The sequence below is a fragment of the Apium graveolens genome, chromosome 7 (assembly GCF_009905375.1).
Source record: "Apium graveolens cultivar Ventura chromosome 7, ASM990537v1, whole genome shotgun sequence".
NCBI classification, from domain to species: Eukaryota; Viridiplantae; Streptophyta; class Magnoliopsida; order Apiales; family Apiaceae; genus Apium; species Apium graveolens.
Window position 1 is genome coordinate 3,571,673 of NC_133653.1, and position 281,979 is coordinate 3,853,651.

The 281,979-nt window shown below is 35.2% G+C and overlaps 24 protein-coding genes, 2 long non-coding RNA genes and 1 pseudogene across 39 annotated transcripts; 11 read left to right on the forward strand and 16 right to left on the reverse strand.

The window, feature by feature from the left end:
• Window positions 1–51,860: 51,860 nt before the first annotated feature.
• On the reverse strand, window positions 51,861–52,592 carry LOC141673116 (secreted RxLR effector protein 161-like). The gene is made up of 2 exons (XM_074479850.1): window positions 52,147–52,592; window positions 51,861–52,083 (listed from the first exon to the last, which is right to left on the reverse strand). Exons 1-2 carry the CDS (start codon window positions 52,590–52,592, stop codon window positions 51,861–51,863), a joined length of 669 nt encoding a protein of 222 aa, XP_074335951.1.
• An 11,435-nt stretch (window positions 52,593–64,027) lies between these two features.
• LOC141672833 (ras-related protein RABA5b) lies at window positions 64,028–66,223 on the reverse strand. Its single transcript, XM_074479515.1, has 2 exons — window positions 65,720–66,223; window positions 64,028–64,651 (listed from the first exon to the last, which is right to left on the reverse strand). Exons 1-2 carry the CDS (start codon window positions 66,048–66,050, stop codon window positions 64,338–64,340), a joined length of 645 nt encoding a protein of 214 aa, XP_074335616.1. The 5' UTR covers window positions 66,051–66,223; the 3' UTR covers window positions 64,028–64,337.
• A 2,208-nt stretch (window positions 66,224–68,431) lies between these two features.
• LOC141673117 (cysteine-rich repeat secretory protein 55) lies at window positions 68,432–69,267 on the forward strand. Its single transcript, XM_074479851.1, has 2 exons — window positions 68,432–68,827; window positions 68,923–69,267. Exons 1-2 carry the CDS (start codon window positions 68,432–68,434, stop codon window positions 69,265–69,267), a joined length of 741 nt encoding a protein of 246 aa, XP_074335952.1.
• Window positions 69,268–69,385: 118 nt separating this feature from the next.
• LOC141670424 (asparagine--tRNA ligase, cytoplasmic 2-like) lies at window positions 69,386–72,453 on the reverse strand (annotated as a pseudogene).
• An 831-nt stretch (window positions 72,454–73,284) lies between these two features.
• On the forward strand, window positions 73,285–76,508 carry LOC141670527 (sm-like protein LSM8). Of its 2 annotated transcripts, XM_074476423.1 has the most exons (7): window positions 73,296–73,439; window positions 74,422–74,519; window positions 74,886–74,968; window positions 75,260–75,300; window positions 75,377–75,451; window positions 76,097–76,149; window positions 76,271–76,508. In XM_074476423.1, the coding sequence occupies exons 3-7, from the start codon at window positions 74,932–74,934 to the stop codon at window positions 76,359–76,361; spliced, it is 297 nt and encodes a 98-aa protein (XP_074332524.1). In that variant the 5' UTR covers window positions 73,296–73,439; window positions 74,422–74,519; window positions 74,886–74,931; the 3' UTR covers window positions 76,362–76,508. The 2 variants fall into 2 exon arrangements, with proteins under 2 accessions (XP_074332523.1, XP_074332524.1); XM_074476422.1 differs by lacking the exon at window positions 74,422–74,519 and having other exon boundaries at window positions 73,285–73,439.
• Window positions 76,509–77,210: 702 nt separating this feature from the next.
• Window positions 77,211–80,671, reverse strand: LOC141670781 (uncharacterized). The gene is made up of 8 exons (XM_074476779.1): window positions 80,410–80,671; window positions 79,507–79,663; window positions 79,153–79,238; window positions 78,811–78,938; window positions 78,495–78,560; window positions 77,844–77,953; window positions 77,650–77,715; window positions 77,211–77,573 (listed from the first exon to the last, which is right to left on the reverse strand). The coding sequence occupies exons 1-8, from the start codon at window positions 80,505–80,507 to the stop codon at window positions 77,271–77,273; spliced, it is 1,014 nt and encodes a 337-aa protein (XP_074332880.1). The 5' UTR covers window positions 80,508–80,671; the 3' UTR covers window positions 77,211–77,270.
• Window positions 80,672–83,196: 2,525 nt separating this feature from the next.
• Window positions 83,197–84,618, reverse strand: LOC141672210 (uncharacterized). Of its 2 annotated transcripts, none has more exons than XM_074478750.1 (4): window positions 84,520–84,618; window positions 84,171–84,390; window positions 83,741–83,951; window positions 83,197–83,453 (listed from the first exon to the last, which is right to left on the reverse strand). In XM_074478750.1, the coding sequence occupies exons 2-4, from the start codon at window positions 84,336–84,338 to the stop codon at window positions 83,407–83,409; spliced, it is 426 nt and encodes a 141-aa protein (XP_074334851.1). In that variant the 5' UTR covers window positions 84,339–84,390; window positions 84,520–84,618; the 3' UTR covers window positions 83,197–83,406. The 2 variants fall into 2 exon arrangements, with proteins under 2 accessions (XP_074334851.1, XP_074334850.1); XM_074478749.1 differs by having other exon boundaries at window positions 84,171–84,399; window positions 84,520–84,606.
• A 4,392-nt stretch (window positions 84,619–89,010) lies between these two features.
• Window positions 89,011–91,066, reverse strand: LOC141672898 (uncharacterized protein At5g48480). Its single transcript, XM_074479592.1, has 2 exons — window positions 90,741–91,066; window positions 89,011–89,496 (listed from the first exon to the last, which is right to left on the reverse strand). The coding sequence occupies exons 1-2, from the start codon at window positions 91,010–91,012 to the stop codon at window positions 89,262–89,264; spliced, it is 507 nt and encodes a 168-aa protein (XP_074335693.1). The 5' UTR covers window positions 91,013–91,066; the 3' UTR covers window positions 89,011–89,261.
• Window positions 91,067–97,377: 6,311 nt separating this feature from the next.
• LOC141671936 (protein PEP-RELATED DEVELOPMENT ARRESTED 1, chloroplastic) lies at window positions 97,378–103,773 on the forward strand. Its single transcript, XM_074478385.1, has 9 exons — window positions 97,378–98,118; window positions 99,029–99,184; window positions 99,305–99,373; window positions 99,476–99,646; window positions 102,050–102,193; window positions 102,380–102,538; window positions 102,627–102,692; window positions 102,950–103,009; window positions 103,368–103,773. The coding sequence occupies exons 1-9, from the start codon at window positions 97,780–97,782 to the stop codon at window positions 103,410–103,412; spliced, it is 1,209 nt and encodes a 402-aa protein (XP_074334486.1). The 5' UTR covers window positions 97,378–97,779; the 3' UTR covers window positions 103,413–103,773.
• A 7,231-nt stretch (window positions 103,774–111,004) lies between these two features.
• On the forward strand, window positions 111,005–111,460 carry LOC141673118 (transcription factor IBH1-like). The gene has a single exon (XM_074479852.1). It carries the CDS (start codon window positions 111,005–111,007, stop codon window positions 111,458–111,460), a length of 456 nt encoding a protein of 151 aa, XP_074335953.1.
• LOC141672969 (uncharacterized) lies at window positions 111,460–112,007 on the forward strand. Its single transcript, XR_012555752.1, has 2 exons — window positions 111,460–111,670; window positions 111,781–112,007. It is a non-coding gene; the product is annotated as an uncharacterized LOC141672969 (long non-coding RNA).
• Window positions 112,008–115,929: 3,922 nt separating this feature from the next.
• Window positions 115,930–118,136, reverse strand: LOC141672816 (uncharacterized). Its single transcript, XR_012555714.1, has 2 exons — window positions 117,494–118,136; window positions 115,930–116,456 (listed from the first exon to the last, which is right to left on the reverse strand). It is a non-coding gene; the product is annotated as an uncharacterized LOC141672816 (long non-coding RNA).
• A 5,810-nt stretch (window positions 118,137–123,946) lies between these two features.
• Window positions 123,947–129,313, forward strand: LOC141672144 (serine carboxypeptidase-like 20). The gene is made up of 14 exons (XM_074478645.1): window positions 123,947–124,295; window positions 124,419–124,564; window positions 125,327–125,403; window positions 125,489–125,611; window positions 125,889–125,991; window positions 126,067–126,104; window positions 126,181–126,282; window positions 126,590–126,670; window positions 126,749–126,988; window positions 127,478–127,543; window positions 127,617–127,738; window positions 128,568–128,681; window positions 128,823–128,868; window positions 128,975–129,313. Exons 1-14 carry the CDS (start codon window positions 124,141–124,143, stop codon window positions 129,056–129,058), a joined length of 1,497 nt encoding a protein of 498 aa, XP_074334746.1. The 5' UTR covers window positions 123,947–124,140; the 3' UTR covers window positions 129,059–129,313.
• A 5,534-nt stretch (window positions 129,314–134,847) lies between these two features.
• On the forward strand, window positions 134,848–138,019 carry LOC141675162 (putative CRM domain-containing protein At3g25440, chloroplastic). Of its 2 annotated transcripts, none has more exons than XM_074481877.1 (4): window positions 134,848–135,006; window positions 135,348–135,666; window positions 136,437–136,844; window positions 137,188–138,019. In XM_074481877.1, exons 1-4 carry the CDS (start codon window positions 134,894–134,896, stop codon window positions 137,767–137,769), a joined length of 1,422 nt encoding a protein of 473 aa, XP_074337978.1. In that variant the 5' UTR covers window positions 134,848–134,893; the 3' UTR covers window positions 137,770–138,019. The 2 variants fall into 2 exon arrangements, with proteins under 2 accessions (XP_074337978.1, XP_074337979.1); XM_074481878.1 differs by having other exon boundaries at window positions 134,888–135,006; window positions 135,370–135,666.
• A 610-nt stretch (window positions 138,020–138,629) lies between these two features.
• On the reverse strand, window positions 138,630–141,022 carry LOC141671216 (uncharacterized). The gene is given in 3 exon segments (XM_074477372.1): window positions 138,630–138,970; window positions 139,832–139,906; window positions 139,908–141,022. Coding segments are annotated over 3 exon segments (1,080 nt in total). The 5' UTR covers window positions 140,754–141,022; the 3' UTR covers window positions 138,630–138,811.
• A 19-nt stretch (window positions 141,023–141,041) lies between these two features.
• LOC141671217 (uncharacterized) lies at window positions 141,042–145,412 on the forward strand. Its single transcript, XM_074477373.1, has 9 exons — window positions 141,042–141,257; window positions 141,722–141,803; window positions 141,952–142,031; window positions 142,636–142,738; window positions 142,850–143,006; window positions 143,617–143,745; window positions 143,990–144,076; window positions 144,281–144,325; window positions 145,082–145,412. Exons 1-9 carry the CDS (start codon window positions 141,179–141,181, stop codon window positions 145,268–145,270), a joined length of 951 nt encoding a protein of 316 aa, XP_074333474.1. The 5' UTR covers window positions 141,042–141,178; the 3' UTR covers window positions 145,271–145,412.
• A 172-nt stretch (window positions 145,413–145,584) lies between these two features.
• Window positions 145,585–148,668, reverse strand: LOC141671738 (rhodanese-like domain-containing protein 4A, chloroplastic). Of its 2 annotated transcripts, none has more exons than XM_074478066.1 (4): window positions 147,862–148,663; window positions 147,633–147,735; window positions 146,782–147,009; window positions 145,585–145,968 (listed from the first exon to the last, which is right to left on the reverse strand). In XM_074478066.1, the coding sequence occupies exons 1-4, from the start codon at window positions 148,578–148,580 to the stop codon at window positions 145,915–145,917; spliced, it is 1,104 nt and encodes a 367-aa protein (XP_074334167.1). In that variant the 5' UTR covers window positions 148,581–148,663; the 3' UTR covers window positions 145,585–145,914. The 2 variants fall into 2 exon arrangements, with proteins under 2 accessions (XP_074334167.1, XP_074334168.1); XM_074478067.1 differs by lacking the exon at window positions 145,585–145,968 and adding an exon at window positions 145,975–146,563 and having other exon boundaries at window positions 147,862–148,668.
• A 92-nt stretch (window positions 148,669–148,760) lies between these two features.
• Window positions 148,761–153,027, reverse strand: LOC141671736 (TPR repeat-containing protein ZIP4). Its single transcript, XM_074478063.1, has 5 exons — window positions 151,577–153,027; window positions 150,675–150,864; window positions 150,544–150,576; window positions 149,785–150,405; window positions 148,761–149,626 (listed from the first exon to the last, which is right to left on the reverse strand). The coding sequence occupies exons 1-5, from the start codon at window positions 152,866–152,868 to the stop codon at window positions 148,982–148,984; spliced, it is 2,781 nt and encodes a 926-aa protein (XP_074334164.1). The 5' UTR covers window positions 152,869–153,027; the 3' UTR covers window positions 148,761–148,981.
• Window positions 153,028–153,696: 669 nt separating this feature from the next.
• Window positions 153,697–158,926, reverse strand: LOC141671737 (FRIGIDA-like protein 3). Its single transcript, XM_074478065.1, has 4 exons — window positions 158,751–158,926; window positions 155,810–156,875; window positions 155,080–155,252; window positions 153,697–154,313 (listed from the first exon to the last, which is right to left on the reverse strand). The coding sequence occupies exons 2-4, from the start codon at window positions 156,855–156,857 to the stop codon at window positions 153,897–153,899; spliced, it is 1,638 nt and encodes a 545-aa protein (XP_074334166.1). The 5' UTR covers window positions 156,858–156,875; window positions 158,751–158,926; the 3' UTR covers window positions 153,697–153,896.
• A 568-nt stretch (window positions 158,927–159,494) lies between these two features.
• Window positions 159,495–164,862, forward strand: LOC141670900 (uncharacterized). The gene is made up of 6 exons (XM_074476955.1): window positions 159,495–159,745; window positions 160,032–163,839; window positions 163,925–164,051; window positions 164,145–164,246; window positions 164,344–164,383; window positions 164,491–164,862. The coding sequence occupies exons 2-6, from the start codon at window positions 161,525–161,527 to the stop codon at window positions 164,502–164,504; spliced, it is 2,598 nt and encodes an 865-aa protein (XP_074333056.1). The 5' UTR covers window positions 159,495–159,745; window positions 160,032–161,524; the 3' UTR covers window positions 164,505–164,862.
• Window positions 164,863–165,204: 342 nt separating this feature from the next.
• LOC141671789 (peroxisomal membrane protein 13-like) lies at window positions 165,205–169,249 on the reverse strand. 2 transcript variants are annotated; one of them, XM_074478142.1, is made up of 5 exons: window positions 169,092–169,249; window positions 168,275–168,517; window positions 167,125–167,417; window positions 165,909–166,001; window positions 165,205–165,762 (listed from the first exon to the last, which is right to left on the reverse strand). In XM_074478142.1, the coding sequence occupies exons 1-5, from the start codon at window positions 169,120–169,122 to the stop codon at window positions 165,550–165,552; spliced, it is 873 nt and encodes a 290-aa protein (XP_074334243.1). In that variant the 5' UTR covers window positions 169,123–169,249; the 3' UTR covers window positions 165,205–165,549. The 2 variants fall into 2 exon arrangements, with proteins under 2 accessions (XP_074334243.1, XP_074334242.1); XM_074478141.1 differs by having other exon boundaries at window positions 167,125–167,465.
• An 837-nt stretch (window positions 169,250–170,086) lies between these two features.
• On the reverse strand, window positions 170,087–175,989 carry LOC141672064 (zinc finger CCCH domain-containing protein 1). Of its 2 annotated transcripts, none has more exons than XM_074478560.1 (4): window positions 175,946–175,989; window positions 175,242–175,351; window positions 174,322–175,154; window positions 170,087–170,492 (listed from the first exon to the last, which is right to left on the reverse strand). In XM_074478560.1, exons 2-4 carry the CDS (start codon window positions 175,279–175,281, stop codon window positions 170,382–170,384), a joined length of 984 nt encoding a protein of 327 aa, XP_074334661.1. In that variant the 5' UTR covers window positions 175,282–175,351; window positions 175,946–175,989; the 3' UTR covers window positions 170,087–170,381. The 2 variants fall into 2 exon arrangements, with proteins under 2 accessions (XP_074334661.1, XP_074334662.1); XM_074478561.1 differs by having other exon boundaries at window positions 175,242–175,345; window positions 175,946–175,970.
• Window positions 175,990–186,713: 10,724 nt separating this feature from the next.
• On the forward strand, window positions 186,714–201,315 carry LOC141671550 (nardilysin-like). Of its 2 annotated transcripts, XM_074477822.1 has the most exons (19): window positions 186,714–187,144; window positions 187,227–187,302; window positions 187,407–187,453; window positions 187,547–187,659; window positions 189,689–189,762; window positions 189,881–189,976; window positions 190,069–190,188; window positions 191,810–192,043; window positions 193,406–193,554; window positions 194,205–194,361; window positions 195,819–195,971; window positions 196,347–196,726; window positions 197,616–197,765; window positions 198,204–198,386; window positions 199,530–199,733; window positions 199,825–199,931; window positions 200,046–200,199; window positions 200,366–200,487; window positions 200,749–201,315. In XM_074477822.1, exons 1-19 carry the CDS (start codon window positions 186,854–186,856, stop codon window positions 200,990–200,992), a joined length of 3,054 nt encoding a protein of 1,017 aa, XP_074333923.1. In that variant the 5' UTR covers window positions 186,714–186,853; the 3' UTR covers window positions 200,993–201,315. The 2 variants fall into 2 exon arrangements, with proteins under 2 accessions (XP_074333923.1, XP_074333924.1); XM_074477823.1 differs by lacking the exon at window positions 186,714–187,144 and having other exon boundaries at window positions 187,555–187,659.
• An 868-nt stretch (window positions 201,316–202,183) lies between these two features.
• On the forward strand, window positions 202,184–207,484 carry LOC141671551 (UDP-xylose transporter 3-like). 4 transcript variants are annotated; one of them, XM_074477825.1, is made up of 8 exons: window positions 202,184–202,307; window positions 202,679–202,833; window positions 203,234–203,418; window positions 203,774–203,841; window positions 206,085–206,217; window positions 206,393–206,554; window positions 206,681–206,956; window positions 207,090–207,484. In XM_074477825.1, exons 2-8 carry the CDS (start codon window positions 202,698–202,700, stop codon window positions 207,186–207,188), a joined length of 1,059 nt encoding a protein of 352 aa, XP_074333926.1. In that variant the 5' UTR covers window positions 202,184–202,307; window positions 202,679–202,697; the 3' UTR covers window positions 207,189–207,484. The 4 variants fall into 4 exon arrangements, with proteins under 4 accessions (XP_074333926.1, XP_074333927.1, XP_074333925.1 ...); XM_074477826.1 differs by having other exon boundaries at window positions 202,186–202,303; XM_074477824.1 differs by having other exon boundaries at window positions 202,200–202,405.
• A 1,075-nt stretch (window positions 207,485–208,559) lies between these two features.
• On the reverse strand, window positions 208,560–213,022 carry LOC141672225 (uncharacterized). Of its 2 annotated transcripts, XM_074478773.1 has the most exons (5): window positions 212,724–213,022; window positions 212,242–212,413; window positions 211,711–211,854; window positions 209,532–209,917; window positions 209,246–209,385 (listed from the first exon to the last, which is right to left on the reverse strand). In XM_074478773.1, the coding sequence occupies exons 1-5, from the start codon at window positions 212,857–212,859 to the stop codon at window positions 209,378–209,380; spliced, it is 846 nt and encodes a 281-aa protein (XP_074334874.1). In that variant the 5' UTR covers window positions 212,860–213,022; the 3' UTR covers window positions 209,246–209,377. The 2 variants fall into 2 exon arrangements, with proteins under 2 accessions (XP_074334873.1, XP_074334874.1); XM_074478772.1 differs by having other exon boundaries at window positions 208,560–209,917; window positions 212,724–213,020.
• An 18,844-nt stretch (window positions 213,023–231,866) lies between these two features.
• Window positions 231,867–236,098, reverse strand: LOC141675123 (uncharacterized). The gene is made up of 4 exons (XM_074481840.1): window positions 235,867–236,098; window positions 235,403–235,541; window positions 232,961–233,094; window positions 231,867–232,611 (listed from the first exon to the last, which is right to left on the reverse strand). The coding sequence occupies exons 1-4, from the start codon at window positions 236,043–236,045 to the stop codon at window positions 231,918–231,920; spliced, it is 1,146 nt and encodes a 381-aa protein (XP_074337941.1). The 5' UTR covers window positions 236,046–236,098; the 3' UTR covers window positions 231,867–231,917.
• A 3,985-nt stretch (window positions 236,099–240,083) lies between these two features.
• On the reverse strand, window positions 240,084–250,613 carry LOC141671045 (B3 domain-containing transcription repressor VAL1-like). Of its 3 annotated transcripts, none has more exons than XM_074477127.1 (14): window positions 250,488–250,613; window positions 249,983–250,142; window positions 249,072–249,153; window positions 248,867–248,983; window positions 246,359–247,026; window positions 246,145–246,241; window positions 245,900–246,074; window positions 244,872–244,948; window positions 244,690–244,776; window positions 244,345–244,599; window positions 243,525–243,574; window positions 243,050–243,163; window positions 242,600–242,658; window positions 240,084–241,039 (listed from the first exon to the last, which is right to left on the reverse strand). In XM_074477127.1, exons 2-14 carry the CDS (start codon window positions 250,108–250,110, stop codon window positions 240,327–240,329), a joined length of 2,622 nt encoding a protein of 873 aa, XP_074333228.1. In that variant the 5' UTR covers window positions 250,111–250,142; window positions 250,488–250,613; the 3' UTR covers window positions 240,084–240,326. The 3 variants fall into 3 exon arrangements, with proteins under 3 accessions (XP_074333228.1, XP_074333225.1, XP_074333227.1); XM_074477124.1 differs by having other exon boundaries at window positions 250,281–250,567; XM_074477126.1 differs by having other exon boundaries at window positions 249,983–250,155; window positions 250,281–250,567.
• Window positions 250,614–281,979: the final 31,366 nt, after the last annotated feature.

A 281,979-nucleotide genomic window follows, 5' to 3' on the forward strand; every position in this document is an offset into this window, starting at 1 on the left:
TCTCATGCTCATAGCAGAACATCTTCCCTCACCTGAGCATAAAACTCTTTTTGCTAACTCTTCAGTAACTGAACCCCCCTCCAGTGAGCAAAAAGATTTACACTCGCCAAGACACAACCTTCAAATTCATGCAAGTTCCAGTACTTGTATCTGCTTTCATGGCCACTTACATTCCTTTACCTATCTTCAATCTTCCCGGTCATGAACAGCAAGCTCAACATCCAGTGGTTCAAACCACCCAGGTTCAAACATCAGATGCTCTTCCTCTGCAGGTAATAATTCCTCAAACTCAAACTATTCATACTTCAGTTGAAAGACCCCCAGTGGTTGATAGGACTGACCATGAAGTTGTAGAACCACAACTTCAATCCTAGGATCATAGAGCCAAACACAGAGTCACAACCTATCTCAACCTCTCCCCCACTGCCTAAAATGTTGCCTAGAAGGTTAGTAGGAAGTAGTATGTTAGTGGAAGTTAATGAACCCTCAGCTCTGCCTCCTCCGAAGAAAAGAAGAACATTTACTGAGGCATCTGAAAGCCCATCCTTGTCCTCCCAACAGGACATGCACTGTGAAATGGCCACTGAACAGTTTCTAGAAACATTCTCTCAACAGGATGAATCTATTGAAATTCGCCATAGGGCCATGGCATCCTGTACTGAGTCAAGCATAATTCCATTACTCACAATGGAAGCATACAGACCAGTAGATGATACTCAGGACACGGAGCGAGGAGTGCACATTGAGTCGGTTACAGTGCCTACCATAGTTACGGCAGAAGAGCAGTCACATGCTTCTAAGGGAAAATCTGACTCTCAGCCACCTTTAATAGAGTCATTTTCTCCCCTACGAGATCCAACACCTCTGGCTCCCTCACGGGATTCTCCACTCGCAGATTTATCTGGAGAAAGTGGAGGGCAACTCGGTCAATCTATCCCTGAAGCAATTCAAACATCTATTTCACATGAAAAGATAGGTTTGACTGAGGATCGGGACTCGTGAATTCCCATTGCACCACCACTGACCTCTCTTGAAGAGGCTAGGGTGATTTTAAATGCATGTACAGAAGATCAGCATCAGGAAGACTCCTCACGAGCAATTATATTGAGAGATACACAAGCACGTGAGTTGAGTGAATTAAACAGGAGAGATATTCAGGTGAGCACACATACAGACACAAACACTGAAAATCTGTTAGCTCAAATTGCTGATCTCAAGGAACAACTTGCAAAAAGTCAGGCTGAAGCTAAATCATTCAAAGCACAAGTGGTTGAACGGTCTTCTTCTTCCACCTCTGTCAATAATCAGTTGGCTCTCATCAGGACTGAAATATCAGATTTGAAGACATCTAGTTGTACCAAAGCTTAACTCAATCCAGACATCTCCAACGTTATCAGCTGAAGACATTTCAAACTTCTGCTCTCTCCATACAAGAATGACTTCTCTTGATGACTTGGTTGAAATGAATCATTCACTAGATTCTTCCAGATTTCTGAAGATAGAGACTGGCATGGAACATCTCAATGAAGGGATGAAGTACTTGTACTTCATGATCAAAAATTCTCACTGCCCTAATGAAGAACAAAGGACTTTCTTTGAAGGGCCGTCTGGTGGAGGCTCAGGCTCTGGAGGTGGTGGAGGTCATGGAGGATCTAAAGGAAAGTCTGTAGAGGATTCCTCAACTAAGGGGGAGAAGAAAGGGAGAAGTGAAAAGGAAAAAGAAAAAGATTCGTCTGCTGGAGGCACAGGGAAGCCTGATGATATCTACTATAGTGGAAAACATGATGACTTTGATATTTGTGACGTTCCTACTTGGAATATAAAGATGGTTTCTTTGAAGCTGAGGAGGAAAGTGATTTTGGAGAATGGGAAGAGGAAGCTCCAGTGGATCCTCTGTTTGAGAAAGAGTTTCAGCAGCAGCAGTCAGAGTTGAAAAGAAAAGAAGCTGAACTCAAAAAGGTATCCCAGATCATTGACATGAGGAAAGACATCCAAAGAACAGAAACTCTTCAAAAGCAACGTCTTCATGACATTAAAGCTCAAGAAAGGAGAAGAGATGTCAGACTGAAGATTGGTGTAAAATGGGATGAAGCTAAGAGAGTACTTGATATGCCTCAGCTAAGCACAAACAATGATAGACAGTTTCTACATCTTCTGGACAAGCTGGAGATCTCTAATCCAAACAATGACGTGTACATGAATGCTATAAAGACTGAATTCTCAAGGATCACAGCTGCCTTTGACAGATCTCTAAATGAAATGAGCATATTTGTATATTGTCAGAGCGAAGGATCTTTCAAAGTATCACTTCATCTGTTTGAGAATCGTTCTTTATCAGAGATTTGGGTTCTTCTCAACAAAGTCAAGAGAAGCTCAAAATTGAATGAAGTTCTTCGAGAAAGGCTCAAAGAGTTTGCCAGCGGAGCTAGTCCTCAAGTGGTCAACAATCCTCATCAGGTAAGATTCTTTAAGTCTAACTGTCTTCAAATCTTCCAGCTCAATTCACAATCTCTTAAAGACTACTCAGCTAAGCATCTTGTCTGGATGGAACATCACTTAAGAACTGCTGGATATTCATCCATGTTGAAAACTCAAGCAGCTGATCTGATTCAAGCTTATTATGAAAAGAATATTAAAAGGTACGACCAGTTCAAGAATAAGCTAAAGTCAGTTGGAGTTCAACCAGTCAGACCGAACAGCTTCACTTCTGAAAAGGATCGTGTCTTTGACAAGGAGTTGCTTGAAGATTTGGAAGAAGGTGAATTCAAAAGAGAAGACAACTGAATTCAATAAGCTCAAAACTTAATGTAATATGATTAGGGCTTTATGAATCAAGATAGACTAATGTAGTTATATGTTCAGTCTAGAGGAACATCTATCTTGTATTCACTTGTAAATTTCTTTTGGAATCTGGAAAGTGTTAAATATAATTCAGAACTTTTCTGCTATTTACTTTGCATTACTGTTTATATCTTTTTCTTATTTGTTAGTTGAGTTATCCTCTAGGTATTTGTTGTTATTGTCTAACAAACAAATAGGGGGAGATTGAAAGGCATATATCATAGCCTATTTGTTTATTCGAGGATTAAACTCAACTCAAATAAGGATGTAACAAGTAAATAGTGGTCCTATCGTCAGAGAGATCTCTCATAGTAACATATGTCAAAGGATTAAGTAACATTGTTCTTCTACAGACTTGATGACTTAATTCACTGTAAGAAGCTCAAGAAATTGATCAAGCCTCAGTGATATAAATCAAGATTGTGGATTTAATCAAGTGACAGAGATCTCGTCAGGGTATCAATTAATTACAAGGATTTAGTCTGAAGAAAATCAAGAGTATCAAGGTCAAGGCATGAAGAAACGTCACGGAAGTTAGTCACTCATGAACCAGACAGTACATCGAGTGTCAGCATTGAAGTGGTGGAATTGATTCATAATTGACAGTGACTTTCAGAAGATTTTCAGAAAAAGGGTTGCTGTTCAAGAGTAGTATTAATCCTCTATTAATTAATTAAGTCGTATAATTTAATTAAGAAAATAAATTAAATCTGCAAAGATTAATTTATTGATTAATTGAATTAATTGATTAATTAATTCTGAATTAATATTATGTATTTTGAGAATTGATTTTGAATTAATATTCTATATTAATTCAACAAGACTATCTTTTGTATTAGCAAGACAATCGGTATGACAATCAATAGTCATACCGAAAGTCATGCTAGTTCATTTGATTGTCTTGCCAGTTCAAATGGATTGTCTTGCCGAAAGTCTTTCTGGATCAAGTGGATTGTTTTGTTTACTTAACAACATCGGCTGATTTTTCAACAGAGTGTGCATTGAATATCAAATTCAGAAGAACACAGAACAAAAGAAAACCTGCAGAGAACTTATTGCAAATTCACAGATCATTTATTTCTAGTATTTATTGTTAAATCTAATCCACTAGAAATCCTTTTCTTGTTCTTGTGTAACTATCTAGCGGATCAAAATCCCTAGAACTTAATCTCAAATTGCAGTTAGTATTTGATCCTTTTATTACAAAAATAGAAAAAGTTCATGTCGAATTTATTCTAGATTTGGAATAATTTATTTGAGATTAATCCCTTGTAAACGATACCGTTGTTGTAACACCTTTCAAGTTTAATAATAGTTTTATTTAACTTGAATTTTGTTTCACTTTTTTATTCCGCATTTTATTCGATTAAACGGTATTGTTTGTATTCAACCCCCCTTCTACAAACATATTGAGACCTAACAATTCTGTTAGTTATGCAATGCACACAGAGGCTGGGAGGGGTGAATGTGTGACTCTTGATTTTTCTTACTTAAAATTAAGTTATGCATTTTCTTACTGTTGAACTTAGCAGTTAAGATAAATTGCAATTATAAACAATTTACTGTAAAAGACACAGAAAACAATTATCAAAACTTACTTGGTCTTTATATTTAAAACCAAATATGTTGTGCTACAAATCTGTGATTTTAAATGTTTAAGAACTCAGATACTTCTTGAGAGAATACAAGAAATCCTAGATCTGTTTTGTTACATCTAAACTAAGGACTCATGACATGTTTTATACACCAACATGCACAGTTTACAGAGATTGCACATATTTTCTAAAGTCCTTTTGTTTATTTTTATTTGAAGTGCTACAAACCTGCATACAATTTTCTAGGTCAGTGACCCTCTTTTTATCCAGTTCATCTTGGCCTTTGATCTTGCATTTTTGAAACCGCATTTCTACACTCGTCACCACTACAATGCCATCTTCATCACTTTCACACACCACAATCAGAATCACTAATATTTAAAACATCACCAATATAGAATCATTAAGTAGTACCCATACCGTATAACATCATCAAAAATGGAATAGAAATTTGAGAAAAATCAAATAAAAGTATTAATTTAAATTTGAATTCGGTTGATCGGAGTTTATTGGATAAAAATCAAACCGGAGTTGTAGATCTGAAAGCGGGGCATGGGAAATTATGGGAGTAAGGTATAATATCCAAGCCCACAACCGAATGCATACCGGGCCCAACAACCCACCACATGTCAGTCCAAAAAATCTAGCGATTTTGGTACACATTAGTTGTTGACTTGTATCTATAAAGGCCTCAAATACTCATATTCTTATCGATGTGGGATGTTACAAACAACCCCTCCTATAAGATCGACGCCCTCGTCGATATCACAAACATACATACGGAACCCGGGATGTGCCTCTGCACTTCCGACATGGCAGAGCTCTGATACCATTTATAATATCCAAGCCCAAGACAAATGCATAATGAATCCAACAACCCACCACATGTCAGTCTAAAAAAGCTAGCGATTTTGGTACACATTAGTTGTTGACTTGTATCTATAAATGCCTCAAATACTCATATTCTTATCGATATGGGATATTATAAAGGCGGTTGCGAGAGAGATGAAAACGTAGAAGTGTGGATCAGGGAAAAGAGGAGAGGCTTGTCGGCATCAATTAAATCGGGATAAAAAGGTGGAGAGAGAGAGCAGATCTGGGGGGTAGAGGTCGATGACAACCAGAGTAGTGACGGACGGAGGAGCGACGTGCGTGGTGGCGATGGGTGGTGGTGGTGGGTGTTGACGATGGGTAGTGGTGGTGGGTGTGTGTGGTGGGTAGAGATGAGATGTAGGCGGATGAAAGAGATGAATCATAAAATAAAAATTAAAAATGTATGGTTATGGTTTAATTTATGGTTAAAATTGTGCGGCTGAGATTAGATCTCAGTTCTCACAATAAAGAGGGTTCTCATTTGAGCAATTTCCCACACGATTCTTGCTCTAATGAGAACCTCTACTATAGTGAGATATGAGATCTAATCTCCATCACCCAAATTTACTCTCCTTTTAATCTATACCTCTCATTTTAAATCTCATTATCATATATAACCATCACCTCTATCATCTGCTTTCTACCCCAACCACCCACCACAACCTACAACCACCGACGATCATAATTTCCGGCGACCACCACCACCACCTCCGACGACCACCAGAAAATTACCACCGTCTAATATAAAATCACCACCATTTAAATAAGAAACCACCACAAAAAAACTCAAAGATTATCATATTTGACCACTTGAAAACAGAAAATCACCACCGGAAACAACAAATCACCATAACCATCACGTGACCATCATTACCATATCCCAGTAATATAATTATTATCACGAAAATCGGAGAAAAAATCATCAATAATCACCGGAATTGTAAAAAATAAAATCAAAATCATTAAGAACTACAATTCAACTCATTAATTCCAGGCAACTAAGGATCACCACTGTCTTTTAAAAAAATCAGAAAATCTAAAGACAAGTCATTATCAAAAGAACTATAGTGTTCCATTTGAAATTACAATATAAAATATTAAAATCGAATCCACGAGCGCAAAATATAAATTTAGATGACAAAAAATGCGAGATACACGATTAAATACCAAATCCAATCAACATAAACTCTTTCGAGTTAACTCAGTTACAACTCGGGCTACTAAAATTCGTGAGTTGACTCGGCAAAAAATACCCGAGTCGGGTTCAATTTGATAGTATTTTTCATTGGGTTATATAACATAGTTGGTGACGATGGTAGCGGTGGTTAGATGGATTTGGGTTGTGGTTTTGACGGCAACGAAGGTGAAGGGATAATGGGTTTGGTATGATGGAAAAAAGGAGCGAGAGGATGAATGAGAGAGAAATGAGTAGGTGAGGTAAAAGAATTGTGTGAACAGATTAAAAAATATTTTATGAAATGAAGGCCCGAGATTAGATCTCAGTTTAACAATAATATAGGGTTTTCGTTTGATCAACTCCATATACATATCTATACTACTATATTAAAGATGAAACAATGATGTTATGGATAAAAAAAACTAGGGTATATTAATTGTTGTATTTATTACTATGGTTCGTGAGCTTCGAGGCTCGATTTGACTGCTCTTTTATCTCGTGACTCGTGACTCGATCTGCCTTAACACGTACCTTAGTGATTGCCAATGATCAAGTCAAAAACATAATTCTATTTGGTGGGTGTGAGACCCTTTATATATGTGTGAAATACCTTGAATTAGATTAGGTTTAGGAGACTTAGTGGGCAAGTCTCAGAATTATATTTAACTTTGAAGTCTTAGGAAGTAGGAACTTGATTCCTATCCTACGAGACCTCTTGGAGGCTAATACACAAGGTTTTATACCTTTATTAGGACTTTCCTCAATAACTGATTTTTCCCATATTTATTAATTACGAAAATAATAAATATTCAGGGTTATCGGGCCTTCTTTGTTCCATCGGGCCTAATTAATGTTTTAACCTTCTTGGGCCTGATCAATGATGATAGGGATAAATAAATCCTGATTGTGTAATTAAATATTACATTGGTTATACAAGGTGTGGGCTGCTAGGCCCAATAAGAAGATGTATGATATTCAGACCAGAAAGGTTAACATGTTGATTAGGCCTGATGGACCAGATCAGGCCTGATGGAACAAGGAAGGCCCAAAACCCTGATTATTTATTAATTTCATAATTAATAAATAAGGGAGAAAAACAACTATTAAGATAAGTCCTAGTGGGGATATAAATCCTTGTAGATTGGCCTCCAAGGAACCTCATAGGTTAAGGAATCAGCTTCCTACTTCCTAGGACTCCTAAGTCCATCCTAATTCAGAGACTTGACCACCAAGTCTCCTATACCAAGTCCAATTCAAGGACTCCCACATCTATATAAGGGGCCTCACCCCACTGATCAGAACTACATTTTTTGACTTGATCCTTGGCAATCAGCAAGGTACGTAGGCATCTTGTTAAGGCAGATTGAGTCACGAAACACAAGAGCAGTCAAATCGAGTCTCGAAGCTCACGTTCCTTTGTAATAAGTACAATAATTATATATATTAGTTTTTTATCCATAACATTTGGCGCCGTCTGTGGGAAAGCACAACAACAACCATGGCGAGAATACGGAGAACAATTAGAGCTCTGGAGGAAGGGACACCATCAGGGACAACCCAGGTGATTTCGTCAACTGGGGAGATACCCCCTCACTCAACTTATGCACCTACCCAAGGGGAAGCCCAGATAGGGGAAACTCAACCTCATCCACAAGGGACGATTCCCCCGGCTATTCAAGGTACGAATCCCCAAGTTCAATAACTACATACACCTGTGAACTCTCGACCCATTGGGTACGAGTATTCAACTAGTTGTGACCACTAACCCCCCTTATGGGATGCCCCTTCACCCTGAGGTTGGAGGAAGTGGACATGCTTGACGGAGTGAAGCATGAGGGCGATCGCCCCCTTACATACGAGGTTTGGCTCCTATCCCTGAGGATCAGGAATTTTCTGGTCCTTACACTGAGAGGGACTCCGAATCTTCGGATGATGAAGTAGCCCCAAGAAGGAGGCGTGCTGGCAAAGAGCCAATGGCTGATGGAAGCCAACGTCCTCAAAGCACCCAAGGGACGAATCCCCAAGAAGTGCAGGAAAGGATCAGGGCTCATGAGGCTGAGATTCAAAGGCTGAGGCGCGACTTGGAGGCGCACCAGACCACCAAACCCCAAGCACCTCCTAGGGGGAGAAATCCTCCTCCTGTCATAGACCTGGATGGTTCGGTGTAGAGAAGGGCTGTTGTCCCAAGGGCTGATCCAAGCAATCTTCTTCCCCTTGGAGATCCTGATGATCCTACTCCACCCTTCACTGAAGGAATAATGAATACCCATATGTCAAGGAAGTTCAAGATGCCAACTATCAAAGCATATGATGGCACGAGAGATCCCGTTAATCATGTTAGAACATTCTCTAATGCACTGCTGTTGCAGCCCGTGAATGATGCTATTAAGTGTCAGACCTTTCCTCAAATCCTGTCGGGAATGGCTCAAAGGTGGTATAGTCGCTTGACCCCCAAATTCTATTGGGTCATTCAGAGAATTAAGTCAGGCTTTTATTAAGCAATTCATTAGCGGGAGAGTTCATGAGAAAAGTTCAGCATCTTTTATGAGCATTATGCAGGGAATAAAGGAATCCTTGAGAGACTATCTGAATCATTTCACAAAGGAAGCTTTAAAAGTCCCAGACCTTGATGATAAGGTAGCCATGATAGCACTGCAACAAGGAACTAGGGATGAGTTTTTTAAGATGTCCTTGGCCAAACGCCCCCCCTGAAAGCATGTTGCAGCTCCATGATAGGGCAGGGAAGTATATCAAAGTCGAAGAAAGCATGAGGAAGACCGTAGTGAGTAATGAGCCCGCTGTAAGCAAGAAGCGGAAAACTGATCTGGAGTATATCGCTAAGGACAAGTATCCTAGAACCGAGCAAAACCCTGATTCAACCCCCAAGAAGGGAGGACCTGGGCAAAATTTCCCGAATACGCTAAGATGAATGCTCCTAGAAGCCAGATCTTGATGGAAATCGAGAAAGATTGAGATATTCGTTGGCCTAAGCCCCTGAAGGCTGATCCTGCCAAGCTAGACAAGAGCAAGTATTGCAGATTTCACAAAGATGTTGGTCATGACACCGATGAGTGTAGGTTGCTGAAGATGAAATTGAGTTCCTCATTCGAAAAGGAAGATTAAACAAATACACTAGAGAATGAGGGGATATGAATAACAATGGAAGGAAGAACTTTGAAGATCGTAGGAGGGACCAAGACGATCAGGGGCGGAATCCCTAGCCTAGAGGACCGGTTATAAACACAATTTATGGAGGGCCACGACCTCGTGGGCCTGTGATAAACACAATCTTTGGAGGACCAACTGCTGCTGGATTGTCCCGAAACTCCAGAAAAGTATATACTAGAGAGGTTATGCATATTAGTTGGAGAAGCCCCGAAGAGGGCCAGGACAGAAGTAACATTGGCTTTTGATGATTCTGACCTAGAGGGTGTGAAATTTCCTCATGACGACCCGTTGGTCATAACGCCGATAATAGGAAATAGCCCGGTCAAGAGGGTCCTTGTGGATAAGAGTGCTTCAGTGGATATCTTACTCCATGACACCTTTCTAATGATGGGGTATAACGACTCCCAATTGACCCCAACCGACATGCCAATATATAGATTTTCAGGAGTGGAATGTCCTGTGGAAGGGATAATCAAGTTGCCAACCACCATAGGTCAGGAACCAAGGCAAGCAACGCAGATATTGGACTTTGTGGTGGTAAAGGCTAGTTCAACTTATAATGCTATCATGGAAAGAACAGGGATACATGCCTTCAAGGTAGTCCCTTCTTCCTACCATTCAGTTATGAAGTTTCCCACCCGGAACGGGATTAGAGAAGAGAGAGGAGATCAAAAAATGGCTAGAAGTTGTTATGTAGCCTCTTTGAGGGCAGATGGAGTTGGGGGGCAGGTTCTTCCTATTGAAGATATGGATGTCCGAGAAAATGATGAGAAGAGAGGAAAGCTAGCAGAAGACTTGGTTTCGATTCCTGTAGACCCCGAGAATCCTGAGAGGATGACTTTCATTGGAGCCATATTAGAGGAGCCCCTTAGAGGAAAGTTGGTGAGATTTTTGCAAGAAAATAGTGATGTGTTTGCGTGGTCAGCAGCTGATATGCCAGGCATAGACCCGGAGCTGATTACTCACAAGTTAAACGTGGACCCAAGCCGGAAGACAGTGAAACAAAATAAAAGAAACTTTGCCCCGGAAAGACAAGAGGCTATAAAACAGGAAGTAGAGAAGCTCTTAGAGGCTGGTTTCATTGAGGAGATTCAATTTCCGGAATGGTTAGCAAACCCTGTAATGGTGAAGAAGGCTAATGGAAAGTGGAGGATGTGTATAGACTTCACTGATCTGAATGATGCATGCCCTAAAGACTGTTTTCCGTTGCCAATGATTGATACTTTGATTGATGCCACTGCTGGGCATGAGATGCTGAGTTTCATGGATGGATTTAGTGGATACAGTCAGATTAAGATGCACAAGGATGACATTCCAAAGGTATCATTCATCACTGACTTTGGTGTTTATTATTATCTTGTTATGGCATTTGGTCTTAAGAATGCAGGAGCCACCTATCAAAGGTTGGTATATACAATTTTTAAGAATCTTATTGGTAAGACTATGGAAGTCTATGTTGATGACATGTTAGTCAAGAGTCTAGTAAACACTGATCATATAACCCATTTGAGGGAAGCTTTTGAGGTCCTGAGGTACCACAAGTTGATGTTGAATCCTACAAAGTGTGCTTTCGGAGTAGGATCTGGAAAATTTTTGGGATTGATGGTCTCCAAGAGAGGGATAGAGGCTAACCCCGATAAAATAAAGGTAATCCTGGACATGGAACCACCAAAAACTGTCAAGGATGTTCAGAAACTCATAGGAAGGGTTGTTGCGCTGAGACGATTCATCTCCAAGTCAGGAGATAAGTGCTTATCATTCTTCAAGTCACTAAAGAATATTAAGGACTTTGTATGGAATGAGGAAAACCAGAAGGCATTCGAAGAGTTAAAGAAGTATATGGCCCAGGCACCATTGTTGGCTAAGCCAGCTTTGAATGAAGTTTTATTCTTGTACTTGGTCATTTCAGAAAGTGCTTTGAGCGCTGTGTTGGTTAAGGAGGAATTGAAAATCCAGAAACCCGTATACTATGTCAGCAAAATTCTGCATGGTGCTGAGTTGAATTATTCAACTATTGAGAAATTTGCTCTAGCCTTGGTGATGGCTTCAAGAAAGTTACGTCCCTACTTTCAGGCTCATCAAATTGAGGTGCTAACAAATCAGCCCCTGAGAAATATCATTCACAGTCCCAAGGCTAGTGGGAGGTTGATCAAGTGGGCAATAGAGCTGGGAGAATTCGACATTAAGTATAAGCCATGGACAGCGATAAAAGCCCAGGCATTAGATGACTTCATGGTGGAATGTACCATAGCCAACCAAGAAGTCGGGGGGCAGGAAGATACCATACCTCAAGACAAGGAAGTCGATAATAGGGACAAAGAGAAGGATGATAAGGAGAAAGAATAATGGGTTCTCTATTTTGATGGAGCATCAAAAACAAACTCCAGTGGAGCAGGATTGGTTTTACAAAGCCCTGATGGGTTCTTGATTGAGTATGCCATGAAATTAGACTTCCCAACCACAAACAACGAGGTAGAATATGAAGCCCTGATAGCTGGCCTTGGCCTAGCTGGGACACTTAGAGTCAAAAACTTAAAGGTCCGTGGAGACTCGAAGCTGATCATATCCCAGGTAAAGGGGGAATTTGAGTCAAGGGATGATACGATGGCTAAGTATGTCCGCCTAGTAAGGGCTGTGATGACCCAATTCAATGAATGCCATGTTGAGCATATTTCAAGGGAGGAAAATGCTAAGGCAGATGCATTATCCAAAGTTTGCTTCATCCGAGATAGAAGAAAGTTCAGGAAGTGTGTACTTCCGTGTTTTGAAGACACGAGCTCCTATAGGCCTGAGGATGTCATGGATAGATCCCATTAAGGCCCACATTCAAACCGGTTGGTTGCCAAATGATGCAACTGAAGCACGGAAGTTAGCTGTTCAGGCACTAAGGTACTCTTTGATAGATGGGATTCTGTACAAAAGATCTTTCGTGGTTCCTTACTTAAGGTATCTCAGGCCTGATGAGGCACGCTTGGCTCTTGAAGAAGTGCATGAAGGTATTTGTGGGCAACACTTGGGGGGCAGGGCCTTGGCTCATAAGATAACCCGTTTAGGCTTCTATTGGCCAGAAATGATGGCTGATGCCAAAGAATATGTGAAGAAGTGTGACCGCTGTCAGAAGCATGTACCTGTTGTTAGACAACCCCCCGAGATGCTGACCTCTATCAACTCGCCCATTCCCTTTGCTATGTGGGGAATGGATATTCTGGGGCCTTTCCCCATGGCCACGACACAAAGGAAGTTTCTGATTGTAGCCATTGATTATTTCACTAAGTGGATTAAGCCAAACCCTTGGCCAAGATCACAACTAAGCAGGTTGCACAATTCCTGTGGGAAAATATTATGTGCCGGTAAGGAATTCCCCGTATCCTAGTCACCGACAACGGAACACAATTCAACAACGAGGAATTCAAGAAGTACTGTGAAGAAAATGAAATTGAGTTACAGTTCACCTCTGTGGCTCACCCGCAATCCAATGGGCAAACGGAGGTAGCAAATCGAATAATCCTGGATGGACTAAAGAAGAGGATCGAGAAATCAAGAAATAATTGGGTGGATGAGATACTTCCAATATTATGGGACTATAGGACTACCTGTAGAGTCACGAATGGAGCAACTCCCTTCATGTTGGCATATAGGGCGGAAGCAGTTGTTCCCGTGGAGATATCACATTCCTCTCCCAGGATTCAAGCTTTCAATGCTGAGGAAAATGAGGAAGGACAAAGGTTGGCTCTGGACTTAATTGATGAAGTGCGAGATGAGGCACATGCAAAGATAGTAGAATATCAGAAAAAGGCTTCATTCTACTACAACCTAAGGGTTAAAGAAAGGTTTTTCAAACAAGGTGACCTAGTCTTAAGGAAGATAGAAGCTTCTGGTGTAGGACAGAAAGGGAAGCTTGCCCCGAATTGGGAAGGGCCATACAAAGTCAAGAGTGTTCAAGGTAGAGGAACCTACAAGCTGGAGACAATGGATGGTTTTGAAGTCCCAAAAACTTGGCATGCACAAAACCTGAAGGTTTACTATGTGTAGGGCAAGTGAATATGATTCTCACTTATCAAGATGACGAGTAGGTTGAAAAGCACCTTGAAGCTTTGCTTGCTTAGGATTTATATGTTCTAGTTTTATTTTGAAGTTTATTAAGACTTGTGTAAGGGACGAATCCCAAATAATTTATGAAAATTCATAAAGTTTTCAAAATATGTTTAAATGTCTATGGCCAGGCAAGTAAAACGAAATGCATGAAATGCAAGCATAAATAAAGTAGATCAAATAAATATTACAAGAGTTTGATAAATAAAGTCTCGAAAATAAGATGAAGAAAACAAGCCACGCAGGGCTGGAAAAGCTCTAAGGAGCTGAGGTGCCCTCGGCATCCATATCATCATCCCCTCCACTCTCGCTAGATGTCTCTGTCGTCTCGGAGGAGGAGGAAGAACTGTCGTCCTCAGCAGGCCTGGAAGAAGACTCGGGAGGAGGAAGGAGCGGGTCCTGAGGAACGTGATCTGAGACAACTACTCGGGTACGAAACCTCTGTAGCAAAGCCTCGTCATCAGGGCAGACATAGTCCGCCGGGTTAATATCAGGACAAGCCTCGTTCACGGTCCCAAGGGCCGTGTCCCAACCAGTCCTAAAAAACCCGGGGAAGACTGAGTCATCCCTAATCCTCATGGACTGAGCAAACTCCTCTGAGTCCAGATAGTTGTCTATAGCTTTATCCTTCTCAGCCCGAAGTACCACCAGCTCGGCGTTAGATTCTCCGAGTTCTTCCTCCTTGCGCTTGAACTTCTTCTCTAGAGCAGCATACTTCTTCTGGTGCTTCCTGAGGGCATTGTCAGCCTTGTCAGAAGCCCGCTTCCATGACTCGGCTTGCCTCACAGCGCCTTGAAAATAGGCATTGGACTGAAAAGAAACAATAAATAAAATATAAGGCAAGTGAATGCTAAAAGTAAAAAAGATAAGTCCAAAAAAAAGGGAGAGGGAGGCATACCGAAGCCAGAGATTGAGCTTCCATGAGCTTTATCCTCTATAGGTCAGGGGTGGAAACCATGTCAGTGAAATCTTTGGGAGTCACGCCATGATAGGACCAATCCCAGGCATGTTTGGTGGATCCCACCACGGAGTCCCCTCGACGGAATCCCCAGAGAGGTTGGAAGGCGCCGGTAGCAGCAGCAGCAGGAGCAACAGTAGTAATAGGAGCACTGTGGCCCTCAGTTCCCTCAGTTGAAGCCTCCCTCATGGGCTCCTTGTACTTTCTCAAGAAGATAGGCTCTGTCGCCTTTCCTCGAGTGTCTAGGCCTGCGAGCTGAGCTTTCTTCATCCTAGCAATCTCTTCAACAGGAGGTACATTGTCCTCATTGATCTCCTTAGCAGCTGCAAAACAAGAAAAAAAACAAAATAAGTGGTGTTAATAATGCATGAAATGAAATAAAGTTGAGAAGGGAAGAAAAATACCCTGTTGAAAAACAGAGGATAGTCCCACATGAATGAGGGAGAACTCCTCTAAGAGAGTCCAGCTAGTAGTAGTGCCTGTCATCCCGAGTAAGCTCATTATAAATAATAGTTTTCTCGGGAGTTAAGTGAATGGATTTGAGGCTACCATCACTAACCTTCCCGAAGGAAGATCTGAAGAGTGTGCCCCAGTCACCATTCTCCCAACGTAGCCCGACAAAACTATTCCTCCAATTTTGGTTGTTATTTGGAATGGAGGCATTGTTAAAAATATGCTTACATTTGGGCCTTTACTTAACATAGACCCAACCACAAATACTAGAAGAGCTTGTTATAACACTGAAAGACCTTCCTAAAAATAGCTACAAAGAGGGGAAAACCTTCCCTAAGGCAGTAGACCATAAAACATAAAATGTTCCTCCAAGCATTTGGAGGAAGCTGACATGGATTGATTTGTAAATCAGCTAGAAGATGAGGAATGAAGGGATGGAAAGGAAACCTTAGCCCAATATTAAGGGCATCTGTATAGATAAAGAGAGTGTCGGGTTTCCAGTGGCAAGTACGGTCACCACCATAAAATGGAACTAATCTAAAAGGAGGAAGAACGTTATAACATGCATTTAATTTATCGAAATCAATGTTGTGCTAAGTGTTACAATGATTAAAAGAATCGAGATGTGCAGTAGAGGGATATTCACCCCCCCTAGTGTTAATCATATCGATTAAAGACATGTACGAAGAACGGATCTCGATATCCTTACCTCGTTTTGAAGCCGAGGCTATCTTGGCCGCCCTCTCGGAATTCTTGTCAGCCATTAGTAAAGCTGGAAAAAGCCTGAAACCTGTAAGGAGGGAAGCTGGAAAAATAAGGGAGGAAAGTTGAGAAAGGAGGAGGTTAGAGTGTTTTAGAAATGGATGTGTAAAATGAAGAGTGGAGAGTGTGAATGAAAGCACACTCCTCCCACCTTTATATAGGAGAAAAAGGGGAAATTGGGCCTAGAAAAGCCCATTTAGGCCCAAAAATAAGAAGGTTATGGAATTATCCAGGAAATTCCTGGAAAAATCAAGAGAAAAAACTTCAGTTTTTTGAAGATTCTGGAAGAATCCAGAAAAACCTTAGAAGAATTTGGAATTTGGGCTTAGAAAATAAAAGCCCAAGCTCAGAAAAAGCCCTGTTTGAGGCCCACGTGATTTTAAAAAAAAGGGTGGAAAAGAAGCCCAGCTAAAAACAATGAGCATGAGTTTGAACCCAAAAAGTTAGCCCAAATTAAATTGGAAGCCCAGAACTAGGGGCCCAATTGAAGGGCCTGAAAGAAAATAGGCCCAATAAAACAAACCCAATTGAAATGGGCCCAAGTTTTAACCCATTAAAAAGTTGGCCCAAAAGAATCCAATTCATGGGACCAAATTCAGGATGGAAGAAACCTTAGCCCAGATTTAAGGGCCCAAATCCAAGCATTTGCAAAAAGGGAAAATAAATATATATTCCTGACCCAATTCGATCAGGACTTGCAATAGAATCCTAGTCGAATAAATTGAGGTCGAATTTCCTTCGACCAGGGCTGAAAAAGGAGCTAATTCGGTCAAGAAAAGAATTCTGACCAAAATTCCTGGTCGAAACTGACTGTTTTATTCGACCAAAATGCCATGGTAGTTTCAGACCTTGTTTCTTGACCCAGTCGACCAGGAAGCAAGGTAAAATCCTGGTCGAATGGACCCTTCCCGAAATTTCGTCGACTTGGGCAACAAAAGATGGTTAATTCGGTCAAAAAACAAGAATCCTGACCGAAAGGGAAGAAAATCCTAATCGAAAAAAAAATATAGGGGGGAAATCTTGGCCAAAATTCGACCAGGATTCCTAGTCGAATGCACCCTCCTCGAATTTCCTTCGACCAAGGCACAGCAGAGGCTAATTCGACCAGGATCCTGGTCGAACAGGATTCCCGGTCGAAATCTGTATAAAAAAAAAAGAAAAAAAAAAGGAAAAAGGGGGAAGAAAAAGAAGAAAAATTACTGGAAAATTACAGAAAAATAAGGAAATTCCTTAAAAATATTTTCTGAAAAATGTTAATATTTTCAGAAATAAGGAATAAATCCAGAAAATTAAGGATAAATCCCATAAATTAAGGGAAAAATCCATAAAAATTAAGTAAAATCCCAGAATTAAGGGAAAAATTCTTGGAAATTAAGGAAAATCCCAGAATTAAGGGAACAATTCCTGGAAATTAAGGAAAAATCCCAGAATTAAGGGAAAAATTCCTGAAAATTAAGATAATTCCTGAATAAAAGAAATAAAAGTAAATCGTTGTAAATGTGTAGGTCGCTCCACACTTTACGCAAAAACGATACCCTGTAAGGGAGCAAATGAACTTAACTTCTGTGAAACCTAGTCTCTGTTTCCCAGAAGTTGGGGGGCAAATGATAGGGATAAATAAATCCTGATTGTGTAATTAAATATTACATTGGTTATACAAGGTGTGGGCTGCTAGGCCCAATAAGAAGATGTATGATATTCAGACCAGAAAGGTTAACATGTTGATCAGGCCTGATGGACCAGATCAGGCCTGATGGAAGAAGGAAAGCCCAAAACCCTGATTATTTATTAATTTCATAATTAATAAATAAGGAATAAAAACAGTTATTAAGATAAGTCCTACTGGGGATATAAATCCTTGTAGATTGGCCTCTAAGGAACCTCATAGGATAAGGAATCAGCTTCCTACTTCCTAGGACTCTTAAGTCCATCCTAATTCAGAGACTTGATCCACCAAGTCTCCTAACCAAGTCCAATTCCAGGACTCCCACATCTATATAAGGGGCCTCACCCCACAGATCAGAACTACGTTTTTTGACTTGATTCTTGGCAATCAGCAAGGTACGTAGGCATCTTGTTAAGGCAGATTGAGTCACGAAACACAAGAGCAGTCAAATCGAGCCTCGAAGCTCACAGTTCCTTAGTAATAAGTACATCAATTATATATATATTAGTTTTTTTATCCATAACAAATGTGTTAATCTTCTTGGTCTGAAAGTCATACATATAGCCATCTTTAATGGGCCTTATACATAATCCAAATCAAATATAATTAATGCAACATTTATGACATAATCAAGGTTCATTTTATCCCTATCATTTGCCCCCAACTTCTGGGAAATCATTTTAGATTTTACTGAAGTTAAGCTCATTTAATCCCTTACAGCGTATCGTTTTTAACGTATGGTGTGGAGGGACCTACACATTCACAACGATCTTTGCTCTTTCAAGGCTTCAGGATATTTATTAGGGCTTCACTATTATTTTCCTTACCTTATTCCTATTTTTAGAAATTTTCTGGCACTTTTGAGATTTTTCCCTTATTTCTAGGATTTTTCCTTAATTTTCAGGAATTTCCTTGATTTTCTAGGATTTTTTCCTAATTTCAGGAATATTCCTTAATTTTCAGAAAATAATCATAAATTTTTTGATATTTTCTTGAATTTTTCGAGAAATTATCTCAAAAATTATTATTTTTCTGAATTTCCTGAATTTTTCTCTTTTATTCTTCCCCTTTATTTTCTCTTTTTTTTTTACATATTTTCGACCAGGAATTAGAACCTTTTGCACGTAAAATTTACATTACCTGTTTTTTAAAAAGCTACATAACTTTGGATGCAGTATTGTTTTTATAACTCATATATGCTCCAATTAATTATTTTTAAGGTTATCTCTTTCATCTCATTAAACTAAGGGGTCCAGATGTCACACATTCACACACTTATGAACTGCATAGATATTCTGTGACATACTGATATAGAATTAATCTTATTGCCACTGTTACCTGGAATTGGTTTAATATCTTTGAGGGAAAAGGTTGATTTTTTTATAACTATTGAAGGAGCTTGCTAGAGATAGACTTCTGTTGGAGTCTGCACGAGAACATGTTGTTGTTGTGGATGCAATTCGGGAAGCACAGGCTAGGGCTAACTCTTTGACTACTACAGCGGTTGGTGGTTCTCTTGGTGCTGGTCTTGGCGTTGTTATGGCAATTTCCATGGGTGCTGCATCTGCCTTGAGAAAACCATGAGCTCTTAAGTTATGGAGTATTGCTCTTTAAATAGTTTGAGTAAGCTAGTCATAGGCTGAAGTTACTGCTGAAAATGTATGTGGTTATACTTGTAACCACTTATATTATAATTTATGTGTAGTGTATATATAAGTTATAAGTTATAAGTTGTGACCTTCCATTTGTTCATTTAATTCTTGTAGATTTCCAGAGGACAGAGTATTATGTGCTCCACTCCACCCCTTTGTTTTTTCTTTCTATACATATGATTTTGGAAGAAGTTTTTCATCTCTGTAGACGTGACAACACTGTACTAGTTTACTGTACTATTGTGAATATTGAAGTTCCGTGCTTTAATAGGATGGTTTGAACTACTTGGCATTGCGGGTGGGATGTTTGGTCGAGGGTTAATGAACGTGATTAATGGGAATTGGAATCCTATTCCCTAACTATAGTGTTTGAATTACATTTTATAAGGTTGGGAATATGAACCCGTATACTTTTAGCCGGGTAACCCAAACCTTATCAGTACCCCGAGATTTCTAATTCATTCCCGACTCTTTTTTTCTATCTCCTACTTCTATCTTTCCTTGTTCTCTCTATAGATTTCCCTCATCCCCACTCTCTCTCTCTCTCTCTCTCTCATCTATATATATATATATGATAGCACTCCATGCAGTACCCAGTACCCTCTTTTATAGAGAATCGTGGAGAACCATTATTTAAAAAGTATAAAATATGTAATTTATTTTATTTTTCATCATATATAGTTAAAATTTTTAATTATTAAGTTAAGAATCGAAGTTACACAATTTGTATTTAAAAAATCATTGAAAAAGTTTAAATTGGTTCTATAGCAGAATCACATTAAAATCACTCTTATTAAAAATTATTCAACTGTAGAATCAAATTTAAAATCAAGTAATTTTATTAAATTTTAATTGTTAAATTTTTTATTATATTTATATTCTAGATTAGCATCGAAGTTTATATTTTTTAAAATAAAAATTTACAATTTATGATGAGATTCTATGATAAAAATAATGGTTCTCCACGGTTCTCCACGGAGTAAAGGCCTATATATATTTATATATATTTATATATTAATCAGAGAAAAAGGCCACATATATCATTATTTGGGAGAGAATGACCCTGAATGTCACTTTAGTAAAATATGACCATAAATGTCACACCAAAATGGAGTATCGTTTGCCGTTTATAAACAAAAGTAAAAAATGAAAGTGCGTGTTAGGTTTTCAAATTTTTAACTTTTGAAAAAGTGAAAATGCAACCTCATAACATGTTTCTATCATCCTAAACTTGGTTTCAACTTCCATTTTTCTTTTTTAACATTAAGAAATGGACCTTAATTTAATAATTTTTAATATTTCAGGTTTCACCAATCCCCTTTTGGATTTTAGAAATATTAAAAAAATAAATCAATAAAATATATACTGATTTAGGGTTTAGGTCCTAAACCCTAGAGTCTAAACCCTAATTTATTCTAGGGTTTAGTGCATGTAATTATTAATTACTTTTAATATATTAGGTTTCACCAATTCTCAATTTGTGTTTTAAAAATATTAAAATATTTATATATATTAATAAAATGCGAACAAAAAAATAAAGTTTTGAACTTGAAAACATCAGGTTATCTAACATTTCGAGTAAAAAAAGGAAAAAAAAACGGAAGTTCAAAAAATGTTACCTATCAAAACACTACTTTCGATGTCGTTTTGTCTCAATTGAAAAGTAAAAACCCCCCAGAGAAAACAGAGCACGCATTTCCGTTTTACACATATTTTCTAAACGCTATCACAGATTCCGTTTTGAAATGATATTTGATGCCATTTTCCTCCAAAGTGACATTAATGGCCATTTTCAACCAAATAATGACATTTGGGTCCAACACCCTCAATTAGATTAATCATTCGTTCATGTATGTGATCATGAGTTTGGATATTTGTACTTCATATATGTAATTCCGGTTATACATGATTTGAAGTTGTTTTAAAAATATGGGTTATATGAATTTTGTGGATTAAATATCAGCTTTACAATTTATATGTATTATGGTTCGGAAAATAGTGTCACGGGGAATTTATCCTGTACCTCCTTGTGGGGGTCTAATCAAAACCTTGTGATATGCCATAAATCGAGATCACAAAGATCGAGAAATATGGAAAATTTATATGTATTATGGTTCGGAAAATAGTGTCACAGGGAATTTATCCCTTTTCATTCCCTTTTTGCATAAGAAGAACCAAAAAATGTTTATATATGTCATTTTGACATCCAAAAAACTGTTTACATAATTGGTGTGTGTAATTAATGACGACGATACACACGCGCGCGCACATACACTTACATACACCCACACAAACAAACACACACACACACACACACATATATATATATATATATATTAAAAATGACATGAAAATCTTTTTTTAAGTACATGACTGATTAGATCTCAAAGAAATCGGGCACTGAAGTTTCTCATAAAATATTGACTTATATGTAGAGTAAAGTTTTGATAGTTGAATTGAATATTTATATTAATGAAATTTTAGATAAATGATACTTACTATTTTTTATTTAATATAAATAAAAATGGGGACCTTTAAAATGAATTTAGAAATTGTGATAATATTATCAACCTAGAAATTATACATAAGTCAAATTATTTAAATAAATATTAATTGAACTTGTCTTTCTTCTTTGCATTGATCAATTATCACATGTAAATAAATACATCATATATTGGTTCAGACTTGTCTAGGATGCTAAAAGGTTAAGCAAAAACAATCAAATGATCCAGCGCGAGATCCTGAAGTAACTGTTGTACAACGTCCACGCTTATATGCAGGCGATGCGTTTACACAATACGTGTTACATCCGCAATACATGTTACCTTTGCAGAACTTTGCGTAACCAGAGCATGCTCCAAAATCCAAGTAAGGAGGTAATTGAGCGGTTACGAATCCTGTACAACATCAATATAAATTAATTTATGAATTCATCAAATACTAATTTAGATACACGAAAAATATGTGTAAATAAAATCTAAAAAAGGAGGAAACATATGTAATTTATAGTCCACTATTTTGTTGATTATGATAAAGCTAGCAATATTTTTGTTGTAATGGTTAGGCTCAATTTTTTATTTATGTAAATTCATAGTCATGTTATACAAAAATAAGGAGATTAAAAAGTGAGAATACCTTTGTCAATAGTTAGGGCAATACAAAAGAAAATTACTATTAGAGCATTTGAAAATAGAGAGATGTTCTGTCTTCCCATTGTATATTTGACTTGCTCTTGTGCAGTTATAAAGTCGGAAGATCCAGAAGAACGATATAATGTAAATTATTGCATATGAGTAACATCATATAATTTATATTTATAGTAGAAAACTAGCAAACTATTTTACTAAATGGATATTACATTAAATCTTATAGATTTCATTTCTGATTTATCTGAAATGATAAAATTTTCTCATATAGTAAAATCTTGAAGATTCGTAATCTACAAAACTTATATTAGAAAAAGCTTAATAATTTGCATTTATCATATGAATATATCATAAATTTAGATTTTATTTGATACTCAACAAAATTGTTACTTAAATGAAAATCTCTTACTTAAAATTAGATATTATATAAATCTTTGGGATTTCATTATTGAATTTTTACAATTTAATTGTTCAGATTTCATTAATCTTTAAAATGAAATCTGAAAGTTTAAATCGTAAAAATTCAATAATGAAATCCAAAATATTTATATAATATATAATCTTAAGTAAGAAATTTTCAATTTAGGGTATCAATTTTATTGAATATCTAATAAAATATAAATCAACAATATATTCATATGATAAAGGAAAATTATTAATATTTTTCTAATATAAGTTTTTTATATTATGAATTTTCAAGATTTTATTATATGCGAAAATTTATTCTTCCGGACAAATCGGAAATAAAATCTAAAATATTTAATGTAATATTCGTTAAGTAAAATATTTTACTAGTTTTCTACTGTAAATATAAATGATATGCTATTACTCATATGCAATAATTTACATTATATCATTATGTTAGTTATGCAATGCACACAGAGGCTGAGAGGGGTGAATGTGTGACTCTTGATTTTTCTTACTAAAAATTAAGTTATGCATTTTCTTACTCTTGAACTTAGCAGTTAAAATAAATTGCAATTATAATCAATTTACTGTAAAAGACACAGAAAACAATTATCAAAACTTACGTGATCTTTATATTTAAAACCAAATATGTTGTGCTACAAATTTGTGGTTTTAAATGCTTAAGAACTCAGATACTTCTTGAGAGAATACAAGAAATCCTATATCAGTTTTGTTACATCTGAACTAAGGACTCATGACATGTTTTATACACCAACATGCACAGTTTACAGAGATTGCACTAAAATAGACTAACATATTTTCTAAAGTCCTTTTGTCTATTTTTATTTTAAGTGCTACAAACCTGCATACAATTTTCTAGGTCAGTGGCCCTCTTTTATCCAGTTCATCTTGGCCCTTGATCTTGCATTTTTCAAACCGCGTTTGTACACTTGTCACCACTACAACGCCATCTTCATCACTTTCACACACCATAATCAGAATCACTAATATTTAAAACATCACCAATATAGAATCATTAAGTAGTACCCATACCGTATAACATCATCAAAAATGGAATAGAAATTTAAGAAAAATCAAATAAAAGTATGAATCTAAATTTGAATTCGGTTGATCGGAGTTTATTGGATAAAAATCAAACCGGAGTTGTAGATCTGAAAGCAGGCATGGGAAATGGTGGGAGTAAGGGTATAGTATCCAAGCCCACAACCGAATGCATACCGGGCCCAACAACCTACCACAGGTCAGTCCGAAAATCTAGCAATTTTGGTACACATTAGTTGTTGACTTGTATCTATAAAGGCCTCAAATACTCATATTCTTATTGATGTGGGATGTTACAAACAACCCCTCCTATAACATCGACGTCCTTGTCGATATCACAAACATACATACGGAACCCGGGATGTGCCTCTGCACTTCCGACATGGCAGAGCTCTGATACCATTTATAATATCCATGCCCATGACAAATGCATAACGAACCCAACAACCCACCACAAGTCAGTCCAAAAAAGCTAGCGATTTTGGTACACATTAGTTGTTGACTTGTATCTATAAATGCCTCAAATACTCATATTCTTATCGATATGGGATATTATAAAGGCGGTTGTAAGAGAGATGAAAACGTAGAAGTGTGGATCAGGGAAAAGAGGAGAGGCTTGTCGGCATCAATTAGATCGGGATAAAAAGGTGGAGAGAGAGCAGATCTGGGGGGGTAGAGGCCGATGACAACTAGAGTAGTGATGGAAGGAGGAGCGGCGTGCGTGGTGGCGATGGGTGGTGGTGGTGGGTGTGGACGATGGGTAGTGGTGGTGGGTGTGTGTGGTGGGTAGAGATGAGATTTAGGCGGATGAAAGAGATGAATCGTAAAATTAAAATTAAAAATGTGTGGTTGTGGTTTAATTTAGGGTTAAAATTGTGCGGCTGAGATTAGATCTCAGTTCTCACAATAAAGAGGGTTCTCATTTGAGCAATTTCTCACATGATTCTTGCTCTAATGAGAACCTCTACTATAGTGAGATATGAGATTTAATCCCCATCACCCAAATTTACTCTCCTTTTAATCTACACCTCTCATTTTAAATCTCATTATCATATATAACCATCACCTCCATCATCTTCTTTCTACCCCAACCACCCACCACAACCTACAACCACCAACGACCATAATTTCTGGCGACCACCACCACCTACGACGACCACCAGAAAATTACCACCATCAAATATAAAATCACCACCATTTAAATAAGAAACCACCACAAAAAAAACTCAAAGATTACCACATTTGACCACTGAAAAACAGAAAATCACCACCGGAAATAACAAATCACCATAACCATCACGTGACCATCATTACCATATGCCAGTAATATAATTATTATCATGAAAATCGGAGACAAAATCATCAATAATCACCGGAATTGTAAAAAATAAAATCAAAATCATTAAGAACTACAATTTAACTCATTAATTCCAGGCAACTAAGGATCACCACTATCTTTTAAAAAAATCAAAAATTTTAAAGACAAGTCATTATCAAAAGAACTATAGTGTTTTGTTTGAAATTACAATACAAAATATTAAAATCGAAGCCACGAGCGCAAAATATAAATTTAGATGACAAAAAACGCGAGATACACGATTAAATACCAAATCCAATCAACATAAACTCTTTCGAGTTAACTCAGTTACAACTCGGGCTACTAAAATTCGTGAGTTGACTCGGCAAAAAATATTCTAGTCGGGTTCAATTTGATAGTATTTTTCAATGGGTTATAGAACATAGTTGGTGACGATGGTAGCGGTGGTTAGATGGATTTGGGTTGTGGTTTTGACGGCAACGAAGGTGAAGGGATGATGGGTTTGGTTTGATGGAAAAAAGGAGTGAGAGGATGAATGAGAGAGAAATGAGCAGGTGAGCTAAAAGAATTGTGTGCCACAGATTAAAAAATATTTTATGAAATGAAGGCCCAAGATTATATCTCAGTTTAACAATAATATAGGGTTTTCGTTTGATCAACTCCATATACATATCTATACTATTATATTAAAGATGAAACAATGATGTTATGGATAAAAAAACTAGGGTATATTAATTGTTGTATTTATTACTAGGGTTCGTGAGCTTCGAGGCTCGATTTGACTGCTCTTGTGTCTCGTGACTCGATCTGCCTTAACACGTACCTTGTTGATTGTCCAAGGATCAAGTCAAAAACGTAATTCTATTTGGTGGGGGTGAGACCCTTTATATATGTGTGGAATACCTTGAATTAGATTAGGTTTAGGAGACTTGGTGGGCAAGTCTCAGAATTATAATGGACTTTGAAGTCTTAGGAAGTAGGAACTTGATTCTTTATCCTACGAGACCTCTTGGAAGCTGATCCACAAGGTTTTATACCTTTATTAGGACTTTCCTCAATATCTGATTTTTCCCATATTTATTAATTATGAAAATAATAAATATTCAGGGTTATCGGGCCTTCTTTGTTCCATCGGGCCTAATTAATGTGTTAACCTTCTTGGGCCTGATCAATGTGTTAATCTTCTTGGTCTGAAAGTCATACATATGGCCTTTTTTAATGGGCCTTATACATAATCCAAATCAAATATAATTAATGCAACATTTATGACATAATCAAGGTTTATATTATCCCTATCATTTTCCCCCCAACTTCTGGGAAATTATTTTAGATTTCGTTGAAATTAAGCTCATTTAATCCCTTACAGGGTATCGTTTTTAACGTAAAGTATGGAGGGACCTACACATTCACAATGATCTTTGCTTTTTCAAGGCTTCAGGATATTTATTGGGGCTTCACTATTATTTTCCTTACCTTATTCCTATTTTTAGAAATTTTCTGGCACTTTTGAGATTTTTTCCCTTATTTTCTGGGATTTTTTACCTTATTCACTATTATTTTTCCTCCCGCTATCCGGATAATAGGGGCTCTGAGAGGGCAGCTAATATCGTTTCAGCTTCCAAATGAGGTAACAACATTGAAATTCGTTCTTCTTATATGTCATTAATAGATATGATTAACAGTAGGGGGGTGAATATCCGTCTAATTCTCATTTAGATTCATTTGATTATTGTAATAAATGGTACAACATAGATGCTTTCAAAAAGCTTATTGCGGGGCTAAGATTTCCTTTTTATGAGCTCATTTACAACGTTCTCGCCCCCCCTTAGGATAGTTCCTGCTGGAGGTGGTGATCGCACATGCCACTGGAAGCCTGACACTTTATTTTTTATGCTGATGCCCTTATTGCGGGGCTAAGATTTCCTTTTCATGAGTTCATTCCTAGATTGTTAGCTAATCTACAAATTAATTCTTGCCAACTCCCCCTAATGCCTGGAGAAACATCCTTTATTTCATGGTTTTGTGTCTTAGAAGTGGTTTTCACCTCTCTGTAGTTGTGTTTAGGAAAATATTTTAGTGTTATAATAGTGCCCAAACATCTTGTGGCTGGGTTTACATTAGGCAAAGACCCAAATACCCACAAATTTTCAATAGCGCCTCTATTCCTGATAATAACCAACATTGGAGGGACAGTTTTGTCGTGCTTACATGGGAGAATGGGAAATGGGGCACACTTTTCAGATACTCCTTTGGGAAGGTCAGTGATGGTAGCCCCAAATCCATTCACTTGTCTCCCAAGGAAACTGCCATATATAACGATCTTATAAAGGATAATGGCGAAACTCTCTGATGGACTCTGTTAGAGGAGTTTTCTTTGATTCAAGTGGGACTTTCATCAGTCTCTGTGAAGGGTATTTTTCTTTCCTTCTCACTTTTTATTTTCTTTCATGCATTATTGACACCACTTATCCATGTTTTTCCTTTGTTTTTGCAGCGGTCGAGGAAATCAATAGTGAGAACTTGTCGGTTGTTGAGGAGACAACGAGAATGAAGAAAGCTCGGCTTGTGGGGTTGGATACCTGGGGCAAGTATACGGAGCCCAGCTTTAAAATATAAGGAGCCCATGGTGGAGGCTTCTCTTGGAGGAAATAAAACCCCAGCTGCTCCAGCTTCAGTTGCTTCTGGTGCTTTCCAGCCACTCTGGAGATTCCGTCGAGGGGACACCGTGGTTGGTTCCACGAAGCACTCGTGGGATTGGTCATATTACTCTGTGACCCTTAAGGAATTTACTGATATTGTGGCTGGTCCAGACCTGGAGAGGATAAAGCTCATAGGTGCCCAGTCTCTGACCTCGATAAACGTTTTCCCTTATTAAGTCTTTTCCTTTATACTTATAACCTTCTATTTGTATTGCATCTTATTTATCTTATCTTTTTATTATTTTGTTTCAGTCTAATGCTTATTTCCAAGCGGATGTTAGGTAAGCCGAATCCTGGAAGAAAGCCTCAGAAAACGCTGATAACGCCCTCAGGAGGCAGCAGAGAAAGTATGATGCGCTGGAAAAGAAGATGAAGCGTAATGAAGAGGAGATGGGGGAGGCCGATGCTGAGCTAGTCACCCTGAAGGCTAATAGGGATAGATTTATTGATTTCTACTTGGACACAGATGAGTTCGCTCAGATGATACGAGGTCGGGATGACACGGTATTTCGCGGGTTTTTCAGGACAGGTTGGGACATGGCTCTTGGAGCCGTGAACGATGCTTGCCCGGATGTTAACCCGGCGGACTACGTGTGTCCTGATGATGAGACACTTCTACAGAGGTTTCAGTACTCGTGTAGTTGTCTCTGATAATATCCCTCAGGACCAGCTTCTCCTCCTCCCGAGGCTCCTTCTCGATCTGTAGAGGATGATGTCGGCTCTTTTTCGGGTGAGACCGCTACTGCGGAGACCTCTGACGAGAGCGAGGGAGACAATGATATGGATACCGGAAACACCTCAGCTCCCTAGAGTTTTTATTGGCCCTGCGTGGCTTATTTATTTGCATTTTATTTATCTTTGAGACCATCTTATTTACAAAACTTTGTATCTTTTTATTCGTACTTAGTTTATTTATTGAGCTTCGCATGTTGCATAAACTTAATGTCTTATATCGAAATCTTTATGAACTTCATAAATTCTTGGGATTCATCCCTTACACCAGTTTTTGTAAAGCTAAAACTTAAAAGGATAGCTTTATAAAACTAAAACATGAAATCATAAGCAAGCAAAGCTCCAAGGTGCTTTTCAACCTACTTGCCCTTTTGACAGGTTAGAATCTTGTTCATCCATCTTACACATAATAGATTTTCAGGTTCTGCGCGTGCCAAGTCCTTGGTACTTCAAAACCATCCATAGTCTCCAGCTTCTAGGACCCTCTTCCTTGAACACTTTTGATCTTGTACTGGCCCTTCCCAATTTGGTGCGAGCTTTCCTTTCTGCCCTACACCGGAAGCTTCCACTTTCCTTAGAACCAAGTCACCTTGTTTGAAGAACCTTTCTTTCACCCTTAAGTTATAGTAAAAGGAGGCTTTTTTCTGATATTCCAAAATCTTGGCATGTGCCTCGTCTCGTACTTCATCAATATGATCCAGGGCTAGCCTTTGCCCTTCCTCATTTTCTTCAGCATTGAATGTTTGGATTCCGGGAGACGAGTGTGATATTTCCACAGGAACAACCGCTTCTTCTCCGTATGCCAACATAAAGGGCATTGCTCCGGTAGTGACTCTACAAGTAGTCCTGGTAAGCCCAAAGTATCGGGAGTATTTCATCCACCCAATTTTTCCTGGACTTTTCAATCCTCTTCTTCAGCCCATCTAGAATTATACGATTTGCCACTTTCGCTTGCCCGTTAGCTTGCGGATGAGCTACGGAGGTAAACCGTAACTCGATCTCATTCTCCTTGCAATACTTCTTGAACTCTTCATTGTTGAACTGTGTTCCATTATCAGTGATTAAGATACGGGGAATTTCATATCTACACATGATGTTTTCCCACAGGAATTGTGCAACTTGCTTGGTTGTGATTTTAGCTAACGGTTTAGCTTCAATCCACTTAGTAAAATAGTCTATAGCTACAATCAGAAACTTCCTTTGTGCTAGTGGCCATGGGAAAAGGTCCAAGAATATCCATTCCCCACATAGCAAACGGGATTGGGGAATTTATAGAAGTAAGCATTTCAGGAAGCTGCCTTACTACAGGGGCATGTTTCTGACAACGATCACAACTCTTCACGTATTCTTTGGCATCATTCATCATTTTTGGCCAATAGAAACCTAAGTAGTTAATTTTATGGGCTAAGGCCCTGCCCCCCAAGTGTTGGCCACAAATACCCTCGTGAACTTCTTCAAGAGCCATGTTAGGAATATATGTGCATTAGTTTGATGATATGTTTAACAAAACACTTAAGTAGAAGTTTAGTGTTTGCAGCCTCAACGGATAAGACCACTTTGGCTATCCGTTGATGGTGCAGCTTTACTTAGAAATAAGTCTAGTGTTGTAGCACATTTCAGTCTCTGTATTTAAGATATAATTCTTAGAAGTTGAGAGAAAATATAAGTCATGTTGACTACTAGAATATATACAAATAGGAAGGCCAATTGTAAATATTTCATGCCTTGTAATTTTGTATAAATGAAGTGGTATCAACGGATGTCTTAAAGACCTTCAACGGATAAGAAACAAAGCTTCAACGGATGTCTCTAAAGCTTCAACGGATAGAGCTTCAACTGCTAACACATCAACGGATAAAGCCATCAACGGATGAAGGCTTCAACGGATGTTCTGTTAAATAGCAGTTGATAAGTGGTAGTTGTAACAGCAGACAGAGGCACATGGGTTGACAGAGATAACTGAAATGTGGAAGCCTAATTTCAGGAACATCAGAAAAAGCAGTCGTTCTACTCTAGTACAAAGAGGCAATAGTCAACAAAGTACTTGAGTGATATGGAGAAGAAACAAGTAGAGAACTTATTTTATTATTGTATTTTTATCTTTGTCTTCACTTGTACACTTGGTGATATATAAACCAAGTAGCAGCTAGTAATTAGATAAGAATTTTTTCAGTGCTGTTTAGAAAAATCTTGAGAGAAAAATTATCTAGTTTGTACTAGGACGCAGCTGTGATCAACATCTTGGATCACAGATTTTCTAAAATACCATCTCTGGTGGAACAACAATCCACCAGAAAAGTTTTTAAGGTCTGTTGTGTTCTTTACATTAGTGCTTGAATATATATCTGTCTGTATTAGCTTAAAGCAAGTCACACACTTGTTTATCTTGAACACAAAGCCTTTAAAACTGCTCAAAACTTGAAAAAGTTTTGAGATTTACATTCAACCCCCCTTCTGTAAATCTCATTGTTAGTCCACTAGGAATAACAATTGGTATCAGAGCAAGCTCTTGACACACAAAAAGTTTAAAGATCTTGGAAACTAACAAAGATGAGTAAGAAGGATATTGGAGTAAAAATCCCAGTTCTTGACAAAGACAGTTATCACCATTGGAAGGTGAAAATGCACCTTCACCTACTCTCCCAAGATGAAGGTTATGTAAACTGCATTGAGAATGGTCCTCACATTCCCCACAAAGTAGCCACAGTTGCTACGGCCACAATTGTTGTTGGTCAATCCATTCCAAAACCTAGAGCAGAATGGACAATGGAAGACACAGAAGAAGTCCACAAGGATAAGAAGGCTATGAACATTTTGTTTAATGGTCTTGACAAGGATATGTTTGATAATGTGATAAATTGCACAACTGCCAAAGAGGTTTGGGACACAGTTCAGCTACTGTGTGAAGGTACAGAACAAGTAAAAGAAAACAAAATGCAGCTTCTCATTCAACAGTATGAGTATTTTCATTTTGAAGAAAATGAATCTTTAAATGACACATTCAATAGATTCCAAAAGCTGTTGAATGGACTGAAGCTGTATGGTAGAGTGTACCAGGTGAAGGATTCAAATCTTAAATTTTTAAGATCCTTGCCAAAGGAATGGAAACCCATGACTGTCTCTTTGAGAAACTCTCAAGATTATAAGGACTTCACTCTTGAAAGATTATATGGAATCTTGAAGACTTATGAACTAGAGCTGGAACAGGATGAGGTATTGGAGAAGGGAAGAAAGAAAGGAGGTTCAGTTGCCTTGGTAGCTGAAAATGAGAAAGAATGCAGACAAGAAACTGTGAGATCTACATCAAACTCCAAAGATGGCACAAGCAAATCAGAATCAAGCAAGGGTAAGGAGCAAGTTGCTGAGAATGAAGACAACTCCAGCCAAGATGACTCTGATGGTATTGATGAGCATCTTGCATTTCTGTCCAGGAGATTTGCAAAGATGAAATTTAGGAAAAACACTAGAGCCACTAAACCTCATAAGAACATGGTGGACAAATCCAAGTTCAAGTGTTTCAATTGTGGTATAAGTGGACACTTTGCAAATGAGTGCAGAAAGCCAACTTCTGAAAAGAAGAAATTTGACCAAGTAGATTACAAAAAGAAATATTTTGATCTGCTCAAGCAAAAGGAGAGGGCTTTCATTACTCAAGAAAAAGACTGGGCAGCTGATGGAGAAGAAGAGGATGAAGATGTGGAATATGTCAATTTGGCTCTCATGGCTGATTCTGAGGAAAATGAAGTTAGTTCATCAAGCAACCAGGTAATCACTACTGATTTAACACAGCTTACTAAAGAAGAGTGCAATGATGCTTTTAATGACATGTCTACTGAATTGTCTCTTAAATCTCTTGCTAAAGAAAATAGTAGGATTAAAGAGAACAATCTGTTTTTAAGTAATAGAAATGCTGTGTTAGAAGATAAGTTGATTGACCTAGAGAAAACTAAGCTACATTGTATATCTGTTGAAAATGAACTAGCTGAATCTGTTTAGAAAGTAGAAATACTTTCCAATTAATTAGAGAGAGAGCAAGAGGTGATTAAAGCCTGGAAGACATCTAGGGATGTTAGTGCTCAAATTTCCAAGGTCCAAGGAATTGAATCATTCTGTGAGACTGTCTGGGATAAAAACAAAAAGAAACTGGAATTAGTTGATGGGCTGTCAACGGATGTGGAATCAACGGATGATGAAAGTTATCCGTTGAAGGAAGAAAAGGAGCATCCGTTGAAGGTTCCTCAATTAAAACAGGCAGATGTTTCTAAAAGTGAAAATCTAAAGAAACTCAACAAAAAGTTTGGTTCAACTTCCAAGAACTTTGTCAAAGAAGAAGCAAGCACATCCAAAGATTTCAGTAAGGTGAATATAGGACACATGACCTTAGAACAGTTAAAGAATAGGCTCAAAGTGGTTGAGGATAAAAAGGAAACTAAAAGGAAATCTAATAGAAATGGGAAGGTAGGGGTTAACAAACATAACAATTACACACCTGATAAGTATGCTCCTAGAAAAAGCTGTGTGCATTGTAGTAGTGTTAATCATCTATCTGCTAATTATAAATCTATTAAAAAAACTCCCATACCTGTGCCCTCTTCCATGCCTAATATGTCTGCATCACCTCTGCATGCTATGCCTGTTATGTCTCAACAGAATCCTTATGCACATTTTGCAAACATGCCATATTTTAACAATCCTTATCTTGCTGCATTTAGTATGCCTCAAATGCCATACAATATGCCAATATGGAATAACATGCTTGCACAATCCATGCCTTATCAAATTCCAAATGTGCTAAATGATTCTGTGACTAACCCTACACCTCAACCAACTACATCTAAGATCAAGGTTGACTCAAAGTTACCTAAGTCTAAAGATGCAGGAGGAATGAAGTCTAGGAGAAAGGCTAACAGGAATGGACCCAAGGAAACTTGGGTACCAAAATCAACTTGATTGATTTTATGGTGTGCAGGGAAAAAGAAGAAATCTATGGTACTTGGACAGTGGCTGTTCAAGACACATGACAGGAGATTTCTCCCTGCTCACTGAGTTTAAGGAGAAAGCTGGCCCTAGCATAACCTTTGGAGATGACAGCAAAGGGTTTACTATGGGATATGGCTTGATTTCAACAGGGAATGTCATCATTGATGAAGTTGCATTAGTTGATGGTCTCAAGCACAACTTACTGAGCATCAGTCAACTATGTGATAGAGGGAATACAATTTCCTTCAATTCAGAAGCCTGTGTTGTCACCAGCAAGAAAGACAACAAAGTGGTTCTAACTGGAGTTAGAAAAGGGAATGTGTACTTAGCTGACTTCAACTCTACAGATGCAGAATCTATTACTTGTCTCTTCAGCAAAGCAAGTTCAGTTGAGAGTTGGCTATGGCACAAGAAGCTATCCCATTTGAATTTCAAGACAATGAATGATCTAGTCAAAAAGGACTTAGTTAGAGGAATTCCTCTAGTTGAATTCTCAAGGGATGGTTTGTGTGATGCTTGTCAGAAAGGCAAACAAAGGAAAGCATCATTCAAAAAGAAGCTTGAAACAACAATTGATGAACCATTACAGCTGCTGCATATGGATTTGGTTGGACCAGTCAATGTATTGTCAATTGCAAGAAAAAGATATTGCTTAGTGATTGTAGATGATTTCTCAAAGTTTTCATAGGTCTATTTTCTTGGATCAAAGGATGAAGCAAGTGAAATCATTATCAATCACATCAGGCAAGTCAATAATCATCCTGACTTGAAGGTTAGGAATATCAGGAGTGACAATGGAACTGAGTTCAAGAATTTGTCAATAAGGCTGTTCTGTGAAGAAAATGGAATCATGCATGAGTTCTCAGCTCCAAGAACACCTCAGCAAAATGGGGTAGTTGAAAGAAAGAACAGATCTTTGATTGAGGATGCCAGAACAATGCTTGAAGAATCAAAGTTACCAACATATTTCTGGGCTGAAGCTGTTAATTGTGCCTGCTACACTCAGAATATTTCTTTGATCAATCAAGCTAAAGGCATGACTCCTTATCAGTTGTTCAAGAGAAGAAAACCAACTCTAAACTTTCTTCATGTCTTTGGATGTAAATGCTTTATACTGAGGAATCAATCTGACCATAAAGGGAAGTTTGATGCAAAGGCTGATGAAGGGATATTTGTTGGTTACTCAGCTGGAAAATCTTATAGGGTCTACAATCTAAGAACCAACATTGTTATGGAATCTGTGCATGTTGTGTTTGATGATAAAAAGATTGATGGACTAACAGATGAGGGACACAATGAGAGACTCAAATTTGACAACATTGAGATATATTATGATGATAGTGAAGAAGAGATTGATGGAGATGACACTTCAAAAGGGATTCAAAATATGCCCTTGGATAATGCACAAAATTCTGCACCCGTTGATAGAGGCAATGCAGTATCCGTTGAAAGACATAGTACATCATCCGTTGAAGTACAAAATGAAGCATTCGTTGATCATAGTTCATCAACGGATAATCGATTTACATCATCAGTTGATAGAACTCCAAATTCCCTGCAAAGAACCAACAACTCAGGGGGAGTTTCAACTAATCAACACTCTGTCTCACATCATGACAATACTGAGGCCACCTCATCTAGAGCACATCTTCCACCTCAAAGGAAATGGACCAAGAATCATCCCTTTGAACTGATCATTGGTGATGCATCATCTAAAGTGCAAACAAGAAAAGCTACTCAAGATGAATGTCTGTATAGTAGTTTTCTATCTCAGGAGGAACCTAAGAAAGTGGAAGAAGCTTTATTGGATCTAGATTGGATATTAGCTATGCAGGAAGAGCTAAACCAATTTGAGAGAAACAAAGTTTGGAAGCTGGTACCCAAACCAAAGAACAAGAGTCCTATTGACACAAAATGGTTATTCAGAAACAAGATGGATGAAAATGGCATTGTCATAAGGAATAAAGCCAGATTGGTTGCTAAAGGCTATTCTCAACAAGAGGGAATAGATTTTGATGAAATATATGCTCCTGTTGCAAGACTTGAAGCCATCAGAATTTTTCTAGCCTATGCAGCCCATGCCAATTTCAAAGTCTATCAAATGGATGTCAAGAGTGCATTTCTAAATGGGAAATTGGAGGAAGAAGTCTATGTAAGTCAACCTCCAGGGTTTGAAGATCCAAATTTTCCAGACTATGTGTATTATCTGTTGAAAGCACTCTATGGACTGAAGCAAGCACCTAGAGCCTGGTATGAAACCCTATCAAAATTCCTTTTGGAGAATCACTTCACTAGGGTACTGTTGATAAAACTCTCTTCTTTAGGAATGTTAATGGCTCTAGTATACTTGTTCAAATTTATGTAGATGACATAATATTTGGTTCTAAAGATAATAAACTTTGCAAAAAGTTTGCTAAGCTAATGCAAAGTAATTATGAAATGAGCCTGATGGGAGAACTAACCTATTTTCTTGGTTTACAAGTTAAACAAGTTAGTGATGGAATTTTCATTAGTCAAACTAAATATATTCATGATCTTTTAAAGAAGTTTGACTTAATGGAATGTTCATCTGCAAAAACTCCCATGGCCACTGTCACCAAACTTGAATTAAATAAGACTGAAAGGTCTGTGGACATTACAAGTTATAGAGGCATGGTTGGTTCACTTTTATATTTAACTGCTAGCAGACCAGATATAATGTTTGCTACATATCTGTGTGCTAGATTTCAAGCTGATCCTAGGGAGTCTCACTTAATTGCTATCAAGAGGATTTTCAGATATCTCAAGGGTACACCAAATTTAGGTATTTAGTATCCTAGAGAATCTGGCTTTGATCTAATTGGTTATTCAGATGCAGACTATGCAGGTTGCAAAATAGACAGGAAAAGTACAACAGGCTCCTGCCAATTCCTGGGAAACAAGCTTGTATCATGGTTTAGCAAAAAGCAAAATTCAGTCTCTACTTCTACAGCTGAGGCTGAATACATTGCTGCTGGAAGTTGCTGCTCTCAAGTGTTATGGATGAGGAATCAACTCCTTGATTATGGACTTCATGTTGACAAAATTCCTATCTTTTGTGACAACACAAGTGCCATAGCCATAACAGAGAATCATGTGCAGCACTCAAGGACCAAGCACATTGATATCAAGTACCACTTCATCAGGGAGCATGTCATGAATGGTACAGTGGAACTACATTTTGTTCCAAGTGAACAACAAATTGCAGACATATTTACCAAGCCACTTGATGAATCAACATTCACAAGATTGGTAAGTGAGCTAGGTATGCTTAATTACTCATAAAATTTATGTCCTTATTGCAATTTGAGTTGAAGCCTGAAATGTATTAGTTGCTAGAACAAATTTGACTTCTTAACAAAGATTATTCCATCAACGAATATTTCCTATCCGTTGAAAGTCAAAATTGTTCTGTCAATGGATGTTCATTATCCGTTGAAAGACATATACATTTCTGGAATTTTTATCCGTCAACGGATAAAACTGAAGTACCTTTCAACGGATGACAGTTTACTTTATCCGTTGAAATGTCGCATCAGTCGATTCAGGTGTTTCACAGTCGTTGATTCTATTTTCTTAACCGTTGATACTCATACATACAGTTGTATGTATTTGTTTTGAAGGTAGTTTTTAGAATACTTACAGTTTATTCTTAAACGGCTGAAATTCACTAACATATATTTATTGTTTAATCTTTTATTTATGCTTTTTAATTTGAGAAAGTATATAAGCCCTTCTGATTTTTCATTTTTACTTTACGCTTTCTTGAAATTTCAAAGCTTTTACCATTTTCTCTCTGCAAATCCTTCAAGTTATTCTCTGCAACTTCTACTTACAACAATGGCACCAGTAGTAAAAATTATGTCTCAATCTGGGTTCATCTATGAGAAGAACAATTTCATAGCTTTGGTAGCAAAGAATGAAGCCCACTCAGATTATCACAAAATGATGGACTTCATCAAAAACTGTAAACTTAGCTATGCAATGCTGGAAGCTCCAACGATTTACTGTGAAGTAGTTGAGGAGATTTGGACAACTGCTGAGTTCAACTCCATAGATATGACCATCTCTTTCACTCTCAAAGGTAAAAATCACTGTGTTAACTGTGATGACTTACTAGCATGTTTTAAATTGCCTGAGAACAATGTCATGACACCACACACTGATAATGATGTATCCAGCATGTTAGATTCCATAGGTTATTCTCTTAACTCTGCTAGTTTAGGGAGTATTAAAAGAAAAGGCCTTAGGAAAGAATGGAGTTTTCTTGGGGATGCCTTTATCAAGGTTTTCTCTGGGAAAATTAGTAATTTTGATGCCATAACTTCATCTCTTGTTAATATGCTCTATATGCTTGTTTCTGATAGGTATTTTAACTTTAGCAATTATGTTATGCTAGAATTGGGTACTAGATTAGGTAACAAAGCTAATAGACCTAATAACATCTATTATGCTAGATTCTTTATGTTATTGGCTAACCATGTTGCTGAAGGTTTGGTCATAACCAATGAGAATAACAAACTCAAGTGCTGGGCATAAGAGAAAAGAGTTCTTGCAGATTTATTGAGAATGGATCTCAACAACAGTGTACCATTGGTATATTTACCAATCATGGATGCACCTCAGGTAAGTGAGGTAATTGTCTCTACAACTCCTACTTCTTCCAACCCCTCTATTTCTTTATCTTCTAGTGTGCCCATGGAATCTGTGACAATGCCCCAACAGATTCCTACCAAGGTCACCAAAACTAAACTTTCAAAATCAAAGACAAAGAAAACCACCTCTGTTGTTTCTCAAAAGACAATAGTTGTAACACCTACCCTTAACCCTGAGGGGAGTGAACAGGGTGTGAGTGGTGAGGGGAGGGGTGAACATCAAAGAAACCCCCAGGATAAGGAAGGAGAGTTAAGTGCTTCCCAAGCTAGCCAAGTCACAGTTTCTCAAAAAGCTATGGTGGTTGAAAAGGTCTCTAGCATATCCCTAGCTGCATCCTCCCAAAAGGATGTAACTATTAAAAATAGTTCCCAACCAGGAACACAGAACAAACGAGGGAGGGACACTGAAGCCAAACACTCGCCAATAAAAGCTTTTATTAGAAGAAAGAGGGCTAGAACCCAATCTTCTACACAGGGTGCACACACTGCACAGATACATCCATCTGTATCTATGCCTTCTCAAACTCAGTTTGATGTGGCTCCAACAAATATGGAGTCACAGCCCCATTCTCTCACAATTCACACACATCAATCACCACACACTTCATCACCATCTCTGGATGTAGATATGTTATTCCCATCAATTCCTGATTCTCCCTCTTTACAACTCAGGGAGGAGCCCCACTCAAATACAGGTGATCATCATCTTTTAGATGATTTGTTGGATCACCCGCGAATTCTTTCAGATGTAATTGAAGGATCTGTGTCACCAAAACTCAAATCAATCCACACAGATTCAACAGTTATATCACTTTCAATTTCCACTTCTTTTCCTTCTTCAACGGGTATCACTCATCCGTTGACAAGTGGTTGTTCTTCAACGGATAAGCTTAACAACAGTTATCCGTTGATACCATCAGTGTCACCTTCAACGGCTATTCCATATCCATTGATAGTCTCTACACACTCAACTGAAACAATTCCAAGTGTAGAAGACATGATTACTGTACAATCACTTTTAGGACTGAGGGAAGGGAGTGACAATTTGAGTGAGAGGCTGGGTTGCTCCCAGGCAAAAGGAGAGATTGAGATCTCAAATAAGCATGCTATTTCTTCCAGCATGGCAAAAGTAAGTGAGAGGAGTACCACCTTAGTAGGTGAAGGTGAGGGTGTGAGGAGTGTGAGCCAGGGGGAGCCCCTAATGCAAGAATATACAGAAAAAGAGAGAAAGGCAGGTACAGCAGATATAAGGGTGGATCCAGCCATTGCGAGTGAGTCAATGATTGTGGATGATGCTGAAAAGGAAAGACAATTTCAGCAACTTTACAAAGCTGTAATTGATAACATTTCCTTGGATGCTGACACTTTTACTCATCCTGTGTCAGCCTATCAGTTGTTGGCTGCTCAGGGCAATGAGGAGGCAGAAAAGACACTACATCTAGTACATACAACAGAATCTCTTCAAAGGGATAAAGCTGCTATTAACAAGATGCCTTCTACAGCTGGTGAGTCATCTGAGGAATTTGGAGTAAATTCTGATGATGATGACTCTGTTTCTTTTGATGGAAGCATGAACTTAGGGGGAGATGAAGGCCCTAGTTCTATTCCAAATTTACCTGAATGGGCCTTGACAAAGGAGTCTACATCAGGGCAATTCAATGTCTCCTTAGTCAAACAAATCAGTACTATCCAACAGGCCATTCAGAAAACTTCACATGCTGGTACCAAGGCAATCCTTACAGCTCACCTGGACTCACTGCATCTCATGAAGTTGCAGCAAGTAAGACAAAATCTGAGTGTGGATGAACTCAAGAAGGATATTGCTGACTTGAAATCCTACAATTCTGAAAAATTGGATTCAGTCATGCCCTATGGTACAATGAAGGACTTATTGTTGAGATTAAAAAAGGATTCAAATACTGAAAAGAGGTTGGCTAAGTTAGAAGACAGAGTCCAAGTTATTGAAAATTCTGTGGCCAGCATTCTTCACAACCAACAATCTCAAACAAGTCTACTTATGCAGCTGGTAAAGGCACAAGGCTTGACCCCTCTCCTTGATGATAACAAAAAGGGGGAGAGAAAAAGGGAAGGGGAAGGAGAGCCATCTACAAAAATCCAGATATCTAAAGTGCTAGTTCCTGCCATCACTACTTCTCCAATTATGCAAATCAAAGGAAAGCCTGATGGAATTGACCTAATCCAGCTAGCAGCAGCTGAAATTCAAGTGAAAGAGCAAAGGAGGAGAATTGATGAAAGGGTGCAACAAGTGTTTGGCTCAACACAAGATAAATCAATATCTGTGAAATATAGCACAAAGGTTGAACCAATCATTATGGAGCACAAGCCAGAAAGGAGGAATAAGGTTGGAGAGACTTCTTTTAAGAATCTAAAACCTATGGTTCTCAAGCCCAACACTAGATCCAGCAAGGACTCCACAAAGAACCCCCTAGACTTTACTCAGATGAAAGAAGTGGACTTTCCTCTTCCAAAGCCTGATGAAGACAAAGTTTTGGGTGCTAACATCATAAAGTACAAGGAGACCAAGGACATAGTTGAAAGAATGAAAATGGCCATTATCTTTAGAGAGGGATAGAGTATCTGTGTGATGCAAGGACATCCCAAATTTCCAAAGGCCAAGAGGGAAGAAACCAAAAGGTTGAAGAAAGAAGCTGAAAAACTCAAGGCTGACAAAAGAGCACAAGCAAAGCTTGAACAATAGCTAAAGTCAAGTCAAGTTGAAGGAGAGAAAGGAATTGAAGTCAGGGGTGAAGACAAGATTGCAAACCTAGATGAGGTTTTTGGGAGTATATTTGGTGAGAGTATGGAGGAAAGAGAGGAATGGCATAAGGGAAACAGAAGAAAGGCCAAGGCACATAGAAGGAGTGAAGATAACACTGAAGAAACTAAATCAATATCTAAACCACTACCTTCCATACCTGAACCTTGTGTTGCTGATCCCACTATAAACATCCATGGTGAACTAATCATCCCAAAAGAGGAACTCATTGATTGGGACACCATCAAATTGCCTACCTTTTTAACCACTCTTCCACTACCAAAGAAACAGAAAAGAAAATCCAAATCAACACCTTCCCTAACCTCTAAGAAATTCACTCAAAAACAAAAACCTAAGCCTAAGCCACCCATTTCTAAAGATGATTATGTTCACATCTGTGACATAATAGAAATTTCAGACATTGAACTCTATCTGGATGAGCTGGAGGATGTAAGAGGAATAGCTGCCTACAGACAGCTACCAGAGAGATTGGTGTTCAGATACAAAGGAGCTGGGGAAAGAACATGGCCTCTCTACAGGATTCTGAATGAAGGCTACTCTACCTTGATCAGAGTCTTTTCAGCCATACAAAAGGATTCTGGCTTTACCAGGACTGCCAAGACTGAAATTCTCAACAAGATTGCCAACATAAGGAAAACTTGGAGGGAGCCCAATGCTTTGCCCAGAACTTTACTTATTCAAGAAAGGGGAATTACAATCCACAAATCACCTCATTGGTTGATGGAATTTAGAGATGATAAAGGAGTCAGAAGATTTTTCAGACTTGAAGACCAACTCAAGATTGCCAGCAATGAAACTCTCAAGGAAATGCAATCTAAGTTGGATATCAGTAATGAAGATGAAGCTGAATTCTACAGACAACTCCAACTCCAAATTGAGGAAAATGACAAAGGGCTAGGAAAGAAAACAAGGGAACAAAGAAGAAAAAGATGATTTGCTCAGACTAAAGGAGCACCCTTGGAAATTCTGTAAATCTTCAATTACTTCCTAGTACATACACTTTTGCAGCACTTTTAAATTTCTACTTAGTTTCAATTCATATATTTGTTAAGTGTTTTGTTATCATCAAGTTAACCCTGAATTTATGTCTACAATTCTTATAGACATAAATAGGGGGAGATTGTTAGGAATATATGTGCATTAGTTTGATGATATGTTTAACAAAACACTTAAGTAGAAGTTTAGTGTTTGCAGCCTCAACGGATAAGACCACTTTGGCTATCCGTTGATGGTGCAGCTTTACTTAGAAATAAGTCTAGTGTTGTAGCACATTTCAGTCTCTGTATTTAAGATATAATTCTTAGAAGTTGAGAGAAAATATAAGTCATGTTGACTACTAGAAGATATACAAATAGGAAGGCCAATTGTAAATATTTCATGCCTTGTAATTTTGTATAAATGAAGTGGTATCAACGGATGTCTTAAAGACCTTCAACGGATGAGAAACAAAGCTTCAACGGATGTCTCTAAAGCTTCAACGGATAGAGCTTCAACTGCTAACACATCAACGGATAAAGCCATCACGGATGAAGGCTTCAACGGATGTTCTGTTAAATAGCAGTTGATAAGTGGTAGTTGTAACAGCAGACAGAGGCACATGGGTTGACAGAGATAACTGAAATATGGAAGCCTAATTTCAGGAACATCAGAAAAAGCAGCCGTTCTACTCTAGTACAAAGAGGCAATAGTCAACAAAGTACTTGAGTGATATGGAGAAGAAACAAGTGGAGAACTTATTTTATTATTGTATTTTTATCTTTGTCTTCACTTGTACACTTGGTGATATATAAACCAAGTAGCAGCTAGTAATTAGATAAGAATTTTTTCAGTGCTATTTAGAAAAATCTTGAGAGAAAAATTATCTAGTTTGTAATAGGACGCAGCTGTGATCAACATCTTGGATCACAGATTTTCTAAAATACCATCTCTGGTGGAACAACAATCCACCAGAAAAGTTTTTAAGGTCTGTTGTGTTCTTTACATTAGTGCTTGAATATATATATGTCTGTATTAGCTTAAAGCAATTCACACACTTGTTTATCTTGAACACAAAGCCTTTAAAACTGCTCAAAACTTGAAAAAGTTTTGAGATTTACATTCAACCCCCCTTCTGTAAATCTCATTATTAGTCCACTAGGAATAACAAGCCAGACGAGCCTCGTCAGGCCTAAGACATCTTAAGTAAGGCATCACGTAAGATATCTTATACAGAATGCCATCAATTAAGGAGTACCTAGTGCTTACATGGTGTAACACCCCCAAATATGGGGTCAGGAATCTGGGTCGTCACGTAATCCTTCAATCATGTATAACCTGTATTAACTCATTAATCAATTAATTCCGTATCATAGACCCCCAATCTCACACACTCACAAGTTATAGCCTTAGAAACGAAGTACAACAAGTATCATCTACTATTAAAACTCACATGTACTTTACAGGATCTCAAACAATTATTTGTAACCTCTACATGAAGTTACAATAATTACGACCGATATCTTATACCTATCTGATACTCTGGCCCACCTGAAACAAAGCTGCCAGGGATTCTCCCCATGAATGCAAGCGACTAAGTCCCACACCGGCATATTGGTTATCTGTTATGTTGTGACATTTAAAAGAAAGCAAGAGTTAGCAATAATGCTCAGCCATAATAATGGACATTATGAAAAGACTATTAAAGGAAATTATATTAATCCGTATAAGCATATGTACTTATTCAAGTAGTTTTCTTGGTGATACACACCTCATTTCAAAACAATATTTTTGATTGACTTATCAATCTGCAAATACCTTAATGGTAAACTCAGTGTCTATGCTTGGGTTACGGTATTGCATCTCAATTCCAATTGGAAGAATAGGACCTTCATCGGAGCCCCCGAGATATGATGATCAGTCGTATAACGGTAAACTTTTCTACATATAGATGGATGACTTCCATACGCCCGGTCGTCACCCTAGCGGCATTCGGGCTATATATGCTTCCCCATTCATCCCAGGTTTATTTTGCATACTTCGTATGTCCCTCAGTACATATGGTACCTTCTCATACGAAAAATTTATATAGCAGTCTCCCTGGTCCATGAAGTACTGGATCTCTACCCCTCCTATGTCCATTTTAAGAATCCTATCATATACATGGAATCATCGAACTATATCGAAGTTCCCCAAGCGTTTTGCTTGTTGATAGGCACAACTCGTCTCTTATGTATATATATATATATATGTACTTCCAAGAATTTTCGGAGGAAGTACTAAGGATGTGGGTTGACCATTGTCAACAGATAAGGGGGTTTCTTTTGAAACTATGTTTAAATATTTAAAATAAGTCGAGATATATTTATCGACGTTCTGAAAGTATTCAAATGATTTTCTAAAATCCAGGAGTATTTTTGAATAGATTTTATGATTTTTAAATCATATTAATTCATTAAATAAATAAATAATAATTAAATAATAATTTTTAAATAATTAGACCTCAAATGATTATGTTTTTAAAGAATATTTGAAATAATATTCCCCAACTAATTTATTTTTAAATAATTAAAGTAATCTTTAATAATATAATCAGTCGAATTTGAAATAAATAATCGTTGGAGAATACTTCTCCTATATTAAATGAATATCCGAAATAATATTCATTGTTCGAGTGATTAAATATGGTTGAGGGAATACGATTTTTGGAAATCATTTTAAATAAATTTGAGGTATTTAATACTTCGCAAATGGACATCGAGTCCCTTGGAATAAAATAAATACGGATTTTGATCGTCCAAAACATCTCCAAGATGATTCTCGGGTTTATACTTTATATAAACTGACCACTCTCGGTCTTACGACTTATACATCACGCTCTACTATAGAGTTAATATTCTTAAATAAAACACCTCCAGAATACTTTCGGGTTTTCATCAAATTATACTGACCGATCCTCGGTCTAAAATCTACTCTTCATATTTACAACGCTACTCTCTAGCGTTATCGATTGAAATTCGGTAATCTTCATATACCAAGATCATTAATATATCGTACAATATTATATATCAAAATTTGTAAAATATCAATACTACATCATGTATATATCACAATTATTTGAAAAACAAACACAACACAACAGTTTTAAAGAGGTAGGGTTTGAAAACTTGCCTGAAGTCCAAGATACGTTTCCCGACTTACTCTCGTTTCGGGTTTTCTAATAAACAAATATCATAATCTTAATCAGTATTCCTAATCCCATCACCAACTCATAATTCTAATAAGTTCAATACTTCATAATTTTCAATATCCGACCGACTCGAAATAAGCATCAATCCTTGGTCGAAACGGACGGTCAAAGTGGTCTTCTAGAGTTGACTTTAACGAATATTACTATTACACGACTCGCACTCTAACATTTTTAATAAATTGTAAAATTAATATTTTAATATGAAACCACCTCGAGGAGCTTCTTAAGTTCTTTTAATATCTATCATAAAAGTTTCATTTTGATAAAATGAATTTAATTAGGTGAAAAGCATTTCAAAAGTTCGGTCAACTACGGAGTTTTACTATTCAAACCTTTTTCACTAAAATATCGATATCTCTCAAACCGTTAACTCAATTGACCCACCGTTTTTGCGTGTGCGATCTAGACAAACTTTAGAACACATTATTTGAAAATGGTTTTCTGGTAACAGGGGTGAAAATCCCGAAGTAGCAGTTTCTAACAGGGGGTTATTTTTTATGTTTTTACTCCGCGCGACCTCGACTCCGACATTTTTATAAAATTGACATATCAATATTTTTATTTGAAATATTTATGGGATTTAATAAACTCTATTTATTACTCTATTTTAAATTTTTATGATTTTTAAATATTTTTAAGTCGATCATTTCTATTTACAAAGTTCGTAATTTATAGCAGTTTTTGTCGCGTAAATCACTTATACTAAAACGGTCATAACTTTTGATCCGTAAATTGAAATCAAGCGATTCAAGTGCCTAAAAGATCCTCATAATATTTTATATCATAATCAAGTCTCACTTTTCAATAAAATACATTTTATACATTCGGGAACTTCTGCAAAAACTTAAGTTGAGTTTTGTTCATTTTAACGAGGTTTCAAAAACTTAAATCTTTGCATGTCTTATCTAGCTTCCTAGGCTTCCAAGCTAATCTATCTAGTGTAGGTTCTAGTTTTACTATTCCTAGCTTGTAGGTCATCATGCTTATCTAGTTTAGGTTACTATTTGGTAACTTAACCATGGTTAGTTTCTTACCATAGTTAACTAGTTTAATTAGCTTAGTTCGATACGTTTATTTATTCGTTTACGCATTCGCTCGGTCGCTTATTCATTTTCGTAATAAATTCTCATGAACGATTCGCGGTATAAATCATTTCTTATACGTTCTTTATGTTTTGAAGTATCGTTCTTAGGATTTGAATTTGTAGGATTTTAAATTTGTAATTATATTGTGATTCCAGTAATCCTTGATGGTTCGTAGATATGGTCATTTTTCAAAGTTCATTTTCTTCGAAAACTAATAGCATTTACATACACTTATTTGGTATGTATAATCACAATATCAACTCAGAATCTTAAATTAAAAACTCGTATATGGTGTGGTTGTAAAAGTTTTTATTAAACCGCAATGTTACTATTCATAAAGGTCTTTTACCCAATGTCAGAAATTTGGGTTCTTACAGTATCCCCCCTTAAAAGGATTCCATCCCGGAACCAGTTTAGAAATAGGCGGGGATACGCTTCTCACATGACCACCTCGAGTTCTCACGTTGACTTCGCAGTATTGGATCTCTTCATAAAATTTCCACTCATCCGTCAAATATATTTCCAGGTACTCGTTCTTGTAGACCTATGACCTCTACACGTGACTCCACATACGCTAAGTCTGGCTGCAAGTTTATTAGCTCGTTTCCAATCATATGTTTGGCGTTGACGGTTAAATTTCCTAACCTCGATTCATGGTACTCGTTATAAAATTGGTGACCGTTTGACGATGGTGCTAATTTATAAGTCAACTTTCTTAGTCCTTTAATTCTTCAATCGGTCGAATTAACCTTGGGTTCAACATTTCTTTCCCTTTCGAATCTCATCACTCCCTCCCTAGGAGGCACTTTCAACAATACTTGGTCTGTTACTTCATACTTTTCATCTTTATAGTTCTAGTCCGCATATCTCTATTGTTCATCCTGGGCTTCCACTAGCCGGGTTCTGATAAGTTATAGGAATTCCTTTGGTTTGTTGACTCAACTATGGTCGAGTATCCTCCGCTTACCAATTTCTTCCCAGCCTAAGAGATAATGATTTTTTCTTCTGTACAAAGCTTTATAGACGTTCCAATACCCGCATGATAACTCGTTATTGTCGGTAATTCGATTAATGTCAATTGGTCACTTTATCTTCCTTAAAAATCTATAATATGGACTATTAGTGCATCTTCTAGTGTTTGAAACGGTCCTTCAACTTATTCATTTTCCCTTCCGTCACTCTTACTAGTGCTAGAGTTTCGTTCCTTAATATTTGCTCATTTCGGCGCATCATCTCTGTCAATTATTTTATGTAAGAAGTTCTCGTCGCATTTTTACACATTTAGCGTCAGATTTAACATTTCTTCTTATAGTAATGTAAGGCACATTATCGTCCTATTGCCATCTTGAAGGAAGCACCATTTCATATGCAATTGATTGACACGTTTTAGAATCATGGAACACTCAGCTTCCATCATCAATCGGACTTCTTTAATCATTCCCCGTATAATATCTATAGTACTACGATACCTTCTAGGTCATACTTGTTATTCTCGCTAGCGCCTTAGACGTATTCGCGTTTATTGGTACTTGCTACCAGTGGCCTTTATAGGGCGTGTACGATCTTCTTTCCTTCTATCAGTTCTGATAATGACATCCTTCATTCTTCCATGTTGTCCTTCGTAAGGGATGTCGGCGACTATTTTCCTCGCGTGGTAAGTACATTTACACGAATTTTCTGTCAACGATAGGCGATTCCCCTAACCGTTCCAAATAAAAGGTAAGTCGCTAAACGTATCTTCAATGGTCAGGATAGTCCTATCATTCTACTTGTCGATTTGAGAACTCTAAGGTGTGCCTCTGTTCGTCCCTTCTCGCGAAATATCTTGGGAAATAATCCAGTTGTTAAATTAATCTTGGGTCCTTGTGTGGCACGATATCACGGGGTCTCTCTATTACCAATTATCTATTCCGCGTTCATAACAATTTTATAGAGCGGAGATCTATCATTTGCATAATAAAATAAGCGATCTTATTTAACCTATTACTAAAAATCCTAAAATAGCACGACGGCTTACTTGGTTCTTGATAATCCTCCTCCAGAATTTATTATAATAAACTCTTACTCCCATTTGGGTCATCTACAAGTCGCAATCGCCAAAATTTTAATCATCGCCTTTCCGTTTTCATTTTTAACCATGTCGAATACTTACTTACCTACTCAATGACATCCCTTTTCATATTCGGTCATGACTAACATCCTTTCAAGTTTCTAAGCATCATTAAGCCTTTCAGTTACAAAATAAAGGGTTCTATTCACCTTGTCTCAACTTGAAAATTCATTCATGCGATCTTTCACATCAGTTGTTCTGTCCTCAATATATCTTTTCCTACTTAAAGTGTCGACCACCGCATTGGTCTTTCCTTGATGATAATAGATTTCTCAATTATAACTCATGATCAATTTTGACTATAGCCTCTACCTCGTGTTCAGTGTAAAAACAATCCAAATTTTCCTCATAAGTTAAACACTTTGCCCCTTTCAGTGTAAACCATATCGCGATTATTCTAGATTATTATTAGAACACCTTATGTCACGGTCCTTAATCCGCATAGACATATCATTATACTTCACACTAAATCCTGTTTTTATCGTCGAGCATTGCTAACACGGGGTTGTTACTAATCTTACCTTCACTTTTTGAAAATCCTATTCCGCGAATTCATATGTGTTTGGTCTTTCCCGAATTCATTAGTACATATCCCGATAATGGTTCATAGAAGCGTACCTTATTAATCACGTCGTTATCTCTATTATCGTTCTTCTATAAACATGTTAAATATCTGTTAGGTCACACGACACTGTAGAAGGGGGATTGAATATAGTGTTTAATACAATCAAATCAATTTAGAACACAAGTAACAGAAAATAGATGTATTCGATAAACTCTGTTACAATGGAACTGTTCCCTCTCAGTGATGAATAAATATCACGAGAGCTGCTAGGTTACAATGTATGATCTTCTCGATGATCGTAACACATATAGTGTAAACCTATGTATGTGTTTATATAGACACATAGTTACAAGATAACTTCTAATTGATATGGAATATAATTTTGTCTCCTAAAATATATCAATCAGATATCTTATATAATTCTTCTAGTCCTCCAACTCTTTCCATGCATATCTTCTTCTGTATTAGTCTCGATCTTCTACTGTTAATCAGCTTCCTTCCTTAACTGTTAGTCCTCCAGTACTTAAGTTCTGATATCCATGTTCTGATATTATCTTCTGATAATCTAAGTCCTGATATCCTTAAGTTCTGACTTCCGGTAAGTCCTAATTCCAGTAAGAACTGATATTTCCTATTTGTTAAGATCTGAGAACTAAACATGAAACATATTAGACATGACATCTCAAATATATCCAACAATCTCCCCCAACTTGTAAATTATTCAAGAATATATAAGTTAATAGATTTGATGATGTCAAAAACATTTAAGTTTAAATGCAATAAGAGTTTAATAAGACTATCAATTACAACTTACAGAGCATCCAGCTTTACCAACATCATTGGATCAATCTGAATCCATAATGATTCTTAACAAAATCTTTTACCAGATTTTTTTCAGCTTTCTTCAGAACTTCAACTAACTGTGCTTTGACCTGCATCAGTTCTTCTTTACTATCACCAATTTGATAAATGGCTATTCTGAGAGCTTGAATGGATGTTCTATCAAGTCCATCACCAAGTCTATTAACTTTAGGATGTGAAGAGTTTTCATTATAACATAAGCATCTTCCTTTCAGAATAACTTCCACCTTAGCAGAATTCTTCAGCATAGGAATTTCTCTTTCATCATCTTCAGTAATCATTGGACTGTACTGAGAAGTCTTTGTACCAGAGATTCTGAGTAGATCTCTTATATCCTTCAAAATATATTCTGACCATCTTCTTGTAACATCAGACTTTACTTCCAGAAGATAGTGAATATGTTGAAGTTCTCTGACAGACTTCTTTAGCACGTCAGTATCAACTAGTCTATAAGTCCTTCCATCTTTGAGAAATAAAATCAATTTCTCCTTTAGATTCTCTTTATCATGAGCATCTATAACAATTTGAGCAAACAACACTTTGTCAAGGTGCTTTTGTTTAATTTGTTCATATGGTTTGTCTGTCAACATGAAAGGATCTCTTAGAGTAACTTCTACTCCTGTTTGAATTTTCTCTTCATCAGAACCTAATCCAGATCTATCTCTAGGTTGTTTGGCTCTCAACCCAAATGTAGCGAGTTGATTAATCATAAGATTGGATTTTGGTTCAACTGGAGTAGCTTTCTTCCATAACAGCTTCTTCTTATCACCAATTGTCATTTTCTTCAAATCAACTTGAGCAATGTCAGTAGTTGATGTCTTGATAGCTTGATCAGAATATGCTGTTTCTTCTGTAACTTGCTGTCCTTTATTCTGAACAACTTGAGCAGTGTCAGAGGTTGTTTTAGATTCTTCATTAATCTTTCTTCTTTTCAGAATTTGAACAGTTTCATCTTCAACAAGATTATCATCATTGACTTGAACCATTTTGCACACTGGTTTCATCAGAACTTGAGGAGTTTTCATCTTCAGTGGCTTGTTTGGTTCATCAACTTTTCTTTTCCCTTTGTCTTTGGGATCACTCTCAGTCTGTGATCTAGTATTGAACTTTGAATCTTCAGGATTTGACTTTTCCTTGATCACAATGCCTTTTTCCTTGGGCCTTGGAGGTTTCTTTGCATCATAAGCTTTAGACTTAAGATTTGTCTTCTCAATTGCAAATCTAGCTTCTTCCTCCTTGAGAGCTTTTAAATCCATTCCTGGATTGTGTTTCAGAAACAATCTTCTTGCTATAGATTCCTGACAGTTTACTAAAGTAACTAGCATCTCTTATTGTACACTGTGTAAACCAGTAGTTAACTATGATATAAAGTTAACACTGGTCCTTTGTTAGATGTAATAATTTTAGATCAGAAATCTTGTATTCTCTCAAGGAAGAAGCTAAGCTCTTTATTAACAAAGAGCCTAGAAATTTTGTAGCAAAACATTCTCAATTTTAATATAAAATTAAGTGAGTTTTGAAAGATCTGTGTTCACTATTATTGCTTGCTTAAATTCAGTTGTAATACATATCACTGCAAGATTTACAATTACTTTGTTCAAACGATAAATAATTCAAGAAAAGCATAAAAACATAAAAACACATATAGGGGTGAGAACTGTGAAATAAAGAAATGCAGAGAATATAATTCATTTGTATGGAAATCTTCTTAATCGAATTTAAAATGATAGTCACTACAGAAGGAAAGTAAATAAGCTATTATCAACTAAAACGACCTAAAAACCAGGGACCGCATTCTGGTTTATCTCCAAACTATACTCCTAAACAAATACAACAACCACAAAAAAGTCTATGCTTCAACGTTCACAAAATAAGCACGTTGATTATTCTGAAATAAACAAAACAAGATAAAGAACGAAATATATTTAGATTAAAATTAATCCCAACATACTACCCTGTAATCTAAACGCCATTTAGTTTCTTAACTCCCAACAGGTCTCTCATTTTCTCGAATTTTGCAGCTGCCATTGCCTTTGTCACAATGTCAACACGCTGTTCATTTGTACTAACATGCCTTATGATGATCAAACCCTTTTCAACACAATCACGTATGAAGTGATATCTCAAGTCAATATATTTACTTCTCCCATAAAATACAGGAATCTGAGAAAGATCAACAGCTGATCTGTTATCAATATACAATATGACTGGACCAGGTATTATATCCGCAATACAACTCATAACTCACTGGAGCCAGATAGCTTGGCACGCAGCGGCGGTAGCATCCATGAACTCCGCCTCGCACGATGATAAGGCGACACAACGCTGTTTCTGAGAAACCCAAGTAACCAGGTTTTCGTCGAGATAAAATGCCATCCCTCTTGTACTCTTCCTGTCATCCAAACTTCCTGCCAAATCGTTGTCTGAGAACCCCGTTAAAATGTAGTTTCCCTTTCCTTTCGTATACATCAGGCCGTAGTGCATCGTTTCATTTACGTAGCGACAGATTCGCTTAACTGCGTTCAAGTGCAGCTCGGTTGGTCTCTCCATGTACCGACTAACTATCCCAACTGCAAATGCGATGTCTGGGCGTGTGTGCACCAGGTATCGCAACCCACCAACCATGCTTTTATATTGAGTGGAATTCACAGCTTTGCCAGTTTTATCAGCATGAATCTGTAGATTTGGATCCATGGGGAACTTAACTGTATTGCACATCGGCCAGACCTGTCTTCTCGAGCACTTTCGTAGCATAGCCTGATTGTTTTATTTCAATGAAGCCATCACTTTGAGTCACCTCCAAATCTTGATAATAAGACAATTTTACGAGGTCAGACATATCAAACTCTCTACTCATATCCCCCTTGAATTTGATAATGTCTGGCATGCTAGTACCAGTGATGATTAAATAATCGACCGTAAACTCCAACAACTAGGGAATTAGCTCCATATTTCTTTATGTTGACGGCGTGTTCGAAAGGACACTTGATAAAACCCAGCTACAAGAGGTACTGGTTAAGACGGGAGTACCATGCTCGAGGGGCCTGACAGAGTCCGTACAATGCCTTAAAAAGCCTGTATACTTTGCCTCCATGCCCTAGTTTGACAAAGCCTTTTGGTTGTCGTACGTAAGCCACTTCAAGGAAAATGCCATTTAGAAACGCAGATTTGACGTCGAGGTGATAGACCTCCCAATTTTTTTTAGCTGCTAGTGCCAGTAGCAATGGGACTGTTTCTAGCCTCGTCACAGGAGCAAAAACTTCGTCAAAGTCCACACCTTGGCGTTGTATGTGTCCCTTTTCCACAAGTCGCGCTTTGTGCTTAGTCACCTCACCATCCTGATCTCTCTTCTCATTAAAACTCCATTTGAGATTGATGGCTTTATTTCCCTTTGGCAATGTTGGGAGTATCCATATCTAGTTTTTCTCAATAGAGCTCATCTCCTTTTCTATTGCGTCTTTCCATACATCAACTGGAATAGCTTGTTCGAAACACACAGGCTCATCAATCCCCATCAGAAACAATTCCTCTTCGAGTTCTACCTCCGTTGAATCGGCATAAATATCTGCAAGAGATCGAAAATGCCTGGGCTGTTCACTGTGATCGTTGGTAGCACTAGTATCCATATTTCACCCCCAGAAGAAATAATGGTATTCACAGGGGTTGTAGAAGATGCTAAATTAGGTTCAGAGCTGTGTTCTGGAGCAACAAACAGTTCTGTCATGTTGCTTGTAGTATTTGCATCTGTCTCCCAGTCCCAACCTTTACTTTCGTCGAAAGTAACGTCCCGGCTTATTTGGACACTGCTAGAAATTGGATCGAACAGCATGTATGCTTTTGTCCCTGGTTCTCGACCAATATGAATCAACTTTTTACTTATGGCATCGAGTTTCTTTGTGTGAGCAACAGAGACTTTCATATAGGCCACACATCCAAATATTCTCAGGTAATCTACACTTGGCTTTCGCTCGAACCAGGCCTCGTACGGTGTGATGTCAGACAGGGATCGAGTTGGCAGTTTATTGAGGATGTAGACCGCATAACGGACGGCCTCCCCCCAATATTTTATTGGCATTTTCCTTTCACTCAACATGTTTCTCGTCATAGCAGCCACTGCACAATTACGGCGCTCTACTACACCATTTTTTTACGGTGTGCAGGGTGCTGTAAAATGTCTGAGAATGCCTTGTCCGTCACAGAAATATTTAAAATCCTTGGAACAAAATTCACCACCACGATCCGTGTGCAACACCTTTATACCCTATTTTCCACCATTCTCAACACATAATTTAAATTTCTTAAAGTATGTTAGAGCCTCATCTTTCATTTTGAGTATATAAACCCACATCATACTAGAATGGTCATCCACTAACAACATAAAATAATGATTTCCTGCGGGAGTGGGTGGAGACAGAGGTCCACAAAGGTCTAGATGAATCAATTCTAGTTTAGTTTTTGCAACGAAAGTTGTTTTAAATGGAAATGGCTTACGTGTTTGCTTGGACATGAGACATCCACTACAGATTTCACCAGGTTGGCTGATAGAAGGAAGGCCATGTGCCATCTGGTTCTTTGACATCAAGTGCAGTGCTTTGAAGTTCATGTGACTGAGGCATTGATGTCACAGCCATGCTTCCTCCTCGCCTTTTGCTAGTAGACATGTTCGTTGTCCTTTTTCAATATAGATTTTATACAACTGATTGCTGGACCTCCTGACCTTCATGAGCAGTTGACCACAACTTTCATAAACCCGGAGGTGCTAACCGTCTAAAACTACATGGTTTCCTTTCTCAGAATGCTGCCCCAAACTGATAATGTTTCTACGCAAGGTGGGAATAAAGTAAACATCATATAACACTCCGGTGTCTCCGTTTTTGTATACAATTCTGATAGATCATTTTCCTTCAATCTTTACCAACGAGCCATCTCCGAACTTTACCTCACCATTTATTGTCCTATCCAATTTATCAAACTTGTCTCGTCGGCCTGTCATATGGTTACTAGCACCATTGTCAAGGTACCAGGTGTGCTCCTCAACCTCTTTGGCATTACTTATTTTTCTATCCGCAGAGAAAGTAATTTTGTCATCCACACCGTTCTCACAAAAAACCATTAACGCAAGTTCAGTTTCATGTAGTTGTGCCAAATTAGCTTCACCCTTTTGGTGTTTATTGTGTCCTGGTTTGCGACACTCAGCAGCGAAATGGTCGTATCCAGCACAATTGAAGCATTTTACCTGGCTTCTATCTCGAACAATCTGATTGTCCCTAGTTTTGGATTGAGTCACCTAGGCAACAAGTTATTACAAGTATCGGTGCTATCAGTTTTGTATTAGTTTTTGGTCTTCAGGACTTAGAAGTAAAAACTTTCCATGTAACTTTCTATTTCTTAGGCAACGGCCTTCATGTTTTCCTCCCTCGGGATGTAGCCCTTATTAAATTGAGTCGTGGCTTCACAAGTTTCTCATATTTTATTGTTGTCCCATGCTTTATTTTGAATTCCCCATTTACTTTGAGAAATCATCAACATTGAGTCTCCGCAAACTTTTGAAGTTCTTGACCCTCGGGGTTTCAGCTGAGACAATTCTGGCCACCAAGGCCTTATACTTGTCTTCGTTGTTTGTCATTTGAGAAATCCAAATCATGAAAAAAATCTATCATAGATCCATCATGATCTTGCACTACTTATTTTTGTTTTTGACGATCCATCAAAATAGAGAACCGAATATCACTTGAGTATCATCTCTTTCCCTTGTTGACATATTTCCTTGCCCTGACGGGTTATCTCTTCCTGCCCTCCGACTTCTTGGTTGTTAATGGGGCATTCAACCATGAAGTCAGTCAAATCTTAAACCTTAAACACGGTTCTTGTCTATACTGAATTCGCCAGGCTTAGTTGTGGTCATGGCTAATGCGAACTTCTCAACAGGGGAGTTATTCACACAAAATTTCACTATCCTAGTAGGTGGGTTGCTGAACCTCCATGTCTTTTCTTACAGGGACAAATCTCAGTTACACAATTGAGTTTTTCCATGTATAGATTCAGTACTTCTTCAGGTGTTCTAGTCATCTTCTTCTTTAATTCCTCAAAGATTACCTTGCTTGTATCAGTTCATGAAGAATCCTTTACTTTCTTCCATGTCGTGAAAAGGGGCAAATACTTGTCACTGGATTCGGAGATGAACCTCTCCTAAATTGCAATTTTTAGTTTTTCCATGTTCTTAATGAAAGATGAAGGTTCCATAACCAGGATTCTTATCAACATTGGCCTTGATTTCCCACTCGGAGATGTGGCCCAAAAATTTCCAGATCCTAACTTGAAGGCACACCTTGTAGGATTTAACATCATCTTGGGGTGCATCAACACTTCAAATACCTCTCGGAGGTGTTTTATGTATTCTGCCTTGTCTAGACTCTTAATTTTATTTTACCATAGACTCTCATGGTCTTAGTAATTTCGACCTTATAATCAGCTTATTATTTTATGGTTTCTCGCCTGCCAAGGGTAAAAAATTCCTCTTCATTCTCCAGATCCGTTGTTGGATTTCCTCCTTGCTCGTCAACCTTTCAGAATTCCATGTCTTCTATTGGGAGGACCTGCCCTCGATTCCATCATGCCTCGTGGCAACATATCATAAAATGCAGTTTGGGAATCAACGAGTCTCATTTGACAAGAATCTTTCAGAGTTTTATATCATAGTGTGGTGATCATCGGGTCTTCATGGAGGAATTTTATCCCTTCCGATCAGAATCATCAAAGTTAGGGCCAATTTCCATAGCCGCTCCTTATGGTGTACTACCTTTCGGGCACAAGCTTTCATCGAGCTTCCTGAAGCCCCATCAGTCATTAGTCTTCTAAAGATCACTTCGATAACTGGCACTCGGGGATGCGTGATTCTCTGAGTTATCTTGTCCTCCCCTATTATTTTTTATAATTTTGCTCTCTATTGCTTCCTTCACTATCTTGGTGAACTTGTTCGGTATTCCTCTATGGACTAGGAACTTAATTTTATCCTCAGCTGATGGAAATCGTCGATGTCTTCTTCATAAAATCATGAATACAAATTCTTGTTCCTCTCTTTAGGGTTGACGCATAGTGGCTTTAGCCATCGACCATTTTATCTTTTCATGTTTATCAAGATTCGGCTTCTTGGAGCATTAAAACTTGCATAATTAGTGAACTTTGGTTCTCTGTTGTTCTTTCTCGGGGGAGAGTCTCCATCAGGGATACTTATCATTAGCATCACACTTTTGATGTTGGGGTTAAACCCAATAGGTAGTATGGTCTTGGTGATAGAAAACATAATTGAATTGGGTAATAATTGTATGGGTAGACAATTATTATCATAATTGATTTGGGTAATAATTGTATGTGTTGACAATTATTATTATAATGGGAATGGGTAATAATTGTATGGGTAGACAATTATTATTGTAATTAGATTAGGTATGTCTTGTTGGCTAAGTTTGTGATGGCTATATATACATAGTCATGTTATTGTTTTGATGTATGCTTGAGTATTGTTTGACTTAAGTATCGCTTGAGTGAATACCGTTTGGTGAGATTGATTGTATTATTGATAATTGTTTTGATTAATAATACAAGTTGGGATGTGGATTTTTCCGCGTCATATATTGAGTGTGTGTTTTGCATTGTTTGTTTGGTTCTATACTTGTGTGTGTTCCCCCTAACAATTGGTATCAGAGCCAAGGTTCATGATGGAGAAGGTTGGGGGAATTGAAATTGAATTGTTTAATGGAAGAAACAATTTTACCTTGTGGCAAAGTACGGTAAAAGATCTGTTAATTCAACGAGGGTTATGCGACTCTCGGAGGGAAGAAGCCTACTGAAGTTGATGATACAAAGTGGGGAGACATGAAGTTACGTGCGGCATCAACGATCTGGTTGGCCCTTGCACCGGAAATCAAGTATGATGTTCTTGAAGAGGACAATCCCAATAATTTGTGGGAGAAGTTAACGAAGACTTATCACTCAAAGTCTTTGGCCAACAAGCTGTTTCTCAAGAAAGATTTGTTTGGGCTCAAGATGGAAGAAGACAGATATTTAAGAGATCATCTGAATCGTTTTAATGGCTTAATCAACCAGCTAAATAATTTGGATGAAAAATTAAAGGATGAGGACAAAGTTGTTCTACTACTAGTGTCTCTACCAAAGAAGTATAATACTGTGATGACTTCTTTATTGGTTGGGAAAACGAAGTTAGATTTGGATGAGACTATTGTTGTTCTTCTGGAGGCCGAAAGATTGATGAAACAAGAATCGAGTGACACATCTGATGGAAGTGCATTTGCGGTACGTGTGCGTGACACGGAAAAGAAGTATGCTAAAAAACATAACCCTAATATCAGGTGTTTTTATTGTGAGGAATTGGGTCATATACATTTTATGTGTCCAAAGGCAAGAGAAGACTTGAGAGAGTTGAAGAAAAATCGAGGGGGTAGTGTTTCGCTTGTAGAAGCTGATGAAGATGTTCTTTTGGTTCAAGAAGAGAAGGGATCAAAAGAAGAATGGGTGCTTGACTCGGGATGTTCTCATCACATATGTGATAGGAGGGAGTGGTTCTCGTCCTATTAAAAGTGTGAGGGAAAGATTGTAACTTTACCGAACGGTAAAACGGTAAAGGTTGCTGGCATTGGTGAGGTAACAATGAAACGTCACAACGGTCGTGTTCAGAAGTTAACTCAAGTAAGATACATACCGGAGTTAAATCGAAATCTGATTTCGTTGGGTAAATTAGTTGATTTGGGATATATTGTTATGATGAAGAACAGTATGTTGAAAGTCACTAAAGGAGATTTAGAGATACTCAAAGGTCGAAAAGATAAGAGAAATCTTTTTGTACTAGAAGGAGGGGTTATTGTTCGAGGGGAGGTATTGGGCGATCGACGTTGATGGCTTGATGGTGACCGTTAATTCGGTTGTGCATGAAATCATATTGGGTTGAAGGGGAGGATTGTTGGGGTTAAACCCAATAGGTAGTATGGTCTTGGTGATAGAAAACATAATTGAATTGGGTAATAATTGTATGGGTAGACAATTATTATCATAATTGAGTTGGGTAATAATTGTATGTGTTGACAATTATTATTATAATGGGAATGGGTAATAATTGTATGGGTAGACAATTATTATTGTAATCAGATTAGGTATGTCTTGTTGGCTAAGTTTATGATGGCTATATATATATAGTCATGTTATTATTTTGATGAATGTTTGAGTATTGTTTGACTTAAGTATCGCTTGAGTGAATACCGTTTGGTGAGATTGATTGTATTATTGATAATTGTTTTGATTAATAATACAAGTTGGGACGTGGGTTTTTCCGCGTCATATATTGAGTGTGTGTTTTGTATTGTTTTTTTGGTTCTATACTTGTGTATGTTCCCCCTAACATTTGATCCTTCTTCTGCTTCTAGTTGTTATCTTCATCGCCTCCTATCAGGGGCCAACTTCTTCTTCATGTTGTTTATTTTCGCCTTCCTACTGTTGCAACTTGTGTATGCTTTTCATATTGGTTTCGGCCAATGATAAGTTAACATCTCAGGCTCCTTGTTGGACTATCATTGACATCTTATTATTCAAGTATATGGTGATCAGGGATTTTCTTTAAATCGGTCTAGGTCATACAAGGATTCTTTTTAACCTCGTTTCATGTTCATGGGGGATGCAAAATAGCTTATGCACTCTTGGACCATTGTCGAGTCATGCCCCTCGGGGTTTAAGAAAACGTCACACACTTTATAAAATCGTGCATCGACTGTTGTAATAGAGAGTTTGAAAACTTTCCTACATGGTTATCCGGATTACTGAATCCATTATATGCCCAGATTGGGGTACCTTCAGCTTCCTTCATATATAGGTATTTGCAGTTTCTTTCGTAAAGATATACGTTGGATCATTCAGTCCTTCAAGGGGCATTAAATATTTGGGATCAACCCTTAGAATCTCCGTCTTCCTTTTTCATGGAAGGTCGTTCAAACCAACTATACCGGGGAATCGACCCTCGGGGCTCCAAGCTTTCCAAATTTTGCAAGTAGTCGACTTTGTTGCTCCCTTTTCAGGTTTCTTTTCCTCCATTAAATCGCGAGTTTGATGAGACAAAAAATCTCTTATCATCATCTTAAGCTTTCGGTCCTTGAGGCCCTCGAGGCTTGGGACATCCTTCTTCGGTCAATCTCTTTACCAGATGGACGATCACTATCCTAGGTTTTGGGATAAAAGAAATCTCAGACTCTTTTATGAATGGGGCTCAACCTTTCCAAATACCGAAATTCATACTTCTAATGCGGTTGACGCTAAAGTTTAATCCAATCAGGTGTGTTAGTGTTCCTCCTAGATGAAAACATAATTGTTAACACCTGAAATACAATTGGGAATTCATCCCTTGGTTTTCCACTCCTTGAGATGGGGTATCGGTCCCTTGAATCAGCGTTCAGTTCATAAGGAATCCCATAATTATGGGACCGACTTCTTGATTTTGTGTTTGAGAGTTGTGGTACTCCAATGATGGAAGCGATAACTTGAGTTGTGGCTGGTAGATCCTGATTGCTTCATGATTCCAGATCTTTTTGGGGTTTTCGGATGTGTGCTTCATGAGCACGGATCTTTTTCTTTATGATTTGGGAATTCATCATTTCACGTCTTCGGGGCTAAAAACGCCCTTTGACAACAGGTTCCTCAATCGGATGCACTCAATCGGTTGCACCCTTCTTGGGGCGATCTCCTCTGCATATGAACGATCACTACCCTCGATATGGGGATCATAGAAATCGTAACTTCTTCCTTCAATAAGGTTTAGCTCTTGCAAATGCTAATGTTCGTACTCCTCATGTACTTGGTCTTGCGTTCCTCCTCAAAATTTTACATCCCGTAAGGTGGGTGACCATTCACCCTTAATGGAAGCACAATTATTAACATCTGAGATTCGGGTGTTCATTAGTGAGAGCACCATCTATAGTTTGAGACTCTTTATTTAATTATGAATCCCTTAAGGTTGGAGACCGTTCTTTGATTCAGCAGTCGGGTAACGGGGATCTCCATCCCTGAGAGATCAGTTTCTCGGATATTGAGGTTTGACTATGGTGAAATCTCAACAATGGATGCGACGTTGTGTATTGCAACAGGTGGTTTTTCGGTGCTTCTTCGTGCTTTCATGGTTGTCATCTTCTTCATACTTTCCTTCACTTTGATATACTTTCCGGCCCTATCTTGAAGCTATAACATGCTCTCAGGAGGACGCTTAGCTAGGACATTTTGAAGAATTCATCTCTTGTTCCCTGCTGCAGTGCTATCATAGCTACCTTGTCATCAAGGTCTAGAAACTTCAGGCCTCCTTTGTGAAACGGTTCAGATAATCTCTCAAGGACTCCTTTGTTCCTTGCACAATGCTCATGAGGGATGCCGAACTTTTTTCATGTACTCTCCCACTGATGAATTGCTTGATAAAAGCTTGACTTAGATCTCTGAAGGATCCAGTTGAATTTGGTGTCAAACGTCTGTACCATCTTTGAGCCATTCCCGGCGGGGTTTGCGGAAAGGCCCGACACTTAATAGTATCGTTCACGGGCTGCAACAACAGTGCATTAAAAAATATTCTAACATGGTTAGCGGGATCCCCAGTACCATAATAAGCTTTGATGGTAGGCATCTTAAACTTCGTTGAGATGTGGTCATTCATTATCTCTTCAATGAACGGTGGAGTTGGATCATCAGGATCTCCTAGGGGCAGAAGGTCACTTGGATCAGCCCTTGGGACAACAGCCCTTCTTTGGATTGGACCATCCAAGTCTATGATTGGAGGAGGATTTCTCTTCCTCGGAGGTAGTGGGGGTCTCGGGGTGAGGTGCGCCTCTATATCGCACTTCAGCCTTTGGATCTCAACTTTGTGAGCCCTGATCCTCTCTTGTACTTCTTGGGGATTTGCCCCTCGGGTGCTTCTGGGGCGCGGGTTAACATCAGGCATTAATTCTTTACCAGCACGCCTCCTTATCGGAGCTACATCGTCATCCGAAGATTCGGAGTCTCTTTTAGTTTAAGGTCCAGAGAACTCTTGGTCCCTTCTAGATATAGGAGTCAAACCGCGTATATAAAGGGTGTATGCCCTTGTGCTTCACTCCGATTAGCATGTCCACTTCCTCCAACCTCGGGGTATAGGGGAATCCCATAAAGGGGGTTGGTGGTAACAATTGTTGAATATTCATACCCAACGGGTCGAGGATTCACGGGTGCATGCACCGACTGAAATTGGGAATTCGTCCCTTGAGGAGCCGGGGGATTCGTCCCTGGTGGCTGAGGCTCAGCTTCCCCTATCAGGGTTCCTCCTTGGGTGGTGGCGTAGGATGAGTGTGGGGGTATCTCTACCATTGACGAAATCGTTTGGGTCGTCCCAACTGGTGTTCCTTCGGGGGCGTTGCTCACGCTCCGTGTTCTCACCATGGTTGTTGTTATGCTTTCCCACAGACGGCGCCAAATGTTATGGATAAAAAATATGTATTTATTTATTGCGTGTATTTACTGTTAGGGTTTGATAAGTTTCGAGTTTTAATGGCTGCGCTTGTGTTTCGTGGCTTGAATCTGCCCTCACAAGATGCCTACGTACCTTGGTGTATACCAAAGATCAAGCCAAAACGTAGTTCTTGGTGATGCTTGCCCTCGGGGCTACGACAGCGAGAGCTCACCAAGGACGAAGTGACTTTCATGTCCTTCAAGGACTGAGTCTAAAACGTCGTTCCATGTAATTGCCTCGTGGCTTGTAGGATACCTTCGCGGCTTTGTGACGTGTGGAGCTCTTGTCCCCAAAATGTCCTCCTGAGTTGAAGGGGTAAGACCATTTATATAGACGCCAAGAGTCTAGGAATTAGGGTAGAATTGGGTGACTTGGTGGACAGGCCTCCTTCTTTGATTGGACTTTGGAGTCCTAGAAATTAGGAATTAGTTTCCTTCTGAATTTAGGTTGCTTGGAGGCTACTTCTTATAGAAGTAGTTACTTATCTAAACACATTCATTGGGTTGTTTAATTAGCTCATTTATTACTTACGAAAATAATAAATAATTAGGATTTTGGGCCTCATTAATTGGGTTTTTCCCTTTGACCAAATCATATCTAATTAATGCGACATTAATTCTGCAATTAGGATTATTTTTATACCCTATCATGTACTTTCGTGCTAGTGTACCTAATTTTCGAATTAAAACACTAATTATTTATATTTTTTCGTTTCGTGTTCACATATAGTACAAAAATCGGCAGCCCTAGCTGCAGCCTGCCAGTAATTATGTCATCCAATCATTTAATAATATCTAACGTAGACAAGTATGTGTTAGCTGAAAAAACCGAAACCGAAAAAATAATTAAAAAACCCAATAAACCATACCGAAAAAACTAAACGGCTAAAAAATCCGAAGAAAACTGAACCGACAAAAACCGAATTAGCGGTACAGCTTCGGTTCCGGTTTTTAATCAAAAGCAAATCGAAATTAACTGCATCGCTATATTATATTTATATATCATATTATGTATATAAACATGTATGTATTATCATAAGACGGTTCTAATATTTTATTAAATAAATATTTAACTAACACTGGTATGATAAATTGTATAATAAAATATCATAAATTAATTAAGATCAATATGTAAATACTCTTGAATCATAATTTTTTTAATATGTATATAATCAATTTTATGGTATGTTTTGAAATATTTTTTTATTATTATTGTGAACATATATTTTTATCATATTTCGTATCTATTATTTAAGATAATATGAATTAAACATTCAAAAAGTAATTTTATGAAATATATCAATTTTATTTAACAAATTCTAAAATAACAAATCTCTGGTGATTAATATAATATTACTCCATCATTTAACTTGATGTTTTTTTTTTATCCAACACATTAGGAATAAAAAATCGTACAAATAAAAAATATATAAAAACCGAATAAAAATCAAAACCGGTAAATGATTATTCAAAACCAAAAAAAATATTTTTAACAGGTTTGTTGGCTGTTAATAATAAATAATCGATGAAACCGAATATGTTGTTTTATCACACTAAACTGCACCATGCACAGCCCCTAGACAAGGATCGATAACATAAGGATGTCTGGCAAGGCTTAATAATGCCTGGGCTTGTGTGTTGTAACTTGCAAGCCAACCTTATTCAGCATGGTAATAGTTATACAATTAACAAAATGCAGAGATATTAGCCTAAAAGGCTAAAACTACACTGTTGTTATCTTTATATGTCAATTAATTATCCATGTCAAACTATTCCGACAACAAATTGCAAAAAGAAAAGAAACAACATTTAATTAACTTGTAATTGTTTAAAAAGGCCTTCAACAAGCAACTTCACTATGGAAGAACGTATGAAAACAACTCAACAGCAGGTATGTATTTGCTTCATCACTCTTCATCTGGAACAGCAAGAACTCCAATTCTGCTTTGAACCTGCTCCATTGTTGACTAAAGTAACTCGATTCACAGATAATTCGGACTTGTAGGAATCTGAGTTTAGTACTTTCCTGCTAATGTTATTGTAGATGGCACGAATAACATTCTCGAAAGCAGTGTTAACATTGGTAGAGTCTAATGCAGATGTCTCAATGAAGAATAGTCCTTCCTCCTCCGCTAAGTTTTTGCCCTCCTCCACACTAACATCTCTAATATCTTCTAAATCACACTTGTTTCCCACAAGCATTCTTGCCACAGTAGTATCACAATGAGCTGTATGGTTAATACGACAAGTATACGTTAATCGGCCATAAAACAAGTTATGAACTGTTGTATTGAATAAATCTGGAAACAACAAACTTTGCACACCAAAGCTACTCATGCAAAAATAAATTTGTGATCAATGTCCAACATAACATATGCGTAAAAGGAGACGGAAAAGCAAAGATTACCCATACGCAACCAGAAAAAAGAAAAACAACTGCCACCAAAAAGGAGCAGACATTCTATGCGACTAAGTGGCCAACTCAAAGGTAAATATTCAATAATTGTGATGTCGACAGACAGTCAGACTCAGCCGCGTTCAAGAGCTTATGTCAAATAAATATTACTGCAAAAAACAGCTATAGCAATTGCTTCGCTTTGGCACCAAAGCTAGAATGGAACTTAGACTGCACTGCTCGACTCAAATTTGCCCTTGTGCTATTTCCCATTTGTATTTGGCTATGCTCACTAGATTTTACATTTCTATATCTGGTTTTTATATGATAGCTAATTAGCTATAGCACCACTTTTGCTACTGCATTGCAATTTGCTCTAAAAATCACGATACTTGGCAATTGAATGATATTTTTTTCTCATTCTATTAAGATAAACTACATATAAGAAAACTGGACTCATCAATTGACAGTTCTAGTGTTAAATATCCCATGAATGACATAATAAAGTAATAAAGATGCAAAATCCACTATAAATACATAAAACATACAAAAAGGGGCCACAAATAGACATTTTCCATCAAAATTCTAAAAGAAGCAAACAACTTTGAAATTTCCATTAACAAATTATCACAGAACCATCATAATCAGAGAATCAAATTGCAACTAAACTCAAATCAGAGAATCAAAATTGCGCAAGAAACAAATCAAATCTTTAAAACCCCAGAAAAAATAAGAATCGAAATAAGCGATTGGGTATTCCATAAAATTTATAAACTGTACAATGAGTGAGAGAGAGAGAGAGAGAGAGAGAGACAAAGAGAGAGAGGGAGAGAGAGAGAGAGAGGGAGAGAGAGAGAGAGAGAGAGAGAGAGAGAGAGAGAGAGAGAGAGAGAGAGATTACTATTAAGCTCATCAAGCCAACGTTTGATACTATCAAAAGTAGGTCTTCTAGTAATATCATAAACAAGAAGAGCACCAACAGCACCTCTATAATAAGCAGAAGTAACAGCTCTAAAACGCTCTTGACCAGCAGTATCCCAAACCTGAGCTTTCACTTCTTTACCATCAACTTGAACAACTTGGGTCTGAAACTCAACACCAATAGTAGCCTTTGAGTTGTGATCAAACTCATCTCTTGCAAATCTTGATAATAAATTAGATTTGCCCACTGCTGAGTCTCCTATTACAACTATTTTGAACAGATACTCTTCTCCTTCACCTGCTTCTTCCATTTGTTAGAGAGATTTCTTGGGATTTTAAAACTGATTGAGTGAATTTTATTGGGAAATGGAAAGATGAAGATGTATATATAGCAAGTGTGTATGTAATGATTTGGGGGTTGCAGCGCCAGAGCTAACTGCGCAATTAGCGGACTGGGTTACTCATAACATGTCTGCATGTCTTTTTGGGCCTAATTCTTTTCTCATTTTTTATTTATAAGTTTTTTTAATAAACTTTTAAATATTTTTTCTCATGACGTGCTTTTCCGTTTTCTGACAAAATTTTGTTACTCGTAAATTCAAGTGATGTTTAAAAATACCCATTTTTTAGGTGTAATGGCTGAAAATACCCATTTTTAAAACACATGATGAAAATACTGTTTTGGTTACGCATTTTGTAATTGGGTAAGTGTAATACGCATTTGAAAATTGTGTATTTAAAAAAATTACTAAAAAAAAACGCATTTGTAGTTTGGGTATTACCATTGGCATACGCATTTGCCAAATGCGTATCTTAAAAAATATAAAAAAAAATAAATTGGATACACATTTGACAAATGCGTATCTAATACAAAATAGGATACCCAAATGTCAAATGCGTATCCAAAACGGTATTTCCAGTCATCCACTTCCAGAATGGGTATTTTCAACCATTTGCACCAAAAAATTGTTATTTTTAACATTTTTTTCTAAATTCAACACCGTTTATTATTTTAAGTCAGTTCGAACTGAACACAGTTGGATTACTAAGATGATTAATAATTTATCTTCTGGTATCCCATTCAAGAATTTTGAATTCGATTTTGACTCATCCCGAAAATTTCTTAAAACATATATTTGTAAGATTATAAGTTATAATTGTAAAAAAGAAAGTCAGTTTGGAACTTGAGCCTGCAAACTTTGTTAAAAAGGCGTTATTCTATGTTAAAATCTCAAAAATGTTCCAAAATATATTTTATTGTTGGTATGTTATTGGTTATTTAGTCATTGATGATATGAATCGCTTGTTTATATATATATGAATTTCATGAATAAAATCACAACATGTATCATTTTGAAACATTTTTAAGGTATTATATGTAGTGTTAAATATCCAAAAAATTTCTACAACCAATAATCTTTTTACATGCATTTCTTTAAAGTTATATTTATTTGGAACAATATTTGAAATCCCTGTGTTGTTGTTATACTATGCTTTAATTTTGGTAGGTAAAATATTGAAAGTTTAAAAATCGCTGCTAAATTTATGGTTGCCAAAACTTTAATTATGCCGATTTAGGTACCAAAACATAAAGACTCGAGTAAAGTAAGAAAGGTGAGGAGGTCGTGACACACCTAGGCTTCGAGCCTTTATTTAAAGAGATCACGGGTTACCTCGGGAATGGGCCGATGGCTATAGACTGGCCCAAAAAATGAAAAGGCCGTGAGTCCACATAAGTTCTTTCATGTTTTTCAATAATTCTCACATTATGTGCAAGCCTGTTAGGGTTGTTTGGTTCGAGAAGTGGTATGGAGTTGAAATCAGAAATCGGGTTAAGGCTGTCGGGTCGTTTGGTTCGAGAAGTGGTATGGGGTTGAAATCAGAAATCGGGTTAAGGTGGTATGGGATTGATGTATATTTATGATATCATGTGTTTGGTTGAGTGCTGGAATGAATATTTTAGATTTAAAATATTTTTTAAGTTATTAATTTTAATTAATTTAAATATTATTTTAATTATCATTTTTATAATTTTAGTTCATTAAATTTTTTTTGTTTTAAACATTTACATTTGATTGCTTAAATAAAGTTGAAATACTATAAATAAAATTGATTCCGCATACCCCTTCTCCGTACCCACCTCTCCACTTGGTTATCAAAAACTCAGACCTTGGGGATACGAGTAATGGGTTTGGAGGAAAAAAAATTATGACTAAATATCAAGCATGGGGTTAAAATGAACGAAACTCATACCTGATATCAGAATGCTTCCAACCAAACAACCCCTAAGTGTTAAAAGAAATTCTGAGCAAAAAACTTTTACAGAGTGGCGTATGCAGCGCGGATAGATGACATGCTCCCGTATATTTATAAAATATTTTAGGAAAAAATTGTAATACAAACAGTTATAACAATCGTTTGTCGGGACCATGATCTACGTAAGTCCAGTGTCGGACGAAGAAAAACGGTAGGAATATTTTCTAGAACATAGATCATAGATGATATTCATTAGTTTAAGATTAATCATGGGCCTGGAGAAGAAAGAATATTATGCACGAGAATTTTAACTTTCACTTTTATAAACCACTCAGGTCAACATCTTTGATTGGGTCGTGTGGACCATTAAGTCCAATATATCGGCCTCCATTGTCCCATTACTAAAAAGTCCACTTTCAATTAAATAAGATCAACAATGATCTTTGTAAATATAACCAAAGTTGATGGACCAATTTGCATGAAAATTCAAAGTATGATGAACATGCTTTACTATCTTGTTTTCTTGCTTTTTCTTTGTATATGCATCAGTACCTCAGAAAATGTTGATTCTGTAGGAAATTTTTGCAATAATGATAGAAATATAAGTAGCTCGACGATATCAGAAAATGTCAATAGTGTGTCGGATGCACTAGTTCACACAGCAGCTAAAGATGGCTTTGCTTCAGCATCTTATGGTAAAGCAAAGAATGTTGTTTATGGTTTAGCACAATGCAGAGGTGATGTGAGCAGCAAAGACTGCTCGGATTGCGTGCAAGACGCAGCTAAAGAGATCCGTAAAGTTTGTCCAGGATCAAGCGGACGCAAGGATATGGTATGATTATTGCTTCCTCAGGTATGACACAAGGGATTTTCGCGGTCAGGTGGATACAGTTGGAATCTTATATGCTAATGTTGAGAATGTTAAAGATCCTGAATATTTTAAGCAGAAACTTAGCTCGATATTTAACAAGACGAATTCATGATGCAGTAGTTACTGGTAGTAAAGGGCTTGGCAAAGCATCTTCAAAAATATCAACATTTGTGACACTTTATGCCTTGTCTCAGTGCACCAGGGACTTGCCAGAGCTAAGTTGTGCACAGTGCCTGACCACTGCCCTTACTAATTTTGATGGTTTTTGCGATAACAAGAAAGGCTGTCGAGTTTTGTATAGCAGCTGTTTTGTCCGTTATGAGGAGTATCCGTTTTACTTCCCTCTTGAAACGCAGAATTCTAATGTGTCAAATTATGTATCAATGGCTTCCAAGCCTTGATAACTATTATGTAATGTTAAATATATGATCCTATTGGGGCCTTACTCTAACACCTTAAGGTTTTAGATGAGCTGGTTACTCAACATGTAAGCCATGAGCTGTAATGTAGTTGCATCTCTGGACAAACTTCTATATATTATTTTACTTCAGCAGATTATAAGAGTATTTACAAGCATTCATATGAAGCAGATAATTACAGTATGATAATCAGTTGCAGGCTTTGCCAAAGCTCCGCGGGAAGGGGACAACATCTCTAACATCATTGAGACCCGTGGCATATAAAACTAGGAGGTCAAAGACAAGACTGAAGCCGGAGTTCTTGGCAGTACCATGTCTGCGAAGATCTAAGTACCACTCATATTGATGCTTTGGCAAGTTTAACTCGTTAATCCTGAAATATAACGCTAAATCAGTAATAGCATTCAATTGCTAGCTACTTATCTTAAACATTATGTAAAATCATCAGGCTAATCAATATTCAAACATGGAATCACCATCAAAGTTACATAGAACGATGAGTTATGGAAAGGTAAATGACTAACGATACATATTGTCTTTACCTTGATTCTAGCATATCTAAACGCTCCTCATTTTGACTGCCTCTGATCAGAGTTCCAGCCTGCAAATAATTGATTTCTCAATTTTAGAACGAAGTTGTATGCACTAAATCTTGTCAGAGTACTATTTACTTGAAGCTTACTTTTGGTACAATCAAATCGAAAGCTGCAACTGTTTTCCCATCATCATTCAATCGCACATAAAATGGCTTAAGTTCTTTCGGGTAATTGTAGATGATCACTGGTCTTTTGTAGATCTCATCAGCTATATAACTGTCATTAACCAGTTGAGATTCTTAGACTCTGACCTTATTGTGTACATGTATTGCATAAATGTTTGTTTTGGGTTACCATTGAAGCTCTTCACTTAAGGGAATGCCATGATCAATGTTTACATCAAATTTCTTCTCTGTAACCTGATTGGAAACAATGCAAAAATTAGAGTTGCCAATTAGTAACTTGGTATATTCTGTTGCAATGTAGTGTACTTGAACGGCTAAATCAGTAATTTTATAATAAATATCACCTTCTTGAGATCATTAATAGCATCTGCATAGGAAAGTTTTTCAAATGAACCTGTGGCTGTAGACTGAAGGCGGTCCAGAATAGTGTTTACCAATCTTTTTGAGACGAACGTTAGATCTTCAGAACAGTGTTCCAAAGCCCATGTACAAAGAAACTTCAGAAGGTCATTTGCACAATTCAGGGCATCCTGCAAATTTCACACATCAATTGGAAACTGTCATTGACCATTTCATCATTTGAAGTTATTCTTTTGATTGAATGACACTAGATTTAAATAAATGAAGTACCTCTAATTGTGAGAATGCCATTTCAACCTCAACCATTGACATCTCTGGTAAGAACTTTTTGGACTCTGATCTTTCTGCATGGAATCTAGGCCCGAATGAGTAAACATCTCCAAGGGCACACGCATAGCTCTCCAAATGAAGACGACCAGACACAGTTAAATATGTTTCACAAGAAAAGAAATCTTCTGAAAACTTATTATCAGTCTTAACAGAGGTATGATTAGCCTTTGATTTTTCTCTGGCTTCTAGTTGCAGGGCCAGATCATCAGTTTTACGGAGATCCTCAAGTGCAGCAGCATAAGCTTCCCTGTTACCAGTCCTTAAATGTTCATCGACTTGCCTACTTTTCTCTGCAATAGAAGCCTTAACAGACTGAAGATCAACACCTTCCTTGTCATCCATACTACTAATCTCCTCCTCCTCAGTCTGATGTTCCAAAAGGGTTGTCACATGAAATTTCTCACTCGATCCTTCAGAATCTGTTGGAGTAATTATTGGCACATGAACATTGAGAAACCCTTTGTTCTGGAAGAATGTATGAGTTGCATGACTCAGTGCATTACGAATTCTCATAACGGATGCCACCTTTTGCAACAAGAATAAAGTCACAATTATTGAAGTTATAGTAAATACATTTGGAGAGTTATTGAGCAATTGCAGCATGGACACACAGTACAGAAATAAACAAGATTACTGAAAAATACCGTAGTTGTTCTAGGTCTGAAATGTGCATGATCCCTCAATGCATCCATAGGTATACGCTTCCTTGATAACGGATATTTATCATGATCAACTATTCCTACATGTAAAATTTTCTCGACTTTGATCTGAATAACATCTTTCCCCTGTATCGATGACTGCTGCAATATGCCTTCTACCAGTACACACGTCCCGGTAAACATTAAATGGCTTGAAGGGGCAAGAGAAGAGTCCATCACTATCTAGAGTGAAACATCAAATAATCAAAATCTTAACTTAGTCGAAAACTAAAAATTACCAAAATTTTACCCTATATAGACCAACATTACTGTTGAGTAACCCGCTCATCTAAAACCTTAAGGTGTTGGAGGAAGGCCCAACCGGATCTATATTCTAACAATTACTTTTCCAGAAAACTATAACAGACCAAAATTAAAAGATTGGCATCTATGATGATGGAGCATAAACTTAGAAAACATTAAGCAATGATCCATATTTCCAATTATTTTTTGGCATGTTCTCGTTGCATAACGATTGCAAAAACATCTGAATGTACCTGAAGACTTTGCACACATGAACCATCGCTAATCCGCATGTACATGATGGAAGGTTGTGGGGGTTTAGCTGATAAACGAGTCCAACTTGTCATGAACATTGTTACAATGTCCTCCAAAGACTTTGATGATCGACCGAAGAAATGGAATGCGTGAATGAATAACGTCAACACATTTAACATCTGTTGCAGTCCCAGCATTTGAAGGCAGTTCTGAAGTTTCAATTTTTCTGACTTCCTTTGATGACTTAACCCAGCCTCCAATCACAAGTCTTTGACCAACCAAGCCAAGCCCACTATCGTTACGATTGAATATGGTTTTCAAGATTATTCTCCCGGAATATGTAGTAGGAAGGGGCACTGGCATTTCCGCCACAGCCGGTTGTTGTGGCTGATCAACCAAATGCTGTTGCTGATCAGAGGCCATTTTTGTTTAGGGCAGCAAGTAGTGAACAACAGACAAATGATATGGGATTGGTAGTGGGAATGCAGGTGATTCTTTTACATATATGAGTGCATTTTATGCATGTATGTTGTAGTGTGTAATGGAAGTTTGAGGGTAAAGAAAAGGGATTGTCTGAAGCAAATGCAAAGACGAGAAAGAAGAAAGAAATCAAAGTTGTTGTCATAGGCATTGGAGATGGATTTTTGTTCTTACAAGAAATGTATATGGTGAAAAAATGTGGAAGCAGGAAAGAATAATAAACTAAGGAAATAACCTGTTAACAATATGATCACGAGCTGATACTCAGCATGGTATCACAGTTTAGGCCGGCGGAAGGACTAAGATTCGATTCACAGCCACCCCCAACGTTTATTCTCGTGTGTGGATACTATGCACCAGTGTTCCCCTTTTCGGCCTATAAATGAGTCTCGAGTGAGGGGGAGTGTTAATAATATGATTATATTGAGGTATTTCTCTTTCATCTTAAGTTTTTAGAATTTATAAATGAAGTAACTTAATATCGTCACTTCAGTGTCGTGTTTTTGTTAATTAAAGTGTTAGAATAATATAAGATCTTGTAAAGGGTCATTCTCTAACACTTCGAGATTTTAGAGTAACTGGTTCCTTGACATGGTATCATAGCTCAGACTGGCAGAAGACTCAGTTTCGATCTCTGTCACCCCCAACATTTCTCACAATTTATGAGTGACACGAAAGACAAATTTATGCCCCAAAGATGGGCGCCGTGATCCACTCTTCGACACATAAATCGGCTTTCGAGGTTTTTCGAGATTTTAGAGTAACTGGTTTCTTGAAATAAAGGGAGTTATCGTTATTGTAAATTGTCATATGCATTGTAATCAGACTCGGGTCTAAACTGCTGATTTATTAAAATTTCAGATTGGGTTCGAGCGGCGTCAATTCATGCTGGGCCTGTCAACCCGACCCGAAACCAACATAAATACCCGAAATTGGTGGCGCTATTTAGGGTAGTCGGAGTGAAAAAAATAGTAAACGTAAGTGCTCGGCAATTGGGGAATCGAGGTACTACATTGCTGCTGCTTCTCCTGCTTTCCAATACCAACTGCGGCACCTAGCAACCTTAGGTAACTAATCTCTCTCTCTCTCTGTATGTATCTCTCTCCCTCTCTCTCTCTGTGTATGTATCTCTCTCCCCCTATCTCTCCCTGCCTCTCCCTCTCTCTCCTCTCCCTCTCTCTCTCTCTCCTCTCTCTCTCTGTCTCTCTCTCCCTCTCTGATTCCCTCTCCCTGTCTCTCTCTCTCCAGTTTGTGTTATCACCTGCCTCTAAATTTACTACTAAATGTTGATAAACTGCTGCTGGTTATATGAATTTGGGTTTAGTAGCTCACCATGGTGCTCAATGTATTTATTCCATAAATACAAGTTCTCACCCGCAAAAATTATTGTCTCCTAATTCTTGCCTCTTACTCACTAGTCACTACTCGTGTATTTATTTTTTATTATTACCTCTCTTTTAGCATCATTAACTGTCTCGATTTGAATATCATGAAATAACCATCAGTGGACTTTAACTGATTGGCTACTTATAACTTAGAAGCGTAAGTGCTTGAATAGCATCGTTTCTTATTGTTTTTATGTTATACTTTGTAGTTTCCTCTCCAGGATATATTTCTAGGTAGCATTACTTGGGTAATTTATCGATCCAAGTATTATTTTATTGGGTTATTCTGTAATAATAGTAGCTTGTATGTTGTTCATTGCTATAATCTTCCGTTAAAGTGATGCATTAGTGCTAATACTACTTGCCATACCGATGAGTATAATAATTTATGCGTATACTACCTGTACCTGGGAGATGAGTATTATAACGGCAACAACATTATTTTTCTTAAAAAAACGTTGTTGCTATGTTGCATGTGCGTTGTCTTTAAGAATTTCGTAGAGCAGCACTTGTGTGAATGTTTAGAAGTATATCTATTGAGAAGATTTTTATTTACTTGGAGATTCATGTGTACGGAGTACATTTTGAGCCATTGTCTTCTGGGTTCTAGTCTATGAGCCCCTAGTCTCTGATTTTTTAAAATTTTACATGGAATATGAAGCAGTACCCTACTGGAGTACTGGATAAGGGCACTCTTACCTTCCTGGGGATAATCTTAGTCTTTAGTACCTAATGCAGCAGGGACTGCATCATAGTGAACAGGTACGGACCAAGGTTTGGTTAGGATGTAATGGGCCTATGTAGCTTTCTTAAATAAGATAGTGAGTTACAGACATTTAACATGATTATCTTTTTTGTCCCTTGGCCTTGTGAATTATTATTAAGCTTGAAAGGGTTGAATAGCATCATCCAGCTGATTTTGTATATTTCTGTTTTATTACCTTTAGAATTTATTTGTTTGTTGTCTGCCATCTAGTGGTCTTCTAGAGTAGTTCCATAATAAAGACACTGATTACAATATGTAATCTTACTTATCGACAGTCTGTCGGTGCTTTAAATTCTTGGCATGATTGACTTATCAGAAGTTATATAATTTTCTGATCTTTTTGTTTTGTTCTTTCTCTGAAGGCTAAGTAGCGGTAGGCATCTATTGAGTTGCGGTCATCTTTACCAAATGTCGGGCGGTACTGGACTTGAAAACCTTGTAGATCGTAAGTACCTTGTATTTGTTCTTAATATATAATTATGTGTATTCCTCTTAGAACTTTGTTTCAAATTTCAATATCATGCTTTGCATGAACTTGGCATGTGTTGCATTTGATGAACTATCCTATAGAATATTTCATTTTTCAGTATTTAATGATTAAATATTCTTAAAGCACTTTTTCTTGCTTAAAAGCAAAAACAAGTTTGTAACAAATACGATTCAGGGATCCTAAGTTTCTTTTGTGTAGTATTTACTAGTCTGATGTCATCAGTATTTCATTTTTCTGTTTTTTCAGAAATCATTTCCGTGGTAACAAATGATGGGCGCAATATATTGGTGAGCATCTTATTGGTGAAGCTTTGCTATATTTGGTTAAGTGTCTTTACAAGATATTATCATCGCCTCTTTTCAGGGAATTTTAAAAGGATTTGATCAGGCTACAAATATAATTCTTGATGAATCTCATGAGCGTGTTTATTCCACAAAGGTATAAATATATTGTGCGAAATATCTTGTTTCACTTTGATAGTTTTTTTACAATTGTGAGTTTTACATTGTTAATACTTTCTTATAATCCAGCATGCTTTCACTCTGTAAAATTATCGTGTGTTCAAAACATATGCAAGTTTCTTCGATAGTTGCTTACTACAAGACATCTACTTGGTGTATGGTATGGACCATATTATTAGTTAGGCATTGGGATCTGAAAGTTGATGATGCTGCTTGAAAAGAAAAATGTGGCAGAGAATGAGTTAAGATCTTCTCTAAACATTATTTCCGCATTTATATGAGGAGCTTTGCTAAGGAATGCTTCAGATGAGTTCTAATTACAAGATTAAATTATTACCGTCTCGATTGACTTTATAACACAATCTTGTTGATTTTGGAAATGGCGGTGACAAGCTAGAAGCTAGATATGTGAATAACTTATCGTAAAGAACGTATTATTTGGTCTGTATATGATAGAGAACAATTATTGAGGGTCCATATCTGCTTTATGCTTCTTCATTTCTGAATAGATCCTGCTTTGTTCTTCTTTCTCAGAATAGATCCTATAAATTACAAATATTTTGGTTTCAAATATCAGGAAACATTTTATTTTTACGCTGTAGTCTCTTTTTGTGATTTACAGGAAGGTGTTCAGCAACATGTCCTAGGTCTGTACATCATCAGGGGAGACAACATGTATGTTCACTGATGCAGTTCCTGATAATTATCGGATATCTCCATTGGCATGCATATAGTTTATTGCGAAGCATATTGTTATATTGTTGACCTTCGTCGTGACAGTCGTCTTCATTTGCAGAAGCATTGTTGGGGAGGTAGATGAAGAGCTGGATGCAAGCCTGGATCTTTCGAAATTGAGAGCTCAACCCCTGAAGCCTGTTATACACTAATTTTCTAAGTTCAGTAGGCTGCTTTCCAAGTTGAATGTTGTATCGGATTAAAAATTAGAATCTATTAATTGCTCTAATAGACATTTCGGGATTCAGATTTATATTTGTCATATTTTTTAAAAAGTAAATATCTGGATTTTAAATACAGGATCCATCACCTGCAAACATTATGAATTCAATTTTTTTTTATTTGTTGTCGATTATGTAAAATTATATGCTTCTTCCATCTGAAGGAAAGTGCAAGTGCTGCTCCTTTTTCTCAGATAGGGTGAGAATATACACACTTCATGCTATCTACCAGTGAACTGAGTATCTCTGCAGATTGGTGACGAACTTAAGATTTTTTCCAGCCATCACACACATAATAACTTCTGCTAGATACACAAAATTTACATAATAAATTTTCGAAATACGAAGAGGCATTTTTGTAATTGCGAAAATAACATACAGAGCACTGACAAATGATTTAATTTTTCTCAGTCATATTCAGCTTTAGATAGATCAGAGAATGTTATTACAAACAAGCTTAAAGTGATGCAACACTTTGATTTTAGCATTTCTAGTTTCTACACAATCTGCAAACCGCAATGTCTACACATTTCAAGGGCGGATAAGAAAGAGATTGTTTATATATTCTCACCTTGTACGGTTGGACATGCTGGAGCGATTCTTTTAAGATTTCTCCTTCCACAAGAGAACTTGCATCTTCGACCGTTTCAACTAAGCTTGGCCAAAACAAAGAGGACAAAGTATATGTACATATATTTGCATCACCAGTGCAAAGTATCAACCTTTTCGAAGTAAGAAAAAAGTGACTTCTGTCCAGAACCAGCACCTGAACCTCCAAGATTTCCTTTCTTTCTTGGTGGAGTAGAGTGAGGACGGTCAGTTTCAACCGAGGGTTTTTCTTCAGTAGGAGCACTGTTCATAGTCTCGCTTAAGCTGGAACTGATGTGCACCCTGGTTAGCAAGCTGAGCCTGAGCAACATTCAACTTTACATCTTCATTACTTCCATATACAAGAGGTTGTTGGTCGCCTTGATTGACCATGTTCCCTTCAGTATCAGGCTCCACTTTAGAGGTTAATGCAGGAGTAGCATGCATGGAGGCCCTGCAAGCATTGGTCACTACAGGTTTAGATTCATCACTGTTACATACTTTCTTTGAGAAAAAACTTGAGATTGGCTTCATCTCCTCAGTCTTCAATTGTATCTGCAAATCAAGAGTTTATTAATACGTTTCATAATACAAGGCCCATTTCTGAATAAATTAATAGATCTAAAAATACCTCTCTAATGCACTCTGGTCCATCATAAGCAGGCTTGTTCATTGCAGATGTCACCGGATACCATATCTAGAAATCCAGATATAAATTTGAATTTCACCATTTGATGCCGTATAACATATATTTATCAGCTAATGACACTGAACAGTCAAATAAACGCCTTCGGGTACCTACTACTGTTTTAAAAAAGCTCTTACCAGATCTGGTTCTTCATATGGTTTAAGGACTGTACTGAATTTGGAAGATGAAGAACCATCTAGCCACTCTTCAGTAGATCCCGTGTTACCTAAAATAACAGGCATCCTGTCTGCAATAGCATAACTAGTGAGTAATACAGGCAAGTAAAAAAGAATCCCAAAGCATCTGAATGATATCATATTACAATTTAAAAGTCATTCGATAACAGCATAAAGAAATAAACTCAGCATAAAGAAATTAACTACATTTTGTAAGGGGACTATATAACCAATTTTGTGGATGCCATTTGCACTCCAGAATTCTGTTTGCAGAATACATATATTTCCAATTTAAAATAAACTCAGAGGCCAGAGCACAACAAAAGTCAACTAAAATAATTTTATGCCCCAACACACATATTTACAGTGAATTTGGTACTGTTAGGACACCTCCCCTTTTAGCCAGTTGTTTCCTTTTGCTTTACCTTGAATACAATACAAATTAATTGATTTACATGTGTATCATCAAAGTAAAAGCTAAGAGTCTTCGACTCGATATGCTTCTACAAGTAAATTGGTAGTATCACAGCATACACTACTGCTAAACATTTCAATAGTCGCTTTACAGAACCTGTAAGCTGCAAGAAACAATTGAAACTTGAAGTGACTAACCATGCAGCCAAGCTAAAGCTGATGATGAAGAAGTTGTCAGAATTGTGAAGGTATAAATAACTTCTCCTGCGAAGTTGAGAACTTTATTTAGTATTTATGTACGTACAGCCATGCAGAAATGTAACAGAGAATTGTTGAAGAAATGTAGAGACCACTTTATAAAAATCTAACTGAAGACAAACTGCAGAAGTTAACAACTCCCCCCCCCCCTTAGGAGTCGTCAACAAGTAAAAGATAGAAAAAGATTTTGAAGTTTAAACAAGTAGCAATTAGGGAAAGGTTGAGGATATAGGCAATTTTATTCAGCTGCTTTTACCTTCAGCATTTTTCCAAGAATCATATAGTGCAGCAAACACCATAGGGCGTCCATCCTTGAAATGAATGTAATAAGGTTGCTTTTTAGCCCCGTCTTTCTTCCACTCAGTAAAATCTATAAAGCAAGTGCTTTTTATGGAATAGTTAGAAAATAGAATCCAGCCATAGATGCTTGACCAGATGATAAAGGTCTTCTCTTGTCAGTTGTAAAAGAGCAAATAAACATCAATGGCCAATTTTTATTATTTGCAATTCCTATACATGTTAACAACTCTTGTGCAAGTTACTTTAGTAATGACCCGGTGCACCCAAAATATAGAGAGATAAGACATGATGGTTTTACCCTTCAACAGCCACAAGACACCTGCTGCCAGGAACAAGACGACGAAAGGAAGCCTTTTCAGTTACAGACTCGGAGCGAGCGTTAAACTGAAATCCCAATGTTTATCAATATACTGGAAGCTTCAAGCTGATAGTTACTAGAATGTAAAAAATACTATCTACCCAAGGTACAGACTTGAACAGCCACAGTACCAGGGAAGAAACAAATAATAATATTAATTAAAAAAAAACTATATGCTGTGAGAGGAATCCTAGTAACAGAAGTCTATAATGTACGAGGTAATTGCTAAAATTGAAGGAATTAATATTAAATATGAAATTGTACGGATATAAGTTGTAAGTTAACCATATCTACCATCTTGTAATGATCAGGTTTCTCAGTTTTGTTTGTGAAACTAGGTATAAGCCCCCATTTCATGCAGTGAATAGCAACTCCTTGACTATTGGTTCCAGTGTCTCTTCTAATAACAGGTAAACTCGACCCCGGGGAGACATTATAAGCAGGTCGGTACCTGAAATTTCAGTTTTAATAGAAAATTAGTGATCAGACCCATTCGAAACTCACTCGTAAACTAATCATTGCATGCCACTAGTTACATGTGATGGACCATTGACATGCTACAAATGAGCATTAATATAGATGTGCAATGTGTTGTCTTCCCAATAAGCAATGAAAGTTATTTTGGTAATGGCGCATTTTCAGCATAAATGATGAAACATTAAAAAAGAATATCAAACATGAAGTATTCAATCATACTATAGTTCATTTTAATTAGTATTTCTTCATTTTTTTTCACTCTTACCTCCTTGAACTTTATTTGTAGGTTTTTATTCCATTTAATCGCCATTCCATTTAATTATCTCCAACCAAACATAGCACTAAATTGATGCTGGATTGCTATGAGTATTAAAAACAATTTAAAAAATCCAACAATATCCATCTTCATTTAAACTAAAGTTAATTCTATTTCTAACTGAATATTATCAGAATAGCAACAAGAGTTTAGAATTATAGTATATAAATTTATATAATCCTACTAATTGAAAATGTGCTGACTATTAAAAAATATGAAAACAGCAAATTAACCAGTACCGGGGGAAGAGAGAGAGGGAGAGAGAGAGAGAGAGAGAAAGAGAGATAGGGAGGGAGAGAGGGAGGGAGGGAGGGAGGGAGAGAGAGAGAGGGAGAGAGAGAGGGAGGGAGGGAGGGAGCGAGAGAGAGAGAGAGAGAGAGAGAGAGAGAGAGCGGAGAGATTACCGATGGGTATCAACAGAACGAAGAGGGCGGTGAGGGTTGAGATGACAAGCCCTAGGTACATCATCCACTCGCAGAGTACAACGTGCTCTCCCACACATCCCTTCTCCTCTCTAACTGCTACTACTTCTCTCTGTCTTCTTCTTCTTCCTCTCTGCAACTAGTGATAAAAAGGGCGGGAATGCAACTGATGGTTAATGTACACATTAAGCGCCATTGCTTTTTATTGGGAAACCCAATTAAACCAACCGCCTTTTTTGGATTAATTTCCCATACTCGATAGTACCATTTCTATTTTATTTTTTAGCACACTTTTTGAAAAAATAACAAAAATACCTCTTTTTTCAGAGTTTGTGACAAAAATACCTCTTTTTAAAATTTTGGCCAAAAATACCCGTCTAATACGCATTTTTCAGTTGGGTATACTAATACGTATTTTAAAAATGGGTAATTCGTATTAAAAAAAATTGAAAAAAAAAATAAAAAATAACATACGCATTCACAAAATGCGTATCACCCATTTGATTCTGGTGATACGCATTTGTGACATGCGTATCACATGTTCTTCTCTTTTTTTTATTTTTTTTTTATTTTTTTTTTAATTTTTTTATGTAATACCCATTTTTCAGATGCGTAATAGATTTACCCATTTCTAAAATGCGTATTAGAAGGGTATTTTTGGCCATAAACTCCAAAAAGTGGTATTCTTGTTACAACTTCTAAAAAAAGGTATTTTTGGCCATCACCCACACTTTTGTTTTTGGATTAATAAAACTTAACCCTTAAAAATAATTTTAAAATATGTCTCAAAAATAAAAATAAAAATTACAATATTTTAAAATAAAAAATTCCCACTTATTTTCTACCAATTTTTTTCCTTTCTCCTCGTTGTCTTCTATTTTGTTTGTTAAAAATCTGAAAATAAGCTTGTTAACGAAAACGAATCAAATAAAGATCAGATTTACTTAAATTTATATTGAAATATATTTAATTTTGACGGGTTCGGATTGAATCGAGTCACGTCTCAAATATTTTAGAGGTCGATACACATCTCTCCTATATGTATTCGGAAGATATTTAGGTTAAAAATATGACTTCAGACATTTTGGACAATAAATCCTGACAAGTGATTATCTGAGTCAAACACTTGTAACATTTGGACTAACTTGATAAGGCCTCGTTTGTTCGTCAATTACGTGGTTAGATAGGAACATTAACTTTTACGTAACTAAATTACAATTATAAGTTTTGAGATAATTAAAAAATTAGTCTTTGGTTTATTATTATGCAACTATAAGAGCATCTCCAATGTGGTTGATTATAATGGTTGACTAAATTGGACCTGTAAGATATTATGTAAAATTTGTTAAACTTGTAATATTACTTCGATGGTATTGGCTATATTGGTTGGTTATAATTTAAAAATAACATGTTATTGATATTTTAGATTATTATAAATAGAATGTATCATTTTAATATGGTAATAACTGATATATAACCTTCTTACAAATTTCTTACAGATTATTAGTGAATTGACAAATATAGTCATGCATACGAGGAGGTTGGCTATAATTATAGATAAGGGTAAGTATGGTTGGAGTGTGACTTTTTGAAGAGATTAATTATATTTTTTATTTTTAGTATGCCACCTCAGGTTTTAGCTAAGGGGTCTTCATGGTTGGAGATGCTCTAAGTTACGTAATTAAATTTGTTAAGTAATTAATATTTTTATATTAGATAACTATGTAACTTGCGGTAACCACGGTGAATCGTGATAATTAAGTTCCAACATTTAACAATGGAGGATTGTGATAACTAAGTTCCAATATTTTGTGATAACCACAAAAACCTTGGAATTTGGAGTTCTCTTACTTAATCTAAAATACAACAAACTAATCATTGTAACTATTTTTTGTTCAAAGGAATTTCAAGTTATATAGTTGTGTTATATCAAAACAAACGAGGCCAAAACTTATCAAGCATATTTTCTTATTTTAACTCGAATAGACTTGATAAATTTATTGAGCATATTATTCTGTTCAACCTTGAACTTAATTTCTTACCGAGTGGAGTCGAGTTTACCGATCAGTTGCATCGACTCGGATGACAATGAAGTTGGTGGAAGAGAAAGTTAAAAACTCAACAAGAAAGTGAATACTACTTGGTAACAAATGACAGAGGTGTGCAGAAAATGTGGCTTCAATGTGTAAGTGAGAGACCAGGAATGGTCATAAACACGAGGAAACATGCTACTATTTTCTCCAGAAGGCTTTAGTAGGAGAAGCATTTGTTCAACGGAGTGTTCTAAAAATCTCTGATTCAATCATTTAATTCCTGCAAAGTATTTATTGGTCTAATTTTTGAAATCCGATTAATTTTTACGAACTTTTTTTATTGGACTATATATAACTATTTATTAAAATTAAAATATTATATTAATTTAAATATGAATAATTATAGAAAATTATGATAATAATATATTTGTTTATAAATAACTATAATAATCTTAATAATATATTAAACATAATTTAATATTATAATATATTCGATTTTTATTCCGATTAATCCCCGATTTTAATTAATCTCAAATCGATAACTCGACCGATCTTCCCGATTCCCGATTTTTACGAACACGGGTCCCCACACATAAATACCCACCGTACAACTGTAGCTTCGAAAGTTACAAGACCTTAGAAATAACAGTACCTCTGCTCAACTAAACACGAAATGCCAGAACAAGATTTGACATCCAAAAGCTTAACAAAGTGATGAGTCAGTCCATCAACAACAAGACAACAACAAAATATACTTAATTAATAGTACTTAACTAATTATCATCCTTTACAAAATGATGACTAATCATCAACAGTCATCATTCTATAATGGCTACAAGTCCTGTTTCAAATCATCCTCCTGATTCATACTTTATTTACTATCACTAATACTACTAATATTATATGCATCTTCTGGTCTTGTTGGTTTTGTGCCCCCCATCAGAACTCACAACTTGGCTCCATGCAGCAACAAAATAGTCCAAGTCCCCTCTTCTGCAACCAATTAACAATGGAGTAGTATAGATTACTAAGTTCAATTATTAAAAAAAATGACACTAAAATCCATGGTTGGGACATAATTTAGTCATATGAAACAACACATTAGTCACCGTCTCTCTATCTCCACATTTCAAGGGCTGACATTTTTTCAGTTATGGTCTAATTACATTGATCCAAGAGCCCGTATTTTCACATTCCCCGGTATGATACGTTACAGAAATCGTTTATCATCCGCCTTATCTATTGAACACACACAATACATAAATATATACTACTAGTACCTTTTTGGTTCTGGAATAGAGGAGATTTGGAGAAATTTTGTACAAGTCCTTCATCCACAGGCTTGGGTGGTGCTCTGTTTCTCCTAGCAGCTGCATCAAGCTGTGTTCGAGATCGGCTCGGTGCTTCCTTAACATCATAACCGCCATACTCATTCACCATCTCCCTCTCCTCCTTCTTCCCTTGTTTAACATTTTTGTATCCGCCTTTTCCCTGTTAAATATCGCACATTAGAAAAAACGATATAAATAATCTTTTATACTCCCTCCGTTTCAAATTAATAGTCTCCGTCTCCTCTTTTTTCCCGTGTTTAACATTTTTGTTTCCGCCTCTTCCCTGCTATACATCGTACATTAAAAATACCGATACAGATAATTTTTTATACTCTCTCCGTTTCGAAATAATAGTTAACGTATCAAAATTGAAGCTTACTCCGTGGCGACGAGGAACAATAATCATGGCAGGGGTGACAATGTGATTCTGGTACAAGTCACCGGAGAGGTAGAGATCATGGTCACCGGAGTAAGCTATAGCGAAGAGCATTAGAACTAGGCCTGGCAGCTGTTTCGAAACACTGAGTAAAAGGCAGATCAGCTGCATCGTTACAATCCCAGCTCCCAAATGCTGGCACTTGCCTGCTCCTCTTCATTTCCTGCAACATCTTTCATTTTTCAAACCGTAAAAATTAAATAAATGACACTGATATTGCATAAACAAAACTATAAAAGTGGTTGATATGTGTACAAATGTAGGAGTAGCATTTGTGCATAAATAAACTTACAGGATCCATTTATACTGAAGTACTAGTTAGCTCTCTGATAGAATGAATATTGAAAATAGACCTTTCAAGAGGACTCTCTTGGTCACTTTGCTTGTGATTGTGTCTGTTGGTGTTTGATTGGCTTTTATAGGGGACTGCAACACACAATTGTTCTAAAAAGCGAAAATCGACATTATTCGGTAAAATAACTAAAAGAACAATTTTTTAGTGATTAATCAGATAATCGGTGATAAATTGGATTGATTAATCGGAGCATTAATCGGATGTGTTTAATAAAATACAAAAATAATTAATTTATTAAACTAAATACATTAATATAAGAAAAAAGTTAAGTAATTAATCGGATTATAAAATCGAATCGGTAAAGAAAATTGAAACGATTAATCGGGTGATTAACCATAAAAATCGGTGATTTTTAGAACGAGGGCTAAAAAGTTGGATAGTGAGAGATAAGTTTTTAGGGATAAAGTTTATTATATCTTATGTAATATAATAAAGGGACAAATTCATGTAAATCAAGAACTTTTATAGATACTATAAAGTATTTGTGTAAATATTTTTTTATTAATGAAAATTTGGTGGAAGCTAATTTAGGCTTGAAAACATAGTTATAGATAGACTACCAACTTCAAAATAATCAATAAGGATTATTATAGTTTTTTTTTTATCTATAGAGTAATAAAAATTTTGGATTTGTCAAGTGTAAGGATATAAAATATCTAACGAATTCATAAATTCGAAGATAAATTCTTATCACTTGAGCTATATGTGTAATATTAATCACAATCACAAATCTACATTTTATCTTTATAGAAATGTTAGTTAAATTTCTGTTGATTTTTTTTGTCTAATTTGTCTTATATATATTACAATTGAGTATTTATCCTAATAAATCTCGGGGTGAATGAGCTCGGAACCTGGGATAACAAGAAATAAGCCTTACCCACTTAAAATATGTACCGAGTTTTTTTAATTGTATGAAAAATATGAAAGTAAACTTTTGTTAACAAAATCATGCACGCTGGTGGCACGTGCAGTAGATAGACTGATTTGTTGTTTGAGTTATTTCAAACTTTGGTGCATCTGCATTGTCAAACAGTTGATGTCAGCTTACAATTAATGTCAATCTCATCCAGAACCAGCCACGCATTTAATAAACGTAGGACCCATTACGTTTGCTTCTTCAACTTGGACCTCCATGCTAACCAGATTGGCTCTTTCTGCATGGACAAATTGTAGACACCCCGTTACGAACCCGTGTCCGTTTGAATCACGAGATTTTAACCAAAATCAGAATGATTTTTTCATTTTCGTTATTCGGATTGGAATATTATGATTCAAATGAGTACTAATTCAGTATTATAGAATTTCAGACTCCTACACTATTCATAATTTAAATTAGAATTTCATTCCTATTTTCATTAATCGAGAGGTTGAAATTTTATTGAGGATGACGATCTTTCATTATTTGTTTCTTGAAATTGCTGCATATACTTACATACAGTTGAATCTTAAATTTGTATTTATAAAAGAAAATTTGAAAAATAATTAACGGAAATATGCGGTCAAAGAACCTTAATAATTTAAGTAGAAAAGTCAAATAGAACAACTAACATGGGATTAAGAGAGTAATATGAAATGAACTGTAAAATTGACCAATGATCTCATATGACACGTATACTCAAAGAAATGAAATGAGAAATTACTGTTAGTAGAGCAGTGAGTTTTACTTGAAATGGTTGATGACATAAATCAAGAAAACTCCACTGCATTGCCTTGTCTAACACTGTACATTCTTCTCTACTGCCCCTCTGTTTTTTTATTTGTCATACAAGTTCAAATTACCAGCCAACTGCAGCTGGCCTGGCCTGGCCTTTTGAATTTCCTTTTGTCATTTTCCATTACTCTTCTTTACCATACACCCTCTTAAACATAAAGACTTGTGGATATTGTTTTTTGATAATAATGTGAACCAGTTTTCGCGCACCTAAAGAACATGAAGAAGACCTGTTGTTTTACATTGAGGTCTTATTCCCGAGTTTTTAAAACAGAAGGTAGTAAGTGATAAGGAGGTGGGGTATTTTCATCTCATTCTTTGAAGTGAAAGTACGTCAAATTTGTATTTATCACCATTTATTTTCATTTTTTTTTAAAAAAAGGAAGCATGATTCTGAATGAAAGTGAAACTATTTTAATTTCGTTCAACTTACTTTCCATCCTGAACTTAGTGTCCGTTTGTGAAATCTTAAAATAAGTAACTTATGACTTAAACTGAATAAATGAGTGATAAGTTGAAAAATGCCTATAAGTTATACAAGTGTTTGGATAATTTAACTTATAAGTCAGAATTGTTTTTATTTAAATGAACTAAAATAAATATTTTTTATATATAATTATCTTAATTCTTATATTTTAAGTTAGATTAACATTTAAAAAAATATATATTCTGAAATTAAAATTGATAGAAATAGGAAAAATCAAAAATAAGTTGAGAAAAAGTACGTCGTTACTCACATTCAACTTATCAGCTTATAAGTTGGGCCGACAAACACTCGTCAATAAGCTGTTACGGGCTTATAAGCCAATAAGGTGGCTTATAAGATTTGCCAAACAGATCCTTAATTTCCACATTTTTTAAAACTCCAGGTATGGTGTAAAAAGGATGAAGAAGGCCTCTTTAAAACCATTATCTAAATATGCACACAAATCGGCTCCATGGACACGATCCGATCCGAATGCAATCCGAAACATACTATCACAAGAATTATTGTTATTATTATTTTTTTTCTAAATCTAATTTTGTTTCTTCCTTTAAAAGCAAAAGAAGTAAAAAGAAGCAACATCTATTTATACATACAAGATTACAAGGACAAGGGCAGTTGAATATGGAGTGGAGTAGACTTGTTTTAGGCAATACCATCTCTGCAGTTTTTGTAGTGCACTTTTTGGATTTGATTTGCATCCAAATAACTGTTCCTTCACATAAAAAAGCAAGATCTTTGTAAGTTGACTAGTAACAAGTCAGGTGTGTGTTCGAATAACAGTAGATTTTTAAGCACTTAACAGTAACAAATCTTGTACTGGTAAACAGTGATTCACTGATATAATGCTTAGGATTTTGTTGTGAACTTGTGGATAAACAGGGGGGGGGGCAAATTTAAAGTTACACACTCCCTGCTGTGAACTTGTTGAAGTTTTCAAGATTGTGTGATAGTAGTTAATGTTACAGGACAAGACCCTGGACACTGATTTTCATTCATGTTTATGCCCAAGACTTCAATAGGCAAGCCCTTGAATCATGATCTGCAAACATGCTTTTCAGAGACAGAGTAAAGTTACAACTTAAATCATGAGTAGTGTGTGTTAGGAGACTCGCGGACTTAAATTTTCAATCATCAACCTTGCACCATGGCTCATTTATCATTTTCAACTACTTTGGTTAGTATACATTTCAAAATCAATTAGTTATACATAAATCCATGGATGCAGTACACCTAAGTTACTTAGATCGGGCGGGACATGTGTTCGAGTATCGGACTGTACAACTTTTTGGAAGTTACATGTTTTTGACCTAAAATATGTGTCTAATTCCGATGTCGAATGTCCAACACGGGTAAGGTAAATTGAAGAATCCGAGTAACACGGCAGCATACACTAGCCCTTCATTCACAAAAACTCTCCAAGACCCTCCTTGTTCATTTCAAGTTTGTTCTTAAGGATTCTCTATTCATGTGAGAGAGCCTCTATGCATGCATCCTGCAGTTAATAGAAAATGGAATGTGCATGGCCTATAACTATAAGATGAGAGGATGACAACAATACCACATTTTTCTATTGATTTTTATTGATCGATCTAATGAACAATCAATAATGCCACATTTTTCAATTGATTTTTATTCATCGAACTATGAACAGTTATTGTTTTACCGAACTACGATTGTGGGATCTTGACGGAACTAAGGTGGTACTAATTTAAAATGATATTCCAACTAGTCTTTTAATATAACATGTTTGTCGGCGATGACTATCCGGTCAGAAATCAAAGTCTTTTAGGTGAACAAGACTTGCATAAGTGAGACTCGTATTAGTACTGACCACTTGTGGGGGCTGTGCGAACCGAGCCGGGTTGCATACGGATTGGACACCGACAACCTCAACACTAAACCGGCCTGTTGAGATACGAATTGTACATGTTTGAACCGGACCGGTTCGGGTCAAATAAATCCGGGTTTTCGTACGAGTCGGTCCCGAACTGTCGGTTAAGCCCGCACAAGTTACTAACTCTAGCCCCTGTCCTTTACAAAGGTGATCACACAATTCATCCATCATCAACCCTGTAAATTCTTAAATTAATCTCAACTATTCAGTAGCAGGACAAAGTTAGGCCAACTAAAACACTGAAAATAAAGTCATGATGCAACAAAAGTAAAAACAAGAGCAATCCAAAAACAGGAGAGAGGTCATACAACTCCATTGTGTCAGTCAGTCACGAAATTGAAATTACTACTTGCAAATTGATTCAAATTACTCATAAACTAGGCCAACAAACAAAATACTCCGAATTAAGTCAAAACAAAGCCAACTATTTTGAAACTAGGCCAACAAACAAAATACTCCGAAGTCAAAACAAAGCCAACTATTTTGAAACGGATGGAGTATTTATCGTCTACTCGCTACATTGTTGCCCAAACTGACATACTAGTAATGCGAAAAACAGAAAACTTCAAATCTGACCGGGGGCTTTAAGCGGCTTCCACGTTCTCCTCCTCGCCCTTCTTCATCTTCTTCACAACGGTGGGAGAGGTTATCGCCCACATCATACCATACGGGTCCTTCACTTTCCCCAAACGCAATGCATTCTCACCCTCTTCAATTTCGCCATTTGAAACAGCACCGGCCTTGACAGCATTCGCTATGGCACCTTCGATATCGTCCGTCTCTAGGAGGAATGATAATCCACTCCCTCCAGCTTTGTTCCTATCCATACATATACACTTGTTCAAACAAAGGAGAAAGGCACATACAGTTAAAACCTCGGTTAATGAATATTATTGAGGCCACATTTTTATTTTCATATACCGCGGTTGAAATTAAATTATTCTTATTATGCTGGGGTCGGAATAATTATTCATCTAACGTGAATTTTCACTTATAAATATCCAATAATCGGTTCTAACATGATCAATTACAATTTACACATAATCAATTACGACGAAAAAATACAGAGCATGTGAGCAATTATAAAAACATATTTCCCACGAATATGCGATTTACATTCTACAACTATATATAGTCTTCATTCGCGGTATCTCATTTTAATTGATATTTGACTTTGTTACTAATATACATGTTTTCGAGAAAGATTTAACAATTCTAAAATCAGGCTCTAAAATCACACAGGTAAGATTGGAAAATGAACAGTGAGCAAAATATGCATATAGTCGAATTATGGCCCTTATTCTCACAATTTGGGGAGAGAAGGCCCAAAATCTCACAAGTTGGATTATATGGCCTTTTCTATCACTAAATAACGTTAATAAATTTTGCGTTTGTATTTATTTACATATGACAGTGCTAGCGTAGTGGTTGTGTGGTACACATCAGTCCTATGTGCTCTTGGTCACCGGTGTTCAATTCCCAAGTGCACCATATTATTTTTTTGAATCAGCACAAACGCAAATAACTGATGCGTGGCCTTCAAATAAACGCATCAAAATCTTGCGTTGAACCATTAACGCAAAATTAAACAGCGTTTTCTGGATTATTTCACAAGCAAATAAAATCAATTATGACTCTTAAACGCAAGTAATAGATGCGTTTTTCGTTTAAATTGGAAACACAAAAAAACATTGGGTTTTTAAGTGATAGAAAAGGCCATATTTCAGCGCGCGTGAGATTCAGGGCCTTTTCTCCCCAAATTGTGATACAAACGGCCATTACCCCATATAGTCCGCAAACAGTTGTAAACATTCTCCTATTAAACAGATCATGTACAAGAAAAAATAAAACAGTACATAATAAAATTTAAATTGGCATGGTTCCATCTACATTTACACAGATCTTACAGTAACATAGTTCCGTGTGTGTGTGTGAGAGAGAGAGAGAGGGAGGGGGAGAGAGAGAGAGAGAGAGAGAGAGGAGGGAAGGAGGGAGAGAGAGAGAGAGAGAGAGAGAGAGAGAGAGAGAGAGGGAGAGAGAGAGAGAGAGAGAGAGAGGCTAACATGGCAGATGAGTGCTCAGAGACGATGAAAATAGTGGAACCGAGTTTGAGCTGAGCAGAGATAAGGGAAGGGAGCTCCTGATCAGGCTTCCTTTTGGTTTGAGTGAAATGAATAACCTCCTGAGCACCAAACGCGGCCTTATAAAAGTGTACGGCATCACCTACTTTACCATCCTCCACAAACAGCTGAGGCTTAAATGCAGAAAACGACACCGTCTTGGTGTTGCTGTTTCCGTTGTGAGAATCTCCGTTCTTAACCGCCTCTTCTGCCATCGCTAACTGTACGAGAGAGAGAGAGAGAGAGAGAGAGAGAGAGAGAGAGAGCAGATGATAGAATAGTGGGGGTGTGGTTTTATAACTGCGGAAAAGCGGAACCGTTTGAAGCGTGGTTAGTTGTCACGGTACATTTGGTAATTTCCGAATTACTCGGCCCTTTGTATTTACCCGATCCTCCCTTCTTTTCGATCGGCGTGCATTTTCTTTTTAAAAAACTAAATATATACAACTAAAATATTTTCATAAATCGAGCACGGTTGAATAGTTCAAGTAATTATAAAGTTATCATCTATCGTTTCAAGTTCTGAGTTCGATCATGACTCATCCCAAAGAACATCTAAGACATATTAGATGATTAAACTTAGACGGTTCAAATTATAAGTTATTTGAATGATCATAATATAAATCTATTATATATAATATTGCAACTTCAAAATTACAATTTTACCTCCATATTATCTTTTGATTACATACAAAAATTTGTTGTCAAAAAAATTAAATACATGACATCCAAACTCAAATTTACAACTTCGACCACTTGAGCGAGAGTCTCTTTCAAATAAATTGTCATTTAATATATTCATAAGTGGCTCCTACATTTAATTTCATATTTATCTTAATATTTAAATAAAAAAAGGTTTGGGATTCGGTAACTAACTTTTTTATACACATACATGTGTGCTGCAGTTCGTATTGTATATAAATTTATATTTATTTTAATATTCACATAATAAAAAATGATTCGAGACTTGGATAAGTAACCCATTTTGATATATAATAAAACAACTAAATACTAATACTCTGTATAGTACTAGAGGAAAATAGGATGTAAAATTCATAATAAAAAGTTACTCCCTCCGTCATTTTGATATATAATAAAACAACTAAATACTAATACTCTGTATAGTACTAGAGGAAAATAGGATGTAAAATTCATAATAAAAAGTTACTCCCTCCGTCATTTTGATTTGTTATCAAAAGAATTGGACACGGAGATTAAAAAATATGTATAAAGTAGAGAAAAAAAAGAAAAAAAAGTGGGTGAAGTGGTGGAACCCATTGATTTTTAATGTATAAAAAGGAGATAGTGGGGATAAAAGTAGTGTGAAAAGAGAAAAAAAGTGGGAAAGTGGAGGGACCCATTGACTATTTTTGGTAAGTTTTGAAATGTAAAGAAATTGATGGGACATCCCAAAAAGGAAAATGTAAATAAATAAAAAAGACAGAGGGAGTATTATATTAGAGCTTGTTCGATTAACATTATTTTAGCCAGGTATTTGAAATTCCCTGAAAATGTAAAAGATCGAGTTGTTTAGTTGTTAGAAGCCCAGAAAGTACAAATTACTTGCTAAGTTCTATTACCCATCAACTAAGGGAAGTGGCTAATCCACACACCCCACATGTATTCAAACTTCCCGTATAGATAAATGAAAAAAATACATTATTATTTCTAAGAAATATAAAAGGTGCGTATTTTACAGAGAAAAATAGTCATGGTTTTTAGGTTTATACGTGTATTAATATATATATATATATATATATATATATATATATATATATATATATATATATATATATATATGGATTTCATCTCTATTGTCATCAGTTCTCTGCTCTACATTCACATTTGCCCAAAAAAATTGGTAAATCATTATTTTCTTCTTCGTGTTTGATTTACAAGTAGTTTTATTAACATATAATTCACATATTTTATGTGTATTGTTGTATACAAATAGTTTGATTGAAATGGGTTTTTAGGATCTGCTACAATGAAGGAAAACAATTCATATCTTCATGGAATGGACTTTAAATGAGGTTCTATCACCATAAAACGCGTTAAACATTAATAGTTAAAGGATAGACATATAAATTTCATGAAAATCATGTCTTGGTAATGGATTAAAATAGGTTTCTAGGTGTCCAGCCACACCTGGACATTGAACCTCACTTGAAAACAGTTGGATTAACTGTGTGAACTGGTTTTGGCTTATCAAAAATGTGGATTGTTGGCCGAGGAATGGAGTCCAACCCTAAAGAAATACATCGAACTTGATCCCTATATAGAGCATTTAGGCAATTGGCAAAGGGATCCGAATATTCACTTTTTACACATATTGACACGTGTAACCATTGTGATTATTTTCCAAGTACATTTGGCTGGAATTGAGAAGGAATTTCTCAATCATTTTACTTGGATCTTTGTTGATTCAATTCATTAATCATACCCAATTCCAACTTTATTTATGCAGTTGAACATTTGTTCAAACTGTTACAACCACATAATTACCCGAAAACCAAAGGTAATTCAGTTATTCAAACACAATTATTCCGGGGTGTTATAATCAATTTTCTCTCATAACAATATATATTAAAAATTACATGAAAGTCATCTTTTTAAATTACATGTGTGATTATATATTCTCAAAGAAATCGGGCCTTGAAGTTGGTCATAAAATATTGACTTATATGTTGAGTAAAGTTTTGATAGTTCAAATGAATATTTATATTCAAGGAATTTTAAATAAATAATACTTATTAATTTTTATTAAATATAAATAAAAATGTGAACCTTCAAAATGAAAATTAAAAATTGTGATAATATCATCAAACTCGACATTATATATAATTCAAAATATTAAATAAATATTAAATAAATTTGTCTTTTTCTTTGCATTGATCAAGTATCACACGTAAACAAAATAACATATGCATCATGTGTTGGTTCGTCTAGGAGGCGATCTGGTTATGCAAAAACAATCTTCTGATCCGGTGCGAGGTCCTTCAGTAACTTGTACGCAAATTCCACCCTTATATGAATGCGTCAAGAAATACTTATTACATCCGCAATACTTATCATATACGCAAAACTTTGCGTAACCTGCACAATATTTAAAATTGGAACTTGAGGAGCCAACAAACTAACACGACAATAAATAATTAAGTTTAAAAATTTCAGATATCGTGGTTTATAGCATATTAAAATTCAGAGTTTGAAACATAATATAGCATATGATCCATAAATTATAATTTTGTTATAATATATATTATAAAACAAATCACTATATTGAAGGATTTCAAGCACATAAACGCAACGTAAACGATGTAAAATTAAATTAAAACCAGAATAAAATCGAAACCCTGCGTAGGATACATGCGAAAATAGATATTTAATTCGTAGTAAGAATCTTTACCTTAAAGAAGCTTTAAGAGTTATTTAATGGAGGATTAATGGAGTTTCAAACCTTGTTGGATCACCATGTATTCCGCTCTCACGATCTACGCTCTACGATATCCACACAAACGCTTTTCTTGAAGGATTGATGTGTACTAGCACCCGAAAACTCCATATCTACCTCTCTTCCTCTTTCTCCTTGAATGACTAGGGTTTTGTAAACCATGTATCCTTATATAATTAAATCATCCCTGAAAGAGTTTATATAAAGATAAAAATGAGCTTTCTAATTATAATCTAATTATAATTAATATTAATATGAAATCCCAATTTATTATTTAATTAAGTCACATTTATTTAATTAATAATTTAATTCGGAATTAGTTTAAGCAATTTCTCTATTTTATTTTTTTATTTAATTAAATTATACTTAATTAATATCATAAATAAAACAAGTTACTTATTTAATTTAAATTATTTCTCCTTAAAGCGTTCTTTGTGTGTGAACCTGTATGTTATTATTACGTTAGCAATAATTTTAGTATCTCATATTAAAATTATAAACAATGAGCGAAATCTAGTGATACATCATTGTTACCCAAGTAATAATAATTAAATCGATGATTCAATTAAACCTTTCGTGACAATGTACAATTTAATATAATCTCTATGACCAAATATTATAGATTAAACTAGGAGGCATGTAATATGTCATCCTCCTAAAATATGAGGGTTAAATCTCATTTAGATCATTCATATTTCTCAAACGATTCATAATATACCCAACGTCCACTTTTATCATTACCAGAACAATGATAACTTTTAATGGAACCAAATTATATTAATTATCGTATAGAAATATAATGACTTTAGGTCTAAGGACCATTACATCATTATCACTGCGAGAATAACTTATGACACCATAAACATGTAGTATCTCACAACGGGTCAACCCAACACAATATATCTAATACATGTGCCTGCATTTTGACTTTAGTATCACCATACCTATGATCAATGTGATGTGATCATCTGTCAACAAACATATGAGTCTTAATGCATTATTATTGTCCCCTATAATAATACTCGACTAGGGGGCTTTTATGAATATTGATATTATTCTCATAAATCTCATTTCTAAGTCACGTACGTAGAGATATAGAATTGTATATCATATTCAAAGGACATTTATTAATCTAACATTTATATTGCAGTAAATTAAGAGTTAATAAATTATAAAAGGAATAATCGATAGAACATAGTGTTGTCTCCTAGGGCACAAACACTAACATATATAATATATGAATGTTTAATCCTAATTTTATAATAAATTTCATATAAATTAAAATGTAACCATGATCCTGATGTTGTGCACGAACATTAAGTTAATATGCCGGTAAAGTCATATATCCATTAGAAGTTTATATGATATGAATAATTATACATACAGTATAATCCCGAAATGTCAAAATTTTATTTGTATTTCTTGATATGAAGAAAGGGCAGGCTAATGCTAAATATGTGTTGGGCAAGACATGCATGTATAATAACAAAATTAAGTCACATTGACAATCCTGAGATTTAGTTGTTTGATAATCAATTTTGTATTATGTATTGTATTTATTGAGTCTGTAAAAAAGTTAGGAGATTAGACTGAAGTATTTTTCTGTGAACAGATTCAAGCTAAGGAATAAACTCTGGAAGAAGACCAAGCTATGATCATGTCTCATAGAAAAGTGTAGAAATTTGGAGTTGAATAAAACTGTTTTATGAAAAATGTTATAAGCCAAGATATCGACAAGTCACATATCAAGTTATATCGAGAAGTCCAAAATGACTTATCGAGAAGTCCGAAATGACTTATAGAGAAGTTTCAGAGATAGCGACAAGTCAAATGAAGATGTAGAGAACTGGAGATATCGACAAGTCATTTCTACATGTAGAGAATTCAGAGATATCGACAAGTCAAATGGAAATGTGAAGAATTGGAGATATCAACAAGTCAATTTTTCATTAGAGATCTCAGAGATATCGACAAGTCAAAATATATATGTAGAGATCTCAGAGATATCGACAAATCATTTCTACATGTAGAGATCTCAGACATATCGACAAGTCATTTCACATGCAAATATCAAGAGACCTCGACAAGTCAAATATACCTATAGAGAACTCAGAGATCTCGATAAATCATTATACTTATCGAGATGTCACTTCTCTATTGAACAAACTGGAGATCTCGATATGCCTCTCAAATACAGAATGCAGACAAGTTCAAGATTCAAGATTATCAGTCAACATACTATCTATTCACTAGATTGAAAAATCTACAAAATAGCTAGAAAAATACAAGATCAAGGGCCAAGATTAACTGGATAAATGATGGTCACAGACCTACAAGATTTTGCACAGATTTGCTAAGGCTATAAATGAAAATAGAAAATGTTGTTTTAGAAAGTAGTTTAGTACATTTTAGTGCAAGTCTTGTAAATCTGTAATGCTAGTGTATAAAGCATGAACTAGTCCCTAGTTTATAAGAAACCAACAGATTCATATCTTCCTGTATTCTCTCGCGGAAGAAACTGAGTTCTTATATTATTAAGAACACAGAATTTGTAGTAAGACAAACTTAATTAATACAAATCAAGTGAGTTTTGAATACTGTGCTTATTGATTTATTTCTCTAACAAAATATCTTTGCAAATATAAACAGTTTTGTTCACACAATATCCAAACAAGTTTAAAAAGGCTAAAAATATAAAGAAACACATCCACCCCGTGTTATACTCAATATCTAACAATATGAAAATGATCATTTGAGTTTCATTATACTTATTTAGATACGCGTACAAAAAAGCGAATATGACAGGAAAAACAATAATAAGTGGGTTAATAAAATAATTTATAGTTGGTGATGGATTTACCGTTTTGGATGTCTTAAGTAGCTTATTAGACATCTTAAATAGAACATGCAAATTAATTTCGTGAAAATGATTTAGGTCTATCATCAGTTATACTTTTTTGCATTTTTTACCATCAATAATACTTTTAATATAACTATAATAAAACATGCGAGTGCCTCGTAGCCAGTAATGTGCAGCCCAATCATTTTAACTATTGGGCTTATCCAAGGCTTGTTACTTGTAGATTGGAGTGTCTAGTAGCTACTAGAGGTGGCCAGACGGTCGGTTTGACTCGGCCCGGACGTGAACCGGCTCGCCAAAAAATCGCTTAACTCAGTTCGTTGCGTGCCGGTTAATTATTCGGCACTAACCGGCTGCAGAGGCGAACCGAACACGAATCAGCTTCCTAGAAATCGCGAATGGACCGGCCCGGCACGCGAACCGGCCCGTGTAACTCGTGAACGAATCAGAAACTGGTTTATTCGTTATTCGGCCCGGCACTTGACGAATAACAGGCACATTCACCAAGGCGCCAAAAGTTAGTTCACCTTATCTCGTTCTAGCTCGGCATTTCATCAAACACCTGGTGTGCAATGGCTACTACACTCCACAATACATTCACAAATCTTAGCTACTAGCTACTACATACTTGTAGTTGTATCAGTTTTGAGCAGAGAGACACATTTGCAATGGCCTCTTTTTTACTATCTTCTTGTAAATTTCCTATATTTCCTATATGTATAATTAACAGTGCTTTAGCTACTAAACGCCGGAATTCATTATCATGGATTGAGTTTAATGAGAAGAGGCAAATTAACAAGAAGAAGAAGAAGGTGAATAAGTGTAGTGCGAGTTATGAAGTTGGAGGAGGATATTCACAAGAGGAATTGAATGATAGAGATAGCAGAAGAAAAAATCACTTCCAGGGTAAAAAAGAGGACCCTTCTATTGATTCTTCTGCTCACTATCAGGCTCTTCTCAAAGGTGGAGAACAAGTCACTTCTGTTCTTGAAGAAATTGCCAAGCTTGTAACTCTCTCTCTCTCTCTCTCTCTCTCTCTCTCTCTCTCTCGCTCTCTCTCTCTCTCTCGCTCTCTCTCGCTCGCTCTCTCTCTCTCTCTGTCTCTCTCTATCTCGCTCTCTCTCTCTCTCCCTCTCTCTTTCTCTCCCTCTCTCTCTCCCCCCCTCTCTCCCCCCCCCACAGACACACACACTTACACTTCTTTTATCTCCTTAAAGCTTGTTTCTGTATATTCTCAGTGTGCTTATGCTTGATAATTCAAGAATTCTTAGCCCTGTTTCTGAGTTAATAAGTGGAAATGTGATATTAGTTTATTAGCTTTAAATATTAATCAACTGTAAATTTCAATTTTTTTTAACACAGCTGTTTCATTTTTCAATCTACTTGCTAGTTATTCCCCCCTCCCACGAATTCGAAATTGAAAATTATTTTTCTTTTTAATGAAATTTTAAAAACTAAAGATGCTTAGTTCAGGACCTTTCACCTGATGAAAATTTGGGCCAAGATGCTTCCTTTAGGACCTTTTACACAACATGATGAGGCTGGAGACTTGTGCACGGTCTAGGACCTAGCTGTATCAGTATACATGATTTCCATTGTTAACCCCATGTTAAATTTCCAAACCACAACTACACATTTGGATTTTGTGATGCTATGCTTTATTTGCAAACAATTCAAGTCTGAAAGTTGTTAACTAAAAACCACACTCTTTGGTTCCCTTAATTAGTCAAGACGTTGTTTACTGCTTTAATCATTCTCCTTTCAACTACTTATTGCGATTCTGCAACTAACCTTGTGCATTACCCCGCTCCTTCTTTGTCACTTTTTACCATGTACTTATCTGTTATATAATCTCAAAAATCTTTATTTTTGCTCATGTATTATTGGAGTTTGTTTCATATCTGCACACTGATACAGTTGGAAGATGATAACATGGATGAAGCATCTGAGGAGATGGCAGTGCAGTTGGCTGCACAAGGAGTGATAGGGAAGAGAGTCGATGAGATGGAGTCGGGATTTATGATGGCCCTAGATTACATGATACAACTTGCTCAGAATGACCAGGATGACAAGGTGTCATGTTTTGAATTTTTAAATTTTTGCCTAACGTACTTACCAGTCTAACATTTTACATTTCTTTGACTCAACTATATAACTAAGTATGCCCTCATCATATTTAAATTATGGTTCCAGCGCAAGGCACTCTTGGAGGTGATTAAGGAGACCGTGTTGTCACATCTTACAAAGAAATGCCCTCCACATGTAGGGACTTGCCTTAACCTAATGTTCTTTATAATAGTTAATTGTTAAAGGGCATCAACTTTGTACTCATCCGGGATAGATCTCTCTTTTTACATTTTCCAGGTTCAAGTGATTGGACTTCTCTGTAGAACTCCCCAGAAAGAAAGCAGGAATGAATTGCTTAGACGAGTTGCTGCAGGTGGTGGTGCATTTAAAAGTGAGGATGGCACAAAAGTTCATCTTCCAGGAGCAAACCTAAATGAGATAGCTAACCAGGCTGATGATTTACTAGAGGTATTAAGCTAAGAATAATTGCATCATGCATGCGTTTCTTCAAAGCCTTGATCATATATTAAGCGCTTAAAAATTAACCTATGTGGAAAACATACTGGTTATTTTCAAGATGCGTCCACTTAAGTTACTTTCACGTTTTACATAAGAGAACCATCTTTTCCAAAATAGACTTTTAGAAGGGATTGAGTACCACCTTGAAAATAGACGTATCCATCCTGGACTACACAGTCTCCTAATGCAGGCCATACATTTGAGTTCTGCTCACCTCCCCTTCACCCTTGTACAGAAATCAAAAGGTCCTTGGTTCTATACATTTTAAGGTTTTTTTGTACTTCTATGTTCGATGTTTGATTTTAAGATTTGGATGAAAAGTTTGAGATAATATCATATCCTAGATTTTTGTTCCTGGGACCTGGCCTGGACGCCTCTTGCTTTATGTCAATAGGAAAATATATATCATAAACATAACAAGGGATCTGAATTGGCTCACTAATATTTATGATGAAGATGGATATATATATATATATATATATATATATTTTCACATTCCACAACATTGGATGGTATGGGCTCTAGAAGTTACAGGGAGTTCAGCAGTTGCTCTTTCCCTCATCCTGTATTGCAACTTGCAAGTAATTTGTATTGCTCGTGTTTTCCCCCCAGGATAATAGGTTATTTTTTTATCTTGAATGTAATTGTAGTACGCGACCATGCCAACACCTTTTAGAACTTAGAGAGGAGAAGTGAATTTTAGAAAAATAGGAGAAATTTGGAGGGAATTATGGAGATGGCAATGGAAGAGCATTGGAGGGAAAATTACTCAGCAATGTCCCATTCAATGATTTTTCTAGTGATATTAGATCAAAACAAAATTGACTTATGTAATAGACTAAAAGGCTCAGCACTGACCAACTTTTGAAGAAGCAGCTTCCTAAATAAGTTGCTACCAGTTCTACTACACAATCACTTGACTTGGAGTATCCCAGTGTACTAAAATGTCAATGATATAAGTTGGGAGAGTAAATTGTGATGAATGTAATAATTGCAAGTATCCAATACATAATTAGTTCTTTTGATTTATTCCCTATTTGAGGCATTATTAGACAGAGTTTCTGCTTCCAGTAACCAATGTTTTGTCTTAAGTTAGTCGAGTTCACTATGTTGAACTGTTTCTGGAAGTATAACCAGGGTACTTCTTGGCATCCTGATATTAGAAGGACTTATATTCATATATAACATGTGGTCACTAACCCTTCATAGCCGAGTTGGCCATGCGTGGTGTAGACTGTAGAGTGTGTTCAAGTGCCTCATGCAATTAAACTATCTCTATTTATTGTGCCTCCTGAAATATCAGATATATTGATACTATGCATTAAATTAACATGATGCCAAGGCTGCGAAATTGGTTAGCTAGACCTGGTAATTGTGTCATGTGCTTTGATGTCGTTTAACATATGTCAAACCCATCATGGCACTAGAAGAAGTGTCGAATTTCATGTCATATATGTTATATAATAAAAGATATTATGATAAGTGATACTAACAGATATCTCTATTTATAGCGCCTCCTGAAATATAAGATATATTACTATATGTCAAATTTACACGGTGCTGAGGCTGCCGAATTGGTTAGCTAAACCTGTTAATCGTGTCTTCTGATTTCATGTCGTTTAACAATTGTCAAACCCATACAGGCATACATGACACTAGAAGAAAAAGTCGAGTTTCGTATCAGGTATCTTATATGATAAAAGATAATATGATATTATGAAAATATCACTCTTATATGATATTATTACTTTTATAGGATTTAACACGCTTTCAATGTCATAATTTATTTTTAAATGTTATAATCTCTATCATTTGCAATATATTAAGATTGATTTTACAAAGAAATAATTTGCATTATGATATTATATATTTCGTGTATCTCCGTGTTGTATACCAGAACTGAAAATAAGACAATAAATCTGTCCACACACTATTATTTTTTCTGAAAACTGCGGGATCTAGTTAAACTGTCTGTTATATGAGGCAGGGCATGTTCTCAAATCCCTCCTGGCAAATTTTTTATGTTAAATTTTGGGGGTTTGTATATTGGAGTACCCTGGTCCTAGTTGCTGCTGTCGCCACCGATTATAACTGTAAATTTTATGCTAAAACTAGTGCGTAGAATGATGAAAACATGCGGTTATATAAGGTGCCAGTACGTTAGACCATAAATTCTTTCTACCGTATTAATTGAATCTCCCCTCATATTTACTTTATAGTTATGCATGCGGTTATATAAGGTACCAGTTGGCTATATCCCGTATTTTCTCTCCCATAAGTGAATCTCCCCTCCCTAAACTCCCGCCCGTTTATATTATGCATTATATCTGCCAGCTGATTATTTCCTTGCAGACAATGGAAACCCGTGCTGTTGTTCCTGACCGAAAATTGCTTGCCAGACTTGTTTTGATAAGAGAAGAGGCTCGTAATATGATGGGAGGTGGAATACTGGATGAGAGAAATGACCGTGGTTTAAGTACACTCCCTGAACCAGAGGTATTTATTTGTCCGCATATTAGAACAGTGAATGTGTTGTTGGTGACTTGGTGAGGTTACTAGTTAATTCATTCCTGTTGACTTACGCAAGTACCCCTGAATTATATGTACTTCAAAATTCTGTCATTTTGACAATTAGTGCCTTCTTTCCTACTTTCCAATATTTGTTCAATTTTGTAACTGCAGGTGTATTTTTTAACTAAACTTGTTGCTCTGAAACCTGGGAAAACTGTGCGTGAGATGATTAAAAATGTTATGCAAGGAAAAGATGAAGGGGCAGAGGACTCCAATGATGAAGAAGCAAGTAAAAATGAAAGAAAAGTACCAGGTGGAATTGCTGGAAGGGTGAGTTATAAGTTACGCTATTTTCATAATAAATTTCCAATAACGTTCGCTAGTTTTCTGTGTGATTGACCCTTTTGACATTATACAGACTAGTCTTACTGGAGTCAAACCGTTGCCTGTGCGTCCAGGCATGTTTCTGGAGACTGTAACAAAGGTAGCATACAACTCCTTTACTTGTTACTAACATAACTCCTGTCTTGAGATGTGTCAAAAGAGGAAATGCATAAAGAAGCAACATTGACTTTGTTAATTCAGCCATGGTCATTGTTAAAGTTCATGAGCTTGCGGTTTTTATTTTCCACCATTTATACATTGATTTCGGCTGCATATATAAGTTAAAAATGCATCTTGGACATGTAATGCAAGAGTGTATCTGATTCTCTCTTGATATTTCTCTTGCTGGATTTGTAGGTGCTAGGTGGTATATATGCAGGAAATGTCCCCGGTATCACAGCACAGCATCTTGAATGGGTAAATATCTGTCTTTATGCACACACACGTGCAGAACACAGACCACACACAAAAGTTTGTAAACACGTGTTTCCAAGAATAACACATTTTTACTGATATTATAGAAAAATGACTTGCCTCGTTTCTCAATATAATCTATTCCCATAGATTTAATTTCCAAGCAACTAGTCCCTCGAATAAGGCATTCAAGTTTTAAAGTCCTTGTTCTCAGATAATTTATGTATCTGAAGCTCGACTGCACAGAGTTCATTGTTCCAATTTCACATCTTTGTAACTATATGCCGCTCGTGTAAAATAGAATAGACTATCCTTTCGATAAGAACTTCAGCTTCTCTAAAACACGTGACCTTTCTTGCAGGTCCATCAGAATACTCTTCAAGTTCTTCAGGAAATAGCTTTTTAGCTAGTTCCATGGCAGGCACCAAATATATATACCAGTTACGTGTATATATACAATTTTGACCGCAGCTCTTCATCCTGAGATTATATGTAGGCAAGATAGGTAATTTCAAGACCGACTTATATATTGGTAATGCATATATGCTTTCACTTTTTCTCACCCCAATCCCAGAATGTAATGCTATAATTTTCTACCGAAAACAGATTAAAGAGATCTTTATAGTCTTTATTTGTTCTGGTAATTCATGTTAAGTACATTTTAAATTAATCTTGTCCCCGGTTTTGGTTGGGGAGCTGTGATTCTGCATGTATCCAGGCATGCCATCTGGGATGTCAATTCTCAAACTATAGTCAAGTTCCCAGTTCATGAACTATTAACTTAAACATTGATGTTCTTGATTCTTGTCTAAATTATCTGCTATCTGGAAGAGGAAGTTCGAAATGAGCATTCCTTATCCTAGCACTAGCATTGTAACAAGATTAACAAGTAACTAGATTCGCTAGTTGTATGGAGAACACCTTTTTGTTGGAGATTTTTGAGACCCCTTTATGTTCTATAAGTAAAATTTTGCATAAAAATATTATAATTTTTTTTTATTTTCGAATCATGTTCTGCAAAGATAATTATATTTATTCAAAATCTTGAATATTATATATGTACTGCATGTAGAATATTACAAAATATTTTATTTCACGAAACATGTTTAGTTTGCAGAATATTTGTTCAGCTTGCATAAAATATACATTCTACTTATTAAACTTAAACGATCTGCAACAATTTTATTGAATTAGTGATATTCGTAAGAATATATTTCATAAAATAATATCCCTCCGTCCCTTCCAATTGTTTACATTTCTGAGAAGGTGTCAGACACGTATTTTAAGGTGCATAAAAAGTATAGTTATGTAACTTATTTTTACAATTTTCTTTTTCTGAATAAAAGTTGAATATTTTAATTTTTAGTCAGAAAAATAAAATTGTAAAAAATGTTACAGAACTATACTTTATTTGCACCTTAAAATACGTGTCGGACACTGTCTTAAAAATATAAACAATCGAAAGGGATGAAGGGAGTATATTTTATGATAGTTTTGATTGCAGAATATAGGTGATTTCCGAAGTCTTCATATAAACTTTTCTCTCGTTTATAATTCTAGTATAGCTGTAAATAACCATAAACATAATATAAAAAGAACCTTATATGATCGTTAAAAGTCTTTGGGTAATGTTGTTGAAACTTAATTAAACATCTTGTATTCAAACGGATAGACAAATAAGGACCTACCATGTTCTATCAAAGAAGACCAATTAAGTTACGGAATAATCGCAACCCAAGCGTGCGTTTCCATGATTAATTGATTGTGCTTTTTTCTTATATCTTCTTTTTCCATTCCATTTAATATCAATTTTATTTATGCATTGTTTTCATATTCCAACATGTCTTATTCATTTATCAATATTGACTACCTTTTCTCTTGTGGAGTATTATAAAAGATAATGATAAAAAGAATAATGTGGCCCCCGTAATCTCATTTTACAAAATTTGCAGGTTATTGGCAAATTACATGTTGTCAATGTAGTAGCTAGCTAGTACCTAGTGTCATTTCTTATGACCGACCTCATATAATTTTGAAATAATATCATATTACAAAATTTGCAGGCTATTGATAAATGACGTGTTGTCAATATCGTATCTAGCTAGCTAGTACTTAATGTCATTTCTCATGTCGACTTCATATAATTTTGTAATAATATTATATTGCAAAATTTGAAGGTTATCTACCAATTGCTTACATGTTGTCAATGTAGTGTAGCCAATAATCGTAACTAGCTAGCTAGTACTTACTGTCATTTCTCATGGCCGACTTCTCAGACATGTGCATGGATACATAATGAATAATACGTATATATGTAACATTTTTATTAATAATAATGTCTTTTTATTGAAAAATAATTAGGCCATTCGAATATATGTTCCAGAAATTTCGGGAAGAGTGAAAATCAAACTCAAAATCTTGAACAATAAAAGATAAGTTATTTTCATTTCAGATATCTCTATTCTCTGAAAATGGAATGAACGAGAATCGAATTAAAAATTCTGGAATAACAAAATCAGATGAAATTGCATTGTTAAGAGATTAGTAATATGAAATTAGGTTTTGAAATTGACTGATTTTATGTCCTAGCACTTTTAGGGTACATAGCTAGAAGCCTATCAGTCTTTAGGAAAGTGCAATGTCAAATCAGTAGCCTTGGAGGTCATCACAAGACTATTGGCATTATACGTAGCACCATCACATGCATTATCTTCAAGTTTTTTTTATGCTGTTAGAGAGTCTATTTATCTATAATTTAATCTTGATTAGGTTACTTTGCCAATAATCTCCTTTCATAATTATGTTAGGTGAGGCTAGACTATAACAAGATAATGTTCTCACAAGCAATCTTATTAAGTAGCTTTAGCCCTTTATGTAGTTGTCGACTAGGATTTAATTTAAGGATTTTTCTAGTGTGTGCCTGATGATCACATGCTAAGAAAGTGTTATAGATGAGTTGTAAAAATTTGATTGGTGAAATGCTCAATAATAACTGATGGACCCCCTGTATGCACAAAAATCTCCATCAATCAAATTTTTACAACTTATCTATCACACTTTTTTAGTATCTGCCGATGGACACATCCTAGACAAACCGTTAATTATAATTACTGGCAATAATACGATACATGTCATTAACCTGCAACTTTGAGCTTGGAGTAAATTTTTAATTTCCAGAGCAAACAACATGTGAAATTAAGAGCTCTTTTATTCTTGGCCGCTCGGTAATTAACACTAAACATGAACTTCAATTCTGGTCATCAATTTCATAAATTTTGGACTTCATTTATTTTTTTCTCAAATTAACTGCAAATTTATAGACAGAAAATTTAGATTAGAGCAAGTATAATAATGGCCTACTAGATGCCTAATAAATATAATGAAATGTAATGTCCTAGTGATTTAAGACACGATTTTGCATATTAACTTCAACAATATGTCTTATAATGGTGCTCTATTATTAGTATAATATTATATTTGAATTACATTGGAGGAAAAAGAAAAAATGATAGAGAAGAGATTTGTAAAATGAGAGTGAAATAAATTTTTTATTGATATAAATTAAATAGGGCATGCCTAGTGATGCCTTAAAAATGAGGCATTTGATAAATGTCATAGTGTTTTAAGACACCACTGGAACAGGGTTGGAGCACTCATTTAAACAAAATGCCTTAATTTCTAGTTTAAGACGTGAGTTTAGGACACTCTTGGACTTGCTCTCAGACCGGCTATAGCTAGGCATCTATTGCAATTTGCAACCAATAATTAACTGTGGTCCTGAAAATTGGATTAGCTGTATTGATAAAAAATTTGAGCATGTATTATTTTATTTATTTATTGATGGAGCTCAGCAGATCATTTTTCTTTGCATATAATTTTTATATATTTTTATAAGAAAGGGGAAAACTATACAAAAGGAAGTTCATAGGACAAGCCTACAATTCATTCTCTCATTGAACTTAATACATACAAATCATTGTTAAAAATAAAAAGGAAAATGCTGGTCACCTGAACTGGTTCTCAAAATATTTTTAAAATGCTTACATGTAGTAACAGTATTTAATAATTTTCTAATAATTTCTAATAATAAAATGTGACATGCATTTGCATGTACACTTATAAATGATTACATAATGTTGTGTTACGTCATCTGAAAAAAAATCAGCAACTAAAATCAGCAACTAACTAATTGGGAGGAAGCTAACACTTCTCAAACAAATAGTATTAAAAAACAAAAAATAACCGTCCGCAAGGGTTGACTTAGTTGGTTAAAGAGTAGATAATTATAATCTTCATCACAGTTTCGAATCGCACGGAAGGAAAATTTGTGATTATATCTCCTAAGTCAGAGATTAAAGAGTAGATAATTATACTCTTCATCACAGTTTCGAATCGCACGGAAGGAAAATTTGTGATTATATCTCCTAAGTCAGAGATTAAAGAGTAGATAACTATACTCTTCATCACAACTTCGAATTGCAAGGAGGAAAAAATTGTGATTATATCTCCTAAGTCAGAGTCTGTCGTTTAAATGAGTTTTACTTGCTTAAAAAAGCAAAAAAAAAAAACAAGGAATATGACTCTTGCTTGCTAGAACATATTTGCATTTAGATGACCTTGCAATTTGCAAAATACAATATATATACATAGAGATATTAATGATATTTCACTTGATAAAAAGAGAGTTATTCCTTGCTTCTTGGTCAAGATATAGAGACGACGACTATGGCAACGCGTAGCAAAATAAATTATATACAACAATAATATAGGGACAAGAGGCAAAGTGATGAGATGCTCTTCAAATCTCGTGATTTACGCGTTAAGAAAACGCAATTAACATCTAAAGATGATATATCCGTGATCATTTCTAATTCATGCGCGGACCTGCAATCTTGCATTTTGACTAAGATTCACATCATATATATATAGACTAAAATTTTACGGAGAATACGTTTTTTTGAAACCATTGAGATCACTTATGTTCTGCAACTAAAATCTTGCATAAAAATATTGCAAAACGTATTATTTTACGAATTATGTTTTACAAATATCATTATTTTATTCAAAATCTTCAACATCATACATGTACTGCATGTAAAATATTACAAAATATGCTTAGTTTGCAGAACATTCGTTCAAATTGCAGAACGTATGTATTATACTTATTAAACTTAAATAATATTCAACAATTTTAATGAATTAGTGATATTCGTAAAATATACTACACATAATAGTATATTTGATAGTGTTTTGATTGCAGAACATAGGTGGTCTCCGAGATCTCCGATAAATATATGGTCTCCATAGAACTTTTTTCTTCCTCTATATATACATGGGTTGATAATTCGCAAAATTTTACTCTTTATATCTCTCTCATTTGTTATATGCGCCAACCTTTCTAATAATGATATGAGACCCAACGTGCATTTATATGCGCCAACGAATTAAAATCAGCCATGTGTCAACTACGCCATTTGATAAATTTTTTGGGAAGATATTTGGGGTACCTAGCACTACTCATATATGGAAAAAATGGACTACATAAAACTTTACTCTCTCTCTATATATATAAATATGGGTTGATAATTAGCAACATTTTACTCTTTATATCCCTCAAATTTGTTTCCACTTTATTTTTGAGATATTCCTTCTTCTTTTTTTTTTGACTAAATATGACTTATAACCTTAGAAATGAGTATCTATTTTCAGAGGATAAACTCTTTACCACTGAAGCTATCCAATCGTGCTCAAAGATATTCCTTGTAATTGTTTATATTTCAATATCTGAACTACACGTAATTTGAATATAAAATAAGTTATAATATTTGATTTATATTTTAAGGGCTCATACCATTTTTTTTTCTTTCACGAATATTGATTTACATTTTAAGGGCACATACTAAAACTTTTTTTCTTTTCACGATTCAGTTATAATTTTTGTGAAATTAAAATTTTCTTTTTCGCTGAAAAGAAAACTTTCTATCCATGAAAAATTATAGCAGAATCATAAAAAAAATCAATCTGAACTCTTGGAATATAAATTCGACATCTCTTAATAAGTGTGTTGTATATAATTAATCTATTATTTACAAATTTTGTAAAAGTTCAAGTTTTTTGGGAGAGTCATGAGTCTTGACCATGGTGTGTGTATCCACACATCAACACAACAGAGCAAATATAAACTTCCACAGTACTCAACAGTTGCAGGAATTTGAACTGATTCTCGAATCAATTTATTTGATCTTATTCTTGTAAATGGGGGATGATTTAAGTGATTAGATACTTGTTGTCTTCCACATGAAAGAGATGAAACACAGCATGAATCAACCACCCTCCTATCCCTGCCAAAACAACTGCTATACGTTAAATACTTACTTCGTCCCTTTCAATTATTTACATTTTTTAGAGAGTGTCCGACACGCATTTTAAGGTGCATATAAAGTATAGTTCTGTAAATTTCTTTTACAATTTTGTTTTTCTGAATAAAAGTTAAAACATTCAACTTTTATTCATTAAAAGAAAATTGTAAAAATAAGTTACAAAACTATACTTTTTATGCACTTTAAAATGCGTGCCGGACACTTCCTGAGGAATGTAAACAATTGGAAGAGACCGAGGGAGTATTAAGCAAACGCCCATGCGGGGGTCACTTTTCAATCAACCAATATTAAGACAGCAAAACAGCCCCTTAAACTAAGCTAATTAATTAAATTAGTTCTCTTAAAAAATTAAATAGAGAAATATGTGCACCACATAATCCCAAGTGGGTAATGGAACCATGTGCGATCATATGGTGGTTGCCCCTTTCAAGCCCCACTTCTAGAGCTAATCACTTTTCACCCCCTCTAAATCCACAAATCTTGAAAATGATAGATTAAATATATTCTTATTACTCTCTCTTTTTATAATCTTTTGTCATTGATTTTTTATGAAATTAATTTATTTTTGACATAATATTATATGAGATTTTCTATGGTGTGCCTAAGGCACACAATAGTTACTAACTCTCGTAAAAATGGGCTCTTGTTATTGGTCGTTGAATAATAAATGTTAATGTTGTCGTGCATTCACATCAATTCCACCAATAAAAAAAGCCCATTTTTATTGGAGTTAGTGAAGAAAGACCGATATTATATATATAAAATTTTAAATATTCTGTCATAAATTTTTTGTCAAAAATATCCTTTTTTGTTGTAGTGATATTAAAAAATACCGTCTAGTCGCGCGTTTAGCAAAAAAAAAAAAGAAAAAAAGAAAATATTGTCTAGTCTAGTTTAACATATATTTAATATTTCTTAAATTATTAAATAAATAACGTATAAATGTTAATTTCGGTCATTTTGAACACCGAACATTGATACAAACATCAAAAATAATTCAAAAATGTTCTTAAATTAAATTACACGACAGTCATATATAGGCAATAATACGATAATAACTCATCATTTAGAAACTGTTTCGAAAACTATTTAAAATATGATATATTGGTATTTCTCAAAGACGGAATATTTATTTTATTTATAAAATATACTTACTACCATAACCATTGTCTAATTTTATTTATAAATATACTTATCAACTACCACAACCATTTATATATATCTAATTATCTTATCTTCATAATTAAGAGGGGGATTGATTCTTAAGTCTCCTTCATTTTGTCACCTCCCATATCTAATCTCTCCTTCCTTTCTTCATATTAATTTCTATTCACTCGTTCATTCCTTTTATTTGACTTTTCATTCACTATACATTTCTGATTTCTCTCTCTACATACATATTTGTTTAAAACTTCTGTTTAGGTATGTTCAAAGATAATACACAAAAACTGCACATGTATATATAAACACACACGTACGTTGTGTCAGAGAATTAAGTGAATCCCTTTTGTCCTCCCTTCTCATTGCTGAGAGAGAGAGAGGCCCCTTTGTGTCAGAAGAAAATCTTATATTCTTGTGTCAGAAACCCTAAATCTTGTGTCCATTTATGTTATATACCATGAATCCAAACCCTAAAAATCAGCACTCAATCAAAACAAGGTTCACATATAGGTTTCTTCGAGCCCTAAAACAAGTCAACACCAGGTATACAACAGCTAGATCCAGCTCCAGTAGTAGTGCTAGAAGATCCCTTGAGATTAAACAAGCTGCAAACATGTGTATGGCAGCTACAGTGGGGTCTAAAAGAGCATGGAGCCGGGCCATGCTTTCGAAGATTCGCAGGCGTCGACAGATGGTGAGATCAAGAAGATTAAAAATTGGAAACCCTAGAAGAAGAATTAATAGCTACTGTGGTGAAAGTGAAACAGAAGAGCTGAGGGAAATAGTTCCTGGAGGTGAAGGACTGGATACAAAGAGCTTACTGGATGAAACAGCTCATTATATAAAGTGTCTTTCCACACAAGTTGAGGTCATGAAAGATATTCTCCATCTTTACTCTCTGCCTGTTAATTAAGTAATTATAATATACCAACATATATATATATATATGTTATCATGTTTCTCATATATACTTGTTGTGATTATAAGTGCTTACACAGTCCCAGATTGGAGAGTGACTGCAAATAAATTATTAATGAAATGTTGAAAATAGTGTGTGTGCATATTCAACATGATCAGTTTAAAGGCCAAATGGTGGAACAAGTTTCTGATACCCTAAAAAGAGGTACTTTGAGGATATGCAAAATTTGCACTGCAAATTTTATACTTTCGAGATATATATGTAGAAATATATAGATTACAGTGATTAGAATGTTATTTTTTGTTTTTCTGCAGATAGGTCATCAGAATTGATGCAAGTTGGATATGTTTTGTTTTGTATATATATTGTGATTGGATTTTCTCTGCTGGTGCTCTATATATCATACATGGTGTCTAGTGATTTTTCTTTTTACCTTAAACTTTGTATACAGGAGGTATATACTTTGTCTGCTTGGGAGGTAGAGAGTTTGAAGTTTGAATTGTAAATATTTTAAGTGTACTTCTGCATCCATCTCCCCCTATCTCTCTCTTGAACACATCAAATTACATTTTAGAATTTTCTGGCAAAAAAATGCTTAATTAAGTTGAAACAAAATTGCCAAAGACTTTGTAAATATGATCAAAACATCCCCACTAGTATTTTAGCCAATGCTGTAAAACTCGAAATCGTTTCTACTCGATTACCCCAAAATTCGAGTAATAGACCGATTTACGAGTATTTTTGCTTAAATCCGAATTGATTCAAATTCAATTTCCAAGTTCTCGGGCCGAGTACTTGTTTAAATACGAATCGGTTCACCTCTGATTTTCGAGTACTCGTCCGAGTTGGCCAATTTTCTAAAATACTGATTTTAGTTAAGAGAAATGCATCATCGGAACAAAGAAATTTTTACATGATATTTATAAATTATATTTATGATATGTTACCCACACTTATACGTATAAGGGTTTCTACCCTTTGAATATTGCTCTAATAATTATTATTTTTGGTATAAAGCGGCTAAATTGTAACTTTTTGCTTTTTATGAATAAAAAATTTAATTGGAATTAGAAGATCAATCACTTGCTTTCGAGGAAAAAAAAGAATAATAGAAGTTCTTACCTTCATCTATATTATTACACCCTAATATAGTATAAAATAATAATTATTTTGTAAAACTTAAAAAATATATATATATATATATGTTGTTTGAGGGTCACTAAAAAAAGTAATGCTAAATTCAACTATATAAATTTAATCGGCCTAAATTCGACCGAGTTATTTCATTATTTCATTGGATATCTCAAATGTGAAAGCATAGATATGGTGGTTGCAGTCTGGTGGAAATTGTTTGATTAAAATAATTTTAGGCTAATTAACTAATGCGAGCTAGGCAAAATGTCTGTGCTTTTTCAAAGACAGCCTGTAGCTAAACAAGCTGCTTCGCTTGCCTTTTGGTTGATACAAACAGAGCCATGCAGTACTTACTAATATAGCCGGCCACACGGTCGGGCCGATCGTGCCGATCCGAATTTCTAACGGTCCGGTTCATCAGTAACTTAAGTCATGAACGGCCTGTATAACTAGACGAATAATTAACCGACACGCAACGAGCCGAGTCAAATGAGTTTTTGGCGAGCTGGTTAACGTCCGGGCCGAAAACCGGCCATTTGGTCACCTCTACTTACTAATAGTACACACTAGGGGTGAGCATATCCGGTATCCGATTTAAAAAATCCGATAATTAGGATATCCGATTCGAATAATTTGGACCGGATATCCGATCCGGTTTTTTTCTATAGATTCGGATCCGGATCATATTTTTTCATAAAACCGGATATTCGGATCCGATCCGATTTTTACTTTTTTTAATAAAAATCAAATTATATATATAAATACATGATAAATTATATTTATTTTAGATTTTTTCTTAAAAATATTTAGCGACATTATGACGGTTTCCCTCTGGAACTTTCAAAATTTCAGCTTAATATCTAATTTACTCATCATTCCTTCATTAATATCATAAAAAAATTGATATAATTGTGTAATATCAATATTAACAAGTTTATATTGACCATGCTTGCAAATTTGACATAAGTGATGGTAATAAATAATAATTTATGTTTGACGAGTATTCTAAAAAATAAATATGAACAAATTTAATATAAGTGTGCAATTAGAAATATGTTTATATTGATCATGTTCGCTAATTTACAATCAATATTTATATTGAATTAATTTACGTGTCACTATTTTTCCCAACTAATAATATGATGACAAAAGTATAGTTTCATGCATCATCAGTTTCAGAACTCGAATATGTATTACTTATCACGTAAATCATAATTTTTTTTAAAAAATGGAAGTTTTAAATGAATCTGGATAATCCAATTTCCGGTCCGGTTTAATCGAATATCCGAATATCTGAATATCCGATTAAATCGGATCCAGATACGGAATGTAATTTTAGCGATCCGAAAAACCGAATATCCGGTTTTAATTTTAAATCGGACCAGATATCTGGTTTTGCTCACCCCTAGTACACACTCCATAATACATCTCAAATCATATTTATCAAAATAATAATGCATCATTACCTCTCAATCCTCAACCAAGTGCTTAGGTTTTATTATTATCAAAGACAAGACAAGACATTTCTTTAACATCTAATCTAGCTACTTTTAACAAATCTTAAATCAAATTGACTTTATGAAAAGCAAAAATGATACTCCACAAATTGATGGTAAGATTTTTGATCCAAAACCCATGTTTTGAAAATATTGTTTTTTGTATTTTTCATAAATAAGATAGAACCTTCGTGTGTACATATACCTTTCACGAATAAAAATACGTCACTTATGATTTAAAAATGTTTGACGATTCATTCTTTTATTTATATCTTGTCCTTTTTTTTGACAAAAATAACTGAGAAACGGAGAATAAATTCATAAACATTTGACTTATTCAATCGTGCTAAAGTATTCTTGCCCTAGTTGGCTGAGATGGTAGCCAAAATCATTGATGAAATGCATTCTTTCCTCAATCATCAACCAAACATGTTGTTTTTGACCAAGCATCACTTGTGTGCCTAATAAATCCCCAAATCAATATTGGTATTGCGACCCTTATTTATTGTTATTTCTATTATTATATTAATTGCTAATTGTTATTTTTATAATTTTCAACAACTCGAATTACAACACGCAAATGAACTTCGCTAATTCTTCTGTTGTTGATTTCTGTCTTCATTTAGCTTTTTTGCTAATGAAAATATTTTAATTTAACATATACGTACCAGGTTTTTCAGAATTTAATAAAACAAATTGACAATAAAATAATTTGGACCTCACCTTGAGGCTACAACTTATGGTAAGTGAAAGCCCATGGATATGTAGTCCATCAACAATCTACTGATGGCCCAACTGAGAATTAGACCTGCTTCAGCTTGGCAATCAATCTCAACAAGTTCCTTGTGAAGTTATATGAGTTCCCAGAAAACATTACCTTGAAGGCGTTATAAACTTATAATTATGCTCACTCCACTTCTTAGTCTCGTACTCTCATGTAGATCGTACAAAACAGTACCTTTAAGGCGTTAACAACCAAAGAGTAAAAACAGATATCGGAAAAACATTGAACACCACACTGGAAAAAGGATGAAGCAATGCAAGGAGGACTATCAACAAATCTCCAAAATGCGTCAAACTGAAACTTCGGCTAAAAAATTAACAAGACGCATCAGAGATTACTTCTCTGAAGTCCGACACTCTATGACTCCGACAGTCACTACAAGAGAAACAGGTTATTGCGATGCAAAGGAAAATTTCGTTGCAAAGATAGGAATGTAAACTCAAAAGGTCAAACCTCTATTCGTTTCTCTCCTGCCAAAGAAGGTATATAAATGCAGCAAAAAATGCACAGAGAAACACTCACAATATGTGTACCATGCCACCGCCTAGCTGTCTAAACCACACCCTGGCTCTGATCAGAATACGATTGACAATTTATCCTCCCTACTAGCAATCAGAACAAAATGACCACAGAGCACACAAATTGTACACGAAACATTCCTGACACCATACCACATACCAAACAAATCTTGTATCTGTGACAACCATGGCTTATCAATAGTACATAAGCGCTCCTAAATGACCAGCGAAAGTAGAAAGACGCCTAGGAACCTCTTGGCCCATGCCCAAGAGCTTTTTAAATATCGACTATTCATGTAAGCAGTTTTTGCACCCATGTATACAAACTTTATATTGCAAGAGCAAAGGGAATAATAACTTATCATTCTAATATCAAATAATTTAAGAGGATTCGATTTATTGTAAGATTGATTACACCGCAGCAGGGGTAGGCCCAGGATATTAACTAATAGTCTAATATCAAATGGAAAAAGAAAAGTACTTGAGACATGATGGTAACTCGATAAATGAACATGAAAGAGCATGCCTAAATACATCCCAACACAGATTACTTGTATTTTCCATTATTTGTTCCACTCTTACAGCAAAGAATCATGTCTGCTTCACCAAGAAACATTCACACAACAAAAAAACAGAGAAAAAGACTTGATCGCAGTAAATGGTCACAAATACTTGTAATGGATTTAACATCAAAAGAAAAACTTCTCGCCTTCTTCATTTCTATGTCCTCTAAGCCTTTAAGAGGAGAGACATTGCTATCAAAGACACTCCTCCAGAAACTTACCGCATTAACCGCTGATGCAACAGGAACTAACTTGCAGACTCCTAATTCTATATACCAAAATCCGCAAGCAAGCACACTTAAATGAAACATGAGACAGACCTGCTAAACCAGAATTCTTTTAAGACAGATGTACAAATTACAATGCAAGAAATACTCATGGATTTGATTGAACATTTTCAAAATTTGACTCATTGCCACTTTCAACATCTTATAGAATAGCCCTTGCCAAATCTTTGTGATAAAGTTGATATCTGAAATTTCCATCTGACGATCTCTGCAAACAAATAAATAGATCAGCTTAAATTTCTAAAATTGATCATTTAACTGAACATATACTACTACAACCAGTATAAGGTGCAGAAGCTAAACGTAGTGTGCACCGCTGAATATACATACTGAAAATTTTAAAAGTTATTACGGCTCATAATTTCTTAAATAGGCATGGCGATTTAGCTTTTAAATAAAAGAGGGCAGACACGATCCAAGCACGTGTCCCCATTTATTTTGGCGCGCAGCCATCCGCCAATTGCTCAGTAAAGAACAAGTTTAGCCCGTGTGCAGTAAGCTGCACATTTATTACATAATCCCGACAATTGTTCTATGCAGTAAGCTAAACATTTATTACATAATCCCGACAATTATTCTTAAACAACACATTTTCACTTTTTCCCGCAGAATCTCACTTTATCTTATGCACTGTGTGGGAACTTCACAGAACAACAAAAAGATACTCATACTATAAATTAAAATTCAAACTTGTGTCCCGAATAGCATTTTTTCTGTCTCAGGTGGGTAACGATGTAAGGGTCGAAGGTCATTACTTGAACCTCTTATTTCACATTGTCACCCAAAATAATCTACAACAAAAATTACAAGGTAGGGCAGGAAGGTTACAAACTTGCCAAATATCAACTCACATCTGATGTCTGGATATATATTTTAATCATCAACCTAGAATGTATCACATACAATGACTAACTAAATCAAAACCCTCAAGTTATTCATCATCAATAGCAAGATGACAGGCCTACAATTCAACAGAAAACGGAAACACTGAGGCCAAGACCACTACGTAAAATTTGGAACAGAAATACTACAATTTTTCTGCCACATAAAAACCAGCCTAAGTAACTAAATTCATTCAGTGCAGTATCAGTATCGCAACATTTCCAATAATCAAAGATTTCAATAATAAAACACAAACCGCAAACCAATAATTCACAAGCCAGCTCAATTACAGCTTATCAAAAACCAATGCAGCTTATAGCATTACACAATTTAGCTAATCAATGAGCATAAAGATAGAAAGACCTTAGAATCAGCATCAGCCATTTCGATAAATTCTCGAGACTCCAATAACTGAACAGCCAAACACTCTTTCGGAGTCTCGAAAGAAGACAAAGAGAATTGCTTAGAAACGACACCAACATCAAAGTAAATCAATCCAGAACTAGGAATATCCACCCGAATTTCCTTAACTTGAAACCACAAGAACAAATCTTTAGCCGAAATACCCGAAAGCTGATCAATTTTACCCACAGTTAAAACACCCGAAATGTTCCGATCATAGTGTAATTCATTCTCATACATAGAATTACAAGGCTGGTCTAAATACACTTGGAAGGTTCCAGAATCATCAAAGCTGAAGTCTTTAACACCTTTTGGGAATAAACCGCTGGGTAAATGGTAAGATTTGAGTAAATCATAAATTGTTACTGATTCAGAGGATTGTAGAGCTTGTAAATGGGTTGAAATTGAAAGAGCTGAGAGGAGTATAATGAAGAAATGAGGGTAATTCATGGTTTTCATGTTGATTGACTTTTAAAGCATAGGGGCTTTTATTTGTTTTGGGGGATTTTGGGATTAGGGTTTAAGAGTAGAGCAGGAGCAGAGAGAGAGAGATTGAGCGAGAGAGAGAGAGAGAGAGAGGTAATGAGTGAAGTGACAGAGAGAATAGAAAATAAAAAAAATATCTACTTATATTAGCAGCTCATTATTAATATAAATTGGACATTCACCAAAATTTACTAATTGTTTTATTAACTAGGATTACTATATTTGAGAATGTTTTTTTTGACGTATATGGTTTATAAAAGAGTATCTATTTTGTTAATTCTCGGGATGAGTTAACATTGAACCGAGCACCTAAAATGACAGAACATAAATTTTTAATTATTTGAGTTATCCAACTGTACTCATATTTGAAAATGTATCTTATATTTACGAGATACAGATAAAAATGTCTAAAATATAATAAAGATTTTAGTACGTAATAAGGGAGGTTTATGAGTACGTAAATGTTTTATTCATAAATATATATTTCGTGTATTTAAAATTTATTGTATCTCATGTCGAGTTAAGGTGAGTACGTGCTTATGATACTTATCTAATTTAAGATATATAAAGTAATTTTGATCCGGCTATTTAATCTAAAATGAGCACGAAGTTTGGAAAATATATGAAATATATTTTCAATATTTAGTATAATTTATTAAAAAACTAAAATTAAAAAATATATTTTGAAAGCACTTTATATTAGATACTCCTTCCGCACCATAATGTATTTCCTATATTGACTTTTTATACTGTTTATGTTAAACGATTGACTAATAATTTACGTCTGATCTATAAGATCATACATAGTCATGAGTGATTTTGTTGAATCCGTATTTATGAGTACTTTAATACAATGAAGTTTTAATATTTAAAACTAATACGAAATTAAAAATATTAACAATCAAAAGTGTGCATTGACAAACATATCCAACACAAAAAGGAAACGTTTTTAGAAAGGAAACGTTTTTAGGGACGGAAGGAGTAGTAAATATTAGTGAAATGAGTAGGATCCTTTGTTGTAGCTAGGACCTAGAGGAGGATGATACTTTACTTTCTGATAAGCATGAGAATGAAGAAGATGATAAGTAGGAGATAATAAAAATAAGAGAAGTATAATACTATGACATGAACCAAGTTACAAAGTTGTGGTTGGGATTTGAGAGGCTGGCAGATGAATCCAAAGATAGTTTTCATTTCTCACCAGTCACCACCAATCACCTTGTTCTGATCTACACAGACCCCCTCTACCATTAATGACAAAAGGGGTCTGGTCCTATACATTATTTGTATTATTTTTTATCAAAAATAATTCAAGATTTGAATGAATGTGTAGTGTGAATTATTGTGTGAAATTTTGAGGAGACCATGTGAATATGAGACAAGATTGTACTTGTTATATTGGGCCATTTATGTTTCTTAATCACTTGCTAAAACAACCATTTAAGTCTTGTATATTGTTATATATTAGGGCAAGTTTAAACATCATTCTCATTTATGTTAAACTGTATAGAATATAGGTAAATTGGTCTCTAACAAGTTATTGTTATTAACCATTTTTGCGACACTAGTTATAAAATTCCCTCGACACTTGTAATGGATTCTCATTAAGTGTGAATGGATTATATACATTCTATATACGAAAAATTTTGGTGTTAAACCTATCTGTGAAAGATTATAGCAAACAAATGGTTGCAACTGTCATTCGTTGTCATGGAAAAGGAGAGTATACATTGTACAATTAGCATGTATATATCTTGACATGCATCACTAAATCAAGATTAACAGGCACAAGCACAATATTATTGTAAAGTTTTGGTGTGAAGATGGTTCTTTGGTTGTCGTATTAGGAATACGGCTAGTGTGTATGTTTAGAGTATAGACATCGCAAGGCAATGTTTATCATGTTGGGTCAAAGTTGCCAACTTGACCATGTTCATCTTGTCTGGCAATATGTCTGCTTCTTGCAGTTGCAGGTCTCTTCTCTTATATATCTGCTGCATAATAGAACAGTTAGTAGGTTAAAAAACACCCTGAAACATTCTTACTTTGTCTGCAGTTGAATTCTTTAAACATTTATAGCAAGAATTAACATGATCTGTGAGTTAGTGTACATATTGATTTAAGGTTTCAGAATATGCTTACAGCATGGCTTAAACAAACTAATCTATGATTAGTGAGGATTCATTCTCCATAAGCATGCTTAATTGCTTATGGCATGGCAGATTAATCTCTTTGCCACCTAACTTAGCAGGCGTACAATTATGGAGCAAGCCCTCCATGTTTTCAACTTTCTACTTTCTTTATTATTGGGCCTGGCAGCATTTACTTTATCTACTTATAATATAACAAATGTTCATGTCTTTTCCTTGGGCTCTTATTCTCTGGACCAGTTCTAGATATTGGTGTAATGCAACAACTTGAGAATGGACCCAAAAGTTTAAAACAGTTTCTGTTGCTAATTTATCAGTCCACTGGAATAATTGACTAACAGAACATGTAACAAACCCCTTCCATATCAGGTTATCAGAGCATCTTAAATGTGGGTCTTCAAGAAGTTGTTAATTTTTATGTGGCATGATAATTTTAGTTACCGAACATGCTAGAGTTATGGGTTGTCAAAATATTGTTAATCGAGATTGCCAAAAACTTGACAACTTTCTCATTTAGTTAAATGTAATTTTCGTCCAAAAAAGTATATCCAACATTATTGTATTAATGTAGAGATCATATCGAGAGCTATTAGATTTGTCAACAATTGAAATGTAATTTTAAAAAATGTTGCCAAAGATGATAGAAAGGAGATATAAGATAGAAAACTAATATATATATATATATATATATATATATATATATATTGACTTGATAAAATTTGGAAATATTTTGACAAGTGCTATTGGAAATGCTCTTATATACATATACCGTGGTGGGCTTGACTAAAATATACAAGGCACCTATGAAATATTTTGTCTATAAATTTTTGTATATGTCATGATCCCGTAATTTAATTTCAACTTCAGTCACGTAATTCACGACCTGCACATCGTGAATATATGTTCTTCATGTATTAATTTGCGGGGATGGTGTTGACCATAGAATGTGCCTAGAATATATGATATTTAAGGCAACAAAATTGTAAAACACTTTAATGGTAAACTTGCGTGGATATCATGATCCCGTAATTTAATTTCGACTTAAGTCACGTAACTTACAACCTACACGTCCTGAATATATGTTCTTTATATAAAATGTATGTGTTTGCAAGGGTGGCCTTGGTTATAGAATGCATCTATAATACGTGATATTCAAGGCACCTGAAATTATGAAAACCCTTATTTATGAAGTTGCGTGTATGTCATGACCCCGTAATGTAATTTTGACTTAAGTCACGTGATACACGATCTACGCATCCAGAATATATGTTATTCATGTGAATGTATCAATTTATAACACTTGTTTAGTTGCGAAAAAATTACTTTATATGATATCGTATAATAAGCGAGATCGTTCTTACTCTTTTCTATTTTTAATATTTATTGTATGTACTTGTCTTTTCTTGGGCTCTTGTTCTCTGACCACCTCTGGATATAGGTGCAATGTGATCCATTATAAGATTGCTAAAGGGTCAAACTCTACCCAGCAACTTGAGAATGGACCCAAAAGTTTAAAACAGCTTCTGTTGCTAATTTATCAGTCCACTGGAATAAATGACTAACAGGACATGTAACAAACCCCTTCCATGTCATTACACCATTGAGGTTTTCAATTCTAATGTGCCATGACAATTTTAGCGGTCTAACCTATTAGAATTATGGGGTTATTAAGATATTATCGACAAGATTGTCAAAACTTGATAACTTTCTTATTTAGTTAAATATAATTATTGTCCAAAAAATATATCCAACTCTTTTCAAATTTCAATTTCTTTTTATTGTACTAATGTAATGATCATATTGACAATTATTAGGTTTGCCAACTATTGACACGTAAATTAAAAAAGGTTGCTAGAGATGATAGGGATAAGAGATAAGAAAAAAAAAACTAATATATATATATATTGACTTGACAAAATTTGGAAATATATTTACAACTGCTTTTGAAAATGCTCTCATATGCATGTCCTGGTGGTCTTGGCTAGAAAATACAAGGCACCTATGAAATCTTTTGTTTATAAATTTGCGTGTATGTCTTGATCCCGCAATTTAATTTTGACTTTAGTCACATAACTCATGACATGTGCGTCCTGAATATATATTATTCGTGTATTAATTTGCGGGGATGGTCTTGACCGTAGAATGTGGCCAGCATACGTGATATTTAAGGCACCAAAATTGTGAAATACTTTAATTATAAATTTGCGTGAGTATCATGATCCCGCAATTTAATCTCGACTCAAGTCACGTAACTTACGACCTATTCGTCCTGAATATATGTTCTCTATATAAAATTATATATGTTTGTTGGTTATAGAATGCGCCTATAATACGTGATATTCAAGACACCTGAAATTATGAGATCCTTTGTTTATAAAGTTGCGTGTATGTCATGTTCCGTAATTTAATTTCAACTTATGTCACGTAATACACAACATACGTATCCAATCCTTTGTTTATAAAGTTGCGTGTATGTCATGTTAAGTAATTTAATTTCAACTTATGTCACGTAATACACAACATACGCATCATGAATATGTATTATTGATGTGATTGTATCAATTTATAAGGCATGTTTACTTATGGAAAAATTACTTTATCTAAAATAGCTAGGTTGGATTGGTCACTATGATGAGATATCATAATTAAGTCAATGATGTGTACAAAAAATTATGTAGGTGAATCTGTTTAATACTCCCTCTGTTTTTTAATACATGATGTTTGACTTTCTGCCTTACATGTTTAAGAGGTTTCAACCTATAGTTAAAATAATTTTTTTCAAAAAATTATTTTTATGAATAAAAGTTTTTATCTCAGATTTTTAATCAGATTTTTTTAAAAAAATAATAATAATTCTAATTATGTGGTCAACCCTCCTAAATATATGTGTCAAAAATTAAACATGATATAATAAAAAACAGAGGGAGTAGTACAATCCAGCTAATGAGTAATGTACAAAAAATGGCACAAGAATGAAATAATTTTATTAATTCGCTTTAATATAGTCAATAAAAATATGATGCGTGATATTTTGTAATTTTTTTTAAATCAATTTAATACCCTTAACACCGTTTTTTTCACAAAAATTTAAAATCACAATCTTATAGGATAAGTAATAAGTTCTTACTAAATGAGTTATTCTCGTCATGCTAGTTGCATAAATTACTCTTTTTAAATTAAAATTTCATGGCAATTCTATTACAGATGATAAATAAAATTAGATAATCAAAATTAATTGTATAGTCAAACATTTTAATTTACGAAAAATATTTGCCGATTAATAAAAAATAAAAATCGAATGAAGAAAATAATCCGTAAAGAATAATAACGAGTCATATAAAAATTGAGAGAATTACATTCTACACCCTTATATTTGATCAAAAATCAATTTTGTATACCTATTTTCATAAATTACCGTTTGCATCCCCTATTTTGAATTGTGCTTCAAGTTGCACCATTTTTGTCAAATTTTGTCAATTTTTTTACCCAATTTATTGTCTTCAACAACATATATAATCTATTATTGAAGAAAAAGATGATATATATTGTCGGAGACAACAATTTGAACTAAAAAATTAGGCAAAAAGGGTGCATGTTGAAACGGATTTCAAAGTAAGGGGATGCAAACTGCAATTTATGAAAAAAAATATACAAAATTGAGTTTTGACCAAATATAAGAGCTGAAAAATGCAATTCTCGCAATAAAATTTTGCAGATGAAACCCAAAGAAAACAAGAATGAAAAGATTGGGGGGCTTTGGTTTAAGCCACTAAAACCGAAGCACACAAAAAAATGGAATCCACGGCATGCTTTAAGTAGCTTGTAAGCCAACTTTCCAAAAGTTGTCATTTAAATACACTTCTAGCAAGAGACAACTACAACAACAGCAAGTAGTAATATTTATGTTTGTAACTTCCAGTTCAAACACTTAAGTCTTACTTAACTCCCCCAACACAATTCAATTCACTTATCATGGCTGTTAATGCATCATTTTTGTCAAGACCAAAAGCTTTCTTTTTCTGCATTTTATCGAGCCTGGTGGTTTTGATTCAATCTGCTCCTGAAAGTTGTTTAGTCACTCATCTTCCTGGTTTTGATGGAACTTTTCCTTCCAAACACTATTCTGGGTACTCTTTATTTTTTTGTTTTTAGCTGTTGTTGATACTATTTCATTGATTTATTGGTTTCTTGATCATGCTTAATTGTATTTGTTCTTGGGTTTTGTTTGTTTTTTGTTTTTTTGGGTGAAGATATGTGCCAATAGGTGGAGCTGATGGCAAGAAATTGTTTTACTATTTTGTTCTCTCTGAGAGAAGCCCAACTGAGGATCCTTTGGTTCTTTGGCTTAATGGTGGCCCTGGTTGCTCTAGCTTTGATGGTTTTGTTTATGAGCATGGTATGATTCTTCTATTCAGTTTCTTGTCTCTTTCGATGATAATGCTATCTGTTTCTGATTAATGTGACTGAATTGTATATTGGGATTGTATCAAAGAAAGTTTGACCGAAAATATTTTTTATCTGTCTTTAAATGCTTGTGTAGTTCAGTTAGGTTACATGTGTGTGTTGGACTTGAATTGAATTCTTGTTTTAGATGCATTGAAACTGTAGACTACATTCTTTTCTGTGGTTAAAGTTTGGATATGATTATGATCAGTTCCAAACTTATCGATCCACTACATTTTGTTGCTATTTGATCTGTCGTTCATTGAAGCTGGATTTCTATGTTGTCAAGATACTAGAACTCCTAAAATGTTGAGGAATTAGGATAATGACTAAATTGGGTTATAATATCATGTTTAACATATGTTATATTATTAAATCTTTAGGCTCAATATTAGTGTAAGGCATTCCATGTCAAGACTAGAAATTCTTTCAAGTCTTTTCATCAATGAACTTTAGCTTTGTAAGGATTCTTGAAATCGAGTGCTTCAAGTGAGTGCATGATACACTATTGGAATTTTTCTTTTTTACAGTTCTTATCTCTTTCATACTAATGAAATCTTTATTACTTTAAATCAATAGATAATTTAGTATGAAAAATTTGGGTTGTACTGTAGACACTACACACTAAAAAACAACAGACCAAACGAGGTAAAGGGAAGGAGACCAATTAATTTGGAATAAAGTGTAACATCATACACATTTCTGTATTCTGCAGGTCCCTTCAATTTCGAAAAGGGAAAGTCACAGAACAGCCTTCCCAAACTTCATCTGAATCCTTACAGCTGGTCCAAGGTTATAATCCAATTACTAAACTCCTCACCCCTCCCTCTCTCATTGTTGATGTCTTGATCTTTGGCTCATGGCTTTTGCATTCTAGGTCTCCAACATTATATATTTGGACTCTCCTGCTGGTGTTGGATTCTCATATTCTGGGAACAGAAGCGACTACATTACTGGTGACCAAGCGACCGCTATTGACTCTCACAAATTTCTCCTTAAGGTATATAGTACGGATAGGTGCAGGTAGAGGATGACAGAGCATACATATCTATTAATATTATCATTATTATTGAGATTGAGAAAATGGGAGGTGATGATTACTCACTCCTAAATAAAACATAAGGTTTATTTAAGGATTCAATAGTCCAAACAGGGAATAACATTCCTAGTAAAGGTGCTACCTCATAGTAGAGGGTGTGTAACCATTGTTATTATGTTTTTCGTATTTTTATAGTCTCGAGCATCTAATTTCTGCTAACTGCTGCTTGTGTGCTTAGTGGTTTGAGCTGTACCCGGAGTTTCTTGTCAACCCATTTTATATTGTCGGCGAATCATATGCGGGAATATACGTCCCAACTCTGTCCTTTGAAGTGGTCAAAGGTATTTGTTTCGATATTTAAACCTGCAAATACTCTGAGGAAAATACATATCTTGAGTTCAGGATTTTTTTTATAGGTATTGATGCCAATGTAAAGCCTGTAGTGAATTTCAAGGTATGTCATTTGTGAACTTTTCTGCTGAAACCTAGGTTTTCAGGCTTTAAGCTACAACTGAATATGTCACATACAGGGTTATATGGTCGGAAATGGATGTACAGATGACAAATTTGATGGTAATGCCCTTGTTCCATTTGCGCATGGAATGGGCCTCATTTCAAATGAACTTTATCAGGTGCGTGGCTTTTCTATTGTGTTCAAAGAATACAAGAAGTCAATATAGATATTACGGTTAAGAGTATTTAAAACCTCTCTCGTACCATGACGACGCATATTAACATCACTTATACCTTTTTAACTCCACTGATCACCTACAATAATGTAATGCCATGTATTTGTTCGATACAAATTTAATTAATGTATTTCACATGTTGGAGCTTTATATGCCATCATCTAATTCACACAATTATAAAGTTGTATTTCATCACCTTTTCTTATTTATATATGCATATAATGTACTTACTATTTATAACATCTTACAGGAGGTTATTACTGAGTGCGAAGGAAATTTTTATAATCCTGCAAGTGACAACTGTGAAAACAAACTTGTGAAAGTTGATAATGTAAGGCGCTGCTACACGTTTTTCTAGGAGCTTCATATAAGTTGTCCTTTTAATTAATTGCATTTTGACTGAGTGCAGGAAATCTCGGGTTTAAACATATATGATATTCTTGAACCATGTTATCATGGCTCAGAGAGTAAGATCGCTACTGTTACCTCGAGATTGCCCCAGAGCTTCAGAAAATTGGGGGAGACTGAAAGACCTCTTCCTGTGAGAACAAGAATGTTTGGCCGTGCATGGCCATTGAGAGCTTCGGTGAGAGACGGTATTGTTCCAACTTGGCCACAGCTTCTTAACAGTGGAAATGTCCCATGCACAGTAAGTACTCTGTTGCCTTTTATACTGGTTTCTGCAATAGTCTTTTCACAATCACATATAATAAGAACGCCTTATTATTTAAAATTTTAATTGATTTGTGCTTGGTAAAATGGTTATGGCACCCTCAGTTAATGATCCGTGAGTCCTTATGTCTGCATCTCTTAGTTTTCTATTGCATAAATGATGTACGTATATCTGCGTGTCTGCATTTAAATTTATAAAAATTAAATTTACACGTGGTTTCTTTTAAAAATTCCAATCTGAAAAAGCCTTGATCAAAACCAAAAGTATATAGAGTAGCCTCTCTTAGAGTGGGAAACAAGAACCAGAGTGAACTTCTATTCAGTCCTTTGTTTTTATCCAGTCAAATGCATATATTTGCTTCATATGCCCTATTGTGGCAACCAAAAAAAAACACATTTACAGTAAATAGCTTGCCGCATTTCTGGAAGTACTCATATTATTTTATGACTATATTTCAAAATTCAGGATGATGAAGTTGCAACTTCATGGCTAAATGATGAAACAGTTAGGAAAGCGATTCATGCTGAACCTGTAAGTTTCACCCATCTCAACTTTTTAAAGCTGTTGAAGCAGTGAGTTCACTGACTTGGATATGTTACAATAGGCAAGTGTGGCTGGTGAATGGGAATTGTGCACCGGCAGAATTTTATTTAGGCATGATACTGGGAGTATGATCAAATACCACAGGAACCTAACTTCCCGTGGTATCCGGGCACTCATATTCAGGTAGTGTTTCATACACAATGTTAACTAGTATTCTAGTCTTTGCTTATCTCTGTTCATAGGAACTTTATAATATAGAACTAAGAGGCAAAGGGTTGTTTCTCAAGCATTTGTAGAAGCTCAGGCATCAAATCCGGAGTCGAGTTAACTGGCTTGCAAATAAAACCAAATTTCATATGCGAAAGGCGTATGTCATCACCCATATTAATGTTGTATGCGAGTATAAATAGCCACCGTTGAGATTTTTGTTATATTTAATATATCATGTTCACAAGTATGCCATTTTATGATTAATCAGAAAAACATAATTCTATACGCCTACTTGACTCTTAATTAGTGTAAGGTTCCCTGACAGAAATCAGCTTCCTAGTTATAATTGCCTATATAAAAGGTAGATAAGAAGGTCTGGTCTCCTATCCATTTTAAATAGTGAAGGTCCCGCATACAAGGGAGATACCCTTGACATGAGCTTTACAAGACCTGTAACACGAGTCACATGGGTAAATTTCCTCCACATACACCTAACACCTCCCGAGATTTCAACCCTCAATCAATTAGAAATCTACCCAAATGTGGATCGGATCCTTTGGAAAGTGGGGGTTCTATTAAATTTATAAAAAAAAAGACAAAAGAAGAAGAAAAAGAGAGGGTTTCTGTAGAAAGGGCCGGAGATTTGTCACAGGGAAGTACTTGTGGTTATTTCACTTAAGTCTGTTTAAATTATATATTTTACGATACGAAAAATATTTTGCACTTTTGTGTTCTTTATCACATTAAATAGCAATTTGTTCCGCTACTGATGGTTGTTTCCTCAACTTAAATCTTCTGTCAGTGGGGATCATGATATGTGTGTCCCTTACACTGGAAGTGAAGCCTGGACAAGGTCAATGGGATACGAAATTGTGGACGAGTGGAGGCCATGGATTGTAAAACAACAAGTTGCTGGGTATGAATGAGTTCCATATTCCCCGGTTTTTTTTAAAATAATTTTTTATTTATCACAATATTCCCATCTATATGAGATGAAAATGAATGACAAAGTATTTGCATAGAATCTAAAATCAGTCTCATAACTTGTTGACTCCAGGTACATCCAAGGTTACGGCAACAATCTTACTTTCCTCACTGTAAAGGTACAGCTAGTAGTCTACAACCCTTCCCATTTGTATATTACTTCACCGCCTGAAATACATTTCCTTGATTATGAATGCATTTCCATCGTCTGTGATACTTTTACAGGGTTCTGGTCATACGGTCCCTGAGTATAAACCCGCAGAGGCACTGGCATTTTATAGCCGTTGGCTTGCCGGGGAAAAGATATGAAATCAAGAATCATGATGGTCCTGAGGGGGTACAAATTAAGGAATAGATCATAGACTCTTTTATTTATAATTAAAGTCATTCTCTTAGCATGAAAACTGATGATTAATCGTGCTAGAAATATACTTATGAGTCACCCGGCATTTGATAAAGAGACATTATTGCATTTGTACCCAAGAAGCTTGATATATACTGATAACTTTTTATATCATGTGGAAACAGTAATATTGCTCGGATAGTGAAGGACAATATCATGTGGAAACAGTAATATCCATACAATTGATATTAGCCATGGCTTGTAAAAAATTTACTACTGATATTTTAAATAAAAAACAGAATTTGGAAAAAGAAAATCTCTACTAAATTTTTTGGTTTGGCCGGGACTTTAACCTAGGTTCCCCTCCTTGGTTGTGTGATTAAATTTATTTATTAAACCTAATAATTTGTTTGAATTTCTTAGTAACATATGTTGCCGAGAGCGTATTTTTAATGAGTAGTGCCGGTATCAAATTGGATACCAAAATTTGGTACGACATGGCATTGATGAGTTGACAATTTGGGAGAATATTATTTGGAGAATTTATGTTAATGCAATGGTCCATTATTATTAGTTGAGTTGTAACCGATCAAATCACGACACGTGTCATTTGGAAACCATTTTGGGTCCCAATTTGGTACGTCTAGAATTATTCATTTTTAATATAATGAAATCTAAGTAATGATGAGATAGGGTTAAGGGCTTATCTCTTGTCGTCCGAGGTTCTGAGTTCGACTCTAGCTCACCCCGAAATTTGTTAGAACAGATACTCAATTGGGCAAATAAGCCAAATTAGTAAAAAAAAAAAAAACTAAGTAATGAGGTTGATTCTAAAAAAAAATGAGGTTGATTATCTTGACAAAATGAATGGGGTAGCTGCTAAAATGAAACTGTTGGGCCAGATTCAATAATTTAATATAATATGGGCCAAGCATAGGCCCAACTACGGCTTAAGCAGAAAAAACCCTAACTTGGCTGGCTTATTGTATGTATATAAACATGACTCTCTCTATCTTTCATACAGCAGCTTCATATATCACGGTCATCGAAACTTGGTTTTGTATCTATTTTTATTTATTTCGTATCTATATCTGAGCAGAGCTTGATACAAAGCCTACGGTTCAGTCAATGATCGTAGATTTTACAACTTAATCGTTCATGCTTAATCTGAATGGTCAAGCAAGTCAGCTTCTTGACTGGATCTCGATGTGTATCTATCTACGGTTCAGTCAATTATTGTAATTTTTACAACTTGCGATAATAAAGTCAGTATCACTCGCCTGAATATGATTATTGGCTGATTATTCAGGCCCTTATTATACTGTCACATTTGTGCTGTGTGTATTAATGAATTGATTTGGATTAGTGTAATTTGCAAACTCACTCTGTCCCTTAACAAATCATGTTTTGAGGCAATTTCTTGGTTTGCGATATTGATTTATTTTTAAATTATCCGATTTGACTCGTCTACACGATCTTCTCCATTGATCAGTTTAGACACATAATTGGATTACATTTCTATTTCTGATATAAATCTGGTAAATACTGTGTAAATTGGTATTTTTGTACATACAAGTTACTAAAAAAATTGTGTGAGACAAGATTTTGGACGCGAATTAATGAGATGTTATAAAATTTTACAACTGAACAACAGTATTAGTAGAACAGTCTGGTGGGATGAGACCCCGTAAGCTAGAACAGGTTGAGGTTAACTCTAACCATGTGAAAGAGCAGACAATAAGTATAAGATGAGGCGCAATAAGTTTATTAAATTTTTTGAAAAACTTTTTCAATATGACAATTAAAGGCGCAATTTGCAAGTAGTTAAGAATTTATCATTTGTTGCCTCAGGTCCGGGTTTCGATCCTCGCGTCATTTCGAATTTTTTTGAGGACAGATACTCATCTGTAAGGTTATAAACAATATTTGTCAAAAAAAATAAAATGAATTATATACTAGAGATATAATTTCATTGGCAACAAAATTAAAAAATAAAAGCTATATTTTTTCAAAACTAAAGCTGTTCACGAACCGATCCGAATTTTAACAAATCGACCTAAGTTTTAACGAGTCGAACCGAGCTTTCTTAACAAACAAAAAATAGTGTTCGAGTTTGAGTTTGTTAACCAACGGAACATGAACTTTCATTGAACACAATCGAGTCGAGTCGAACTCAATCGAGCATGAGATTTCTCCTGAAGTAAAAAAAAAATCGGGTCATACCATCGGCACCGGTTGATTTTTAAAATAACAAACCAAATGTATTTATTTTTTTTAAAATTTTTTTATCAAATCATTAAAATATATAGATTTTTAAATCATTAATAACTAATCAAACAATTTGGTTGTTTGTTAAAATAACAAACAAAATAAATTTTGTTTTTTTAAGAAAATTTTGTCTTATCACTAAAATATATAGATCTTAATATCCGTATGGTTGAATCATTCATAAATAGTTTCAAAAAAAATTGAAACACCAATATGGGAATAAATACTTGTCACAAATACTAGTCAAATCAGTTGTTAATTATTAAAATATCAAATTAAATAATTTTTTTTTGATCGGGAACTTTTTCAGACTACTAAAATACAAATCTTTACATTCATACGATTCAGTAATTGAGAAATATTTATACAAAAATTGAATATATTCATAATAATCCAATATATAAAAATTAAAATATATTTTAAATTTTTTTCGAGCAAAACCGAGCCGAACTCGAGCCGAACAGTCAAAAGCTCGACTCGAGCTAGTTTTTAAAAAACACATTTTTATATTCGAGTTCGAACTCGAACTCTTAACGAACCGAGTCGAATCGAGTCTTTAACGAGTCGAACTTCAGTTTATTTGCGAACGGCTCTACAGAAGACATTGTAGAGACGTTTTAGACTACTTTATTAGTTCTAAACTCTAGTACTTACACAGGGTTGTTTTATTTTGTGCAAACGCGCAAATTTATAATGTTAAGTTATTTTGACCGACGGTATTACTGTTAATGCAGGACGTTCACCGTTATTATAAAAGATAAACTAATCAAGATGTATTAAACTTATAATAAAAAAGCGATATAAATGAACCGGAAATAAGATCCAAGTAATAAATGCCTAAGTTTTCTTGAGGTCCCAACTCCAGTAGGACCCCATGCATCATTAACCCTGTGTTATGTGTTCTCGAGTTCACAAACGAAAAGAAAAGGATGAAAATGAGTTATTTCTTTCTTTTTTTTGATTTTTTTTAAAGTGGGAAGAAAATTTTGTAACAAATATTAAAGGATTTTTTCCCAAAATTTTTAAATTTCTTTTCCTTCCTGAAAAATTACTCAAGAACAAGTCAATGATATTTAAAATTTCTCTTTTTTATTTCTTTCAAAAAATATATCTTGAACATAATGTAAATAACGCATACATAAATGAATCTGACTTGTATTATTATCAGTTCCCACCCTTTTTAGATAACTCAATATCTAACGATTCGTTTTTAAACGCAAAAATTGGCAGTAATCCTAGCTAAATTTGCCGTAGTATTCTTGAATCTTAATCGTTGTTAAAACAAGGAAAGGGTTGCAGGGTTGGTAACGGGTCAACCGTCAATATTTTGGAAGATCCGTGACTCCCGTCAGAGCAAAATCCTTACATTCAGACGAACAATCAGGTGTCAAAAGATCAAATGGTGTTCTTTACTCAGACAGCGATAGACCGATGGCAGTTGAGACTTTGACTTGGTAACATACATTTTCGACAGTAGAGACGCTAATATAATTTTGTGTACTTCCTAAATAGTGAAATTCATGATTTCTGTTATTGGAGAAGGGACAAGATGGGTAGTTACCCTGTTAAAATTGCGCATCCTCTTCTTCATTACCTCGAAAATAATCAAAGTGCAGCTTCAAATTCAGTTTGATAACCAGTTCTTTAAATTTAGCAGTCCAAGTTAATGATCTGTGTGCAGTTTACAATGACTCTTCTGAATCGATAGCTCACAGTTTGATAACCTGTTCTTTTGCTACTTCTTGTTGGTTACATCTTCATGATCAGCCCGTGACTAGGGAATTCAGCTTTTTCCTGGAATGGTTACAAGCATTATTTCAACTGAAAAACAAGTAAGATATTCATGATAGTGGCATATGGTGTGTTGGATGATATGGAAACATATGAACGATTTCGTATGAAATCAATGTAGTTTGGATTTTAAAGAAGCGGTTGATTCAGCTCTCGCAGGATTTGACTAGTGGAAGATGTTCATGATAAGACTTTCGATCAGTTCATAGGTTACATGACCCAGAACGACGAAGATGAACACCGGCAAACAACTATGCATAACATACAATCATTTTTGAAGATAAAAGTTGCTATAACCATGCATCTGTAGTTCGAGATCATAAAGGTAACTTAGTCGAAGCCATGCCCAAGTGTTCAAGGGACAGATCAATCCAGACCTATCGCTAGCAGAAACTCTTGTCATTAGAGAGGTTTTAAGTTGGGTTAAGGAGGAAGGACACAGTTACATGATTATCGAATATGATTGCTTACAGGCGGTTCAGGATATTCGTAACTTTATTTCCGTTCTCTCATATATGGGTAGAGTGATCAAAGAATGTCGTGACATGCTTGCGAGTTTAAGTAACAAAAGCATAAGTTTTAAATTTGTGAAACGGTACGCGATTAGAGTAGCTATTTAGCGAGGTGTAACTGTTCAATTGATGATCGATTTAGAGAATGAGAGATGTCCAATCCAAATTTCACCATGTTTTGTTAATGATATGAGTTTTTAACGTAATTCCCTTTTCTGACAAAAAAATATAATCCTTCCTAAAATAAAAATATAAAGGTATCCAGTCAAAACAAACGATTGTCACAATATACTGGACCCAATATAATTATACTATACCCGATATTATTATGCAATACATATATATGTGTAAATATATTGGCACCTACGGCACAAAAAATATTTTGCGGTACAAATCGTTTGATTTAGAAAATCTCTCAAATATAAAACTGTTGCAAGGCCATATAAAACATTAAAAATCACCGCGAGATCATTTAATAGTTTAAAATAAGTAGTTCCACATATTTCATTTATGTTTTAATCGGTGTTCAATTTGCCTCTGATCATCGAATAAAATGTGTAAAAAGTAAGAATTAGAGTTAGTTGGCAGAGGTATATGATAAAAAAATAAAGGCCTGAAATTTGTATTCAAAATGGATCCTAAATGGCACATGTCATGATCTCATTGGATATGATACAATTAATACTAAGACCCCTTTTTCAAATAAATTTCACCAAAAAATTCATTCTAAATTGACAAGTTATTGATGTCACGTTATTTAGAATAAAAATTTTAATACTCAATTTGATACCTCTATCACTATTCATATAATAATTGATAATGATAAATGAAATTAATCTAATATTAATTTATACAAAATTGTTTGATTAATGTAATTTTTTATGTTAGGTATATATAAAATTCATAAGATTTAACTTTTGAATTGAGGTTAATTTGAGAGATTTTTTTTAAAAGAACTCGTAATTTTAACTTTCTAAAATAAAAATTATATGCATAAGAATAATAATTTCCTTATTTTTGATTCAAGTTTCTAGAATAAAAATAATAACTAGCCTTAAATTAGTGAATAAAAGTAATAAAACTGAAATGGGCCAACAAATCGTATTATACCAGTACAAGCAGTAAACAGGCTTCTAATATCACCTTACCTCCTGGACTCAATAAAAGCCCAACCCAGTTAACAAAACAATATGAATCCTGCAAATTTGATTCCAGGCGATTAACAAAAAAATGGTGATGATTGCAAGAGGACTATTATTATTAGCTGCTTCTAAAAGTGCGTGTAATTCGAACCAGCAGCTGAAGAAAGTGCTCTTCAATCACTTGTTTTTACAATCTCAAAGGTACTCACTGTTATTTTATTAATCCCTTACTTTTTTTAATTCACTGTTATTGGATGCCTTAAGTTTGCTAATGATTTTAGCTTTTTACATGTTCCTTCAATTCTGTTAGCCTTGATGTAGTAAGTAATTGCTGAAATGTTAGATTAGAGTATCGAAAACTTTGCGATATTTTCGATATTTAACAAATAAAGAATCAGAGTGTTCGAGGTCACAGCACTTTAGGAATTACGGCATTATTTCACAAGGAGTTCTTATCTTATCAATGAGATTATCTAATTATTTATTTATGTTAGGGTATACGATTTTCTATCCTACATTTTGCTAATCGAATGTCATACCAGCTACTGTCATGTTATGTGCAAGGTTTTTGGTCAAGTATCTTCTGTGTCAACACTTTATGAGAATGAAAGGTTTTACGCTAGAGGAGGTCGGTTAATCCACATGAGTCGGTGGTTGAGCCAAGTCAATGAACCCGTGAAGCCAGCTGAGGCTGCAGGAAGCTGTACACACACCGAGGGCTCTGGTGATGGTAAAATTAAGAGGAAAAAGTTGAAAGGGAAAAGAGCTGTTGTCAAGTGGTTGAAGTCCTTTAGGTTTAAGAAGAAAAGGGACTACGGAAGAATGACTGCCGAAGAAAAAATTCTGTTTAAACTGAGAAAGGTAATTTTGCTGTTGCCTTGTGTGTCATTCTTCAAATTGCGAGAAACAAACAATAGATTATAGGACACTCTCTGGCCTTAACTTATGTTAGTTCTCGAAGTTTACTTGCTTAATTTGAAAATAACTTGTTCACAAATATCAAGGACAATATATATGTGTTTCAGTGTTTGAATAAATAGGACAGGTTAAATAATAAAGAAAACCTGTCGATGTGAGATTAAACTATAACGGGTTTACTAGTGTGTTAGATGTAAAAGGTCACTGTTGAAAGTATTTCCTTTTTCCTTCAGTACTTCCGGACCTCAGTTTGACACTATGTTCTACGGTAACTTGCTAGTCTCATAGATGTTGTGAAAGGAGATACTGCTCGCATCATTTCTGAACATATTAAACTATTTCAACTTAATTTTTTAAAACAAGTATCGCATGTAAGTTATGTTGGACAACATGCTGTAAAATTTGTATGAACATCTTTCTTTGTAACTAATGTAAAGAACTAATCATAAGTAAATTATATTGTGCTTTACTCCGCCATCTCTGTAAAACAACTATCTTTGTAACTAATGTAAGGAACTGATCAGAATTAAATCATATTGTGCTTTGCTATGCTGAGTTTCTTGAAGAGTATTAAATCTGGAATTGATGAATTGCAGCTGTGGCCGATATGTGTTTACCCGATTCTCAATTAATTGAAGAATGAGCATGAGCTTTTTCTTTTTAATGAATACTTTGCATATTGGTCTATTAATTTTGATATATCTTTTTACCAGGCTCGGAAAAAAGAAGAAAGGTATCTTGAAGCTCTTAAGAAGCTCGAGCCTAAGGAATCAGCAGAAACAAAACATGACCCAGAGATATTAACACCAGAAGAGCACTTTTTCTTTTTAAAGATGGGGCAAAAAAGCAAGAATTATGTGCCAATTGGAAGAAGAGGTATATACCAAGGAGTAATCCTCAACATGCACTTGCACTGGAAGAAGCACCAGACTCTACAGGTAGTGGTTAAGACATTCTCCCCAGAGGAGGTAAGGGAGATTGCAGTTGAGCTGGCAAGATTGACAGGAGGGATTGTTCTTGACATTCAAGAAGATAATTCCATCATAATGTACAGAGGGAAGAACTATACTCAGCCACCAACAGAGATAATGTCACCGAGGATCACTCTCCCTCGGAAGAAGGTATGTGGTCCACTGTTCTTCACCTTATTTACATTTACCACAAATTAGTGAAAGATTTACCCTTACAAATGTCTCACAAGGCATCCATATCATGCTATAGTCTAACAAATCTCATCATCTTAGTTTTATCTAGTAAAAGTATTGGAAGATGTCCATATCCCCTTATCCACCGGTGTAGACTCAGGGTGAATATAACCCGTAGGCAAAGGTTTGGCCCGGCCGACACTTAAAATTTAGTCTGAAAAAATCAGGCCTGTTTTATCAATATATTTTTAAATCTAAAAAATTATATTTATAAATATGAATGGTTTTTATGTATTGATTAATGTATTTGCCTATGCAGGCTTTAGACAAATCCAAATACCGGGATGGCCTTCGAGCTGTAAGGAAGTATATACCAAGACTTGAGCAGGACCTAGAGCTGCTTCGAGCAAGGGCCGAAAACCAAGCTGAAAGTAATTTGGGTTTAACTGAAGAAGGCCAAACTAAAAGTATACCTGAGGTTACTAGCAAAGCCCAATTGATCGACATTACAACTTGCAACTCCGGAAACCTTTCAAAAGAACAATTGGAAGGCTCTTTAAAGCTAAAAGAACTAATGGCTCAAAATGGTGAATACCGTGAGGATGATGATTCCACCATACACTCAGGTATGGATTCAGATTCTGAAGCCCTGTCGGATATTTTTGAGACGGAGTCTGATACTGATAATGAGAAGGAACAAAACTTATACTTGGATGAGTTTGACAAATTCCCTGCAAGGGATGACAGGCAGACAGATGATTTTGAAGTGCACCTACGTCAAATATCCGCAGACTCAAAAACGGAGAAGTCGTGGGAAAAAGATACAGAAATACCCAACCTTGACGAGGTTGATCGGATGGTTCTACGAGCTGCTTCACTTTTAAAGAAAAAGAGAAGATAATAGTTTGAATGTATTCTATGAAGTTTATGGCTAATTAGTGGATTGTATCCCAGTTTCAATATTTTAATTTCTTGGTTTGGTTGTCTTTGCATTTGCAATTGCAAATCATTTGTATAATCCCCTAGATACAACTAGTCACAAGCTGTGAGTATTTTAAATGTAATTGTTTGCAGAAGGGTCACCGAAAACATGAATAGTAAACTCCTAACTTCTTTCTTTGCTGTAGCATATTAAGCTTTCTTTCTTCTCATTCTTTCCAGTTTCCACTAAAGTAGCTTTTATCCTCAAAAACTATGGTGTCATTTACCAGCAAGTGTAGCTTGAAACCCAATATACATTTTATAAGCTTCGTTCTATACTTAATTACCACATTCATTAGTTGTCTATAGCAGAAATGTAACAAACATTTGCTATAGCAGAAAGGTAACAAACATTTGCAGCGACATGGAATGAATTTGGCATTGACAGAATTTAAACGAACCCGCAGCCACAGGTGCCCCATCCTAATTCTTCATTACACCTTTAAGATTATCGCTAGCTATTCGCAAATGACATTATTATATTATCTTCATTACAACTTTAAGATATCGCTAGCTATTCACAAAAAAATGCAAAAAAGTATTTGCATGATCTTAACATACCAAAACCAAAGAATGAAGTTATTTTGTTAGAAGATAGTTGTAATTAGTATTTTTATACTTTGTTTTCAACATTCATTTATAAAATTTCAACTATGGTTGCTAAAAATCTTTTCAGAACATATAAAACTAAAGATAACACTTTCTAAGAAGGAAACAACTTGCTTTTAGACAATCACCAAAGCTACACAATACTTGGATAAGCAAACAGCGGAAACAAGGTCGAGCAAGTAAACAATCTATTTCATTATCCAAATACAGGTAAAGTGAGGTAGACTCAGGATCAATCACTGTATCTTATATCGTTCTAAATACACTCACAAATGATGATACTCTTAGGATTATCAGGTGATAACACATTTGGTTCTCAATTTAAAATGATCTAGTGTTAAAACTTGACAACCCTACCATCCGTACTTGGCTTGTGTTTCAGCTTTGGTGAGGAATCCTTTGGCTCTCCTCTCCGCGAGCTCCATCTCCTTTTGTCTCATGTCAAAATACAGAGTACCAATCTGATGCTTCCTCTTGTGCAACTTTGAAGGCTTTCCTTTTGCAGAAACAGGCTACACAACAAAACAATTGTTATTAAGAAAGGCATCTCATTTCAGGCATCAAATTATATGATTTTCTTAAAAAATGGAACAGTCACACTTTTAGAAGACATCTACAATCTGCTGTTCGTAAGTTCATAGATATAAAGAAATTTGTGAATAGAACTACAAGGTGACGAGGTCTAAAAGAAAAGAGTAAAATTATTTGCGATGTGTAAAAACTTTCTGTGATGATGTTAGTAAAGAATAAAGCATTCGTTTACATATTTTTGGGATGAATTATAGTTTAAAATTGTAAAAAAGCAATGGTGGAAGTAGTAAAAGTGCACACGGCCAACTGTGCAACGCCCAACCAAAGTATGTGAAACGTAACTTAATCTCACATTTTCAGTTTGGTATGGTGGATATTTTAATTTTAACATGTGACATTGGTCCTATTGTAAATACACATATATTAATTTAACAGTTATTCATCTATGTGGCTATATAATTGTAACAAATCCGTTGCAACTATCTCCTCCAAAAATTTATTTAAATTAGACTTAAAACTGACTTGCAAGTTGTATATTATATATAAGTAGGAAGGAGGTACTTACTTTAAATTCATAATTAAATTTGACAATAATTCATATCTCATATCGAACTCGGTAAATGTAAGTTCCAGCATTTTTCATGTCATTCATTTTTCTTTAATTTTTTTAAGTAGAGTTTTTGTACAATTTATAAGTTAAATAATATTAACTAAACTATCCTTTCTAAACAGATAATAGCTTATAACTAGTAAACAGAGGAACATCATGTTTTGAAGTGCAATCTAGGGCAGCAAGAAAAAATAATCAGTAAAAGCAGTAAAAACGGGGGGCAAAAAAGAACCTGGTAAGAAGGACCGAATGCAATTCCAGTCAACTTGGCAGTGTCCTCCCTTGGTCTATTCTTCATCAATTCATCCTTGACTAACCTCAATCATTTCCGAAGGAAAATCATTCCTGCCTCTCTTTCCAGAACTTCTACCCATAATTTCTACTGGCATTGTTGGTGCCTCAGTCGTATTGGACTTATCAATCCATTTATTTTCATATTGTTGGTCGTAATTGGTGTCATAAGCAGGATAAGTAACATCATAAGTAGCATAACTATCCGAAGCGGGAGCCAAATTGAAAGCATCATTATTATATCCAGGAGCATAATCAGCATAAGTAGTGTCGTAATTTGCATAATCATTACTAGGTTGAACCACATTCGAAGTATAAGCATTATCATTAGGTGGCTTAGTGGAAACATTACCATGAGTAGAGGTAGCTGCAGGAGGGGCATCTGCTTCGAGTATCGATCTACGAGAAGTACCGGAAGAGGAGGAGGAAGAACCACCTAAAGACATTGAATTCTTGGGAGCAGGAAGAAATGATGAGATGGACTTAAAAGACGAATTCTTCATTGAATTAGTAGATTCAGTGTTTTTAATTTGTTTAGCCTTTTCGGTGTCATCGTCTTCGTCATCGTCGTTGTCCGGGGTGATTGGATTGATAGGAGGTCGAAATTGGACGATTTTTTTGGGGGTTTTGGTAGGAGGGGGGTCTTGGGATTGGGATTTGGGCTTGGGAAGGGCTGAGAATAAAGAGGGTTTAGGGTTAGGCTGAGAAGAAGAGGAAGGGGAGGGTTTAGAGAGAGATGATTTGGGAGGCGGGAGAGATGAGAAGACGGAGGATGGTTTTGAAGGAGGAGGAGAAGGGGGTTTGATTGAGGTATCTTCTTCGTCGTCTGAAGAAGAAGCGTAACTTGCTAGCAATGAATCCATCCCTAATTTACAATTGAGAGAGAGAGAGAGCGAGAGAGAGATTGATTAATAAATTGCAGAGAGAGACACAATTGAGGTGCGTATACTGGCAGAGAGAGAGAGATTGATGATGAATAAATTGCAGAGAGAGAGACACTTGAGGGAGAGAGAGAGAGAGAGATTGATGATGAATAAATTGCAGAGAGAGACACAATTGAGGTGCGTATACTGGGGGAGAGAGAGAGAGAGATTTCCAGCCACTGCCGGGTCGGGTAGGAAACATGATATGTATATAGTTGGGACTAGTATGTGGGCCTATCGATAAATGGGCTGAAACTATTGTGAGTGATAGGAAATTATGCCTCCCAGCCCAAGTTGCCAAGCTCTCTCTTCTTCTTGGGCGATGATAAATCAACTGTAAATATTTGTGCTGAGGGGTTGATTAAATGGCAGCAGCACTGCAAAATCTGAAGCTTCTTCGTCTATCACGCTTCACTGCTCCACCAATTTACAATCTTTCCGCCGGTATTTCTTTGCTCTCACTCTCTTAGTTCATTACTACATGTGTAAATTCCTACTTAATTTTTGCCCCCTTGTGAATTATTATTATCTATTTATTATAATTATCAGGTCTGTATGTATATGCTCTCTGCTCGCTTCTTTTGCATCCTAACCCATATTTTATTGCAACAACACTCGACTCGGCTCGATTAGTTTATTGTTTAGTTCATGCTTACCTTATTAATCACTAAACACCACAGTCATTCAATTTGGAACAAACACACCTCGATTACGTTCTTCCTAGTACCACAATTTTAGGTAAATATGTCCAAATTAAAACAAAGCAGCACACAGGCAGTCCAATTTGGACATGTTCTCCATATTGGACGATGTTTTACTTGCCAAATTGTTATTGTTTTATCAGTTCCACATTTTTGCAATTTTTTTACATTTCCTCCAGCGCTGAATAGTTTATTATTGTTATTCAGTTGGGTGGGTGAAGATCCTGGCACATTGTCCCACTAGGACCTTTGCTACTGTTAAATCTTCAAAACTTCAGCCACGCAACAAGTGTGTGCCTCTCTCTCATTTATTTTTGCTGATTGAGATAGCGTCTATCAGCGATCTCAACTCTTATGTTTTTGCAATGTCTCCGGATTCCCAATCTGCTTTTTATACTATGTTTCTGTCCTTATCTTACCCTCGGTGTCCGTATTAGGAGGAGGCGACTGGATGATGTGTGTCTTGAAAGGTTTCAGCAATACAGTAAAACCTTTATACAGTCATGGATTTTACAAGGTACTTGATCTATCTGGGCCTCCAAATTGTATTTGTGTAAAACTGATATATGCTGTCATGTTTTCCATCCCTAATTTTGCTAAAATAGATATTATGGCATTCGGATTTGCAACAACGGTGACATGTTAGTTTTTACTTGTTGACAATTAAATTGAAAGTATAATGCTGCATGACACATTTGATTGTTTAACTATCGTTGGGGATCCCTTCTGAACATCAATTCCTTGTCCATTTTATATATCTAATCATATAATCTTTGTATTACTCCTAGGATTTTCCAAATGTAGGAGGGAGTTTTGTGTAACACGTACGTATAGAAAGCTTTTAAGTTGGATTCTACACCAAGCTTTTAAATTTTGCAAGAGGAAACACTCCCCTCTTCTAGCCCTATAATTTTGTGCCCTATTTTTCGTTGATAGGTGTGGGAATTTTTTTAATGACTGAACTACTCACAGATCAACTGTACACTTGTGTATAAATATTAGATATACACTTTGTATATGGACACCTGATTAAATTACAGTTGCATCTTAAATTTGTATATGTTTTTTGCTTCAGAGGTACAAAGTTTTTTCATGACTTTAATTTCTCTCCGTCTCTTTAGGCAAAGTCTTTGTTGACGGTAAGGTGATAAATAAAGCTGGAACTCCTGTTTCCGATAAATCCGTTGTGGAGATCAATGCTGAAATTCCAAAATATGTATGTAGGTGATGATTCTTTGCAAACAAAACAATATCCTCATTATATTGACTTCTACACAACTATGAAAGAGCAGGCCTTTTGTTTGATTTAATTTTATTTTGGTTTATAATTTTTAGGGCAGGACATAAATTGGAGGCAGCTATTGAGCAACTTGGTATTGATGTAGCTGGAAAAGTAGCTCTTGATTCAGGTTTATCAACTGGAGGATTTACTGATTGTTTACTTCAGTACGGTGCTTCTTTTGTTTATGGAGTAGATGTGGGATATGGACAGGTAAGAGAACATAGTGGTTAGTACGTATAATGTGGCAATGTGCTACCTCCATTTTCTTAATATAGTATTGTGGTTTACCTAAAACAAAAAAATAACTATTCCCGTCTCAAATTCAATGACCCATCTTTTACTAAATATCGACAAGCATCACGTAATCTGGGATCAAGGGGTATAAATTTTTGAGCTGATACGGGCCATTATCGAGCCCTATTTATGGAGAACAACGGAGCCCCTACAAAGCCAAAATAGCAGCATTACAATGTACCAAAAAACACAAACTTATACTATATAATTTAAAGCTGATAGTCCTCCAAAGCTTTTCCTTATTTTGGAATTAAGCTCAAAAAGGATAGTATTTTGGAAACTTCATCGGTGCAGTGAGCTCTATATTAGACATGTAACGTAATTGAGAAATGTTATGATATATCTTTCATATTCTGTAATTTTAGAAGCAAATGACTGATGACTGATGAGGAGTAGAAACACCAAAGGTTGAATGGAATCTTACTTTGTTGGCCATTCATATCTCCACCTTTTCTACTGTTGGACATTCTGCTCGACTGAATGGTGTGGTATTTGTCTGAAATAATGAATGTCATTCACATTTCAGGTGGCAGAAAAAATCCGCCGCGATGAGCGTGTATCTGTAATTGATCGGACAAACTTGAGATATCTTTCTGAACTTCCTCAAAAAGTCGATTTGGTGACATTGGATCTTTCATTCATATCCATACTCCTGGTAAACTTTTGATTTGTGAATTTGGCCCGAATTTTTTCTTCTTGCCTTAATAAAATATGCATTTGATCAATTTCACTGACTACCCTCGCGCCTTTAGCCAATGGGTTCAGAAAAATAGACATTATTGTTTCTTAAATAATGACAAGTGTTGCTTATATAGTATTATAATTATTGAGAGCTTCTTGTCTTACATTTATCTATTGAAGCTGGTTCCTGTTTACATCTTTTTCCCAAATATGTGCAGGTCATGCCTGCTGTGGTCAATTTAATGAAACAAGATGCTACATTGATTACTCTAATAAAACCTCAGTTTGAGGCTCGCAGATCACAAGTATAGAATTGATGCCTTGTAACTATGTTTCCTTCATTTTTTTTATCAATAATAGAATTTGTCTTTCAATCACAAATCAACTCTGTTAGCACACACAACGCCTAAGGGTCTGCAAGGTTGCAATATGTGTAATTAGATGAATTTTATAATTTCTATTTCTTGAAAAGTAACTTTCAGGTGGATAATTAATCTATTTGTATACAGGTTGGAGGAGGCGGAATCGTGCGAGATCCTTTAGTTCATAAAGAGGTAGCTTCTCTGATTTTGTGTTAACCCCATTCATATATTATCATGCACTATGTTTGCATTTCGAGGACACGTTTTTTCAAAAACATGCATAACGGAACTGCAGCTCGTTATCAGATTTATGCCCTATTATAACAATTCTAAACGGGGCACCTTTGTCCTGCTATACTTGTTATAAGAAATCAGAATCATATCGGCTTATTTAACTTTGGCGTCTGAAGGGCATTAGGTTTCTAGCTCAGATCAGTACATTTTGTAACTAATTTGACATTTGTATGTTGAGATAATGATAGATCATTTAGCAAAAAATAGGAGAAGAAATAATGATATATCAGAAGATCACACTTACCCCGTTGCATGTATTTGACTGGCAGGGAATGTGTCGGGGGCAGTGAGGCCGCTTGCCCCCACCAACTCCTAAAGAGTTATATATACTGCTTATAATGTGAGCAATGCATGAAACTTTGTTGCTTCCTTTTTAATTCTAATATATACACTATAATTAATATTTTTAAAATATTATTACTATGGAAATGTATGTCAATTTATTGAACAGTTGATCACTCTTATTAAATGCCGTTGACCACTCTTATCAAATGCAAATATATTTTATAACTTCATGTATTTTCTTCCAATCAATATTTAATATTTATACTGTCTTGACAAGATGGTTGTGCAAATTTCCTTTACTACCACATCATTCCTTCCAACCAAACTGGTTGTACAAAGTTTAAAAAAATTAGTCTTGGACATATGCAGGTTCGTGAAAAGATAATAAACGGAGTAGAAAAATTTGGTTTTCAATGTAAAGGCTGGATTGAATCTCCTCTGAAGGGAGCTGAAGGTAATGTAGAGTTTTTGGCATGCTTTAGTAGAATAGCTGTGGAGAGTACTGAGTTCTCACTTGCAGAAGATGTCGGAACAGAAAGCAGTGGAACTGTAAAGTGAGAACAATTTCGTGAATCACAGTAGCTCCCATTACAAGCAAGCGCGTTAGTTTAGTAGGTCGAAATTTTGAAATTATTGTAAAATAGCATTTAAGCTATATATAATGTCCATGTTGTTAAATATTTGAATGTTGTTCGTTAAATTGTTGTTCTGATTAATTCCGCTGCCTGAATAAATCTTTTGTGCATTTAAATGAAATGCTTTCTACTTTATTATCACCTGCTCTTATTTAAATTGAGCACAAGTAAATCCACTTGTTTGGCTGTGCAAATGATAATAAGTTAAGTTGAACAACAAAGAAATAATCAAAATCCTCTCTTAAATGGAATAATCATTTAGCAAGCATGCTATCTAGGAAAAAGAAGATGTACAGTGCTTCTTCTGCCAGCTTTTTACAATTAAAATTGCATACCTAGACTTGATTCTGTCAGAAACAAGTTTTGATAGGCTAGAAATAAAATCCAATCCTGGAAAATAGGATAACAACAAAAAACTAAGAAAATGAAAATTAACCTCAACCTCAACAAGGGAAGAATAAATTTATAACCGAGACAACTTAATCAGATAACTGTGTTGCTGCATTCCATGTGGCTAGCAGAGATCCAAGCATCAGTAGGAGCTAATAAATTTTGAAGGGCCTGGTATCAGCTTTTTGGCTTCGACGGAGTTGGAGAAGATGGTGGTTTCAGATCTGGATACTACATCCATGAACATGAAGGTCAGTGTCATTATTGAGAAAGTAATGAAAGACTGAAAACATATTTAACAAAAAATCAGAATCCTTAGATGGAAATTTCTACGTGTTGCGTAAAAGTAGCCAGACAGATGAAAACTGTACGCAATATAGCGAGCACAGAATGCAGTGTGGGAAATGTGGTAACGAAACTGAATTGTGATTATGCTGCTTGTTCCTCAGGATACTAATCATTAAAAAGGATACTGAAAGGACAGCGTCTTTCTGAACTTGGCCTATTATAGTAAAAAGACGTTTTAAACAATTTCACTGCTGACCTAAACCTAAAAGTGTAATTTTTTGACACAGAGGTGGACTAGAGCCTAAGGAGTTGTGCATTTGAATATGTTTTTTTTCATGTCCAATATAGCTAATTTGGGGGTTTTTACTTTGCACTTGAATCGTAGAAGGTCAGACTATAAGTGATTTGGAATGCAATAAAATGCTGCAACATCACGAGCATAATTCGACTGATAATGAACTTTTAATCCATGGTATCTGGGTATTCCCTTCATCCACTACTGTACTTCCACAGAAAGAAAATCCAAAGTAGATTTCCCCTGTAAAGGAATTCCATAATATTTCGTTATTCTCTTCATCCACTAGACTACTGCTGTACTACCAGAAAGAAAATCTAAAATATACTTCCCTCGTAAAGGAAAGAAATTATTAATGTCACTTGCAACTAAGTTGTTGGCGTACTAGAAATGACTATGTAAGCATGGGTGAAAAGATAACTGTAATAGCAACAATATGGCCGGTCATGTATGTTGCGTACCTTAGGATAGGGAGATAATGATCTTGCACTATTTTTTGTTTCTGCGGTGGGTTCAACAGACTTGCTTACATATCCATTGGTTGTCTGAGTGCTGCTACTCACGGAGGACTGATCTGCATTGTCACTTTGTTGGGTAACTCCTCCATTTGTCTCAGGCTGTTGCAACTTTTTCTTCTTTTTCTTAGGAAAAATGTGCACAGATGGAGGGAGAAGTGTCTCTTGTATCGCCTGCAACAAAAGTAGATATCAGTATGGAATAATAGTTAAGGCGCTGTTATGAAAGTAAATTAAACGATTTAGGACTGGGGTACATGACACAAAAAAAACTGAGAACACATATATTGTGGGCCAATACATTTATCCTAAGACTAAATTTCACTCATAAACAAAACTTTCTCCGCTTTGGAGGACAAGAAAACTTTCTCCGGGAAAATTATAATCCGACTTCAGTTTTCCATCTTGATTTAAAATCTGAAAATTTACTGCACATGGACTCGAGGGATATGGTCACATGTGTGCCGCCTTACATGCTCATTCTGATTCAGTATCTTATTCTTTCAGTTTTGATATAATGAAATTTTATGCGGCAATACAAAAATCACCAATAAAATGATAATCATCAGACCACCAACATCGCCCTAATGGCAATATCCACCAAACACAAGAGTTGATTCAGATGCTCAGTAGCTGACCTTTAACTTAACATCTCTATATGAAAAGACAAGTCAATTAATTAACAAGCTACAGCTTATAATGTTACGAGAGATAGACTATTAAGTGTTAATGAGCTACGCTGAAGAACTAGAAACAAGAAAGGGCGTTAACAACTTAAATACAGAGAAAAAGAGTACCAGCCACCCATTCTTTCCTTTAACTCCACCCCGAATTGCATATGCCTCTCTGAAACCATTCTTGAACAATAACTCAGCAACTTTCAAGGAGTTATCATCGAAACTACCTTCCACCCAAAAGAAGTTAATCAGCAATAATTCTATCAGTTAGCCACTTAAACTAGTCATGCTACAATTTCCAACCAAAATAACACAATTATCGGAATTCCACTCGAATTATCTTAATTACCTGTCAAGAATACAGATTGTGGTATTTGCTGGATCCCTAAAGTTGTCCAGCACTTTTTTCACAAACCCATCTTCATCCCTTTCATTATATTCAACCTGCAACACATTCTTATTCAAAATCTTCAAAATGGGTGAACTCAAAGTCCTCAAAGACTTGTCATCCCTGATATCTAGAAGCTGAGCACTTGGGTCATCACGAAGCTTGCGAAAAGCATTGATAGCAGATATAAATTTGAATTTTTGCAAGTAATCTTCGGTAAGTGGGATAACAACAAGCCAAATGAAAGTAACTCCAGCAACAAAGAAAGGGTACCTATTGAAGAAGTCATCAATAGAAACCAAGATAGCCTCTATGTTAATCTTGTTGGAGACTTGCTCAGCTGGCAATGTTGTTGTTTCAGAAGCAAAGCTAGACAGAGGTAAAGAGAAGGCTAAAGAAAGAAATGAGAGATGGGTGTTTACAAAGATTTGGAAAAGAGAAGAAGGGTTGTTCTTGATTAGTTGATATGGAGAGTTTGTTCTGGGAACTTGGTGAAATGTTGGAGCTTTGAGTGTGATTTTTTTCTTGGATAAGGAAGAAATGGGATTGAAATTGAAAGTGAACAAGTTGTAATTTGAGAAAAAGAGAATAGAATTTGGGTATGGATTGTGGGTTTTCAAGTGATTTTGGAAAGGTGGAGAAGATGATGAGAGGCATATAGAGAAAGAAGAAGACTCCATCACCAAGATAATTTGGCTTTTGGATTTGATAACAAAAGAAACGATAAGATATGCACTGTGCACATGTGTGTATGAACTATAAAGTTTTAGGTTTTTTATCCATTCTTTTCTTTTTAGTTGTCATAGACAAATATACAATTCATATATTACGTTGAACTAAACTGTAAATGTCAAAATTATTTCATAATCTGTAACACTCTGAAACAATATGCTAAGGTTAAGCATATTAACACATTAACACATTAACAGCTCTATAGTTTTTGTTGCCCACGAAGTAGAACTGCACTGAATATCTATCTAATTTGGTCTATTTAAAATAAATTCCAGACAAATGCAAGGCAGCATTACAAGTTCATAACAGAAGAATGTACAATTACGTTATACTATGAACTGAAGCAGTTTTAGTTGGCGTTTGTGGCCTTGCATTTCTCCTTGAAACTAGCTATGAAATCTTCCATACATGATTGATAAGTTTGCATTCCTTGAACCTTCCCGGCCAACTCCAAACCAATATCCATCCACTTCATTGCTGCACTAGCAGGCCCCATTCTTACCGCAAGAGCTGCCCTGTTCCATGCTGTCATTGCAAGCCATTTTCCCTCTTCAATTGGGTATTCACCTTCCTTTAGTCCCACCATAATCCGGTATGCTTGTCTATACATGCCATATACGGCATCATCATCAGTATCAGCTTTGTAAACAGCACTAAGGTTAATTAGCTTCCTCATAATTTGAGCTACAGATCCATAATCTGGAGACTGGGATTCGAGTAAGCTAGAGAGGCAGGTATTTAAAGCATAGGTGGCTACTTCAAGATTGGACCGTGGGCCATCTGATGAAATCAGGCCAATTTGAAGTAAATACCTAGGATTACAAGATTTTGAACCGGCAAAGCTTTTTATCAAGTGAAGCTGTTGGGGTCCTGTGTCACTGAGCCTTGAATAAAGATCATAGGCAACCAAGGTGTGCACAAAGAAGAAATACGGTTCAATGTAGGTAGTCTGATCAATGTTTGGTTGGGGACCAGCAGCGCTTGACAATAGGATCTGCATATTAACCAAATACATATCATACTGAATTTACAAAGCATTTAATAACAACATTTCACTTCAAAAGCAAAAGCATTAACATAAGTTGGAGAGTTATAGCCGGAGGAACATATAGTGGCGGCCAAAAGAAACAATCAAAAAAATTCAGAAGATACCTTCCGAGTCCTGTCTAGTAATTCGATGGCTTGTCTGACTTCAGTTTCGAGTAATGTAGCATTCCTTTCTTTTTCATCTGCTATCTTAGCAGCAACAGCCAATATCAGTGATTTACAGACCATTACATTGTCTCTATCCATCTCTCCGTCTAACATTGCACCATAGAATCCTGATGCCAACATATAAAAATTCCAAGATAATTCATAATTTTTCTCCTTCCCAGTTCTCAGCCCGATATTCCATGATTGCATCGCCAACCAGTTCCGCTCCCGTGTCCCAACCTCACCTTTCCCAAAAAAGCCTTCAGCTCCAAGCTCAGATAAACGAGCATGAGCTTGTTTCATGTACTTGAGGACTTCAGAATCATGAAGAGGATCTCGGATGAGGATCGTGACAAGAGTACGAAGAACGACGACTTCAGATGTTGGCATAGATTTTCCTGAAGAGTAAAAGTTTAATAGCACAGATAAAGAGGCAACAGCAACAGGGAGTGCATTACAGGCAACTGCTTCATGTGCTGAGAGGGAGAGGAAGTCAGGACTGAAGTCTAGGCAAGCTGACATTGATTGAACTTGAGTAACAGCCCTATCATGCTCATTCTTTTGTAAGTAGATCTTAAACTGCACATTTCAAGTTTTAAGAAGAATATTTTTAGTTCAGCAAACCAGAATTTTGGTGGCCATCTTTAGGAGGCACACGTCTTGGAAAGAGGGGGTGAGGGAGGGGGGAAGAGAGAGGGAGAGAGAGAGAGAGAGGACCTTGAGAAACGCGCAGGCTATGTTGGGTTCAAGCTATGAGATGATTGAAGAACAGAAAGTGAGATATAGAACTGAATTGATATATATGTAAGTAAAGATGTTGAAATTTTACTTATGACTGTATTCCATACCTTTTCAGCTTCATCAATATACTCTTCCGCTCGTTTTAACTGGGAAAGGCCTAGATGACAAAGGCATAGAACCCTATAACCCTTTGCTCGAAGATTTCTGTTCTCTGTAGCATGAGGGACATAAAGCAAAGACTTTTCAAACATCTCAGCACTGGTCTCATAATCTTTTGATCTAAAGTGATCTGCAGCACTGCAAAGCATAGTAAATTGTTGTAAATGCTATAAAGTATACGTAGATCAGCCAAAACATAGTAAATATTTGTAAATGACATAGTAAATTGTCGTCTGTTCATATCAGGTTACTCCGGACTTAATAAGATTACAGAAACTATAAACATAATAAAACCTTAAACAAAAAAAATAAGTATATGCAACACTGCTAAGCTTTTTGTATCACTTCGTACACCTGAGATGCATCTATCACAAATAATATAGCCACCAATTATGAAAATACCATCCTTTCAGTTTCCAGGTGTTGATACCAACATATAATAATTGTCATCCCATAAGTACCCGAAAACATATGATATATGTCCATTCCAACAGGCAACAGTCCAACCTAGCAACCATTGAAACAATGAGTACCATATACAGATGTCCGCTGTATATCTTCTGCTAGTATATTAGAAATGTTGTAATAATGTAATATCCATTTTCAATGGCCTAACTATTATTGTTGTGCCAAAACAAATGGTTTTATGCTTTCTTATAAAGATCTACTTTTATCTAAATTATGCGCCATCATCATCAAAATAGCACGTTTATGATATACTTTGCGTTGCACTGTATTAATAACCAAATCATAGTGTTTTCAGCAGTAAAGTAATAGGCATAACCACACACTAGATGCTTAACGATATTCAATAAAATCAGATAAGGTGCTCAGTACATAATAAACTGACCAATTCCAGAGCAAAGAATGCATTGATGTCCGCTCCTTGGCAACATCCCCAGCAAAGAGAGCAACGACTCTATCATCGGAGACAAGCTCAGCCACCACCTTTGCCCTCACCTTTGACCCCTCACTACCAACACCATCACCGATAACCCTATGAACCACTCTAGTGGCTGCACCTGCACTTACATGACATCTCCCTAAAAGTCCTAAAAATATTCCCTTCGCTGTCTCAGCCCCTGCTGTTCCAACTGCCTGAAAGTACAATTCCACTGCAGAGACCCAAACAGCTTCCGGAATCCCCTTATTCACTACCATTCCTTTCAATTCCTTCTCCGCTTCTTCAAACCTCCCTACCCCTAACCATGCCTTCATAGCCAACACACTCAAACTCGGATGATTATCACTATCTCCATCGCCATCTCTCAAAACCCTAACACACTTCAAAACACTCTCAAAATCATCTGTCTGCAAATGTGATGCAGCTATGAATCTCAACGTCTTCGATTTTAATTCCTTTAAACCTAATGATTCATCAGACCTCTTCACAATCCTCAATCCTCTTTCACACAAATCCAATGCTTCATTCATGAGTTTCAAAGCATCAGCAACACTAGCAACTTCATTCCTAGCGAGAATCGTCTTTCCAAATATTAAGTACTGATTCGCTAATGCACAATAATTCTCAGATAATCCAAATAACACAGTTTTCGATCGATTCAACAAAGTAATCGATATATTCCGATCCGCGACTTCCCAAGCCGTTCGAGATCGTGCGATATTCAAATTCAACAAAAGCTTACGCTCATCTAAATCAGAAATTGAAGCTGTATCAAAATTCGAGATAAGATCAGTAGCTTTCTCGAAACAAGAGCTAGCGAGATCAAATTTACGAAGATCATGCCAAATAACGCCAGTTTTGTAGAAGAACGAAGCTGACTTGAACGCCGGAGAAGGAATTCCGGTAACATCAGCGGCTAAAAATAGAAGATCGGCGGAAACTTGCCTGAGCTTAGCGTGCTCATCGTTCAACTTAACGCCCGAAGCGTTGGATAGATCGACGCAGGCGTTCCATAGGCGATAACTGAGTTTCCATATGTTGAGCTTCACCGAGTTGGAGTATGGAGAAAGCGATTTGAGCTGAGTCAGACTGAGTCGGAGATCGGAAGAGAGAGTCTCTGATGGAGGCAATTGAGATTCTAGGCGTTTAATTGATGACTCGATCTGCGTTAGGAGATGAGTTTGGGGATCACCGTGGTTTGATCGGAGCTCCGGCGACGAAATCTCCGCTATTCTCATTTTTGGCGGGAAATTCGAAATTTAACCAGACGAGTTAGAATAAAAGTAACAATAAACTATAGAGACGAGCTTGTTTTTAGTATTGCGTGAAGGAACCGAAGAGAAATACAACTTATACGAGTGACCTAACTTATTTTTATCTTTCAAATTTATATTTAAATTCAAATGATAGCCTAACTATATTTATATTTAGGGAATTCATGTTAATGTACACGGAACATATTTCATTTATGGGAGAAACGTCATTAACATAAGTATTTCTGAAACGCTTTCGAGAACTCTGTCATTTCTGTTTGTTTTCTGTACTCCGGTATATTATTTTTGAGCTCGAGTCAAATTAGAGTCAAAGTTGTTAGTAAATTTATACAGGCCCGAGTTGAGCTTCAGCAAAAGTGTGAACTCAGTTTTTCTAAATTGAGTCAATCTCATGAGTTTCAAAAACTCACTAGGCTTTTTTGGAATTAATTGAAAGCAATGTTATGAAATCAACAATCTCGCAGACAAAATAAAACTTCAAAGATTGTTTTCTATCCTAATTATATTTGTAAATTACTTTTGTTCCGCAGCAACTGCAATTAACAAACTAATTAAAGAGTATAAGATTATGTTTGGGCCTTGGTTACTTAACAACTACCACCATCATGAATCGATTATCGAACGGCTCACTACATATATCAGTCAGGGGTACAATATCCCCCATGAAACCATTGACGAAGGTTTAGGCACCAGGCATCTGAATAGATCAGTCTCCTGCATTTAAAATTTTACATCATCCTGGCCATACATAGTAGTACTAAAGTAACAAAGCACTCCTACAGATCACTGGACTAACGAAAACAGAAACAATGCATATATTAAAAGTTCACAGTATTATCTTGTACAACAAACAGATAAATGCCATCCATTTTTATGTTTATGATTTTTTTGGTCATTTTTTTAGTACTGAACAGAATTATACAGAAACATCCATCAAGGTTAAGAGTAACAGTTAAACACGAAAGTAATAAGAGGTTAGCCAGCATTACAACCTAGTGAAGATACGGAGCCTGGTACTGGTAGCCATTCCCAAAGTAATTACCATGAGCAGGTGATAGGTTGTAAGTAGCAGAACCAAGAAGTGAAGGAATGTGGTTGTCTGTTGGTCCAGTGTAAGCATATGGTCTTTCATACATGTACTGCGGGTACCTATCAGTCATCCTGGGATAGAAATTCCTCTCAGCAGCAACATTAGTTACCCGTGGCACATAACCTGTACCATTAGCTCGGGGCCTTTTCGGTTGAGGTTTTCCAACTTCTGTCGCCCTTTTCCTGTCTGCTTTGGCCTTCTCTAGTTGGACAACCTGCTTCTGGAGAGGATCTATTGGATACTGCTCTTCAAGCTTGTGATCCTCAATGCACTTGATAACAGCCTTGAGTGCAGTAAGTTCCCTCTCATTCACCTCAGTCTGAAAGACACGATTTTCCAATTTGTCATAGAAAACTGGTATTGGTATCTACACTACAAAATTTTATCTGCAAGACCCTTTAGGAAAAGTAAATTTAGGAAAATTTTAGGAACCCCCCCCCCCCCTTAAATGCTCCGTTAGTCCATTGGGAAGGTGCAATAAGCTACTAAGATCATTATAAAATGGTTAATATGTATCAAATATTGAATTACGAGGAAAAAGTATTTCCAGCACTAATATTTCCAGAAAACACTTTTAGCACTAATCTCTCCAGAAGCAAAACACTTCTTTAAGATGATAAAATTTAATCATGTAAAAGTGTGTTTACATTTTAAGTGATAAGGTGCTGTGGCTGTTGAATGAAAGAAAAACCTTCAATCTCCTTAGTAGCCCTAATTTAATGGTCTATACAAGCATGACTTCTCCTTTCCCTCTCGCTATTCTATGGTGAAAAAGATTTCATATCTTAGTAAGTTTGACACAAGCAATTAAAGAAGATGAGAGCAGAGGATGTAGGTCTGAATACAGAAGATACTAAAATAGCCGTTGCACTTCTTCGAAAATTGAATCGTAATAAATAAATAAATTTTAGAGAGACAGGAGCCTCCACCATTTAAGCGATATATAACCGTGTCATAAATATGTGAAATAGGATGTAGCTTAATATCAGGAATCCTAATCACATAAATAAACTCATATTTCCAGATAGTAAACAGGGTCTGAAAGAGAAATACAAATAAATATTAAAAAAGATTAGTCTGGAAACCTGTACAGTAGGCGAGGCATTTGCAGATCTCACAGGTGAAGTGGCTTGCCTTGCCTCTGTCAAGTAAGATTTCAGCAATGAGACTGGAGAATACTTCTCTGTAAGCTCAAAAGAAAAAGCTAGGTTAACTGCATCAATCTGTCTTCCATTATTCACCAGGACATCAATTACACCTGAGAATTTTAGAAATGTAAACAATGCTTATCATTCTTGACAAGGGATGCTATAGACATCAAAGCATCGATACATGTGAAACTTTCAGGTTGAAATTTCACTACACAATTACCTCAGTTGAGTCGTGAAATCATAATTTTATATATTATTAGTATAATACACAAATAACAAAAGCACCAAGAATTTACAGGAAAAGTCAACAAACTATCAAAGAAGACAAAGAGAGAGCAGATTACGATATTTTCTTATTATAAATGTTTTTTTTGTGATGACTCCATAATCCATATAATGTTTGTACTGCTGTATTAAGGGGTCTGTATAGAGAAATCAGCAGATTATAGTATCACAGAGAAACAGGTGTTGCATATTGCTAAGTTGAGGGTTGACTGGTGAGACAAAAGAGCTTATGCAAATTTTTTAGAAACATGGTTCGAACCCTTTATAAATTTAACCCTCTTTTAAAGAAAGAAGTTCAAAGTGCAGTGACACCTTTTAATTCCTCATATAGTAAAGATAAAACAGACATGATATAAGTAGCTCAGCACTGTGGACCTACCTGGCATTCTCTCGGACAACCCAAGGGAGCGGCACAAGTCAGCAGTTTGCTGACGACGAGAAACCATTGGTATCATCTTGGATAAAACTTCTGGATCATAATCAGAATTAACACCAAATGTAGAAATAAGCTGCAGGAATGCATGAGCCTCCAACGAGTTTCCGTTGCTGGCATCCAATTCAAGGTCGACCAGCTTTGGTTTCCACTCTTCAGCAATAGCCTTGGCTCTTTCTTTTACATTAGATATTACATAAGAAAAGGAGTCCATGTCAAGATTTGCTAGTACAAGGCTAAGGCACTCCATCAACATTATACAAGTTCGACGTAAACCTAGAAGATACGAATCCTTCTTCCCATCCAACTGGGCAGCTTGTATGCTGTAAAATCCCAGGAGCGAGTCCAACACCAGATTAGCTGGGTCAGCAGCAGCGCTCAATGCAATTGGAATCTCCTCTTTGATGGCAGCCAGGTTCTTACGGTTTTCTGATATGAACTTGTGGAGTCCTTCTGAATCATTTGCTTGACACAAGCGCACAAGCTCTGGATATGATTGCACCTCCACATTTACATTCTGCGGGAAGGTTTTCACATTTTTTGAGTTATTTTCAGAAGCCATGACATCAGGTGGTTTCTTTTCTACTAACGGAATACTATACTGATTCTTAGTTGTAACAGAAGAAGGTTCGATGCATGGCTTTTTACGCTTTGTTATCGTTTTAGAAGAGAGAGCAGACACCGCAGCATCTCTCTTTTCTTGAAGCCTATTCAGCGAAGCTTGTTCCTTGGCTATTATATCTGCTTCACGCTTGACTAAAATTTCTCGCGCTCTGATAGTTTTGTTTTTATACTCTTTTTCTTGGCCTTCCAGATCATTAAAACGCCTCTTCAAGGACTTTTCAAGCCCATGAAAGTGTTCTTCCAGTTGTTGCCATTTCATGTTAAGCGTAACTGCTCGGTGACTTTCAAGATCTGCAAATGCTTTCTGAAGTTGTTGTATCTTAGTAGTGGTTGACTCAATCAGTGTAGCAACTGAATGTGTGTCTTCCATGACTGGATATCCTGATTCCTGAAGCAAACAATACATTTAAATACAAACAGAGTGGAGACAATTTACTGTTGAAAATAACCTATTTTTATGTATGTTTTTAAGTTATCAATTATCATAGTGGTCATTTTTTCTACTCAAATATCTCAGATATGTATATCATAGAAGTTAAACCATCCCAGCCGAATCACTGTATGCAAAAAACTAGATTTGCTCAAAAACCGAGACAGTGGTCAACAGTATTTAAGTGGCAATTATGTACGTATAATAGGGAAACTAAAAGGAAAATGCAGAAACACGACATCGCCTTCTTTCTCATTCTACAAATGTTCTCTCTCATCAAAAACCAAGATTAAGACACACACGTGAATTCTATTGAATAAGTAAGAACACCAACTTTGGAAAAAATGACTACTTGCAGACTGCAGTTACATTTAGTATCCATATTTATTCAAAATTATTGAAGTATAGATCTATTTTAGCACACCAAAAGGAAATTTAGCGGTGTTCAAAAGTCCCTAGCTCCCGTAAAGTAATTGGGCCAAGATATTTGTCTTTATATTTACCGTACCGGTGTTGCATATTTGTCTATAACAAACATCAATAAATTGCACATTTTATTTATGTCGTTTATTGTTAACACTTTAATTTTGTTAATAATATGACAACATTTTGAGAGGAGAAGGGAGCCAAAGTCTCGAATAAAAACGACCACGTTTTCTCAAGGGAGATTTAGTGTCATATTGTTTGTAATCTGATCAGTGGCATGACATGTTCGGCCAACAGGAGAATGACACATTGTAGCTAGGAGAGCTAAATAGAGCCTGAGGAGAGGAGAGTCGCTAGGCGGGATACAGTTTCCTGTTTTTCTTCTTATCCTCTCGCTCTCAGTATTACCTAAGAAAGTAGGCTTTATATGCATTTTATGATTATCCCTTGAATTCTCAATTTTAAATTTCCATATAATCAGTTACATTTTCATCGGGTTAAATATCAAATTGGCCACTCAATAAACTTCGATATATCAAATTCACCACTGAAAAATTCGGGGTCTCATTTAAAACACATTAAAAGACATAAATATCATCCGTACCACTATGTCCTGAAACTAACGGACAGTTTACTGACGCCGTTTGCCACTATGTCCATAGGCTGCTGTCGTCTTTCGTGGATTGCTGCTATTGCGTGTGGACATGGAATTCCAGTCAAACGGCGTCAGTAAACTGTCCGTTAGTTTCAGGACATAGTGGTACGGATGATATTTATGTCTTTTAATGTGTTTTAAATGAGACCCCGAATTTTTCAGTGGTGAATTTGAGATATCGAAGTTTATTGAGTGGCCAATTTGATATTTAACCCCATTTTCATCTCAATTGCGTTGTTAATTACAAATACCCGAGTATTGTCCTTTGTATTAAAGGGAAGAGACAGAAGATGAAAACCCATCTTGTGCTTGTATTCTTTTTTAAACAAACCATATTTTGTTATTCAAAGCATATATTTCAACGCCAAAATGTGACTACCATCTCACGGGAAATACATTCTTTGATCCGGTTGTGTTAACGGAATGCACATAATTGTACACAATGAGCAGGATGAGGCTTGTGTGACAAATTTGGGTAAAAATTGTGAAGTAATTAGGCCTAACTTTTATATTAAGTCATGTATCATGTATGTAATAGAAAAACCAGAAGAATGGTGTCACTTCCACATTAATTAATTACTAAAGTAAACCGTTAAATGTTTGCATCTAAGACTACAGGCACTATATAAATTAAAGGAAGCTTAGCTTAATTGAAGCTATGATATGTATCTGTGAAATTAGAGATTATAAGAGAGAGAGAGAGAGAGAGAGAGAGAGAGAGAAATTGACAAATGAAAAGGAGAATTAGTTACCGGATCGGAATCGGAAGAAGACGGTGGAGAGTAGCCGGCGGCGAATTTAGACGGAGAGTCGAAGCATTTGATTCGGATGACGGTTGTTGCGGTAAGTGAAATAATAAAAGAGGAAAGCGTAGTACAGTGGTCTCTATATATATCGCCAGGCAAGGCCACTGGTTCTATTTATGGCACCCACCTCCCTCTATTATTTACTACTTGCTTTTTCAAGTCATGTTTCTATTATAAATAAATTTTAATTAATCAAATACTCCAATATGATAAATATATATTTGTTAAAATAATAACTAATAGAGTATTAAAATCTTATAGAGTAAAATTCTATGAAGATCAAGATCACGTCTTTGTTGATACCACGGAGATCACTTTTTCAAATTTGTTGATACCACGGAGATCACTTTTTCAAACCTTATAATATTAATATATATTCGACTTTTACATTTTCGATCAACGATTTTTCTGATTAATTGCTCGATTAATCGTTTTAATATGCTCTGCCGATTTGATTTTACAATCCAATTAATCACTGCACTATTTTCTTGGAATAATATATTTAGTATAATAAATTAAAGTATGTTTATATTTTATTAAACACATCCAATTAATGCTCAAATTAATCAATCCGATAAATTACCGAATATCCGATTAATCACCTAAAGGTTGTTATACCGAATAATGCTCATTTCCGTTTTTTACCACAAAAAGTTAGTCCGTCTGTCTTTTGTTATGTCTGCGTGTGTGGGCTGGCTGGCTGGCGGGCGTTGATAACAATATTCTACCCTCACTCAGACTCCGCTAACAAAACTCACCTGAATAATCCCCCCAAGTTTGCCTGCAAATTCTACCTTCACTTTTGTCACGCATCCTACGACGCTGCAACTTATGCTCTGCTAGCTGCTACGTACTTTTCCTAGAGAGATTAAATTAAACTAGTGCGTTTGATCTCGATCAATCAATTATTCTACAATGTCGCAACCACATGTCTCTTACAGGTCTTTCTCTATTTTCTTCTCTTTTCTTACTTCATCATTTCATATAATACTTTCCTTGCTATTAGACCGTTTTATCAAATAGCAATAAAATTTGATCTGGACTACGTGTAACTCAATGCATACTTTGTCGCGATGATTTATCTTAATTTTGGTGTTTATAACTTGCAAGCTGCAGATTTACTGCACAATGAGAGTTCTGATGATTATAAATCATGTGCATTCACACACTTACTTTACAAGTACATTATTTCCTGTAAAATTTATATGATTCCCATTTTCCAAGCAGCTGCGGGTCCTGTGGATACCCTTTGAAGTTAACATCTTTGAACCGCATAACTTCTGGAATTGGCTCTCAGTATCAAAAATCCATTAGGAAAGGTTTTATCTCCTTCGAATCAATTGATCTCAGTCGATTCACTCAGGTTAACGAGGTTAGCTGCCTTCCTCTTGCTTGGGGTCCTTATCGATCAAAAACTAAACTTCTTTGTCGTAAATGCGGATTTGCTGTTGGATACGGATACATAGACTCACATGCTCTCTGTGGTTTTGAGTCCCCGGCCTCGTCTAGCTCATCTTACAAAAAGATTATGATTAAGATCCGGACAGTACAGCCTTCAGAAGAGTAAGGCCGGTTCTTAAATAGACTGTTTTTGGAAATAATACTACCTCGCCTTTCTCATTAAGTTGATGATCATGGCAATTTTAATGTTTATTCCTCCAACTAAACCACTCTTAATTAGGTCAGACTAGCACAATGGCATAACTATTGAGCCTGTCCATTTTTGTAGTTCACTTTGTTGTTTCCAGCAACTATAGTTGTCTCTTTCAGGACGATTATATCTTCCTGAATCAGGGTTTCTTCCTTACAATATAACGGCTCAAAACTGCAGATGCTACATTTAGATTGTTGTTCAGGAACTGTGTAGTAGACTTTCTTTGGTTGTCCCTGGCTGTCGTCCTTCGACAATTATTATAGTCTTTACAAATGCAATGCTAGTAGTGGGGCTAGAGAGACTTTGGCTACAGTATGTGTAAGAGGTAAATGTCTCATGTTCTCCGCTTGACCACTTATTACCGAGGGGTATTAGAGCTCTCTCACAAAATTGACATCAGTTTCAAGCAGTCAGAATACTATTTGGTTTCACAGTGGACCTGGACCTTGTCCTATACAGAAGCTGATTTTTAAACGCTTGAAACTCTGTGGATTGCTGATATAATGAGGCCATCCCTGGAAATGATTTAATCTCAGTTTGCTCTCTGAATATGTCAAAAGACAAATCTGGATTCTTTTGGTTTGTGCAGGACTCTCAGGATGATTGCACATTATAGCAATCACAAAAGTTTTCCCTTGCTTTGAGAGTCGATTGCCTTACTTTGTCGTAACTTGGGGAGGCTTCCTGTGAATTGGGTACCTTTGCTGTCAAGGACTTCAGGCCCTTAGAGCAGCTCAGTCTTGTACTTCAGTTGATGTCTGTCAACTCAGTGATGAAATTTTAATGGTCAAGGGGTAGTGTGCAGTGCACTGCTCCTTGTGAAACAAGATATTTGTATAATCTTCTATTCATAGACAACTGGCAGTTAGACAGTTAACTCATGCAATGTTTACTTGGATAGTTTGAATTGTTCACACAATGTTTTTGGCTCATTTATTTTATATATAACAAAAAACCACATAAAGGAAAAATACATTTAGAAAAATTCAGTTGCAGGGATCCATAATTTTTGGAGCTGAGCTAAAGTACCTTTAAACTTTCTCTTGGCATCAAGGTTAATGAGAAAATGGAAGAATATTCAGATGTAATGAATTGTAGATACATGTCAGATTCGATATTGATGAGACTCTTAAGGTCTGCCATGGACAATGCTTATGAAAGAGTACAGTCTACAGATGGAACAATAGAGTGCCTGCATGAGAGATCTATATTCTATGAACTTGCTATAATTCAAATAAAGGGTTGTTGTGGTCTGATTCATGAAGAAACGGACAGCTGCATCCCGGAAAGAAGCCGCGAAAACGTGCTAGCAGAATTGATAGGACTCCAAGATCTTCTCCAAGCGCGTCTGAAAGATATGAAGAGTTTAATCCATGAAAAAGATTACGAGTTAATTGAGAGATCAAAGAATGAGTTGACGCTTACGCATGCATTGGCATTGAAAGAAAGAGAATTACGACATTTACATGCTAATATTGAGATTGAAAGAGCTAAAGGTGAGAGTTTTCAGGATTTTAAAGAAGGGGAGATTTGCGAACTCAAAAACTCAATTCATAAACAACTTTTGAATATTAAGCAAAATTTGAAAGATGAACGCGCAAGGGAATCAGCTTCGAGTGCTATTAATCTTGAGATTGATGCAGATATGTTTGATGAGTATGAGGATTGCCATTTTTCAGAGAACAGGAAGTTGTATGCTAGACCTGAACAAAGCATAGTGATTGAACAAATGAGCTCTGACATTGACATTTTAGAAGGATCATTGAACATTGCTTTCAAAAGAATGCAAAATGCTGTGATTTGTCCGCTAGAAGAGCAAGTGAAGTGGATGATAGAAAGGGAAACAACATCAACTGTTATAAAAGGATACATCCTTGACCTCGAGCAAAAAGTTGAACTTTCTAGTAGATCTCCAAATGAGTATATGTTAGAACTGATTGACGAGATGACTAGATTGAGGGATGAACTTGAAACGCTTACCATTAAAGATGAGAATATCGAGAGAAGGGGTCAAGGTAATTATAAGAGTTTAGGTGCATCAGTCAGAGATAGCGAGCCTTTGCCTGATTCTGACTATATGGAAGAGTTATCTGAAGAGGATCTAGCAGATGAAAACACTAATCATGTTGCTAAGCTGATACAAAATCATGAATATTTTATCTGGAGACAACAGAGTAAGTCACTTGGTTGTAACAAAGTACTTGGACAAAGGCATTATTTATCTGCAGAAAGAGATAAACTCGGATGTACTGAGAGGAGGATTCGTGATTTAGTGGAAAAGATAGAGAGCATTACTAAATTGAAGGACGAAAAATGGATTAATATTCCAGCCTGTCTGGAACATGAGAAGAGGAAGAAAGGGACATCGCGTAATTATAAAAAACTGTTGAAAGAGGAGAGAATTAGATTCAAAGAAGAAAAGTTTGCATCAGAATTGCAAGCACTGGTAGTTGAAGATACACAAAACATTCTTTTAAAAGGTCTAGTGGAGAAGTTCTACCTTGAGTTGTGTACTTGTGAGAGTGAGAGCTTTATAAGGGATGAAATTTATTTGACCTTCTATAGAGAGGCAATTAAAAATTTTACTACTTCAAACAAACTTCAAACAGATATATGTGCAATCTTCACGCGGGAAATGATAAATGAATACAAGGAAAGAGTCGGAAGTAATGTCATTGAAATTCTGGGTAATGAAATGCGCAGGATTGTCTATGATGAGGTCATCAAATACATGAAAAATGAAGCCTATTGTGCAATAAGACAACATCAAGATTTACGTGATGTCGTACAAAATTCATTGAAGGTGGATGTTGACACTGTGCTGCTAAGAGATATTGTCAAAGCCTTGAAGATGGAAAAAGAGGCTTATAAATTTTATAATTTTAATAGGGAAGATATCTATTGGTTGATCGTTGATCCGAGTATGAAAGAAGTCTTGAATCAGTGTTGTTCAGAAAATTTGGTTTATAATAATGTGGGAAGCAGTTTAAAATCTACAGAACACACTTTTTCTTCATTGAAATGCCCAGAGCTGCACAAATACCTGATGCCAAAGACAAATGCTTATACCAAGGTAGACAATTTACAGCCCCGAGATCTGGATCTATGTAGCAGTGTAGATTCTTCGAGTCCATATGTGACCACCTTCAATTTAGTGAGTAAAAACTTTAGAAGTTTCTTGCATCAAATCAGCAAGAGTAAGGAACTACTGAAGGACCGGCATACTTTGGAGATTCAAATAGACAATATAGAGAGTTTACATGAAAAAGAGAAGTCTTTAGCCAAGTGGGATACCATTTTTGCACCTCTCATAAGATTTCAAAAGTTACTTTTGGATTTCAAGAACATGGCAGAACAAAAATTACAAACAAGTAATTTGAGGTATTCAATATTTACTATTAATGCATCATTTCTTTTTCTTGAAAAACTAGAATGAAGATCTGACTCAAAATTAACATCCTTTCAGGTTGGAAAAACTAAAGAAAAAAATTGATCTAATGTTTCAATCATCAACTTTAGTCAGGAAAAATAATCTGCTTTACAAGGAGGCATTTGTGAGAGGACGCTATAATCTTCAACTAGCTGAAAATGAGGTTACAACTTTGCGATAATTTTAACTTTTCAAAGAATTGATTGATATAACATTGATTTATATTTGAAATTAAATTTCTCCAATTTGATTATAGGTTGATTTGCTAGGGAATCAAGTTGATGCCCTCCTAGGCCTGCTACATAAAATTTATTCAATACTAGATCAATATTCACCAATTTTGTCGCTGTACTTTGATGTAAGAAACCTTCAAACTGTGTGATGATTAAAATCAAATACTTCTGGTTTGAAAATTTGCAAATCAGTGTGATCTGAGAGGTTGTGAAACTGTGTAGGTTTCTGGCATTTTAAAGCAGATCGATGAAAAAGTAGATGGTATGACTGCTAATGCAGCAAACTTGTGATAATTTAAATGGTATATTTCTGTTTTTTTTCCTTCTGTTAACCCAAAATGTGTGTACTCTATGCATTGTCTGGTGCAGGGATGCGGAAATAAGACAAAATCCTAGATTTTACGTCTGTGCAGGACTACTGAATGAATCTCGGATTTAAGTTTTGAAATTAGGCTACCAGGGTAGATGCCTGACTGTCTTTAGTTTTGAATGAATCTCGGATTTCACTTGAATTCGGTACTTTGATTATCTGATGTCTGTCAACTCAATGATGATACTCACATCTTCAATGGCGGTGTACTGATGTCATTGCTCCTGAATAAGCCTTTTTATGTTATGTAGCAAGATGATATTCATATTCTGATGATGGCTTATTTAATTTTTCCAGTCTTAGATTGTTCTTGTTTTTTTTCAAGATTAAAAACTGTAACACACATCAAGTTTGCATAGAATTGAACAGGAGGAAGGGATCTTGTGCAATGTACTCTGGTATTTTGTAAGAAATTGTAACTGAACACTCATATTGTGCAAAGTAACTAAACTAACAATCCTGAACAGACCTGGTATATACCGTGAAAAACTTCTCTTACATGGTAGAGAAGGTTAAGATGCCAGGTTTTTCTCTGCAGAATCGCAATCAAAACTGCAAACATCTTCTCATCCAGTGAAAAAGTATGCAAATAATTTCATTCAACTTTATCACACTACTATATGACAATGAGACTTCTCGATAACTTCTAAAATGTTTAAAGTAATACTACAAAATTTAATATCAGGAAGCTGCAAACAAACTTCTTATTCAAATCTAACAAACAAGGAGGTTATATTTCATGGGACTTGACGGCTTGTCATACATATGAACTCACAACAATCATTGTATTGTATACTTGCTTTCATTGCTCACGATGCAATGCAGGGACAAGGCTGATTTTACATTGGAATACAGGTATACCAAACGTCAACGATTCACACAAATAGTAGTAATAAGTTGAGTTGCATACATCACAAGAGGGGAATACAGTCTATTATTTCTCAAGAAGGCAGGAAGGGAGATCTGGACTATACAGCCATGGCACCGAACTTTCATGATTCAATTGGTATCTCTCAACTCAATACGGACAATTTATATGAGCATGTTATGTGGCATCCTCAGTTACTAGGTTCATTTCCCCACACACCATCCCAGGCGCCAGATGGAGCACCCTTGGGACCTTCCACGTAATTTGGACCACCTGGGAAATTATGAGGACCTGGAAGTCCATTTCCAGGGGGTTGGACTTTCTGAGGCTTTGTCCTGATTCCAAGCAATCTAAACACAAACCTAGCCAGCTCTCCATACAGCATGCCTGATCGATCAAACAACTGCATACAGTCCAATTTTAAACATTAGAATTTCATAATATATCAGATAAAAGTGCACATATTGACCATTACTCTTGGGAACCTAGACATAAATATACAATATTGTCTTCTGTTTCTAATACGGGATACAGAGAAAGTATATATACCTGTAAAAGTGCAGACATAAACATGTGAAACGCCTGAGTATTCTGGTCTATTAACATTGCAACACGGCCAAAAAAAGTTACCACACCTTGCATCTGCCAATATAAACAAAAGGGCAGCTATAATAAGTAACTTGGACAATGTGCAGTACCCTAAGGCCCCACAGTTCAAAAATATAGAAAGAAAAACTATTGCTGCCTCCCTAGACTTCTATAGCTCTCTTATCTGCAAACATGGATACATACAACAAAGCGTCTGGAAGGTCTCTACTGACTACGTTTAGCTGCATGTCAAAGTAATATAAAGATGCCACCTCCTCTAATCCTCTTCAATAGAGGTTCATTTTCAAAATTTTACATAACAATGAAATTTTAGACATATGACTAGTGGTATAACAATGAGAATTTGAAATAAAACTGTTCTTGTCAAACATCAATGACAGGTAGGGTCATTTGTTAAAAATCTGAAGCATAGGAATTGAAAGATTAAGATTCTGAATGAATAATAAATCTGAATCCTGAATGATTAATATCATTTGGTAACAAATTTTTAAATATCTGAATACATATATTTTACTGTGCACTTTTGATTAATAGGTAATATTTAATATCATAAAAACAATAAATGTTTAAAAGATTTAAAGGAGCAACAACAACAACAACAAACCCGGAAATATTAATCTTTTTTGTGCACAACAACAACAATATATTTTCAATTTTTTGTTTTGAATAAAAATATAAATCTTATATTTTTATAAAAACAAAAAATTCAAAACTATATTATTTACAAATATCTCATCCGAGCACATGCTTGAAAAAGATACATGTGGTATGAGCGATTCAGGCAGAATTTTGGAGCCGAATGGTTCAGGTGATTTTGAAATCATTCAGTTAATTAAAAATCTTCCAAAACAGTCTTAATAGCTGGCCGATTCATATTTGAAGTCATTCATATTTATTAAGTTGTAAACAAATGGCCTCGTAGACTCTTTTTGTGCACAAACTATTGACAAGGAACAAAGTCATATTCTACTTTGCAGCTAGACAGATTGAATCTGAAGATGCAGTTAAAGATATCAATTAGAACGGTCATTAAGGTCAAGAATTGTGTTACTGAAATATTCATCAAACATGAAATGTATATGTATCAAATACACTTAATATCAATAAAATACAAATGTATATCCAGAAACAATAAAAGTTATTCTGTGTCACTTACCACACGCATGAAAGAAACCCAAAATCCTGGAGGAGATGATGGAGCGGAAAAAGGATTGTTAGGGTCTTGATCGCCATATGGACCACCCATACCCATTCCCATGCCCATGCCCATGCCCATTCCTCCATAACTACCCATTCCACCTCCAAAACTACTATTATACATTCCCCCACCATACATCCCTCCACCATAGAGACCTCCAGTCCCCCCACCATACATTCCTCCTCTATACATGCTATTTCCATACATTCCTCCCCCATAAGATCCTCCAGCCCCATATGATCCGTAAGTTCCTGATCCATAACCAGAATTATAGTTTAGACCGGAACCATAACCAACACCTGAGAGTTTCACATTAAGCTAATCAGACATAAAATTAGTAGATTGAAAAATGTAAAATAATTCCACTCTGATAAAAAAACAGTCCATAAAATGGAAAAATTGCAAACACAACAATACGGTGATCAATACACTACATAACTATGCATACAATAGATAAGTACAGTGATCAGTACACTACATAGTACTAGTATATACTATCTAAGAACTTTGTATACAGTAAATTGTTCATGAAGACAAAGATGGACTTTGTGTGATTTTCTTGGGTGTAATACTTGATGGAATTTTGGGTTTTTGTCAGATATCAACAAGAAATAACATGTGCGTTTTATGATATCACAAGTTTAATAATTTAATGCAGTAGTTTGTATGTAAAGGCAGTGTAAATGTACACTCTCTTCAGTTTATGTTTACTGCAGTAACTAATGTAATAGGGAGTAATTTCTTCGGTTTGTTAAATTTATAGAGGCTGAGCTTCACTGTTGCTATAAGAAAGTAGCAAGGTAGTTGTAGGGCAATATACAGCAGCTATATATACATATTCTGCAAAAGCTAGTTATAAACATAGATTCACATATATGTGAGTTTGTTCTGCCTTTCATCCTTGTATCAACATAAACACTCACTTCTCTCATATATTCCGCATCTTATTAATAGTTTGTAACAGTTTTCTATAGAAAACTGTTACAATATGATATAGGCATGATTTATGGGGCTTATTTTGGTTGGAAGATGTACTGTTTCTGAAAAAGGAGAAACCTATACATTATATAGTTTTTACACATTCAGCTTAGAATATAGATAAGAATACCTCCTCCTAATGTGGTGGTATTGTTATATGTTTGCTGTTGCCAAGGCCGAGACGGTAGAGGTCTGCCCAGTGCATTACTGTTTGCAACTGTATTTGTGTCTGCTGCCGTAACAATTTCACCAGGCCTTGCTGTTCCAGAGGCTTCGACAATATCACTTGTGCTACCAGCGGATGGGGGCTTAAAAGGTGCAGGACCAGATGAAGATCCTGATCGCTCCCATGGTTTTGGAGGAGCACTGGTACCTGGAAGAATAGAATAATAGTACATATTAATATAGAATACATAATAGATGAATATATTGGTGCAATTTCGAGTAAAGAGGTGAAGAAAATAACAGTAGTAACACGATGACTACTGGTTGGACCGTTAATTATACAGTTGTGACGGGCATAAACTGGGAATAAAATTGAAGAGAATCACAAATGCCAAATTAACAATTAACATTGTTATTAGCACCTCTTAGACTTTAATTACAGTATTGTTAAGCTACTTATATTAAAATGATGGCATCAATTTCATTGTTTCGGGTTGATAGCAAACCCCTAACCACGGTTAAAATAAAAAGTTCCAATTCAATCAATTCTGATGATTTACCAAACATAAAATTCGAAAGATGAAAAATAAAAAACTTAAAGGAATTCTTATTCAATTATCAAAGAACACAAATATAATATTGAACAGTAGATAAAAAGATCAAAGCTTTGACGCGAGTCTAACAATCGTACACGAAACAACATGAAACTTAAAATAGAGGAGTCAAAATCCAGGAAAGAAACGTAAATACACAGGAGATACAGATATTTTGAGCGATGATACCTGATTGTGGAGTTCGGTTCGGATTCTCCATCCAAGCGAGAGAGAGAGAGAGAGAGAGAGAGAGAGATGAACTTTTCTCTTTGGGATTTTCCTTTTTATTTTAAACAAAATTTTACAATTATTTGCTTCTCAATTCTAATACACACGCCCCCATCCCCGAACAACTAATTGTACAAAAACATCAATAATCAATACTACTATTGTTTACATATGCCTTTTATTATTCAATTATAATATATATTTTAATATAAATTATAACATTAAAATAGAGATCATATAAAAGTACGTTTTATAGATGCATTTTAATTAAAATTGATTTTAAAATAATTTGACATGTATTATTAATTTTTTAAAAATGAGTTGGACATTAAAAAATGTTAGAGTTAATTGTATGTAAGAGGATATTATGATTTTAAAGGGTATATCAAGGTGTACATCAGTTTTACCATTGATGAGAAAAATGCTCTTAAATACCGGACTTATTCGAGTACATAGTATAATTTTAATGAAATCATTGTAATTTTTAAATAAATTTTATAATTATAATTCATTCACATTAAAAAAAAACTTTCACCTAAGTTCTAAGTTAAGTACAGTACTTAGGAACATCAAATTGTTACTCTGATAATTAAATTTTAGCTCTATAATTAATTCTCTAATAAGCCCTTAATGGGATATTTACATTTAGATTAAAAATTCATCAAATAAAGTTATACACAGAAAAATTGTATATATCACCCTGGTCATATAATTCATCTCGAATTATGAAATTTCCATTAATTTTACCGCTAAATGTCTCTTATACTCATATTTTCAACGTTCATATTTAATTTTGTACTTGTCGGGTAAAAATTACAATGTTTTCCTGAACCCAGTTATTATAAACAAACAACTTAAGATTTTAAACGGCCTACTTGTTTTGGTGTTAATTCATAAAACCTAATATGCTAGATAATTAACACAGACATCATACTCCTTGGTCTTTTCTTTTCAACTTTCAGTCCCTTCCAAAGCTTTAATTTTTTGCACTCATTTTAATATCAAAGTGTCCTGTCAAAATCCTTAAAATGTGTACACAAGGTAAAGTACTAAGCATTTTGAAACAGCGGGAGTATCTTGTTATCTCTAGCAAGTACAAATATGACAGACTGATGCTCCATTGATCATCTTCTACAGGGTGCCTATCAGACCTTAAGATAACTGCAAAACCAATCCATAACTACATTTTCGGCTTTCGGCTTACACACACTCAAGTACAAGTTCCTACAAAACAAATGTGTAATGTCAAACTTATTTCTTCTTCTGGTCAGCAGCAATTCTTTTGCGGATCTCTTGTGCGGTGTTGAAAATGCCAAGAGTTGGCGTGTTACAGACAAAGCACTTCTTGTTCTTGGCGTGGTGCTGTAAACAACAATGATAATATAAGTTAGTTAGTAAAAGCTACCACAAACAAAAAAAAAGAAGAAGAATACATATAACATTGAAGAGGGCATAACTAATGACAGTGACAAATCAAATTTAAAATATTAACAACTAATTTGGCCCGAGTAAATTCCATTTGGTCCTGCTCCATCAACCACTACAATTGGAGAACTAGAATCACCATTTGGGCTCCAAAAATTAAACTACTCTGTGTAGCAAATTACTCGTGAATTCATGTTCGTGAGAGACGTCATCTTTTCAGCCCCGCCAAGATGAGAAGCCAACTTATATCACTTCTCAGGTACAGGAGTTTTCAAACCTATGTAAGTCGACGAGAGACCACGAAACTCACACAAATCGACTGACTTGACTCCATGATCTAATCAACTTGGGGATTAATTCCGCACAAATCCACTTTATGACAAACATTACCCAGTTAACTCGGTCTCAGTCTGACTTGACATAACTTGGAGCCCCATAGATTGAGCAACAACAATCAATGCAGCATTGATACATAATGCTGAGTAAAGAAGCACATGCAATCCAAGAAAAAATAGTTGTATAACTAGGGAATTAATCAAAGAATCTGGCAAGAGGAAGCTGCATTACTGTATTATACTCTACAGATCAATCCTATATAAAGCAAGCAACTGAAAGTCTGAAGCCAATTTTTTTGGTATAAATCAAAAAGGAAGCACATGCAGTTGTAATTAATTCTAAATTAATTGAAGACGAGAACTAAGTTGTATTGCGAAGAGCCACGCGCGCGGTACACTTGAGGTACACTTAGACAAAATAAAAGCAGCAGGAGGCATTAAACAGCAGTTCTAAAACAACTAATAGTCAGCCTCAACATAATATCTCTTGTCAAAAATCTTGTTGAAACGTCTCCAAGTAGTTGTATGCTGGTTGATGCACATGAAGCAGCAGGGTGCCGATATAGTTTTCATAAGAAAAAGAGATTGACAGATAGAACCAGGCATAATAAAGTTACGAAAGCAGTATGATTGACTCATCGAGCATTAGAAGACGATATGATTTAAGTCACATAAAACCGATAGTTCAATGAGCTCCACCTCATGCTGCTGGAATTCAGTATTCAGCAAGAAGAATTAAGGTAACAGCCATTTGCAAAGACCTGGAAGCTGAGACGACAAGGGGCGAGAAATTAACCAGGATTAATTATCGTGATGAGTTACACTCCTGTATAGTAGCTACGTTGAAGGATGAAATCCACTACACAACAGAATCAAGAATCAAGCAGCAGTATCGAAAAGCAAAGGGTGCTGGAATCAGTTTAAATCATGGCGGAGATATATGAACCAAAAAGCCCTCGAATTAGATCTGTAAATATGGAGTTGTGTTTATGTTGGTGTGGTACTGCAGAGTCATTGTGGTAGCAATGCTCATATGAGAAAAGGAAGAAAAAGCTATCCGGAAAAATTCAAAATTAAACTGTAAAACAAAAGAGCACGTAGCAGGGCTTGATTTCACAAGAAAAAGCTTTTTAATAACAAATATAGCCAACAAAACGAGGAAAACTGGTCTTTGTAGAAATAGAGAGGATGTTATCTCTCACGTCAAATCTCTTCACCACTTGAGAGAGAACTACAAAAACCTGCAAGACAGTAGAGGAAGCAACAAATGCTTTTACACAAGGCAAGCCTATTTAATTAAAAAATGCAGAATGGAGTTCTGTAGGAGTCGTGCAAATTAACACAATCATTGAATGTAAAAAAGACCAAGGGATGGGGAAAAAATACATTAAAAGGAGCAGCACCAAATATTTTGAAGGGAAAAGCAAATTTCTAAGAAATATAGGAAATTTGCAAAACCTCAAAACATGTGACAGCCCATGCTTATAGAAATTGCAAGTCCCGTATAGAGGAGAAGAGGTAAGTAAATACAAAATTTTGATTTTCGAATCCAGGAGCCTGTGACATTGAACGGAAATAACTTGTCTGAACACTCTTATTCATGGAATTCACGGGAAAAAAATTAGCAGGCTACCAAGGTCGATATCCGGCAAAGAGAGCTTTAAAGAATGCTCTCTAATGAAAAAAGGAAGTTAGCAGGCCGACTCATTATTGTCAGGTGTTTATTGAACTTGATTAAAAATACCAAGCTCGATTAAAGATAGCATAGAGCCTAAAGAAAAAAGCAATACGAAACAGGAAATCTCTCTGCAGCAGACAATTTCTGAAAAACTTGTACAAGTTATTGTTGCTATATTGCCAGAACTTACTGCACATCCAAAGCATTAAAAAGCTCATGTGAGCGATTGTGTATATGAACAAGTCAATTAAAAGGAGCTGCAGGAGTTTAATGTTAAAAAGGAAGGGAAGTTGAGACTTGAGCCCATGTACAAGAATGTAGCAGCTGGCTCTTTAATAAAAATGAAAGCGGTTAAAGAGTAGAGGTGGATGAGCACAACAATAGAAGAGTGCAATACATGGAATAACAAGCTACAACAGGCTTCTTAGAGCTCGCGATCATTACTTCTGACGACAAACTAGACTAAATTTCATATATAATTTTGTTTAGTGAAATTACATGCTAAGAGTTTGGCCTCCTACATCTTCATTCAGTAACTACCAGGAATCAAAAACCCATATCTTCTATTATGTATCAAATGGATCTGGGGTCTCCTACGTTGTAAAACGATGGTGATTATCCTGAGAATCATGTGCAGCTGCAGAAGAATGCGAAAAAACCAAAGAAGCTGGGATCTATGTTATAAAAATTTAAGCAAGCAAAGGATAAACATACAAATAATACATTGGAGCCTGCCATGGGATTAAAAGAGGAAAGAGAGCAGCTGCCTCCAATTTCCAATGAAGAGTTACATGATGAAGCAAAAAGCATCTATGTGGCAACTGAAGAACAATAAATCAATTCAAGCTATGAGGGGAAAAGGTGGGTTGTTTTCAATCTCCAAATACGATAAACAACTTGAAACTAACGCGCATATTGTGAGGGGAAAAAGGCAGCAGGAGAGCTAAGGGAGCAACCAGAACCAGATTTAAGAGTCAACGACCTAAATCAGCTCTTTGTCAAACCACTTGGTACTAAAAATTTATGGAAGAGGAACCTACTACTTAGTATCCATCTGTGTACTCAAAACCACATACTCATGACCTAGCGGCGGATACTAGCATTGAAGCAAAAAAGAAATACTCACGGAGCCAAAAATATCTGTCGCAATGGCTACTAGAAAATATAAGAAGCTGCAGGAGTGTAGTACAAAAAGAATAGATGAACAAAATCAGCCCAGAGTAAAATGAAAGTAGCAGAACGCTTGAACAAGACATCAGGCAGTGCAACTGGTTCCACCTCCAGTTTGCACTACAACACGCACTACAATCAGCATCTGCTCGGTAAAAGCAAGATAGGTTTTTCTTTTTCTTGCACTTCTAACTCTATTTCAAGCATAAGAATAGGTATTGTAAAAATTTATGCTGACAGGTCTTATAAAATATTGTATGTCTTCTGAGCTGAAAATTTTCAACTGGTAAACAAAGTACATTATATTTCTCCAAAGTTACCATTTGAGAAAATGTCACAGCAACGAGGATCACTTGGGGTATAAAAAAATCACTTGTAATCTTTACTACCTTAACTTCCTGATCAGTTGAAGCACGTCATTTAAAAGTAGGAGATTGTTTTGTTTTTTTTTATTTTTCATCAGAATAAGAAAAGCATGTCAATTCTGCGAAAAGCATATCAATTATGCTAATCATACACTTAAATTAACGAAGATGAAGCTGATTATACATATTTGAGTACATAAAGTGTAAAACTGGCTGACCTTTAATGCACAATGCTCGCAGAAGTAGTGCTTGCACTTGGTTACTACAGGATCAACGAATGGCTGGCGACATATAAAACAAGCAAAGGGCAAGGAATCATCATCTTCGTCACTCTGTTCTGCATCCTCATCACTTTCAAGTTGTTTCAGAGCCAGATTTCTCTTTCTAGCCTTCTCTTTCTCATCCCACTCTTTCTCTAACTGCCATCCTGACTTGTAATCTCCGCGATCGTGCATAAATTTACAGGAATCTCCGTACCCACAATACCCGGTTTCCTTGTAATCTTTACAAATATCTGGCTGATAATCAAACCGTGCTGACACCCTAATATGAGCTGATGCCCTAAGTGGTCCATGTGACCCACCAGCTTTCTCCCCTGCAACTGTTTGTTCTCTTCTAAACCCAGCTTTATGATCTGTATATGCATTGATTCCTTTGTATAGCTTGTCATCACCTTCACCTTTATTTTTGCCTTTTAATGCTGCTTCTGCTTGCTTAAGAACCCTCTCCCGGATCGCCCGAGCATCTCTTGAGAAATCAGTCTCAGTCTCAAGGGTTGCCGTTGCCCTGCTATCATTTTGAACTTGAATTTCACTAGAAGACTCGAACTGAAACAATGTCTGCTCCTTTTTGGTTTCAACATCTGAAGTAGTCAATTGCTTGGTGGGTGCAGTCGAAAAATGCAACTTATTATCCGCTACTGAGGACTTTTTCCTATTAAACATTAGTGTCTCAGATTTGGAACCTTCATCTTCTTCAACTCCATCATCCTCACTTAAATTCCTTTTCCTGATATTTTTATTTTTGGTTGGTTTTTTGAAAAATGTGCATACTGTAAACACGGAAGACAAATTAATACATATATGATTTAAAATAAACATTAGTTTTGTACTTAAAGATATGAAGTGTAATTATATACCTGACTCAGGTTGTTGAGGGGGGTCACTAGACTCTGCCATCAAATTAAAAGCCTATTACAGAGAGTGAAGGATGGAAAACTCGTCTTTCGAGTCACAATAGCTTCTGAAACTTTGCAAATACCAAGACATTAAGTTAGTTTAAATGCAAGGGGATAATAAGGTTCTAACTCAATCCAACACTATAAATTAGCTAATCATGTTTAAAATAATCAATTGGTAATATAGATGGAAGACAGGCCTCTTAATCCCTAGTAGATCGATTAAATATTTTATAACATTTGAAGATTAACAACGTGAACAAGACAACAAGTATATAACAATAACATGATACTAGAATGCTACAGCAATTCTGATGCCTCTGATAAAATCCAAAATTTTACGATAAACGCAACCAAAAGTGAAAGCAGTATCTAAAAAGCTTAAAATCGGGCAATTTCACATTCCGAAAGAAACATTCATAGATACGTAATTACGTATAAACATATTACTATGTGTATAGCTTTATAATCACAAGAGAAACCAAAAGAAAACAATTACAGTATCAACAATCATACGTACTTAGTATAATACCAGAGCAATGAATTCGAAAATTATCTACCAGAGCAATGAATTCAAAAATTAACAATCATACATATGCATCTATAAATAAATATACAAAGAGGATTTACATAAGAAAGCAAAGTTAGTGTGTGTGTGTGTATACCTGTAGGCTGTAGTTGAAGAGCTCTCAAATCTTGAATCAGATGAATAAACTATCCCCCTTTTAGTTTTATTCCCTACGCGCAGACTCTTTTTTGGTGGGCTGGATCATCGATTTAGATTGGGTCATTTCAAGTAAGACTTTGGGCCCTTCTTCCTTTATGCCATTACTATTTTATTATTTGCAGAGTAAAATGCAATTTGCGTACCTCTATTTTACTCATTATGCATGGTGTGCATCCTATTTTAATTATTGCAATCTTTGTACTTTAAAGAAACACAAATAATGCAAAATATGTAATTTCATTGATATTGAACTGAGATTTTATTTCATTTTTTTGGATTCTTTAAATCAGTTGTTATTGAACTTCGATTTTATATAATCTTTTAAAATCTGAATGTATTGAATTGGGATTTGAAATAATATTATCAAATCTGAATGTATTGAATTGGGATTTGAAAAAATGCTTTAAAATCTGAATGTATTGAATTGGGATTCTAAAAAATCAATCAAAATCCTTGGGTATCCAAATATTTATGGATTTAATTAACTCATGGATTTTAAAGTATTTGAAGGAGATTTTATATAAACATTTTGTATCGTGAAATCATGCATGAGAAGAAAATATTTGAATGCATTGTTAAATCATAACAATATATCAAAAAAAAAAAAAAAATCCAATATATATAGACCCATGCATCCAACTTTTCTTTTCACCGCTTGTCTTCCCAACCTTCTCAGGTACGTAAAACCCTAATCATCGCATCGTCTCTTTTTGTATGTTTTTGGTATACATATATATATATATATATGTTTTTTCGTATGAATGACTATGTTTGAATGCGTTTATTATATATTCATGTATGTCTAAGTGATTGATAAAATAGTATTACATGTGTTTATAACAAATCAATTTTATATGTTGATAATGTATTTATACAACTATGGATGATGTACAAACTGTTAAAAAAAGAACCAGTTATGATCAATGGTCACAAGAAGATAGCAACGCATTGTTAGAAATCATGGTTGATGCGGCAAATCGAGGATGGCAATAGTGGTGTCTTTATTAAAACAATAGTGGAAGAAAGAATTCTTGTCGCTCTAAATTCAAAACTTGGGTGTAATAAGAATTATAACAATTAGAATTTTAACAATTATTATAGTCGACTTAAATGGCTTAAAAATCGATGGATCTCTTACACAACTCTTTTGAAGTTTAATTATGGTTTTGGTTATGACTCAGTTTCAAAGAGGTTCACTGCTCCAAATGAAGTATAGGATGAGTGCCTAAAGGTAAATCCAAATTCTTATATTTTGTATATATGTAAGCACATAAATATTAGGACTAACGATTTTGCGTGATATTATTGTTGTGGACAGACTCATCCAAAAGATGGAAACTTGCGCAATGGAGTATGTGATGATTATGAGGACTTACAAATTGATGTTGGAGGCGGAGTCGCAGTTGGTAAAAATTCGACTGGATTGGGTAGTGTTACTAATGGAAGGACACTAAAAGCTAGTGAAGTGCAAGAGACGCGCATTGATGACTTTATAATCTTGAGGGCTTTGAAGAGAACAACTCATCACCGGTAACTCAAAAGAGACAGAAGCGAGTATGAGGGAAGTTATAACTCAAGTGGCAACAATCTTAAACATGATATTTTAGAACAACTTGCTAGGCTTACAAGCACTTTTGAAGGGGTTTACGACTTATTGCAAAAGAGGGAAAATGAGAGAACTTATACCGTTTGGGATGTTATTAAGGAGGTTCCAAGTTTAAGTGAAGATGTTCGTTTAGAGACATTTAACTTGCTTGACACCAAACCTAAAAAGGATGGTTTCTTGAGAATGACGCCCGGAGAAAGAACAAATTGCATACTCGTCATGATCTGCAAAAAATAATGTTTAAAGTGTTCTTTCACAATTATTGAATAAATTTATATCATTTGTGACATTGAATTGGAAAAACTTCTCTTTGATTGGGTGTATGATTATTATATTTTAGTTTTAATAAAATTAAGACGACTAAGTTTTTTTATTATAATACATTTTCTATTGATCAATTTGGAGTATCGTTGATTATGTCTGTAAGTTACTTGTTAATATCATGTTAATTAAAACTTCTTTCTATCCGTTGTAGTTTTTACAAGTGTACAGCTGCAACTTGTACTATTCCAACCTTGTCTATTTCGGAGGGTAAGTTGCTTCTGTTATTTCACTAAGATGATGTTCTTTTATATCTACTTATATGACGGCATGTAGGATGAATAGACTAGAATCATAACTACACTTATGGTTTATGTGAATTCATAACTACAATTGTACAATCACACGCTTGAAAAAAAAACATTTACTTCAATTTCATGACCTTAATAAATTGATAACTGATAAGGCCTGATCATATCCTAACTTTCTATTAAAATCATCTTCTGTAGTCTACAGGTCAATCCAAAAATTATGAAATAAGGGGAGTTACAATGTGCACTATTTGCAGTCGTCAGTTTCGTGAATCGTTACTGGTCATTCATTTTAAGTACAGATAATAATCAAGTTGACGACCTTGAATTAGTCATTATACACAAGGCTTTTGAGAATATGCATCCTTCTATTCCTTTACAGGAAGAGCTGGCAGAGCATCTTTGTGTAATATTGATTTTTATATGACCATTTACACCAAAAACTGTTAAATGTCATGGCTTTACAAATATACAAATTTGTGTCAAATTGATTCATCTACCTTCGGAGTTAAGATGAAATTTTTGTATGTTAGGTAAAACCTTTATTTGCATAATGTGCTCCAAATCTTGCTGCATGCTCAGACAATGTTTTAGCCACAAATGATACGAGACAAGTAATTCAAATATATATACGTGATAGGAATAAATTGCATACATGAATCCAAAATAGTAATATTTCATTAACATGATATGAACCTTGAGAAAATCAGTCAGCTTTTGATCTAACAAATACAACAAATCCGTTCCTACTGCTTTAAATTGTCTCAGTGGAGATCATTAGTGTAAGGGGAAAAAACATATGAATGTAAGCACCAGGAAAATTAACCAGCGTGCTTCTATCGACAATCCATTGAATCAAAAGTGTATGCAAATCTTGATAGCTGATAAGACCAACTAAAAAACATCGCAATCAGTAATTTAATTGGTTTCTATCCATAAGACTATCTCAGAATGTGGATTAAGCTAATTATTACCGAGAAGAAAGACAAGTCCTTATGTTTCACAGTGCATTACTAGAGTAATAGATCACATATAAATCTCTAGTCTAATAAATCACATTATAAGCCCTTATGTTCCTCCTGCTTGCTAAATAAAAGGAGTGTGCGGTTTTTTTTTTGATAACATGCACAAAGATCCAGGGGGCATGCAAAATAGCTTCATAGACAATGTTAAGTAATTACTTTACTGTTTTCATATTGCTATTAGAATAGTTTATAAGATAATAACTTTTTCCTCCTGTAACTTGTCTTGCATAGTGTTATTTTTTGTCCTTTCTAATGTGGCTATTACCAATTATTGGTGTAGGCTTCAGGTAATAGATTATTAAAAAATCTTGGAAAATAAAGTAGACGAAGAAGAGATGGAAGCAAAGACAGATAATGAATTTTATGAGACAGTTACGTTCGTATTGATGACAGTTGATGCAATATTAACCGTCTTAAGAGATTATTTAACTACGATGCATGAACCTATTAGTCTCCCTCTTATGCGACGACCAAGGACCGGATCTGATTTTGTCAATAATTTGATGAAAGAAGATCCACATAATTTTCGTGAATTACATCGTATGTATCCAAATGTCTTTCTCAAGTTGTGTAGTATAATAAGAGAGTGAACATTTTGGAAGATACGAGATATGTGTCCGTTGAAGAAATTGTAGCTACCTTTCTAATAATAGTAGGGCATAGTGATCTCTACTGTAATGTTCGGCAGAGGTTTAATCGTTCACACTTTGCTGCTAGTACAAATTTTAACAAAGTTCTGAAGGCTTTGAACATCATATCACCACAAATGATGGTAAAGCCTTGAGGTGTCTCCCCTAAAATATCCGGAAGTACTAGATTTTATCCTGACTTTAAGGTACTTTCTTGGAATTAAGATCCATTAATATAATCATAATCTGATTTCATTTAGAATGTAAACCATATCTTTCTGAATGAATTTAATTGTACTTTTATTAAGGATTGTGTTGGTGTTATTGATGGCATTCAGATCCCAACAATGGTACGAGGTCGAGAAGTAAGTAACTATGGTAATCGACATAGAATTAACTCTCAAAATGTTTTAGCCGCTTGCAACTTTGATTTGGAATTTATATATGTGTTTAGTGGGTTGGAAGGTTCCGCACATGACTCAAAATTGTTGAATGATGCATTATCAATGAGAAATGGTCTTGAAGTTCCCCCGAGTATATGTCACTACCTGTTTTCCTAATATAAATGACTTTGTAGTTTCAATGTCTGGCTTACACTTAATTATACACTTCACTTTCAGGAAAATATTATCTTGTAGACTGTGGATTTCCTAATCGTCATCAATTTTTATCTCCTAAGCGTAGTGTACGATACCATCTAAAAGATATTAATGGTGAAGGCACCCTAAAAATAGAGATGTGCTATTTAATCTATGTCATTCATCATTAATAAATGTGATTGAGAGGATTTTTGGTGTGTTTAAGTCACGATTTACAATATTTAAAGTTGCACCTCCATTATCATTTCAAACACAAGTTGAGTTGGTATTAGCTTGTGTTGGATTACATAACTTTCTTCGAAAAGAATGTCGCTTTGATAAATTTCCAATTGACGTGGTAGAGGACCAGTCTTCTGATATAAAGGATGACATTTTTGATACCGACCTTTTAAGTCAACAAAAACAAAGGGCAGACGCTAATGCTTGGAGAACTAGCATTGCCAATGTAATGTGGAATGATAGGCCTACTACCACTACAAATGAAGAGGAAGAAGAAAACGAGGAAGAATAATGAAGAACATCTTCCTAAATTGCTAATGAGATTTTAGCATCCTAAATTGCTTCTATTTTATTCCTCACTTTTGCAATTTATATCCTCTTGATTTATGAAATTTTACACTTTGCAAATTTTTAATATTATATGATTACTGAACTGAAGCATGTTATTAATGCTGAAATATTTACTCAATTTACTATTTGCTCTAATAGTGTGAAGTTTTTGGTAGTTAAAATGTCGACGATGTGACGCAATGTAGTGGTTGGTAATAGGCATTATTCTATTTAGTTATCTGTTAAATTAATTTATATAAAGGACCAACCCTTTCTGCATCGGAAGTAAATGATCAAGTTCTTCAAGCAAAATTTTTTGATCTTCTTCAGATGGTATAGCTCCCGAACTCACGGATCCAAGACGACTTCTAGAATCACATATACACCTATAGAAGCATATGGAGAAACATGAGCAATTTTAGCATGTGAATACGTAAACAATCGTGATGATGCTTATAGAAACCGTCATGAGTCTCGAAGCATGTGGATTTTAAGAGACAAGTGTTCCTGGGAAAATTTATTCAGTATCAATCTGCAAAATGGTTGGAAAAAGGCTCTTAGTGTCAATACGCAAAACAGTTGTCATGATGCTCAAGCCCTCTTAGATAGCGGTAAATATATGGTTTGGACTCGCACTTCTATACCGTATTTATCCACATTCTTTCTATGCGACCTTGATTTTCTAAAATTTTCAGAAAAATCTATGTTGGCAGCCACTCATCTTGATCTCCTATATGGATGCATACATTCCAATTTTGTGGAAAACCTGCTTTTGCTCAATGAAGATAGCCTATATTGTTAAAAGTTGTCCCACATCATTTTGGGGGGGGGGGGATATTGCTAGAATATAAGCAGCGAGATAACTCCATTAGTATGAGCTCTTTTGGGAGTGACCCAAAAACAAATCCGTGCGGGTTCGGCCCAAAATGGACAATATCATACTAATGTGGAGTTAGGACTGCTGAGTAAGCCTAACAAATGGTATCAGAGCTAAGGTTGTAACGGTCCATAACAATCTCACGTCTCTCTAAAAATGACCAAGGACGGCAAGATGAGCTACTATAGGACGGGTTCAAGTAAAAGGCATATGGACCTTCTAGTATGGGTCAAGGGGGAGTCAGATAGCCAGATGAACTTCTAGTATGGGTCGAAGGGGAGCCTGATGACACTGAAGGAGGCAGAATCGACAGGTGTCGGGCCCGATGTGTGAAGAGGGAGATTGTTAGGAGTTGTCCCACATCGTTTGTGGGAGGGGAAAATTGCTAGAATATAAGCAGCCAGATAACTCCATTAGTATGAGGCCTTTTGGGAGTGACCCAAAAACAAACTCGTGCGGGTTCGGCCCAAAACGAACAATATCATACTAATGTGGAGTTAGGTCTGCTGAGCAAACCCAACACATATCTTATAATACTAACGAAACTACAACAATTTCTGCTAAATTCAACCAAAAAGAACATATGAAATTTAGCCTTAATTTTCACTACATCATGTCATTTTTTAGTGTAGCGGTTTTATGATAAAATGAAAGTACAAATATTTTTCTTTTTTTTGTAGAGAGAAATAAAATATCTTTTATATCTTTACAATGTGCTGTGATATATGGTTCCCTATTACTTAAGTTGATATAGGCGGATCTATTTAGATAAACGGTCTATTAAAAACTAAATAAAAGGCACATGGGTAATGAGTTTGTAATTGGATTCGAAGACATACATGAGCTGCAAGGCTATCAAGATAAAACCTTAGACTATCACATGCAGATCTCAGGGTATTTTTGGGATATTATTGTGTTGATTTGTTTATGGTTATGGTTTTTAACTACTGTCTATTGTTTAGTTCTTTTCTGATGTTACATATGAAGTTTGTCATGTGTTGAAATCTATATAGGAATTCAACCTCCTCCGCCCAAATAATTTCTGGCAGTCTGGACGAAGTCCAAGATGTGATACCATTACTATTTCAAGAGACAGTTCTCAGTTTAAAGAGTAGAGAATATTAGATAGATGTACTGCAAATTCATCTGAACTTTTAAGATGGATTTTTACAAATCCACAAGAATCCACACAAAATCAAAGTAATAAAATTCAACAAAATCTCTACGAATTGATATGGAATTAAAAGAAAATAAATGAAATCCAAATGGAATAAAAATAATCCATGGATTTAAAGTGTCGTTCTTTTCTACAATTAGCTCTAATAGTAAAGTAACAAAAACCTTAAAATGTCAAAATATTTGCGGGGCACATATGTGAGACAATTATACTAGATAATAATAAATTATAAGACCAACAAAATATATATGAAAGCATAATATTAATGTTAACATACATAAATACATATATACATCTATATGCGTGTGTGTGAATGAGATTGTACCAGTCCAGTAATTTTTACGTTGTTTTGGATGTACAGTCAACAACAGAGAGCAAGTTCTTAATAGTTTTCCAACCTAAATTCTCATTCTTCTTCACTATCTATAAAAATAAAGAGTGCATCAAATATTTGACTAAACAACATAAAACAAAGTAATTGATAAAAATATAAGGTGGTCACTTAAAATAGAATATATACATATGATAATATATAAAGTATATATATATATGATAATATATAAAGTATATGATTTATACCTTGATATTTTCTGAGATATTTTCGATGATAGATTATACTTTAGCAAGGTTTTCCGTTACCGTTGCACGCACTATCATGGTTACAATCAAATAAAGCAATTTTATTATATATTGCACAAAAAGATGCCGGTGAGATGAATTTGTACAATAAAGGTTAATATTTTCTCATAAGTATGAAAATCAGGATCTCAATTATTTTCATGTAAGTCTCAATTTATGATTTTTGATAATCTTAAGTGAAATTGTTGCACTTGATGACTCAGCTCATTAATCAGTATTTTTCTTCCCCCGGATAAAAAACCAAACCAAAATCATAAAAGTTAAGAAAATAGCTTATTTATTCAAAACAACAATATATATCTTTTGTTGTTGTAACTAAAACATAAGAGTATGAACTACTTATTCGTTTAACTCATCAAATTATAAATTAAAATAATTGTCATGCATAAAGCCGTATATCTTCGTAGTAATAATACACGGATAACTAAATTATGCATAAGTCGTATATAGTTATGCATAAGGTCATGTATTATATTCCGACTAATTAATCGAGGAGAATATTGTTTTCTTGAAAAAAATTGAAGTAACTTCCATGTATTTAAAAAACTAAATATAACCAGTGATATTTAATCTCAAAAATAGTGCTTGCATCAACAAAAAAAAACAATTTTAAGAAATGACACATATCAAAATCAAAAAATCATACTGGTCAACGCATAACTAACATTTTAAAAAATTTAAATAATTTAAGTTGAGTCTAAAACATAAACTCACTTCAGATATACTTTTGGTGATACATTAAGTTAATCGAAAAACATATTTTAATACGATAGTTTTATTGAATAACATATCTTGGCCTGATCAAATTTTTAATTTGTCTCGGTGACTTGATGCTTGCAACCTTTATGCGCATGTTGTGAAATAAAGACTAGGGTTTGTTAGTATTTAGTGTTAGAGTTTGTGATTTTCGAGTTTTAATGGTTGTTCTCATGGTGGAGACTAGTTGTTCTCGCAAGATGCCTACGTATCTCTATGTTGTAGAGAATCAAACAAAAAATGTAGTTCTACGTTGAGGAATAGAGCCCTTTATGTAGAGGCGAGTCTAGGGTTAGACTCGTGTTAGGAGACTTGGTGGACAAGTCTCCAACTTAGATTGTAATTAGGACTTCTGTAAGACAAGAGATTCTCTATGCTTTCTTGTAGGAGTTAGTGTCCGTATTGGATATCATGTCTTTGATCTTTTAGTTGTATTGGGTCTAGTCTGTGAACAACTTGTGTTCCTGTACCTTGACGATCTTTGGCTCGTGGGCCTTGACGACTTCGGTCGTTTTTAGTCTGTAACAGGCATTGATCAACCTGGTTTATATTAGAATCTGGAAAGGATTTCCAAGCATAACTAATGCAGTATTTAATGTATTTTTATGATGTATTTGTTATCCATATCATTTGTCACCAACTTCCGGGAAGACTACGTGATTTTTGTGGAAGTTATAATGGTCTATTCGTGACTCAAGATACTTTCTGCCCATCCCGGGTATCGGCCCTTCATGCGTATTGGCGCTTCACATGTGTCGGCCTTTTATGAGTATCGTCATTTTATCGTAAAACGTGGAGCAATCTACACGTTTACAACGACTTATACTTTTTATTATGAGTATACACACTTGGAGCATTTTCAAAGGCTAGCTGAATAATGCTTGACATTAAACAGTCCTAATCAGGACTGAAAAGTGAGTTTCGATCACCTTTTAGCCTTCGTAAAGGTTAATTATAGGGTGAAAGTTGTCAACATGCCCTAATTAGGGCTAACCGGCCTAAACGGAGCTAATTTCCACGTACAAACTGTTAAATAGGCCTAAAATAACCTAATTTTAAGTTAGAGTACACTAATTGGCCTTAGTTGAGGCTAATTTGCTATAACCGGGGCTAATTTGTCTTAATCATGGCTAATTAATATGCATAAGCCACTAATTATTGGAGACATATGCAATTCGAGGCTAATTTTAAGGATGATTATAGATGCCGATGATGGCGGAGATATGTCGCCAAAATTTCAGGTGGCGTAGTGGTGAAGGATGACGTTGGAGTTGAAGGAAATAGCGGAGGGAGGAGGAGGGAGGGTGTGGGAGAAGGGGGCAAGAGAGAGAGGTCTGGTATTTTTTCGACAACGGCGGCATACGGTTTTTTCCGGCAATGATGGCGGCCGGTGGCGGGGGCTGATAGGGAAGGAGGTGGTTAGATGATTGAGATTAAAAATAAAACAAAACATAACTCAAAATATAAAAGTGTGAATAAAATTTAATCAATATATATAAAATATGTGGATAAGAGTGGTTCTCATATCTCATAATAGTGGTGTTCTCATTTGAGCAACTCCCTATATATATCTATATTTATATATTTGTAGTTTAATACGTTGTCGACTAGTGTCGACTAGTGACGACTTGACTTGTCGGACACTCTGGTCGACTCGACTTAAATCGATGTGCATTGTAATACTTTTCACACTGAAGAATTTGAATATTTTATGTGTTAAGTAATCTGAAAACAAAATAATTATTTGTTTAACTTGATTTTTATTTCATAATTAGGTTATAATTGACGATTCAAAGGGTTGTTTTGGCTGAGTTATAATGTTTTATTATATTTTTCGCTTGTTTGTCGGAAAAAAAAAATATTTTGACACCAATTTTGTATTGATTCCAGTTTTAGTAGTTTAATTATTCTACTAATATTTATTCTAATTTGTGTTTCACCTTAGTAGTAACGTTTCATTTAAATTGAACATAAATAGTTTTATTCTATATTTTAATATTTTAATACGTGTTAGCACATATATGAATTTAATATATTTGAATTATAATAGCTTAAAATAAAATCTAATAGAAGAAAGTAGTTTAAATAAATAGTCATAACGTATTTATTTCTAAAAATGTTTTTAAATATATTTAACTAATGAGTTAATTAATTAAAATTATATATAATACAAAAAATATATTTATATTATTAAAATAAAATTAATTGAGGGCCACCTTCTAATTTGTGAACAGGGCCTGGCGTCGGTTTGAGCCGGGCCTGCACAATAGTCCCAACTCCCAATCATATCCTTTTTCCTTTCAGTTCGCTCCCCCGGCCTACACATTAACATCAGGCCTATATTGTGTATCTCTCTCGGGTCTCTGCAACTTATTCATCATCTCTCTCGCGCTCTCTCTCTCTCTCTCTCGTAACAAATGGCAGTCGGCGGCTGCACTTACTCTTCGGATGATATAGTCATAAAATCGCCGACTGATAGACGACTCTACAGATATATTCGACTTAGCAATGGCCTATGTGCTCTCCTCATTCACGATCCAGATATTTACGAGTCAATTGCTAGAGAAGGAGCCGCTTCTGCTCTAGAAGACGAAGAAGAAGATGATGACGACGACGGAGACTATAGTGAAGATGACGATGACGAAGACGACGACGACGAAAGTGAAGACGATGACAAGGGGAAGCAAGGCGCATCTCAGACTAAGAAGGTTATTTATTTCTCCAAGAGTAATATAATTCAATTCATTGTATCCCTCGTGTATTCTATGTTTTATAATTATTTAATTCCAGGCAGCTGCTGCAATGTGTGTTGGTATGGGTAGCTTTTCTGATCCATTGGAGGCCCAGGGTCTTGCCCACTTTCTAGGTTAAACCCCGGTTGTCCTACTTATACTCTCTATTTACATTTGCACTAGGAAGCGTTTTTTATTATTCTAACTTCTCTATCGTTCACCTGATTTTCGGTAATAGAGCACATGCTGTTTATGGGTAGTACTGAATTTCCCGATGAAAATGAGGTGTGTCACTTTAGTTATTGCTAATTTTGTACCTTAATAATAATTAAATTTTCAAGCATATTTATAAGTGTAATTAATTGTTCTCTTTACTAGTATGATAGTTACTTGTCTAAGCACGGAGGCTCTTCAAATGCTTACACAGAAGCAGAGCACACGTGTTACCATTTTGAAGTTAAACCAGAGTTTCTTCAGGGTGCATTGAAAAGGTAATAACACATTTTTCAACCATTTCTCTTTGTTAAATGCATTTGTTATGAAAGATGAACTATATTTGTGAAAAATTAGAACCAAAATCCCTACTACATTCCATTCTAGAAATATAAAGTAGTGTTCATCGATTACAAGCGTCTATTTGTACATCCAACTTCAGTCATCATACTTTTCACTCTATGTAATTCATCGTTCCCCAACATTCTTCTTTCTATACTTGCATCATCTCCTAGCCAACCATATGCAGCTTATGATATCAATCTTTTTAATGCTGAAATTGATCCAAATGAATCTTTCTTCCCTTCCTTTAAAAGATTAATGATCTCATAGAGGAAGTATGAGATCTCATGTAGAAACATAGAAAAATTTGGATGATATGTAACAAGCTATTCTTGACTTGCAATTATATTTATAACTAATATTTAGCTACTCACTCTACTGCAAAATTGTTAGGAATGTCGACTTAAACCGAATAGATGGATATTGATCTGCTCCAAATCGAATAGATTTACTTGAACCCAAATCAATCTGAAACCTGAAGAGTTGAGATGAATTGGAGAGACCAAATGGCAACCCTTTGATCTAGTTACAAGTAATGGATGATTTACTAGTAATAAATTTATAAGTCAAATTATGTATATTACTTTTGAACATGTATGATTTATCATTTATGTACATAAACCACGTCGTCATCACCGACCATCATTGTCTCCGACAAGTTCTGTCACCTTCTTTGACGACTTTGGCCACATTTTAGACAAATTAATCTATTTTTATAACAATCAATATTTCTTTGTATAGTGTTCATTCTACGTGTAGAACACTGTGCATGACACTTTGTTTTTGCTTGCGGAACAGACACATTGTTTTGCGAGCTAGAAACACACAGTGACTTGCATAACACCTTTGTCAGTTCTAAAATATGCCCATTTAATGTCTCCTCATTATCTCCGACCCATGTTCTGTAACAATGCTTGCAAAATGTTTTTAAAAAATTGCAAAAAAATCAATTTGATTTTCAGTAACTATAAAGATTCTCTTCAAATCCAGAAAAGTCATTTTCAGCAAGCAATATAAGGTATTTTAATGTCCAGAACAAAGTCTTCTCCCTCATCCAAATCCGCCTTTTCACCTTTTGTGCCTTCAACAATCATGCATGTACAACAAACGAATAATCAGAGTTTTCTCCATGACAGCTCTTGTAAGAAATCATTTAATCATCCGCAACAATTCTCGTAGAATAGAGTATCCAATTTGCATAAATGATTAACTTGTTGTATTACGATTCAAATAGTGTAAATGATAATTTAGTTTATATAACCAACTGGGAAATAAAAAACTAGGGAAGATTTATCATCTATATGACAATTTAAATGATATAAAAATAGCGTAACCAAAGTTTATACTAGATGAAAGAGGCATTAGGCTTAAAAGTTTGCCAGAAAACTTTGTGAGATTTTCAATCATACACGATAATGAGTTTGTCTAATGATTTGAGATTCGAGGGGAAAATGGTTGTGATATAGAAGTGCTGGGATGAGAACGATAGTCGCTGTGTTTCACTGGGGAAAATGACAATGTGCGTCTCACTGGGAAAAATACAAAGTGTGCACGTATGTATCATATATACATTTGTGTGAGAGAGGGGAGAACAAGAAGAGGGACGGGAATACACATGAGAAAAGATACTGATGGGTTGAAAAAAATTTAAACGATTTAGAAGAAATGTGGAACATTCGTTTAGTATAAAACTAAGGGTGTGTGGTGTGGTCTCTGGGTATCCAACTTAATTATGGTTACCATTGAACCCCGCCCTAATATATATCACATATTATATAATAATGTGTTTAAGATTTTACTATAATCTATCAATTTTTTATAAGAGCATAGTGAATTTTTTAACTATAAATTAATGAAACAACATATTAGTGATTTGTTTTAGCTTTTCATCTTCAACAGCATAGTGTTTCTCCTATTCCAACAAGAGTTTTTAGACATTTATGCCAATAACTGTATGTTTTACAGATTTTCTCAGTTCTTTATATCACCTTTAGTTAAAGCTGAAGCCATGGAAAGGGAGCTGCTAGCCGTTGACTCAGGTATCCCATATATCTTCTAATGGAAAGTCATTTTCATGTATTAAGTTGCTTTTTTTTTTCCTACTGTTTCTTCACTAATTTTTGTATATGTCATATCACATAAAACAAACTTGTGCAGAATATAACCAGATAGTGCAGAATGATGCTTGTCGTCTACAACAACTTCAATGTCATACATCAACATCTGGTCACCCTTTGAATCAATTTTTCTGGGGTAAGCGACTCTTTTGGCATCTCTTGTTTATGTGTTGAATATTATGAAAATGTTACACAGTAACTGACGTGCTATTTATTTCTTGGTGGAAGGTAATAAAAAGAGTCTGGGTGATGCTATGGAAAAGGGAGTTGATTTGCGCGAACGAATATTGAAACTATACAGTGACTATTATCAGGGTGAACTAATGAAGCTAGTTGTCATAGGGGGAGGTGATTTTATCTTATGCAATTTCGTTTATTCATTTTCTTTTTCAGCTGGCTATTTATGCCTCGTTTCCTCGTACTATTTCTGCTTACTATTTAGGTTGAACTGATTTTGGTGAGTTAAACTAACTTGTCATTTTTTCCGCCAGCACAGCACATGTACTGTGGTTGGTGGCATGCATGGTGCACCATATCCTTGAGCATGTTGATTGTGCTAGGCTTTATTACGGAGATGGTCTGAAGTCTGTTTGCAATGAAATATTATGAAAGTCGAGTAATGTTTTTTGCGAATAGTGTTGGTTATTTTGAATAGTTTTTTGTCTTTGTCATAAGCACAGTGTTGTTTAATGCACAAAATACACAAAATGTGCAACATCTGATTGTGAAGCGCGACTAGCAAAGGCGTTTTTTGCCAGAAAAATGTATTTAAGATAATAAAATCTATAAATAATAATATAATTGTTAAAATATTAAACAACCAATAATACTTAAAATAGTCCGAAACAAAGTAGAATATCAAAGCGCTCGGGGTGCCTTTCGACAACACCGGTTATCCTTTTGAATCAATATCTTGATTTTGCTGCGCTTGTGAATTGTGATTACGAGATGTAACTTTTTATATTATTTTTAAGATTGGGACATTAATAACAATAGACACTGAGAGAGATAGGGTAGACGGGGAAAGATAAAGAGGGTCTTATGGAGGGGAAGTCGAGAAGAGGTGAAGATTGCAAACCTGTGTGAGAAAAGATATGCATGACTGATGGAGATTAGAGCGAATAAAGGGATGAACATGAGATGATAGACTAGAAAATATGTGAGATTATAGTAGAGTTTTATTTTCTTACCAAAGGGCAATTTAATATTTTTTTTGAATGTGCAAGCTCTTTTTTGTAAGCACGAAGCAGGCACACTTATACCTCAAGTTTGATTGATAATCACACTAAATTGTACAGTTTTAACTTTCAGAGTTTTTTCCTGGCTGGTTTATAAGGTCCTCGTCGATGCACCTTGAGTTTTTTAGGTTAAATAATGATTTATGAATTCATCTTTATGTCAAAGGGTGTGACATTTTAAGTGATGATGCTGATACCATGATACATGCTTAAATCTCACATTTTTTAGTATAAAGCTCATGGGCTGGGATTATGCCTTGTGTAACATATAAGAAATACCTGAAGTCAATTCATTCCTCAATACCAAATTTATGAGAGATGATTAGAGTATCCATCTCTGGTGTTACATTTTTTTATATCTTAAATGAAAGCACACTTGAGCATCTAGTCATCTAGTTAAATTTATTCTGTTATCCAAATAGTTAAATATAGATACAAATTAGATTTTACTTGTACTGCTGTCTGCTGACATATTATACTTTATAGGTTGTTGACAGTTCTTCTTAGCAACAACTAACAATTTTTTAGAGTCTAACATGTCTTCGATTATGTTCCTCTATTGTATGCTGCCATAGTATACCGAGGGAACTAACCTTTGTGAAAGAACTTATGGCCAATAATTGTATGAATTTGCTTAAGGTTTTAATGAACATGTAAGACATAATGCACATGTGAGACTAGAAGTAATTGAAACTTTTAACTTGTTTTTATGGTTATTTCAAATTTTGCAGAGGCACTGGATGTGCTGGAAAGTTGGGTTCTTGAACTTTTTGGCAATGTGAAGAGTGGAGTTGCATTGAAGCATGAGTTCAAATCAGGAATTCCAATTTGGAAAACTGGTAAACTTTATCGGCTAGAAGCTGTTAAAGATATTCATATGCTGGATTTATCATGGACATTGCCCAGTCTTCGGAAAGACTACATGAAGAAATCAGAAGATTACTTGGCTCATCTTCTTGGGCATGGTAATGTTATGGTTGCCTACATCGAGTATTCGTGTTTTTTTCTGTAGGGGGACATCATTTTTAATTAACTATATTGAGGCATCTATCAATGGTTTTGGCGCTTATAGGGTAAATTATTAACTTTGCTCAGTTTGCTGACCAAAATTGATTTTAATTATGTTAGTTTGTATATTTGTTTATTGGCATATTTGAATTCCTTCACTCTTGGTTATCTCATCTATCCTTTTCAGTGTTTGTACCCATCATGAATTATCGTGCCGGTGTTTGATGTGAACTTGTGTGCCGCACTTATAGTTAAGATTTAGTTTACTCCTTTATAAAATATAATAACATGTGTAGCGTAGGAGCTCTTGTCTCAGAGCTACAAATTATATTTTGGATAATTGGGAGTAAAATAATGGAGTGGGGTTTGATTCATAGATTCTTAAATTTTCTACTCCTTCCCATAATTGGCCGCTTTGACTTTTGCATGTGTTCCAACATGTTTACAAAAAAAACTTGTACCTGATATTTTTTTTTGTTTTTCGTATTTTGAATCTTAAAGTTTCGTAGAAAAAAAGATATTTAAAAAATGTTGTGTGCGAGTATGTTTTTTATACGTCTTAAAATGCATGAGTCAATTGTGACAAAAGTTATAGGGCAGGGGATGATATTTATTTGCTTTAAGATAGAGAAGGGGAATGCCTGGCATAAGCATATTAGGTCACTATAAATCATGGCAATGTCTATGTTACTCAAACTCAGATGTCCGAGTGTCCAAGGATCAACACGACTCGCCGTCGTATTTGAAATTTTTTAAAAAATGAAGGAAACGGGGAGTCGGGGACACTGTCCAAATTTTGGGCAAGGGTATGTATTAGAAATAGTTAAATTATTATTACAAATAATTATTACGTTTTAGACTTGAAGTATGCTTTCCAAAACGCTTACGTATAAATATTCTAAACAAAGAGAAATTTATTTTAATTTTTTAAGTAAAACATTTATTTATTTCATTTTCTTAAAAATACTAAAAAGAAATTGTAAACTTTTTTGTGTTTAATTACTTGTTAAAATATCTACACTGTGCCAAGTTTAGGGAGCAACTGAGAAAGTTTTGTATTCCTATAGGCTATATAAGAGGCTGTGCCCCTTTATTAACATGAACCAGGGAAGTAGACAAATTGTAAATATAGATTTTATACATACTGTTCTGCCTTCTCTTTATGTTCAATTTACTGAATAATCCTTTTCAAACACAGAATATGCACGTGCAATCATTTACTCTCCTACAGTCTTCTCTCTCTTTCTTAATTGTGCTAGTGCCCCATTACTAGAAATACATATATCGGGTCTTCAAAATTAGACCACTTTTTTTCTCAGAGGGCAAAGGAAGCTTGCATTACTTTCTGAAGGCTAAAGGATGGGCAACATCTATATCTGCCGGGGTTGGAGATGAAGGAATGCACAAATCTTCAATAGCGTATATATTTGGCATGTCTATACATCTCACTGACTCTGGCCTGGAAAAGGTAGTTCATTATTTCTTAATATCTAGTGATTATGCAACAAAAAATACTTGTTATTATATGAACTCCTGTCTGGCACTAATGCTTCTTCGCGGATACTTATATGTTGGCTAATGTTTTTCTAGTAGAAGAATTTCTGAAGTAGAGAGAGTATAAGGATTCCTATACTTGTATCATATTATATTACTATTGTTTTTTCTGCCCCTAAACCGATATTTTCTCTGTATTAACAAAATTGAATTATGAACACTGGAATGCACATGAGATCTCTTAATTTTATAATAAAGCTCATCGCAACTTGTTGTACTAGTGAACTATGTAAAGGGAATCAAAACCTAAACTTCTGCTTAGTTAACGATAAAACCAAAGTGGACTAAAACGGCGGTAGATGTTTGTTTTGTTAACTTCAAGTCTTCAACTATATTGAACTATTTAAAGAGGATCAAAAAACAATAAAGCCAAAAGAATACTGAAATACCCATGTAGCATTTTCTGATAACTTCAACTATAGTCATATGCCACCTACTACACCATAGCATAGATAGTGCACCCATGTTTTGCATATATTCTTCTGCATGTCATCATCGAAAATATCTCTTGCTTAACATTTTACTAATACATGTTTTCTTTAACTGGCGCTGTCAATGAGATAGATCTTTGAGATCGTTGGTTTTGTTTATCAATACATTAAACTCTTGCGCCAAGTTTCTCCCCAAAAATGGATTTTCAAGGAGCTCCAAGATATTGGAAATATGGAATTCAGATTTGCAGAGGAGCAACCTCAAGATGACTATGCTGCTGAACTCGCAGGTTATATTTATTTTTTTCACAATTGATTTCACTAAACATCAACTTCATAGTTCAAAAAGTTGACTGAATAAAAAGTTGGTAAAGACTGTAATTTAATTTTTTTCTAGTTAAATTGTGAAACGCATTGCGCGCTTATAATTTTTGGGCAACATGGGACTCGTTCCATCTCCCGGCTAAGTGCTCCGTAGGCATCGACTTTGGAGTAAGTGAAAACATGATAATTGCTTAACTTCATTTGTTAAAATACTAATAAGCGAGAAATTTATAGAAAGGAATATGATTCTTCATCTATCGTACAGTTGACTATTTAATAAGATAGTCTGACCTGCAAGTACAAGAAACGGAACAATTGTGCTGAAGTTTGTGGAATTTATACGGACACATCAGCATCTCATGCTGCCAATGAATATGAGTTAATAGCTAAACCAAAAAGAATAAGGTCAGCTTTACACCACATGTTGCCAAATATAGCCTCAAGATATTGGTAATGTATTCTTTACACTGCACTATAGAACCTCGGATCTTGCTCTCTTGCTGACAGCAGCATAAAGCAGAGCTTATACTTGTCTGTTTGCATAGTGTGGTATTAAGCTTAAAATACATTAGTACTTCATCTAAAGTACTAGATCAAATTAATGTAAAAGATTTAAATTCTAATGATCATAGAAGAAAATGTTAATAAAATAGTACATGTTACATTTATGGAAGTGATTAATGGTGTTTCAACTTTCCCTTTCTCTCACTTACATTCTTCCTACTTGATCATATTATTTGAATTTGAATATACTGAGAATTTTGTTTTAAATTTTTTTGTTCTAGACCTTTCTTTAATCTTTACCTTAATCTCATAAAAAACAGAAAAAATAGTCTGATAAAAAAATGGCAATACGAGACAGATAATGGATTATTAGCTGCACACTAGGTGCTTCTAGCTTGAGAAGTGAGTGATTCTACTTTAATTTTTCATGGATTGCATTTTGTTGTTTTTTATAATAATTATCTTGACAGTGCTACGATTCTCAAGAATCTAGTCGATATTTATGACGAAGTAAGATCATAAACTCTTGCCAAGATTAGAAGTCAAGGTGGTGTTCATGGAATGAAGAACATCAGAACATGCGTCACAAGATGTTCTGAAAATACTGCATCTCATATGATTTTGTTGTCAGTTCCTATATTAAAATTACAGAAACTGGTCCTTTGTCATACTCTTAAGTTTGCGAAGTATGCTCATTCAGCAGCCTAGAATATAATTTTAACAGTCAACATATAACTCTGCTGATGTAACCTGCTCAAAACTTTTTGTTTTTACCAATTAGTACTGATGTAACCTGCTTAGAACTTTCTCGTTGCATTGAGACATCTTTTCTGATTTTCTAGCAAATGCCCTCTTCAGTGCCTTGTTTTATTTGGCTAATTTTGGATGAATTTATGTATCTTTACTTTGTTCCCTTCAGAGAATCTGCTTGTTTACCCACCAGAAGACATTATCTATGGGGATTATTCCTACAAGGTCTGGGATGATAATATGATCAAATATGTTTTGGGATTCTTCACGCCAGACAACATGAGAACTGATGTAATATCAAAGAAGCTTCATATCACACAGAGTATACTTCTTCCCTTCTCTTTAAGAATGGAACTGCACAATTTTTTCTCGGTGTTTTGTACGATTTATTGACATGTCAAGGTGGAATAATTTCCGGTGTACGGAGGTTGATGGTAGTGGTTTTTATTCCAAAGTTTGCCAATCTTGTTTGCGTTAATAAATAAATTTTAGGCATATAAGCAAGACAGTTCGTGTGGTCTATATGATTATATGCTATCGGTTACTGCCTAAATTTTTACGCCTTTCAAGTGATTTGCAATGTTCTACCTTTCATAATATCTGAACTAGTCTAACCATTCTTTACGAACAATGTTGCTATACAACTTTCTTTAGCATTCTGAAAATCATGACCTAGTGAAACTTTACGCTGTTTCAGAGTACAGTTGTGAGCCATGGTTTGGATCACAGTATGTCGAGGAAGATATTTCTCCAACGCTAATGGAATTGTGGAGGGATCCTCCAGCAATTGATACTTCCTTACATCTGCCTGCAAGAAATGAGTTTATTCCTTCTGATTTTTCTATTCGTGCTTGTAAGGCCTCTGGTGATACGACTGATAATCCTTTCCCAGTATGTATACTTGATGAAGAATTAGTGAAGTTCTGGTACAAGCTTGATAAGACTTTTAAATTTCCTCGTGCAAATGCATATTTTCGCATCACATTAAAGGGAGCTTATTGTGATTTGAAGAATAATATTTTGAGTGAATTGTTCATTCACCTTCTCAGAGATGAGCTAAATGAGATTATTTATCAGGTTAGTTACTTAAACATTAAGTATTTATATATCTCAAACATGCTGGCATTACTACTCTAGTTTTTGATAGAAGTTTATCTGCCATTTTTCATGGTGAACCGTAAGTGGTAGTCATAGCAAATTCATTAGCTACTATATATAAATTAAAATATATTGGTAGTCAGTGACCAGTCCTGCCAGTAATTGTCTTTCTGGTACAAGTCCATTTCCGTCTGTTACCTACTGCTTAAACTACCATAATTTTATTATCTGGAGTAAGGGTTGGTTAGCATAATGTCACAGTATTCTATTGCTATTTTGACATTTCGTTCTGCAGCCTCATCAATGTTCTTAAAATCAGCACCTTGAAATGAGTATAGAAGTTAATTTGCTATGAAATTTGATTCTCCTGTGTTGTATTCTCTTACTTCCTCTCAACTTTTTAATGAAGGTGTTTGTATACAAATTGTCAGCTAAGATCTACCTCAATGGGTATCTTCGTTACAACACAATGGAAGAACCACTTTATTGTGAATAACTAAAAACCTGACGGGACAGTATAAATCCTTTTATCCAATATCTTACATTCATAATCAAATAAAATAAAACTAGGATTCAGGTGACTTTCTAAGAAGTCTGCATTTGTTAAAAATAGTGGAAATAGCGCGAGGTATAGGTTTTAATAACAGTTAAGTGTTAGAATAAGAAAACAATTCTTTACCCTTTACAAATATGGATCTATTATAGGTTAACATTGTAAGAAACAATGGGCACCTAAGATGTATCGAGAGTATTATACATTTTGCTTCCTATGCAGAAATATCCATCTATATAATTTTTGTATTACCTTTAATCTGATAAATGACGTGGTATGTGTAACTGAACACTAATGGAAACTTAATGCATGCAGGCTAGTGTGGCAAAGTTAGAAACTTCTGTATCTCTTAACAGTGACAAGTTGGAGTTAAAGATCTATGGCTTTAATGATAAGCTTCCAGTTATTTTATCTAGAGTTTTGTCGATTACCAAATCTTTTGTGCCAAGAGATGATCGTTTCAAGGTATGCACAAAAGTTTTCATATCATGCTTGGCCTCATTTTGTATCCATACTTACGTTTATGGATTAGTAGGATACTATGATTGCCTGCTTTTCTGTATATTCCAATTAAAAGTTTTTACTGATAGCAAATTGTATGTACGTGATACTTGTGAATCATGCCTTGATAAAATATATAACTGTTGTAGTCATATGCTTTTCGTTTCTTCTGGTCATCTGGTATTCTAGTTGATGTATTAATTCCTATATTACTCATTTAAAAGTTTTATAAGCTCAATTTTTCATACTACAATGCTTGGATAAATTAAGGTATGTTGATGGAAAGGATAGTTTCTGTAAATTGAATGGTATCTCTCATGTCAGATGTCAGAGTATATTAGGAATGACATTTGATCTTGAGTTGGTGCATATGATATCCTAGATGCTGACCGGAATTTGCAGGTTATTAAAGAGAATTTGGAGAGAACTTTGAGAAACACCAACATGAAACCACTTAATCATTCATCTTACTTGAGGCTTCAAGTCCTCTGTCAGAGTTTCTGGGATGTAGACGAGAAGCTGAAATTACTGGATCATATTTCTGTTTCTGATGTGAGAGATTTTATCCCTGAGCTCCTTTCCCAGGTGTGCAAGTGTTAGACTATCGACTCTGAACTAAAGTAGTGCTACATCTTTGTCTGGCTACATAATTAGTTTGTTGTAACATAGTTATTACTGTAGTGATACAATATCAAAAGTTGACAGACAGTAGTAATATAAAGTATGCAATTCTTCATAAGCTGCATAATAACCGTATTCACTATTCAGTAGTTACACCACTTAAATTGTAGTCGCACATATGTGGCCAGTGTTATTAGAGCTGCAATTTATTGATTGCTTAAGAAAGAGGTGTGACAATCATATATATAATAGTAAATGTGAAATTAATATGTTACTTAATGAGGAATCAACATCAGGAATACTATATAGGCACAGTTAGAACTTAGAGCAAGTCCAGTGCAATGCTATAAGTGATGCCATTTCTATAATTTGAAATCAAATGTCAAAAATTTCAACTCCAAAGGAGTTCTATACTTGGATGCAAATATGCATATATGCATCCTTGGTTCTAAATTTGAAACCAAGGATGCATTTATGCATCTAGCCACATCATCATACCACTACAAATGAGATGCATGTTGTTGTACTTTAAATGAAATTTAGGGCAAAGTGACAAAATTTAGGTAAATAAGGAAATATTTGGTTTCAAATTGCATCTAGTATTGGAGTTGAAGTTTTGTTTTAGCAACAAAAGATACTTTTTGATGCCAAATTATAGCAATAACTACAGCTATTTTGCATCTTGCATTGGACTTGCTCTTGGAAAAATTAAAAAGAAAAAAAATAAAGAAATCGAAATGCTGATATCAAAATTGTAATACTGGTGCTTCTGTAGAACTGTATTGATCTTGTAGTTTGACAAGAACAACTTTTCTTTGCATGGTAAATAGAGCAGTACTGATACTTGATAGATATCAGTTTCTTAATACCTCGAAATTTACTCCTCTATGAATATATTAATATCTACTCCTATAAAAAAGGAATTGATTAATAAGCTCCAACATTACTATTTTAACTCCAATGGTAATTTCTTTGACATCAAAATTACATTATTACCCATTGTATAAGTGAAGAAATTATATGAAAAAACAAAAAAAAAAGTATTATCCTAATTCTGCAAGTAATTCTGTTGTATTCTGAACATGGTTTTTTATCCGTTTTATGCAGTTGTATATTGAAGGACTTTGTCATGGTAATTTGCTTGAAGAAGAGGCACTGAACATATCAAACATATTTAGAAGTTACTTTCCTGTGAAAACTCTTCCTTTTGAGATGAGACATAAAGAGAGTGTGATGTGTCTATCTTCTGGTTCGAATCTGGTTAGGGATGACAAAGTGAAAAATAAGCTTGAGCCAAACTCCGTGGTTGAGGTAATTGAATATTGACTTGCTGCAAGGGTAATGTCTGGCATGACTCTTTCAGCTCTGTTTACAGTTGTATGTTCATTTGGCTTTCTTGCAGCTATATTATCAGATTGAACCAGAATCAGAGGCAGATCTCCCCAGAATAAAAGCACTAATAGATCTCTTTGATGAAATTGTGGAAGAACCACTTTTCAACCAGCTCAGGTTAGGTCAAGTGTTACGTTATAACATATCATTTTCGTTTTAGAGGAGTTCTTGATTGTAGGAAAAGCAAACCTTATTTTAATTTGACAAGGTTTTTTTTACTTGTTAATGTAGGACAAAAGAACAGCTTGGTTATGTTGTTGATTGTAGTCCGCGGGTGACTTATCGCATATTGGGATTTTGTTTCCGTGTTCAATCTTCAGAGTACAACCCCAACCACTTGCAAGGGAGAATTGATGAATTCATAAATAGCCTTGGAAAGTTATTGGTAGGCATCCAAGTTCCTTCAGTTTCCTCCATCTCTTTTGTACTTGGCTAATTTCTTTCTTGTTTGAGTATTCACTTCTTTGTGCAAAGAGAAATGTAGTTTGTAACATTAATTGCAACATAACAAAAATAAATTATATGATGTGGAGCCTTCATATGAATTGCAGAATGGACTTGATAATGAATCATTCATGAATTACAAAAGTGGCTTAACGGCTAAGCTTCTTGAGAAGGATCCTTCCCTTGCCTATGAAACAAATCGTTTTTGGGGTCAGATTGTTGATCAAAGGTAACCATCTTTGTGGCGTCTGTATTCATTTATCAGATGTAATGTCAAACAAGTTTTGCAAATTGCTTCTCTTATGCTGATGTCAAACCTATTTTTCATTCTCTTTCTAGTGATGTCAGGAAATGTATTTGGGTCTAACTCTCAACTCAGTGGCTAGTTGTAAAATTTAATAAGAATGATCGTTATCCTGGGGAATTCTTTGGGCAATGCACCAGTAGATAGATGTTAATTAGCAATCTCTCTAATATCTAAAAATTTCAGGTATATGTTTGACTTGTCCGAGAAGGAAGCAATTGAACTCGAGAGCATTCGCAAGCGCGATGTTGTTAACTGGTATAAAACATATATGAGACAACCATCTCCAAAGTGTCGGAGACTTGCTGTTCGACTCTGGGGTTGCAACACCAATTTGGAAGATTCTGATGTGCAGAAAACATCAGTACAATCTATCCGGGACATTGCAGATTTTAAAAAATCGTCTAAGTTTTATCCAGCTATTTGTTGAGAAATCACTTATTCTCCAAACATCATGGTGTAAGAGGCGCGGGGACATACATCTTTAACCAGCAAGGAGGGATGGTGTCGTAGTCGTTTCGGAGAAGAGAAAAGAGGCACAGGCGGCATATGACGAGCAATCTTGAACAATTATTTATTGCCTTACAAAAGGTGGTTAAAAATGATAATTTATTTTTACCTTATTCAAATGCAGTTTTGAGTTTAGTTGTTTTAAGTAACTACATTGGTTTATTGATATTGTGGACCGTCCTAATTAAATTTGTGGTGGACTGAGCATAATAGTCACATGAATGAAATATGTATTTTGCATCATACTAGCATGGTTATGTAGGTAGATTATAGTTAAAAAATTTGTAAATCTAAATGTATACTAAATTTAAATCTAGTTTTTTTTTCTCTGGTAAAACATGACACCTTTTTGTCGATAACCTCATACCAATCAATCAAATATTGATTAATACGATTTTTTTTGTAAAAATACAAAAGATGTGAAGAGTTTAATATTTAAAAAGAAAATAGAAACGTGTTAAATTAATATTTTAAAAGTTAAATACCCATTATATTATATTTAATTAATGCATTTCCTAGCTGTTTAAATTTAAAAAAAAAGTTGTGCTTGACGTTTTGGGTATTTGAAGTAATATATGTGTAAGATTTTCGATAATCAAAATTAATTGTTTGAAATATTGATTTATGATTTATAGGTATTTTTGTAAAAATCGGGAATCGGGGAATATCGGTCGAGTTACCGGTTTGAGATTAATTGAAAATCTGGGATTAATCGGGAGTCAAAATTGAATGTGTTATAATATTAAATTATATTTAATATATAATTATGATTATATTAGTTATTTATTAATAAATATATATTTATTATATCATATTTTCTATAATAATCCATATTTAAATGAATATAGTATTTTAATTTTCCTAAATAATTATATATCACAATAAATAAAAATTCGTAAGAATTAATTGGATTTCAAAAATCAAATTGGCTGGATAACTTGCAGGTTATTAATCGGTTGAATCAAAGATTTTTAAATAGGTGATTTTAGAAAAATTGAATAATTATTAAAATAAAATCACTGATTTATGAATAATTTATTAAAAAATCGGTCAATTTCTATATAGAAAAAGGAGCCTAAGAGCAGAGTTGGTAGAGGAATTTGTATAGGATACAAGTATACATACGCCACACAGTATAGGAAATTGAATTGGCAGTCGTAGTTACTCCACCCGACCGACGGATGTAGTAAATTTAATAGGAGAATATTACTGCGATTGCAACAACACAGTGGTAGGTTAGTAGTAGTAGTAGTAGTATATGTATGTATGTTTATTATTAATTGCTGCAGCTATTTCCAAAACTACGGATCCATTTCATCTCATTCATCAGGAGGCAAGTTAATTTGTGTTTCTCTACTAGTCTAATTATTACTATTATTATTATAATTGTAGATCTAGGGTTTGCTACTCAATTATTCTTCATTTCTATAAGTTGTTGATGTTGTGTTTGTTGTTATATTCAGAGGTGCCAAGGCTTTATTCACTTTGATTTATATTTATATCCTACTAAATATAACTTACAAGTATTGGTGTTCATGATTTATTATGATCATGTACTTGTACTGTTTGCTTCTTTTTTTAATTTTGCTGGTTTATCCTAATCTAGGGTTTTCATTCAAACAATTATGACTGAGAATCAGCATCATCAGCAGCAGCGCTTTCAGCTCGGGACCATCGGGGCTTTGGGTTTATCTGTTGTTTCTTCCGTTTCCATTGTTATTTGCAACAAGGCCCTCATTACCACCCTTGGCTTTTGTTTTGGTCAGTATGTCCTTCCCCTCCTATTGCATCTGCGCTTCGTTTCTTAATTCTATTTTTTTCATTTTACTTCAAATAGTTGAGATTAATTAAGCCCCGAACAATACAAAAAATATTAGTACAATTTTTCCTCCTTTTAAGGCAAACTATCAAACACATAGTGTGTTGACGTGAATGTGGCATCTTCTTAGATCCTCGATTTGTGAAGGCTGCTGCATTCCTTTCTTTGATTATGTGTGTTGGTAAATTCACATTTGTTATTGAAACTCATTTGTTACAATTATTGAAACCAGCATCGCGTCTTATAGATTAATTTCATTCAAAACCCATTTTCTTTTTAGTTTTTTGATTATGTGAATAATATCTGATGCTTGTGGTTCTAAATTGCATTTTGAAAACTCAGCTACAACTTTGACAAGCTGGCACCTACTGGTCACTTTTTGTTCACTCCACGTGGCTTTGTGGGTAAAGCTATTTGAGCACAAGGGTTTTGACCAAAAAGCTGTCATGGGTTTTGGGATATTAAATGGAACATCCATTGGACTTTTGAATCTCAGCCTTGGTTTTAATTCAGTAGGATTTTATCAGGTAAGCTTTCTTTTTTAATTCAACTTCCCACACTACTCATTCACCAGACTCTGCCTCTAGCCTTTGTTAAATATTGATATATCACTAGAGAACCAAGTATTGAGACTTAATTACTATTTACTTTTAAAAGAGGTTAATATCCACACCCATCCGTTTTCCCTTTGCTAGAAGCATATTTGCCAGCTTTTTAAATTTGTTTATTCTTAGGCCTTGTTAATATGTTATTTGTATAAGGGAAACTACCCTTCCTCCACGCATGTCCAGATCAAATGTACATACCAGAAACAGGTCTTCATATTTTAGAATATGGCTGAGTGTCAGTGTCTGACCCTCTACTCTTTTGCTTTAATTGCAGATGACAAAATTGGCAATCATCCCCTGTACAGTACTTCTGGAGACTTTGTTCTTCCGCAAGCAATTCAGGTAAAGTCTTATATTTCAATCTCAACTCAGTCATACTCTCACAAGTACTATACACCTTCAGCTCTGCTACGAATTTTGTAATGGTTGGTGAAAAGTAATTTCTGTAAGTTTGTAACTTTTTAGAATTCAAATTTCTTGAAAATTAGACATTAGAAGTACAGATCCTTCTTCAATGATCCTTGACCTGGAGGTCAAATTTTGTAGAATTTCTCATAAGATGAGAAGTTCCAGTCTGATGCAGTTTACAGTTTATAACAGAGGCCTACTTTGAAAAAAAATCTTTTCATAAATGTTTGCTATATTTTTATAAGGCACTGGCATGTGCGTCCCTGCGAGTTCTTTCTAGATTACAGCATTCTCCTACAGTATTTATCCTTGTACTTTTTTACTCTTTTGACTGTTATCATGTTGATTTGTACTTAATAAACATATATGTCATGTATCAATTTTAAAAATAATTGAAACCTATTTTGGGAGTATCTGATTCTACTAGTACAATTTAATTTATTAAATATGCGTATATGCTTAATGCTTTTCATTTAAACTGCTGCAGTGATTAACGCTGCTAGATAGTGACGATATCTGTATATTTTAATCATACTCAATATAAGAATTCTAGCTGTTGCAGTTCATGTTAAATGACCGGAGTTGGATTCACAGGTGCCCTGTAATCTTTTTTGTATTTGCTATTTTAAAATATAAATTTATAACTGAACTGAATAGTTAAAGTTTATAGTGGCTTGGCAGTTAAACTTTTTTTTTTTTAATTCGAATTTATTTAACCGCTGCCCGTTCAGTTGTCTATTATTAAAATCTTTTTTCCCTTTTTCTTGTTTTCAATAATATTTTTTTAACTTAAACAACTACTATAAGGCACTAAGGTCCTCCGAGTTAAGGCAGTATTTGCCATTAGCATGTGTTCAACTCTCACCAAAGGTGACGGATGAATAGTGTTTGGTAATTGACGAGGTTAATTGATAAAGGTGTCAGGTTTCAAAGTCGCTATACTGAATTGAGTTTGGTCAAAAGCTGAGGGATGAAAACTGCAATTTACTCTAAATAAATATCTAGTAAAAAAATTGTATGTACCAAATCTAGCAACAATTTTAATAATAGTTAATTAAAACAAAAGAATAAAATGACAAAAAGATATGTGTTTAGTCAATACGATTATGTGAACTTCCAGGTTGTGAATAACTCAGGTTTGTACAATCAGTTTAATGTAAAATATCCTATATAGTAGAATTATTATTAATTGTAGAACTTCTTAAAACTTCAATGCAAGACTGAATTTGAGGCAATTGTACAAGTTTTCTTTCTATACTTGGGCCCCAATATTGCCAAAGAGACCAAGAAGGTTATTAGTGTATCCCAATTATACCCTATTTCTGGAAGGGAATATGAGAAATTTGGGATTTCTAGGAATAATAGAATATAGCTTAATTGGCTCCTTGCTGGATATTGTCGCTGCTCAGTGGGCAGAGACACCTGGAAACAAGCCATGGATTACCATGAGATTTGAGATTATATCATTTATATGTATCAGATTTAATTCTACCTCCAATAATCAATAATTTTATTTATTTATTTAATACAAAATTTGTTATATAATTATTTTGGGGTATGCTGAATCAATTGTAGCCCCGGCACTGCAGCAGGCTATATAGGAAACCGGAAATTCACTGAATACTCCGTTCACCAAATGATTCAGTTCGTACTGGCTGTCAAAACTGTTAACGCCACATAGTCACTGTTCCTATTTGGCTGAATTTTATCCATCTTCGCACTTTGCCTATTAAATTGGCAATTTTTACACTCATGTTGCTTGGGTACTAAGATGTAAAAGCAACCAAAATTTATCATATACTCCGTAGTACATACAGATTAAGCAAAAAAGACATCTAAAATGCAAGCTATTGATGGGCTTGTGTATACTTTAAATTTTATGGACTAATTATGTAATACTGCTATTGACTAACTACATAATACTACTACTCATGTCTTCTATGATTAGACGAATCAAATTTTCGTAAGTTTATATTGAAGGGTCCCGCTTCTTGAATATAAAAAGGCATATGTATATTACCAAGGGATAGTGCAGTAAATTTGTGAAATTATGTGCTGCTGTTAGTTCTATATTATTACCAACTTGGGAATGGTGGAGTAAATATATGAAATTATGTGCTGATGTTTGTTTTATTTTTTATGCATGCTCAATGTGCTTCCATGATTATGGCGTGCAGTAGAAATGTCCAGCTTTCGCTTACTGTGCTCCTGTTGGGTGTTGGAATTGCAACTGTTACGGACCTGCAGCTCAATTTTGTGGGCAGTGTTTTATCTCTGCTTGCGGTGCTTACCACTTGTGTTGCTCAAATTGTATCCTGACTTTATTTTCATGATGCATGTGATTCATATGCTTCCATTTTTATTGACTAATTTAAATGATCTAATTTGTAAAAGATATGCTGCTTTTAGAAATTGAAACTTACCAGCCTGGAATTGATTTGATCAACTCCCTAGTCATTGTAATTCCTTGATTAGTTGTTCACAGATGACCAATACCATTCAGAAGAAGTTCAAAGTTTCCTCAACGCAACTCCTATATCAGTCCTGTCCTTATCAGGCTTTGACACTGTTTCTTGTAGGCCCATTTGTGGATGGTTTTCTGACCAATAAGAATGTATTTTCTTTCAACTATACTCCGTATGTGCTGGTGAGACTCATGACCAATCTTTTCTTAATCTTGGAGGCAGTTAAAAATTGCATTCAGTTTTATATACCCATGTTACTATTTATTTGTTGCCAACTTTATTTCACTATCTGACTATATCTATTGCAGGCATTCATTATATTGTCCTGCCTAATATCAGTATCAGTAAACTTCAGCACCTTTCTGGTCATTGGAAAGACATCTCCAGTAACTTATCAGGTCCTAGGACATTTAAAGACATGTTTAGTTCTGGCATTTGGCTATACACTTCTACGAGACCCGTTTAGCTGGAGAAACATTCTAGGCATTTTGGTTGCTGTTGTTGGGATGGTACTCTATTCTTATTATTGCACTCGTGAGAGCCAACTGCAGAAGGCTAGTGAAGCATCAGCACAGTTGTCCCAGGTGCATTCACGCTCATAGATTTCTAGTTTTGGAAGACAGATTTGCCTAATTAAATTATTTGATGGGAAAGATATTTGTTTTCCCTTCACGACTTTAATAATATATCCTAATAGAATATAACTGTTGATTGCAGGCAAAAGAAAGTGAAATTGACCCATTGATTACCGTAGAAAACGGAGGTGATGTTCAGAATTCCCCTGCATGGAAATCCAAGAAAGACTTGCAAGCGTGAATTGTGCTTGATACTTAATTCATTGTAATTAACTTTTTGTATCTTCTGAATAGATTTTCACAACTTGATCGAAGAACTAGCGTTTATTAACAACCATAGCTAAAAATATTCAATTAAAGAAAGTAGACGTGCTGGTAAATGATACGATGTTGCTGGTTTATCGAGGATAGAAACTATTTGTGGAAACTGAAAAAAATAAGAAGAAAAGCCCTGTATGCTTACAGCAAAGAAAAAAGTTAGGAGTTTACCATTCATGTTTTCTAGTGACCTTTTTGCAAACAATTACATTTAAAGTATGTGAGGCTTGTGTCTAGTTGTATCTTGAGGATTTATCTTTCCACTTTTTATACATATGATTTGGAATTGAAAATGCAATGCAGGACATCCAAACCAAGAAATCAAAATATTAAAACTGGGAATACAATTCACCAATTAGCCATAAACTTCATACAATACATTCAATTTAATTTTCTCTTTAAAAGTGAAGCACATCATACAACTGTACTATGAACCGCATCAAGGATGGATATTTCTGTATCTTTTTTCCCACTACTTCACCATTTTTGAGAGTGCAGATATTTGACCTAGGTGCACTTCAAATATCCCTTGCAGGAAACTTGTCAAACTCATCCAAGTATAAGTTTTGTTCCTTCTCATTATCAGTATCGGACTCCGTCTCAAAAATATTCGACAGGGCTTCAGAATCTCCATAGTTCTGAAGCAGGTGTATGCAACTGCTGCAAGCCATAGTTCTGATGAGATGCATCCACTCGAGTGTTGTTTCATGTCCATATCTCTGCCCTGGGAGTGTATTGCTTATGACCTTTTATAATACTCAATGTGTTATAAGTGCAGAAATGACGTGGATCACGTCTATGGGAGACTTAACTCACTAACAACTATTTCAGTAATCAACCGTTAAGATAACCTGCTGACTCGTGTCTTCCCAAATAGAGTATCTCTTAATTAACCTAAAAGGAATCTGTGATCAGATTTCCAAATATTTGCCAGAAATCCCAAGAACCCAAGAGGTCTCGAGTTCTTCCAGAAAATTGATATCAAACTACCATCCCTTCTGACTAGCCAGACGATACTAGAAAAGATAACTATCAGAAATTTAATACACCAACCTAAAACTATGCAAGTCTGGTCACTTAAAAGAACAGCCTGCTAAATTACTGAAATAGTTAAAAAAAAATTCAATTTTCTCAGAGCATTGCAATACCAATAGTCAATAGATGGACAAATCCTTCAAAACAAAAACCCACTTCATTTGGATTAAATATATGCTAAGAAACAACATTCTACTTACAATATGTACTCCATTTGTAAGTTAATATATGAACTACCACGCCAAAGTACAAATATGACTAGAGAAACAAATATTTCCTTTTTTTTTAACCGAAACAAACACATAGTTCTTACAGGCAACAAAGCCAAACGTTTTGTTGAAAAATATTGAAGTCCTATAAATATCATCACAAGTTACACAACAACTAAATGATCAAACATTTGAAATTTTAGAAGGGGTAAATAATTTAGAATAGAGGCGAGCTGCATCTTCAGTCTTGTGATTGATTTTACAACTTCCCACGTCGTAGATACCATAAGTCGTAGTCCTACCCCAACTTTCCTCATCATAGAAATATATGGAGTTAGATTCATATCCATTGTGATCATCAACTGATATAGACATACCTTCATTCCATAGCAATATTATGGATTCTTTTTCAGGAAGGCCGCTTATCTCTTTCCAGTAGTAGTGGTAGTAGTGATTTCTTTTTCCATTATAACTATTGTCCCTCGGGTTCAACTTGAAAATACGAAATGATTTGGTAAAGTAATTACTTCTTCCAACTGTCCTCATGATCATCAAGAGTTCCCTCTGTTTTGATTCCACCAGATAAAAGAGGCAGCAGCAGTCACCAAACCACGGAAGTGACTTAGTATTAAACACTGCTTCTGCTATTTTTATCTCCTTCCAGGGCTGACCTATGCAGAAACTCGTGTTGCCATTGATGATATCACTGTTGTAAACAAAGAGATCTCCCCCGCTACCAATGGTGTAAAACTTTCCACCACTAAAAATAATATCTTCGGCCTTTTCCTTCAGCACGACCCATGATGTAGATACAGCTGGTCTACAGAAGGCCAGAAAAGTATTGTCGTAGTTCATATCTTCTCTTTGATCAGAAAACTTGACACATACAATGCAGTTATAATCAGTAGGTGAAGCTCCAGAAGATACAAATTTTATAAATAAATGAAGTCTAAGATGTGGTGGCAGAGGGGGAAGTTGGAGAAGAAGTGCTGTGATAGGATTATAAAGAAAGGGTTGATTACCAGAGTCGCCAATAAGTAACCATCCATCATATGAAGCATAAGTTTGCAATTGAAAAAGAGTAAGGTTACATGAAAAGCCGGCATTATTATCTTTAGTAGCAAGGCTAGGAGGATATTCATGGCACTTAGATAGATTCTTTTTTAAAAATATCTTTTTGGATCCATCGATATGGAACAATAACCACGGAGTTGTTGGCAAGATGCGGGTCTGCCATATTTGTTTAGCAACAAATCGCCATGGACGACAAACAGCAAGACACTGATAAAGATCAACAAAGGTGTAGTTGTTCATATCATAAAGGAATCCAAAGATGACAAAGAGTATATCAACAGGTAGGTCAGCCCAAGACATTCTGCTGATGCGATTAGTGATGCCGGAAATGCTCCTGTGAATGAAATTGACTTGAGAGAGTTAGAAACCATACGAGAAATTAAGAACTGGTGCAGGACAACAATTAAAAACTAGGAAAAAGTTAAATAGTTGTGGATTAAACGCAGAAAATCAATGCCTAAGGTAATCCAACTGAAGAAAGATCACTACCCCTAGGATTACTCAACCGCAGAAGAGAAGCTTGTTAGGATCGCAACCCATAATAAGAGAGAACAATCTCAATTTCAATAACAATCAATTATATTTTATATAAAAAATTAGGAGAACAGGTAACTTGGAGACTAAGTAAAATTAAAGATAAAAGGAAACAAACCATTTTAATAATAACTCATACCTATTAATTATCTACTACCAAATATATATTTATATTCTATAATATTTCAAATATAATATATAATTACTAATTAAAAACATACTTATATCTGAATAATAATAAATTAACAACTAAATTAATTGTTTTATGCTCCGCATCAAGAACATAATAGATTAAATATTTAAGTTATAGTTACCATTTGAATTAATAAGGATTATTAGAAGTTGACATGCCGTCGGATTCTACTTTTGATTATGAAGTCCACATAAAACTTATTTGTAATCTTAAAGGTACCATATATATAAGCATATCATAGAATCTGTAATTCTATTCAACCCCAATGGATAGGAACCTCGGGTTCCAAGTGAACTGGGTATAAGAATGTGATATTCATAGTTACCCCATAGATATTCAACCCCAATGGACTATATTACTAGTTTTTAAAGTGTTTCCGCTTCCAAGTGAGTAGGGTACAAGAACGTGACGTTTAATAGCCACATAATAGATATTAGTAGGATGTCCTTTTTAAATTCCTGTACTACATCTTTAAATTATTAAATCAGCTTCTAATCCCTATACTAAGAAGAAGATGTGAGTAGGTTTCTTGCCTTGAATTATAAGATTTAGTAAAGAAGGGTATAAAGAACAAAGATGCAGATACTTTCTCAATGGTTCATGAACAGTAGGTAGTTCAAGAAAGCTCATTAAAAAATCCTCGCTGTCATTAAGACTTAACAACACCAGGTGATAGCAATAGGGGACCGATTTAGGTGCATTTACACAACAGACTTCTTGTACATAGCTAGTTGTAAGGACTGGCTATGCAAAATCCTTGAAGAGTAACAGTCCCTGGAAGTTAAGGACCTCTTTGATCCATTTCACCAAGATTACCCAGATCTAAAGGTAGGGGGGGGGGTAACTATTGGGGGTTATAGAAATATTAATAATTACTTAAATACGCATACTTTTTACCACTGAATTAATCCTAAAAACTGACCCTAACGACACCGTGTTCACCAAAGCTTAATAATTCACCAAACCTTGGTAACATACTAATGAATCACCAAACCTTGTAAAACCTTACAGAACCTTCCAGAACAACTCCAGTTCTTTCGTTGTCCGTTGCGAAGCTTCTGGCAGAAGACGCATAGTTCTCAGTGTGTGTACAGTAGAATCTCGATGAATAAATATCCTAGAATCCTCGTTAAATGAAGAATTACATCGAATAATAAATAATCTGGATAAATGAACACCGCTGACTTCAATCAGTTTGGCAAACTCTACTATAAGTAACAGAGGTAATGTATGTACTAGGGTATTTTGGGATGAACATTTTGGGATGAACTATTTCACTTATTCGGAACAAAATTGTTTAAAATCACTTCTTACAATCCATGTGCTAAAGAGAAAAATGCAGGAATTGATAGGTCTTTCAATAAATTATTAACGTCTTTCACGAATTTAGAGTATATTACCTTGACTTGGCAGTTCCCAAGCTAGATTCTGAAGTGGCACTCAGTTTACCCAGTATTTCTTTGTTAATGATACTCACAAGTTTTCCGAAATCCTTGAATACTGTACCGTAACAAACTTTTCCGCTCTCTATAAAATTATGAACACTGCATATTTCAAACAAAACAGACTCAATTTCCAAAGAATTCAGAAGAAGCAGAAAAGGATGGGGATGTAACTCGAACCGAGCTAGGCTTGTGCTCTCAAATTCGTTTTTGTGACCACGAACAAGTAATTTGTCCACCAAATCAACAAGCTTAATAATGTAGCTGAATATAATTTCTTTTTCTTATGCTTAAAAGAGAAAAATGAAGTTTAAAATAGTTTGATCTTAGTAAAATCTAGAATCTCGTAAATATACTCAAAATACTAATTTTGTTTAATATGTGATTCAAAGTCAAAACAAGCAAAACTCGGTTAGAACCACAGCCCTAGAAAAAAAAAGCTACTCCATACAATCAAATTCCAAAACAGAAACAAGAGCAAAAGTTTACTTGATTTCAAGATGCACCAGCTCTTGATCACCATTCTTGAAAACATCAACCAACAACGTATCATTCATAGCCAAACACTTGACAAAAATCTTCGTTGAACCCTTACCGGGACTCAAATACACGAAATCATATTTATCACCAAACTGATCCCACCCATCAATGTCCACCTCACCTAACCACCAAAATCAAAACAAACATTAGGCATTCAAAAGTACTGGGTACAAAAAAAGAAAATAAAGATACAATTTTTTACCAATAAAATCGAATAAGAATTGATCAACACTGCCTTGAATATTAAAAAAAAGGATGATAAAGAATCGATTTTTTACCACCAAAATCAAATCAAAACAAACATTAGACACTCAAACAGAACTGGGTACAAAAGAAAGAAACTTAAGTTACAATTTTTACCAAAAAGAATTGATAAAGATTCGATTTTTACCAATAAAATCGAATAAAAAAGATAAAGAATGGATTTTTACCAGTGGCGGCGGCGGGGGGAATATAGCCGGCGGCAAGAAAAGAGGAGTTGATAGTGGAGGTGATATAATGGTGGTGGCGTCGAAAACAGGGACGAGGATCCGTAATTACTCCGATTGTTACTTGTTCTGTAAACATTATTATTTACACCAACAAATTGAAACCCTAAACCTCAGCCCTCTCTCTACTTGTAGAGCCGAGGGAAGGAAAATGTAAACCCAAACCCAAATGGAATGGAAGATTACACTACTTAATTGCCCGCTGGAATGAATTTTATCAGCTTTAGCCGTCATATCGGTCGAATCCAATTCTTATTGATATTGAAATCATACTTCTATCAATTTAAATACTATTTCATATCTAATTTTATATTATTATTAATTGATATTAAAGTCAAATTCTTTTACTAAATTTAAAATTTTAATTCATTTTTAGTTATATTATTCTAATCAATATTTCGAACTAAAATAAATTTAAGTTAACTAAATATAATTAGTTGAATTTAGTTGATATAATGTATATCAGATTAAGAAAAAATGATAAATACTACCGATCCGTCTAAAAAATTATAATACTGAACTAGGATAAACAAAATAATACATATTAGTCATCCAAGATAGTTATATCAAAAATCATACTCTCACAAATAAAGGAGAGAAATATTAAAATTCTCGCTACGAAGAGATTACAGCCAAATTGAAATTAAGAAATAAAAGCAAGCCTTATATCCATAAAAATAAGAGAAACTGGACCCCTTGAAAAATAAGAACCACACGCTTAATTGAAGAAGATAGAAAATACGGATGCTCTAATGGTTTTTGATCTAAAAATTATTTTTGGAAAAAAACCAGATAAAAATCAAGATCTAATAACAAAGATAGAAACAATGCAAGAAAATAAAGATAATGGGGATTTTCACCGGTGAAAGTCGCTTCCAGCTGTTTCCAGACGCGAGCCCCTCCTCTGGCGGATTTCTCCTTTTGCTCCTCAGCCTACGGGGTATTAGCAGCCGTTTCCAGCTGTTGTTCCCCTCCCAAGGCTGGTTCTTACGTGTTACTCACCTGTCCGCCACTGGAAACACAACTTTTCATCCGACTCGCATGTGTTAAGCATGCCGTCCGCGTTCATTCTGAGCCAGGATCGAACTCTCCATGAGCCTCGACGAGGACTATATATGAGAAAGAAAAAAGGAGGTTAGAGAAAAAAGAAAATAAAGAGTATGTTTTTTTTTATGTTTTGAAGTCGTACAATATTAATGAAACTCGGATTTATGAGGGCAATCTTGGAATCCTATTTAAGCATAACAAGTATGGGATGAATGTGTTTCTTAAATTATTTTTGCGTTTAAAACTTGTTTGGATTTTGGTGAACAAAATAATTAGCAATCTGTAAAGTTATCGAAGTAAGTATAAATAACACAAACACACAATATCTAAAATTAACTTAATTTTATTAACTAAGTTTTTCTTACTACAAATTCTGGGTTTTTATAAATAAAGAATTCAGCTTCTTTCTTGAGAGATCACAAAAAAAATTTGATCTATTTTTGTTACAACTAAACTAAAGATCCATGAATGTTTTATACACTAGCAGCACGGGTTTACAAAACTTGCACTAAAATATACTAAACCATTTTAGTAAACAACCTTGTCTATTTTTCTTTTCTGGTGTTAGCATATATGTGCAGAATCTACATCGGTATAAGAGCATCTCCAACCCTGGTTACCTCTAAGTTAAAATGTCTACGTGTCACCTTTATATGCATATTACGTAAAAAATATGACTCTCTGACCACCTTTATATACATATTACGTAAAAATTATGACCCTCTGACCACGAGAGACCTGTGAGCGATAATTATATATATCATCTATCCTATCTTTTATATTTGTTGATCATGTAGTTATTAACTAAAATAATTTCTATCACATCCACGTCAGCTTTTGTACCATATTTATACATATGACTATATATACATACTTATATTTATATTATATTTGATACATATAAATAAAAATTCTTATTTTATATTTAATATTTTAGCTTATATAATATTATGTATAAAAATGTTATTTTAGTTCAAAAAATAAAAAATATATTATTTTCTTATTAACCAAATTTATTAATTATTTGGACATACAATTGCATATTTATAAAAATAACAATAATCCAATATAAAATATAATATAACTATATATTTTATAATATATAACATATTTTATTAATTATATTTTTGTCATATTTAAATGCGTTATATATTTTGAGTTTTTAATATTTATTAAATTGTGATTATATTCAACATTTTTACATTAAATTTATATTTTATTTTTAATAATTATTAAATTACAATTATATTCAACATCATTTCATTAAATTTCTATTTTATTTACACTTTTATTAGATTAAATATTAAATAAATTTATTTTATCATTTAAAATATGCATATGAGAACCTCAAAAATATGAATAAAATAATATTTTTGAATATAGCTAATTGTTATAACTAATACTATTGGAGTGCATAACCTTCAACAAAATTTTACATAATCATAATTTGGCTAATCATATGTGGTCGGTGGTCGGAGATGCTCTAAAGCTCTCTGCTCATAAAATTGATCATATTGGCCATGATAATTGAGGGGTCCTAGGCGAACTCAAATTATGGGGCCCTTATAAATTAATAAATAAAATACAAAATATGTATCGAGAGCTACAAATATACTAATCAAGTACAAATAGAATTTTGGTTCTCATTTTCATTTACATTTTCATCATTCACAAATTGATTTTCAACTATATTAGCATTATTCACAAATTGATTTTCAACTATATTAGCATTATTCACATCACTATTAATACTATACACAATATTCATTTCATCAACAACCACATTCTCTACTGTATTTTTTGGAAAATATTTGTCTAGAGAGTCAACAGTCTTTTGAAGAGCTTCTCTTCTCCTTTTCTCTTCTCACCGCCACACTTATATTTTCTTATCGGAGCCATTAATCGAATATGAAATGAGTGAAATACTCCAATATTAATACAATCTGTTGTTATAAACAAAAAATTCAAAGAAAAATTTACCTCTTTACTTATTAATCCAGCCTTTAGTCGTAGAAGTTTTGATTGAATGGATCTATTAGTATGCTCTCTAGGTTTTTCTCACTTGTCTCTTGCAAATTAGAGTATGAGGCCCTCAGTCTCTTTATTTTTAACTTTATCATATTAGTACTTGTTTAATAAAATAAAAATTATTAACTTACAAAATTAATTGGATGTGTAATTTGAAAGAAAAATTAAATAAATTAAAGGATTAAAACAATAAAAGTATGAATATTAAATACTAAAATGAATTGAATATTAGTAAAAAAAATTAAGTATAATAATTGAATATTATATACTAATTTTTGAAGTACTAAAAACTAAATTAAAAATAAATAAATCAAATATATAAAAAATAATTATAAAATAATAAAAACACACTGATATATATACATACCTATAAGAGGGTGTTTGGTTCAACAAATGTGAGTATGAGGTATTAGGTTGAAATGGATAAAACCCATACCATGTGTTCGGTTAAAAAAATTTGTTTTAAAACCCATTCCTTAAACCATGAGGTATGAGGTTTAGAAACCCATGTGAAGAGGTGGGTATGAGCTAAATCAAACTCCTAGTTTTTCATTATTTTCTCTAGTCTTTCTTTTTAATTAAAGTATAATTCTTTTTTTAGCTCTAATTTTAATATTGATGAATAAAAAATGTGAATGTATATTTTATTTTCTTAGATACTACGTAAAAATATTTATAAACTCATATTTTAATAAGAAAAATTATCAAAAATACTAGTTTTTTTTTAATTTTTTTGCGATTTTACTATTTTTTATTTTTTTTTGCAAAAATATAGAATCAACAAAAATCAAGCGGATACAACTAGTTGAATCGAGTTTCTTTTTGTTGCATTTGAGTTACATGGAGTGGCATAAATTTGTCGAAAATTGCATCTAATTGAATCAAGTTGCATTAAATAGTATTTTTGTAAAAAAATTGGAAAATAGGATTTTTGAAAATAAAAAAGTATTTTTGCAAATGTTTTTTTTAAAATTATAGTATATTTGTAAAAATATCTTTAGCCTTAGATGTTTTTCAAAAAAATTATATTTTTAGTCTAACTAATTCTGATTAAATCAAGTGATCGGGTATAATTATAGATTTTAATATTAAAATAATAAATTAACAAAAAAAACAATTAAATGTATTTTGATTCTTGATTCCAAATAGTTTATTAACTAGATACATTCTCATCCTATTTTTGAACCAAACAGGTGATATCAAGTATCAAGTTCCAAACCCATACCAGTTTAACCCGATTCCTGATTCCAACCTGATATCACCCAACGAACCCTAAAATATTTGGGGAGCTCTAGTATTTTGCAAGACTAGTTTAGTCCGCCTATAGCCAGGATCACCCTTGTATCAGTCTCTAAGGCCAGGTATAAGGTATCTATACACACACGCCTAATTTTAATTTATTTTTTGTATGTCGTGATAGTTGGATTGTAGGGTAATTAGGGTGATCTTATTAATAATATAATTTTGAGTTTAAAAAATTGATTTGGATTGATGATGTTGATGTGTTTTTGTTTATTTGGATATGTTTTGTTTATAGCTTTGTTCAATGAATTAGGGTTGTTCCGAGTATAAGTTACTTTTTGTTTAATATATCATGTACTTTGTTATGCCCAAAATTTGGTATAAACCTTGTTCGGATCAAAACCGGGTCAATTGGTCAGAATTGAAGAAGGAATGCCTAAAATTGAGTAACAGATAAGATAATCTTTCCATAAAAGGAAAGAGGGCGCCCTTTGCGTAATCAGGACGCGCCCTATGATGAAAATGGTTGATGAACAGTTGCAAGTGTCCATGCATGGGAGGCGCGCCCTCAAACATAGTGAGGAGGCGCGCCCAATTGCTGAAGAAAGGGTGATGAATTCCTTGATTAAATTCTTTCCTATGGTGAGCCTTAGGGCGCGCCCTAAGTGAGAAAGATAGCTTGGATGAGACTTCAACATGATTAATTGGATGGGCTCTATGAAGATTCAAGGAAGATGGAGATTATTATTACTAACTTATTTGATGCAGGAACTCTATTGAAGAACTCCTTCCTGTAGCATATCTACAGGAAAGGCGGTGTCCGTGGTCAGAGACCTCCAGGGGTATGTCTGGACTGAAGGCCTCCTCCTGTAGTCAATGGGTGTCCTCATTGGGGATGTGGGGTGAAATCTGGTGTGTGCTTTGGGAGCTCTGTCTCTGTAGTCAACGGGTGTCCTCTTTGGGAGACTTTGGAGTATCCTGCACTTTGCACCCAAAAGCTTGGGATCACTTATCCTGCAATCTGGTAGGGGCTCCTTATCGGGGGTAAGGATGCGTCCAACATTTGGGGTGAACCACGACTATACCTGTTGGAATTTAATCGCAGCGGAGGCATGGTAAAACACTTTTTACACATATAAAATCCAAATAAAAGCATATAAATCGTGGTAAAATATATGGATCGATTACTAACCTTTAATATGCGATCCAAAAGCAACGATCGGAGATCCTTAGCAGTTGCTCCTCAAACGTGAAGCACTCCACCGGTATCCACCAAGAAAACGACGTTAAGGAGGAGGAGGAGGTTGAGAGAATTAGGTTTTATAAAAATTTTGGGGTTAGAATAAAAATAGGGTTTATAATAGTATATTTATAGGCAAAATTTTCAGCTGAAATTTTCCCATAAATATTATTATTATCCCATTTATTATTCTCATTAATAATTAAAACACCTTTTAATTATTAATCCTTTTTCTAAAACTTTAGAAATAATTCTCTCTCTTGATTTAATTTCCAAAAATTAAATCCTTTAATTAATAATATTAAGAACTTTTCTTAATTAATTTATAATCAATTAAATCTCATTTAATCAATTATTAAATTTTCCAATTAATTATTTATTTCATAAATAAATAATTATTAGCCATTATTAATTAATTCATCCACCATTAAATCATTCTCTTTTTATGGTGTGACCCTGTAGGTTCAATATTAAGCCGGTAGTAGAAATAAATAATAATAAAACTATTTTATCATTATTTATATAAATTCTCTAATTTATTAAATATTATTAATTAATTAATCATATTTATTCTACATCGTGAGGGATACTTTTCAGCATATCGCGACTATCCGGATAATATAATTCACTGCTTAGAATACCAAGAACCTATTCAGTGAATAGTAACCGTACAATAAACTCCTTCTACCCTACAATGTCCCGATTAAATACAAGGCATGAATCTCGTGTCAAGCCTATCTAATTCAATCACTTGCTTACCATTTACTATGCTTAGTTCCATGCAAATTAGAAACTCCTTTCTAATTTCATTCACTCTGGCCAGAGACTACTGAACTAGCATAAGTGGATCAGCCTTGAACATTCGCTTCCTTCACTGGAAGGGGTAGATCCTTTATTGATCATACACTATCTTCGTGTACAAATTCCTATACCCAGTAGAGCCCTAATAACTGTCCCTGGAGACTAAGAACTAAACCAAAGCATAGTTCAGTGTACATAAGATGACTATGATGACCTCAAGTCTAAGGATACTTGTACAACTATCACTATGTGAACAACTGCTGACACGTGAGTGAACTCCATCAGTTGTTCAGCTGTGCGAGTCATGTTCAGTGAACTTATTCCATAATAAGCACCTATATACTAGCTATAGTGTCACCACATAAATGTCTATAAGAACAGACATCCTTCATAATGAAGCAAGCATAGTATGTACCGATCTTTGCGAATTATTAATTATCAGTTAGTATTCCTATGATCAGGAACTATTTAAGTTTAGAGTTATCATCTTTTAGGTCTCACTATTATGATCTCATCACAATCCATAAAAAGCTTTACTCTAAACTGTGGTATATCTTATTTAAACACTTAAATAGATAGAGCCCTTAATAAAAACAAAACAAGTCTTTTATTAATATCAATGAAATCAAAACAGATTACACAGGAAGTTATTCCTAAATCCTAATACATGATTGGACTTAGGACATATTCCTTTCAATCTCCCACTTGTACTAAAGCCAATCACTCTGGTATCTAATACCCATCTTGTCTTTATGATGATCAAAGTGACTTTCTGAAAGTAGCTTTGTGAGTGGGTCTGCTATGTTGTTATGTGTGTCAACTCTATTTCAATACAATACAAGAAATGTTACCACGCTCCCACTAACCCTTTTGTAGACGCATGGTTCATCTACGTTTTTGATAAAATCAAACTCTTTGATTGTCTCATCAAAACGGATGTTCCATCTACGAGAAGCTTGCTTTAAACCACATATGGTTCGCAGCAGCTTACACACTAGGTTTTCATTTCCCTTGGAAAGAAAACCATCTGGCTAATTGCCAGATCTCATAGTCGTAGTAAGCAGCAATCGCAAGCAAAATCCGAACTAATTTTAACAGGGCTACAGGTAAAAGGTTTCATCAAAGTCAATCCATTGCCTTTGTTTGAATCCTTTTGCCACAAGTTTGGCCTTATAGGTCTCTACATGGCCATCTGTTCTAATCATTCTTTTGTATCCCGTATACATAGATTTCATTCCGGATTTCATGGCACTATCCCATTTCTCTGAGTCAACACTACTCATAGCCTCATTATAGGTCAGAGGGCGTCATCATTAATGATCGACAACTCATTGTCATTCTCAATGACAAGGCCATATTACCTCTCAGGTTGGCGAGACACTCTCCCTGTTCTATGAATGGGCTGTTCCACAAAAGGTTGTTCAGTCAGAACAGGTGTTTCCACTCGATCCGTAGTAGTATGTGCTTCTTGAACTTCATCAAGTTCAATTTCGCTCCCACTATTTCCTTCAAGGATAAACTCATTTTCCAAGAAGGTAGCATGTCTGGAGACAAATACCCGATGATCGGTGTAAAAGTAATACCCTAAAGTCTCTTTAGGATATCCCACAAAACTACATTTTACGGATCGATATTCCAGCTTATCTGGGTCAACTTACTTGACATAAGCTGGACATCCCCAAATCTTAACGTGTTTAAGACTCGGTTTCCTTTCTTTCCATATCTCATACGGAGTTTGAGAAACAGATTTGGAAGGCACCTTATTTAGTAAATATGCTGAGATTTCCAATGCATAACCCCATAGGAATACTGGAAGATTTGCATAGCTCATCATGGACCGAACTATGTCTAACAAAGTTCGATTTCTCCTTTCAGATACCAATCTGGAGGCGTCCACTGGGAGACTATACCAATTACTTTGAGATAATCCAGAAACTCTCCATTCAAGTATTCACCACCTCGATCTAATCGAAGAATTATAATACTATGTTTGGTTTGTTTCTCCACTTCATACTTATACTCTTTGAACTTTTCAAAGGCTTCAGACTTGTGTTTCATCAAACACATATCCGAATCTAGATCTATTATCCATGAAAGTAATGAACTATGAAAATCCACCCATGGCTTGCTTAGACATTGGTCCACATACATCTGTGTGTACCATTCCTAGCAAATTTGCAGTCCTTTTTCCATGTCTACTAAATGGAGACTGCAGTGCCACAATAAAGTGAGATTTTCATCATCCCTTTTCTTTTATTAGTTTTTTCAATCTGAAGTAAATTATGTCACATATATACAGACCATTATTTAAAGCACCACGTCCATAAAGAATATTATCTCTAAGAATAGAACATTCATTATTCTCAATAATAAATGAAAATCCATCCAAGTCTAACATGGGAATAATATTCCTCACAATCGAGGGAACAAAATAACAATTATTTAAAACAATAGTCTTGCCCGTAGGCATATGTAAATGAAATGATTCTACATCTACAGCAGCAACTCTTGCTCCATTTCCCATCAGTAGAATCACCTCCTCTTCTTCAAGAGTCCTACTTCTCCTTGGTCCCTGCAACAAATTGCAGATTTGAGAATCACAGGCGGTAACTAATACCCAAGTAGAAATTTGATTTAATGACATATTCACTTTTATCATGAACATACCTGAATCAGAAGCGGTAGTCTCACTACCCTTCTTCTTCTTCAATTCTGCAAGGTAAACCTTGCAGTTCCTCTTCGAGTGCCCCACCTTGTTACAGTGAAAGCAAACAACTTTGCTCTTGGGGTCTTCAGCTTTTGGTGGAACCGGCATTTTCTGACCTACTTTCTTCTTCTTGGAAGGGTTCCTCTTCCTTTTCTTAGGATTGGAACCTTCACCAATTAGAAGAACATAACTCTTCTTAGGGGGAAATTTCGATTCCGCAATCTTCAACATGTTGTGGAGTTCAGGCAGGCTGACATCCAACTTATTCATGTGAAAGTTCACAACAAACTGCGAGAACGAACTCGGAAGCGATTGCAAGACCAAGTCTTGGCTCAGCTCCCCATCCATGACAAAACCAAGTTGTCCAAGACGTTCAATCAAATTGATCATCTTAAGTACATGGTCATTCACAGATGATCCCTCAGACATCCTACAACCGAACAACTCCTTCGATATCTCATATCGAGCTGTCCTCCCCGCCACATCATACAACTCTTGTAGATGCATGAGGATAGCGTGAGCATTCATATGCTCATGTTGCTTCTGTAGCTCAATGTTCATGGAAGCTAGCATGATACATTGAGCAACATTTGCATCATCTATCCACTTACGATACACAACATGTTCATCATTATGCACATCGCTAGCAGGTTCAGTAGGCTTAGGTGAGTCAATCACGTATTCCAGCTTCTCAATCCTGAGAACAATTCTCAAGTTTCGAAGCCAGTCAGCATAATTAGGACCAGTCAATTTGTGAGCATCCAGTATGCTCCTGAGTGATAGTGCAGAAAACATAATGTACAAAGTAAATCTGTAAATGATAAACACATAACAACACTTAGCAAATATTCGATTTCATTTTTAAAACACTATATGAATCGGGTCTTTATTCATAAGTGGCTCCCACTAGTTTATCTAATTTATTCGACCCCCTACGTGAAAAATTAATCATTCATAATGCTAGTGGGAATAGGGATCCTACATTCCATCACACAACCTCGGCTGTGGCACGAAACGCCATTTAATGTTCAATAGGCAGACAACTCTTGTCGATTACATCTTATGTTATTCCCTAATCAAACTTTAGCCTCTTGAATAATTGAGTCACGGCTGTGGCACGACAAACTCAATATTCTAAGTCAAGTCTAACTCAACATTCCGTACAATTGAATCAGTCCCCAAAGGCCCACGGCTGTGGCACGTAACGACCTTTAGATTCTTATTCAATGTACACATCTCTATGTAATAGACAAGTATTTCTTATTTCGAAATCAAAGCCCTCGGCTGTGGCACGAAACGACAATGATTTAAAAATAAGAACTACTTTCTATCATGTTGGAAGGCTATGACCGACACAAGCCCGTTGTGTCATTGGCCAATTACTACTTGATATTATTTAATTTTAGAGGGATTATATTACGTTACAATCATAATCATATTATAAAGAGATTCTTCCTTTTAAATTAAATATTTCAAATCAATAATCAATAATCAGATGATTTCCTGGTCGGGTGGAGCATTGTCAAGATGCGTCATTTAATAACCCTTTCTTACAGATAGAAATCTGTTGTTGACAGAATTATCCTTTCTCTCATATCAAAAATTCATATTCAATTACGTGTTTCATAAACACAAGAATCTCATGATTGTATTCATAATATTATTATTAAGGTTATGAAACAATTTCACTATACTAGGTTGTCTAACAAACGCCTTATGTTCATTTAAGTTCACCTAAATCTATCATCGCATGATAAACTAAGCATATATCATATATATAAACATGAATAAACATCAAGGTAGGCATGTTACATTATCTAGCACATTAGTCTAAGCATTATACATCTCTATGTATCACATGAAGCATTTAAAAGTAATTAAAACAGTTAAAAACAGCTTGAAAACACTTTCGGGAATATAAACAGTTCAAAACCTTTATATAAACTAAAATTTGATCACACCATTAGATCCGTCTCGGAAAAACGAATCCAACGGTATATTGCACGCCTAAAACGAAGTTACGAAACTCCCAGAAAATCAATTTTAATTTGGACAGTCGGGCTGTAACGCATTACAGGAACGCGTTACAAGCCCTGTAACGCATTCCGGTGATGCGTTACAACCCTTTTAACCAATTAAAAGGTGTAACGCATTCCGTGAATGCGCCACAGGGTGTAACGCATTCCCGGAATGCGCGACACCCCCCCCACGCGCGTGCGCCACACGCGACTGACAGCTGCCGCCTGTTGCTTCCGCCGTACCTGTTCTTTTCTGTACCTTTGCATCTGTGTTTGTCTGTCTTTAATCTTTCCGTGCAGCAGTAACAGTACAGCAAGACAACAGCAGATATATATATACAACTGATACAAACATATATATATATATATATATTATATTTAATTATGAATTTAATTAAAACAACTTCAAAAATTCATAATAAAAATTCTATACAACATAAAATTATGAAAAAAATACCCAGACGATCTACAACACTTGTAGAACCCAGATCAACATTCAAAATTATTTTGAGAAACGATTTCTCATCAGACAAAATTAATCCATAATATAACTTGTAAAAATCATAATTAATTCATACAAGCACATAAAATTCTGAAATTTTTACCACAGATCTATATACATACAACCTAAGCTCTGATGCCATTGTTGGAATTTAATCGCAGCGGAGGCATGGTAAAACACTTTTTACACATATAAAATCCAAATAAAAGCATATAAATCGTGGTAAAAACGTATGGATCGATTACTAACCTTTAATATGCGATCCAAAAGCAACGATCGGAGATCCTTAGCAGTTGATCCTCAAACGTTAAGCACTCCACCGATATCCATCAAGAAAACGACGTTAAGGAGGAGGAGGAGGTGGAGAGAATTAGGTTTTATAAATTTTTTGGGGTTAGAATAAAAATAGGGTTTATAATAGTATATTTACAGGCAAAATTTTCAGCTGAAATTTTTCCATAAATATTATTATTATTATCCCATTTATTATTCTCATTAATAATTAAAACACCTTTTAATTATTAATCTTTTTTCTAAACACTTTAGAAATAATTCTCTCTCTTGATTTAATTTCCAAAACTTAAATCCTTTAATTAATATTATTAAGAACTTTTCTTAATTAATTTATAATCATTTAAATCTCATTTAATCAATTATTAAATTTGCCAATTAATTATTTATTTCATAAATAAATAAATATTAGCCATTATTAATTAATTCCTCCACCATTAAATCATTCTCTTTTTATGGTGTGACCCTGTAGGTTCAATATTAAGCCGGTAGTAGAAATAAATAATAATAAAACTATTTTATCATTATTTATATAAATTCTCTAATTTATTAAATATGATTAATTAATTAATCATATTTATTCTACATCGTGAGGGATACTTTTCAGCATATCTCGACTATCCGGATAATATGAATTCACTGCTTAGAATACCAAGAACCTATTCAGTGAATAGTTACCGTACAATAAACTCCTTCTACCCTACAATGTCCCGATTAAATACAAGGCATGGATCTCGTGTCAAGCCTATCTAATTCAATCACTTGCTTACCATTTACTATGCTTAGTTCCATGCAAATTAGAAACTCCTTTCTAATTTCATTCACTCTGGCCAGAGATTCCTGAACTAGCATAAGTGGATCAGCCTTGAACATTCGCTTCCTTCACTGGAAGGGGTATATCCTTTATTGATCATACACTATCTTCGTGTACAAATTCCTATACCCAGTAGAGCCCTAATAATTGTCCCTGGAGACTAAGAACTAAACCAAAGCATAGTTCAGTGTACACAAGATGACTATGATGACCTCAAGTCTAAGGATACTTGTACAACTATCACTATGTGAACAACTGCTGACACGTGAGTGAACTCCATCAGTTGTTCAGCTGTGCGAGTCATGTTCAGTGAACTTATTCCATAATAAGCACCTACATACTAGCTATAGTGTCACCACACAAATGTTTATGAGAACAGACATCCTTCATAATGAAGCAAACATAGTATGTACCGATCTTTGCGGATTATTAATTACCAGTTAGTATCCTATGATCAGGAACTATTTAAGTTTAGAGTTATCATCTTTTAGGTCTCACTATTATGATCTCATCACAATCCATAAAAAGCTTTACTCTAAACTATGGTATATCTTATTTAAACACTTAAATAGATAGAGCCCGTAATAAAAACAAAACAAGTCTTTTATTAATATCAATAAAATCAAAACAGATTACACAGGAAGTTATTCCTAAATCCTAATACATGATTGGACTTAGGACAAATTTTTTCAATACCTGCGTCCACGGACCAGAGAAACAGCTGATAGCGGAGGGTTATCCTTGGCCAGGGAGATGCCTCATCCGTGAAGTCTCGAAGCCGCGGACGAGCCTTGGGCCTTTGTGGTTGAGCCTCATCGGCGGGCATTCATAAAGCTAGTAGAAGACGGTTTCTAGTGGGTTTCCCATTAGGCCTCGGGATAAGAAATCTAAGCCCATTAGGTTTCTTGTTCCCCAAGAACTACGTGGGCTTGATTTCCTATAAATAGGGATACGTAGGCAAATTTCAAGGGGTGAGAAGCGAGAGCCTAAGGAGCCACCACTAACCCTAAGCAATCTCAGCCCCCAATAATCACCACCACCAAATACTGTTCATCGAATCCATCGATTACTGTTCATGTTTCCGACAAAGAACCACCGTCACAGATCTTGTTTCCGGCTACGAACCTCAAATTTTGTTGTTACCAAATTCCTCCGGCAACAAATTGGTGCTAGAAGGAGGGGCTAATCAAGATTAAAATCTCAGGAGGAAGAGATGTCCCATCACGATGAAGGTTCATTGACGCAAGAATGAAAGGATAACAACGGAGGAGTTGCATACAACGGCCAAGAAGAAGATCCGTGAATAACTGTTTTCGGCAGGGGGGTTGAAGGAGATTTGAGTGTAGTATCCGCGGCCACGAGGGAGATCCATGGATGATGATATCCAGCCATGGAGGTTGAAGTTTGCAGCCATAGCCACGAAGGAGCGAAGTTGGATGGAAAATTCGGATTTGATGGATTAAGCGATTTGCTTACATTGTTTGGGCCGTATCTCGAGTTCCGTAAGTCAGATTTGAACGATCTTATAGTCTATGTGAAGCTTGTTGAATTCTCTTTAATTCGGAGATAATATGATTACGAGAATAAAAGTTGAGCAGTCCGAAAACAGAGGAAAACAGTAGCTGCAAATTTTTCCAAAAAATCCTATTTGGTTTAGAAGATCGGGAGAATCCTATTTGGTTTAGAAGACTGGGAGAAACCTATTTGGTATTGAAGACTGGAGTATCCTATTCTAATTAGAAGATTGGAGTATCCTATTATAATTAGAAGATTGGAGTATCCTATTCTAATTAGAAGATTGAAGAATCTTATTCCATTAAGGAGATTGGAGAATCTTATTCCAACAAGAAGACTGAAGAATCCTATTTGATTTAGAATATTTGAGAACACTATTCAGTTCAAAGGACTTAACCAGGAGCAAATCTGAGGAGGTTCGGGAGGAGAACGCCCCAAGAAGAAGACATTACTATCATGAGCTAGTCATCGCCGTTAAGACGATTCCTCGAGGTAACACTCGACTAGTTTTGTTGTGTTTTCCGTTAATTGTTTCTCGGACTTGTGCTGGAAGAATATTGTGAAAGAGATTTAGCACGGAGGAGACCCCTACAAACACTTAGAACGCGCCTTGATGAAGACATCTGAGGCCCAGGAGACTTCCAACATATTTCAGGAGAGTTCGCTAATTGGACATGCCCGTCCCTCTAGGACGCGTCCTCCAGATAACATTTAAAGCTCTATATTAATTGTATTTCTTGCAGGTAGGAAATATTATCTGGGAAAAATCTCATCATTTGCGAAGCACAGTATCATAATCTATTAAGGTGCGCCATCTGCATGTGAGACATTCAGTGGAAAATTGCCTTCCCAGGGCACGCCCTCAGAAGAAAAAGTCTATGGAAGTTTTCAATGAAGATGTCTTGATGATCAGATGAGTCATAGTCAGTACTTGAAGAATGGCTCGACTGGAACTAATTCCTTGTCTTTCAAGACACGCCCTTTCTTTAAGGCGCGCTCTCACAGAAATATTAAGGGTGAGATGCCATTTATTGGATGACACTTCGTGAGATGTCCAAGAGATGTTTCTACATGAGATAGTTTCGGCATCCCCTGAGCTTTGTAGAAGATAGAAGCCTTCTAAGAATATTGATCTTTGATTCAGTTTAATTACATGAAGATTCTGTAGATTACCCTTGACGAGGTGGATGCGCCTCTTACAGAGGACGCGCCCTCGACAAGATGATTTCCCTTGTCGAGGTGGATGCGTCTCTGACAGAGGACGCGCCCTCCAAGGATGATTTCTCTTGTCGAGGTGGATGCTTCTCTGACAGAGGACGCGCTCTTTAAGGATGATTTCCCTTGTCAAGGTGGATGCGTCTCTGACAGAGGACGCGCCCTCCAAGGATGATATCCCTTGTCGAGGTGCATGCGTCTATGACAAAGGACGCGCCCTCCAAGGATGATTTCCCTTGTCGAGGTGGATGCGTCTCTGACAGAGGACGCGCCCTCCAAGGATGATTTCCCTTGTCGAGGTGGATGCGTCTCTGACAGAGGACGCGCCCTCCAAGGATGATTTCCCTTGTCGAGGTGGATGCGTCTCTGACAGAGGACGCGCCGCGCCCTCCAAGGATGATTTCCCTTGTCGAGGTGGATGCGTCTCTGAAAGAGGACGCGCCCTCCAAGGATGATTTCCCTTGTCGAGGTGGATGCGTCTCTCACAGAGGACGCGCCCTCCCAGGATGATTTCCATTGTCGAGGTGGATGCGTCTCTTCCAGAAGACGCGCCCTCCAAGAATGAATACCCTTGTCGAGGTAGACGCGCCTCTTACAGAGGAAGCTCCCTCCAAGGATGATTACCTTTATCAAGGTAGACGCGCCTTAAATAAAGGACGCGCCATCCAAGGATGAACACCTTTTTTGAGCAAAACGCTCCTCGTAAAGAGGACGCACCCTCTAATTCACATATAATTTTATTTGAGGAAGACGTCGCCACTATAAAGGGCGCGCCCTCTAAAAGTATATGATTGTAGAAGATCGTAAATGTTTTGACTTTGAGTTAAATAAATGAATCACACTATTTGTGGAAAAGACGAGATCAACGATTTAGAGTTATGATTTGACAAGGAGCAAGAAATCAAATATGGAATGGTATCGTGTTGTTGATGGAAGGATCACTCTCACCAAAAAAACATGTTCTCCTTTCATCAAAAATTATTTATTATTTAAAGATCAGAGAACTGGTCTTTTATTCTGATTATGCCTTCCCTTAGAGAGCGCCCTCTAATGATGACCCTTTCTATTTAAGGTGTGCTAATGAGAAATCAATATTAGGATGAAAAAGTTGGAGAAAACTCTCAAATCTTTGTTAATGGATTATGCTTTTTCAAGGTATGTGAGGTGCACACTTTTGTACAACTTCTCTTATTTCTTACGCCAAGTTAGCTTATGTAAGCTTAGAGAAGTGGTGCATAAGTGGTAAACCTCTCTAGACAAACCAATGTTATAGCTATAAAGAAGAGAAGTGGTAGAGAGTGACAGATGTTACGTTGTGGGGGTGTGAAGTTGTTGTATAGATTCATGAGACGCGCATTCATCCAAGGCGCACCCTATCATGTTCAAACAAAAAATGGAGCAGGATGAAGAAAGAGGAATGAATAAGTTCGTAAGGGCATACCCTCAAATTGGTAGACGCTCATACAAATTTTTCAAGTTTGCTAGGGGGGTTGAAAATTCCAATCCCATTTTCAATAGCATATGGAATTTGGGGGGTAGTTGTTATGCGCAAAATTTGGTATAAACCTTGTTCGGGTCAAAATCGGGTCAATTAGTCAGAATTGAAGAAGGAATGCCTAAAATTGAGAAACAGATAAGATAATCTTTCCATAAAAGGAAAGAAGGCGCGCCCTTTGCGTAATCAGGACACGCCCCATCATGAAAATGGTTGATGGACAGTTGCAAGTGTCCATGCATGGGAGGCGTGCCCTCAAACATAGTGAGGAGGCGCGCCCAATTGCTGAAGAAAGGGTGAGGAATTCCTTGATTGAATTTTTTCCTATGGTGAGCTTTAGGGCGCGCCCTAAGTGAGAAAGATAGCTTGGATGGGACTTCAACATGATTACTTGGATGGGATCTGTGAAGATTCAAGGAATATGAAGATTATTATTACTAACTTATTTGATGCAAGAACTCTATTGAAGAACTCCTTCCTGTTGCATATCTACAGGAAAGACGGTGTCCGTGGTCAGAGACCTCCAGAGGTATGCCTGGACTGAAAGCCTCCTTCTGTAGTCAATGGGTGTCCTCATTGGGGATGTGGGGTGAAATCTGGTGTGTGCTTTGGGAGCTCTGTCTCTGTAGTCAACGGGTGTCCTCGTTGGGAGACTTTGAAGTATTCTGCACTTTGCACCCAAAAGCTTGAGATCACTTGTCCTGCAATCTGGTAGGGGCTCCTTATCGGGGGGTAAGGATGCGTCCAACATTTGGGGTGAACCACGGCTATACCTGCGTTCACGGACTAGAGAAACAACTGGTAGCAGAGGGTTATCCTTGGCCAGGGAGATGCCTCATCCGTGAAGTCTTGAAGCCGCGGACGAGCCTTGGGCCTTTGTGGTTGGGCCTCATCGGCGGACATTCCTAAAGCTAGTAGAAGACGGTTTCCAGTGGGTTTTCCATTGAGCCTCGGGATAAGAAATCTAAGCCCATTAGGTTTCTTGTTCCCCAAGAACTATGTGGGCTTGATTCCCTATAAATATGGATACGTAGACAAATTACAAAGGGTGAGAAGCGAGAGCCTAAGGAGCCACCACTAACCCTAAGCAATCTCAGCCCCCAATAATCACCATCACCAAACACTGTTCATCTTTTCCGACGAATACTGTTCATCGAATACATCGATTACTGTATACGTTTTCGACAAAGAACCACCGTCACAGATCTTGTTTCCGGTTACGAACCTCAAATTTTGTTGTTACAAAATTCCTCCGTCAACATATTTACTTGCGTGTTATTATGTAACTGTGTTACAGATGAATGATAATACGAAATTGTACATTTGCTTGGAAGCAAAAAAACACAACAATGGAGAAGAGCTGCATCAACATGTATACTTGATATACTCTCTCAAATTGAATGACTTGACCAGAAAGCTATCGGATTCACCAGGTCTCACTAAAGAAACTTCCTTGGAGGCCTACCCATCTATGGGTTGTGGGTTTTATCAATCCAAGATCGTTTTTGCTGGTGGCCAAGTCCAGGAAACCGTAGATGAACTAGCAGAGCAAAGCGTCCACAATGTGTTGATAACCTTTGATACGAAGAGTAAGCAACTATCTTCTGACTCATTCCCATCACTGCTTCGTAGAAAATTCAAGCCTCTAGTTTTTCAGCTTCATGATAATCTATATGTTATGGATACCGTCAAGGCTCGTTTGAGTACTATTATTCTAAAAAACAACAATGGAACCTCCTCCGCCAACCAGATTATCAAGGGCTTTGATGGTGCTTGCGTCCACGTCTGCACCTTTCAAATTCTCAAACCTGGTAATTCAAAGGTGTTTGAGTTTTTGTCTCACTATGATGTGATGCTTTGACTATTGGAGTGGACGTTATCACCATTGTTGGCTGCTTTGCACCGTAAGGCCTTTAGCGATTATTTAATAATAAAATCAACAAATTGTTAGTAATCACAACTTACCATCCTACTACTATTCTTAGCTGAGTGAAAAATATTGCAAGCTCATCTCTGTCTCATCTGCTTCAAATGTAATCTAACCATACGGTTAGATCCTATATTAAGATCCTGGTTCACGGGAACAGGATGCAATGTATCGTTAGCATACAAACCTAATTGAGATAAGACCCTTGATTTGTGCAGCCAACAGATTAGAAAGCAAACAAACATACATAAAGTTTAAGCAAACAAACAGATTACAAAACTCCGTAAAGTTTGTACTACACAAAAACAGGAGATTTGGTCAAGTCAATAAATTTTGAATTATCAGTTCGTCTTTTCTTTGGCTGCAAACTAGTTCTGCAACCAGACTCTGGAGTAGACAAATCTACAACTTCAACATTAGAAAGGACGATAGGATCCTTGATTGAGACTTCCTCTTTCCTGCATACTTTCAGATTTGGCATGTCTCTGACAGCTGGTGAAACCAATTTATCGTTGCATGATTTCCCCCGTGGAAAGATGCTTCCTTGGAAAGTTTCTGCTACATGTGAACATGAAACTACTTCCTTCAGGGGTTTATTTTTACATGATGGCTGTGGATGATGATTATATTCTAGTACGGCGCTTCTTGGTTGAACCAAACCACTCGTGCCTATATTCAGAGCGGAAGCAGGATTCATTTTTTCAGTCATGTTTCTACAGTCTACAGAGTTAGGAGCAATACTACAGTCTAATGTTTCTTTCCTTTCAATATTACCAAGTCCAACATATTTTACTTTCTTGTTCTTTGTCAATCCATCACTAATTTCAATGTCTGGCTCTGCATGTCGATACGCGTTCTGCTCATATCCTGTATAACATGGAAGCTCATCCATTGAACACATTTGAATGTTAATTTGCTCCGGTAAACGTGGGCAACCAGCACAGTGTCTTTGGTATTTCGTTGAGAAAAAGTTCACCGTGAGATCCAGGCTGACCATAAAGACAATCCAAGCAATTAAACACTGAACCATATATGCTGAACAGTAAAATATAATAGTTCCTCCATTCTCGATATAAATGGTCAGCTAGACTTTTAGAGCTCAATCAGTTTAGTAGTACTATACAAACTCTTTCAATTATATTCCAACAGAAGTAAATAACATTACTAACTATTTAGCAAAAAAAATAATATAACTAACTTTCTAAAAAGATATGCTACTAATTGAAATAAATGATTTTCAACAGACAAGACTGATTTTATAATTTGAAAAAATTGATACATACGTACCGGAGACACACACGCAAACGCATTACATACAATAAAGAAAAGGCATAGTACCTCTGCCAGGAAGGTAGTGTGAGCATCGTAAATGCCAATTTAACCTTATTAGCTATTCCGGAAAATGATTTGAATTTGGAAGCCGCCTCTCTTACAGCAAGTGATTCTGTAGGATGCTGCCATGCCCACTCAAACTGCATTTACAGTTTTTAAAGTTATATTGCGACTTCACCCTAATTTATGGAAAATAACCAATGTTAACCATAATATAGGCACATAAAGTTACAATGCTTAACTAAAAGTGGAACAACCAAGAAAACAGAGTCGGTTGGAGTAAAACTACCAAAGATACGTTCAAATATATGTTCTTTGACCAGAGCTTTTTTTTTCCCTATATATGACCACATCATTTAAATTTAGGAGTTTCATTCTGGTCTAGTGTCAAGTGTTAACATCACCATCATACACAGGATGAATATTTCCAATCTAAAATTGATTGGAGTAAAAAATATACAGCAGTTTACGCTAATGAGAATACTTTTCCTGAGATTACCTCAGGAAGTTTCTCTGAGGTAATGCTGTCAAATGACACTTTTTTACGCTATTAAGGAAACTCTGTCCTTATTTAAGGTTAAATCAAAATAAAATCAAAGGCCTTGTTCAACGCGAAACCAGCATAACAGAGTGATATATATTTTATTATGTTAATATGATTTTAAACTGATTACTTTGTATTGCAACACGGTGTCATACTAGTGGATTACCTCAGGAAATTTACCTGAGCCTACCTCGGAAAAATATTCTCTTTTATGATTAAATTGAGAATTCAAACATTATTTATTTGACCATCTTCAATATACGAAATTCTTTTAGAACTAAGCTAACGTGCTTTAGCCATATAAAGAATTTCAACATGTTTTTCTAGGGAATTGATAAAAAACTCTATGCATTACTATTTAAGCTCCAATGGCATGTAAATTATAAAATTATCCATGATAAAAACAAAGTCAATTCACTCCATTATTAATGAATTATGGACAGATACGTTTTACTATTAATATCTAGAAAGTTGGAGCTAAATAGTAAGAAGAGGAGCTACTACATCTATTCCCTTTTTTTATTATCATTTCAATTTTTGTTATGAATTTATCATATATTATACATGCATCTTTGTTACTGGGTATAAACACTATTTACAAAAGTGTACCGGAACTAGGACTTTATAGTGTATAACATACTAAGCTCGCAAGCCTTTACCAACACCTGTATCCAAATTAGAATTTTCAAATATCAAGAACTTGAATGCTCAAATCCATGCTCATGCCCCACTCTCACACTCGGAACTGGGTAAAACAAGCATATACATTCTATATATGCAGAGTCCTAGTTTAATATTTAATTTTATTATAAAGTAAATTGTTGCACTTGCATGTTACTAAAATACTTGAGAATTATTTATACATGATCTCTACACATAAATTTATGGTTAATTTCTTGACAGCCTAAATATTTTCAAGACATTGTTAGGCCAAGGCCATAAAAGAGATAGAATTGATAATAATAATAATAATAGCATAGCTTATGACTACTATTCATCCATGTCGCGTAATACAGTTTCCAACCTCGGTGTATTCTCCCCTCACTGTACTCCGAAGTCTGAAATCTGTCATTGATTATAACTTCCAAAACAGGAACACCTTAGAGTCAGGACCCATTTGTATTCTAACTTTTTTGACCTCAAACTTATTCCAGAATTAGATATTATGAATAATCTTACATCTGTTACACGTTCTCCAGCTCCCCATGCAGTCCAACATCGGAAACTTGATATGAACAGGCCAGGACTTCTAAGATTGTGTTTGGTTGTTAAATTAAACGGAATGGGGGTTGAATGTAATCTAGGCTATTCTATTCCACACTTCTTCAGTTAAATTGTATATTAAAAAAATCATCCCATCTAAATTAAAAAATGAAACTCCACACACTCTCTGATAAATCAAATATTTTATCTTATGAATTCATCTTTTTCACTATATCTCCTTCCTTCACTATACTCACCTATCTCCAACTTTTTTCTGAATCTTATTGCATCCATCCAACCAACCAACTAGATTGTACCCCTAAAGGATCTCATTAAAATGGGAAATTAAACTGCCCCTACCATAAAGAGTATACACTTGCGTTATATTCAAGACTAAAGGAGTCAATAGTCAATTGGTAACTTTAACAGTTTGTTTTGTTAAAAAGACTGGAAAAAAGAAGCGTGGAAAAAATGACAATTCAATGAGCTTGTGATAGAAAATAGTAAAAAATTAGCATGAATGCATAGACAAGTACAAGTTTGCAGGATTGAGTTATAATATAAAATGTGTAGGAATGTTATAAATGTTTTACTGGAAAAGTAGTACACACAACACATTACATTTCATTGGTTGTAAGTTAGATGCGGTTGAGTTTGAAATAATGTGTTAGGAAGCGAAGGGTAAAGATGAGGTAGGGTACCTGGAGAGCAGCTATATTGGTAGGGAAGCCATAAATGCAAAGAGCCATTTCCCAAGGGCGCTTACTCTTTGTTCTGAAAGCTCCGCTTGTCAATTCACCATTATGCTGCTTAATTCGACGCTTTGGATTCACTGTAAATCTGGGAAATTCACACAAGAGAGACATCACAATAATTCTACACTAAGCCCAATTCGCTTCACACACATACAAATCTAATGAAAAGCAAGGGCTGCCAATCTAAAAATTTAGATTATGGATCTATACGATCACCAATGGTATCAATTTCTATTCCCAAAATGATTTAGGCAAAGAAAAATTTAGAAACGTTGTTGAATATTCAAATTAAAAAACCCCCAATTACAATAATAGTAATAATACTAATGAGAGAGGGAGGGAGGGAGAGAGAGGGAGGGAGGGAGAGAGAGAGAGAGAGAGAGAGAGAGAGAGATGTATGTAGTATGTACCCGATGTATGTGTGTCCCTTATATCTGGGGCTGAGAGAAGAAAGCAGATAGCAGGCGAAAAAATCTCCACCTCCTCCTCCGTTGTCATCTTCGTCTTGTGGTGGATCACAAGGATTCACATTCTTATAACCATTTATTTCACTTTCTTCACTCTTACTTCTCCTTCCCTTTTTCCCCATTTTTAATGCCCCCCTTCCTCCTGTACTACTGCTGCCTTTTGAATTCAATATACGTACTTGGTACTTATAAATTTTATAGATACATACATTTCAAACAGGAGGACATGTTTTGTTCTTTTTTCTTTTTAGAAAAAGAGCGATTTATAATTCCCATTTAAAGAGCAAATTTATAAGGAGATCACTATTTTATAGAAACTATTTTATAGAAGATTTCTGATACCAGATGTGTTACATGTGAATGATATATAAGATTTATGGTTACATGATTTTTAAAATTATATATTTTACAATATTTTTATATATGTAAGATTTATTTATAAAAAATAAGTAGTCTACGAGTGTTCAACAAAAAGGTTCTCCATAAAATTTTACTCTTCATTTTAATACATTTACGTAATTTCTATAAAAATACATTGCATTTTTATCGAAAAAATTTAAATTTTACTTAGAATCATCTGTAAATACAAGATATTTTTTTGATAAATCTATTTTCCTTTTAAATTAAAATAATAATTAAGATAATTTTCATAATAATCTGTAAATTATAATGGTATCCAAATTTTAAAAATTTATTAAAAAAATACAAAATTGTAGATGTAAAGTGATAGGCCATTCCAAAAGTGGAATTTCCAAGAATACTAATACTTGTACGAGGCTCTTAACTAAGATTATAAGAATTTTGAATATACTCCCTTTAAAAGTTAAAAGTAATATTATCCCTTATTTTGTTTTTATTAATAAAAAATATAATTCTCCTTCTTTTTTGACCCCTTTTCTCTCACTTCTTGCCTTTTTCTTTAATTTTTTATAAATATATAATAATAATATTAATAATAATAATTATTATTATTATTATAAGAAATTTACATAAAAATAATATTTTAAATCACTAAGAGTTACTATTTTATAATATATATATATAAAAAACACACTATTATCTAAGAACCCAATTCCACATCCAGGAAGGGGCGTATCTCCCGAGATGATAGTGGACTCAGGATGCCCTGGCTCTAGAATAGTGCAAAAACAAATATAAGTATAATTAGCGCGCAAAAGCGATAATCGAATAACAAAAAAAGAACGGAGACAGTAAGAGTATAGCAAAGAATAGAGAAATCTAAGTCCAGTGCGAAACTGTCTCCTTAAAACTTATTAGCCCTCACCGTATTGTGCGAGCAAAAAGCCTCCTAGAATAAAACGGATTATAGATGCGACGTCCAACGTCAGGATAGTTTGTTTGCTTGCAAGCGAGCAACAAACTATCACGGGTTAGAAGGTAGGTGTTTAGAAACGGCTGTGTGTTTGTTGTGTGTTTAACCAGGTGTTTATATGGGAAGGAAGAACTTGTGTGATACACAATTACCATAATTAATTAAAAATTAGCAAAATTAGTCTAGCGTTATTCGGGCCAATTTCCTGCTACATTACAAGCTCGAAAGTTTAGCAAGTCTCAAATTGCCCCTCAAAATCATACACATAGGTGATTGAGCAAGGTGACAACATAAGTAAGTGAACATTAGATATGTGTGTTGCTATATAAATATAAGGAAACCTCTTTTCCTTTTCAATGTGGGACATTCATAACTCATTTTTCATTCTTAAAGGATCATCTTTGGATAATCATATCTCACTCATCCCTTAATTATTTTGAGTGATTCAAAGTGTATCGGAAAACTCTCGTAAAGGAGAACACATTTCAAGCGTCACTCGTTGCATACACACAACAACTAACCACTCAAGCGCGGCTCAAAATGACTCGAAAATGTAGGGTGTAATACCCACATTTTCTAACAGAAATATGCTAGCTGAGAAAGAAGACTGGTTGATAGTACTGCAGTTATCGATAAATTTTCATGATAGTACTAAGTTTATTGTGTAACGGTTGAGAGTTGGAACACATTTAAGATCTATATGCATGCATGTTCATAAACTTACAAGTTACAACTGAGACGTGCCAGTTAATCTCTTAAAAGGCGCATGACATGCATGTTTTCCCAAGAAAAATAGTACTAATATAATTATACAATGTCATGTAACATATAACATGGAGTGGAACAAAAAAGAAAGGTATTAAACAAGAAAAAGGAAATGCCAGGGCGTCAGGTTCTTGGTTTGCTTATTAAGTATTGTCGGGGAGGAATGCATGTGGACGGGCAGGGGCAGATCCAGGAAATTTCGTTTAGTGCCCCTTACTAGATCATCCCCGTGGACGGGTACTATAGAGGGAAGTGATAACTGGAAGCAGGCGAATGAGTACTATAAGGTGAATATGGGGAGCTGAAATCAGGAGGAGGCGGCGGAGTGGTTGCACGATGAGCATAATGATGGCCTCCATGGTTAGGTGTTCTTGGGGATACTTCACTCCGGGAGTAGTTACTCATGTAGTTTCTACTTGGAGTAGCATTAGTATGAGTATTGGTATTGGTTCCACCGCTTTTCCTTGGCCCTTTCTCCGCCCATTCTATCTCTCGCTGCTTCGTTCTACTTGTTGATGATGAATCCAAAAATCCCATACAACATCCTCCTGTCTTTCCCGCTCTGTCTATGTACCTGCACCAACCACCAATTTATACATAAATGTTTCGGCTTTTCTAATATATATAAGTTTAGATTAGACGGGGTAGAGCTAGATCTATCTATACCTTTGGCTAAATCTCTTTCCCAAACACTGGATGCATTTTCTCCCTTCGGTCATCTCTCCCATCCCTATGCTCACACATTGCCTGCAATACACTCTTCCGCACACCAAACATCGATTATTTCTGAACATATAGATGTACACGCTGCAAATGCTGCATATATTGGAATGAGGAATTCCGGGGCGTCTATGTCTAGTTCCACCCATACTCGTACCACCTTGAAATGAATCCATGAAATTATTAGACATCATGATGCTGCTTGTACCACTAGTACTTATTATATCATGATGATGATCGCTATTTAAAGCCATGAACCCCACTGCTTGTTGCTGATGATGATATCCTGATGATGCAGTATTACTAATTGTTTGATGATGACTATCAGGAACATGATGATGATGATGATGCGGCCCATGGTTTGCATGTCCATAGTTAACATTATAGTTACTGTCCTGACCAGCTGCACGAGGAGGAGGACGATCAGTACTAGTACCCAAGTGAGACTTGTGCAAAGCAGCTTCCTCGCCATAATGATGAGTAAAAGTGGTACCAACATAGTTGTTGTTGCTGTTGCGACTCCTCTCATCATGACCATGTTGATGGCTATGATTATTATTACGATTATGGTGATGAATAATTGATGAGTCTTCAAAGGCATTGTTGAAGTCCAGGCTGGGGAGTTTCGTTAGAGTAGATGATGATGATGATGATGATGATGATTTTACGATATTATTATTGTTGGAAGTAATTACCAACGATGGTTTTCTCTCCATGTTAGATGATTTAACAGTAGAATGAGTAGTTGGCAGCTGTTTCACCTGAGCAAAGTCTTGAAAAGTGAGATTAACCGATTCATCAGGGATTCCTGAATACAGCTCCTCCAGCTCTCTTCTTGCCTTGCCCAAAGTTGCTATATCCCCCGCCATATATGTTCAAATTATTATATCTTCAAGTATATATCGGCAATGTGAACCAAGAAACCAAACCAAACGTAACCAGTATAACGTCTACGGAGACTTTTATGTATATATGATGATAGGAATTGTTAGGTATCTGCAATTGAAAGAAAACACAACTGCAGAATCAGGGCACGTCAATTCTATATATAAATCATTCTGATCCATCCTTTGCACGGCTGGCCGGCGTCTTTTATGTTTAAATCCTGGTACTAATTTTTTATAACGCGTCCTGCAATTAGTCAAATCGTAGTACTAATTAATAATTAATCAAATCAAAAGCTTGTTGAAAATATCGATGTGCCCAACAACAACAAGGCCAATGTGCAGCCGGACGGCGGATTTTTCCATCCCCTTTACCTATTTTTGCTAATTTTAATTTTCCCTCCTGTCAATGAAGCTACTACAAACATTAATAAAAGATTACCAAAACTGCCAAAATGTAATGTACAAAGGTTTCAGGTTTTGACTATGATATATGTTTCTGCCTTCTGCTTAAAATTGGAGGGTACATGCCAGGCTTCAGCTTTTGGCACTTTGATAGTTTAAGAACAAAATGTGATGTAATTTCGCTTTTCAACTGCTATAACATTAGCTAAATAACAAAACGGAATTACCAGAATCACAACTCTGAGAAAAATGTACAAACAAAGTAAATAGTACACAGCAGAATTTCAAAACTTCGATTATGAATATTCCTTATTCTCTTGTTTCTCCTGTTCCCCCTCCTCGTCCATAGATGTGACATCTGTTTCTTTCGCCAGGTGCTCCTCATTCTCATCAACAGCTCGGGAGATCAAACAAGCACCAGGTGTTGTGGCTGAATTCCCTCCGGTACAAATCTCAGATGTAAGACTGGCAACATGAACAAGGGATGCTAGGCTCGTTCCTGTCACATCAGCTATTTGTGCATCATCTTCGCGGTTGGGATCACAATTTAAGTCTAAATTCCCCTTGTTGCTAGACACAGCCAAATCCACTTTGACTGCACTTTTTTCATTTTCAGTCTCAGAACCATTCCCATGCAGCAGAGAATACTCAGTTGTCCCGTCTAGTCCCAATTCGCTCTTTGATGGAATCTGAGTCTTCTCTCTGTTAATTTCTGCCTCGCGCTCTATTCGTTTCTTCTTCCGCAGCATAAGGGTTTTAAAGCGACGCTTCACAGTCATGCACACGTTGCATATGCAAGTGGGCTTGTGCTTTCCTTTTCCACTTGGAGGCTGAATGCACACAATGCAAGTGCAGCCAGGGCGATGGCGGGGGTGCCTGGTGGTGATTACTAAAGAAGGCTCGGCAGAGTCTTCAGTGGAATCTCCAAAAACTGCAGCACTTGCCAAGGCATCCAGCCCAGAAGGCTCACATTCTTCCCCGTTCTCCAATAATTTTCTCTTTTTAGTATCTGAAAAACAAAATAAACAGGTTAAGAGGTATAAAAACACAAGATAATATCCAGTTATATGAAAATTCCCCGAGTTCTTTTTGTTAATTAATGTTGAACAAAGATCATTACTTTAGACAGTTCAAAGGACATAGAAGTATAAAGAAATAAGAGGTGCATGCTTTTAATTAAAAGAAGCAGACTTTATGATAGCAAAAATAAGCACCTCTCAATAAAAATCACAACCATTCCACAAATAGAATATCCATGCCTACCAAATATAATTTTTAAGAAGGGTTGCTAACAATTCGCCCCTTTAATTAGGTCAATTTGTACACACGAATCTTAAAGTAAAAAAGTGTATCTCCTTGCCTATGCTGTTTTTCTTTTTAACATTCATTTAGTACAATCTAATTCTTTTTAAAAATTTGTACTTGTTATACCTTGCCATACTTACGAATTCCGGGTAAATGTATATTATTGTTTGAAACAACTGAGAAAGTGACCTGTTCTGCGAACTAATGTTACACATATAAACTGAAAAATTTCCCAGTTTCCCAGCCAAATCCAACCAAAATCTATAAATACAGCGAGGAAAAAATTGAAATTAACTGAAAAAGGGATTGGGATGTACAACGGACAAATTTAAAGGGCATAGAGATACGAAAACTTTCTTCGCAGGTTTATGTGTCCATTTGAACAAACTTAAAAGGGCCAGTGTTTTAATAAACCTAATAGAATTGTGTTAAGGTTTTTAAATCACAAACTAAAAAATTACTAAATATTATTAATTACATGAAGTTCCATATTATTTTCTTTTTCACAGTACTGCTGAAGTATGGACATAGAACTATAAAATAAACTAAATTAATCAAAATTAATATATTTACAAGTCATTACTCTCCCAAAGATTCACTCGGGTCGTCTACGTTTATGCAAAATGAAAATTTACAAACCAAATGTGTTTAGCGCCTAATTTGTGCTCAGCTCATCATTGCTCTATTGCTTACTTAGTTCCAAGGTTAAAAGATTAAATGACTCATTTTATAAGTAAATGTGGAATGATGAGAACAAAACTAAAACTAAAACATATACGAACAAAGAAAGAAAATAATAACTAAGAAAAATATTGTAGTTCGGTAGACCAGAAAACTTGTGTTGCCGTGTGTTATTTATATGCATCATTTCTTATGTTTTATAGAACCTTCCAAAGTCTCAACTCTAAGATCTAGCCTCTGAGGGGAGGCTTATGGACCAACCCGCCATCCTTCACATCAAATAAAGAATTTTTTGATATGAGTTACACATCCTGGCAGATGCTTGCTGACAATTAGACAAGACTTTAAGGACGGCCCCCAAAAACTAACCATGACATAATTAACGGGTATTAATTTGCAGTCAACATGGAGAGTAAAATCCAAAGAGGAAAGACTTAGATACTGGCATCCCTAGAGTCTTAGACATAGTACATGTCAGAAGCTAAATACAGCATTTTTTTGTACAAATTAAAAATAGGAATATGCCATGTACTGAAGATGGATGGAGTATAGTAATTCTTAGAGATTTGTTTTATCATGGTACCTCTAAAACAGCTTTCCAGCTTCTTCGGATCCATCTCATCAGGAGCAGAACATGAACATCTGTGAAATACAAGAGATATAATACACCGTTTTATAATTATTTTCTTAAAAAAAGGAAGAAGTAAAGGTCATCTATTTTGGGAAGGTAAAACAAGCATACTTCCCGCAATCACATTGAAAGTCTCAATTAAAAGTAGATTTTTTCGGCAAAAAGAGTAACACAACCAAACTGATCATGATGGTACAGGAAGATGCAATTCTCAAATTTGATTATCGTAATTATATTGTCATGTCATCAATCCTATACCAAAATCACTTTCTTGAAGAAGAAAGTATGAAGTAGAATTGGAACCTTAAGTCTAACATGTACAAGTATGCAGACATAATTTTGATAGTGAGAAGGGAGTATAGTATCAACTATCAAGTAGCCAAATGTAAGGTAAGAACTAACCTGTTCAAATCCCATATATTGTCAGAGCATATCCAAATTGAAGGAAGAAGAACATCAGCAGGAAGCCTTCGCCATTTGTAGCAATCATCACACTGAGCCCACTGTTCCTTCTCCCTGAATAATAAGGCTTGACATATTCATTAACACAAGAATACTCTTTATTTACACAGATGTACGTGTATGGGAAGTATGAAATGATACAGTAATATAGGATAACGAGTAACATGCAACATTGTAAGCATGACTTAACACTAAATATCAAAGCCTATAATCATCTGGACAACAATGTTCAGGCTTAGGCTTAATGACGTCTCTGTAATTCAGTATCAAGAAATAATATTGATAGGCAATCATATTTCATTTCTTCTAAATAAAAGATTACGACTACCTATGATCAACACTTCACCCAGAATTTCCATCCACTGTCTCTACTTCTTTTAGAATTCTATAAATTCCGCATAACAAAGAAACTTACCCAGATTCTCGAGCTGTGAATATAGTCTTCTTTCCAAATACTGGTGGGTCCTAAAACAAGTGATCAAGATAAATTTCAAAAAATCTTGAAAAAGAGGTCTCAACTAAAAACTTGTACAAGATCATACTATAAAATTCCCCAGTGCCATGTAATCAAATGGATGCTATTAGCATTCAGCTCTGAATTGTAGAGCAATAGTTTTAGCGTAGATAAGTAAGGGTAATTCAACATAAGCTAAATACACAGTATAAGCAAAAGAAAACTTGTACATTATGAACTCAACGCACAAAGAAACTTGTACATTGTGATCCGTGGTTAATAGATATATAAAAAACTAGTATATACCTATCGCAGGTATAAGACACATCATATATGCATTATAGTGTAATCCTCATGCATCAGTATGTTTCAAAAGAATTTCTGATAAATAATAAAAAATAACTATTAACGTAATAGAATTTGGCCTAGCTTGTTTTTCCGGCGCCCCTATTTAGTGATGTGCATGTTTAATGTAGAAGGTTACAGATTCGGGAAAGAGGTACAGGCTTAAAAAATTGTAGCTTCTCATGGTTATTTTGGCCGGTTGATCTTTCCTATTTTATTATGGTAGGTTCAACTCCCGTTACATTAAAACTCCTAGAAAGTCTTTCGAACATTAAATAGAAGAGCATGCTGGGTGAACCAAATTGCAGGTGGTAGGCGTTGGACCAAAATACAGAAAAACTTAGTTCAAACATACAAGAACCAACTCCTGACCTGCTTAAGTTGACAGGGAATAAGCCTGGCAACATTTTTAAACTCTTAATATGTCAATACTTACATCATATTCTTCAAACTCATGGTTGTCAACCATAACAATAGTTGGCTTTGCACTGGGGCATGGACGGAGCAATTCCTGTGCTTCTTCCCATGTAATCTGCAACTCATTAGCATCTTCATTATGCATTAAAAGCCTCTTGCTTTTGGAACCAATTATTCGCGACTTCTTCTTTTCTGGTTGCCCAGTCTGCTGTTGTGTTGATTCCCCATTTATCTGGCCTTGTTGCTCTTCCTTTCTCATCCAGTCAAAAGCATCCTACTTGGTCAAAGTTAGGTATCCAACCACAGGAGTCAAGTTAACAATTCAAGAATGCCAATAATATAACGATCCAGAGCAACTACTTACTGTAGGAGTAGGTTGGTCAACTTTAACAGCAGAAACGAAATCATCTGCAGTACCGCCGCTGTTAGGAAGCGTAGGAGTTGAGCCGTCCTGTAAATGTGTCCATATAAACCATGCTTCATTAGTAACACATCAAAAGAAAGCAATTCCAGCAAGAGAAAAGCTTGATCCTACTGATGCCAAACCTGCATGTCAACTGAGTTTGCTGCCTTGCGACACCCCATGACTAGCATTCCTTCAGGATCAATCCTACTAAAGGTCACTGAAATATAGGAAAATAAAAGTTAGAAAAAATAGCTCATATAAAAGAATGAAAACAGGACAATGAACTTGATATTCGTATAAGAAAAAAGTTGAGGATGTCCAATCATCTAAAATCTTTGTACAAAATATTCTTTTTAACAAGCATAGAAACAATTATGCACTATCAACTTTCAGCAATCTGCAAAAACAGGAAACTGGATAATTATGCGACTAGCACTCGTTTCAAGCACAACTAAACATGTATAACTTCAACTCACATATGCCTCTAAAACTAAATATTTTTAGGTATTAAGCCATACCAACAGAACCTGGAAGAAGGTTAATAATTAATTATCAATTCAATACATAGTTTTCGAACAAAAAGAAAGGATGCTTTTTTCTTAACAAAATTCATTAAAATAATGATACAGCGTCCCAAAGACGAGAACAGAGACATATATAGCATGAGCAGAGACACCTACCAGAACTCATGGTGAGGTGAGTGTCACTGAGTGGAAAAATAAAAGACGAATAATAGATAAAAGGGAGATTGGAATATTCCACTGTTAGAAAAAGTACTTCAAATTCTATACTTGAAACAGTACTGACTTGGAATGGTCATATATACTTCTAAATAAATTTCAAAAGCATGATATACCACAATATAGAAAGAAAAAAAATTCAAAAAAAAAACTTTAGGGGATGCGTCCTACTAACGAATTAGGAGTATTGTTATGACCATTAAGAACAAAGAACAATTTGGACTTAGTACTCCAAAGATAGAAAATTTATGTTTCATGAATCGATACTCCAAGTGTATAAGAGTAATGGTGGTAGACAACCTAAACTATAGCATCAGAAATAGAATTTCCAGCTTATAAGAGTAACTAATTTTAAATACTAACTAATGACTAATGAAAGGACAGATAGAACTAGTTGTCGTGCAGTAAATCATAAGATTGGTTTATACCTGTATCACCAGCTTGTAGTTGCATATTTTGTATACAGGGAGTAACCCCCTCCAAGACATACATCCGACTGTTATTATTGGGCCAAAATCTGAACTGAAAAGTCCACTCTTTTCCCTTGATATCTTTCATCCTTATAGGCACACCCTCAGACTGATTAATAGGAGGAAAATATGCCTGCACTGATAAACCATTAGCAGTGATTTACCGGAAGTAAGTAATAAACAAAAGAGAAGAGAAGACTTACCTCAGCACATGCCTTTGGCAGGACCAAACGCCCGATTCGACCAGCATCACTAGCACTAAGAACTTTCTCAAATAATGGCACTATGGTGGAATTCAAACTTGAAAATAAAAAATTAAGGTGCGACAATTCAAAAAGCTATGGATTGAGAACACTAACAGTATATGAAAAAAGCCAACTTCAACAACCAAAAAATATACTGTATAATGAAGGATACTCTCCACAAATTTTCTCCAGCTCCTGGTCTGTAATTCGAGGCCAATATCGGGGAAGTAGCTGACTTCGGCCACGCCCTTCCACAGGAGGTCTGGCAACCCGCGTCTGAGAAACTGATCCATTACTTCCCTGTGCTCTTACGGCGATGCCAGATTTAGACGACTTGGGTAGAATTTGGCGTGACCTTTGACCTTGTTGAAAGGGAGGAACTTTGCTCTTTTCTCTTCCTTCAACAACTTCACCAGGTGACAGTTGCAAAGCAGTTGAAGTACTTAAGGGTGCACCAAAAGAGAAATTCAAGGAAGGCTGAGCAAGTGACTCGTAAATATCTTTCGGCCCTTGTGGTTGTGGATTAGCATCTTGCTTCGAAGTAATGGAGAATTGATTAGACTGTTGGGAGAGATGTGAAATTCCAAGGCCAGCTTCCCCTCTAGGAAGCATGCTTACTGCTTTCTTTGTTTGCACACTAGACAACTTCAGTTCACCCTTTTGAGAAGGTAAGAAGAGGTTATGTCCATTGGGCTTACTTTCCTCCATATTTTTGCTCAACTTCATAAGCTCTCCCTTGGTAACAATGTTTCCCTCTGTATACTTTTCAATGATAGAGGATTGTGGATCGCAGATTGCTGCCAGTGTGCCTAGTCCGCCAAAAATATCATCACTTGGAGTCTGCATGGACAAATATTAGTAGCATCTAAGACACAGCAAGTGTAGTAAAAAAGCTACAGAACTCCATATTTAAAAAACCTAACAAATGGTTTAAAATACAAACTGACCAGACCAATGTGCCTAATTTCATATAGTAGTTTAAACCGGTTACATAACAACTCATTAGTAAACTATCTGAATTTGATAAAACAAAATCCTTTTATGCTTTTTGAGGATAAAGATGACAAGATAGTTCAGGTAGGTAGCTCGGAGTTAATTTGGATCAGATTTCGGATCAATCTATATTTGTCGAACGACTGAAGGAAAAGTTTAGGTATAAATCTTGTGGAGAAGTTACATTTGAATGAAGGAACACCCTAGGGAAAATGCAAAAGGTTGCAAAAAAATAACTTTCATGAAGCAAAAACAAAGCAAAACAAGTTAATTTAAATGAATTTTAAGAGGAGCTTCTAATGATTTAGTGGTTGCATCCTTATAGGCAGTTCAATTTCTTTTCCTGATACCATACCCATAAATTGTAGTAAAAAGAAAAAGGAAAACAGCCACAGATAGATGAAAATGATGGGCCAGGACGCGAATGAAGCCACCTGGTTATTATGAAGTTTTCCATTGTTTAAAGAAAAAGTTATACTAACTCATAGTGTGAATTGAGTTTGAATCTTGTTATCATTAACATGTTTTACGAAATTCAGTTCGCTTATGCCCCAAGTTATATGACACGAAAAGTTCCAAGTTATATGACACAAGAAAACACGAACACTTAAGTCACTGGACCCGCCGATAGCATGAAACAATCCAATATCAGGTCTAGTCAATTGACCCATCCATAAGCAAACACCGGTCAAGCTTCTCAACCGCAATGTTAACATAAAAAGAAGTTACACTGAGTGGGCACTGGAAAGTGGAAACATTTGTACCATGCACAATTCAATGCCTCAATTTACTGTTCAATCCATTAATCTAAAATCCCACTAGTGAATGGATTAAATAACAAGTCAGACTCATCGGCACAAAACTCAAAAAGGCATTCCCGATAGAATGAATTCTTATGCCCTATGCCTTAATGGCAACAGAAATGATTAAGGTGTAAAAAACAAATCAAATTATCCAGTAAAGTCAACATAAAGAAATTAAAGCATTTATCAACATTAGCAATCCAAAATCTCAAATAATCTATCATCTGTGCATCCAGACAGATAGACCAATAATCTGTAGCTATCTATTCATCCTTCCATTAGAGAAACCAGTCTACAAACCTTTTCCCTCTAATGGGTAAGCTGTTGTGTCTTGAGTTTAAGCATCATTGATGTATTATATTATACATAAACATATATATAACTTCAGATACTCCAACTTTAAAATTAAGCAAAAAAAAAATTTTTGTTCATCATTTGACTTTCATAGCCCGCTACCACTGACTATTCCAAGTGCTTTCTAGAGTTCTGATCCATGACATGTAACTATTGCATGAACTTTACTCATGCATTGATGATTGACCACAGACCACAAATACCCAAGTAAGTCCGCATTAGCTCAAGAGTTAATTCTACGCTCATTAAATGGTCAGTCTCGAATGCTACTGATTTAGTTCAGATTCGATCCAAGTATAGAGTAATAATAGTCATTAAGTTATATTCCAGAAGATATGCTATATCAGGTCCATATTTCCATTTTTGGGTACCCAAAGGCATTGAATTACCTACTGCGCTCACACGATTATTATGCTAGAAAAAAACATAAGTAAAGCTGAATTAGTTTTTCCTGAAATAAGTTGAGCTGAATCATAAAGATAGTATTATCACTAATTTTTCCTGAAGTGCAGGATTCGATAAACACTTACCTGAATTTGTCTTATCAGCTGAGTTTCTGAAAATTTTATGCAGCTTAAACATCCTACACCTCCAAAATCCAGGTAGTCGTGCAAAGATTTTGATATGATGCATCCGCAATGAATATTCTGTCGTACCAAATTCCAATAGGCTCAATAAAGTATATAAGTGAATAGAAATAACAACCAGTTGGACTTAAGTAGATTCTGTTGTCACCTTTCCACAAAATTTGCAGTCCCTCCATCCAGATTCTTCCCGGTGGAATGTTTCACAAAAAACTGAATTCTCATAAGCCGATCTAGAGGCCATTTCAAGTAAAGCACAAAATAAATAAAATCAATATGTGAACAGTTGGTCTATGCTTTAACAAATTTCTAATAGACAATATGGCATGGCAGGAAAAAATTTAAAAAGATGCATGCTACTGCATTGCATGCAGTCCGAGAAACTTAAATTTAATAATGAGATAATGATTGGAACTTCGACAAAATATATGGACACTACAAAATTTTGAAATTCTATTACACTATACACAATTTACAACTACAAAAACATACTATCCATTAAGCACGTCAATCAGAACCGTGCAAGCATGAAATTAACAAAGATGCTATTTAAAGATGATTATATAGGCGAAATGTTTCAGTTCCTGTCACATCAGCGACAACTTTTGGCAAGCGTAGCATAAACTTGTAGTTAATGCAAGCACGCATTCAGTATGAATTTTGAAGTTTGAAACAAATATAGAAGGTAAACTATAAAGAACCAAAACTGCCATTGTCCAAACTGCTTTGATTATACATCCATGTTACTATCCGTAAAATTTAGAATGCTAACTAGCTCAAACACAATTATTCTTGTAAACTCGATTGTTCTTAAAAAAACACAAATATTTGAAAGCGAAATTGTGGGGCGTGTTAAAGTAATAGTATGATTCAGGTTAGTTTGTTGTTCGTATAATTGAGCTTAAAAATAGAAAAAAGGCACATGTAAATTGATTATATAAAAAAGAAATAATAACAGGGGGAAATAAATCCCTAGATTTCGGAGAGGATGAGGAAAATAAAAGGGAAAGCGAAAAAAACGGGGCAGGATAAGATTAGGGAAGGAAATAAAATGGAAATTACCCGCAATTGTAACAAAGAGTAGCAAGTCCACTTGATTTCAACACCCAGCCTTTCTTCCATTCACCAGACGACGTCGTAGCTTTGCAAGCTTCGTTCATGCAAATATTACTATTATTTGAGGACTCCATTTAGATTTAGTCAAATCAATTTAATCCCCCTCCTGTAAAACAAATCTAATCATCGGTCAGTATATTTATTATATATAGATCGATTCAGAGAAATTGGGGGAGACACGAGTTTTATTAAGATGAAAGGGAAGAGCATAAGAGGCTGATTAAAACTTTTAAAATAAAATAACCTAGAGATATAGAGATCGGTGTGTGTTGGGGGAAGGGGCGCATTCACATTTCACAAGGGGGTGGAGGTGCAGTAGATGGATACAAAGTCGTCTTTGAGAGAGAGAGAGAGAGAGAGAGAGTAATTGCTCGATCTCTAGAGTCAAATTAATTGGAGAGAGAGAGAGAGAGAGAGAGAGAGCGAGAGAGAGAGGTTGTTGAATTATTACGGCTAAGGTGCAGCAGCGGCAGCAGCTTAAGTTGCTGGCGGTGGATGTACAGATGCCTATTGTTTTTTCTGTATATAAGAAAGAGGAGTTCACAAACATAACATAACTATTATTATTATTATATTTTTATTATTTTTATTATTATTATGAATAAACACATTTACTACCTCCCTATATTACCACTATGCACTCAACTAAATTTATAAATATATATATATACATTTTTTATTATATAGTAGTTTATAAATATGTGTGCATGCAAAAGAAAATGGATAAAAGATGAGATGAACAAAATGCATGCACTGCACGACATGTCCAAGGTCATGAGTCATGACTCATCTCATCTTTCTCTCTTCTCGTTTTGGACACCTTTGCACCCCCGACCGACCCTGGTTTCTAGATTCCACGGTTTCATCATTTCAGTTTTTACACTAAAATTAATATTTCCTTCTTTTTATTTTACCTTTTTATTTTGATTACATTTCACATCTAAATGCCGATAATTTTATTTTACAATCTAATAATATATACACAAAATGATTTACTATAATTTCTAGTTAATTAAACAAAATTTATTAAATACAATTGACAGCAATTTTTGAATGTTCAACTAATTTTAATATTCTCTAAGATTTCATTTATAAAACTCATACCTCCGAGCATGTGATATCAGAAATTAAATCTGAATTTCATACTTGTTGAACCTCATTTATAATTCTTAATGTTAAAATTAAAGAGATAAATAATAATATTTTATTATGATGATCATAACGTAATAAAATAATGCATGTCTCAATATTTTTATAAACAATTCTTATAAACTAAATTATCAGGATAATCATAATATAAGGTATCCCTAATATTTCACCCTCAAATTTACATTATTAATCTGTGAGATTTATTTAAGACATGAATGGAAAACATAAAATTTAATGAGTTTTGGTCAGAATAACTCAGTTTAGTAATTCAAACTGAAGTATAAACATATTTCAAATGAGGGTGATGAGCTGATAATAGCGACGAATAAAAGATATAAGGTAATATAAACCTAATCTTCAAACAACCAATGTAACTAAACAATCTCATGGGATGACACAATACATAACAAGAAAAGTGTCAAATTGACTAAGTAAATAACATGTGCAATAATCGGACAATTAACAGTTATATAAACTAGAATCCCATAATAGCACGATACAAATCTCGATTATCTGATTGAATACCATCGGATAAGAAATATCATACATGCATCCCAAGAGAAGTATCCACGGTCTTTTTATTCGTAAGAATGGTACGATCCAATAAATTAGGTATATATTTAGACTGACATAAAAGATCACATTTGTGACTAAAAAGCAAGTGAAGTAAGCACAGTAACAAACTTCTAAAATCATGAGCAATATTTTAAGCGAACATCACAAAATTAACTACTGGAAGTTTGCAAGCACTGATTAGGAAAACGAGGATTGAGGTGCAAAATAAATTTCTTATGTAGATACACAAGTAGAAATAATTTTTTACATCTAACTAAAATGTGATCCATTTATGAACAGAAGCAACTACAATTTGAGTATGAACATTTGTCATGTTTATAATAGGTGTAAAGAATAAAGATCTTGTCATAATCCAAATTATACTCATGTTGGCCTATAGAAACAAGTCTGATTTAAGAATCCTTAATTGATTATTCATCAAATTTAGTTTTAATTTTATAGACATGCCGGTATAAGTAATGTTGGGCTTCTAAGCAAACCTTGACTTCACATTAGTATGTATTGTATGCATTGGGTTGAGCCCATACGAATATGGTTTTGTGCACGTTCCAAAATGTCTTATTATTAATAGAGTTATCGGACTGTTTATATAAAAAAAATTCTCCTCCCATAATTAATATGAGACAACTCTCAACAATCTTATATTTTATACGTCGGGTGCGAAAACTTGTTGAATTTGCCTCCTAATTGTGCGATCGGGTTTTCCCTTAACCTATATTGGAAGTCCATCCAGCTATCTGCCTTCCCCGGCCTATACTGGAAGGCCAGCATGCCTTTTTCTTGAGCATGTCCTGGGATAACCCATATGCCTCTTCACATGCCCACCCTGGGAGCTCGTTTCAGATTTTTATGGATCGTTACAATCTGAAGTTCAAATATAACTTGTTGCGCTTACTAAGCAAACCGTAACTCCAAATTAGTATAATATTGTATGCTTCGGGCCGAGTCCATACGGGTTTTATTTTTTAACATATCCCAAAAAATCTCGTACTAATGGAGATATCTAAATGCTAATATACTAGCAATACACCCCCTCCCAAAAACGATGTATGACAACTCCAAACAATCTCTCCTTTCACACATTGGGCTCGACGCCTGTCAAATCTGTCTCTTTAGCAATATTAAAAAGTCCATCTGGATATGTGCCTTCATAACTCATATTAAAAGACTTTTTTGCCTCCCTTTAAGCTCATATTGGATAACTTATATATCACTTTTTAGGTCCATTATGTGAGCCTATTAGTATGATATTGTTCGCTATAGGCTGAGTCCGCACGGGATTAATTTTGGGCACATCCCAAAATATCTCATACTAATGGAGTTATTTTGCTGCTTATATACTGGTAATATATTTTTCTTATAAACGATGTGTGACAACTTACAACAAGTAACGTATTTATTAAGTATTTTAGCCGCAACATTCGCCTAGATTGTATTACTTATTCTAAAATATAGTGAGATCGAGCCTTCACCCAATATTATACTTAACTAGATAATATAATTTCAGGTCAAAGTTGTTACAATTTAAAATCATAATTGAGTACTGCCGGATTTTGAAGGATAATCTGGAATCTTGGTTGGATATCATATTATTTTTTAAAAAAATAGAAATCTAATTAATACACACATATTTTAATAGATTATTGAAGATCCAAAATAAACTTTAATTTTAAAATAATAATATTTCACATTACCAATTGAATGGACTTTACTAATCAGATAGATACACTGAGTAAAAATTTAAATTACGTGCAACATATTAAAATTCATGAATTAATAATAATTTGTTAAATTTTGAACCGAGTTACCATTCACTATGAACTAATACATTATATAATGATAATAATAATAATATTGATAGTAGTAATAATAAAATATAAAATAATAATAATGTATATTAATAAATTAATAGGACAAATATTCTTTGCGCCCATTATTTTTATACTTTATGAATGCGGCTTATTTTCACTAATATAAAATTAATTAAGGAGATGATAAACATTGTTTTATTCGAGATGAATATAAGTTATGTTGTTAAAAGTTAAAATTATATATTATACTAACTGATGACACGTGTTAAGTACGAAAGATTGCTCAGAATAGAGGTTTTTCCCCTCAATTTGCCAAACCACCCATTGACGAGGATTTATAACATGAATACCTATTCAACTCGGTACTGTCACATGTATATCTCTTACATATATAAAACACACCCACAAAACACATCTACATCTTGATTCACAAAATTAAACATACAACTGATCTTCACCATCATCCTTCCGCTCAACATCATCCCTATTCCCAATGTACCCTCTCAATTTCTATTAATATAAAATATTATACCAAATAAAAGTCCCAAACCCCAATTTCTAACCACTATTCAATACTATAACATACATATTACATGCACAAATCAATAGTAATCAAGAAAATCTATGAAGAACACAAATCAAGCAAACCCATAACTCTGAAATTGAACAAAATATGTGCACTCCATTCATTTCATTGAGAAATCGGTAGGTAATTTATTTTTACAACTTCATGTGTTTATAGAGTTAGAGTATTGTGGATTTTTGAGGTTCAGGATGGTGGATGATGAAGTGTTCGAGTGGCTAACTATTACGTCTTGTACAGTCTCGTGACTAACAGATACACAACTGATTATGTCGTATTAATTGTAACGCCCTCAAACTTGGGGTTAGGATTGAGGACCCACAACACTTTTATACTAAATAAACTATGCAATAATAACAATAAAATAAACCCTGAAAAACTACAAAAACTGATACAGGATAAAGTATGAGACAATATTACAACTAACGACCAAAATAATAAGAATCATACAACCCTTTTTAAAATATTAGAAATTACAATTCTGACTTGGAATTGGCAGATAACCCAGTTGTATCTCTACTCAAAGATTACATTCCCATCAATATCCAACAATTCATCACTGTTAGGAATATGTGTATTAGTTTGATGATAAGTTAAACAAAACACTTAAGTAGAAATCTAGTGTTTGTAGCCTCAACGGATAAGACCATCTTGGCTATCCGTTGAAGGAGTAGCTTTACTTAGAAATAAGTTTAGTATTGTAGCACATTTCATTCTCTGGATTCAAGTTGTAACTCTTAGATGTTGTAGGAAATTATCAGTCATGTTGACTCCTAGTGGATATGCAAATAGGAGGGCTAATTGTAAATATTTCATGCCTTGTAATTTTGTATAAGTGAATAAGTATCAACTGATATTGAAGACCTTCAACGGATAAGAAACAAAGCTTCAACGGATGTCTTTAAAGTTTCAACGGATAATATCCATCAACGGATAAGTGCTTCAACGGATAAGACTTCAACTGATAATGCATCAACGGATAAAGCTTCAACGGATAAAGCCTCAACGGATAAGGCATCAACGGATGAAACCTTCAACGGATGCTGAGTTCAATAGCAGTTGATAGTGACAATTCATAAGCTGACAGAGGCACATGGGTTGACAGAGACAAACTGGAATGTGGCAGCCTATAGGAGGAATCAAGAAAATGCAGCATTTCCATTCTGGTGCAAACAAGGGAGTATTCAAAGATCAACAGCTAAACCCAAATTGCATTGGATAGAGATATAAAGAAGAAATATGTGAAGAGCCTCTTTAATTGTATTTTACAATTTTGTCTTCACTTGTAAACTTGGTGATATATAAACCAAATAGCAGCTAGTAATTAGGTGTGAATTTTCAAGAGCTGTTTAGAAAAATCCAGAGAGAAAATCATCTAGTTTGTGAAAGGAATATGTCCTAAGTCCAATCATGAATTAGGATTTAGGAATAACTTCCTGTGTAATCTGTTTTGATTTCATTGATATTAATAAAAGACTTGTTTTGTTTTTATTACGGGCTCTATTTATTTAAGTGTTTAAATAAGATATACCATAGTTTAGAGTAAAGCTTTTTATGGATTATGATGAGATCATAATAGTGAGACCTAAAAGATGATAACTCTAAACTTAAATAGTTCCTGATCATAGGATTACTAACTGATAATTAATAATCCGCAAAGATCGGTACATACTATGCTTGCTTCATTATGAAGGATGTCTGTTCTTATAGACATTTGTGTGGTGACACTATAGCTAGTATGTAGGTGCTTATTATAGAATAAGTTCACTGAACATGACTCGCACAGCTGAACAACTAATGGAGTTCACTCACGTGTCAGCAGTTGTTCACATAGTGATAGTTGTACAAGTATCCTTAGACTTGAGGTTATCATAGTCATCTTGTGTACACTGAACTATGCTTTGGTTTAGTTCTTAGTCTCCAGGGACAATTATTAGGGCTCCACTGGGCATAGGAATTTGTACACGAAGATAGTGTATGGTCAATAAAGGATCTACCCCTTCCAGTGAAGGAAGCGAATGTTCAAGGCTGATCCACTTATGCTAGTTCAGGAATCTCTGGCCAGAGTGAATGAAATTAGAAAGGAGTTTCTAATTTGCATTGAACTACGCATAGTAAATGGTAAGCAAATGATTAAATTAGATAGGCTTGACACGAGATTCATGCCTTGTATTTAATCGAGACATTGTAGGGTAGAAGGAGTTTATTGTACGGTAACTATTCACTGAATAGGTTCTTGGTATTCTAAGCAGTGAATTCATGTTATCCGGATAGTCGCGATATGCTGAAAAGTATCCCTCACGATGTAGAATAAATGTGATCAATTAATTAATCATATTTAATAAATTAGAGAATTAATATAAATAATGATAAAATAGTTTTATTATTATTTATTTCTACTACCGGCTTAATATTGAACCTACATGGTCACACCATAAAAAGAGAATGATTTAATGGTGGAGAAATTAATTAATAATGGCTAATAATTATTTATTTGTGAAATAAATAATTAATTGGCAAATTTAATAATTGATTAAATGAGATTTAATTGATTATAAATTAATTAAGAAAAGTTCTTAATATTATTAATTAAGGATTTAATTTTTGGAAATTAAATCAAGAGAGAGAATTATTTCTAAAGTGTTTAGAAAAAGGATTAATAATTAAAAGGTGTTTTAATTATTAATGAGAATAATAAATGGGATAATAATAATAATATTTATGGGAAAATTTCAGCTGAAAATTTTGCCTATAAATATACTATTATAGACCCTATTTTTATTCGAACCCAAAAACCCAAAAGTTTTAGAAAACCAAATTCTCTCCACCTCCTCCTCCTCCTTAACGTCGTTTTCTTGGTGGATACCGGTGGAGTGCTTCACGTTTGAGGAGCAGCTGCTAAGGATCTCCGAACGTTGCTTTTGGATCGCATATTAAAGGTTAGTAATCGATCCCCTCGTTTTTACCATGATTTATATGCTTTTATTTAGATTTTATGTGTGTAAAAGTGTTTTACCATGCCCCCGCTGCGTTTAAAATCCAACAATGGTATTAGAGCATAGGTTGTATGCATATAGATCTGTGGTAAAAAATTCAGAATTTTATGTGCTTGTATGTATTAATTATGAATTTTACAAGTTATATCATGGATTAATTTTGTCTGATGAGAAATCGTTTCTCAGAATAATTTTGAATGTTGATCTGGGTTCTACAAGTGTTGTAGATCGTCTGGGTATTTTTTTCATAATTTTATGATGTATAGATTTTTTATTATGAATTTTTGAAGTTCTTGCAATTAAATTCGTAATTAAATAATCATATATATATATATATAAATTGTTAGTATGTATATAAAGTATATATACATCTGCTTGTACTGCTGTTGTTTGAATGCTGCACGGTTAAAGAAGAAGCAGACAAGGACGACTGGCGCACGGAGTTCGAGGAAGACAGGTACGATGGCTGTTATGACAGGCGCGTGCAGCGCACGCAGAAGGGGGGGTGTCGCGCATTCCTTGAATGCGTTACATCCTGTGGCGCATTCACGGAATGCGTTACACCTTTTACTGGCTTAAAAGGCTTGTAACGCATCACCGGAATGCATTACAGGGCTTGTAACGCGTTCCTGTAATGCGTTACAGCCCGACTGTTTACATTAAAATTGATTTTCTGGGAGTTTCGTAACTCCGTTTTAGGCGTGCAATATACCGTTGGATTCGTTTTTCTGAGAAGGATCTAATGGAGTGATCAATTTTAGTTTATATAAAAGTTTTGAACTGTTTATATTTCCGAAAGTGTTTTAAAGCTGTTTTTAACTGTTTTTAACTGCTTTTAAATGCTTCATGTGATACATAGAGATGTATAATGCTTAGACCAATGTGCTAGATGATGTAACATGTCTACCTTGATGTTTATTCATGTTTATATATGTGATATATGCTTAGTTTATCATGCGATGATAGATTTCGATGAACTTAAATGAACATAAGGCGTTTGTTAGACAACCTAGTATAGTGAAATTGTTTCATAACCTTAATAACAATATTATGAATACAATCATGAGATTCTTGTGTTTGTGAAACACGTAATTGAATATGAATTTTCGATATGAGAGAAAGGATGATTCTGTCAACAACAGATTTCTATCTGTAAGAAAGGGTTATTAAGTGACGCCTCTTGACAATGCTCCACCCGATCTGGGAATCATCTGATTATCGATTATTGATTTGAAATATTTAATTTAAAAGGAAGAATCTCTTTATAATATGATTATGATTGTAACGTAATATAATCCCTCTAAAATTAAATAATATCAAGTAGGAATTGGCCAATGACACAACGGGCTTGTGTCGGTCATAGCCTTCCAACATGATAGAAAAGTAGTTCTGATTTTTGAATCATTGTCGGTTCGTGCTACAGCCGAGGGCTTTGATTTTAAAATAAGAAATACTTGTCTATTACATAGAGATGTGTACATTGAATAAGAATCTAAAGGTCGGTACGTGCCACAGCCGTGGGCCTTTGGGGACTGATTCAACTGTACGGAATGTTGGGTTAGACTTGACTTAGAATATTGAGTTTGTCGTGCCACAGCCGAGACTCAATTATTCAAGAGGCTAAAGTTTGATTAGGGAATAACATAAGATGTAATTGACAAGAGTTGTCTGCCTATTGAACATTACATGGCGGTTCGTGCTACAGCCGGGGTTGTGTATTAGAATGTAGGATCCCTATTCCCACTAGCATTATGAATGCTTAATTTTTCACGTAGGGGGTTGAATAAATTAGGTAAACTAGTGGGAGCCACTTATGAATAAAGACCCGATTCATATAGTGTTTTAAAATGAAATCGAATATTTGCTAAGTGTAGTTATGTGTTTATCATTTACAGATTTACAATATATATTATGTCTTCTGCACTATCACTCAGGAGCATACTGGATGCTCACAAGTTGACCGGTCCTAATTATGCTGACTGGCTTCGAAACATGAGAATTGTTCTCAGGATTGTGAAGCTGGAATACGTGATTGACTCACCTAAGCCTACTGAACCTGCTAGTGATGCACATAATGATGAACATGTTGTGTATCGTAAGTGGATAAATGATGCAAATGTTGCTCAATGCATCATGCTAGCTTCCATGAACATTGAGCTACAGAAGCAACATGAGCATATGGATGCTCACACTATCCTCATGAATCTACAAGAGTTGTATGATGTGGCGGGGAGGACAGCTCGATATGAGATATCGAAGGAGTTGTTCGGTTGTAGGATGCCTGAGGGATTATCTGTGAATGACCATGTACTTCAGATGATCAATTTGATTGAACGTCTTGGACAACTTGGTTTTGCCATGGATGGGGAGCTGAGCCAAGACTTGGTCTTGCAATCGCTTCCGAGTTCGTTCTCGCAGTTTGTTGTGAACTTTCACATGAATAAGTTGGATGTCAGCCTGCCTGAACTCCACAACATGTTGAACACTGCGGAATCGAATTTTCCCCCTAAGAAGAGTTCTGTTCTTCTAATTGGTGAAGGTTCCAATCCTAAGAAAAGGAAGAGGAACTCTTCCAAGAAGAAGAAAGTAGGTGAAGAAAATCCGATTCCACCAAAAGCTGAAGACCCCAAGAGCAAAGTTGTTTGCTTTCATTGTAACAAGGTGGGGCACTGGAAGAGGAACTGCAAGGTTTACCTTGCAGAATTGAAGAAGAAGAAGGGTAGTGAGACTACCGCTTCTGATTCAGGTATGTTCATGATAGAAGTGAATATGTCATTAAATCAAATTTTTACTTGGGTATTAGATACCGCCTGTGGTTCTCAAATCTGCAATTTGTTGCAGGGACCAAGGAGAAGTAGGACTCTTGAGGAAGAGGAGGTGATTCTACTGATGGGAAATGCAGCAAGAGTTGCTGCTGAAGATGTAGAATCATTTTATTTACATATGCCTACGGGCAAGACTATTGTTTTAAATAATTGTTATTTTGTTCCCTCGATTGTGAGGAATATTATTCCCATGTTAGACTTGGCTGGATTTTCATTTATTATTGAGAATAATGAATGTTCTATTCTTTATGGACGTGGTACTTTAAATAATGGTCTGTATAAATGTGACATAATTTACTTCAGATTGAACAAACTAATAAAAGAAAAGGGATGATGAAAATCTCACTTCATAGTGGCACTGCAGTCTCCATTTAGTAGACATGGAGAGAGGACTGCAAATTTGCTAGGAATGGTACACACAGATGTATGTGGACCAATGTCTAAGCAAGCCATGGGTGGATTTTCATACTTCATTACTTTCATAGATGATAGATCTAGATTCAGATATGTGTTTGATGAAACACAAGTCTGAAGCCTTTGAAAAGTTCAAAGAGTATAAGTATGAAGTGGAGAAACAAACCAAACATAGTATTATAATTCTTCGATTAGATCGAGGTGGTGAATACTTTAATGGAGTGTTTCTAGATTATCTCAAAGTAAATGGTATAGTCTCCCAGTGGACTCCTCCAGATTGGTATCTGAAAGGAGAAATCGAACTTTGTTAGACATAGTTCGGTCCATGATGAGCTATGCAAATCTTCCAGTATTCCTATGGGGTTATGCATTGGAAACCTCAGCATATTTACTGAATAAGGTACCTTCCAAATCTGTTCCTCAAACTTCGTATGAGATATGGAAAGAAAGGAAACCGAGTCTTAAACACGTTAAGATTTGGGGATGTCCAGCTTATGTCAAGAAAGTTGACCCAGATAAGCTGGAATATCGATCCGTAAAATGTATTTTTGTGGGATATCCTAAAGAGACTTTAGGGTATTACTTTTGCACCGATCATCGGGTGTTTGTCTCCAGACATGCTACCTTCTTGGAAAAGGAGTTTATCCTTGAAGGAAACAGTGGGAGCAAAATTGAACTTGATGAAGTTCAAGAAGCACAAACTACTACGGATCATGTGGAAACACCTGTTCTGACTGAACAACCTTTTGTGGAACAGCCCATTCATAGATCAGGGAGAGTGTCTCGCCAACCTGAGAGGTAATATGGCCTTGTCATTGAGAATGACAATGAGTTGTCGATCATTGATGATGACGACCCTATGACCTATAATGAGGCTATGAGTAGTGTTGACTCAGAGAAATGGCATAGTGCCATGAAATCCAGAATTAAATCTATGTATACGGTATACAAAAGATAGATTATAGCAGATGGCCAGGTGGAGACCTATAAGGCCAGGCTTGTGGCAAAAGGATTCAAACAAAGGCAATGGATTAACTTTGATGAAACTTTTACATGTAGCCCTGTTAAAATCAGTTCGGATTTTGCTTGCGATTGCCGCTTACTACGACTATGAGATCTGGCAAATAGCCAGATGGTTTTCTTTCCAAGAGAAAAGAAAACCTAGTGTGTAAGCTGCTGCGAACCATATGTGGTTTAAAGCAAGCTTCTCGAAAGATGGAACGATAGTTTTGATGAGACAATCAAAAAGTTTGATTTTATCAAAAACGTAGATGAACCATGCGTCTACAAAAGGGTTAGTGGGAGCGCGGTAACATTTCTTATATTGTATTGAATTAGAGTTGACACACATAACAACATAGCAGACCCACTCACAAAGCTACTTTATGAAAGTCACTTTGATCGTCATAAAGACAAGATGAGTATTAGATACCAGAGTGATTGGCTTTAGTACAAGTGGGAGATTGAAAGGAATATGTCCTAAGTCCAATCATGAATTAGGATTTAGGAATAACTTCCTGTGTAATCTGTTTTGATTTCATTGATATTAATAAAAGACTTGTTTTGTTTTTATTACGGGCTCTATCTATTTAAGTGTTTAAATAAGATATACCATAATTTAGAGTAAAGCTTTTTATGGATTATGATGAGATCATAATAGTGACACCTAAAAAATGATAACTCTAAACTTAAATAGTTCCTGATCATAGGATTACTAACTGGTAATTAATAATCCGCAAAGATCGGTACATACTATGCTTGCTTCATTATGAAGGATGTCTGTTCTCATAGATATTTGTGTGGTGACACTATAGCTAGTATGTAGGTGCTTATTATAGAATAAGTTCACTGAACATGACTCGCACAGCTGAACAACTGATGGAGTTCACTCACGTGTCAGCAGTTGTTCATATAATGATAGTTGTACAAGTATTCTTAGACTTGAGGTCATCATAGTCATCTTGTGTACACTGAACTATGCTTTGGTTTAGTTCTTAGTCTCCAGGGACAATTATTAGGGCTCTACTGGGCATAGAAATTTGTACACGAAGATAGTGTATGATCAATAAAGGATCTACCCCTTCCAGTGAAGGAAGCGAATGTTCAAGGCTGATCCACTTATGCTAGTTCAGGAATCTCTGGCCAGAGTGAATGAAATTAGAAAGGAGTTTCTAATTTGCATTGAACTACGCATAGTAAATGGTAAGCAAATGATTAAATTAGACAGGCTTGACACGAGATCCATGCCTTGTATTTAATCGGGACATTGTAGGGTAGAAGGAGTTTATTGTACGGTAATTATTCACTGAATAGGTTCTTGGTATTCTAAGCAGTGAATTCATGTTATCCGGATAGTCGCGATATGTTGAAAAGTATCCCTCACGATGTAGAATAAATGTGATTAATTAATTAATCATATTTAATAAATTAGAGAATTTATATAAATAATGATAAAATAGTTTTATTATTATTTATTTCTACTACCGGTTTAATATTGAACCTACAGGGTCACACCATAAAAAGAGAATGATTTAATGGTGGAGGAATTAATTAATAATAGCTAATAATTATTTATTTGTGAAATAAATAATTAATTGGCAAATTTAATAATTGATTAAATGAGATTTAATTGATTATAAATTAATTAAGAAAAGTTCTTAATATTATTAATTAAGGATTTAATTTTTGGAAATTAAATCAAGAGAGAGAATTATTTCTAAAGTGTTTAGAAAAATGATTAATAATTAAAAGGTGTTTTAATTATTAATGAGAATAATAAATGGGATAATAATAATAATATTTATGGAAAAATTTCAGCTGAAAATTTTGCCTATAAATATACTATTATAGACCCTATTTTTATTCGAACCCAAAAACCCAAAAGTTTTAGAAAACCAAATTCTCTCCACCACCTCCTCCTCATTAACGTCGTTTTCTTGGTGGATACCGGTGGAGTACTTCACGTTTGAGGAGCAGCTGCTAAGGATCTCCGAACGTTGCTTTTGGATCGCATATTGAAGGTTAGTAATCGATCCCCTCATTTTTACCACGATTTATATGCTTTTATTTGGATTTTACGTGTGTAAAAGTGTTTTACCATGCCCCCGCTGCGTTTAAAATCCAACAGTTTGTATTAGGAAGCAGCTGTGATTTAATTCTTTGAATCACAGATTTTCTGAAATAACACATCTCTGGTGGAACAACAAATCCACCAGAAAAGTTTTTAAGTTCTTTATGTTCTTTACATTTGTGTTTGAATATAAATCTGTCTGTATCAGCTTCAAGCAATTCACACACATTTGCTCACTAAAACACTTAGCCTTAGAAACTACTCAAAACTTGAAAAAGTTTTGAGATTTACATTCAACCCCCTTTCTATAAATCTAATTGTTAGTCCACTGGGAATAACAATTGGTATCAGAGCAAGCTCTTAACATACAAAGAGTTTTAAGATCTATTCTGCTAACATCATGAGTGCACATAAGAATCCTCCTGCTATTAACATGAGTAGGAAGGATATTGGGATAAAGATTCCAGTCCTGGAAAAAGATAATTATCATCACTGGAAAGTGAAGATGCATTTACATCTTCTTTCTCAAGATGAAATCTACATCAACTGTATTGAAAATGGTCCCCACATCCCTCACAAAGTGGCCACAGCTGCTACTGCAACAGTTGTTGTTGGACAGTCCATTCCCAAGCCAAAAGCAGAATGGACTATTGAAGACATGGAAGAAATTCGCAAGGACAAGAAAGCCATGAACATTTTGTTTAATGGCTTAGATCAAGATATGTTTGACAATGTCATCAATAGCCAAACTGCAAAGGAAGTTTGGGAACTGTATAAATCATATGTGAAGGTACTGAGCAGGTTAGAGAGAACAAGATGCAGCTTCTTATTCAACAGTATGAATATTTTCACTTTGAAGAAGGAGAATCATTAAATGATACCTTCAACATATTTCGGAAACTGTTAAATGGATTGAAGCTGTATGACAGAGTGTACCAAGTCAAGGATTCCAACTTAAAATTTCGGAGGTCTCTACCAAAGGAATGGAAGCCTATGACTGTCTCTCTAAGAAATTCTGAAGATTATAAGAACTTCACACTTGAAATATTATGTGAAATTTTGAAGACTTATGAACTTGAAATGGAGCAGGATGAGCTGCTGGAAAAGAGAAAGAGAAAAGGAGGAACAATTGCACTTGTAGCTGACAGTGAGAAGATTGAAGCCAGGAATGAGGAGAAGACAATGCCAAGTCTCAAAATTGGCACAAGAAAATCAGAATCAAGCAAGGGTAAAGAGCAAGTAGCTGAGGATGAAGACAATTCCAGTCAGGATGACTCTGATGATGTTGATGAACATCTGGCTTTTCTGTCCAGGAGGTTTGCAAAGATGAAGTTCAGGAAAAATACAAAATTCACTAAGCCAAACAAAAACATGGTGGACAAATCCAAGTTCAAATGTTATAACTGTGGCATTAGTGGACACTTTGCAAGTGAGTGTAGGAAGTCAACTTCTGGTAAGAAGAAATTTGAGCAAGTTGATTACAAAAAGAAGTATTTTGATTTGCTCAAACAAAAGGAAAAAGCTTTTCTCACTCAAGATGATTGGGCAGCAGATGGAGTCAATGAAGATGACGATATGGAATATGTCAACCTAACCCTGATGGCTAATTCTGATGAAAATGAAACTAGTTCATCAAGCAACCAGGTAATTACTACTGATCTCTCTCAGCTTTCTAAAAATGAATGCAATGAAGCCATAAATGATATATCCAATGAATTATATCATTTGCGTGTTTTCCTTAAATCACTAGCTAAAGAAAACACCAGGATCAAGGAGAATAATGTGTTTTTAAGTGATAGGAATGCTGTGTTAGAGGATCAGGTAATTGAGCTTGAAAAGATTAAACTTAAATGCTTGACTGTTGAGAGTGAACTAGAAGAAGCTGTTAAGAAAGTAGAAATTCTTTCTAAACAGTTAGAAAGTGAGCAAGAGGTAATCAAAGCCTGGAAAACATCTAGGGATGTTAGTGTTCAGACTGCCAAGGTTCAGGGAATTGAATCATTCTGTGAGGATGCCTGGAAGAAAAACAAAAAGGAGTTAGAATTAATTAATGGATTGTCAACGGATGTGGAATCAACGGATGATGAAAGTTATCCGTTGAAGGAAGAAAAAGAGCATTCGTTGAAGGCTCATCAATTAAAACAGGCAAGTAATTTCAAAAATAAAAATCTCAATAAGAAGGATGGTTCAACTTTCAAGAACTTTGTCAAAGAAGGAGCTAGCACATCCAAAGATGTCAGTAAGGTGAATATAGGACACATAACTTTAGATCAGCTGAAAAATAGGCTTAAGTTGGTTGAGGATAAAAAGAAAACTAAAAGAAAATCTAAAATAAATGGGAAGGTAACAATTACACACATGATAGGTATGCTCCTAGAAAAAGCTGTGTGCATTGTAAAAGTGTTAATCATCTATCTGATAACTGCAAATCTGTCAAGAACGCTCCCATGCCTTCAAATCCCTCTATGCCTAACATGTCTATGTCACCTCTGCATGCTATGCCTGTTATATCTCATCAGAATCCCCATGCACATTTTGCAAACATGCCATATATTAATAATCCTTATTTTACTGCATTTAGTATGCCTCAAATGCCATACAATATGCCTATGCACAATCTATGCCTTATCAAATTCAATCAAATATGCTAAATAATTCTGTGACTAACCCTACACTTCAACCAACCACATCTGAGACCAAGGTTGACCCAAAGTTACCTAAGTCAAAAGATGCAGGAGGCATGAAGTCTAGGAAAAAGACTAACAAGGCTGGACCCAAGGAAACTTGGGTACCAAAATCAATTTGATTGATTTTGCTGTGTGTAGGGAAAAAGAAGGAATTTATGGTACTTGGACAGTGGCTGTTCAAGACACATGACAGGAGATTTCACCCTGCTCACAAAGTTTAAGGAGAGAGCTGGTCCTAGCATAACCTTTGGAGATGACAGCAAAGGATTCACTCTGGGATATGGCTTGATTTCAAAAGAAAATGTCATCATTGATGAAGTTGCATTGGTTGGTGGTCTCAAACACAACTTATTGAGCATCAGTCAATTATGTGACAGAGGGAATACCGTTTCCTTCAATTCTGAAGCCTGTATTGTCACAAGTAAGAAGGACAATAAAGTTTTTCTAACTGGAGTTAGAAAAGGGAATGTGTATTTAGCTGACTTCAACTCTACAGATGCAGAATCTATTACTTATCTTCTCAGCAAAGCAAGTTCAGTTGAAAGTTGGCTATGGCACACGAAGCTGTCCCATTTGAATTTCAAGACAATGAATGATCTAGTCAAAAAGGACTTAGTTAGAGGAATGCCTCTAGTAGAATTCACAAGGGATGGACTGTGTGATGCTTGTCAGAAGGAAAGCAAAAGAAAGTATCATTCATTATGAAGCTTGAATCTGCAATTGATGAACCATTACAACTGCTACACATGGATCTTTTTGGACCAGTCAATGTATTGTCAATTTCAAGGAAAAGATATTGCCTAGTGATTGTAGATGATTTCTCAAAGTTTTCATGGGTTTATTTTCTTGGATCAAAGGATGAAGCTAGTGAAATCATTATCAATCATATCAAGCAAGTCAACAATCATCCTGATTTCAAAGTAAGGAATATTAGGAGTGACAATGGAACTGAGTTTAAGAATTCAACTATGAAGTTGTTCTGTGAAGAAAATGGGATCATGCATGAGTTCTCAGCTCCAAGAACTCCACAACAAAATGGTGTGGTGAAAAGGAAGAACATATCATTAATTGAAGCTGCAAGGACAATGCTTGAAGAGTCAAAACTCCCAACTTATTTTTGGGCTGAGGCTGTTAACTGTGCATGTTACACTCAGAATATTTCTCTAATCAATCAAGCAAAAGGCATGACTCCCTATCAATTATTCAAGAGAAGAAAACCAACTTTAAACTTTCTGCATGTCTTTGGTTGCAAATGCTACATCTTAAGGAATCAACCTGATCACAAAGGGAAGTTTGATGCAAAGGCTGATGAAGGAATATTTGTTGGTTATTCTGCTGGAAAATCATATAGGGTCTACAATCTAAGAACCAATATTGTCATGGAATCTGTACATGTTGTGTTTGATGATACAAAGATTGATGGACTAACAGATGAGGGACATCATGAAGGACTCAAATTTGACAATATTGAGATATATTGTGATGATAGTGAAGATGAGAATGATGAAGAAGGCATCTCAAGAAGTATTCAAAATCTGCCTTTGGATAATGCACAGAATGCTGCATCCGTTGAAAGTCATAATTCAGCTTCCGTTGAGAGAAAAAATGCAGCATCCGTAGAAAGACAAAGTGCATCATCCGTTGAAGTTCACAATGAAGCATCCGTTGATAACAGTCTGTCAACGGATAATCAATTCACTTCATCAGTTGATAGAGCTCATAATTCCTTTCAAAGGATCAGCAACTCAGGGGGGGTTTCAACCAATCAACATTCTATTTCACATCATGACAATACTGAGGCAACCTCATCTAGAGCTAATCTACCACCTCAAAGGAAATGGACCAAGAATCACCCTTTTGAACTGATCATTGGTGATGCTTCATCTAAAGTGCAAACTAGAAGGGCTACTCAAGATGAATGTCTGTATAGTAGCTTTCTATCACAGGAGGAAACTAAGAGAATAGAAGAAGCTCTATTGGATCCAGATTGGATTTTAGCAATGCAAGAGGAGCTAAACCAATTTGAGAGAAACAAAGTATGGAAGCTGGTACCCAAGCCAAAGAACAAGAGTTCTATTGACACAAAATGGGTTCAGAAACAAGATGGATGAAAATGGCATTGTCATAAGGAATAAAGCCAGATTGGTTGCTAAAGGCTATTCTCAACAAGAGGGAATAGATTTTGATGAGACATTTGCTCCAGTTGCCAGACTTGAAGCCATCAGAATCTTTCTAGCCTATGCAGCCCATGTCAATTTCAAAGTCTATCAAATGGATGTCAAGAGTGGATTTCTAAATGGGGAATTGGAGGAAGAAGTTTATGTAAGCCAACCTCCAGGATTTGAAGATCCAAACTTTCCAGACTATGTGTATTATCTGTTGAAAGCATTCTATGGACTAAAGCAAGCACCTAGAGCCTGGTATGAGACTTTGTCAAAATTTCTTCTAAATAATCACTTCACAGGAGGTACTGTTGACAAAACTCTTTTCTTTAGAAATGTTAATGGCTCTAAAATACTTGTTCAAATTTATGTAGATGATATTATATTTGGATCTACAGATGATAAAGCTTTGTAAAAAGTTTGCTAAGTTAATGCAAAGTAAATATGAAATGAGTATGATAGGAGAGCTAACTTATTTTCTTGGTTTACAAGTTAAACAAGTTAGTGGTGGAATTTTTATTAGTCAAACTAAATACATTTATGATCTTTTAAAGAAGTTTGACTTAATGGACTGTTCACCTGCAAAAACTCCCATGGCCACTGCCAGCAAGCTTGAACTAAACAAGGTTGAAAAGTCTGTGGACATTTCAAGTTATAGAGGCATGGTTGGCTCACTTTTATATTTAACTGCTAGTAGACCTGATATAATATTTTCTACATGTCTCTGTGCTAGATTTCAAGCTGACCCTAAAGAATCTCACTTAGTGGCTATTAAAAGAATCTTCAGATATCTCAAAGGGACTCCAAATCTAGGAATTTGGTACCCTAGAGAGTCTGGTTTTGATCTAATTGGCTACTCAGATGCAGATTATGCAGGCTGTAAAATAGACATGAAAAGCACAACTGGCACCTGTCAATTTATAGGGAACAAGCTTGTGTCATGGTTCAGCAATAAGCAAAATTCTGTTTCTACATCAACAGCTGAAGCTGAGTACATTGCTGCTGGTAGTTGTTGTGCACAGATGCTATGGATGAGGAATCAACTATTTGACTATGGACTAACTGTTGACGAAATTCCTATATTCTGTGACAACACAAGTGCCATTGCCATTACTGAAAATCCAGTGCAACACTCAAGAACCAAGCACATTGACATCAAGTACCACTTCATTAGGGAGCATGTGATAAAAGGTACAGTGGAACTTCATTTTGTTCCAAGTGAAAAGCAGATTGCAGACATATTTACCAAGCCACTTGATGAATCAACATTCACAAGATTAGTAAGTGAGCTAGGTATGCTTAATTATTCATAAATTTATGTCCTCTTTATAATCTGCCCTGAAGCCTGAAATGAATTTGTTGCAAGAACAAAGTTGGCTTTAAGTAAAAATTATTCTATCAATGGATATTCCCTATCCGTTGAAAGCCAAAATTGTTCTATCAGCGGATGTTCATTATCCGTTGAAAGACAAATACATTTCTAATAATTTTATCCCTTAACGGATAAAATAGTGTTGATCATCAACGGATAACTATTTACCTTATCCGTTGAAGTGTCACATCAGTTACTTTAAGAGAGTCACAGCCGTTGATTCTTTTACTCAACCGTTGATACAGATATACACTGTTGTATATATTTGTATTAAAGGCGGTTTTCACAATTTCTACAGTTTTCTTTATTCTTAAACGACTGTAATTTATTTAAAAGTATCATTTAATCATTTTATTTACGTTTTAATTCAAGAAAGTATAAAAGCCCATTGATTTCTTATTTTCACTTTACGCTTTCTTGCAATTTTTATTCTCATTCTCTCCCAAAACTCTCAAGTTTTTCTCTGCAACCTCTACTCACAACAATGGCACCAGTAGTCAAAATTATGTCTCAGTCTGGATTTGTTTATGAAAAGAACAATTTCGTAGCCTTGGTTGAAAAGAATGAAGCCCATACTGACTATCACAAGATGATGGACTTCATCAAAAACTGCAAACTAAGCTATGTAATGCTGGAAGCCCCAACCATTTACTGTGAGGTAATTGAGGAGATTTGGACAACTACAGAGTTCAACTCCACAGATATGACTATTGCCTTTTCTCTCAAAGGTAAGGATTATTGCATTAACTGTGATGATATACAGTCTTGCTTTAAGCTGCCCGAGAATAATGTCATGACACCACACACTGATAAAGATGTATCTGCTATGTTAGATTCCATAGGCTATGCTTTTGATTCTGCTAGCTTAGGTAGTATTAGAAGGAAGGGCCTTAGGAAAGAATGGAGTTTTCTTGGAGATGCCTTTATCAAGGTTTTCTCTAGGAAGATTAGCAATTTTGATGCCATAACTTCATCTCTTGTTAATATGCTCTATATGCTAGTTTCTGATAGGTACTTTAATTTTAGCAACTATGTCATGCTAGAATTAGGTTCCAGGTTAGGTAACAAAGCTAATAGACCACATAACATCTACTATGCTAGATTCTTTATGTTATTGGCTAACCATGTTGCTGAAGGACTGGTTATATCTAACGAGAGCAATAAACTCAAATGCTGGGAGGGACACTGGAGCCACACATTCACCAATCAAAGCCTTTTCAAGGAAGAAGAAGGCCAAGACCCTAGTTTCCACACAGGGGGCACACACAGCACATATACATCCACATGCATCTTTGCCTTCTCAAATTCAGCTTGATGTGACTCCAGCAAATGTGGAGTCACAGCCCCATTCTCTCATAATAGAAACACATCAATCATCAAACTCTTCATCACCCTCTCTGTATGTGGATATGATATTCACATCAATTCCTGATTCTCCCTCCTTAAAACTCAGGAAGGAGCCCCACTCAAAACCTGATGATCATCATCTTTTAGATGATTTGTTGGATCATCAGCCAATTCTTTCAAATATAGTTGAAGAATCTGTGTCACCTCACTTAAAATCAATTCACACAGATTCAATAATTATGTCACTTTCAATATCTCCATCTTTTCCTTCTTCAACGGATATCTCTCATCTGTTGACAAGTGGTTGTTCTTCGACGGATAAGCTTAACAGCAGTTATTAGTTGATATCATCAGTTTCCACTTCAACGGATACTCCCTGTCCGTTGATGGTCTCTACTCAAATAACAGAAACAATTCCAACTGTAGAGGACATGGTTACTGTACAATCACTTTTAGGTCTGAGGGAAAGGAGTGATAATTTGAGTGAGGGGCTGGGTTGCTCCCAGGCAAAAGGAGAGGTTGAGAGTCACCATATGCATGCTATTTCTTCCAGCATGGCAAAAGTGAGTGAGGGGAGTGCCACCTTAGAAGGTGAGGGTGAGGGTGTGAGGGTGTGTGTGAGCCAGGAGGAGCCCCTGATGCAAGAAAATAGAGAAAATGAGAGAAAGACAGGTACAGAAGCTATAAGGGTGGATCTAGCCATTGCTAGTGAGTCAATGATAGTGGATGATGCAGAAAAGGAAAGACAATTTCAGCAACATTACAAAGCTGTAATTGATAACATTTCCTTGGATGCTGACACTTTTACTCACCCTGTTCCATCCTATCAATTGTTGGCTGCTCAGGGCAATGTGGAGGCATAACAGACTTTGAACATTGTACACACTTCAGAATCTCTTCTCAGAGATAAAGCTGCTGTTAATAGGCTGCCTTCTCCAGCTGGTGAGCCATCTGAAGAATTTGGAGTAAATTCTAATGATGATGACTCTAATTCTTTGGATGAGAGCATGAACTTAGGGGGAGTAGCAGGCCCAAGTTCTGTTCCAGATCTGCCTGATTGGGCATGGGCAAAGGCATCTACACCAGGAGAGTTTGGTGTAACTTTGGTCAGGCAAGTAATGACTATTCAGAAGGCCCTTCAGGAGACTACAGATGCTGGTACCAAGGCAATTCTTAAAGCTCATCTGGACTCTCTGCATCTCTTGCAGTTGCAGCATTTCAAACAGAATCTAAGTGTGGATGAACTCAAGCAGGACATTGCTGATCTGAAATCCTACAATGCTGGGAAGTTGGATTCAGTCATGCCTTATGGTACTATGCAAGATTTGTTGGGGAGACTGAGGAAAGAATCTAATGCTGACAAGAGGCTGGCCAGATTGGAAAACAGAGTTCAGATCATTAAAGACTCTATGGTCACCATTCTTCAGAATCAACAAACTCAGACAAATCTACTAATGCAGCTGGCAAAAGCACAAGGCTTGACCCCTACCCTTGATGATACCAAAAAGGGGGAGAATAAAAGGGAAGGGGAAGGAGAGCCATCAACAACAGTTCAAATATCTCGAGTGCTAGTTCCTGCCATCACCACTTCTCCAACTATTCAAATCAAAGGAAAGCTTGATGGAATTGATCTAATCCAGATAGCAGTAGCTGAATTGCAAGTCAAAGAGCAATGGAGGAAAATTGATGAAAAGATGCAACAAATTTTTGGTTCTACAACTTCTAAATCACAATCTGTGAAGCACAGCACAAAGGTGGAATCAATCATTTTGTAGCTCAAGCCAGTTATGAGGAATAAGGTTGGAGAAACTTCTTCCAAGAATATGAAACCTATGGTTCTCAAGCCTAACAACAGATCCAATAAGGACTCTACAAAGAATCCTCTAAGCCTTGCTCAGATGAAAGAAGTGGATTTTCCTCTTCCAAAGCCTGATGAAGACAAGGTTTTGGGTAGAAGTATCATAAAGCACAAAGAGACCATGGATGTGGTTGAAAGGATGAGTATGGCTATTATCTTTAGAGAGGGAAAGAGCATCTGTGTGATGCAAGGACATCCCAAATTCTCAATAGCCAAGAGGGAAGAAGCCAGAAGGTTGAAGGAAGAAGCCAAAAAGCTAAAGACTGACAAAAGAGCACAAGCAAAACTTGAAAAACAGCTAAAGTCAAGTCAAGCTGAAGAAAAGAAAGAGATTGAAAACAAGAGTGAAGATGTAGGTATGGGGGATATGTTTAGTGATGATGTGGGAGAAAGAAGTAAGGAAAGAGAGGAATGGCAGAAAGGGAACAAAAAGAAGGCCAATGCAAAAAGAAAGATGGTAGATGAGACTGAAGAAACCCAATCAAAATCCAAACCACTACCTTCTATTCCTGAACCCATTGTGCCTAACCCCTTCATAAATATCCATGGTGAAACAATCACTCATAAGGAGGAACCAATTGATTGGGACACCATCAAATTGCCCACCTTCTTAACCACTTCTCCACCAAAGAAACATAAAAGGAAAATTAAATCAACATCTCCTCCAACCTCAATCAAATTCACTCAGAAGCCTAAGCCTAAGCCACAAGCCTCTAAGGATGATTATGTTCACATTTGTGACATAAAAGAATTTTCAGACATTGAACTCTATCTGGATGAGCTGGAGGAAGTGAGGGGAATAGATGCTTACAGACAGCTACCAGAAAGACTAGTGTTCAAATACAAAGGAAATGGGGAAAGAACTTGGCCTCTCTACAGGATTCTGAATGAAGGCTACTCTACCTTGGTTAGAGTCTACTCAGCCATAAAAAGGGATTCTGGCTTTACCAGGACTGCCAGGACTGAGATTCTCAACAAGATTGCAAACATAAGGAAGACTTGGTGGGAGCCCAATGTCTTGCCTAGAACATTACTCATTCAAGAAAGAGGAATTACAGTTTACAAATCACCTCATTGGTTGATGGAGTTCAGAGACAACAAAGGAGTCAGAATATTTTTCAGACTTTAAGATCAGCTCAAGATTGCCAGTAATGAAACTCTCAAGGATATGCAATCTAAGTTGGACATCAATAAGAAGATGAAGCTGAGTTCTACAGACAACTTCAACTTCAAATAGAGGAGAATGATAGGAGGCTAGGAAAGAAAACAAGGGATCAAAGGAAAAGAAATTAATCTGCTCAGGCTAAAGGAGCACCCTTGGAAATAATGTAATTCTTCAATTACATCTCAACATACATATTTTTGCAGCACTTTTGAATTTCTGCTTTATTACAGTTACTATGTTTGTCAAGTGTTTTGTTATCATCAAGCTAAACCCAAATTTATGCCTACAGTTCTAGTAGACATAAATAGGGGGAGATTGTTAGGAATATGTGTATTAGTTTGATGATAAGTTAAACAAAACACTTAAGTAGAAATCTAGTGTTTGTAGCCTCAACGGATAAGATCATCTTGGCTATCCGTTGAAGGAGTAGCTTTACTTAGACATAAGTTTAGTATTGTAGCACATTTCATTCTCTGGATTCAAGTTGTAACTCTTAGATGTTGTAGGAAATTATCAGTCATGTTGACTACTAGTGGATATGCAAATAGGAGGGCTAATTGTAAATATTTCATGCCTTGTAATTTTGTATAAGTGAAGAAGTTTCAACTGATATTGAATACCTTCAACGGATAAGAAACAAAGCTTCAACGGATGTCTCTAAAGCTTCAACGGATAATATCCATCAACGGATAAGTGCTTCAACGGATAAGACTTCAACTGCTAATGCATTAATGGATAAAGCTTCAACGGATAAAGCCTCAACGGATAAGGCATCAACGGATGAAAGCTTCAACGGATGCTTAGTTCAATAGCAGTTGATAGTGACAATTCATAAGCTGACAGAGGCACATGGGTTGACAGAGACAAACTGGAATGTGGCAGCCTCTAGGAGGAATCAAGAAAATGCAGCATTTCCATTCTGGTGCAAACAAGGGAGTATTCAAAGATCAACAGCTAAACCCAAATTGCATTGGATAGAGAAATGAAGAAGAAACATGTGAAGAGCCTCTTTAATTGTATTTTACAATTTTGTCTTCACTTGTAAACTTGGTGATATATAAACCAAGTAGCAGCTAGTAATTAGGTGTGAATTTTCAAGAGCTGTTTAGAAAAATCCAGAGAGAAAATCATCTAGTTTGTACTAGAAAGCAGCTGTGATTTAATTCTTTGAATCACAGATTTTCTAAAATAACACATCTCTGGTGGAACAACAAATCCACCAGAAAAGTTTTTAAGTTCTTTGTGTTCCTTACATTTGTGTTTGAATATATATCTGTCTGTATCAGCTTCAAGCCATTCACACACATTTGCTCACTAAAATACTTAGCCTTAGAAACTACTCAAAACTTGAAAAAGTTTTGAGATTTACATTCAACCCCCTTTCTGTAAATCTCATTGTTAGTCCACTGGGAATAACAATCACATTCGACAGCTACCTGATCTGGCACCTGAAACCTAACGGTACGGAAGGGACCGTTAGAGACACTCTTACGAGCGGTGCACGTAAGTCTGGCCATCTTCTTATTTAACTACCAAGGTTAGACCAACACAAAAATAATATGAGTTAAAAGGCTCATCAAGTAACTAATAAAATAATTTTAACTAATAGAACTTGGCGGTAACTTAACAGAAATACATTTATCTCTTTGACATAAGATTAAAGGGTTCAAGATCAAGGTTCTAAAAGAATCAAGTAATTGGTTTGAATGTATCTTTCATGAGTAAGTTTTTATAAAAGAATCTGGAAAGTCTCAAGATAACTTTTAAGAGTTCAAATCATAATGTTCATAGGATCAGTGTTCAAGACACGATTAAAATCTTTATCTTTTATCATTATAAAATAAGTAGTGTTTGATTGGATTATCCATCCTTTGATCATAACACGGGTGATCAGCCCGTACTGACATCCATTACGGTCATAAGGTACCTAAGGCACTATTTGACCTTTAATACTGGACTAACCCCGCTAGCCTCTTAAATATAGTTGGCGTAGCCCCGCTAGCCTCTTACGCACATATCCAATTTTTAGGAATTCGGTGAAAACCTTTATATTGAAAAAATCATTGGGCCTGTTTGTCTACGGACTTATAAGTTACTTATAACTTATAGTAACTTATAAGTCCGTAAGTACTTATCTCGGACTGTTTTGTCGACCCAACTTATAATTCGAATTTACAACTTATAAGCTGATAAGTTTAATGTTAGCAACAACGTACTTTTTTCAACTTATTTTAATTTTTCAGTTTTTTACTAATTTTAGTTTTTAAATATATGTTTTTAAATGTTAAGTTAATTTAAAAGTCATGAATAAAGATAATAATATTTAAAAATTAATTATTTTAGTTCATTTAAGTTAAAAAAATTCTGACATACAAGTAAAATTAACCAAACACTTACATAACTTATAAGTATTCAACTACTTATCATTTTTAAGCCACTTATTAATTTTAAGTCATAAGTTACTGATTTTAAGATTTCCCGAACGGACACATTGTATCTAAAACTTAAATCCATTTTAAAATAGTAACCAACTTTTAAAATCATTTGGACTCTCCTGAGTCAAAAATCATTATTAATTTCATTTCAGGAATTCAAGTGAGATAAATGAAGGTATATGAATGGAATGTAAGTTAAGTCATGATCAAAGGTAAGCAGTGATATTAACATTATGTGTTAAGCAAAGGCTAATATCAGCGCAGGGGTGTCAACAAAACATAGGTATCATTTACATAAAGATCTCAGAACGTATAGGTAGTAATATCGAGAATGAAGCATTAGAAAGTATAGAATGTATAGGTATTCAAAAGAAACAGGTTAATCAGTGGTATATCAAGCGTTCGGGTAACATATCAATGGTCAACTTTCTCTACATTTCATATCATAACACTTTCTTTATTATTTCATATCATTCAACATTTATAAGAAAGGGCGAAGTTACTTGACTTGAGTGTTTTCCTTTTTCACATAGTTCGAGTTACTGCCACCCAAAACTTCCTTTCCTAGTTCGAATGTCCTCGCTTTCCAAATCTACAATATAACAACAAACCCGAAATTTGGATCTTATAAACAATCGACGTTTCTCTGAACGTCTTACTTTCCTATCTCATTCACATCAAATAACCCAACTCATAACTTTATATATACCTTGACCACACTAATCATATAATAGATAGTCACACTTGTCTACATATACCTTTAATGATCTCATACCGGCTTATTGCACATAAACAAGTAATAAGATATATATGTATTAACCTAGTACACAATCATGTATGAATGACCTACAACCTTCACTATAAGTTATATTATTATCTTTCACTTGCAACTAATATACATAAAATCGTGTCACCGATATTATAACATATGCGTCTATCATTTAATAATTCTCCCGAAAATTAGGCATGATGTATTCGTAAATACACTAGACCTTTTTACCAAAATCAATCAACAACAAATAATAATCAATTCTTCACAATACATAAACTTACATTGATCACTAGCGAGCGACACAAATTTATGAAAACACCGCTTCTAATTCTTTGAACCGAAACTAATTTTTATGAAAACGATTTTATAAAACTCGAAAATTTACTAATGTTAACATGCATCGATATTTCAAGCAAACAAATAATTATTCGAACCATTATACATCATTTTTACATATTAGAGCATATGCACCGGGGATATCAAAATTTTGATTCATGAAATGAATCAATGGAGTTTAACATAATCTTTACGCACCAGGAGTAAATTGACTCCATCAATTTGTGATGCTCGATCAATTCATCAAACTCTCCTTTGATTTTTGATGGAGTCATCAACGGACTTCAATTACTATTCACACCAAAACTAACCTATTTTTAGTAGTATTTTAAGATTTTGTCCATCTCTTTCTTCCATTCTCTCTCCTGAAAATCCTTTTTTAAGTCCAGCAAATAGTAATTCATGAATTGATTGAGCTATATGGCTGCATAAAAGTTGAGTTAAAAAGTTGATTTATTATGAACAGTAATTGACTCCGTCAATTTTATCAATGAATTGATGAATCAAAGCCTTTCATGGGTGCATATACTCTTACGATCCGATATCATCTAAAACCGAATTAAAATGCAACAATTTGATTCTGAAAAATATAAAAATCACTATTTGAGACATGCATCGCTACTCTAAACACATAAACACATATTTGACTAATTACGTATCGATCACATGCTAATTCGAACCAAAAATTATAAGTTAAATTTAATAAAATTTTAAATCGAACTAATAATTCAACATGCAAGTAAATAAAAGAATATTTGGCATTTGTTAGGGCTCAATATCGACATCCTAGCCCACCACCGGCTCACCGGAGATCACCGCCGGTGGCGATAAGGTCTTGGGATTTCCTAAGATCGGTTTCCACCCAAAACTCCACCAATTTCAAGTAATAATTACATAATCATCAAGCTTACATCAAAACATAAATAATCACTTCGATATTGAGTCCAAACTCGAGTTTAAACTCAAAACTCGAAGTATATTTCGCACCAATCGGCAAATACACACAACGATACACACATGCATATATAATATCATGACCGCGAAGCAAAGAAAAGCATGAAACAAATTCCGGATAGAAATTTGGTCAAGTAACGACAAGAAATCGAGAAACGGAGAGAATGATACCGAGAAAGAAACGAGAGACTAGAGAGAAAGGGGGAGAGATCGAGAGACTGCAAGAGTAAAAAAAGAAGAAGAGGGGTTACAAGGGGATTGCTTGGCAGGGGTTATTTTTTTAATTTATTAATTAAAAATTCTGATTTTTAAATGGTAATTTCTTTTATGTAGAAAGCTTAAAAACATAATTAAATAATGTATAGCGTTCTTAAAAAGGGGTGAAAATAATCTGAACTTATTTTTAAAATATAGATTCTGAAATTAGCTTTCCATCCATATAATACTCTAGTTAATTCTATTTTTCAATTATATCATCAAATCCATTTTTCGTATAATTATCTTTTACGAGTCACATCTCAACTGATGGTCTAACTAGCATATCGACTCGATCATTAATCATATTCCATATCTTAAGTCTTGAACTGACTCGTCAAACTATAATGAATTATATTTGAATATTCCTTCACTGATTAACGTAAATTGTACAAATTCATATATTTATATTTATTCGCATAATATAATCCACGAAATCCCCGGTTGTTACATCTTTCCCCCTAAAATGGATTATGTTTCCGGAATCTCACCTAAGTAAACAAATGGGGATACTTTTCAAAATTTCCCCTTTCAAGTTCCCAGGTCGATTCTTCAACCCTAGGATTTCTCCACAACACTCTTACTAATGACACTATCTTATTTCTAAGCATCTTTTCTTTGGGATCTAAAATTTGAACTGGTTGTTCTATATAAGACATGTCTTGCTGAATTTCCACTGATTTCAATTCAATTACATGACTAACATCTGAATTGTATTTCTTTAGCAGCGACAAATGAAATACGTTATGGAGATGTTGCATATATGGTGGTAGAGCTAGCTCAGATGTAACTTTTCCGACTTGCTTCAGAATCTCGGATGGCCCAACATATCTATGATCCAACTTTCCTTTCTTTTATTTACAAATCTTGACACGCCTTTCCTGGTGACACTTTCAACAATACTTTCTCTCTGGGTTCAAGCATAGTATCTTTTCGATTCTGATCCGCATACTTTTTTGTCGATCATGGGCTGCTATCAATATCTTCCGAATCAATTCTGTTTTTTCTCTTTTTTGTTGCACCAATTCTTGACCCAATAATCTACGTTCACCAACTTCGTCCCAATAGACAGGAGATCTGCATCTTTGATACTTCATAGGATGGAAAACCAATACTGGCATGATAGCTGTTATTATACAAAAACTCTATTCATGGCAAATGATCATCTTAATTCCTTTCGAAATCAAAGAACAAACCTTTAGTCCGAATAGTTCTTTCGCTTTGTTCGTTAGTCTGCGGAGGATAAACGATACTCATGTTCAACTTTGTGCCCAAATGTTTTTGAAATTGCCGGTAGAATCTCGAATTAAATCTAGAATTTTTATCTGACAAAATCGAAACGGGAGTGCCGTGCCGCATCCTAATTTCATTAAAATATAACTTGACCAGTCTTTCTAATGAAAATCTTTCATTAATCGGCAGAAAATGCGCAAACTTCGTAAGTCGATCAATGATCACCCAAATCGCATCATGTTAAGCTTTCGTCTTTGGTAATCCCACTACAAAATCCATTGCAATGTGTTTTCACTTCCATTCAGGAATATCTAGTGGTTGAAGTAATACACTCGGTCGCTCATGTTCCGCTTTGACTCTTTGATGTAAAATTGTCACAAATATCAATAATAAATATATAAGCATATTATGTCAGTGAAGACTTGGTGTGAAGCCTTGGAGCTTACGTTAGAAAAGTGCTTTTCTCGACTTAAGGATCTGTGGCCATCTCCCCCTATATATATTATTTAGTGATGTAATCACGTTGAATTGAACAAAAGGTGAAAGCAAATAAATGAAATTAAATAAAAGAATACAACATAATAATTTATGTGAAGAAAATGAAACCAAAATAAAATTTGAAATTTTGATACCATTATTTTTAATGAACACAAATTTTATTGTTTAGTAAGAAAATAAAATCTAACTTAATTAAAGAGTTTAGATTTAAGTTTTTTAAGTTTTAGGAGATCATAGAAAAATGGTCGAGTGAAGAATTTTAAAATTCTGAAAAATATTCAAATAATATTTGAGATTTGTGTATTATTGTGTTACATTGTTAGAGATAATGAAATTTGAGTATTGGCGTGTTATAATGTTAAAGACAATAATGATATCATACACAACATATACTATATCTAGAAAAAGTTAAGTACATGGTAAATGTGATGTAACATATGGTATAAGTTTTGAGAGTTGAGCAAACTCGTTTTTGGCTAGATAAAAGTTCGGTTCGTTAAGAAATCAAACTCACACATAAAATCGCGTGTGTTAAGCTAATGAGTTCGAGCATAATTTTAGCATGTGCAACTCGAGTTCGATTCGAAATCGTTTGTCTCAAAATCAAATCGTTAAAATTTGGAAAAAAGTTACATTCCTCAATTTTTCATAATATTCTCAATATTTCAAGTTTAAATTCCCCTCAAATATTTAATCCATAAATTCTTTGAATACTTTAAAGATAATAGATTAAAATTTAAGTTATGAATGTGTCAAATTTGACAATAATTGGTACAAACGAGTTCCACTTTTTATGGTGAATGTTACTATATACGAGCTGTTCATTAAGTGAAAAAGTGCACCTCAACTCATTTTTTAAATAATATCTCGAGTGGGGCTCAGTTTGTTAATGAGGTTGAACTCAAAAATATTTTCTGTGTGATAAAGAAAACTCGACCCGATTCAATTCATTTTGGGAAAAAAATATTGCGCTTAGTTGGTTAAGGAAATTTCGATCCGACTTCGTTCATTTATGGCCGCATAGGTAGTAACAGATTATGATCTACACACTTCATATGTGAGTTTGTTTTGCATAATTGGTTAATAATTTAATTTATTTTAAATGTTTGAGACGGTTTATAATATTTATGAAAAAATATTTCATATTTGGATAATTATGAAAAAAATCCTTTTAAAAAAAAACTAAATCGAGATTTCAGGCAAATAATTATATAATAACTATGTATTAATAGGCAATTAATAAAAATACTACTTATTGTAATATTATTTACGATTTTAACAACTTGAGTTTACCAATTTGTGAAAGTATTTATGAGCAAAAATACGATTTTGTGTATTATGTTGCATTTAACTGAACTGTGCAACTATTTTAGTTTGTATATTACGTTTAAATATTATTGCAAATTTACAAACTGTATTTCTGTAAATATTTCTAAACTCGAGCT

Excerpts from the sequence above, each read along its gene's own strand:
- LOC141673116 (XM_074479850.1), bottom strand. The coding sequence starts at position 52,592 with ATGGATCCAAATCTACAGATTCATGCTGATAAAACTGGCAAAGCTGTG. Across the intron at positions 52,084-52,146 it reads TGCCAAGCTATCTGGCTCCA|ATCAGCTGTTGATCTTTCTC; the intron begins GTGAGTTATGAG and ends TATTGATAACAG.
- LOC141672833 (XM_074479515.1), bottom strand. The coding sequence starts at position 66,050 with ATGGAAGAAGCAGGTGAAGGAGAAGAGTATCTGTTCAAAATAGTTGTA. Across the intron at positions 64,652-65,719 it reads TTGGCTTGATGAGCTTAATA|CTCATTGTGATACTACTGTG; the intron begins GTAATCTCTCTC and ends TTAACCATACAG.
- LOC141673117 (XM_074479851.1), top strand. The coding sequence starts at position 68,432 with ATGATCTTTGTAAATATAACCAAAGTTGATGGACCAATTTGCATGAAA. Across the intron at positions 68,828-68,922 it reads CAAGCGGACGCAAGGATATG|ATCCTGAATATTTTAAGCAG; the intron begins GTATGATTATTG and ends AGAATGTTAAAG.
- LOC141670527 (XM_074476422.1), top strand. The coding sequence starts at position 74,932 with ATGTCGGGCGGTACTGGACTTGAAAACCTTGTAGATC. Across the intron at positions 74,969-75,259 it reads ACTTGAAAACCTTGTAGATC|AAATCATTTCCGTGGTAACA; the intron begins GTAAGTACCTTG and ends CTGTTTTTTCAG. Across the intron at positions 76,150-76,270 it reads ATCATCAGGGGAGACAACAT|AAGCATTGTTGGGGAGGTAG; the intron begins GTATGTTCACTG and ends CTTCATTTGCAG.
- LOC141670781 (XM_074476779.1), bottom strand. The coding sequence starts at position 80,507 with ATGTGTGGGAGAGCACGTTGTACTCTGCGAGTGGATGATGTACCTAGG. Across the intron at positions 79,239-79,506 it reads AACCTGATCATTACAAGATG|TTTAACGCTCGCTCCGAGTC; the intron begins GTAGATATGGTT and ends TTGGGATTTCAG. Across the intron at positions 78,939-79,152 it reads TGTCTTGTGGCTGTTGAAGG|CACTTGCTTTATAGATTTTA; the intron begins GTAAAACCATCA and ends TTCCATAAAAAG.
- LOC141672210 (XM_074478750.1), bottom strand. The coding sequence starts at position 84,338 with ATGCAGCTGATCTGCCTTTTACTCAGTGTTTCGAAACAGCTGCCAGGC. Across the intron at positions 83,952-84,170 it reads TTGTTCCTCGTCGCCACGGA|GGAAAAGGCGGATACAAAAA; the intron begins GTAAGCTTCAAT and ends GATATTTAACAG. Across the intron at positions 83,454-83,740 it reads TCTATTCCAGAACCAAAAAG|AAGAGGGGACTTGGACTATT; the intron begins GTACTAGTAGTA and ends AATTGGTTGCAG.
- LOC141672898 (XM_074479592.1), bottom strand. The coding sequence starts at position 91,012 with ATGGCAGAAGAGGCGGTTAAGAACGGAGATTCTCACAACGGAAACAGC. Across the intron at positions 89,497-90,740 it reads TCTGAGCACTCATCTGCCAT|GAACAAAGCTGGAGGGAGTG; the intron begins GTTAGCCTCTCT and ends ATGTATGGATAG.
- LOC141671936 (XM_074478385.1), top strand. The coding sequence starts at position 97,780 with ATGGCCTCTTTTTTACTATCTTCTTGTAAATTTCCTATATTTCCTATA. Across the intron at positions 99,374-99,475 it reads CAAAGAAATGCCCTCCACAT|GTTCAAGTGATTGGACTTCT; the intron begins GTAGGGACTTGC and ends TACATTTTCCAG. Across the intron at positions 103,010-103,367 it reads CAGCACAGCATCTTGAATGG|GTCCATCAGAATACTCTTCA; the intron begins GTAAATATCTGT and ends CCTTTCTTGCAG.
- LOC141673118 (XM_074479852.1), top strand. The coding sequence starts at position 111,005 with ATGAATCCAAACCCTAAAAATCAGCACTCAATCAAAACAAGGTTCACA.
- LOC141672144 (XM_074478645.1), top strand. The coding sequence starts at position 124,141 with ATGGCTGTTAATGCATCATTTTTGTCAAGACCAAAAGCTTTCTTTTTC. Across the intron at positions 125,404-125,488 it reads ATCCTTACAGCTGGTCCAAG|GTCTCCAACATTATATATTT; the intron begins GTTATAATCCAA and ends TTTGCATTCTAG. Across the intron at positions 128,682-128,822 it reads GTAAAACAACAAGTTGCTGG|GTACATCCAAGGTTACGGCA; the intron begins GTATGAATGAGT and ends TGTTGACTCCAG.
- LOC141675162 (XM_074481877.1), top strand. The coding sequence starts at position 134,894 with ATGGTGATGATTGCAAGAGGACTATTATTATTAGCTGCTTCTAAAAGT. Across the intron at positions 135,007-135,347 it reads TTGTTTTTACAATCTCAAAG|CTACTGTCATGTTATGTGCA; the intron begins GTACTCACTGTT and ends ATGTCATACCAG. Across the intron at positions 135,667-136,436 it reads TTCTGTTTAAACTGAGAAAG|GCTCGGAAAAAAGAAGAAAG; the intron begins GTAATTTTGCTG and ends TCTTTTTACCAG.
- LOC141671217 (XM_074477373.1), top strand. The coding sequence starts at position 141,179 with ATGGCAGCAGCACTGCAAAATCTGAAGCTTCTTCGTCTATCACGCTTC. Across the intron at positions 142,032-142,635 it reads ACAGTCATGGATTTTACAAG|GCAAAGTCTTTGTTGACGGT; the intron begins GTACTTGATCTA and ends CCGTCTCTTTAG. Across the intron at positions 143,007-143,616 it reads TAGATGTGGGATATGGACAG|GTGGCAGAAAAAATCCGCCG; the intron begins GTAAGAGAACAT and ends TTCACATTTCAG.
- LOC141671738 (XM_074478066.1), bottom strand. The coding sequence starts at position 148,580 with ATGGAGTCTTCTTCTTTCTCTATATGCCTCTCATCATCTTCTCCACCT. Across the intron at positions 147,736-147,861 it reads ACAATCTGTATTCTTGACAG|TTTCGATGATAACTCCTTGA; the intron begins GTAATTAAGATA and ends GGTGGAAGGTAG. Across the intron at positions 147,010-147,632 it reads AAGGAAAGAATGGGTGGCTG|GCGATACAAGAGACACTTCT; the intron begins GTACTCTTTTTC and ends CTTTTGTTGCAG.
- LOC141671736 (XM_074478063.1), bottom strand. The coding sequence starts at position 152,868 with ATGAGAATAGCGGAGATTTCGTCGCCGGAGCTCCGATCAAACCACGGT. Across the intron at positions 150,865-151,576 it reads CATTCTTTGCTCTGGAATTG|TGCTGCAGATCACTTTAGAT; the intron begins GTCAGTTTATTA and ends TATGCTTTGCAG. Across the intron at positions 149,627-149,784 it reads TACTAGACAGGACTCGGAAG|ATCCTATTGTCAAGCGCTGC; the intron begins GTATCTTCTGAA and ends GTTAATATGCAG.
- LOC141671737 (XM_074478065.1), bottom strand. The coding sequence starts at position 156,857 with ATGGAAGACACACATTCAGTTGCTACACTGATTGAGTCAACCACTACT. Across the intron at positions 155,253-155,809 it reads GTTGTCCGAGAGAATGCCAG|GTGTAATTGATGTCCTGGTG; the intron begins GTAGGTCCACAG and ends TAAAATTCTCAG. Across the intron at positions 154,314-155,079 it reads ATGCCTCGCCTACTGTACAG|ACTGAGGTGAATGAGAGGGA; the intron begins GTTTCCAGACTA and ends CGTGTCTTTCAG.
- LOC141670900 (XM_074476955.1), top strand. The coding sequence starts at position 161,525 with ATGGAAGAATATTCAGATGTAATGAATTGTAGATACATGTCAGATTCG. Across the intron at positions 164,052-164,144 it reads TTCAACTAGCTGAAAATGAG|GTTGATTTGCTAGGGAATCA; the intron begins GTTACAACTTTG and ends ATTTGATTATAG. Across the intron at positions 164,247-164,343 it reads TTTTGTCGCTGTACTTTGAT|GTTTCTGGCATTTTAAAGCA; the intron begins GTAAGAAACCTT and ends GAAACTGTGTAG.
- LOC141671789 (XM_074478141.1), bottom strand. The coding sequence starts at position 169,122 with ATGGAGAATCCGAACCGAACTCCACAATCAG. Across the intron at positions 168,518-169,091 it reads GAACCGAACTCCACAATCAG|GTACCAGTGCTCCTCCAAAA; the intron begins GTATCATCGCTC and ends CTATTCTTCCAG. Across the intron at positions 167,466-168,274 it reads TACCACCACATTAGGAGGAG|GTGTTGGTTATGGTTCCGGT; the intron begins GTATTCTTATCT and ends TGAAACTCTCAG.
- LOC141672064 (XM_074478560.1), bottom strand. The coding sequence starts at position 175,281 with ATGGCAGAGTCTAGTGACCCCCCTCAACAACCTGAGTCAG. Across the intron at positions 175,155-175,241 it reads CCCTCAACAACCTGAGTCAG|TATGCACATTTTTCAAAAAA; the intron begins GTATATAATTAC and ends CCGTGTTTACAG. Across the intron at positions 170,493-174,321 it reads GCGAGCATTGTGCATTAAAG|CACCACGCCAAGAACAAGAA; the intron begins GTCAGCCAGTTT and ends TGTTGTTTACAG.
- LOC141671550 (XM_074477822.1), top strand. The coding sequence starts at position 186,854 with ATGGCAGTCGGCGGCTGCACTTACTCTTCGGATGATATAGTCATAAAA. Across the intron at positions 200,200-200,365 it reads ATAGCCTTGGAAAGTTATTG|AATGGACTTGATAATGAATC; the intron begins GTAGGCATCCAA and ends TATGAATTGCAG. Across the intron at positions 200,488-200,748 it reads GGTCAGATTGTTGATCAAAG|GTATATGTTTGACTTGTCCG; the intron begins GTAACCATCTTT and ends TAAAAATTTCAG.
- LOC141671551 (XM_074477825.1), top strand. The coding sequence starts at position 202,698 with ATGACTGAGAATCAGCATCATCAGCAGCAGCGCTTTCAGCTCGGGACC. Across the intron at positions 203,419-203,773 it reads ATTCAGTAGGATTTTATCAG|ATGACAAAATTGGCAATCAT; the intron begins GTAAGCTTTCTT and ends CTTTAATTGCAG. Across the intron at positions 206,957-207,089 it reads CATCAGCACAGTTGTCCCAG|GCAAAAGAAAGTGAAATTGA; the intron begins GTGCATTCACGC and ends TGTTGATTGCAG.
- LOC141672225 (XM_074478772.1), bottom strand. The coding sequence starts at position 212,859 with ATGTTTACAGAACAAGTAACAATCGGAGTAATTACGGATCCTCGTCCC. Across the intron at positions 211,855-212,241 it reads CTGGTGCATCTTGAAATCAA|TGTTCATAATTTTATAGAGA; the intron begins GTAAACTTTTGC and ends TGAAATATGCAG. Across the intron at positions 209,918-211,710 it reads TTGGGAACTGCCAAGTCAAG|GAGCATTTCCGGCATCACTA; the intron begins GTAATATACTCT and ends TTTCATTCACAG.
- LOC141675123 (XM_074481840.1), bottom strand. The coding sequence starts at position 236,045 with ATGGGGAAAAAGGGAAGGAGAAGTAAGAGTGAAGAAAGTGAAATAAAT. Across the intron at positions 235,542-235,866 it reads AAGGGACACACATACATCGG|ATTTACAGTGAATCCAAAGC; the intron begins GTACATACTACA and ends TGAATTTCCCAG. Across the intron at positions 232,612-232,960 it reads ACACTACCTTCCTGGCAGAG|CCTGGATCTCACGGTGAACT; the intron begins GTACTATGCCTT and ends CTTTATGGTCAG.
- LOC141671045 (XM_074477127.1), bottom strand. The coding sequence starts at position 250,110 with ATGGAGTCCTCAAATAATAGTAATATTTGCATGAACGAAGCTTGCAAA. Across the intron at positions 247,027-248,866 it reads AGCTGATAAGACAAATTCAG|ACTCCAAGTGATGATATTTT; the intron begins GTAAGTGTTTAT and ends TTGTCCATGCAG. Across the intron at positions 243,575-244,344 it reads ATGAGTTTGAAGAATATGAT|GACCCACCAGTATTTGGAAA; the intron begins GTAAGTATTGAC and ends CACTTGTTTTAG.